Below are 288,358 nucleotides of genomic sequence, written 5' to 3'. Positions count from 1 at the left end.
CTTTTAGTAGTATAAATGACAGAGCTGCAGAGGTACCCTTCAAACTTCGATGCAAGGGGAAGTTGGAAATTTATTCAGAAGCTTCATAATAGAAAATGAAAAATATTAGGATAGCATCCCATAATTGGATTCAAATTTAATCTTGGGCAGAGCATCATGAGACCTACCCTTCACAGCTTCCAGCATTGTAGTCTCTCAGCCCTGCACAGTCCACTTCTAACTCTTGCAGGACTCCTAGCGGGACTGTCCAGGTTACGCCAATGTTTCAGTCTTATCTCACCCCAACAAACTTAATTTCGATTGCAGCCTTTCTCCTCTGGTCTCATTTCTTGCCCACTTACTTAAGTGACAACTCTGATGCACCCCATCCACCACTTTGATAGCTTTCATTGACCGGGTCCAAACTTGACCATTGATTCTCTCATAGTCATACAGCACAGAAAGAAGCCCTTTGATCAACCAAGTTCACATCAACCATTAAGATCCATTTCAATACTCTTTTTTTATATACTCTTCCCAGATTCCTATGAAATCCCACCAGATTTCCATCAAATTCATCAACTCACAAGACCACTTTATAGTGCCCAATTAACTAATCAAATTGTATGTCTGGAATGTGAGAGGAACACCAAAGAGAAACTCATACAGAGTGAAAATGAGCAAAGTCCACAAACACAGCTTTGCAGATCAGGAATAACCTTCAGGAAGGTACTATGTTTGACAAGAGAGGTGGAGCATTTAGTCAAAAATAAGAAGAAAGCATACTTAAGATTTATGAAGCCAAGATCATATTGGGCTCTTGAGAGTAATAAGGTAGCCAGGTAAGAACATAAGAAGGACTTAGGAGAGCTAGAGAGGACATGAAAAGGCTTTGACAAGCAGGGTTAAGGAAAATCCCAAGGAATTCCACGTATTCTATAAGGCATTTCTTTAGTAATACACTCTGGAGAAACACTAGAGTGAGGGTAGGACTGATAAGGTATAAAAGGGTAAATGTGTGTGGATTCAAAGGTCTGCAGGTCCTTAATAAACTCTGTGCTTCAGTATTCACAGTGAGAGAGGCTTTGATGAATGTGAGGTCAGCATAGAACAGGTTGATATGCTGGAACATGTCATGGTTAAGAAAGAGGTTGTGTTGGAACTTTTGGAAAACATTAGGATAGTTAAGACCCCAGGGCTGAACAGGAGATACTCCACATAACTACAGGAAGTGAGGGAAGAGATTGCTGCACCTTTTGTGGTGATCTTTGTATTATCACTGGACCCAGGTATACTACTAGTAGATTGAAGGTTTGCAAATGTTATTCCTTTGTTCAAGAAAGGTAATAGAAATATCACTGGGAATTAAAGAATGTGGTATTACATAAGTGGTGGCAAACTATTGGAGTGAATTCCTCGAGACAGGATTTACAAGCATCTTAAGAAGTACTATTTGATTAGGGATAGTCGGCATGGCTTTGAGAGGTGCAAGATCGTGGCTAATGAGTCAAATTGAGTTCTTTAAGGAAGTAACAAAACAGATGGATGGGACTTTGTTCGTGTTGAGATCCTGAGTTTGCTAGGTACTTCAAACCGTTCAAAAGTTCAGATTCTCTTAGTGTTGCAATGAGGAGCAAAGGAAGTGAACCCAAGTGCAGGACACAAGCTCGGAGATTGAGCTTGGATGTTTACATGGGTGTAAATGCCAAACAGCAAGCAGGAGGGATCTTGACACGGGGCCTTGACTCAGAGACTTGACACAAGGCCCTGACTCAGTGAAACTGAGTCTCACAGGTAAACCTTGAAACTGGAGCTAAACTTGGAACAAATGGTTCTAAGCAGTCGGGAAACATAGTTTACTCACAGGAAAAAGGACCAATGAACTGGCAACTAGTGGTTGTGATATTGAAGTTCTTATACTGAGTTCTTGATGGAAACCAGATGTGCCATCATCAAAGAGAATAGGAAGCAATTGGGAAATTAATGATCAGGGCCATGGCATAATCAAAGAAAATTAGGAGCAAGATAGGAAATAAACGATGGGGACCATGACACTTAGTCTCACCATGGGTGGCTCCCAACCTTCTGGACAATCACCCTGGTATTTGTCTATGTGGACTTTCGCAAGGCCTTTGACACGGTCCCACATGGGAGGTTGCTCAAGAAGTTTCAGTTGCTTGGCATTCAAGATGAGACAGTAAATTGGATAAGACATTGGCTCCGTGGAAAAAGCCAGAGGTGGTTGTAGATGGCTGCCTCTCTGACTGAGGGACTGTGTCTGGTGGCATGCCGCAGGGATTGGTGCTGGGTCCATTGTTGTCAGTCATCAATATCAATGATCTGGATGATAATATGGTAAACCAGATAGGCAAAGTTTGGGTAACACCAAGATTGGGGGTGTATTGGACAGCAAGGATGACTATCAAAGCTGGACCAGCTGGCGAATTGGGCAGACAGAATTTAATGCAAACAAGAGTGAGGTGTTGCAGTATGGGAGGAACAACCAAGGTAGGTCTTCCATAGTGAACAGTAAGACACTGAGGAGTGCAGTAGATCAGAGGGATGTGGGGATACAGATTCATAATTCCTTGAAAGTGGATACATAGGTAGATAAGGTTGTAAAGAAAGGTCTTGGCAAATTGGCCTTTTTAAGTCAATGTGTTGAGTACAGGAGTTGAGATGGTACTTTGAAATTGTGTCAGACATTGGTGAGGCCTACTTTGGAGTATTGTTTCCAGTTATGATCACCTACCTACAGGAACGATGTAAATAAGATTGAAAGAGTGCAGAGAAAATTTACAAGGATGTTGCTGGGACTTGAAGTTCTGAGTGATAGCGAAAGGTTGAGTAGGTTAGGACTTTATGTAGAATGCAGAATTTAGAGGTATATGAAATAATGATGGGTATAGATAGGATAAATGCAAGCAGGCTTTTTTTCCACTGAGGTTGAGTGAGACAACAACTAGCGGTCAGGAGTTAAGGAGAATGGTGAAAAGTTTAAGGGAAACATGAGGGGAAATTTCTTCACTCAGAGGGGGATGAGAATGTGGAACAAGCAGCCAGCAGAAATGGTGGACGCATGGTTGATTTCAATATTTAGGAGAAATTTGGTTAAGTACATGAATGGGAGGCGTATAGAGAACTATGCTCTAGGTGCAGATCAATGGGACTAGGCAGATTAATGGTTCAGCGGGGACTAGATGGGCCAAAGAGCCTATTTCTGTGGGTGTAGTGTTCTATGACTTTATGACTCTACTTACAATCAAGCTCTCAGCAACACCACCCATCAGCAGTGCCACACCTGATTTCATTGAATATTCATCTCGAGTTGCCCACCATACTTCTGCCTGAGATTCTGCTGTGCAAGCAAATATCTGTAGCTCATCACTGTCAACTCTTTCCTCAGAAAACTGCTTCACAGATCTTTTATCAGAAACCACTACCCCACTCCCAGTAGGAATGCATCTACTATTCCAAGATAGATTCCACTATCCCAGTGTCACCACATACATAATCCAATTATCAGAATTTCTTTTCCAACTCTTACCTCACCTTCTGAATTGTGCTCATAGTCCCAAAGCTATTCTCTAGTGAAGGTACAATTTGAGTTGTATAGTCATTCAAGGTAACAAAGTAACATTTCAAGGCACATTCAAGCTAACAGTTAGATGCATTCAAAGGGCTGCACAAACAGTTGAGGAATAGTGGGATACAGGCAGATGGAACAGTTAGATTGGCATTATTGTCCACACAGGCAAGGTGGGACAAAGTATCTGTTCCTGTGCTACACTGTTCTGCATTCTATGTTCTAAGTTGCCAGGTTCAATTACATACCCAATAGTGTATCCTTTGACAATGCCCTGGGAACTTCACAAGCAGAAACAAATTGTTGAGGTAAAGCATGTCTATCATATTTCAGATGTCATATTTTTAGGCAAATAAAACTGAACAAGCAAGTCATTTTCTGTGTTTTTTTTTATTCTAACTTCTAAGAAGTCAGCTTCATATCTTAAGCACCTTGTGGCTTAAAAATGCACATCCAGGTAATATATTGTGAATTACGTATGATAATATTCCTGCTTCGCAAACGGAATATCATGTTACTTACCAAGACTTATAGAACAGGAGATTACCCAGAGCATAAAAAGTAAAAGGTTTGGTTCAGAGATATTTCAACGCAGTATCTTCATCAGATTTCAGTTTCTGCCCTAATCTTTTGTCTTCCTTTCATTCACAGCGTTTGATTACTGCTATTGCTCAGATTTAAGTCTTGGAATATAATAAAATTGCAGCAGGTTACCTCCTAATCACAGCCCACCTCCTGTTGCAGCTTTAATTTCCATACTTCTACCAGGTTTCCAGGTTTGACTGTTCGAAATGAAACATGGCATTAATGGAAATAAATACAAGTTGAACTTAAATGTGGAAAAGAAATTACTGCTGAGACCCCAGTCTTCAATTTATGATTTCTAAAGTCATGGAGCTTACATCAATAATTTAAGTTGAAATCTCCAATAGGTTCCAGGTTGGCAGCAAAGTTGAACTTTCAATTATATTTGAACCAGTGCATAATGGAGCTACTGACACTTTAAATAATTACTTGCATCAGACAGGGAGAAAAAGACCCATGAAATGTTCTGTTGATTAGGAGAACATCTTGCAGGTAGGATGCTGAATTCTTCTTCAGAATGAAAAAGTGAAGTACTGAATAAATAGTTATACTGAACCAATCTACATCAGGGCAAAAAAAAACAAAACAAGACTTCAGCTGAATCTTAAAGCTTAAAAATGTGGCTACATTAGAAATATTGAGCATTGCATAGCATATGGTTGTGATGCACCATCAATAACTCTAGGAGACTGGAAGTGAACAATAGGCTTTTATTAACAGCAAAAGGGAGCACGACATGTCGAAGACTGAGGGAGGAGCAGTGCCCCAATCATTTGAGTTGCAGGGGTCTGTGGGAGGAGCCACAGAAGCAGTCAGCAGAGGGGCGTGTCCAGACAGGTATACATAGTTTACCACAGGTTGAAACCCGGTTCCTTAAATTTTTACTTGGAGTTATTCTTTTCTCATTAAGCATATAAAGAAGTGTCATAGCTGTGAGTTTTCCTGCCATTGACTCCATTACAGGCCTTTCCTGTCTAAAAAATGTGTTCCCTTTTTATAGATATCTGTAAGTCGATTCGTCCATGTCGCAAAACACACAAAACCAAACATTCAGATTGGTAACTATACCATCCAAACATTGTAAGGAATAGCATTCATCAGACTGGGAAGAAAGAATAAGTACTAAAAGGAGAGAGACGGACAAACAGACAGAGAGAGAGAGACAGAAATAGAGCCAGAAAGATAAAGATTCTTAGGAAACCAATTCTGTCACTTGTAGAAATGAGTGCATGTATATTCGTCTATAAGTTGTATGTACAGTGTCTACACAAGAATGAATCTACACAGATCCCCATGTCAGGATGCTGTTTATTGACAACAACTCTGTGTTTAACACAGTTATTCCTACAGTTCTGATCAAAAACCTCCAAAATCTGGGCCTCTGAACCTTCCTCTACAACTGAACCCCTTGACTCCCTAACCAGAAAACCACAATTGTTGCTGATTAGAAATAACTTCTCCACCTTGCTGACAGTCAACACTAGAACAGCTCAGGGATGTGAACTTAGTCCACTGCTCTAATCTCTGTACACTCTTGACTGTGTGGCTAGGCACAGCACAAACACCATCTATACACTTGCTGAAAATATAACCATTGTTGGCAGAATTTCAGATGGTGACAAGATGTACCAGTTAGTTGAGTGGTGTAACACCAACAACCTTGCACCCAACATCAGTAAGACCAAAGAACTCATTATGGACTTAAGAAAGGGTGAGACAGAGGAACACACACCAGTCCTCATGGAGGGATCAGAAGTGGAGAGTGAACAATTTCAGGTACCTAAGTGTCAATATCTTTGAGGACCTAACCTTGACTCAACATATCAACACAGCTATAATGAAGGCAAGACAGCAGCTGTATTTCACTAGGAGGTTGAGAAGGTTTAGTAAGTTACCAAAAACATTTGGAAATTTCTACAGATAAACCATGGACAGCATTCTAACAGACTGCATCACCGTCTGGAAGGTGGGGGGGGGGGTGGGGGGGGGAGGTGGGAATGTTACTGCACAGGATCAAAGTAAATTGTAAAGAGTTGTAAACTTAGCCAGCTCTATCATGGGCATTAGTCTGTATAGTGTTCAGGTCATCTTCAAGAAGAAGCTAGCATCCATCATTAAGGTCCTCCACCACCCAGGACATACCCTCTTCTCATTGCTACCATCAGGAAGGAGATACAGAATCCAGAAGACACCCACTCAATGATTCGGGAAGAGCTTCTTCCTCTCTGACATCCGATCTCTGAATGGACATTGAACTCATGAACACTACTTGATTATATTTATTTCCTGTTTCTTGCACTACTTATTACAAGTAAACAGAAGTAGGAAAATATTTCTCCACTGGGATAAACAATTAATTAAAATGTCAATTTAAAAATGTTCTGCTACTGGATGAAGATTTAAATAAAATATCAGAATGAATTGTTCTTTTTTATTATTTTAAATGTTTTTACTGTTACGGATATCTTTTATTATTCATAATAATAAAAACTTTGAAGGCAAACTTATACCTATCAAAATTCATTGTCAAATGGACCACTCTGACATGAATTTTCAGAAATTTCTGTTATTTCTCTTGAGAATTAATTAATTATGCAAATGGAGAAAGGTTATAACAGGCTGAAGTGAAAAGCAGTCAGTAATTGTAGTTATCCCATTTCTGAAAAGCTACAAGTGTTAGCTTTGTTGAATAAAACAAGACATATATTTGTATACATTTTGTTAGAATCAGAAATTGACTTTTTAAACAATTTGCAATTGCATGTCAAGAGAATGAGAAACATGTTCATATTTAAATGCACAGCTCTTTCAGAACAGCTCAGTTTTGCTCTATGATATTCAGAAGTACTAATTATTATATCTTAATGCTGTGTTCACAATTGAAAGACAGTGTTGCAGGTAATTTTTAATCTGTGCTCTTCGTAAATGTCTCCAACAACTTCTGGGCATATTCAATTAAATCAGTTTCTTAGCTCAAGATTACTGGAAAAAAAAAGATTGTTTTATGCTTTGTGCCCAGTGGAGTGCAATTATCTTCACGCTGGAGCAGCAAAGGTAGCATTGTCCGAAAGAGATTGGAGCATAGTCCATTAGAACTACTATACAGTTAAAGCGACAATCCTAAATTTCAGCCGTGCCAAGTTAGATTTAATGGCTTCACTGATAGACCCAAGGCAGCAGTAACTGTTCCAACAATCTTCTGTAAAGTCAAGGTTTCACCCACGATGGCTTTTCAGATGCTCATAGTGTTCCAAAGTAAGACATCATCTGTTTCTTATACTCTCATTAGGCATCAGCTCACAGATAATTGTAGATCTCAAATCCAATAGACTCTCAGCGCTTCTACTTCTGTTTTCAACCATTGTGGCATGAATTCATCATAATGTACTGGCTCATAGGATTCCACATTTCTATCCAAAAATAATACTTTCCACATTTTCTTTTTCTCTGAATAGACAAAGCAGAGGATATTCTTTTCAATGAACCAAGCAATATTTTGATCAGTTCAAAGGTCCAAAGTTCCAATTTAATGTCAGAGAAATGTATACAATATACATCATGAAATGCTTTTTCTTTGCAAACATCCACAAAAACAGAGGAGTGCCCTAAAGAATGAACGACAGTTAAACGTGAGAACCCCAGTCCCCCCAGCTCTCCTCCCTCCTGCACTTAAGCAGCAGCAAGCATCGATCCCCCTTCCCCCCCACCAGCAAAAAAAAGCATCAGCACCCACCAAGCACTCAAGCGTATGTTAAGCAATAGCAAAGACACAGACTTACAGTTACCCCAAAGATTTAGTGTTTCACCCAGCATTCGACATGCCACAGGCTCTCTCTTTCCCTAATAAGGGAGAAAGAGGAGTCTCAGTTTTTCCCAGTGACTGGGGAGACATAACGAACAATTCGCTGGCTTACAATGTTAAAAGTCCATTACGTCGCTTTTTTCAAACTCTGTTCCTAAAGATCTCAAAGATCCTGGATGACACACTGGTCTCTTGTCATGACACTGACCCTCGCCCACCCGTCACCAGAGCCCTGAGATGTTAGGCTTCCAAATCCGAGCTGGATTCTCAGGCCGAACCCTTGGCGTGCCGATAAATGGCCAGTCCTGAAACCCTGAGAATGGGTCCCATTCCCACAAAGAGCTGAAGTCAGCATGTAACTCCAGGTCAGGGTCTTCAAAACAATCCTGAAAGGGAGAAATGAAGATACTAAAGATGGAAATAGAGCTGATTCTGAAGATGCAAGCAAAGGACTTGCCACTTAGTGACATCTTAACTTCACTCTGTCTCCAGTAATGTGGAACCAAGTTAAATTGTGATTATTTGATAGGTTATCCTAAATCCTTGTTAGGCAGCATTCATAGCATTAAGCAGCTTTTACTGAACAAGCATGTATAAAGGACATAGATGACAGCACATTCTATTAAACAGCCAGAACCAGGTACAGTATAGAAATAAATTTAGATAATAATAAAAACAATTAGAACGTTGAATTGTTTTCTGGCAAGTATATGAGATGTGACTTTTGAGTCATTTACTGCTACAACAAAGAGTAAGTGTATTCTTTTAGCTTAGATTTACAAAAGCAAAGAGAAATGGTATATATTTGGTAGTAGATATTAGGGGGGATGGGGATTGCAAAGTGAGAACACTTAGAAGCCCTAAATAGCACAAATCATGTAAGTGTAGACTTCTGGCTCAGCAGCAAAGGTATTAATGCATGAGGACAGAACTTCCACTGGAAGTGTGGAGAAGGTCCGAACAACAAGGAAATTTAAAGCTTGTGTTGCAATTTTAGAGCTCAGCACTTGCTACACAACCTGTGCAACGACCTCTAGGCTGTTGGAGCCTGTTGTGGTGTAGCTGTGACATGTCTCCCTGATGTGGTTCCAGGAAATCCATGCCCGGAATTCTCCGCAAAGAGAAAGCAAAGTCCTGGAAATGGTCAAATGATGAATCAAGCTTTGATTACCATCACACTTTCTCCATTTCTTTCTAATGTAAAATGTGTAACGTACTTAAAACATTTATAACAACACAAACCCATGTGTGGATGTTCAGGAGACTTTAATATTGATCACCATGGGTGGAATATCATAATCCTATCTGAAAATCATTGAGGCAACTCCCAGAGGATTTTTCTGACATTTATCCACGGCATGGTTTGCCCACCTTTTATCCCTCCATTTGATGAAAGTTATTTTGAAGGAGTATGCTGGATCTGAAGTGATTGTCAGACCTGATGAGTTCATCTGCAGCACCCTGACCTCAGCTTGCTGTGGGCTGAAATCAGTCTACTTTGCCCAAACTTCATGTGCCTCAGTTGCATTCCTGTTACTCTAGAGAGTCAATGCTTTTAAAATTCTAACATTTTTTAATATCAATTGAAATTGAGTGAAATTCTCTTAATTGATATCCAATACTATTCAGTGAAAAGCAGCTTTCAAATTGATTTGTGATACTTTTAGAGCCAGTAAGGTAGTGGCAGTTCCATCATTTGCCTCCTCTGGTCCTGATCTGGAGTTAATAAGACCATAAGACCTAGCAGCAGAATTAGGCCATTCAGCCCATTGAGTCTGCTCTGCTATTTCATAATGGCTGATCCCGGTTCCCATTCAACCCCATATGTCTGCCCTCTCACCATATCCCTTGATGCCCTAACCAATCAGGACTATATCAACTTCTGTTTTAAGTATACCCACAGAATTGGCCTCAAAGCAATCTTGAGCCTCAGAGCACTCCACAGATTCACCACACTTCGGCTTATTCCTCTTTACTTCTGTTCTAAAAGGTTGCCAGTCAATTTTGAGGCTGTGCCTTCTAGTTCTCAATACCCCACCGGAGGAATCCACATCCACCTTATCTAGTCCTTTCAACATTCAGTAGGTTGCAATGAGATCCCCATGTATTCTTCTAATGGACAGGTAAAGACAAACTTTTAGCATCAGAGTAGCTGCCTTTGCTTCACAGAAAGTATAATCCCATTTTAAATCTGTAGAATTTAGACTTTAGATCTTCCAGGTCCACTTACACGTAGGCTCCAGGACAGCTTCTTCCATCAGGCCATCAGACTGATGAACTCACATTGACTTGAGTGCATTCTGCATTACATTATTATAAATTACTACGATTGCACATTGCACATTTAGATGGAGAAGTAACATAAAGATGTTTACTCCTCATGTGTGTGAAGGATGTAAGAAATAAAGTCAATCCAATTCAATTTATCCACAGTTAACAACTTGGTTCCACTTGTACTGGCATCCTTAGGTCAATGTTATTGGTAAGTCAGAAAATACACAAGTATCACTCAGGATACGGTTGTACCCAAATGCCCAGTATATTGTCATAAATGACATTAAAGACTGATAAGACAGAATAATTACTACCAGTGGAAGGAAGAAGAAACTAGTTCTGCTGTACAGTAGAGAGCATATGTACACACAGAAGACTTTTTAAATTAATAATATTCTGGGAGTTCATTCACATGTAGGGAATCCATAAATTAGGCGTTCATAATCCAGGACAGCCTGTATAGTTGTGTCAGGAAACACTGAAAATTAAAGATCACATTGAAAGCTGGGGTTGCAGGTGTCCAGCAGGGACCCTCAATGCAGTTGGCTCATCATACAGTTTCTTAATTTGTCAATTACTTGGATAGGAATTGGCATGGGGGTCTCCTATTTCAAATCAGTCAAATTTAGGCATTAGATCTTCCAAGTCTAGTCCATTTACACTAGGCCACCCCAGCTAACAAGCAGTTTCCATTTGTACAGACGTCCTTAACTCTATTTTCAGAAAATACACAAACATCCTTGAACTCAACAGTAGTGGAAATCATTTCTATGTAGCTTTAGGGACATCACAAATTGGATGGAAGCATGCAGGTACATTAATCCAGGCTGGAGATCTCTCCACCAGTGCTGCCTGATTTGGTACAGATTTCCAACATTTCCTTTTGCAAGTTTAGACTTCCTGCAACTGAAGAATTTTTCAGTGGAATTATTCATGATTGACATTTACCAATCTAAAAACATCCAAAGTACCACATGTCAATTTGGAATAAATCATACAAATGTGTCGTTTTATAAAGGTGTTAAAAAAATCGAGAAACTTTTGAAACGTCGCACTGACTGGATTGTCAGCCTTCTACTGAAGTGAAGGAATAATACAAGGCTAATTTCATATAACATCATAAACATAATAAGAACATAAGAAATAGAAGCAGGAAGAGGCCATCCGGCCCATCGAAACTGCTCTGCCATTCAATAAGATCATGGTTGATCTGTCCGTAAATTCAGCTCCATCTACCTGCCTTTCCTCCATAACCCTTAATTCCCCTACTAAGTAAAAATCTATTTAACTGTATCTTAAATATATTTAGTGAAGAAGCCTCAACTGCTTCCCTGGGCAGAGAGTTCCACAGATTCACCACTCTCTAGGAAAAACAGTTTCTCCTCATTTCCATCCTAAATCTTCTCCCCTGAATCTTGAGGCAATGTCCTCTAGTTCTAGTCTCACCTACCAATGAAAACAACTTTCCTACTTCTATCTTATTTATCCCTTCCAAAATTTTGTATGTTTCTATAAGATTCCCTCTCATTCTTCTGAATTCTATAGAGTATAGTCCCAGGTGACTCAATCTCTCCTCATAGGTTAACCCCTTCATCCCTGGAATCAACCTGGTGAACCTCCTCTGCACTGCCTCCAAAGTCAGTATATTCTTCCTGATGTATGGAGACCAGAACTGCACACAGTACTCCAGGTGTGGCCTCACCAGTACCCTGTATTGTCGCAGCATGACCTCCCTGCTCTTGAATACAATCCCTCTAGCAATAAAGGCCAATAATCCATTTGCCTTCTTAACAACCTGTTGCACCTGCAAGCCAACTTATTGCAATTCATGCACAAGCACTCCCAAGTCCCTCTGCACAACAGCATGTTGCAATCTTTCACCATTTAAATAATAATCTGCTCTTCCATTATTCCTTCCAAAGTGGATGATATCACATTTACCAACGTTGTATTCCATCTGCCAGACCTTGGGCCACTCATTTTATCTATATCCCTCTGCAGACTCTCCACATTGTCATCAACAAATTTTGCTATGCTACGCTCAGTCCCTTCTTCCAAATCATTAATGTAAATGGCAAACAGCTGAGGGCCCAGCACCGACCCCTGCGGCACCCCACTCACCACTGACTGCCAACCAGAGAAACACCCATTTATACCAACTCTCTGTTTTCTATTGGTTAACCAATCCACTATCCATGTCAATAACTCCATCTCCATATCTTATTTATAAGTCTTTTGTGTGGCACCTTATTGAATGTCTTCTGGAAATCCAAGTATACGACATCCACCTGTTCCCCTCTATCCACTGCGCTCACTATATCCTCAAAGAACTCCATTAAGTTTGTCAAACAGGACCTGCCCTTTCTGAATCCATGCTGCATCTATCTAATGGAACCACTCCTTTCTAGATGTTTCGCTATTTCTTCCTTATTGGCAGCTTCAAGTATTTTCCTGACTACAGTTGTTAAGCTAACTGGCCTATAGTTGCCTATCTTTTGCCTACATCCTTTTCTAAAAAGTGGCATGACATTTGCTGTCTTCCAATCCGCTGGGACCTGCCCAGAGTATAGAGAGTTTTGATAAATGATTATCAACACGTCTACTATAACCTCCACCAATACCTTCAGCACCCTGGGATGCATCCCATCAGAACCAGGGGACTTATCTACCTTTGGGCCCTCTACTTTGCTCATCACTATCTCTTTAGTGACAGTGATTTGATTGAGGTCCTCACCTCCCGTTTCGTCCATAGCATCCTTCTTTGGCATATTAGATGTGTCCTCCACCATGAAGACCAACACAAAATAGTTGTTCAGTGCCTCAGCCATTTCCTTATCATCCAGAATCAATTTCCCCTTCTCATCTTCCAAGAGACCTTCGTTGACTTTAGCCATCCTCTTCCGCTTTATATATTTATAAAAATTTTTGCACTCCGTTTTTACATTTTGTGCTGCTTTACTTTCATATTCTACCTTCCCTTTCCTTATTTCTTGTTTAGTTGTTCTCTGTTGCTTTTTAAAGTTTTCCCAACCCTCCAGTCTCCCGCTACTCTTTGCGACTTTGTACACATGAGTTTTTAATTTCACGCTATCTTTTATTTCCTTAGTTATCCAAGGCTGGCTCTCCCCCCACTTACTGTTCTTACTTTTAACTGGAATATATTTCTGTTGAGCACTGTGAAAAATCTCTTTGGAAGTATTCCACTGTTCCTCCACTGTCCTTCCAAATAGCCTGTGCTCCCAATCCACATTAGCCAGCTCCTCCCTCAACCCGTTGTAGTCTCCCTTGTTCAAGCATAATGCACTAGTTTTAGATCTAACTATTTCATCCTCCATCTGTATGCAAAATTCAATCATACTATGATCACTCTTTCCAAGAGGATCCCTGACTACAAGATCATTAATCTTACCTGTTACATTGCACAGGACTAGATCTAAGATACCATTTCCCTTGTAGGTTCACTAACACGCTGCTCAAGAAAGCCATCACGGATGCATTCTATGAAGTCCTCCTCAAGACTTCCTTGACCAACCTGATTCACCCAATCTATGTGGAAGTTAAAATCCCCCATGACAACTGCCGTTCTGTTCTTACAAGTCTCAGTTATTTTTTGGTCAATTGCCTCTGATGCACCATCAATAACTCTCCGAGACATGAGGTAAGATATCAGCTTTTATTGACTGGAAGAAAGAACAAGCAGTAATTGACCACCATACTACATCCTGGAGAGGGCAGAGCTCAGGCTTCAATCACCTTTATACAGGGGTCTGTGGGAGGAGCCGCAGTCAGCGGGGGGGGGGGGGGGGGCGTGTCCAGACAGGTATATGTAGTTCACCACAGCCTCCACCACTGCAATATTTTTATTAGGTGGCCTATAGACAACAACCACCAGTGATTTTTTTTTCCCTTTACTATTCTTAATCTCTACCCAGATGGACTCAACATTCTGCTCCGTAGATCTTATGCCGTCTTTCACAATCGCCCTGATCTCATCCCTAATCAAGAGTGCCACCCCACCTCCTCTGCCTTCCTGCCTATTTTTCCATATTACCTGATCCCCTTGGATATTTAATTCTCAGTCATCTCCACCCTGCAACCAGGTTTCTGTAATGGCCTTTAAGTCATATTCCACAAGTTCACTAACCTTGTTTCTAATACTACGGTCATTTAGATAAAGTGTCCTTATACTCATTGTCCTTTTAGAATCTAGTGGCCTATGCAATTTTTGCTTATTACTTTTATGCACTCTACTCTTACTTTTTTCTTCACAAACTCTAGCTTTGGTCTCTGCATCACTTCCCTCTTCTTTTCCGTGTGGGTTCCCATCCCCGTGCCATATTAGTTAAAAGCCTCCCCAACAGCACTAGTAAACAATCTCCCCAGGACATTGATCCCAGCCCTGCCCAGATGTAGACTGTCCGGACGGTACTGGTCCCACCTCCTCCAGAAGCGGATCCAATGCCCCAAGAATCTGAAACCCTCCCTCCTGCACCACCGCTCAAGCCACATATTCATTCTAGCTATCCTGCTATTCCAACTCTGGTTAGCATGTGGCACCTGACATAATGCCCTGACTATGTCAATCCCAGACTATAACCTAATACTCTCCACCCCTTTGTCTCTGTTGTTAAGGACCATGACCCATTCACGGCAATCATCCTGAAAGTCAGTGTAGTAAAGTTATTTTACTGGATCTGTTAACTCTGTTAGTTGGATTTTATACTTGTTTACCACAAATAAATCTTGGCTTTCACTAGAGAGTAAAGCTTGTTCCTGATATCTGGTTACTTCCCATGTGAGTACTCTGCTTTGAGACTATTCACACAAGAAACCCCAAATCATTACTCTTGCAAGCAAAATGCCATGTCATCTGTTCCCCATGTGATTAAATTGTCTGAATGCAGTACACTGGAATCCAATATTAAACTTGGTTTTGTGACCCACCGAAATTCAAGTTCCATTCAATTACTCAAGTGGTCACATAGACATTAGGATTGTTCTGATTTATTAGAATGCATATAAATGCACATACACAGTGACCAACTCCAGGTAAATGCAGCATGATGGAGCAGGTAGAAATGTTTAGCTGAAACCATACCACCACACTGTAGATCAGCAGAACGGACAAAGCCCACAGATTATGTTGGTATTACTCACGTGGTGGTGGTAGCTAGTTGCGAGTAAGTTTATTAGTAAGCTCTGCATAACGAAAGACAGTGAAGGGAAGTAGATTGGGAAAGAATGAGCAATTGAACCCTTTCCCATATTTTCTCCTCCAACACTCTTAGTTCATCTTCTGACCCTTCTGCCCTCCATTCACCTTGCACCTTTCTTCCAGTTAAGCTGGTTGACCTCCTATCCTTCATTTAGTGCTGATTCTCTTTCCTGTTCCACAATTCAAGCCAGCATTTTACTGCCTCGGAATTTCTCCACTCCTGAATCTCAGCTCTTCCTGTTTCATCCCCCAAAAGATCATACCTCCCTTTGCATTTCTCCCCTTTATTACCAACCCTGTTTATTTCCATCAAAATCCATTTCCAACATCTTTTCATATTCCCCTTGCCATTTCATATCAGTTATGTCCACATTGCACATTAGTGACATTAAAACTGCATTACAACTTTGTGCTGCTCCCTGAATCTTCCGGTCACATGTGGAAGCATATTCATGGTAACATACTGTCTCCCAAACCATGAGCTGTTACCTTGCAACTCCTGTCAAAAGCTTTCAGGAAATCCAAGTACGTACATTACAACAGTAGGCTTCACATATCAACTTGTTCATTAAATCTGCAGAGAACTCTGGTGAATTTGTCAAAGGTGATTTACCTTTTATAAAGGTGATTTACCTTCCTGCATTGCCTTGAGCTTCTTTGTATTACTTACTATGTCATAACATGATTATGATTCCGATATGTTATCAACACTAGAAATTAAGTTCCCAGATTTATGGATTGCTGTCATCCCACAGCAGTGGAAACTGGGAATAGTTTCAAACTCCTGACAGTGCACTTCTCAAACAACCTTACATGGTTCTAGGACACATCCTGCTCAATCAAGAAAGCTCACTAATGCCTTCACTTTCTGATGAGGCTGTACAGAGCTGGGCTGTGCACATCAATACTCATGACCTTCTAGAGATTTGTAGTAGAGAGCATCCTAACATGCCGCATCATGAGATGTTATGGAAATAGCATTGTGGTGGACAGGAAGGGTTTACAACAGGTATTCAAAACTGGTCAGCACATCACCGGCACAAGCCTAAGGATATGTATACAGAAAGGTGCTGAAAAAGGACAGTAATATCAAGAAGAATCCCACTCACCATGCTCATGAACTGTTTGTCCCACTCCCACTGGGGATGAGGCTATGTAGCATCCACACCAGGCCTAACAGACACAAAAACACTTTCCCCAAGCAATAAGGCTGATCAACACCTCCACCCATGAAACCACCCCATTTGGAATGCATAAGAAAAGTCAATCTATCCTTTGCTGCCTTGAAACCTGACGCAGTTTTTCCATCCTTACTTATGTAGGTGCGTTTCGGCATACGCTTCCAAAAAAGCCCAGTCTCGTCTGCGTTAAACACCTGCTTTGGTGTGATGCCTAACTCAGCTATCATAGCCCGCAACCACACAGGGTAGCGTTCGGCATCTTTGTGGTCAGCACTAGCTTGCTCACCACGCAGAGCTACATTGTGAAGCCTGTAACAATTAACAAACTTAGAAAACCATCCTCTACTTGACACTTCCTCACTCGCCTCTGAACAAAGGTGACCATAAATTTCCAAAGCTTTCACACGAAGATGATCAGAACTAAGTGTTGGTTTTTCTTTGTTTCATGCTCAATGTACAAACTCAACATTTTCTCCATTTTTGTCATAATTGGGTTATGCACTTTGGTAACAATCTTTGAAGACACTTGTGATGAATCAATCACTGCACTTTTTATTTTCTCAGCATTTTTCTTTATGTTTCTGATAGTGGACTCACCCAGGCTGAAGTAGCGTCCCAGAGCTGTGTTATCTTCACCTGATACCACCCTGTTTATAATTTCCAACTTTTTTTCAAGTGTTAATGCGGTTCTCTGCCGCTTGGCTGATGGCCCAGGACTTGACATCAGAAACTTAGGAGGCATTAACATTTCAAGCACAAAATCACTGCATCGTAGGTAAAATCAACAAAAGTTTAAGAGCGCAAGATCACACAAAACCAATGCGAGATTGGCGGGAGTGAGACTGTGAGGCACGCGCACGTGACTTGTATTGGCAGGAAAGTGATGCTCCTCACATAACTGTGAGTTTTGGACGAATATAAGGAGAAGTTGGTAAAAATAGATTCCTCGCATAAACGTGAATCCGCATTGTATGAGGACGCATATAACGAGTATTGTGTAACCAAATTAAAGAAAAAAAGAATAAAATAAACAACCCATCTGATACGTAAGAAAAAAATGACAAAGTGTGCAAACAATTAACGTGAACAACAACATACTGAACCAAAATTGAGCCATCGGACCCAAGCCCCAGAGCAGCTCAGAGCATGCCCAAAGTGTTGTTTATCGATAAATCATATTAGCAGGCACGGAACACAGCAGCCAGGGCAATCTTCATAGCCTCAATGGCATGGAGAGAGGAGTGACTACTGCAGAGAGCAAGCACAATTGGTTCTCATCTCAGCTCCTGACACCCTGTCTTTTCAGTCTGTCTGGGCCAGCATCTAAATTGACTAAACAATGGAACCATGAAAGGCTCCAGCGCCCTGGAGGGAGAAGTGAACATCGCAGAGAGAGAGCGAGAGTAAAATTGGCTCTTGCCTCCAATCTGGCCGGCATTTAAATTGTCCAAGAAGTGGATTGTACCTTGCACTAGGACCTGGCTGCAGCAAAAGTATTCGGGACTAGACCACGCGGCCCAGTGACTCCCTCTAGCCCCTGATTTTGCTGCCCAGCCTGAAGCTGCTCTCAAGCTCTACAAATCACCTTGGCATGCGGAGCAATCCAGCTTCACACCCAGGCCAGTTGTACGGGCATCTGTAACAAAGCTGCAACTCCATCTCAGCTCATCCCCCAAACTTGCCTCATCATTGCTCACCCCTTCACTATTTGCTGGCACTATTTAACACAATTTACCCCAGACAAGGTATTTTTAGTGATGCTTTTAGTCAGATTTCTTAACTTTTCAACTACCTGAAAGTTGCCATATGGATTCAGTAGTACCAACTTAACCAGAAGGTAAATTGCTGTTAGAGTCACCTTATGCAGACGCCTTATGCATCACTTAATATAGATATATTCAATCTATGTATATAAGCTCTCTTATGTATTTACAGTTATTGTGTTTTTTTTATTATTATCATTTTATTTATGTTAGTTTTCTTATATGCAGCTCTGGAGTAACAATTATTTGGTTACTGGAAATTACATTAAACAATCTTGAAAACTTGAATCTTCCCCTCCCTCCTTAACAAAAAAAAAACAGTAGTTGCATCTTTCCACTCCTTTGGTACCCTCCTGGAACTCGGTATATTTCGAAGAACTTCAACCAATGTCCCAACCATCCTCACAACCTTAAAATGCTTGAGTTCGGTCATCAGGTCCCAAAGATTTTGAGGTACTTCACATCGTGAAGGCTACGGATAGAGAGAAACTGTTCTTTTTGACAGAAATTTTAGGGACTAAAGTGAAGATGTTTGGCAAAACAATCAGAAGTGACCTGAGAACAGTGGTGAAGATTATAATTCATAACAGTGGAGATGAGGAAGTTTTAAGTGAACGCATTCTGGGGCTTATAGTAGAGTTAGATCAATTGCTATGTTTAAAAGGGAGCAGGATAAATATAGGAAAAATTTGGAGGACTGCATGGAAAGGGCAGAGGATTAGTTGCATAGATCTTCAGTGAAAGCTGCACAGACTCTACAGACTAGCCCACATCCTTCCCCACAGTGATTTTTCTATCGTTTCTGTTCATTCTGGCGCTGCTCCCACCGTTTCTTGTTACCTGAGACTCAATGCCACAGCCACAGTAATCCCTGGATCAATGCTCAAAAAGGAGATGAGATACACAAAGCACTGACAGCAACAAAGTCTTCAAAAACATTCTTAACCTTGTCATATTAACAAGTTGTCTTTTAAGTGCCTATGTTTCATTTTTATCAAAGGTGAATTCCAGGGAGCCTGGGAAACTCATAGTGTCACAATAAAGAGCCAGAAACCATGTCAATATTGCGGTAATTGAATGAGAAACTGATTGGAACGCTCATGCAGGTAGCTTAAGTTTTGTATATATTATTTCCGTAGCACTTGAGTAATATTGTAAGTTTATTGTTTGATTAAGCATAGTTCATTATAGTTACATGTACGAAGTATACCACCATGAGAAAAGTACACATCTCACTTAAAGTTAAAATGAAACTAAGACCCGTTCTCCCGGCTCCTGTCTTTTTCTTGCAATTAGTATCATGTTTTGGAGACGAGGAAGTTATAAGTGAACCTGAGATGGCTACCTACCTCTTAACGCACAGTGAGATGTTTGAGTTTATAAAAAGCAGAGCAAGAAATAGTCATGTAAGATATAATGCAGCACACACTTCTTGGGGAAGGGACTGAGACAATTGAGTTTAAAAACAAAGGCAGAAAACAGACATATTCATGGGTTTATTATCAGTTAGTACAAAGTGATAAAAATCATAAATTTAAAGAAAGATCAGAAATAGCCAACCACATTTAAAAGATAGATGTGTTTGACTGCACAAAAATACTGGGTGGTGTACATAGAATGAATTGAGCAGAATTATAAAGCAAATGGAATAACCTATGAGAAGTGAGTGCCTATTTTGCTGAGTGTAATAGGTGGAAGACCATACAGTTTGGTTAGTCGTTAGACTGCTCCAACCAAACCAGCCAAAAAGAGTTTTGCTGATATTGTGAACATAATGCAGGAAGTGGAATCAAAAGAACAGGGAGTCTATTTCATGTTGTGTGGCTGAGTTGAAGAGATTGAGCATTGCCAGTTCAGTGATGGGCATAATGAAGCACGGAGAGATCGGTTAGTTTGTGGAATCTTATATGAAAGCATTCAAAAACAACTGAAGCACAATTCACATTTAAGAGAGCAATTGAAGTTGCTGTATCAATGGAAACAGCAAATAAAGATGCAATTGAGGTGCCGTCAAGAATGAATGTGTGGACAAAATTGCAACATCTAAACAGAAACCTGCCTAACCAAACAAATTATGTTATTGTCGTGGCAAGGGCTCACATACACCAGACCAATATAAAGCTAAAGGCAAATTTGCAGAAAATGCTACAAAGTAGGACACATAAAAAGTGCAATTTGAGCAGTCAAAAATAAATGGACTTCACAGGGAAGAACAAAAGATAAAAAGTCAAGTTGCAATTTCCAAAAGAGCACTAATCTGCATGCTGTTGATGAAAAATATAATAGTAGTGAGAGTGACACAGGACTGTGTAGCCTTAAGATGTTCAATGTGAAAATTAAAAACAGGCAGGCAATATGGCTTACACCAAAAGTGAACGGCATGTTAATTAAAATGGAATTGGACACTGACTTGGCTGTTTCAGTCATTGCATAAAATGTGCTTGAATGGCATCTCAAAGATACTGAACTGAAACCTGCAGACATCCAACTAAGAAATTACAATGTAGAAAAAATAACTCCTATGAGAATGGCATTCATAACAGTGAAATACAACTAGCCAGCCACATTGAGCTTCTGTGTGGTAAAAACAGGAGCACCAGCATTGTGGAGTTGCGACTGGCTGAGACAACTGCAACTTGATTGGAGATCCATCTACTATTTGCATGCTACAACCCCTTCAATAGAGTCAACTGAAAGTGAATTACGAAAGATACTGGGCAATGCCCCAGCATGGTCATTGGAAAACTCAAAACTATCAAGTGTAAAATAGTGTGAAATGAAAATGCCACACTTAAGTTTTACAAGGCCCAATCATTTCCTATACCATCCATGATAAAGTGACTATTGGGCTAGATTGCCTGGAGGCTGAAGGAATCCTTTCCAAGGTTGAGTAGAAAACACCAATGATCCCAGCAGCCAAGAAGAATAGGTCTGTCAGGAACTGTGGTGATTTTAAGGTCACCATCAATCCAGTACTGAAAGTTCATCAATACCCTCTGCCAAGGATATTGATCTGGAGAGAAACGCTTCAGCAAATTGGATTCATCTGAGGCCCATCTACTGATGGAGATGGAAGAAAAATCCAAAGTGTTGCTCACCATAAACACTCACAAAGGGCTTTATCTCTATAATACTAATTTTTGGGGCAACATCTACACCTGCATTCTGGCACAGAGTTATGCATCAGGTGCTGCAAGACTGGTCAAGAACTCAGTCTGATCTGATGACATAAGGATGACAAGGAACATCTCCAAAATCACATTTATAAAGGCATTGTTAAAAAGATTGGAAGATTATGTGCTTAGATCATAATACAATAAGTATAAATTCTTTAAACTAGGCATCACTTATTGTGGTCACATCATTGGCACACAAGTATTACACACCGGTGCTAAGAAAACTCAAGCAGCAGTGGATGCCCCAAGGCCAACGGACGTGTCACAGTTCTCCTTAGGAGTTGTGAATTACTATAATAGGTCAACACAGTGTACTTAGATTTCTAGAAGACATTCTATAAAATACCATACTACCAGTATGTGAGCCATTCAGAACAGAGATGCAAAAAAAAATCTTTTAGCCAGAGGGTGGTGAATATATGGAATTTGTTTCCACGGGCGGCAGTGGAGGCCAAGTCAATGGGTGTATTTAAGACAGAGATTGATAGGTATCTGAGTAGTCAGGGCATCAAAGATTATGGTGAGAAGGCGGGGGAATGGGACTAATGGGGAGATTGGATCAGCTCATGATAAAATGGCGGAGCAGACTCAATGGGCCGAATGGCCGACTTCTGCTCCTTTGTCTTATGGTCTCATGGTCTTATGGTCTAGATCATGGACAATGAAGGACCAGAATGCATGGTAGCCAAACTTTCTGAAGATACAAGATAGGCAGGAAAGCTACTTGTGAGGAGGTTTTTGCTCTATAGCTCAATTCCATCATGGACACCATCTTTCCCACCATCAATGATATCTTCAAAAAGCATTGTCTTAAAAAGGTGGTATCCATCATTAAAGACCCGGGACATGTTCTCTTCTCATTTTTATCATCAGGGAGAAGGTACAGAAGCCTGAATATATCTACATACACACACATACATATTAAGGAACAGATTCTTCCCCTCTGTCAAGTAATACCTGAACTGTCCATGACCACTAACTTGCTAATCTACTTTTGGATTTATTAATTTAATTGTTTTCTATAGTTATTTTTGTAGCTTGCACTTTTACTGCTTATTATTTTTTGTAACTCCAAAACATAAAAACTAACTGAAAGGAAAGCAAGATAGCCAGGAATGTGAGTCTAATTTTGTTTTTACTTTAAATGAGGTGCGCGCATCACATGGTAGCATGATGACGTCTGCCATTTACATACTTTTACATATAACCCATAATACATTATACAAACAACAAAGAATGCTTAATCAAACAATATATTTACATCACTACTCAAATATTAAATGCACAGCACGGCTGTCACAAAGAAAGAAAAGTAATGACTTATGTCAGAGATAATAAATTTGATTCTGATTCTAAACAAAAAAAAGCATGTTCCAAGTATTCCTAATGCTGCCACATTGAGAGAAGAATAAGATAAAAAAGATGACATGGTAATGACTTGGTTTAAAAAAAAATCTACCATATCAATCTGCCAGGCAGCTAACCCAGCAACCACCTATCAGTGTGTTCGCATATTTGTGCATTTGTATGTTGGTGTGAATTCGGCCCATCAATTATTTATGCAGAGGCTTAGGTAAACTGATATTTGCTGCTATATATAGGCAGAAAATAGTGATTTTAAATATTATCAATGATAAATTTTGAGCAGATATCTTTCACAGAGGTAAGTGGTACTATGAAGGATTTTACATTCCAACATATTCCTCTTTTAGCTATTATTCTTTTGAGAAATATTTCTGATCCTCTGAAAGAGTTTGAAAAGGAAATTTACAAAGATAAACATCATTGCATTCAAATGCCATTTGTGTTTTATTTTAGATAAAGGGTTCTTTCAAATAAGCAGAGACAGTGAGCTCTCCTGACCCCCTACTGTTTCAATTTTTAAGGGAACAAACTTTGCAATGAAATCAGATACACTGACATTTCATATCATTCAGCACAAGGAGTACTTTGAGCAGGAAACACTTTTGAAAGCTAAGAGTGTTTGACCATGCTGTCATGGACAATCTCTGTAAATATATGACATCCAGCAGAAAGAGACCTTGTGCAAACAGATCAAGTCAAGCAGAAACACTGCCAAGAAGTTGATGGTCTAAGGCCTCTATGCTGACACTGGATGCAAACCAAGTTTTGATGTGGTTTAATGGCTGACCTCCAGTTCCTGACATATTCATTATATTACTGCACTTTAGTTACAAATTTCAATGAGGTGATGAGAGCCACAGGAAGGCAATATGGGCAGTTTGGCAACAGGTGGTCTGACATTTGTTCTGAAAAATTAATCTATTTTATCAAAGTGCATAGAATTTAAAAATTGAAATTTTTAATGGATTTCCAAAACAGATCTAAGTAGCATTTGAGCACCAAATTTGACAATTTTCACAGAAGCCTTCAAGCTGTCTGCTATTGTGTGTTGGCTTTTTTCTGCGAGAGTAATAGAGCTTTTCATACATGTTAAATGGTATGGATAGTCAGCATCAAATATAATCTGTGTTTTTAAAAATGTTGATGTATATGTGAATTAATAATTTCTTAAAACCATAAGACATAGGAGCAGAATTAGCCCATTCAGCCCATCCAGTCTGCTCCACCATTCTATCATGGCTGATCCCGGAACCCACACAACCTCATACTCCTGCCTTCTCACCATATCCTTTTATGCCCTGAATGATCAGGAAACTATCAACTCCTGCCTTAAATATACCCACAGACTTGGTCTTCACAACAATCTGTGGCAGAGCATTCCACAGAATCACTGCTCTCTGGCTAAAAGAATCCCTCCTTAACTCTGTTCTAAAAGGTCACCCCTCAATACTGAAGCTGTTTTTTCTAGTTCTGGAATAAATAACATCCACACAACAAAAGACATCCTCTGCACATCCACCTTATCTAGTCCTTACAACATTCGGTAGGTTTCAGTGAGATATCTCCCCCCCCCTCCCACATATTCTTCTAAATTCCAGTCAGCACAGGCCCAAAGTTGCCAAATATGTTAACCCCTCAATTTCTGGAATCATCCTCGTGAAACTCCTCTGGACTGTCTCCAATGACAACACTGGTATAGGGTTCAAAACTGCTAACAATACTCCAAATGCGGCCTGACTTGTGTCTCAGCATTTTTTGCCTTGCTTTTATATTTTATTCCTCTTGAAATAAATGCCAACGTTGTATTTGCTTTCTTTACCATAGACTCACCCTGCAAACCAACCTTCTGGGGTCTTGCATGAGGACTCCTAAATCCCTCTGCACCTCTGATATTTGAACCTTCTCCCCATTTAGATAATAGCCCGCCCTGTTGTTCATTTTACAAAGAATTCATTATCATACATTTCCCAACACCGTATTCTATCTGCCACTTTTTTGCCCATTCTTTCAATTTGTCTAAGTCCTTCTGCAATTGCATTTCTTCCTAAGAACTACTTACCCCTCCACCTATCTTTATATTATCCACAAACTTTGCCACTAAGCTATCATTTCCATTATCCAAATCACTGACAAACAATATGAAAAACAGCAGTCCCAATACTGACCCCTGAGAAATATCACTAGTCACCAGCAGCCAACAAGAAAGGTCTCTTTTATTCCCACTGACTGCCTCCTGCCTGTCACCCATTCCACTATCCATGTTAGTATCCTTCCTTTAACACCATAGGACTTTATCTTGATAAGCAGCCTTATGTGAGGCACCTTATCAAATGCCTTTTGAAAATCCAATTAAATAACAACCACTACCTTTGTTTTGTCCACCCTGCTTGCTACTTCCTTGAAGAACTCTAACAGATTTATCAGGCAAGATTTCCTTTGCAGAAACCATGCTGACTTTGACTTATTTTATCATTAGTCTCCAAGTACTCCGAAACCTCATCTACACTTTCCCAACCATTGAAGTTAGGCTAACTGGCCTATAATTTCCTACCTTTTGCCTTTCTCCCTTTTTAAAGAGTGGAGCGACCTTTTCAATTTTCCAGTCCACCGGGACAATGCCAGAATCAAGTGATTCTTGAAAGATCATGACCAAAGCATTTGTTTCTCTTCAGCAATCTTTCTTAGGATTTTAGAATGTAGTCTATCTGGTCCAGGTGACTTATCCACCTTAAGACCTTTAAGTTTGCCTGGTACTTTTTCTTTCACAATAACAATGGCACTCACTGTTGCTCCCTGACACTCACCGACCTCTGGCACACTGCTAGTGTCTTCCACAGTGAAGACTGATGCAAAGTACCCATTAAGTTCATCTGCTATTTCTTTGACCTCACCAACATCAGTTTCCAGTGGCTCAATATTAACATTTTCCTTCCTTTTACTCTATATATAAAACAAAAAAACTTTTAGTATCCTGCTTTGTGTTATTAGCTACTTAGCCCTCATATTTCATCTTTTCCCTTGTTATAGTATTTTTGTTGCCTTTTATTAGATTTTAGAAGCTCTCAACCATCCAACTTTCCACATACCTTTACTACCTTACATGTCCTTTCGTTGCTTTTGATATAGTCGTTTACTTCCCTTGTCAGGCATCTAGCCCTGCCGTTTGAGAACAACTTCTTCTGTGGGACGTATCTACGCTGCACCTTGCGAACAATTCCCAGAAACTTCAGCCATCTCTGCTCTGCAGTCATCCCATCAACGCCCTTCTCCAATCCACCTGGGAAAGCTCCTCTCTCATGCATCTGTAATTCCTTTTATTCCATTGTGATACTGATACGTGTGACTTGCTCCATAATATAGGGAAGAGTGACTTTTTAAAGCCATTGCTCTCTCTGCCATGAAGTCAATAGATTAGCTTTCCAACATCTCCATCATGACGTCACCAGTAATAGAGAACATTTTCAAGTTCAGGACTTGCCAGCAAGGCTGCATAAAGTTTTTACCCAATGCCCCAAAAGAGAACTTGTCACTCTGAGGCACCAACACAAGCTGTATTCTGGGTTAGATGTCCACACACTGGCAACAATGAACAAGAAAATCTCGCTAGCTCCTGAAAACTACAACAAATTGGCCTTTGGTGTCCATTAATTTTAACTTCCTAGTGTTCATCAGCTAATGTGAGAATTGGGCAGTCATATTACAATTTAAAAACAAAACAAAAAATATCCTTCAACCCACTAACTGGCATTTATCAGCTAGTAATTTGGCTCCTTTGTTAGACATCTTCAAATATCACCAGTCCAGACATTGCCAATGTGAGACAGTTTGCCTGGATACTGAATGGAAAGAGGACATTGGCTTGCTGAGATCTTAGAAAGGGGTGATGTCTCTGGTTCTGTCTTGGCTAACATATGTCTTAACTCTTTTTAATGGATGACGATAATTTACAGTTAGGTCCAATTAATTACTGCAAATATTTCAATTAATAGCGGTCCACCTCACTTTATATTGCTTAGCATTTCCTTCTGTGAATTGTTAGATTTGCTAAATTTCTGTTATTTGGATTGTTTAGCAAGCCACTGTGTTCAGAAGAGCTTCTAATCATAGTTCACACAGAGTTACTATGAACCATGAGGGCAATGTCTTTGAAAAGGGAAAAGCAATGGCTATTATTGATAGGGAAAAAATGAAGTTAATAATCCAGGTCTAAAACCCTCTGTTTTGACCTGAAACATTAATTTTGCTTCTCTTTCCACACATGCTGGCTGAGCTATTTATTGTTTCCAGTATTTTCTGTGTTTACTTTAGATTTGCAGAATCAGCAGTTTTTGTTTGATATTTACATGCTGAGAGACATTATTTTAGCAATTGTCACAAAGAGAAATTTAGGAGTGAACTGAACTAAATTTTGTTGATTCTGTGTTTGATTTGGGGCTTGGTTGAAGAGGTACCCAGAATGCAGGTTTGACTCAAGTCAGCAGAGCCCAAAAGTAGATTAGAAAAGAGAAAAAGACATAAAGAGAAATCCTCAAAGAGTTAGATGAAAGTGATGTATTAGATAAAGGATGTGATTGCAGAGCAATTTCAAGTTGCATGAGGATGAGATCACTATTAACACAAAAATTCACTCAATGGCCACTTTATAAGGTCCTCCTCCTGTACCTAATAAAGTGGTCACTATGTGTATGTTTGTATCCTCCTGCTGCTGTAGCTCATCCACTTCAAGATTCAACTTGTCTGTTCAGTGATGCTCTACTACACACCACAGTATAAATAAGTGGCTTTTTGAGTTACTGTTGCCTTCCTGTCAACTTGAACCAACTTGAACCATTCTCCTCTGACCTCTCTCATTAACAAGGAACTTTTACCTACAGACATGCCGCTCAATAGATGTCTTTGTTTTTGCACCATTCCCTGAAAACTCTGGAGAATGCTGTGCATGAAAGTCCCAGGAGATCAGCAGTTTCTGAGATGCTCAAATCACCAACAGTCATTCCACAGTCAAAGTTACTTATATCACATACCTTCTCCATTCTGACGTTTAGTCTGAACAACAACTGAACCTCTTGACCATGTCTGCATGCTTTTATGTATTGAGTTCCTGCCTCATGATTGGCTGATTAGATATTTACATAAGCATTCAAATGTAAATTGGTTACTGAGTGTTTATTGGGGAAAGGTAAACTTGAGACCTCAGGGAAGGTATCAGCCCTCAAAGGATGGTTAACTCTCAGAATGAATGTCAGGTATAGTAGCGGAACTGAAGCCACTTGACTTTGAGGAGATACAATATATTCTTAGTCATCTAGCATCTATGGGGATGTGATTTGTGCTGACCAAACAAAATTCGTCAGTTTCATAACTGCTCAAAGGAAACAGTACTGCATATCACATGCTAGTATTCTATGCATAAACCTCTAAATAAATTGCAAGACTTTATGTCATTTCTTTACCCTTCTAAATAATGCAATTCTATATTTAAGGCAAAACAGTGTTAATGTAAAATACACCAAACTAAATCAAATGACTAACTGCACTCAGCCTCACATTAAGTGCCAAATCATCAGAGTTTGCTGATAATCAGTCTACAACTGCAATGCCCTAATGTACAGAACAAAAACAAGCTAAAATTGTCTGTTTACACTTATTTTACATTACACTTGAAATAAAATTCACATATTATGCTTATTTTCAACAAAGAAAATAACCTTATGTAGGATACCCATAGACTTTTTTGCAGAATAGCTTTTTCCACTGGTGTTGACCCAAGTTAACTGAACTTTCTGATTTCTAAAGAAAACCTGCCACATAATGCACGATTCTGTGCATCATGCACTTCAACGCCTTTGTCTTTTTTCAGTTGCAGGAAGAACTCTTTAAAAGCTTTGCAGCACCTGAGGAACGAATACCAAATTCATATTTTTTTTAAAAAACATTATGATTTTCACCTTCTTCCAAGTCTTTTACATTTTTCTACTTCAATGTTAAAACAACATATTTCCCTATCATAGCTTTGCAAGGGGTACTCTAATGCATTAGAGTGAATAGATAAGTGAAATACAGTACAGCTTGCAACCATTCATTGGACTGAGGCTGGGCTGTTGTGCGGTGGGACGCAAATCACATAAAAGCCTGCTGTATGAAATTAGGATAAATGATTTTGAGAAATAAAATGAAATTGCTCAACGTTCTTGGAAATTTTTGTCAGTTGCATGAGAATTCCAAATGCGTGAATATGTAATATATATGAGTTTACTGTACTTGGATATTCTCCTGGGGGGCTTTTACTTTTGAGTGGAAAGATGAGCTAAATAAAATTAGGTTGAAGACAGAATATAAGCTGAAAACTCTTCACTAAAGTTATCTAGTGTAGTTTTCCACAGTTCAGGATACCTGGTGCACGATACAGTCAATTGTCCCATTTATTGGAGCGGGGGCAGGGATTCAGATTTCTGGACTTTGGGACCTCTATTGGGGCAGGTGTGACCTGTACAAAAAGGACAGGTTGCACTTGAATCCCAGGGCAACCAATATCTGGCAGGGCGGTTTGCTAAGGCTATTGTGGAGAGTTTAAGCTAGGATTGCTGGGGGGTGGGGGGTGGGGAACCAAACTGAAGAGACAGAGGAAGAGACAGTTGGCTCACAAATAGAGAAAGCTTGGAGACAGTGCAAGAAGGAGGATAGGCAAGTTATAGAGAAGGGATGCACTCAGACTGATGGATTGAGATGTGTCTATTTTAATGCAAGGAGTACTATGAACAAAGCAGATGATCTTAGGCATTTGATAAAGGTACCCCATGCAAGGCTTATTGAGAAAGTAAGGAGACATGGGATCCAAGGGGACATTATATTGTGGATCCAGAACTGGCTTGCCCACAGAAGGCAAAGAGGGGTTGTAGATGGGTTATATTCTGCATGGAGGTCGGTCACCAGTGGTGTGCCTCAGGGATCTGTTCTGGGACACCTACTCTTCGTGATTGTTATGAATGACCTGGATGAGGAAGTGGAGGGATGGGTTAGTAAATTTGATGATGACGCAAAGTTTGGAGGTGTTCTGGATAGTGTGGAGGGCTGTCAGAGGTTACAACGGGACATTGATAGGATGCAAAACTGGGCTAAGAAGTGGCAGATGGAATTCAACCCAGAAAAATGCGAGGTGGTTCATTTTAGTAGGTCAAATATGACGACAGAATATAGTATTAATGGTAAGACTCCTGGCAGTGTGCAGGATTACTGGGATCTTGGGGTCTGAGTCCATAGGACACTCAAAGCTGCTGCGCAGGTTGACTCTCTGGCTAAGGAAATGTACAGTGCATTGGCTTTCATCATTTGTGGGATTGAGTTTAGGAGCCGAGAGGTAATGTTGCAGCTATATAGGACCCTGGTCAGACCCCACTTGGAGTACTGTGCTCAGTTCTGGTCACCTCACTACAGGAAGGATGTAGAGACCATAGGAAGGGTACAAAGGAGATTGACAAGGATGTTGCCTGGATTGAGGAGCATGCCTTATGAGAATAGGTTGAGTGAACTCAGCCTTTGCTCCTTGGAGAGATGGAAAATAAAAGGTGACCTGATAGACGTGTATAAGATGATGAGAGTCGTTGATCATGTGGATAGTCAGAGGCTTTTTCACAAGGCTGAAATAGCTAGCAAAAGAGGGCACAGTTTTAAGGTGCTTGGAGGTAGGTACAGAGGAGATGTCAGGGGTAAGTTGTTATTTTTTTTTACACTGAGAGCGGTGAGTACGTGGAATGGACTGCCGGTGACGGTGGTGGAAGCAGATACGATAAGATCTTTTAAGTAACTCCTGGATAGGTACATGGACCTCAGATAAATAGAGGGTTATGGGTAACCCTGTTATATATAAGTTAAGGGCATGTTCAGCACAGCTTTGTAGGCTGACTGGTTTGTATTGTGCTGTAGGTTTTCTGTGTTTCTGTGTTTCTAAAAGAACTGACCCAAGAATTTCAAACTAGTTTGACGAAACTAGTGAACTTATTCTATTACTCTTGGGAGAAGCAATTTCTTACTTTCTGTTTTTATTTGGTTCCAGTTAATTTGGATTTAATCCTCCTGAAATGTGTTTTTCTTGATTGGTTCTATTTTATCTTATTTCATTGTGACACTTCTTATCATCTTCATGCAACTGGGAAAATACCCAAACCCTAATCTTCTTTCTTTCTCCACTGTTCTCTATTGCACCTCAAGGTCTCCTGGGACTTCTTTCTTCACCACTGATCTACATAGAAATGTAATTATGCAGACAACAACACAGACAGACATCAATGTTGTCAGCGTGCATAAAGATTGGTCACATCCTCTTTGGTACACAGTAATGTCCATTCTATGCTGAAGTCTTTAGACAAGCTGATGACTGAACTCTGTGAAGATTTTGGTAAGGACTTTGAGGGATGAGGGAACATGCACTTTCTGACTCTGCGTTCTTAGAAATTTAGCCAGTTCCTATTAAGAGATCTGGCACATTCTCAAGAGCATCTTGGATTCCATCTGGTTAAGTACTTAAATAGTCAATTTCCCATTATGTTATTTATAGGATAAAATGCCAGGGCAATTCTCAGTGGAAGCAAGTTAGATTGCTGTGGATAATTAGACCAATGAAAGATAGGTGGTATGGATGACTAAACTGATTCACAAAAGAATTTAATATGAGGACTTTGGAGGGTTAAACTTATCTGGTGTTTCCCTCAATCATCTCCTAGAATTTTTTCCCAAGGATCTTTGCAACTCATCTGCCCAAGTTACAGCTTGCAAGCAAGGGCTACTTCTTGCAAATCCACCTCAAATATTTGTATGCTGACCTTGTAAAGTGAATTTTAAGGTCCAAATATTTGTTGACTCTAATCTGTGTATCATGTAAATATTGGCCTAGAATTTACAGTCAGCAAAAAATTGGTGCTTAGGGCTGACCTCAAGATTTCCCCACAAATACCCAAGTGCTTTCTGAGGTCAGAACTTGCCCTCGCCTGACAGCAGTGTATGTCAGTCAGCAGCTCAAACAGGATATGACCAGTGGCAACCACTGGCATCAAACTGATTATGTTGCTAATCAGATCAATCTAATCTCAAAGACGGGAAACTTGTCGGCACTTGTAATTTACTACACACTATGCAACCTGCTAAATAACACCTGTAACATATGTTAAACTGGAGAATAAAATAGAGTAACATTTTAAAGAGTGAATTGTGTAATGCAATTTATTCTCTGGTACTGGAAATGCGTGAGACCTTAATCAGAATCAAGTTTAAGATCATGGACATATGTTGTGAAACATATACAGGGCTGGTATGGGAATACTGATGCCTTTGAGCGGAAAATCCTACAAAAGGTAATAGATTCAGACCAGTATGTCACGGGTAAAACCCTCCCAACCGTTGAGCATATTTACACGAAGTGTTGTTGTAGGAAAGCAGCATCCATTATCAAAGATCCTCACCTCCCCACCCCTGACCATGCACTATTTTCACTGTTGCTATCAGGTAGAGGGTACAAGAGAATCAGAACTCACACCACCAGGTTCAAGAACAGATAACACGCCTCAATCATTTGTACAGTTTGGTGTCCATTGATCCTGTTTTGCAGGTACTGTCCTATGGATTTGATAAGTATGCCTGCAGAAAAAGAATCTCAGGGTTGTATGTGGTGACATGTATGTACTCTGATAATAAATTTTACTTTACTTTACTTACTCCTTCTTGTCATCATCTGAAATTCTGCCAACAATAGTCATGTCATCGGAAAATTTATAGCTGGTGTATGAGCTGTGCCTAGCCATACAGTTGTGGATGCAGAGAGAGTCGAGCAATGAGCAAAGTACACATCCTCCGGGTGTGCGAGCGTTGACTGTCAGCAGAAGGGAGATATCATTTCTGATCCACACAGACTGTCATCTCCCAGTGAGGAAGTCAAGGATCTAGTTGCAGAGAGAGGTACCGAGGATCAGATTTGGGAGCTTTTCGATTAGAACTGAGGGTATGATGGCATTGAACACTGAGCTGTAATCAGCAAATTGTAGCCTAACATAGGTAATGCTACTGTCCAGGTGATCCAAAGCCGAGTGAAGAGCCAGTGAGATTATATCCGCTGTAGACCTATTGTGGTGACTGGCAAATTGCAGCAGGTTTAGGTCCTCGCTTAGGCAGTAGTTGATGAGGGCACCAGGGTAGCATAATGGTTAGTGCGATGCTATTAGGGCATCAGAGACTAGTTCCGATTCATCTGTAAGGAGCCTGCATGTCCTCCCCATGAAATGAATGGGTTTCTTCCTGGAGCTTTCCTCCGATAGTCCAAAGACATACTGGTTAGTAGGGTAATTGGTCATGGTAAATTGTCCCGTGACTGAGCTGGAGTTAAGTCAAGGGTTTGCTCGGCAGAGTGACTCAAAGGGCTGGAAGAGCCCATTCTGAACTGAATCTCAATAAATTAATAACTAAAGTGCTTTGTCACACCAGATGTGAGTCCAACCAGGCAACAGTAGTTGAGACAGCTTGTCCTGCTTTTCCTGGGCACTGGTATAACTGTCACCCTCTTGAAGCAGGTGGGAATCTCCGACTGCAGCAGTGAAAGATCGAAGATGTCTTTGAACACTCATGAGAGTTGGCTGGCACAGATTTTCTGCACCATACCAGGTAATCATCAGGCCTGACACAGTAGGTTGGTAGCAATTAAAGTACAGTTTCATCTTGATAATGCAAAACCTCTCACTGATTGGAACAGAACTCAATTTTTATACATTCCCACCAGAAACAATGACAAAAGTGGACAGATCCTCAATGTCTATCCCATTTATATTTATAGCTGCCATATCACATGAGATAAGCATCTGAAATCAGTCAGAAAATTATCTGAATAATACAGGGTGAATGTTAAAAATATAGCATCTTGTTCCATAGTTAATGAAATGCAACAGATGTGAACGAATTATCAGTAAGGGAATTATTTTTCAATAAGATGAGAGCTTACACATGTAACAAAATCTTTCATGTCTACTTCAATTAGAATTTTATGAAGTTTCATTTAAGTCCTTAAACCACCAATTGTAGTTTCTGAAAATATTCTTTTGTACTTCATATGAATAATGCATTCTATACAATTATTAGATGCTACTTTTAATTTAATCTATCAATAAAACCTTCAGAAATTTTGAATACTACAAATCCAAAATTGATTACTCAGGTGAGTCAGTATTGACTGAGTGGTCACAACTGAGTCTGAGAACTTTGGGTTGAAGCTCCAGTGTTGGAGAGACAAGGACATAATTCAAGCTGACACTTCAATGAAACACTGAAGTACTGCTGATGTCATCCAGAGGACCATAAGACATTGATCAAACAGAAGAAAGATCTTCCTGAAGTCCTGATCAATATTTATCACTCAACCAATATCACTAAAAGACATGTTATTCTGGGTCAGGTCTCTCATTCCAATTTGGGGCAGCTAATTGTGCATACATTGGCAACCATATTTCTCCATGTCAGACTGGTGACTAGATTTAAGGAGTACTTTATTGGTTCTTCAAAGATGTGACTTGCAGTTAAGGCAAGTACTATACAAATTTCTGGACAATTCATTTGAGATTAAGTATGCAAAAGACTTTTCTGTTCCCACTAATGTTGGTTATTGGCTGCTTTAAGTATTGGTTTTGTTTGGTGACAATAAAGTATTTGTACTTGTAGTTTGGTCACGCCAGCAGCATTCTCATTCCATAAATGATTTTTTAATGTCCCTACTGGAACAGTTTGGATGGAGATATGAGTAGTTCAGGTGTGCAGATCTTAAATGCATTAGTTGGGATATTGATTTGTTCAATAAATGTGAACAAAATAATTGTTACTCTAGCTCTGATACAGCACAAAATATAAGAACACAATAACAATAAAAGCCACAATAAATATAAGTACATAAGTTAGCTTGATTGATTGTATTGATTGTACGTCCATAAAGTGACACTCGGTACAGCAATGACCTGTACATAAGTTAACTGACAGGAAGTGATAAAGTAGTGGTGGTTAGGAGCATGGAGGGTTGGGTTAGTGTGTGAAAGGGTTGATCAGCTTTACAGCTTGAGGAAAGTAACTGTTTTTGAGTGTCGTCATCCTGGCCTGGTAGTCTCCTCCCTGATGGGTTCTGTCAAATAGTCCATGAGTAGAGGTGGGGGCACCTTTCATGATGTTACTGCCATTTTCTGGCACCTTTCTATATATATATGTCCTTGATAGGAGTTAATCTGGTGCCAGTGATGCATTGGGCAGTCTTAAGTAGCCATTGTAGAGCCTTCCTGTCAAATGCAGTGCCGTTACCATAGCATGTAGTGATGCAGCATCTTAGGATGACATGAGTATAGATCTGCATAATCCAGCCCTCTTCAGCCTGCTCAGAAAGAAGAGGCATCAGTGAGCTTTCCTCATTCTGTAGAATGTGTCCGGGGACGATGAGAGGTTGTATGTGATGTGCACTCCCAGGAGTTTGAAACTGCTTGCAATTTTCATGGCAGTGCCACTGATGTAAGGGGGAGTGTGAGCGGTGTGAGTTCTCCTGAAGTCGAAAGCCATCTCGCTTGCCTTGTTGACATTGAGAGGAGTTTATTTGTCTGGTACCAGACCTCGAGCTTGTCCACCTCTTCTCTGCGTTGGTCTTGTCATTGTTGGTGATGAACCCCACTACTGTCGTGTTATCAGCAAACTTCACCATGTGATGACTCGAGTGTTTGACCATGCTGTCAGGTGTGAGCAGAGTGTACAGCAATGGGTTCAGCGCACAGCCCTAGGAGATGTTGAAGATGGTGGGAATGGAGGAGAGGTTGTGCTTCTTAGCTGAGGTCTGTTGGTTACGCATAGTGTAGGACCATAGTGTTGAATGCCAAAGTGAAATCCAGAAACAGAGTTCTGTCACAAGTATGCTTGTTTTCTAGGTATGTTTTGGCCAGGTGTATGACAGATTCTATGGCATCAGTCAGCATATTGGTGAGTGCCCAATGGGGCAGGAAGGGAGTTTTGATATGTGTCATTACCAGCCAACCAAAGTGCTTCATGGTGATTGGCGTTGTTGCCAGTGGCTGGTAGTTGTTTAGTTTTGAGGGTGTAGATGAAAGTGAAACACTCAAAATACAACAAAAATACAACACCAATGAAGGAAATGTTACTGTAACCCAATCACCTTCAGATCACCATGACTTACATCTTGCCCTCCCTTACTAGAGATAACTGAAGTAGAAATCATTAGTGGCTTGCAAGCAGTTTTAATTTTGCATCCTATAGTACGCAGGGAATGACGATCAAGTAATAGGTTCTTCCTGGAGTCACAGAAACTCCTTCCAGGTGGGCAGCATTGAGCCAAAGTGCCTTTTGTGATTCTAGTAAAGTTGCTATTATTCCATCCTTAAACTTAAATATAAGCATTGTGGAAGTAGTTTTCTGTTAGATAATGGGTATGCAACACACTAAGCTGCAGCTTTTCTACCTCTGACTGCCCCACATTGCAATTGCCCTCTCAGTAGGAGCATAGTCTCAAGTTTGCATTGCTGCAAAGATGCCTTTGAAATGGATAGCAGCTGAAATGATATGGAGAATGGAGCGTAAATCCATACCCCCTTTCCAAAATGGAAGTGCTTGTTCTAATATACTGGACTGAAAAATAGAAAGTCTGGCCATGCCGCTGTTGCAGTTTAAATTCAATTTAAGATGCCCTTTGTTGCTGTGCTATTGACAGATCTTTGATAGAGATTGCCTGCTCTCTGCACAGCAGACCTCAGCAAAGTGGATTATTAACAATATAAATAACACAAACAGTGATAAAGCCAAGTTAGAAAGCATTTGCTGATATTTTTCAAGGCATATTTCTGCAGTTAAAAGCATTATATGAAAACTAAAGGGTGGCTCACACAATGCTTTACAGTACAGGCAACCGGGGTTCAATTGCCACCGCTACCTGTAAGGTCAAATGTTCAAATGTTCAAATGTGGGCCGGCTGGTGGAGTAGTGGCATCAGCACTGAACTTCAAGGCCGATGGTCCTGAGTTCAAACCCAGCCAGGTCCCAACCTGGGCAGCAGTAGTACCTGTGCAGAAGAAAGGCCTGGTAATCTACTTCCATATCTTACCATGAAAACCCTATGGACCCTATGGTCTATGATGTCACAAAGAGTCGGACTGAATTAAAGGACTGAACAACAACAAAATACTTGTAAGGTGTTTGTATGTTCTCCCTGTGATCATGTGGGTTTCCCCTGGGTGCGCCTGTTTCCTCCCACAGGCCAAAGACATATCGATCAGTAGGTTAATTGGCCATTGTAAATTGTCCTGTGATTAGACTAGGATTAAGTTGGGGAATTGCTCTGCTGTGTGGCTCCAAGGGGCAGAAGAGCTTATTCCACACTGTAACTCAATAAATAAATAAACTCTAATAAGTTCTAATAAATAAGCTCTAATGCTCTGTGGTAAAGCATGATGAGTATTTTTGTTTGCACCTTGTAACGTGAGAAATTCTATCTGTTTACTTAGTATACAATATGACTGGCCATGATGTAGCCTATAATCATGAAACTCCACAATTTCTTGCTCATTACAATAACATTGTGATTACTTTATGGATTGAAGAATTCCATACTTTGAAATTATTATTATGCCAAGCAAGCTGAAACATAGACAATAGTTGATGCCAATAGGTGAAAGGAGTATTGATGTGGAAATTAAGAGTTGATAAATTAATTTTTAAATGGAAGAAATACATTGTTGACACCGCCAACATTCATTTAAATGGTTATGCAAGATTTAGGGTTCTATTAAAATGTTTTCAAGTCCACTACTTAAAAAACAGAAATAGTAATTCATAAACAGCTTTTGGTTCAATAAGTATCTTCAACTAGACCCCTAGTTATCATTTGATTATCAGGAAAAAATCTGATGTTTTCTAGATTGTTCTGAAGGGTAAAGATACTTAAATAGTCAGTCTACCAGCGCTGGGATACAGTTGGTCCTTTCTCCAAATGGATGTCTTAGGAGAGATTCTAAAGAAGGATTGACATACTGGAAGCCTGAAACAAGCTGAAGGAAATGACAGCTAGACAACTCCAATAGTCTCACTTGAATATCTGAAATATGTTCTCTGCAAAGAGCTGATGGTACTGATGTGAAGTTTGGAGGCTGAGCAGCAGTTGGCCAATGCCACAGTGATCAAAAGTATTGGATGGGGGACATGGAATGTGCTGTGTAGGAGAAGCTGAGGCTTGGGTGGCCTAAGCATCTTCTAGATATGGATGAATCCTCACTAGTGAGTTTGACTCCACAAGACCCTTCACACAAATCTTCATTATAAATAAGCACTCAGTAATTATCAGCCTCTCTCTTCCTGCATCAGAAGCCTTTGCCAACATGATTGTTAGTGAAAGTACATGGGCTTATCTCTCATTCCCCCTCTGACTGTGTATGCGCCCAGCGGCTTGTTACACCACTGTCATAGACTTTACTGATATTGGAAATCAGATATTCCACAAGGATACAAACATCTCCAGGGAGAGATGCTGAAGATGACCTCAACCATGGCTGGGCAGGAATGGCAAATGGGCTCAATTCTGAAAACTCTTTTTAGCATTGAATCAAACTGATCCAGCAAATAACTACTTTTCATAATGACTCACAAATATATATATATACTCTTATGTTTTTATATATATACACACACAGAAGACATGTAAATTCTTTCCTTTTTCACTTTTTTTACTCTGTTCCTTGAGATGCCCCAGCCAAGGGTCAAAAGCAGATTAAAAGTCCCCACATTCTTGTCAGTGCAGCCATCTCAGGGTGTCAGGGTGCTCAGATGTGCAAGGAGTAAATCAGTTTGCTCCTTAACGTGAAACAAAATCAGGAGAGCCAGGATCCCTTGTATTCGCTGCCACACACTTATCCCCAGCATCATTAGTGGAACCAAATGTGCAGAGATGCAAACCTCACATATGATCTATCAATTTCCTCAGAAGTCTATTTTATTTGCATAATGCCTTTATCATACTAAGGTGCTCCTCAGCCAATCAATTACTACTAGTTGCATTTATCCTTCATTTAATTGTCCAAACGCTTTTAAATTTCACCTTCTCTTAAATTGAATCTCCATGTTATGTACACATGCCCGGCATCTATTTGGTTGGGGTTGCCCACTTATACTAAAAGTGTAAATGCTTTGAAAATTAAGAATTATTGAAAATATTCTATTGAATGTCAGGTTCTGAACTTATTGGCTGAGTTCTATTCATTGGGTATATATTGAATGAGGACATACCGTGAGGGTTGAAATGACACTTCATAAAACTAATCTTCCTTTCTTTAACACAAGAATAACAGACCTACTGCTGAGTTGTATAGTACTGTTTGAACATTGTTCTGTAATCAGTTGAAAAATAATTGATCAATAAATATATATAAATAATACATTTCATAAACGTCAAGTACAAGTTAAAGTTTAGTATCTATTCAAATGAAGTCTATTCAAGTGAAGACTTCCCAAGTGTAGCAGATCCGTCGTTTAAAGCATGCCTCTGTTTCCCACTTGTACCCTACTAATGTGAAAGTGAACTCTGTGGTTATAAGCAAAAACTGGAACCTACTGTGGTCTCCTGCATTTCAGTGAGACCTGACGTAGATTGGGAGACCGCTTCGCTGAGCACCTTCGCTCCATCCACCAGAAAAAGCGGGATTTCTCAGTGGCTGCCCATTTTAATTTCACTTCCCATTCCCATTATGACATGTCCGTCTATGGCCTTCTCTACTGCCGCGATGAAGCCACACTCAGACTGGGAGAGCAACACTTTATATACCGTCGGGTAGCCTTCAACCTGATCATGACATCAATTTCAACATGAACATCAATTTCTCAAACTTCTGTTAATTGCACCCCCCCCTTCACCATTCCCCTTTCCTTTTCCTTCTTTCACCTTATCTCCTTACCTGCCCATCACCTCCCTCTGGTGCTCTCTTTCTTCCATGATCTTCTGTCCTCCCCTATTTGATTCCCCCTTTATGTCTTTCACCAATCAACTTTCTAGCTCCTTATTTCACTCCCTCCCCCCTCCCAGTTCCAACTATCACTTCTTTCTCCTCTCCCCCCTCCCCACTTTCTTACTGACTTCTCCTCATCCTTTCCAGTCCTGATGAAGGGTCTTGGCCTGAAACATTGACTGTTTACTCTTTTCCATAGATACTTCCTCTCCTGCTGAGTTACTTCAGCATTTTGTTTGCATTGATTTGGATTTCCAGCGTCTGCTAATTTTCTCACGTTTGTAAAACTGGAATATAATTCATGTAAGAGAATGGAATTAAATTTGACCTGGTGCTAGGATTTTTTTCCTGGGCTCCAGTATTTTTCTATTGACCTTAGTTTAGCATAAACACAAATGTGACTCAGTATACACACTTCTGTGTGTGTGAACCTATTTTAGGAGAATAGTTTAATGTAAACACAATCACCTTGTGCTTTTTTAACCAGTTGAAATCTTGTGCTAACTTAGTGATTCTTTTTCAATTGGAGAAGGTCATAAAATGGCTCAGAACAGATTTATAACTCGAAGCTAAATGAGAAAGAATGGATAGTAAACACCACAGGCAACAAGGTTTCTGAAGGCGAGGGACAAGAAGTGGTTGAGGGTGGCTGGCTCAGTGGGTGAACAAGGACTGTGGATGAAAGCAAGTTTTAAATAGGTTGCAGGTGCTGAATTGGAAATGAGTGATAGGTGAAATCTGGTAGCAGGGTGGAGACTGGAAAGTAGTGCCTGTGTAGGCCTGACAAAGGCTTAATGGATGGCTCTGGGCCTGTACTCGCTGAAGTTTAGAAGAATGAGGAGGAGGGGGTAATCTCATTGAAACCTATTGAATATTGAAAGAGCTAGATAGAGTGGATGTGGAGATGATGTTTCCTGCAGTAGCTGAGTCTGTTACAAGAGGGCACAGCCTCAAAATAGGGGGAAATACATTTAGAACAGAGCTGTGTCAGGAGGCTTGACCCAAAAGCAGAGCAGTGGAAATGATTTAGCAGTAAATGATATTTTACTAATAAGTTGAAAAATAACAAGCCATAAGGAACCTCAAAACAAGAGAGCACAGATACTTAATACAACAAGACAACAAGATAACTGAAGGCAAGCAGCAACTGGTTGAGGCTGGCTGTTAGGAGTGAACAGGATTGTGGATGAGCGCTGGGTTCAAATAGATGCTGAGTTGAAAATGAGAAGCAGGTGACTCCAGTTAGCTGGGTGAAGACTGGGAGCTGCCTGCCTGTGCAGGTCTTAAAGGACTACCTCCTACTGCCAGCACCTGATGGCCCAGGAAGATCTGGATGGGTCTGGTGGAACTTCTCAATAAGTGATGAATCCAAGGTGACACTGGATGGCACCCCAATTCTCTTTTCCGGGGCATTCCCTTTCCAATCAACAGGTACTGCAGATCCTGTCCACAATGATGTAAATCCATCAAATGGTGAACCGTGTACACTGGACTACTTCCACCATCCTAGATTCCAGGGGTGAAAGCTTAGGTAGATTGAGTGGTCCATCAACGACGGGCTAGAGGCAGGACACATGAAAGGTAGATGTGACCCCTAGGGATAGTGTCAGCTGGAGATAGTAAATGACTGAATTGATGCAATGTGTGATCTTGAAGGGACCAGTGAAACAGGAGAGAGCTCATGGAAGTTGGTATGCGAGGCAGATCTTGGATGGACAGCCAGACAAAGTCCCCAGGCCAGAATAGTCCCACTGGGTGCCACTAGCAGTTGACCTGATGGCAGCAGATGCATTTGGCAGCTAGAATGACCTTCCGTGCCCTCTTCCAAGCACACCAGGAGTGGTGAACTGGCGGTTGGGACCTCCACCATTGGCTCTTTCGCAGGAGCAAAGGTCTTTAAAGAGTGACATTTGCTGTAGCAGAGGAGGTGTGTAGATTGTGGGACAGTTCAGCCCAGAGGACATTTCTCCCATGTGGTAGGGAGAGAGGTGGTGAAGCTCTCCCTAACTATATGAATTCCAGTGGCATTGTTGATGAGGGTCCTGCGCTCTGAAATGGATCTAATAACTGGAACCTTTCTAGGAACTGAGTTCTGGCTGGTGATCTGGAGGGTCATTCCATAACATGCTTGTCAATACAGAGGACCAGAGTGATGAGACTTTCAAGGTCAGCAGGAATCTCCCAGGTAGACAGCTTGTCTTTCCACTCTGAGGGGCAATGCTGTAATGGGCTAGTGGCACTTCAACGTTCCAGCTGCATGGATCCCGAATTCCACAGTGTAATCCAGCACCAAGCATGAATCTTGGTGCAGGCAAAGCATCCGCTGCCTTCCACCTCCCGGTAAACCTCAGTGGTGAATTCTTCATATTTATTGCAAATGGTGCTTTTATTATTCCACTTAGCAGTGGCCCACGTCAGCGCTCGCCCAGCCAAGAAAGAGATAACAAAGGTAATCCAGGCTTGGTCTGTAGAATACAGAGATGGCTGGAGCCCCAAGTGTAGGCCACGTTGGGACAGTACGTTCATTGCACCGGATTCCAGATCCAGCAAAGCAATTGGGCATTGGAAACTTGGGCTCCAAGTGAGGAGGTTCACTGGAGCAGGTTTGCAGTATCAAGACAGAGAGTTGGTTGGGAGTGGCAAGCAGATGGTCAGTGATTTCCTGCTGCTTCTGGGTCATGTGCTCATGTTGATGGACAATTTCCTTTAGGTGAACAAACTCTGCTGGGTCAATTAAAGGTTCACCCATCCTGTCAGGAAATATAGAGGAGGTTTGACCCAAAAGCAGATTTGCGGAGATGATTCATCGATGAACAATATCGTTAATAATGGACTGTGAAAATAACAAGCCATGAGGGGGTCACAAAATGAGAGAGAACAGATACTAAACCCCAGAGACAACCAGGTGACTGAAGTCTAGGGGCAACTGGTTGAGGCTGGCTGGTTCAATGGTTGAATAAGGTCTGTGGATGAGAGCCACATTTAAATAGGCAGGAGGTGATAAAGTGGAAACGAGTGTCAAGTGACTCCTGTTAGCTGGGTGGAGCCTGGGAAGTGTCTGCCTGTGCAGGCCTGACAAAGGATCAATGTGTGAGGAAAGTTTGATTTCCCTGGGCCTGTACTCATTGGAGTTCAGAAGAATGGGGGGTATGTCATTGAAACCAATATTTGTCATCAAATATTGAAAGGCTTAGTTAGGATGGATGTGGAAAGGACATTTTCTATAGCAGGGATGTCTACAATCAGAGGCCACAGCCTCAGAATAGAAGAACAACTCTTTAGATCAAAGATGAGGAGGAATTTCTTTAGCAAGAGGGTTGTGAATATGTAGAATTCATTGCCACAGACAAATGAAGAGGACAAGTCATTCATTATACTTAAAGTGAAGTTGATAGGTTCTTGACTAGTAACGGCATCGGAAGTTACACGGAGAAGGCAGAAGGATGGATTTGAGAAAAATTAAAAATCAATCATGGTAGAATTGCAAAGCAGACTCGATGACCCGAATGGCCTTATTCTGCCCCTCTGTCTTAAGATCACTTCCAACATCTCCCCAAGCATTGCACCTGTTGGAATTGTGCTCTATTCCTGTACACTTTGTCTCCTACCCAAATTTGCATTTCTGACCATCAGCCTGTGCATATCTCCTTAAATAATTTACAATCGCCTACTCCAAATCTTATGTCATCAGTGAGTTTAGAAATTGTTTCTTGTAACACAAAATTCAAATACTTATTATATTCACTCAGAGTAATGGTGGTTCCAGTACTGACCCCTGTGGAATGCCACTGTACGTTACCTGACTATCTGAAGAGCAGCCCTTCACTTTTATTGTTTCGATTTACTTTCTATCAATATCACCACAATCCATTCTAAGGCCTCCAGTCTTAATGAGAAGAGTACATTTATCAAAAGACTTCCAGAAGTTCTAATGGAGGTTACACGTCAGCCACATTTCCTTCGTTAACCCAGCATCTTTCTTCTTCAAAAAATTAAATGACTGAGATGTGATTAGTTTTTAACAAACCCACATTGGCTTTCTCTGATTAATTCAGAAATAACAGAGCAATGATTAATTTTGTCCCTGATCATTGTTTCTAGAATGTTTCCCTCTAACAGTAAACTCACTGGTCCATAAGGTTACATACAATGCCACCTCCCTGGCTAAATTAGTTTAAACCTTCCCTCAAAACATTGGTGCTCACTCTGTTCAATCTGTCCCCAACTCCAATAAATGGTTCATTTGCCAGGGAGTCTAAAGCTCTCCCTACTGCATCATCTCATTAGCCATACATTTTCTGCACCTTCCTCCCATTTCTGGGTTTACCAACAATAGCACAGGGAACAATCCAGAGGCGACTATCTTTAAAGGTGCTGTTTTATCCTTCAAAACTCCTTAAAATTTGCCTGCAGAATCTCACCCCATTTTCTGTGAATATTAATAGTTCCATGCCAAGAACTGAGAGGTAATCTGCAACACAGATATTTATTTCTTGTAATTAACCACAGACATTATGTTTGATTATAGCTCATTCAACACAACTGGTATTGGTATGTAAATATTTAAACTATTAACTGCCTTTCTGTTGACAATAGAAGGTGACATTTATTCCAATCAGGCAATGATTGTGTGTAGGTCTTTGTGCTTATTTTACAGATAATTAGGAAATGCTCTGTGACATGCAGCACATAAAAAAATAATTGCCAGGAATACCTTTGGGCAATAATATCTATCAATTTGCATGTTAAGCATCTCCCCAATCCTGTCTGTGTGCAATTTTCCCATTTAACATGGGGAAGTTGTGTGTTAAACTATGTCCAATCGTGTCTAATTTGAGTACGAAAAAAACTGTAAAATCAGAAGCACAGAATGTCTCAACTTCAGATCACTGAGCCTGAAAGAAGATTAGAAAGAGACAGATGGCTACATCCTAGGCATAAAGTTTATAGATTGTGTTTTATTATCAGGGCTTTTGTAGACAGCCAATGCTATCAACTCTGTTTTCTTAACAAGAATTCAACCCTTATCAGGCCTGACAGGCTACTTCAGCATTGAAACCTGCCAGTGAAGGTGATCCAATGGTTACCTCCTGTGGTATATCAAACTCCAGTGACTCAGCAGGTTTCCAACAATCTAAATGTGGCAGCTAAAGAGCTGCTGTTTTTGGTAATGTACAAATTCTCATTGCTATCTATAAAAGGCCCGTTAATTGACGCACAAGTTGTAGTTTGATTTTTGCAGCAATTCTAGCTGCAATAGGTTACAATTTGCAGAGAATTTTTTAAAAAATCCATTTTTCTGATTGTATATATTTGGAAGATGCTGGGAATTAATAAGATTTGAGGAAAACAAAGCTTTTCTTTTCCCCTTTTGCTTTCTAGCTCCCACCCCCTCAGAGATTGCCAGTGTGTAGTCAAACACTCCCATCTTGGAAGAGCACCTCCTTTTGTATCCTGATTCTGAGTAGCTTGATAACAATTAACACTAAACACTAGATGATGATGTGCCTGAGTGGACATTGCTTTTTGGATGTGGGCATAGCTTCAGATACTAAGAAAGAAAATCGTCAAAGTAAAAAACACATTTATTATCAACGAATGTATCAATTATACAACCTGATATTTGTTTGCTTAACAGGCAGTTGCAAGGAAGGAACCCAAATTAAAAAAAGACCAACCCCCAGTGCTCACAGAGAAAAAAAACAGACCATGCAAACAATAGAAGCAATCAACATAAACCACATTCCCTGAACCAAATTGAGTCCTTAGATCCAAATCCCTGGAGTAGGCTCAAACCCTCGGTATTCAGTTCATCACATTAGCAAGGCAAGCCGACGCATAGTTCACAGACATGGAGCACAGCATCTGGGGACAGCCTCACAGGCTTAGAGTTAAGGAGAGAGGAGGCCCCCAAACTGTCTGGGCCGGCATTTAAATTTTCCGAATCTTCATCCCATCCAATAAATAGCTAGGCAGTATGGAATCAGGCTCATCAGCTGATCTAAACTGGACCCCTCTGCCCCAGTTTGACCTCTTCCCTCTCTGAACATTTACTATCATGTAGCTGTCTAAATGCTGTTATTGTACTGCCTCAAACACCTCCTCTGGCAGTTTGTTCCATGTATCTATCATGCTCCATGTGACAAGCTGTCCCTCAAGTTCTAATTAATTATTTTCCCTCTCACATTAAACCAATGCCCTGCAAACGTAAGAGATCCTGCAGATCGTAAACACAGGATTCTACAGATGCTGGAAGCCCAAAGCAACAGACCCACAAAGCGCTGGAGGAACTCAACAGAGCAGACAGCACCAATGGAAATGAGTAAACAGTCAACATTTCGGGCCGAGACTCTTCTCCAGTGTTGGAAGAGAAGAAGGAGGAAGCCAGAAGTGGGTGGTAAGGGAAGAAATACAAGGTAGAAGGTAATGGGTGAAGCCAGGTGGGTGGGGGAGGGGCATGAAATAATAAAAATAACAACTTTGTTTCTATATTACCTCTCATACATAAACATGGTGGTTCAAAGTGCTTTACATAGACTTGTAAAGCTAAGCCAATACAATCATAAAAATATGAGACAGAATTAAAAGTCATAAGTGAAGACAAACATTATATAGAATAAAATTTAATCAAATATACCAAATTATATAAACATAATCAATGTCAACAGGCTTTCATTAAACCTCTAAGTAGGGCAAATTAAAAGTAGGGTTTTAGAAGTGTTTTGACACATTCCACAGTACTGGCCTGGCCTATCTCTGTCGGTAGAATATTCCAGATTTTTGGTGCATGAGAACAAAAGGCTGCATTATCAGTCCTGATGTGATTGGCTCTAGGAACACTAAGCAAACCAGCGTTTATGGATTTAAGTTTACGATTAGGGATGTAAGGGATTAGCCACTCCAAAATATACTGAGGAGCTAGATTTTTCAGAGTCTTATATACATTTAAGTGTATTTTAAAATTGATCCTTAGGATCCCAACACAGACAGCCAGTGTGATGATGTCAAAACCGGTGAAATGTGCTCAGATTTTCTTTTTTGTTTAAGATTTTGGATGCCGCATTTTAAATAAGCTGCAGCTGATGTATATCTTTCTCATACAATCCTGAAAAGAGTGTATTAGTCTAATCAGCTAAAAACAAAAGTGTGTATCAATTTTTCCGCATTTTGAGATGTTATAAGAAATTGAACTCTTGCAATGTTCCTTAAATGAAAGAATGCAGTCTTAATAATATAGTTAATATGTGATTTGAAATTTAGCTCAGAGTCAATAATAAGGCCTAAATTCATTACTTCTGGTTTGACTTGTAAGAGCTTTAACCAGCAACCAATCAGAGAGACCAGACACTGAGGTTAACAATTAAAGGCAACGACTCACGGCAGTTTTTTGGAGCTTTGAGCAGCAGCCAATCAGTATTTGGGATTGATTAGCAAGAATAAATTAAAGTAATGGCATCCTTTAGCTCTTTGAGGTTTCAGTTGGAAAAAGCAAAATCAGAAGTCTGTAAGTAGAGTTTTTTCCCCCTTTATATTTAGGACAGTAGAGATGCCAAGTAGGATAGTGGAATGCTCCTCTTGCGTGATGTGGGAAGGCAGGGAGTTCTCCCGGTGTCCCTGACAACAACATCAACAAGAAGAGCATCCGGCTGCAGCTCCTAACAAACTGCATCAAGGAGATGGGGCTGGAACTAGATGAACTCCGGATCATTTGGGAGGCTGAGGGGTGATAGAGAGGACATATAGAAAGGTAGTTGCACCCAAGGTGCAGGACATAGGAACCCGGGTGACAATCAGGAAGGGTAAAATGGAAAGAGTCAGTGCAGAGTACTGTTGTGGGCATCCCCCTCAACAACAGGTGTATCACTTTGATACTGTTGGAGGGGATGACCTAACAGAGGAAAGTCACAGTGGCCCAGTCTCTGGCACTGAGTCTGTGTCTGTGACTCAGAAAGGAAGAGGGAAACGAGGTGAGTTGTGGTGATAGGCTGCTTTCTGGCAAAGGTATACTTGGTAAATGGGAAGCCTTCAAAAGTGAAATTTTGAGAGTACAAAGCTTATACAAACCTATCAGAAGAAAAGGTAAAGATAACAAATGTAGAGAACCTTCATTCTCAACAGATATTGAGGCCCTGGTTAAGAGAGAAAAAAGAGGTGTATAGCAAGTGTAGGCAAGTAGAAACAAATCAAATCAAGTCAAGTCAACTTTTATTGTCATTTCGACCATAACTGCTGGTACAGTGCATAGTTAAATTGAGACGTTTTTCAGGACCATGGTGTTACATGACACAGTACAAAAACTAGACTGAACTACATAATAAAAAAAAACACAGAGAAAGCTACACTAGACTACAGACCTACCCAGGACTGCATAAAGTGCACAAAACAGTGCAGGCATTACAATAAATAATAAACAGGACAATAGGGCAAGGTGTCAGTCCAGGCTTCCGGTATTGAGGAGTCTGATAGCTTGGCGGAAGAAACTGTTACGTAGTCTGTTCGTGAGAGCCCGAATGCTTCGGAGCCTTTTCTCAATCGGCAGGAGGGAGAAGAGATTGTATGAGGGGTGCATGGGGACCTTCAGAATGCTGTTTCCTCTGCGGATGCAGCGTGTAGTGTAAATGTTCATGATGGCAGGAAGAGAGACCCCGATGATCTTCTCAGCTGACCTCACTATCCGCTGCAGGGTCTTGTGATCTGAGATGGTGCAATTTCTGAACCAGGCAGTGATGCAGCTGCTCAGGATGCTCTCAATACAACCCCTGTAGAATGTGATGAGGATGGGGGGGTGGGAGATGGACTTCCCTCAGCCTTCGCAAAAAGTAGAGACGCTGCTGGGCTTTCTTTGCTATGGAGCTGGTGTTGAGGGACCAGGTGAGATTCTCCATCAGGTGAGCACCAAGAAATTTGGTGCTCTTAACGATCTCTACTGAGCAGCCGTCGATGTTCAGTGAGGAATGGTCGTTCCGTGCCCTCCTGAAGTCAACAACCATCTCTTTTGTTTTGTTCACATTAAGAGACAGGTTGTTGTCTCTGCACCAGTCTGTTAGCTGCTGCACCTCCTCTCTGTAAGCTGACTCATCGTTCTTGCTGATGAGACCCACCAGGTTGTGTCATCAGGCACATAGCCCTCCAAACCCTACTATCCATGTTCTACCCAAACTTTGCTCAAATGTTGAAATTGAGCCTGCATGCATCACTTGTGATGGCAGCTCATTCCACACTCTCATGACCCTCTGAGTGAAGCAGTTTCCCCTCATGTTCCCCTTAAACTTTTCACCTTTCACCCTTATCCCATGACCTCTGCTTGTAGCACCCCCCAATCTAAGTGGAAAAAGCCTTTTTGCATTTACTCTATCTATCCCCTTCATAATTATGTATAATTTTATCAAATCTCCTCTCAATATTCTACATTCCAAGGAATAAATTCCTAACCTATTCAATCTTCGTATATAACTCAGGTCCTCCAGATCCAGCAACATCCTTGTAAATTTTCTCTGCACTCTTTCAATCTTATTTACATCTTTCCTACAGGAAACTACACCAAGACTACACACGGCACTCCAAATTAGGCCTGGAGCAGGTTGATGGGAGCAGGCAATTTAAATGCTTTTGGCATGGACTAGATGGGCTGACGGACATTTTTCTGTGACTCTATGGCAGGTGATCAAGTTTATTTTTAGTATTTGCACTTTTTTTTTATTGCTACTAACAACCAAAATTTATTTCAATCTCATCCATTCTGTAATTCCGGTAAGGCATCAGAGAGAGGGTTTAAAGCCTTAGGGTCTTCTGCCATAATAGACAAGTACAGCTGTGGTAATTCACTTTGTGTTTGGAAATAATCTAATCTAATGGGAACATGTAGAGTGAGAACAACTAAGGGCCAAGAATTGGTTATTATGAATTTTGGATGTGCAATCACCACAGCTCACGAAGAATTTTCTTCCTGTTTTATAATATTGAAACCAGCTTAAGGCAGTACCAAAAAGAGCTAGCCATTGACTAAGGCGTTTGAGAGTGCAGTGATCTAAGAAATAGGGAAGGAGGATGGCACCAGGGGGATGTGATAAGCAGGTGAGGAGAAGAGGAGAGGTAAGAGGGGATCCAGAGTGGGGAATAAATGAAGATGAAGAGGGAGAGGAAAAATTATCAGAAGTTGGCCTGAAAGTTCGACTGTTTACTCATTTCCATAGATACTGCCTCGCCTGCTGATTTCCTCAAGCATTTTGTGTGTACCTATGCCCTCTAGTTTTTGATTTCCCCAGCCCTGGGAATAAGACTGAGCGTTTTTAACCTATCTAAGAACTTGAGCATTCTAGTCCAAGGTAACAGTTGTAGTCATAAATTAGCATACCTCAACCGAACTGCAGATTTTGTGAATTAGCTAATATATCAGGGGTCTAGCTGTTTCCGGGATTTAATATTTGTAATATCACAGTATCATAAAATGAACACAAGGGTGGCCTTTGTGTACATCTGTCAGCTGTTCTAAATCATACTATTCTACTCACTCACTTCAACTCAGCCTGCCTTTGAACTTTGGGTAGATACAAAGAGGTTGCTGATGTTGGAATTTGGGGAGAACAAACTGCTGAAGGAACTGCAGAGTCTTGACCCAAAACATGATCAGCCCTTTCCCTCCTCCCTCCTCCCTGCCCACCTGGCCCACTCAATTCCTCCAGCAGTTTGTTTTTTGCTTTAAGTAGTGGGTAACTGACTAATAGTAAGGAAGAATTTTTTTTTACTGGCTAAGGTCTTGGTTTAAGACTCATCTAATTCCCAAACTGTCTAAAAAAGCATAAAGACCACATGGCCATAACGTATTGGAGTAGAATTATGCCATTTGGCCCAACAGTACTGTTCCCCCATTAATAGCTGATTTATTTTTCCCTTCCAGTGCACTCTGCTTTCTCTCCTTAACCTTTGAGGTCCTTACTAATGAAGAACCTATCAACCTCCATTTTAAATATACCCAATAACTTGGATTCCCCAGCCTTCCATAGTACTGAATTCCACAAATTAAACACCCTTTGGCTGAAGAAATTTCTTTCCCATCTGTTTTCAAAAGAGATTACCTATTCTGAAGCTATGGTCTCTGGTCCTAGACTGTCCCTCTATTGAAAACACTCTCTCCATGTTCACTCCATATCTAGCCCTTAGATTATTTTGTAGGATTCAATGAGATAACCCCTCATTCTTCTAAATCCCAGCATAGATAGGTCCAGAGTTGTCAAACGTTTCCCATTTATTAAGCTTTTCAATCCCGGATTAATTTTCATGAACTTCCTTTGAATTCTCTCAAATGTCAGCAGAGCCTTGCATAGGAAACAGGCCCAAAACTGTCCATAATACTCCAAGTCAGGCCTCACCAGTGCCTTATAAAGCCTCAGCATTATATTCTTGTTTTATATTCTAGTGCTCTCAAAATGAATGCTACCATTGCATTTACCTTCGTTGTCACCGACTTAACCTGCAAGTTAACCTTCAGCGATTCCTGCATGAGGATTCCAAGTTCCTTTGCAGCTCCAATTTTTGAATTTTCTCCCCATTTAGAAAATAGTCTACACCGTTATTCCTTCTACCAAAGTACATGACCATATACTTTCTGACACTGTATTCCATCTGCCACTTCTTAGCCCATTCTTTTAATCTGTGTAAATCTTTCTGCAGCCTCCCAGCTTCGTCAATGCTATCTGCCCCTCCATCTACCTTCATTCATCCACAAACTTAGCCACAAATGTACCAATTCTATTACCGCTCCTCATATGTTACTCATACGTTAACCCTTTCATTCCTGGGATAATTTTTGTGAATCTCCTCAGAGCCCTCACCAAGGCTAACACATCATTTCTTAGATATGGGGCCCAAATCTGTTCACTGTACTCCAAGTAGAGGCTGATCAATGCCTTATAAAGCATCAGGATTACATCAATGCAGAATGGCACTTTGAAGTATTAAATATACACATTGCATTAGGCAGTGTCATGTCCTTCCTGATGTGGTTTGTTATCTTATTTCTAAATGCTGGATCTCACTGCTTACCTGTAAGTTTACAGCTGTTGTTAAGTACTTACTATTGCATTGTTAAGCACCTAGCTTTCGTCAGCAGGTCGGGGATTTTATATTGTTTGCATATTTTTTTTAATTGCGAGTAGTTACAAGACAAAGGAATTTCAATCAATATTTGAACCTACCTTTTGTGAGAACGCTGAGAAATACTGTATTTTTACATCAGCTCCTTGCATACTGTAACTCGTTAGTGAATAGTAAAACCACGTTCAAACTGCAACTATGTGGGTCTGAAGTTTACCGATCTCCCTAGCCCGATTTCATTTTTAAAGGCTACTAATGGTTTGAAAGGCAGGTTTCTTAATTTTGGGGCTTATTCAGGTTTTATTACATTTGAGTTGAAGTAAAAAAAATATTTGTGGGGTGAGATTTTGTAGCAATGCTGCTCCAATCAATCAGCAAGTCTGCTGTCCAGTTACGTTTTGCACTATGAAAGGAAGCAGGGCTTCCAGTGCATTATTGAGTATCTGAATCACGGATTGTGGCGGTGCCTCGAAGCCATTCTGAATGTAAGCTGCTTGCTTTGAATGGCACTGTGGCTAATTTTTCTTGTTCGACTTAGCAATATAAGCTCATTATAAATGCACTCTGTGCTCCAATGTGTTCAAAACACTCGGCACATACGAGTATCTCATACATTTGTAAAATACAGGTACAGATCTTGGAATTTCATACATGGTAATAGAACTTATTTTGTCACAATAAACCTCGATTATAAGGAGTATCAGTCTGTCTGTGTATTGCAGGCTAAGCCCCAGATTGTCAGTTTTCACAGAGAAATGGCTGTTATCACAGAATACAATCCCCAAAACACTAATAATAAAAACAGAATTTGACTTATTCAGTCACTGTGTAAGCCGGTAAAGTCCTGCGATTGATTGCTGTGTATACATTGCCTGACTCCTGCCGCCATGCCATACTAATTAACATCTCTTGAGAACACAATGCAACTCTGAGGATATATTTGGTGGGAAGGATATGATAATCTCAGAAAGCTGGAGCCAAAGTATTTGTCACATAAAGAAGATTCAACACTGATCTAGTTTCCATCTAGCCTGAGCAAAGATTATTTTACCGACTTTGAAATTTGAACACAAAAGCCATTGTTTATGCCTACGTCTGCCATCCTGGAGGTGGTTGAGCCCACAGGGTTTTTATCAGCTTCTCGACGCTCATCTCTATGTTGGTCCTCAACAATTTCCTGTTTGAATCTTTCTCAAAACTATGTGTCACACTATCAACTAACTTACTTTGTTTGGTTTGCTGTTCTTACTCTCAGATAATAGACCTATGGCACATTTCTGTATACTATTATTTTAGAGGCAGATTTAGCATGTTTTGTGATAACAAATTCACACCCCCATTTTCCTCTATTCCCCAATTAGACCTTTATCTCTTCTCACCTGCCTATTATTTCCCCCTGCGTCCCCTCCTCCTTCCCACTCTCATCTCTAGCCCTTGACCATTCTCACCCACCTGGCTTCATCTATCACCTTCCAGGTAGCGTCCTTCCCCTCACCTTTTAAAAAAATTCTGGCATCCTCCCCCTACCTTCTCAGTCCTGAAGAAGGATCTTGGCCCAAAACGTCAACTATTAATTTCTGTAGATGCTGTCTGACCAGCTGAGTTCTCCACCATTTTGTATGTGTTGCTTTGCATCTCCAGTGGCAGAAGACTTTCTCGTGCTTATAATGATCTGTCCCGAAGGCACAAGTGACCTCAGAAATCTGAACAGAAGTATTATTACTGCATTTTACATCTGATAACCATAGAAAATTAGTACCTAATGGGTAAAAGCTTTGACTATTTTTAGAACTTATTTGATCCTGACTAACTTCCCTGCTCTAATTGTTTTACACTTATGACCATGTGACTAAGCACAGCTCCAATACCATATTTACGTTGACAACATCACTGTTCTTGGCTGAATCAAAGGTAGTCACAAATCAGCATATAGGAGGGAGGTTGAAAATCTGGCTGAGTGTTGCCTCAATAACAACCTCTTGCTCAATGTCAGCAAGTACAAGAAGTTGACTATTGACTTCGGGAGGAGGAAGGTGGAGGTCCTTGAGCCAGCCCTCATTGTAGGGTCAGCAACTTTAAATTCCTTGGTGCTATCATTTCAAAGGCCCAGTACTGTACCCAACACTTAAAGTGCAATTATGAAGAAAGCACAACAGCACGTCTAGTTCCTTAAAAGTTTATGAAGATTCGGCATGACATCTAAAACCTTGATGAACTTCTATAGATGTGTAGTGGAGAGTATATTGACTGGCTTCATCACAGCCTGATATGGAAACATCAGTGACCTTGAATGGAAAATCCTATGAAAAGTAATGTTTACAGTCCAACTTGTCTGGGCAAAGCCCTCCCCACCACTGAACACATCTACACAGAGCATTGTCACAGGAAAGTAGCATTCATCATTAGGGACCCCCACCACCAGGACATGTTCTCTTCTCGCTGCTGCCATCAGGAAGAAGGTACAGGAGCCTCAGGACTCACACCACCAGGACTAGGCTGGTGGTTGTAATTAGCTTGTTATTTTTTAACATGGTAAATCAGAAATCTAAAAGCGTTTGACAAGGGGGCAGAAATGGGATACGCAGCAACTCTGTACAAAAGATTTTTCAGGTGTTAAAAGAAATGGTAGTAATGTCGTAGGTAAAACATTGTTAATTAGAATGATCTGGTGTGGGCACTGGCTGTATCAGGTTTTGCATGTTATTCACAACATTACAAATGATCTGGGTAACTGTGTCTGAATAATTAGTGTTCACAACATCAACAATTAAAGAAGCAGAAGCAGAACAATTAAAGAAGCTCAAACCACAGTCCACATTGATATAAATTCAATTTAGGGGAAAAAACTGACCATAAAATTACACAATCATTTAAAACAGATGATGTAGTTGTGAGTCTTTAGATTATGTGCTTTGAGTTCATATTCAAAGAATGGGATAAGTAATTGATCTCTGAATCGATTTTTAATGAAAGCTGTTAATTAAGTTCAAAGCACAACTAGGTCACTAAGGCTTTCAGCACTAATCATGATCAGCTAAACGTAGCTAACGGTGATCAGATCCTCAGTGGAATTTTAATAGTTGTTGAATTGTAGGAACCATTCTCACCAGAGCAACAGCTGGAGAAAGTTTGTAAAGTTAGGTCAAGGACTCCCCAATTTTTTCACTATGAGATCTTGCAAATAGACTTCACAGCCTGCTGCTCAGCTTTACAGTTGCACTCATGTGCTGGCCTCACTGTGGCTCTTCTGATAGAACATAGAACACCAAGCATAGGAACAGACCCTTCGGCCCACAGTGTGGTACTGAACTTATTTACTTATAGTTCTATATTTAGATATAGCGTGGAAAGGGACCTTCCAGCTCTTTGAGCTGTGCTACCCAGCAGCCCTTGATTAACAGGACACAGGACACTTTACAATGAAAAATTAACCTACTAACTAGAACTGGTTAGAGGAAACTGTGAGAGGAAACTTTCCTGTGAGAGGAAACCAGAGCAGCTGGAGAAAACACACACATTCCACGGGGAGAAGGTACAGACTCCTTTCAGCAGACGTTGGATTTGAACTCTGAACTTCGCTGCCCTGAGCTGTAATAACCTCATCCTAATCACTATGTTACCGTGGTACCCACTACATTAAGCAAGCATTCAAACACTTGTGTAAGTAAACTAGTCCTTTCTTCCTACACAATGTCCATACCCTTCCATTCCCTGAACAGTCATGTTTCTATCTAAGAGCCTCTATAATTCTATCCACTACCACCTCTGGCAGGTGATTCCCAACGCCCATCACTCTCTCTATAAAAAATACTTGCTTTGAACATGTCCTTTCTTTATCCATAAATGCATGCCTTCTAGTATTGGGCACTTCAAGCCTGGGAAAAAGATTTATGTCTACCTCTGCCCTTCAAAAACTAGTCAGGCTCCCCCCAGTCCCCTCGACCTTCATTGCTCTAGAGAAAATGACTCCGGATTATGCAACGTTTCTTTGTAGCACATGCTTGATAATTCAGACAGCATCCAGGTAAACCTGGATGGTTGGTGGATGGAGCTTGTCCCCACTACCTTCCCTGGCTATAACAACCTTAAGGAACCATCTTAAGTATGACTATTTCCTTAATACAATCATTCAGAAGCTGTAGCTGTGAGCATTTCCCACTGTCTGCTGCTCCCTGTTCCTCCCTATCAGTCTGCTTTTTCTGTGTTTAACCCATGAAAATCAAAACTGGATGCTGGAAATCTTAAAAATCAGAAAAAGCTGAAAATACTGAGTAGGTGAGAGGAGAATCAGAGCTGATGGTTTAAGTTGAAGACCTTTTGTCAGCACTGAGAATGAGAGCAATGCTCATTCAGCTTCTGGGAAGGTTAAGGAGGGGTATGTCTCTGGGTAAAGCTGGGGTGACTATTTGGATAAGCTATAAGAAGGTTATCTGCTCAATGAGTGAAGGGGAGCAGCTAGAGAGGCAGAGCATAGACAACGCAGTGCAAGAGAGGTGAAATAGAGAGCAGGGAGATGTGCTCAACAGACCAGGCTGGTCATGTTCTTCACTTCCAGATGTGGATGAAAAGGGAAGGGTAAATGACCACTGGGGGAGATTCAAATAGACAGAGAATTAGAGTCATTGGAAGTTATAGAATGAATATTGAGTCCAGAAGGCTGCAAAATACCTGGACTATAGATGTAGTGCTGTTCCTCAAGACGAGGAAGCTGAGGATCAGCTAAACTGAATACAGGGCTCTGCCAGGCAGTCTCCCAATCTGTGTTTGGTTTCTCCAGAGGGAACCATTTGTGAACACCAACTGCATACACAAAATTGGTCGAAGTTCAAGGGAATATCTGCTTCACTTAGGTCCCAGGATGGTGGGGGCAATAGAAGTGTTACATGCAATGGAGCCAGAAGCATCCAAGAAACAGACAAGCTACTAATGTCAATTACAAGCCTAATGACTCCCATAGATATCACTTTGTCCCATCCTGTAAGATCTTTAGTCCATTCTCGCAGTTCTCTGAAGAGCCAAGATGGCGGCATGACGCAGCTTGCAGCAGCCACTCCAGAGCTGATATCTGTTATTTGTTGAGCAGGGTGCTGTGCGCAATTCCAATCTGATGAAAAACAGATGTGGGAGCATGGAGGAATATCTGGAAATCTCCAGGAAGGCCTTCTTCGTTGCTGCTGCTGCTGTGAGGTCCGGGTCTCTGCTGAGAAGAAACGGCCCCCGGATCGCGTTGCCAGTAGCTGTTGGCGGGAGCATCTTAATATGCTCAGCAGAGGATGGTGCTCGGAGAAGCTGTGCCGGAGGGGATGGTCGGAGGCTCGGAGGTTTGACGGACTCGGAGTCCGCTGCAGTCGGAGCGCTTTCACTGTGTGCTGTGTCTGCGAGGCTGAGTCAGGCGGCGCTGTGGAAGGCCATAGCGGGGGTATTCCCTTCTGTCGCCTGCGTGGGATGACGAGTCTATCAGGACCCTGAGGACTTGTGGAAACTGTGTGGTGGTTTCTTTCAAACTTAAAGTCTTTTAACGTCTTTGGACTATTTTTGCTGTGCCCATGGTCTGTTTTTTTTTTATCAATTATGCTATTGTTTGCACTGTTGTAACTTTGTGGTTTTGTGCAGGGCTTGTAGCTTTAGTTTTTGATCCTGTTTTGTCTGGTGGATTTGGAGCTCCTTTCCAGGGAACGCGCAAAGATGGTAGCACAATATTAATATGCAGCAGCCTCTCCGGACTCTGGATTGGGGTCTGCCAAACGTTATGTGGATTTTCTGGTGTAGTCTGTTTTGTCATGTGCTTTGGTGATATCATTCTGGAGGAACATTGTCTCATTTTTTTTTAAACTACATTGCACTTGTGGTTTCTAAATGACAATAAACTGAAACTGAACTGAATTGAGTTGCTCCATCTATCATGTTTGCTCCAATTGTGAGACTTTCTGGACAGATGCTTCTGAAATGTCTTCCTTCTTCCTGTACTGTGACTTCTCCTCTGTCCTTGTTAACAAAGCCCTTGACGCACTCTCCAGACCAGCTGTCCAGGCCCTGTCCCTGGGGGTGGACTATACAGCACTGGCGGAGGCGCAGCAAGCAGACGATAAGATGCCCAGCTACAGGACTGCAGTCTCGGGTTTGCAGCTGCAAGACTTTCTCGTAGGCCCAGGTGAGAGGACCCTCCTGTGCGACGTGGCTACCGGCCAACCTCGCCCCATCGTCCCGGCAGCCTGGAGGCGGCGTGTTTTCGACTCCATACATGGTTTGGCGTACCCATCTATCAGGACAACCGTCTGGCTGGTCTCCAGCAAGTTCGCGTGGCACGGACTTCACAAACAGTCAGTGAATGGGCCAGAAAGTGCGCACAGTGCCAAACAGCCAAGGTGCAGCGGCACACTAAAGCCCCACCGCAGCAGTTCGAACCCACCCACCGGAGGTTCAACCACATTCATGTGGATATCGTGGGCCCCCTACCAGTGTCCCGAGGAGCGCGGTACCTCCTAACTATGGTAGACCGATTCACGAGGTGCCCAGAGGCGGTCCCGCTCATCGACACATCTGCTGATTCCTACGCCCGAGCACTGATTGCAACCTGGGTAGCATGCTTCGGGGTACCGGCCCACATTACCTCCGACAGAGGCGCCCAGTTCACTTCCAGCCTGTTGGGAACGCAGCTACACCACACTACTACCTAAAACCCACAGTTGAACAGACTAGTGGAACGCTTCCACCGTCACTTGAAGTTGGCTCTCATGGCCCACCTGAGAGGACCTGACTGGGTGGTCGAGCTTCCTTGGGTCCTGCTTGGAATTCGCACAGTGCCCAAAGAGGATATGCACGCCTCATCGGCCGAGTTAGTGTACGGCACACCCCTGGCCGTTCCGGGAGAGTTCATACCAGCCCTAAGGGGGCAAGAGGAAGAACCCGCAGCAGTCTTGGACAGACTACGCGAAAGGCTCAACAACCTGGCCCCTATACCCACTTCACTGCACGGACTGACCCCGACCCATGTACCCAAAGACCTGCAGAACTGTAAGTTTGTGTTTGTACGAAGGAGCAGACACTGGGCACCGCTACAGCGGCTGTACAAGGGGTCGTTCAAGGTGATCAACAACAACGGGTCCACGTACATTCTGGACATTGGGGGGAGAGAGGAGGTTTTCACAGTGGACCGACTCAAACCAGCCCATGTGGACTTGGCACAGCCGGTCGAGGTTCAGGCACCACGGCGCAGAGGCAGACCTCCCAAACAGAGGCTGATCCAGACATTGGGCAGTGTATCGCTGGTTCTGGGGGGGCGGGGGTTATGTGGCGACCCACTTTCTGCGCAGGAAAACCGGCTCACAAATAGCTAGCACGCAGGGAGAGACTTTGCTAATGCACCTCTGACGTCATTTCCGCTCGGACAGGTTGGGCGCTAGGGATTAAATGCCAGTGCCATGAAGTTTGAATAAACTAGTCTCGAAACGACTTACTGACTGCGTGTCGTCTCTAGCTCTGTATGTAGTACATCGCTACAAGGTGACCTTTTAGAACAGAGGGAAGGCAAACTTTTTTTAGCCAGAGATTAGCGAATCTGTGAAAAGTCTATGGGGGAGGTCAAGTCCGTGTGTATATTTAAGACGGAAGTTGATTGTTTCTTGATCAGTCAGGGCATCAAAGGATATGGTGAGAAGACGGGTGTATGGGGTTAAGTGGGATCTAGAATGAGCCATGATGGAGTGGTGGAGCAGACTCAATGGGCTGCATGGCCTAATTCTGCTCCTATGTCTTATGGTCCTTTGGTCTTAATGAGTATTTTAAAAAATTGTTATTTAACTGGGAGCCCATGTGGGCTAGCAAATGCAGAGGTGATGGGTGAATGTTATACAATTTAAAGTTACAAAACAGTCAGAAGACCTCATGGAGAATGGGATGAAGGAGACAGCACAGGACTATGTAGGAAAAGGTGAAAAATGGCATTTGCAGAGATGGCACAATTGTTGTCAGGAATAAATGCAGCCATTCATATACACAATGTATTCAGTCCAATTATTCCTGTCTATCTCAGCTTATATTTTACAAAATGATGACAGACCACAATGGCAATTAGTTCGGTATTTAATTGTTATTATTCAGAATGTATGATCCACGATGTTAATGATGCACTTTTGCAAAGATCAGTGGGAAAACATTTACTGCAGTAATGCTGCAGTTTATCAAGATGTCAAAATCTATCATATTGGCACAATTCATAGTTAAATAAGTTCTGAAATTCCCATCATCTGATTTGCATGGATTCTGGTCTTCTCTGTTCAGCTAATTTCCAATAAAATGTCATTGTGAATAATCATGATCAATGAAAGATTTTACCTTTGTTTTAGAAAGAACACTTTTACCTCTGTCAAGTGCTGCGATCACTTCTGTTTTTTCAAAAGAATCATAATTGCACGCCATATTCATGCCCATGAGATCTTTTTGTTGCAACAAAAAGATCATTGTCCCAAGGATTGTCAGTTGTTACATGGAAAGGATAACCATAAAACTAGAAATTTAAATGACAAGAAACAGACTATTTTAAACAACGTGAGAAGGAAGAACTTCATTCTTACCATTGATTCATAGAGCAATTTTCTCTTAAACAATCATTAAAATCATTGCAGAAATTACTGTAGGAAAGAATTAACTTGCATTTAGATAACACACTTGAGATGTTGCATGAAAAATGTACCAATGAATAGCTTTTCAGTACAGTCACCAACTGTGTTGGAGAATACAGCAGTCAAATTAAAGATGTTTCACCGGCAACAAATTAGATTGATCCAGCGTTTCATCCTTCCTGCTTAGTGTTGATTGAAGAGTAACCAGATGATATTATAAATAATGTTGCAGGAGAATATGTAATCATTCACATAGCAAGATTGGACTTTGGTGTATAGCTACATTTGGAAGATGTTTAGGTAGCTGTTGTTTGAGCATGGACGCAAACTTCCTCCAGGTTTTGAATTTTGCCATACTGGAGAGGGCAAATGCTGGCATGGGTCCCAGAAGTGTGCAAAGCAGCTATATTGTAAATCAATACTCATGAAATGCTGATTGTATGTTGAATTGTACTTTAGTACTGCAACCAGCATCATATTATCAACTTGTATACAGAGGAGACCATTAAGCATTAAAAAGAATTAGCACTTGTCATCAATAACTTGCATGTTTAGGGACCGAACTGTAGGTGTTCCAGTTGTGGAAATTGTTGCAGGCCTTGTCATGTTTTTGAGGCAAATTGAGTGAAGAAGACTGGTTCATGTTGAGAGTTACCGATGTTAGCCAATCTTTGCATCCACGCACAGTGACCATTCCCTCAGATTTAGCAACACGCACAAAATGCTGGAGCAACTCAGCAAGTCAGGAGAGGAATAGAGGGTAATTATCAGTTGATGCTTTGGGCCATCACCCTTCAACAGGACATAAAGAAAGAAGCCAGAATAAGGTGAGGGGAGGGGGAGGAGCCCAAGCTAGCAGGTGACAAGTGAGACCAGGTGAGGTGAGTGGTGGAGGAAGGTTGAAGTAAGAAGATGGAAGGGGGTAAGTGCAAGAGGTAAAAGGCTGAATAAGAAATCGAATAGGAAAGGATATCAGACTATGTAGAAAGGGAAGGAGAGGCATTTCTCATTGTTTCATTTGCTCTTTGCTCCGACATATAAAACCCAAGGATATTTTTTTTAACAACTTAATAAATGAGTCTGGCTTTTAGAGTATCTGAATCCTTAATTTCCTTGGAATCTGGATCCGGGACCTATAGCCTTGTGCCTCTATGACAAACATTATCTTGGATACACAAGGCCATAGATGCTGGAATCCAGAGCAAAGACAAATGGATCGAGGTACCCGTAGGTGAAGCAGCATTTGTGTAGGCAAGGGGTAGTTGAGATGTTATGCCATAACCCTGCCGCAGAATCAGGAGTGTAAAGGCTAGCAAGCCAATATCAAGAGGTGAGTCATAGAGCACTACAGCATAGAAACAGGCCATTCAGCCCATCTAGTCCATGCCAGGCAGTGATTCTGCCTAATCTTAATCGACCCACACATGGACCATAGCTCTCTATACCCTCCTAACCATGCACATTCAAATTTCTTTTAAAGTGTTGAAATTGAACCTACATCCACCATTTCTGTTGGCAGCCCACTCCACACTCTCACCTCCTTCTGAAAGAAAAAGTTCCTCTTCAGGTTGCCCTTAAATCTTTCACCCTTAACCTATGAAGGTGAGTTCCAGTCTCATCCATCCTCAGTGGAAAAAGCCTGCTTGAGAAAGGGAAGGGTTGAGACAAGGAGCTGGTAGATGATGGATGGATGAGTTGGCAAAGTTACGCTGAAATCTAGAACTCAACATGAATTACTCTTCTGCCACATCACTCAGTGATTGACCTCTTTTTAACAAAACTAATTGGTTGGCCACTGAATGGCTATTTTCCCAATAGCATGTTTGCCTGTAAGCCTTTTGTAATGCGTTTCTAGTCTTATAAAATGAATGTTCTTATTTTGGGGAAGTTCTTTCATTAGGTTAGTTGTCACCTGTAGAGTTAAACCTCACTGGGTTTCTTTTCAGAAAGAAATAAACGCTGTATTTTCTGATTTATATTTGTGGAAATATGCACAAAAAATTCAGTATAATTTATACCTGACTCTCAAATGTGTGAGCACAACTGTGTACCTAGAAAAAAAAATGTAAAATCTTAGCGGTCATTGATCATAGTGAAAATGAGACTTTGGTTTATTTTATATCAGAAATCAAAGGATATCATTAGCTAAAATGTCACAGAAAGACTTATGATTCATTGAGTTGTGTATTGGAGTGCACAAGTGGTTAGTACTGTGGGACATGAAAAACATTTCTGTTCTTTCAATTTAGCAAATTCACCCTCCCTCCCAGTTGGCACAGTTATAACTAGTTTTTCTTTGCTATAATATAGTTTATATAAATTCAAGATCAGAAGATCAGATAAGATCTGCTCTTGAAAATCTCTCACCAGTCAAATACATGTACATCATAGCACATGCATGGATCTGAAATTGTTCTGTATATGCTAAACCATTCTTTAGTCTACAACTGCACTTTGTTACTCTAGAGTGTTTGAAACACTGAAATAAACAAACATCAATTTTCCTAATGCGTTCAGAAGCCATTTTGACAAGCAGTATAAATGGGATTGTAGAGCAAGTGAATGAGACAGCCAGTAATCTAGATTTGCGATAAATGTTTGCATTATAGTTCCTGTGAAACTTTTGCTTGCTACTCTAAATCCTTGTGTAAATGCAGACATATAAAAGAACTTCAAATCACATCATAACAATAATGGCTTCAATTCATACACTGCTCCAGTATAACTGTGAACAGTGTCATGTAGGTGTTCATGTAAGCTCTACTTCTGACAATGAAAGAAATAATAACATTTAAACATGCGTCTGCAGAAGAGATGTTAACATTTACATTCTTTAACAGAACCAGAATTTTAATGGAGCTAAAATGTCATAAGATCACATGCTTCCCAAGATCCACAAAACTGTATCTTAAAAGGCCACCTCTGATGAGTAAGTCGTAATTTGAACTGTTACTTGCTTAATGATTGGTACTTAGCTCTTAAAATAATGCAGTACACTGTGACTGAAGAAAGTACAGAGTTTAAGTATAATATTTATGCATTTTGTTAATGTTATTTTTATATTCTAAAACAAGAAAAACACTGTATTGGGTAAATGCTGCATTTTGAAATTGCATGCAGGAAACAATACAGTAGATTCCAGTAAATTGAGTCACAATGAGACCAGTACATTTTGACCCAATCAAGCAACTGCCCCAATGAGTTGAAGTTTCATGGTGTCGGGTTCTGTTGGGTTAGAGTGGGACTCAAGTGCAGGCCAATGAATGCTCTTTTACCAGGATTTATTAGGGAGCACAAAGGCAACAGTCTTTCAAAAACAGGAGGCAGGCACGAATCTGAAATGGCAGGAGGAGGTCTTACCCAGGAAAGGCAGTCCGGCAAGGGCAGATGATCCAGAGCACACAGGCAAAAATCAGGTCCCAGAACAGGCAAAATCCAAAAACACAGAATCAGGCAAAATCAGTTGGTTGGCAGCAGTCGCATTGACAGGCTACAACAACACAGGTCAGAGCTGTGATGAATTGGCAGAGAATGCGAGTCAAGGCAGGATTTAAATGGACAGGGTAATGAGTGAAAATTAGAAACAGGTGGGTGCAAGTGAGGAGACAAGCAGGTAATTGGCGAAAGTCCAAAAAGGAAAGGGGCTGGGCCAAAACCCACATGGCCAGGTGAAAGAAAGAAGAAATGAAAGACTGTTGTGGTCCAGAGCTCCCAGCAGGGGCCCTTCGACCCAGTGTTCAGGCCGGAACCTTAACACATGGAAATAGTTAAGAAGGTATAAAAAGACAAACTGAGTAACAAATTATGTATTTAAATAAAATACAGAACTATTTAGAAGACCACCAATACTACCACAGTACTATAAAACTGTGCATCAGCTCCTAATAGTTATTGACTGTAAATGGACAAAATCTGTGCAGACATCTAGTATAAATAATGGTCTGCCTCATATAATGCCTTTGATGATTGCATCCTCCATATCTTCATTCTCATTGTACTTTGCAGGATGATTGTCGATACCTTCAGTAGTCAATTATGTGTAGTTCCTAACTTGATGAAGTAGCGAAATCATTTCCATTTTCACTCCCAGCTGTTTCTGGCATCTCCAAGCCTGAAAGCTTGAAACCGCAGAGCAATAAAGTTCTGAGAAGTTTTACTGCTTATTTCTCGCCAACTATCAGTGACAAAAATCATTGCTTTTTGAACATAAACACATGCAACTGACACTGTTTAGAAACTGTTTGGTCTAAGCACAGTGCAGTGTTGACAGCCACATAACTGATGCTCGTTAGAAACTGCTCTGCAATGGGTCTCCTGCCCCTATTAGACAGCCGAGTGTCCCAAATAAACAAAGAGAATCTCGGCTATTTTCTCAATTAGTATTTGTTCTTTAAGAATTATCCCAAATAAGTGGCTGCCCTGATTAACCGATGCCCATTAACTGGAAGGCACTGAATTAGGCATTGTAGATAAGCGGTTGTATAACTAAATCTAGAATATTTCTGAAAGTGGTGTCACTAATTTTGTATCATTGGTGATACATTACAAAATTCAAAAATAAGAAACATTTATAAATTTCCCATGTTAGAGCAACATCAAGTGCCCAGGTTAGGAAAATTATTCGGAAAGTGGCATTTCATGTGATCGTTACTTGGGTCTGTCAATTTTCCAAATAAAAACCCAACCAATATCTGGAACCTGTAGATCGATTTTTTTTCTCTCTGTCACATTCAGATTATATCTTGAGACAGACTCCAGCTTCAATCTGTTTGCTTAAGACCATAAGATACAGGAGCAGAGTTAGGACATTTCAGGAATTATCTGGTCCCTCTGAGCACTCACTAGAAGAGGTAGAGGTACTTAGACAACATAAAATAGCTTGCCTTTGGGTGTGAGAAATCATTTTATTGTGGATGTCTGACATTTTATGATCTCTTCTCACACCTTGAAAACACCACTAGTGCTCACCTCTGGCTCTCTATTGACTTGGATGCCAGTATCTCCCAGCAGTTTTCCAAGAGGCAAAAAGTTAATTAGACACTTCTGGTGGGTGATGTCAGTAAACTATACAATGACTTCATCAAAAGGGTGGACAAAATTTTCCCTTGGTTTGAAAATGGAACTTGAAGAATAGTTTTGGTCTCTGTATTTAAGGAAGGCGGTGCCGAAATGGTTCATGGGGTTATTCCTTGGACAAGCAGATTATTTTATGAAGAAAAGTTCAGGAGCTTCAGCTAGAACTCATTGGCGTTTAAACTCAACCTTGACTTTATTGTCACATGCACAGGTGCAATGAAAAACTTACTTGCAACAACATTACAGCACATAACATCAGAGAGCCAGCATTCACAAGAAAGACATAAACATAAATTATGCACAAATTTTACACTAAAATACACAATTAGAATAACAGGAAAGCAATGATGCAGATGTTACCAATATGGGATGGGATGTGCCTGTGACTTATCAGGTTGTAGTTTCTGATGCTCCTGTGCACTTACATTGCCATACCAAACCACAAGATGTGGTTTTGTGTCCGTATACGTTTCCTGAGGGGTTTTGACAGGGTTGATACTGAGGGGGTGATTTCCTCTAGTGTAGTGGGGGTCTTTGGAAGTAAGAGGGTGATATCTATATCTTCAGATTAAGTTTCTCATTTGAGAGGGAGATGAGCAGGAATATAATGAGGATCATGAATTTTTGAAACTCTCTCTCATAGAGTACTGGCCAAATTACTCTTTTGTTTTACACACCTTTATCCTAGGAATATCTGGAAAGCTGTTTAGGTGGCTGCAGAGCTACCTTCATGGACGAACCATCAAAGTTGTTATCTCCGGTCTGATTCTTCAATCATCAATGCATCTGTACCATAGGGTTCAATACTTGGGCCACTTCTGTTTTCCATCTTTATTGACAACTTGGTTGATGCATGCCGTAACTAGCTATAGCTGCACACTGATGACTCCACACTACTTGCACCAATTAGAGCAGGAGAGAGTAACACAGTGACAGCAGGCCTGAATAGGGATCTTGACAGGATGAAAGCCTGGGCAGACGATTGGAATGTCACCTTTGAGCATACTAAGTGCAAGACAATGGTGAAGTCTAGGAAGAGGAATCCATTTAACCCCGACCTGTATTTTGGGAGCTACAAGCTGGATTTAAAGAAGGAGCTAGTAATCCTTGGTATTAATATTGGCAACAAGTTGGTGTGGGATAAACACCTTTCCACTATTTCAAACAAGGCTGGACAAAGGCTTGGAGCTCTGCGGAAAGTAGCATCCAAGCTAGAAAAAGAGGGCAGAACCACGGTTTACAAAGCCCAGGTACGAAGTATCTTGGAGTATGCCTGCTTATCATGGATGAGTGCCTCACAGAGTGTCCTCAGCCAGCTTGATTCCATTCAAAGAAAGGCTCTCAGGATTATAGGCGTAGATGAAGCCACAGCTAGCCATCAGTAGCTTACACCACAGACGACAGGTTGCTGCAGCTACTGGGCTATACAAAATGCACACCAGCCACAGCCCTGCAAACCTTCATGCCATGCTACCTTCATCTTATGAGAGACGGCGCATCACACGATCAAGTTTATATGCCTGCTCTTGCTGTTTCTATGCCTGATGCGAGAACCTACACACCGGAGAGAAGTTTCCTTCACTGTGCTATCAGAATTTGGAACAGCCTTCCAGATACTGTGGTTGGAAACATCTGTGACGATGGGGTCCAAGCCTTCAAGAGTCAAGTGCACAAACACCGATCATCTCTGGGAGGGAAGTTCACGTGCTTCTTCATAAGCTATCATGAAGGGGACCAGGATGGCAATGCTTGGCTGTTGGTAGGTAAGGTTAATACCTGACTTTCAAGAGCACTTGTGAGTTATGTTTCAGCTGGCCTTAGTCCTTAAACTGCTGGAGAACAGTGCGGAAAGAACAGGTGCTGTTTTCTCCCGGTAGGGATTAGTTTTTAGTTCTAAGTGCTCCTACCACATTTTGTCACCCTGCAACCTTATCCTTCAATCTCTCTGAATTACGGAGGACAGCATGTGTATAAATGTCTCTCTCCAGCAGATCTCATCATGATCATCACAACTCCAGTATTTATACTATTTTTTCAATGTTTCTTAATTGTACATACGATTTCTTTGTATTCTATCGCTGAGCAGCAGTGAGCCATCTGATTGGCCTATCAGAGTTCTCTTTGGGAACTAATTAATCAGCATTTCTGATCTGGCTATTATTCACGATTGCACAATAAAAATAAATAAAAAAGAATCAACCAAATGAACCTTCTCTGTACTGCCTTATTGGAATATATTCTACATGGGGACAGCACAACATTTGAAAGGCTGAGGTAAGGTCATTGGGGAGAGAGCTGAAAATGGTATTAAGGGCAAGACTGGATCTGCCATAACTTTTTTGATGGCTGGAACATTCTTAGGGACAATTAGCCAATGCTACAATTTCTTACAGTCAATGTCGATGTTCCCTCATTAGAATTGTCTGTGTATTTTCAGCACTTTCTGTTTACATGTCAAATTTCCAGCCTCTTCATTCTTTTCTAAATAAAATGTACATATACAGATACTGTGGTGGAAAATTATTTTCCAAAAACTAGAGCATAAGTCTTTTTAAACTATTTTGAGTTTGTTTGCATTGATCTATTCTCACAATTTATTACACCATAATATTTTCATTGTTTAAAATTCCTCTCAGATTTGAGACTGGAAGCCAAGTTCTGTCACTTTGCTCTCACAGTTTGTACTCTAAGGCATCTTCTTACTAATGTTTCAGTTATTCATTCTAATATAGATTTATCATGTTCACAGCTCTCTCATACAAGTAAGCAATATCTAGAATCAGATTAAGGACACAAGTCAATTAACTCAGGCAAGATGTAAAGAATAGTGTGTAAGGAACACTCGAAACCCCTCCAAGAACAACTTGTTTAGATAAAAGGAGCTTTGTAGGTGCATTAGAATCCCAGCATGTGATCATTTTGTGACTAGGTGCTTCACCTGTCCTTTTTGCTCTATCTGTGGGGTAGGACATGTGTGGCGCATGGCCAAGTGGATAACACATCGGTCTAGTGATCTGAACCTTAGCTGAGGCAGTGTATTGTGTCCTTGAGCAAGGCACTTAACCACACATTGCTCTGCAACGACACCGGTGCCAAGCTGTATGGGTCCTAATGCCCTTCCTTGGACAACATTGGTGGCATGGAGAAGGGAGACTTGCAGTTTGGGCAACTGCAGGTCTTCCATACAACCTTGCCCAGTCCTCAGTCATCATCGAAAATCAATGGACAGCTGAAGAAGAAGGACATGTAATATATATTCCATCAAGGTACAAAAAAAAAACTGTCCAAGAAAACCACCAGATATAGGCAGTGGAGGAAATAGCAGAAGAGAGATCAACCTTTCAGCTACATACTGAAGATCAAAAGCAATTGCTAACTGAGAACATAGTGAGGACCTGTACAGGAGTTAGCTAGATCAGTTGCTTGAGTAGTGTTGAAGCAACAACCCTGGTCTCAACATCAATAAGAGTAAGGGATTGATTGTGGACTTCAGAAAGGGGAAGTTAGGAGAACACACACCAGTCCACATATAAGGTATAATTGGACCGGTCATTGTCAGAGTGGACAATGCTAGAGTGGCTAGGCATTGGCTCAGCAGGCTTGGGCATGAACAGATGCAGGCTAGAACTTAAGTTTGAAAAGTTAGAGAGATAACAAATGTAGCAATCTGGTAGACAAGACAGTAGAATGTTCCTCTTGAAATATGTGGGATAGCAGGGTACAGAATGGTCTCCCTGATGACTAAATCTGAGGGAAGTGCACCCAACCTCAGCTGCTAACTGACAAGTTCAAGGAGCTGGAGATGGAGCTGAATGTAAATCAGACAATTCGGGAGGCTGAAAACTTAATAGCTGGGACTTTTACTGCCACAATGCAAAGAGAACATGGGTGATTAGCAGGACAAGTAATGTGAGTTGAAGTCAGTACAAGGTTCCCTGTAGCCATTCACCTCAGTGACAGTTATACACCTTTGGGTACTGTTGGAGTATATGACTTACCAGGGTACAGCAGCAGCAGTTTGAGAGGGAGAAGATAAAGTCAGAAGTAAAGGGAATTACAGAGGCATGAGAGAGTAGCTGGTCAAAGTTGGTTGGAATGGGACACTAGCAGGGATGATGGCAGCACAGTAATTGCTGGAATTTCTGGAGGCAATTTAGAAGGTGCAGGATAGGGACTTCCCAAAGATGATGAAGTATTCTAAAGGGAGGATAAGACAAACATGGTTGACAAGGGAAGTCAAAGACAGAATAAAAGGAAATGAAAGAGCAAATAATAGAGGATTGAGAAGCTTTTAAAAACCAACAGAAAGCAACTAAAAAGCCATTAAAGGGAACAGATAAAATATGAAAGAAAGCTAGCCAAGTATATAAAAGAGGATAACAAAAGGGAGGTGAGAGTAGATATTGGACCACTGGAAAATGATGCTAGAGAGGTAGTAATACATAGCAAAGAAATGGCAAACAATCAGTATTCTGTGACATTTTCCACTGTGGAAGACACAAACGGTATGCCAGAAATTAAGAAGTGTCAGGAGGCAGAAGTGAGCGTAGTTGCTATTACAAAGAATAAGCTGAAAGGTCTAAAGGTAGATAAATCAATCAATCACTTTGACCTAGTGGACTACGCACCAGGGTTATGAAAGAGTTAGCTGAAGAGATTGTGAAGGCATTAGTAATGATCTTTCAAGAATCACTGATTCTGGAATGGTTACAGAGGACTGAAAAAATGCAAAAGTTACTCTTTAAGAAGGGAAGGAGGCCAAAGAAAGACATTTATGAGCCCATTAGCCTGACTTCAGTAGTTGAGAAGATGTTGGAGTCCATTATTAAGGATAAGGTTTCAAGATACTTGGAGGCACATGATAAAGTAGGACAAATTCAGTGTAGTTTTCTCAAGGAGAAATCATGCCTGACAAATCTATTGAAATTCTTTGAGGAAATATCAAGCAGGATAGTCAAAGGAGAGTCAGATGATGTTTACTTGGATTTTCAGAAGGCCTTTGACAAGATCCTGCTTCAGTATTCATTTTGGAAAAGGATCTTGGTGATTGCAGTAATGTCTTGCAGCAGACTGAAAAGCTTGAGCATGTAGATATTAAGAAAGAGGATGTGCTGGAGCTTTTGGAAAGCATCAAGTTGGATAAGTGGCCGAGACTGGATGAGATGTACCCCAGGCTACTGTGGGAAGTGAGGGAGGAGATTGCTGATCCTCTGGCTATGATCTTTACACCATCAATGGGGATGGGAGAGGTTTCGGAGGATTGGATGGTTGCAGATGTTGTTCCTTTATTCAAGAAAAGGATTAGAGATAGCCCATGAAATTATAGACCAGTGAGTCTTACCTCTGTAGTTGGTAAGCTAAAGGAGACGATCCTGAGGCAGCACTTATGAACATTTGGAGAGGTATAATATTATTAGAAATAATCAGCATGGCTTTATCAAGGGCAGGTCATGCCTTATGAGCCTGATTGAATTTTTTGAGGATGTAACTAAACACATTGATGAAGGAAGAGCAGTAGATGTAGTGTATACGGATTACAGTAAAGCATTTGATAAGGTACCCCAGGCAAGGCTTATTGAGAAAGTAAGGAGGCATGGGATCCAAGGGAACATTGCTTTGTGGATCCAGAATTGGCTTGTCCACAGAAGGCAAAGAGTGGTTGTAGACAGGTCATATTCTGCATGGAGGTTGGTCACCAGTGGAGTGTCTCAGGGATCTGTTCTGAGACCCTTACTCTTCGTGATTTTTATAAATGACCTGGATGAGGAAATGAAGGGATGGATTAGTAAGTTTGCTGATGACACAAAGGTGGAGGTGTTGTGGATAGTGTGGAGGCTTGTCAGAGGTTACAGTGAGACATTGATAGGATGCAAAACTTGGCTGAGAAGTGGCAGATGGAGTTCAACCCAGATAAGTGTGAGATGGTTCAGTTTGGTAGGTCAAATATGATGGCAGAATATAGTATTAATGGTAAGACTCTTGGCAGTGTGAAGGATCAGAGGGATCTTGGGGTCCGAGTCCATAGGACACTCAAAGTAGCTGCATAGGTTTACTCCGTGGTTAAGAAGGCGTACAGTGTATTGGCTTTCATCAATTGCAGAATTGAATTTAGGAGCTGAGAGGTAATGTAACAGCTGTATAGGACCTGGTAGGACCCCACTTGGAGTACTGTGCTCAGTTCTGGTTGCCTCACTACAGGAAGGATGAGGAAACCATAGAAAGGGTGTAGAGGAGATTTAGAAGGATGTGGCCTAGATTGGGGAGCATGCCTTAGGAGAATAGGTTGAGTGAACTTGGCCTTTTCTCCTTGGAGCGACAGAGGATGAGAGGTGACCTGATAGAGGTGTACAAGATGATGAGAGGCATTGACCGTGTGGATAGTCAGAGGCTTTTTCCCAGGGCTGAAATGGTTGCCACAAGAGGACACAGGTTTAAGGTGCTGGGGAGTAGGTACAGAGGAGATGTCAGGGGTAAGTTTTTACTCAGAGTGTGGTGAGTGTGTTTAATGGGCTGCTGGCAACTGTGGTGGAGGCAGATACGATAGGGTCTTTTAAGAGACTTTTGGATAGGTACATGGAGCTTAGAAAAATAGAGGTCTATAGGTAAGCCTGGTAATTTCTAAGGCAGGAACATGTTCGGCACAACTTTGTGGACTGAAGGGCCTGGCTTTTATGCTGCAGTACCACTTCCCGGATGTTCGCAGCTGGAATAGATTGTGATTGGGATGACTTGGGTCCCCAATGATTCTCTTTACACACCTGTCTTTATAAATGTCCTGAATCATGGGAAGTTCACAACTACAGATATGCTGGGCTGTCCACACCACTCTCTGCAAAGTCCTGCAATTAACAGAGGTTCAATTCCCTTTAGTTGCTTTGTGGCCATTTGCACATGATGCAAGGATAGGTTGAGGGGAAGTGTTGTGGAAACAGTGAGTCTACAGAAGAACTGATAGTTAGGAAGGCAAATGCAATGTTAGCATACAGTTCAAGAGGGCTAGAATATAAGAGCAAGGATGTGATGCTGAGGCTTTAGAAGCATTGGTCAGACCACACTTGGAGTATTGTGAACAGTTTTTGGTCCCTTATCTAAGAAAAGATGCGCTGGGTTTGGTGACTGTTCAGAGGAGATTCACAACTATGACCTCAGGAATGAAAGGGTTACAGTATGAAGAGAAATTGATGGGTCTGTGCCTTTGCTTTCTGGAGTTCAGAGGAATGAGGAGGGATCTCATTGAAACCTATTGCCTATCAAAAGGCCTACATAGAGGATGCTTCCGATGAGAGGGGTCTCCATTTAGAACAGAAATGATGAGGAATTTCTTTAGCCAGAAGGTGGTGAATCTGTGGAACTCATTGCCAGGGACAGGTGTAGATGCTGAATCAGAGAGCATATTTCCAGTGGATATTGATAGGCTCGTCACTGATGCAGGGCGTCAATTGTTACAGGGAGAACGGGATTGAGAGGGATAATCAGCCATGATGAGCCAAATGGCCTAATTGTGTTCCTGTGTCTTATGGCCATTTAATCCAAGGAAAAGGTGTGGGGACCTTCTCTTGAATACTTTCATAACTCCCCTTTAGATTAAGTTTCTTCTTTTTAATCCCTTACTTGCAGCTTTTTTTCTCTCTGTAAGTTTTATGGTTTGTTTTTGATGGAAATTACATTATAGTTTTGGTAGTAGGCATTATTATCCTTTTTTTAAATTTATATTTACAGCTCTATGGGGTTGAACGCTCTGATTAATTTTTTTTTTACATATTGTAATGGATGGCCTGGAGTTACATAGTGGGAGGGTGGGGAGGATACTAACCTTATATGATTTTATTCTGGGTGCTGTTTCCTTATTGTTATGAATTATATAATTGATATGTTTATTTTGCACAGTATTAATTTTTACTTTGTTGTTGGGTTTTTTGTTTGTAGAAATGCTTAAAAATTAATGTTCAAAAATGTTCTAATGTTCCAATTACCATGTAATTTGTAAACTGCTTCATAGTTCATGTTGATTCTATCCCTTTAAAAATATTGAAGGAATATTTCTGAAATGGTTATTATAAATTTTCACTTTAGTTTCAGTGTGAGGTTGGCAGAGGCCATCCTCAGAAAAAGTGTATCTTATGTTACAAAAAACGCATGTTACTGTGATGTACTTTCTCTCCAGTGGGTCCTCTGATCTTCCACATTACGGTAGAATACTGGGAGAACTAACAAGGAAATACTGCTCCTTTATTTTCTTCGTAATTTAGAATCGGTGACTGGAGTGTAATAGCATCATATTAGCCTGGGGAATTCCTACTTCCCCATAATTTGGATAACTCCCAATATCAAGAGTTACTAACAAAAATAGAGTGTGTTGTTACAGCGTCTAGATGTTACAAAAAATTAGTTGGCTGTGAAGCACTTTGAGGCAATGAGGTATAATCTATGCTTAAAAAATGCTAATACTTTCATTTCTGTTGGGTAAAAATGAGTTGAAATAAAGAAAGACTAAAATAGAAAAACAATTATAGTAAAGTTGCAAAAATAAATTAGTACTGAAAACTGAATAGAATGTAAAAAGAAGATGAGTAAATGATATAATAGGAAATAAAATATTAGAATAAACCCTAAATAAATACTTGCAGAGGGATTTGATGGAAAAGTTGGAAATGTGTTGGGGATCTTAAATATTTTCCACAGAGTTTTACAATGACTATAATGGAAAATATCCTAAAATAAATCTTGGTCAATGAACTTCAGTTGACATGTCCCCTTCGTGTTTAAGTAAAAATAAATATATGGACTTTCTAGTCGTACATAATCAAATGCTTTAAGGGACTAGTAATCAGATTTGATGCCATTCTCTATTAGTCTTTTACCTTCATGTGAAGAGAACTTGAGGTTAATTTGAAAGAGATCACCCTTCCATTTCTGTCTTGGAAATGTACACTTAACTTATGTAACCATTCCCTGAGTAGGACTTGAACTTGCAATCCTCTAAGACAGGAGAGTTAAGCACTGAGCCAGGTTCACATTGAGGAGGGTGAAATCCACAACATAATTACTGTCAGGTATTGCGAGCGAAATTGTCGGAAAATCAAGGGGATAAAGCCACTCGATCTCGCTGCCACAATCAGTGTTGCCTGTGTCTGGCACTCCGTTCTCATCTGTACAACATATATGGTGCTGGTAAAGTGCTTCTGGAACATCTGAATGCTTTCCAGCTAGCTACTGCTGTTGGCCAGGTTACTTCAACACTCTAGATATCTGATACAATTGAAGGTTGCTGGCGCAGGGGAGTGGGTGATAGGGTGGGAGAGCAGATATCTTTTTAAATGGATTGTCAAGACTTTGTGTGGATGTTATTAGACTTTGCTAATAGCTGAGACTTGAATCAATAAAGGATGCAATAGCAAATAACTGGATGTCTGTTATAGACTGACAAAACAGGCACATATGTACTTATGACTACTGGAGCAGATCTACTGATACAGTGAGATTGCTGGTGATTGCCCCTGGGCTACACTATGCTTGCAATGTGGCCTGGCCGCTGTCCTCCTCTGGGACCTAACCTGCAGTACTTGTAGGCGTGACTGGCTGGCTGCTCTAACAACTGCTAGGCCCTTGCCGAGGGGCTCATCAGCTTTCAACACTGTTGCTGTTCCTTCACATGTTTGAAATCAATTTGGAATAGTTTTAATTTTTAATAACTTAGATTGTAGCATGCAGAGAAACTTCAAAACATTCCAATTAACTTAATTGAAATCAAATAAAAAGCTTCTCATTATTCTCTTTGCAGCTGATTCCTCCAGTTGATTTAACTGGCCCAGAGTGCCTGGTCTATGTTTAATGTGATCCAGGCTGAATGGACATATTTCGCAAGCAGAGAGGGTGAAAATCTGCAGCAGCGATGCAGTGCTGGACAAGCAAAGGAATGGCACTGTTGGAATCAGAATCAGATTTAACGTCTCTGGCATATGTCGTACAATTTGTTGTTTTTGTGGCAGAAGTACATTGCAATACATAATTATAAAAAAGATATAAATTAAAATGAGAAATACATTTTAAAAAATAAATTAAATAAGTAGTGTAAAAAGAGATCAGAGTAAAATACTGAGGTAGTGTGCATGGGTACATTGTCCATTCAAAAATCTGTCCACGTGAGTGGAGAGCCAAGTGGTAATGGGCAAACTGCAGCAGCTCCAGGACCTTGCCTAGGGAGGAGCTGATTCTGGCCATGATCACCCTCTCAAAGCACTTCATCACAGTAGATGTGAGGACGGCTAGGTGATCGTTGTTGAGGCAGCTCACCCTGCTCCTCTTGGGACTGGTAAGATTGCTGCCTTTTTGAAGCAGATGGGGACCACCGACTGCAGCCGTGAGAGATTGAAGATATCCTTGAACACTCCTGACAGTTAATTGGCACAAGTTTTCTGTCCCCTACCAAGTAAATCATCAGGGCCTGACACCTAATAAGGGTTCACTCTCTTGAAAGATGTTTTTACGTCAGCCTCCAGGACAGATCACAGGGTCACCAGATGCTGCAGGGTTCACATTCTCCCTTTCAAAGCGTGCATAAAAGGCGTTAAGCTCATCAAGGAATGAAGCATCACAGCCATTCATGTTAGGTTTCTCCTTGTAGGAAGTAATGGCCCTCAGTCCTGCCAGAGCTGACATGCATCCAATTCTGTCTCAAACTTCAATCGGATTTGGGTTTTTTGCTCTTAAAATAGCCGTCTGTAGGTTGTACCTGGATTAGTTGTATACTTCTGGACTATTGGTCTTGAATGCCACAGATCTAGCCCTTGGCAGATTAGGAATTTACAGGCCAGCTATTATCTCTCAACCAACAAGCTCTTGAACCAGACAGGATAACTTTACTCACCACTTTGCACTCACTTTCAAGCATTCTTCATCTCATGATCTCAATATTTATTGTTTATTTATAATTATTATGTATTTTTTCATTTTATATTTGCTGGTTGTTGTCTTTTGCACATTGGTTGGTTGTCCATCTTGTTGTGTGCAGTTTCTCACTGTTTCTATTTTGTTTCTTCGTATCTCTGTGAATGCCCACAAAAAAATGAATCTCAGGGTAGTATATAGTGACATATATGGACTTCGATATTAAATTTACTTTGAACTTTGAGTTAGCTTCATATCACCAACAAGTAAAATGCTAAAGTTGACTTAAAAATTATAAACAGGATTAAGCAGTCAATATGGATTCCCAAAAGGAAACTCATGTCGAACTAATCTGTCTGCTGGGGGTTTGTAGCTACTAGAGCAAGTAAGAGAGAACCACTGCATTCAGACTTCCAAAAAGTTTTCAATAAGAATACGAAACAAGGTTAGAGCACTTGGGGAGAATATACTAGTATGTCTTACAGATTGGTTAATGGATAAAAAAAAATAGTAGAAACAAATTGATCATTCTCCATTTGGGAGATTGTGACAATAGGGTGCTGGAGGGATCAATACAGTGTTTCAACTGTTCATAATCCATAACAATGACTTTGAGAATGAGACCAAGTGCAAAATATATTCATGTCCACTCTTGATACAAAGCTGATTGGCAGAGAGCTCTCTTGTTTCCTGAAACGTATCCAGATGCTTTCTGAAGGGCTGCAATACACTCAAATGTCCAATTCTTGATAACCTAAAGACCAGTACTAATTGAATTGTAGTTTTTCCCTCCATCTAACCCTCAGCCCAGAATATATACATACTTATTATGTATATAATCCAAGAATTATTACATTTGGATCAATAAACCAATTTCTATTCAATAGCTTAGTGGTATTTTGAACATCTACACATTTATTATGTTTTAACCAGTTAGAAGTTCATTCACTGCCTGAGAGAATGGACATCAGGATCATTTTTAGTATAAGAAGGAAAGGTACAAGCGCAAATACAAGAAGAAGAATAACATTCATTGCCTTTGGGGGAGAGGTGAGGGAGGACATAACAAAGGTATTGTTCAGTACCAGCCAATAGGCTCCTTGATAAAACATTGTTTAAGATGTTTCAGCCAACTCTTGTGTAAATCATAAGAATAGAAATCTGTCTGCTGTGAATGTAATCCCATTAGGCATGATTTTAGTTGTTTTTTTTGTTAAATGTGCCTGTTGATTAGATTATCTAAGCTGTAATCTTGATTTTGATACAATTGACAAGTAATGACATGTCCTCAATTTTTTGATTAATTTCATTTTTTTATTTGAGGTTATTCAAACATTCTGCACCAAACCTTTCTTTCTACTTCCACATATGTTCTAATCGATAGTTCCAAATAGGTCATAGGGACAATCCTGCGAATTATACGCCAGTGAGTTTTACGTCAGTCGTGGGCAAACTATTCAAGAGGATTCATGGTGGCAGGATTTACAAATGCTTGAGGAAGCATAGCCTGATTAAGGATAGTCAACATGGCTTGGTGAGGTGCAAATCGTACCTCATGAGACTGATAAAGCAAAATGATGGTAAACAAGCAAATGTGGTGCATATGGATTCTACTGAGGCATTAGGTAAGGTTCCCTGTGGTAAGCTTATAAAGAAAGTGAGGTGTGATTCAGAGAAACTTGGCTATGTGGATTCAGAATTAACTTGCCCACAGGTAACAGATGGTGATAGCAGATGGAATATATTCTATATAGTGGTCACTGACCAGTGGTGTTCTGCAAAGATCTGTTCTGGAACTTCTGAACCTTGTGATTTTTATAAATGTCTTGGAGGAGCAAGTGGAATGATGGGTTAGTAAGTTTGCAGATTTCACAAAGGTCTGTGATGTGGAGAGTGTAGAAGGTTATCTAAGGTTACAATGGGACATTGATAGGATGAAGAGTTCAGCTGAGCAGTGGCAGATGCAGTTCAATTTGGAAAAGTGTGAAACAACAAACTTGAGGAAATCTGCAGACGCTGGAAATCCAGGCAACGCACACAAAATGCTGGAGGAACTCAGCAGGCCAAGCAGCATCTAAGGAAAAGAGTACAGTCAACACTTCAGGCTGAGACTCTCCAGTGTAAAAAAATACACATTGGAAAGTTGAAATTGAAAGCAAAGTACAGGGTTAATGGTCGGAGTCTAGTGTGGGAGAACAGAGGGACCTTGAGGCCCATACCCATAGATCCCTTGAAGTTGATGTGCAAGTTGACAGGGTGGTTAAGACGTGTAAGAATTCTTGGCATTAGTTAGTTGGGGGATAAAATTCAAGAGTTTCTATGTAATGTTGCAGCTCTGCAGAACTCTGCTCAGACTATACTTGGAGTATGGTATTCAGTTCTGATTGCCTCATTATAGGAAGGATGCAGAAGCTTTAGAGAGAGTGCAGAGGAGATTTACCAGGATGGTGCCAGGAATGGAGAGCATGTCTTTTGAGGAGAGGTTTGAGGGAACTAAGGCTTTTCTCTTTGAAGTGAGAGAGAACAAGAGGTGTCAATAGAGGTGCATAAGATGATAAGAGGCATTGATAGAGTGCATAGTCAGCACCTTTATCCCAGGGATAAGAGAGGAAATAATTCTTGGGTGATTGGAAGAAGGTATAGGGGGGATATCAGGGGTATTCTATTTTCCACATGTGGAATATATAGCCAGCTGTGGTGGTAGAGACAGATAGTCATTGAACACTGCAGCACGGAAACAGGCCCTTCAGCCCATCTGGTCCATGTTGAACCATTGATCTGCTTAGTCTCATTGACCTGCAACTGGACCATTGCCCTCCATAACCTCCATCCATGCACATATCCAAATGTTCCCTAAACATTGAAATCCACCCCACATTCACCAATTCTACTGGCAGCTTGTTCCATACTTTCACCACCCTTTAAGTAATTAACTTCACCTTCATATTCCCTTAAGCATTTCCCCTTTCATCTTTTACACATGACCTCTAATTCTAGCCTCACCCAACCTGAGTGGAAAAAACCTGTTTGCATTTACCTTGTGTATATATATATCTCCCTCATAATTTTGTAAAGCTCTATAAATCTTCCCACAATCTTCTATGTTGTAGGGAATAAAGCTGTAACCTATTCAACCTTTTGCTATAACTCAAGTCTACAAGCTCCGGTAGCATCCTTATAAACTTTGTCAGCACTCTTTCAATTTTATTAACATCTTTCCTGTAGGTAGATGACCAACACTGGACTCTAAATTAGACCTCATCAACATCTTATATAATTTCAACATAACATCCCAACTCTTGCACTCAATACATTGACTTAAGAAGACCAATGTGCCAAAAACTTTCTTTGTGACCCAATCTATCAGTGACACCACTTTCAAGGATCCCTCTATTCTACCACACTCTACAGTGCTCCATCATTCAATGTGTAATATCTACTCTGGTTGGACCTCTCAAAATGTAACACTTCACACTTGACTGCTTTAAATTTCATCCACCATTTCTTAGCCCAGTTTTCCAGTTGGTCCAGATCCCTCTGCAAACTTTGATAGTCTTCCTTGCTGTTCACTACATCCCCAATCTTGGTGTCGTCACAAATTTACTGATCCAATTTATGACATTATCATCAAAATTGTTGATATAGATGGCAAAAGACAAAAGACCCAGCACCAGTCCCTGCAATGTGGCACACCACTGGTCACAGGAAGCCAACCATTTTCTACCACTGATCGGCTTCTCCTGCAAAGCCAATGTTTCTTCAATTTACAACCTCATCTTGAACACTAAGTGACTGAGCCTTGACCAACCTCTCATGCGGGACCTTATCAAAGGCCTTGCTAAAGACCATATGGACAACATCCACTGCCTTGCCTTCATCAGCTTTCCTGGTATCTTCCTCAAAAACTCTATAAAACTGATTAGGCACAACTTCCATGAACAAAACCATGTTGACTATCCCTAATCAGTCCCCTTCTAATCAGTCCAAATACTCTTACATCTGGACCTTGAGAATACTTTCCAATAACCCCCATAACCCATGTCAGGCTCACCAGACTGTAATTTCCTGCCTTATTTTTAGAGCCATTGTTACACAACAGAACAACATTAGCTATTCTCCAGTCTTCTGGGACCTCACCCATGGCTAAGAACGTTTGAAATATATCTGCAGGAGTCCCTGCAATTTCAGCATTCGCCTCCTACAGAGTCCGAGGAAATACCTAGTCAGGCCCTGGGAATACATCCATCCTAGTTTGCCTGAAGACAGCAAACAACTCCTCCTCTGTAGTCCGTATAGGGTCCATGACCACGCCTCTGCATTGCCTCACATCTATCGACTCTGTGTCAACTCCGACTCTCAATTAAGTACAGATGTAAAATACTTTTAAGATCTCCCCCCCCTTTCAGCTCCATGCAAGGATTACCACTATCATCTTCCAGAGGACTAACTTTGTCCCTTGCTATCCTTTTTCATTTAATATATCTGCAGAAGTCCTTGGGATTCTCCTTCACCTTGTCTGCTAGAGCATGTCTTATTTTAGTCCTCTTGATTTCCTTCTTACGCGTCTCTCGTGCATTTCTTATACTTGATAAGTACTTCATTTGTTCCTCTCTGCCTATACCTGTTATGCGCCTCCTTTTTTTTCTTAACCAGGGCCTCAATCGCAAACCAAGATTCCCTAAACCTGTTATTCTTGCCTTTTATTCTGACAGGAACATACAAACACTGTATTCTCAAAATTTCACTTTGCCAGAAAACAACCTGTCCCAATCTACACTTGCCAGATCCTTTCTGATACCATTAAAATTCTCCAATTTAGAATCTTAACCTGAGGACCAGACCTATCCTTTTACATAATTACCTGGAAATTAATGACATCATCAGATGCAAAGTATTCCCCTACACAAACTTCTGTCACCTACCTTGTCTCATTTCGTAACAGGAGATCTGGTATTGCACCCTCTCTTGTTGGGACTTCTATGCCCTAATTAAGGAAATTTTCCTGAGCATATTTGACAAACCCTTTCTGATCTAGCCCTTTTACGGTTTGGGAGTTCCATAGACACATAGAAAACCTACAGCACAACACAGGCCTTTCGTCCCACAAAGCTGTGTCAAAAATGTCCTTACCTTAGAAATTACCTAGGGTTACCCATAGCCCTCTATTTTTCTGAGCTCCACATACCTGTCAAGGAGTCTCTTAAAAGACCCTATTGTATCTGCCTCCACCACCATCGCCAGCAGCCTATTCCACACACTCACCACTATCTGCGTAAAAAAAACTTACCTCTATCATCTCCTCTGTACTTACTTCCAAGCACCTTAAAATTGTGCCCTTTCATGCTAGCCATTTCAGCCCTGAGAAAAAGCCTCTGACTATCATCACAATCAACGCTTTTCATCATCTTGTACACCTCTATCAGGTCACCTCTCATCTTCTGTCGCTCCAAGGAGAAAAGGCCAAGTTCACTCAACCTATTCGCATAAGGTATGCTCCCCAATCCAGGCAACACCGTTGTAAATCTCCTCTGCACCCTTTCTTTTGTTTCCACATCCATCCTGTAGTGAGGTGACCAGAACTGAGCACAGTACTCCAAGTGGGGTCTGACCAGGGCCCTAGATAGCTGTAATATTACCCCTCGGCTCCAAAACTCAATTTTTTACGATTGATGAAAGCCAATGCACCCTATGCTTTCTTAACAACAGAGTCAACCTGCACAGCTGCTTTGAGTGCCCAATGGACTCAGACCCCAAGATCCCTCTGATCCTCCACACTACCAAGAGTCTTACCATTAATACTATATTCTGCCGTCCTATTTGACCTACCAAAATGAATCACCTCTCACTTATCTGGGTTGAACTCCATCTGCCACTTCTCAGCCAAGTTTTGCATCCTATCAATGTCCCACTGTAACCTCTGACAACCCTCTACATTATCCACAACACCTCCACCTTTGTGTCATCAGCAAACTTACTAACCCATCCCTCCATTTCCTCATCCAGGTCATTTATAAAAATCACGAAGAGTAAGGGTCTCAGAACAGATCCCTGAGGCATACCACTGGTCTCCAACCTCCATGCAGGATATGACAAGTCTACAACCACCTTTTGCCTTCTGTGGGCAAGCCAGTTCTGGATCCATAAAGCAATGTCCCCTTGGATCCCATGCCTCTTTACTTTCTCAATAAGCCTTGTATAGGGTGTCTTGTCAAATGCCTTGCTGAAATCCATATATACTACATCTACTGCTCTTCCTTCATCAATGTGTTTAGTCACATCCTCAAGAAATTCAATCAGGCTTGTAAGGCACGACCTGCCTTTGACAAAGCCATGCTGACTATTCCTAATCATATTATGCCTCTCCAAATATTCATAAATCCTGCCTCTCAGGATCTTCTCCATCAACTTACCAACCACTGAAGTAAGACTCTCTGGTCTATAATTTCCTGGGCTATCTCTACCGCCTTTCTTGAATAATGGAACAACACCTGCAACCCTCCAATCCTCCAGAACCTCTTTCATCCCCATTGATGATGCAAAGATCATCTCCAGAGGCTCAGCAATCTCCTCTCTCACCTCCCACAGTAGCCTGGGTACATCTTGTCTGGTCCCAGAGATTTATCCAACTTGATTCTTTCCAACAGCTCCAGCACGTCCTCTTTCTTAATATTTGCATGCTCAAGCTTTTCAGTCCACTGTAAGTCATCCCTACAATTGCCTAGATACTTTTCCGTAGTGAATACTAAAGTAAAATACCTCTGCTATCTCCTCTGGTTCCAAACACACTTTTCCACTGTCACACTTGATTGGTCCTATTCTCTCACGTCTTATCCTTGTGCTCTTCACATACGTATAGAATGCCTTAGGGTTCCCCTTAATCCTGTCCACCATGGCCTTCTCACAACCCCTTCTGGCTCTCCTAATGTCTTTCTTAGGCTCCTTCCTGCTAGCCTTATAATCTTCTAGATCTCTATCATTACCTGGTTTTCTGAACCTTTTGTAAGCTCTTTTCTCCTTGTCTAGCTTTACACCATGGTTCCTGTACCCTACCATCCTTTCCCTGTCTCATTGAAATATACCTATGCAGAACTCCACACAAATATCCCCTGAACATTTGCCACATTTCTTCCATACATTTCCCTGAGAACATCTGTTCCCAATTTATGCTTCCAAGTTCCTGCCTGATAGCCTCATATTTCCCTTTACTCCAATTAAACACATTACTAGCTTATCTCTTCCTATCCCTCTCCAATCCTATGGTAAAGGAGATAGAATTGTGATCACTATCTTCAAAATGCTCTCCAACTGCGAGATCTGACACCTGACCAGGTTCATTTCCCAATGCTGGATCAAGTACAGCCTCTCCTCTTGTAGGCTTATCTACATATTGTGTCAAGAAATCTTCCTAACACACCTAACAAATTCCACCCCATTTAAACCCCTCGATCTAGGGATATGCCAATCGATATTTGGGAAATAAAAATCTCCCACCACAACAACCCTGTTTTTGTTACATCTTTCCAGAATCTGTCTCCCTATCTGTTCTTCAAAGTCCCTGTTACTACTGGGTGGTCTATAAATACACCCAGTAGAGATATTGACACCTTCCTGTTCCTAACTTCCACCCACAGAGACTCCGTACACAATCTCTCCATGTCTTCCTCCTTTTCTACAGTCTGATCAACAGTGCCACCGCCCCACCTCTTTTGCCTCCCTCGCTGTCCTTTCTGAAACATCTAAAGTCTGGCACTCGAAGTAAACATTCTTGCCCCTGAGCCATCCAAGTCTCTGTAATGGCCACAACATCATAGCTTCAAGTACTGACCCGTGGTCTAAGCTTATCCGCTTTGTTCATAATACTCCTTGCATTAAAATAGATTTACCTCAAACCATCGGTCTGAGTGTGTCCCCTCTCTATCACAGGCCTATCCTCCCTCTCGCACTGTCTCCAAGCTTTCAGTATTGGTGAGCCAACTGCCTCTTCCTCCATCTCTTCAGTTCAGTTCCCATCCCCCAGCAACCCTAGTTTAAACTCTCCCCAATAGACCTAGCAAATGTCTCTGCCAGAATTTTGGTCCCCCTGGGATTCAAGTGCAACCCGTCCTTTTTATGCAAGATGCTGCCGCCGCAAAAGAGGTCCCAATAATCCAGAAATCTCCAAATTTGTTCCTCTAAATTCCATGGACTGTTGGATGGTCTATAATTCCATTAATATGGTCATACCTTTCTTATTCCTCAGTTTTACTTATAAAACCTCACTAAACGAGCTCTCCAGTCTGACCTGACTGAGTACTGCCAAGACAGTTTCCCTGACTAGTAACGCCACCTCTCCTCTTTAATTCCTCCCGATCTATCACATCTGAAACAGCAGAACCCCAGACAGTGAGCCAGTCCTGCCCCTCCTGTAACCAAGTCTCATGAATGGCTACAAAGTCATAATTTCACATGCCCTAAGCCCATCTGCCTTTCCGACAATACTCCTTGCATGAAATATTTGCAACTTAGAACATTAGTCCCATTATGTCTAACCTTTTGATTCCTGATTTTGTTGTATGGTTAACAACATCCTTCTCCACAACCACTCCACTATCTGTTCTGGTGCTCCGGTTCCCATTCCCATGAAACTCTCATTTAAAACTCTCCCCATGTAGCATGGCAAACCCTCCCTCTATGATATTAGTCCCCCTTCGGTTCAGGTGCAATCAGTACCTTTTGTGCAGGCCCCACCTTCCTTGGAAGAGAACCCAATGATCTGAAAATCTGAAGCCCTCCCTCCAGCACCATCTCCTTAGTCATGTGTTAAACTGTGTGACCTTACTATCTTTGGTCCACTAGCATGTGGCACAGGTAGCATTTCTGAGTTCACTACCCTGGAGGTCCTGTCCTTTAACTTAGCACCTAACTCCTTGAACTCACTTTTCAGGGCCTCGTCATCCCTCTTACCCATGTCATTGGCAGCAATATGGACCACAATCTCAGGCTGCTCACTCTCCCATTTAGGAGCACTATCAACTCGATCTGAAATGTTCTTGACCCTGGCACCCTGGAGGCGAGATACCACCTGGGAATCTCATTCTCATCCACAGGACCTCCTTTCTATCCTGTAAACTAGCAAATCCCCTGTCACTGCTATTTGCCTCTGCTACCCCTTTTCCTTCTGAGCCACTGACCCACACTCCCTGCCAGAGACCTGACTGTTGAGGTTTTCCTCTGCTATGCTACTCACACCTCCCCCCAACCATATCCAGAATGGTATATGTGTTGCTGAAGTAAACAGCCACAAGGGTATTTTGCACTGGCTATCTCCTTTCCCCATCCTGGTGGTCACCCAGCTACCTGTGTCTTGCACTTTGGGTCTAACTACCTCCCTGTAGATCCTGTCTGTCAATCCCTCTGCCTCCTGAACGATTTGGATTTCATCCAGTTCCAGCACCAACTCTTTAACACGGTCTGTTAGAAACTGCAGCTGGATGTACTTCTTGCTGGTTATTCGCCTGGGACGCTGAATGTCTTCCTGCCTTCCCACAACCCACAAGGGGAGCATTCTTTTATCCTGCTTCACATCCCCATTGCTCTAAATGTGCAATAAGAAAGAAAAAATTAAATGATGAAAAAAATCTACCAACGGCTTATGACTCTGCTAAGGTTCAATGAGCCATAGTCTCCTCATTCCAATACTGACCCACTCACGCAATGGCCGATCCACTTAAACCTACTTTTTCTTAATTGGCCTTTGTCAAGTGCCTAATTACGCATTATCCAATGCATCCTGGGGAACTGAGGCATGCCAAATGCAGCGACTGACCCCGCTCACTTCTTTTTAACACTGTCTCATGATGCAAACTGATGTTTCCTCAGGAACCGTAGTGCGTAAAATGTGTCAACTGCCCCTTGCTCACTTCTTTTAAACTCTCTCTCCCTCTATGCAATCCAATATATTAGAGACATTTTTAGAGATTTTTAAGAGGGATTAAAGAAAAACGGGGATGGAAAGATGTGAGATGGAAATGTTAGGTTGATGTTGAAGTCGTTTGAAAGGACAACAGAACAGAGTTGTGTACAGTACTGCGCTGTACTGTTCTAGGTTCACTGTTCTAATGAGATTCCATCAAAAAATAACTTGATTTGATTATCACCACAATCTTTAAATAAAGAAATGGGATCCCGACTTACCTAGTTTGCCAAGGTAAGGAGCAGTTGATGTACTTCACAACATTAAGTGCCTAAGAATAAATACAGTCATGCTCCAAGTGTGAAGTTATAGTGTAAGTAGATCTGACCTGAAACATTTCTAGAATATTTTGATACTTCTATTAAAATAAGATTTGTGTTTTGGCACTGCTGTGCAAATTTACATAAGGTTCCTAAATATGGTTTTAAATATTGATGACTATGTGGCAGTTTCAAAAATAGAAAAGATTGAAGATCATGAGACCCAAAATGGTCAAAGCATTTCACATCAATAGAAATAAATTTACTTCTTGTAACTGTGAACATTGTTTGCACAGCTTTGCAAGAAACCTGTGCCAGCAAAATAATCTCAGTAGGTTATGTTTATTGCAGCAGTTTGATAAATCATTAGAAGGGCAATCTCGCAATCACATTTGTTGTGAAGTGTAATTGCCTCACAAAGGATGCCTTTTTTCTGCATTATCTAGTCCAGTTTCTAACAAAAGTTGAAGTGTTGATGAAGACTCAAGGACTTGCCATGTGCATTGTGAATTGCACCAATTCCTCCATGTATCTGACATGTAGAATACACAGTGGTGTTTAATGGCATACAACACACATCTGGGCATCAGTTTACATGTCATTGGTGTGGTAGCAACTCTGCTTACATGAGGATCTCAGTTAGCAAGACCCAGGTCAGTGCTGCTGTAGGTTATCTATGTCCCTGCTGTCCATTGACACCGACCCTTGCATCTCTGATTCAGGAGTACATCAAGATCTTCTAGCAGCAACCCCCCCAGTTCAAATTTTTTGCCACATATTCCCCACCCATTGTCTCACCTGACCTACTGACTACCATCCTACAATAGACAACACCACATCATCCCTTAATTGATGCCTTTGCCCTCTGATCTGTATCCATGAGCTCTCTCTCTCTCTGGCCCCTACACCCAAAAGCATTATAGCTATCTACAGTTTTCCATTGACCCCTCACCTTCTATAAGCAGCCTACCCCTAGCAGCTGATTCTGCCCTATATTGGTCTAGTTTCCTTACCTTTCTCTTCGACCACTCTAATCTACCTTCCAGACTCTCTCTCTTGCAACACCTTTGTACCTGAAGGCCAGTCTAAACCTTCTGTGACTTTTGCCAGAATGAAGAACAATGCAGTGTAAAAGCCTGATCTGGTGTAAGGCTGAATTCATTGTATACAAAGGCAGCTGCTAAATTTAACAGCTATCAGTCCATGAACAAAAACTTCACTGGCTCTCCACTCAGGAACTATTCAATGCACGTTTTGCATTCAAGTTGTGTGAAAGGAGTGTAACAAGACACAATTACATCCAGGAACATCCTTCTACAACTGAAGTTCACGAAAGTGTCCATTAAATTTTGGTCTTCCGAAAAGAAGCAGCTACAACATTAGATTACGATATGCTTGAAGCAACTATGCATTTATATAATGCCTTAAACCTCAAGGGGATTATACTATCTGGAAAAATTTAACGTACTTAAGAAATATCAGAACAGATGAACAAAGCCTTAATTATAAAGGGATTAAGGGAGCTCTTAAAAGGAAGAACAAAGGTGGAAGGAATGGTAGAACTTGACATTGGCCACTGAAGACATGCTGCTGATAAACTGCAATCATAGTCTTTGGACTGGTCACTTGCCAGACCTGCACCTGTGCAGGTATCCAAGAAGGTTTATGGCTGGAGGAGTTTCGGGATACAGAAGGGCAAGTTGTAAATCAAAGATAAAATTATAATACTAGACAGCAATTTTTCTCAAAAGTGTGCCTTCCTCAGAATTATTTTGTTTTTGGTAGACTGCTTGAAGCTGAACACCAATATTCAAACTACTTGTATCACATAGGAATGTGAAGAAACAAGAATTTACTTTTTATTGAATTTAAAGAGTTTAATTGCATAAAGATGCTGATGCCTTGCAATAGTTCAACTAAGCTAAAAATATTTTGTTGATGAGTTTTGTTCGTACACAGTGCCTAAGGCTTCTCACTTAAGTATCCAACAATAATCAGCCAACACTGATGGATTCCAGTTGCTCTGATACTCCTTCTCCATAACCGCAATATCCCGGTGAAATCTTTCACCATGTCTGTCACTGCTGGTGCCAAGATTTGAAGGGAAGAAGTCTAAATGGGAATGCAGAAAATGAATCTTTAGTGACATGTTGCACTTCATGGTTTTGTATGCTTGAAGTACATTGTCAACCAGCTGCACATAGTTTGGTGCTCTGTTGTTGCCAAGAAAAATTTCAGCAACATCCTTGAATGCCTTCCATGTGAATTTCTCCTGTCCCATTTGTGGACTAGCATAAGTGCCTTCCTTAATCTTGGCATCAATTATTCCGAACTGAATAACAAATTCGGTCGATTTTTTAAAAAAAAATAGCGCGATAGGGAAATTTAAAGTGATTTTCATGATCAGCAGCCTGAAATCTGTAAGATGCACCCAAAAGTATTCAGAAAGTAAAATCATTGTTGTCCAGTGCAATTTAAGCAAAGGGAACAATTGTGATACAAATTAGGACACTGGTGGGAGAGCCTTAAATAGATTCATCTTTGGAGAAGAGAATGAGGAAAGCTAATTTTCAGTGCATTAACATTGTCAAAGCAAAAGTCTTGTTGAAATTATTGTTGGGGTCAGGGAGTGGGATATGTAATCTTGATCTTTTCAATGACATCGCCTAGTTCATTTTCAGAAAAGATTGGAGTTGGTGACATTTCACGGAGTTGCTCTTCCCTTTTTCCCAAAGCGATGAAGGCAGCTTGTGGCACACTTAAGTTTCATTAGACAGGGCATTACGTACAAGAGTTGGGGTGCCATGTTACATCTGTACGAGAGATTGTGACTGCATCGGGAATATTACATGCATTTTCAGTTGTAGCTCTGGGAAGGATATGATTGAGCTAATGTGGGTGCAGAAAAGATTCACAGCAATGTTGCTGGGACTGCAGAGCTTGAGTTGATAAGAAGAAAATAATTATACAGGGACTATATTCTTATGCATTTTCACTCTCACACTCTCTCTCTCACACACACTTATTCTTACCTAGAGGCAAGAGACTGCATATTTTTTGCCTGCCTTCACTTCCCACCCAACTGTCCCTATCTCCCACCACCACCTTTTCCAGAAGGCTGAAAGGTGACCTTAAAGGTTTATAAACTTAACAGAAAGTGCACATAGATAAGGTGGATGTTCAGTCTTTTTTTCCTCAGGAGAGAACTCCTGAGGGTATGGCTTGAAGGAAAGAGAACATCTGAACAGTAAGTTTTTCTGCAGAGGTTGTGAGTAAATGGAATGAGCTGCCAGAGGAAGTAGTAGAAATGGGTACAGTTATAATGTTAAAAACATTTGGACAGGTTCATGGATAGGAAAGGACCAAATGCAACCAAATGGGACTAGCTCAGGAAGGGTCATTGTTTGACAGAGACTAGTTGGGCCGAATAGCCCGCAATCTCACAGTATAACTTAGACATCTTATACTTGTCTGCTTTTATTAAATACTGTGGGTCTGGAGAGGTAAATTACAGCTGGGTATTGTCAAGATAATGTTAAAATCAATGCTGCCTTTTCAAATGATCAGCTGAGGGTCAATAGGATAAGAAATAAAAGAGGGTTAAGGATAGATTCTTGCACCGCCAGGACAGGAACTTGTGCCATCATAAATGATTCTCTTACTATAACTAAACAGATGAGAAACGTGCAGCTAACAATCAGTTGGAGGAGCTCAGCAGGTTAGGCAGCATCTGTGGGGCTGGCAGGAATTAGTGTGTCTGGTCAAAACCTTGTGTAAAGATGAAATGTGAAGAGAAAGATAGCTAGAATCAAGAGTAAACTGAGAGTGCTGAAGCAGCAGCCTGTAAGTGATTGGTGGACCAAGGAGGGGTGAGAGATGTTAGCAGATGGAGCCAGGTAGGGGAGGGGGAAAAGGTGGAGGTGCAGGATAGGGGTATTTGGGTGAAAAGTGGAGGCAGGCAAAAATATGCAGCCTCTTGTCACCAGCTAAGAATAAGCGTGTGAAGCATACATGTGCACGAGAGTGAGATTGTGAGTGCATGAGAGAAAGAGTGTGAGTAGGCGTGAGAGAGTGAGAGAATAGGATAGTATTTTTGGGGAGTATCAACTGCATAACTATTTTGTTTCCAGCATCACTTCTTTTACAAAAAGTCATATTCTAACTTGAATACAAAATACAGAATGTTTTTGTATAATACTTCACATTTTCATGAAAAAAAGCACAGATATGTTTCTATGCACTAAAACATACAACTTTGTTTTTCTTCTTTTCTTCCCATTCTCCATTTAAATTGAGAAATCATGCAAGGGCAAAGTAGTATGCTTAATACATCTATATCACATATGTGAAAATCAAATCCAGCGTAAATGTGGATGATGTACTTCTGGACAGTGTCATTGAAGCACTGCTGAAAGTTAGATGTGCCATTACTGAACATCCATAAAATGGGGCAACCTCAATGGACTGGAACATAGAGATTTTAGAAATTAAATATCTAATGTTACACAAATGACCCAAGCTGAGGGAATGGATGGACTCTTGGCTACTGTGATTGGAAAGTTTTTATTTTTGTCTTCCATTCTTAAACTCTAGTACTTTGGCAGTTACTTAAAAATACACGCAGTTGCCAGTTTATTAGATACCTCCTGTGTCACACAAAGTAGCCACTAAATGTGTGTTCATGGTCATCTGCTGCTGTAGCCTATCCACTTCAAGGTTTGACATGTTCTGCATTCAGAGATGCTCTTCTGCACAACATTTGTAATGCATGGTTATTTGAGTTGCTGTCACTTTCCTGTCAGCTTGAACCAGTCTGGCCATTCTCTTCTGACTTCTCTCATCAACAAGGTGTTTCCACCCACAGATCTGCTACCCACTGGATGATTTCTGTCTCTCACAGCATTCCCCAGGAGATGAGCAGTTTCTGACATACTCAAACCACCCCATCTGGCACTAACAATCACTTCACACATAACATCACTTAGATCATGTTTCTTCCCCATTGGTCTGATGTTTGGTCTGAAGAACAACCTCTTGACCATGTCTGCATTGAGTTGCTGCCACATGATTGGCTGTTAACATTGGCTGTTAATTTGCATTAACAACTGTACAGGTGTCCCTAATAAAATGGCCACTGAGAGGCCTTCAATGATTTTTTAATAAGTATTTACATCCCCTAAACAAGTTTTTAAAGATGTCTCTGAGCAATAAGCTGTCCTAGATCTGCCCAGGGCTGGGGCTTTAGAATCTGCCATCTGAGTTTTGAGTGCTGCTGGTGGAACACTGTACCCTGTGGGATGGCCATAGCTTGGAGGCTTTGGGGAAAATTGGAATCAGAATCAGCTTTCTTAACTCTGATTTATTGCATGAAAATTTATCGTTTTGGGGGTAGCAGTACAATGCAAGGATATAAGAAATGCTGTCAATTTCAAATAGTGCAACATTGGAATTTGAGGAAATGTCACCAAAGACTCTTACAAGTTTCTATTGACATAAAGAGGAATGCATTCTGACTGATTGCATCACAGCCTGGTATAGAGCTTCCAATGCATAGGATTGCAAAAGGCTGCAGAAGTTTGTAGACTCAGCCAGCTCCATCACAGGCACCATCCATCGTCACCGTCAGGCACACGCTATCTTATTATTACTACCACCAGGGAGCCTGAAGATCCACATTCAACAATTTAGAAAAAGCGATAGAGGCTTTGGGTAAGATTGGAATCAGAATCAGGCTTATTATCACTCATTATCGTGGCTATCCCAAGGTCAGTGATGATGGTCTTCATTCTGTTGATCTATTTATGGCTCTCAAGTGGCTTATGAGTCCAATCTTGGCTTTGAAAGTTCTTCCACATTCAGGACAGGTAGTTCCAGATGGCAGATCGGGCTTTGGTTGTTGCTGCCTCTCTTTCCACTTCCTTCTCTTTTCTTCTAATTCTGATCATCTGTTGACTTCGAAAGTTGCTGTTCCTTCTTAGATGATGGCTTGCCAGAGTTTCCTGTCCTTGGCATTGGTTTCCCAATTGTTGACATTGATTTTACATTTCTTCATGGTGACTTTTAAGACGTCTTTGAATCTCTTCTGTTGTCTGCCTCTTTTACGGTTGCCTTCTTTAATCTGGGAGTAGAGGATTTGTTTCAGCAGATGTTCATCTTTCATCACAGTCTTATTCATGAAAAAATTGTTGTTTTGGGGCAGCAGGTACAGTGCAAAGACAAAAATTACTATAAATTATAAATAGTGTACAATTAAGAGTTTGAGGAGGCACGTCACCAAAGATTGCAGATTTCTACTGATGTACAATAATATACAGGGTATATTTAAAGCACAAGTTGATAGTTTCTTGATTTGTAAGTGTGTCAGAGGTTACCAGAAGATGGAAGAAGAACAAGCTTGAGATAAATAATAAATCAGTGATGATCAAATAGTGAAGCAGAAGAAATGGGCCAAATAGCCTAATTCTGCTCATATCTATGTCTTAAGGTCTTAAGCTACTTCTCTGCACCATCAGATTTCTGAAAGGTCCATGATACTACAAACATACAGGAATGTAACAGCAAAGTGCAAGTGAAGGGCTAGATCAAGCACAGTCTGGAATTATTTATCTTCCATCGTTTCTTGTTTATGACAATTATATGTCATAAGTACAAAAGAAGGGCATGAACTCCAAACAGCTGGCTGATTTTCCTTTTTGCTATACACCAAAGCTAGATGCTCTATGTTCCAATGGATCTTAAACCAGTACAATTCAAGTCCCAGCCAGAAGAGGAATGAATTCTAGTCAATTTCAGAAATTTACGGCCTTTCTAGTCATCTTCAGCAGCTGCACTCAGGAAAAAAAAGGTCTATGTTTGTTTCTCAATTGCAAACAAACAAAGTTGTTGCCATTTTTATAAATCTGATGAGGAAACATCTGTGCCTAGCATCTACATCGGTAACCACCAGTCAAAAATCAAGGAATAAATTTGCATGTCTATTCTTTTTTTCTCTGTTCAGGACATTAACATATATTTAGTTTGTTATACAACTCCCTTAATGTGTCCAAATTGGTGAAACTGGAGCAAATATCTCAATACAGTATTGGTAATATCCATGTCATACCGATTGCTTTTCTTTCCTGAGGGAGCACCACATGGCTGTAAGCTCCTGTCCCTTTTAGACATTATTTAATAAGCAAATTTTGTTCTATAATCTAAATAGATCCCATTGTTTGCTATATACACTGTAATCAGCTTCATTTAAAAATATCCAAATTTTCAATTATCCTTTTGGGAGTCAACGGGTGCTCCTCTTGCACCCACAATAGTTACCTAGACAACAGTTAACTAAGCAATGCTTCCGTCCCGTTTTAGCCCAACATACCATCTCTCAAGAATCTTGCTCTTGTTAGAGTACCCAATGTTACAATTCCTTGAATGTGCTGAACCACACATTACCCTTTCCAGTTAACACCCAGTCTTTATACTGGCTGCACAAGGCGGTCCCACTCAGAGGATAAAACTGTGCAAAGGAGTGACCTGGAGTGAAACCTGGGTTCATTTGAAGCAGACCAAGATCACAGCCTCCAATTTTTACTATGCCTTTAATATTTTACAGTTAAGGAATATTTGTTATTAACAAATACTAGGATTTCCGAATGAATGAGAGTTAAAAACCCAAACAGTAAATCTTGGTCAGGCAGAGGAATTTAATTACAAAATTTTTGAACTCCATACTCCAAAAGCAAAATACTGCACATGCTGGAACTCTGAAATGAAAAGACAAGTGCAAGATCAGGTCAGGTCTGTGGAGGGAGAAGTATAAAATGGAAAGATCAGTTTTAATTAAAGGCTGTTGATGAGGCCTCAAATGTTTCTCTTCCAACAGACACTGCTGGTCCTGCTGAATATTTCTAGTGTTTTTTGCAGGTATGTTTGAAGTATCATGTCAACTAAATCTGTCAAGAAGTTGAACTATTAAATACAGAGGCTTTGTGAAGACTAATTGCACAGGATTGTAAATGAGTATGGAGACAGCAAGCAGTTTTCCTCTGAGCATGTTGATGGATGTCAAATTAATCAAGTGAAAGTCTCGGGCATATGTTGGCTTGTTTCATTTTTCTATCATTTGAAGGCTTCAGAGAAGGAATAAATACAAATGTCATTTGATGATTCGATTTGTAATAATGATAATCAGAATAAAGAAACGAGGGAGTGAATGTGCTGGGCTGATGGCAATCCTTACTTGTCTGCACATTAAAGTAACTGTTGTTTGGGAATGCAGGAGGGAGAGAGAAATCAGTCCCAACACACAACAGATGTAATACTGTGGCAGTGTATGATTCATTCAGTTTAGAGATTCAGGAATCATTTAACAAGCCCCCATTTATCAGCGTTCTCATGCACTCAAGGCGTGAAAGTGTATACATTTCTTGACCTGTACTGCCCTGGAATGCCAGATCTAGCCAGCTCTGGTTTACTCATACTGTAAAAACATGACTGTGTCAAATATTTATTTTAAAACAGCAACAGTTTCTGCATTTTCTCAGAAATGGAAATCTTTGTAGACTCATCTTCCAAGTTTGGATGTGTAACTTTGTGTTTATATTTTAAGATCATTATCTAAACTCTACAAAGATATTCAATGTTAATCTCCTAGCTCCAAAAGACCATGGTTACTGATGTTAATATTCAGTATAACAATATAGAAATAACCACAGACCAAAACAGTGAAACAGTGTGTTATATTAAAAGAATTATTTTACAGTACAGAGACCACTAGAGACAGACTAGCTGAGGTTACATTTCCAGTGTTTCAGATCTTTGCTTTAATTAAAACAAATTGATTATTTTCTTTACATATATGAATATCCAGTGCAATTCTGCAGCATGTTTGCACTTCTTCCTCCCATTGTCTTATTTTGTAAGTTATAGTCACATGTGACTAGTTTCTTTCTTAAAGATCCAACGAACATACAGCATCAGAACTGTATATTTAGCCATCAATTAGATACAAAACATTCCTACTAATTTAAGAATCTTCCAAATATAACAATATTTCTAACAAAGAAAAGGGGATTAAAAAGCTAACAAGTTGACCACAGGGCACTTTCAGTGGTATATAATGCATGTGTACAAAGAAACACCTCAATAGCTATTAACTTATTTTCCCTTTATGTTAATCTGTAGGTTATAACAGCAACAGTTGACAGCTTTTCGAATCTTAGTATCATCATTGAAAATGGAGTGAAAATTGATTGTGAACCCAGAAGCATTCTCTTAAGTTTGGTATTCTAAGACTTTAGGCAGAGAGGAGTTATATTTGTGATTATTCTAAGCAAAGCAAGTTTTAACCACAAGATACAAGTTTAATTGTCAATGTGATGGGCAACTTCCTGGAAGTCAATTGAATCACAGAAAAGGCAAAGGAGCCTTAGACAGCCAAAATGGATCCCATATTACTGAGAAAGATTATTAGATTCCTATTTGTAAAAGGCCTTAAATAAGACATTCAACATGGAATAAAGAAAATAAGGTAAAAGAGAAAACTAGCCAACACACAGCAGTCATTTGAGAGTATAATAGTTTTACATTTCTTCTAGACCTAAGCATCCCCTTTCAGTGCTAGCTTGATGTTACCTTATAGAACTAAGGCCATTATCTCCAGGGGCTACATGTTCATTTACGTCTGCATAAAATATAGAAGTCACAGGACTATTACTCACAACAGAAATTGAGACTTCATAGAATAGTTATTCTACCTTTATAATGAATGTTTTTTTGGGGGGAGGTAGAATTGGAATGTGGAGCAGTGGACAGCTGTCCAACAATAGATGGGAAAACAGAGCAATGCTTCGTATTATATTAACTCGAACACAGCCTGTATGCTCTCATATTTCACTTTTAGAATGAACAGTGCTATGAAAATGTCACACTCTATTCTTGCAAAAAAATTGCATTGAAGAGCACAAATATCACTTCCACTGCAAATTAACAAGTAATCATTCAGTACAGTCTTTACCATTAGAACTTTGCAGCTTGCAGTGTGCCAGAATTTATCGTTGGTCTCAAGCCAAGCAATTACATTCTTTGATCTAAAATTATGGACTTAATAGAAAACTGTTGATGAATGCAGCACCAGTGGTTGATGCTCCATAAATATACACAGTGGTGGTTTTATATGTTTAATAATTTGTACAGAGAACATAACACTAAACTAATGCAAGGTCTTTTCTTCCTGATCTCTCGACCATCAATAGTGTTTCTCCAAGAATCAGTCCTTGGCTCTGTCATATTTCTCATTATGATGTTGTCCCTTGTTGACCTCTTGCCAAAACATAGCATCAATAATGATACTGGGCCAAAATCAGCTTTGCCCTAAGACCAGCTTTCTTGTTCTCACAATTTTCACTAAATAATCAGACCTAATTAACACCCAGAAATGGACAAGCAAAACATTTAATCCAATTAAATACTAAGAGAACCTAAGCCATCAATTTCAGTCCCTATAAACTCCATTTGTCACTGGCTTTCTTAAATGGCAGATGTATGAAATTGAACCAGATAGAATGCAACTTAACTGGATCACTGAATGAATTTCTAACTATACCTAATCCACTTCTATATTAATACCTAGATCTGCTCCTTAAATGATTATCTGCTGTCGATGACTTAATTCATCTCTCTGCTATCACTAGATATGACCAGTTTAATAGATTTCTGATGAACTATTCACTTTTATTTTGTAAGCATAAGGTCATTGAAAAAAATTCTGCAATCCACTTCCTCCGTTATGCTAGGCCCTGTTCATCCATTACCCATGTGTTCATTGTTCTGTGTTGCTTCTCACTTAAGGTGTTCCAGGATTTTTAAATTTCCTACACATTTTCAAACCCAATCTTGACTGTCCTCCTCCCTTCCTTAAAAATCCTGTTCAAAGCTTTGACCTGTCTGCACTTCCTCAATTTTAGCCAACAGAAAATTCCTGTCTTTAAGCGCTTCAAAGATCACTTTCTGATGTTAAAAGCTCTAGAATTTCCTCCCTAAAACTCTTTGCTTTTCATTCCTTTTTTGCTCTTGCATTCGGTTGCATCTTAAGATCTACAGTTTGGGTCAAGCATGTGGTCATTTGTTCTATTACTTCATGTAGCACAGTGTCCAATACTGCATGCTAGCAATTATCTGAAGCATCTTGTAATGCTTTATTGCCTGAAAAGATAAACACAAGTTGTGGCTGTTGCCACTGTAAGTCTTATTCGGTGATGTTACCTGTTAATTTAGGTGGTAGTTTTGTTGGGGAGGAGGCTGGTGAATGGAAAGTTCTCCAAAATATGAATAATCTCTCTGTACACAGATTTTCATAAAGCAAAGAACTGACATACAAGTCTCACAGTAACCTACCTAAAAGTACACTTCCACAAGAAAAAGCATTCCACCTTGAAACCAAATCACGAGTGTATCCCTGTGCACCGCCATTCCTAGTGTAGATACAGGACAAACGTTTCATTGCCTTCAGTTCAAACAAAGAAAAGGGAAGAAAATCCAATGTTCAATATTGCTGACCATCTAGCTGTTCCTACAGATTGCTATGCTCTACATAAGCTAAAAAAATCCGTATACTAATTTGAAAAAGGCAACATAGAATGCTATTTAAATGGATAGGCAATTTGGAAAGAATGTGACAAATATGAAAGTAATATTGTTGTTTTCCTTCTCCTTGAAAACAAAAAGAATGGGAATTAAGCTCCCACGTGGCATGTATGCATTTCTCCTGGTCTATTTTCCTCTGTTCAGGCCAATAGAGATGATATTCCAACCCATCTTCAGAAAATGGTTGAAAGCAAATAGCATAGGAAAGAAATAAATTCCGCAATTCTTAAATTTCCCTCGATTGTTTCAATTGGTATTTAGAATATCTTGCAATTAATGTAACTGAAAATTTCTATCAAATAAATTCAAGCCAAATTTTATTTGGAACTATTTCTACCAAAAGAAAAAGCAGGTAGTCACCAAAATGTAGGCTCTGTTCTTATCCCTCCTTCCTGAGCAATAAACAAACTTCTTGTGTAGTCTGAATAAATACAGAAGGCATGATGATAAGCAGAGAAAATAAGCTAATAGCCAAAAGCACCTATAAAAACGCTTTGTGCAAGTATTCAAAGAGTGAGAGGAATGAAAGGTCAGTGGCTAAACACTGCCATTGATAGTGGAACCAAGGTCTACACCTAGAGCTTGGATGCAGAACAGGGGGAAAAATAATATGTCGAAGTAGAGTCATTTATACATCATAAAACCAGTCACAGATTTTGGAAATGATTTTTTTTTAAAACTTCTGTTCAAGTGTTCCAATGATGCATAAAGGAATATATTAATTTGGCTGTGGGTATGTGGCTATGGATTGTTTGTTAAAAAGTTATGATTATTTTTCTGCAGGGATACACATTATTTTTTTGGCACTTAAGTTATTCAGGTAATTCACTCGTGGAAAAAATGTATAAACTGAATTTTAAAATAGTCCCTTGTGCTACAATTAGAATACTGTTCTGATTTATTTTAGTTAAGAGATACAGTGCAGAACTGGCCCTTCCAGCCCAACGAGTTGTATCACCAAGCAACCCACCTGTTTAACCACACATCAGGTTTAGCTAGAAAACAAAACAAAAAAACAGCACAGATTCATTTTGGGTTGGGTTGGATGCACAGGGATTAATGCAAGGTCACCATTTATGAGGGGGATCAAGTGAGATATATCAACGTTTGATGATACCAATCTGGGTGTCACTGTTACCTGTGAGAAGGACACAGAGAAGTGGATAGGTTACACGAATGCACAAAGTGGCGCGTACAATATAATGTGGAAAGTGTCATCTTATCCATTTTGCTTTTTTTGCTAGAGCACATTTTAATTGGAGAGATTAAAAGGTGCCATTAGTGGAATCCGCAAGTACTTGTACATTAATCATGAAGTTAATATGCAGGGTCAGCAAGCAATCTGAAAGCAAATGGAATGTTGGCCTTCACTGCAAGTAGGTTGGAGTACAAGACAGTAATATATTACTTCAGATTTAATGGACTCAAATGAATCTGCATCTAGAAGATCATGCACTGATCAGGTCCCCTTTCGAAGGAAAGATAAATACTTGCAATGGAGAGATTGTATTGAAGCTTCACTGAATTGATCCAAGCCTATGGGTTTTGTGCCATGAGAGATGTAATCTGAACGGCTATTTAAAAGAGACGTGACCTTGTGGAAATGTATAATTTTATTTTCTGTACATGGCTTAACAGCTTGGATGTGGTGTTGATGTTGGGCTGGGACCAGAGGTCAGAATCTCAAAATAAGGAGGCAGCCAATCAGGACAGATGAGAAGAAATTTCTGCAGAGTTGATAAATTCCAGTCAGGGTGTATTTAATATCTGAAAATGGATGTGTCCTAAGGAACTGTGGAATCTGGGGTTAGTTGTAGATAATTGATGTGGAATTAAAAGTTCAGCCATAATATTATTAAATGAGGATCAGCTGGATGAGCTACCCTATTTTCTGTAATTCAACTGCCTACTGTAGAAGGGAAACAAATAGTATCTACAGTTCATCTATGTGGTGGGAGGCATTTGTTTAATTATTGGCTACAGGGTTTGTTGGTGCTGGATTCACTAACTAAATGGTAAATCACTGAACCAGTAAATTTTTGAAAACGCTCAAATGAAACATTAAAGCATTATTCAAAATGTGTACGCAGGATGAGGAAAAGGGTGAGGGGGGTGTTGGGAGGAAAGTCAAATGTGTTGCTGGAATGGTGGATACAGTTCACATATTCTGACTCTGGCTTTGTATTGATGGTCAATCTGGGTGTCAGTCTCCATGATAATCATGTTTATTTTATGGATAATAAACACAAATCATTATTATCATCCAACTAATTCAAATAACTGAAAAAAGGGTACTTAGGATTTGAGGTTCACAACTGAAGCAGCCAGAGCCGATAAGAACAAGTGGACAAATTGTGCAGAGATTATCAGCGTGCAGATGTTATCAGACTGTTAGAGGTGTAGTATACTTTTAATTTGCTACTTTACTGGAAAAAGTGTCTGCCTTATTATCAGCGAGAGCTTCTCAATGAAGAACAAATAGCTGATTGTCCTTTTAGATTTAGAGGATTACCGCTTCAATTTATCTGTGTGACACTGGCCTTATTTTCTTCCATTTGGTCTTGCACTTCCACTTTAGTGGAGTTTATTTTGACAAACATTGCACAATATTATTATGGCGTATTCATATTCTCTTGTGATGACTGGTGGGTGTGAATTTCTTGCAGTTCATGAAGAACAACACACACAAAATGCTGGTGGAACACTGCAGGCCAGGCAGCATCTATAAGGAGAAGCACTGTCAACATTTCGGGCCGAGACCCTTCATCAGGACTCACTGAAAGGAGAGATACTAAGAGATTTTCCTTTCAGTTAGTCCTGACGAAGGGTCTCAGCCCGAAATGTCAACAGTGTTTCTCCTTATAGATGCTGCCTGGCCTGCTGTGTTCCACCAGCATTTTGTGTGTGTTGTTTGAATTTCCAGCATCTTCAGATTTCCTCGTGTTAGCTCATGAAGAATGTTTCAATGGGGTCAGAAAGCATTTCTTCAACTTGGAACAATTGCTAAAGAATTATAGTAAAAATAGCATATTTTCATCTAGATAGAGAGATTGTAGAGAGACAATACTCATTGCCAATAGCAAAAATGAAATTGTTTCAGGATTAGATAGAGGTCCATTTAGATTTTTTTCTAAATTTTCCTGGGAGCAGCAAATAAAATCACACTAGGTCATATAATAACATTTGTTAATCATGGAAAAAGGGAAATATTGAGAGTAAGGGATCCATTAACTCTTTACAACATGCGATGTTTATCATTTACTCAAAGGTAGATTCAAGTTCAGTTGGAATTTGTACAGAAATGTCTGCAAAGTCTGGACAGTTTATGATATCCCCTTGATTGTATCTTACTTTATTCTTCCATTACTGTGCGGGTACAGATATATTAGTGTTGGTGCATTAGATGTTAGTTCAGTTGACTTTCATGTCTAAAAAATGGCTTCCATCAAGAACATCAGTTACAAATCCAAGCACAAAGCCTTGACCTATGACAATATACAATCTTCATTCAAGTTATTAAATAATGAGTTACAGTCATCTTTCTTTACCTCCTTACTTATCCCTTCTCCTTTCCTCAACTCTACAAAAATGTTAAGACTTTTGAGTTAGCAGATAAAAACTATTTTTCATACATCACTAATTGACCTTTGATGACTTTGCTTTCAGTAAATGAGACTGACGAGTAGAAATGATGAGATATGAAGTGGAAATCGGAACAATGAAGTCAGAATAAGGGTTGAGAGTGACAGTGAGAATTCATGTCAAATAATGGATAGTACTCTTCAGGGTTGAAAAGGACTCAAAAGTTACAACCATGCAAAAATGTGAACATTTCCAGAGTATTTGAATGAGAAGTGACAGAAGGACAAAAAGGAAGGCAGAGAAAGATCTGGTACTAGGGATAGAATGAGATTGGGCAGAGGAATATGCATAAAGCTAAATAATAATTAAAGAATCCAAATGATGAAAAATTGAATTGACAGTAGAAACTCTTTCAACAAGGGAGAGCACATATGAGGGACTGATGCAACAGAGAATGGATAATTTTAGGAACTTTATTCTGAATAATTTAATCTCGTTGTGTGTTCCATTACAAAATTAAATCTCAGGTATCTTTAATGGAGCTATCTGGGGAACTAACTTAACTGCTCAAGAATTTTTGCTTTTCAGCAAATAGGAAACAATTGCAGTTCAGTCATTTCTGAATGGTTGTTTTTCTATTACGCAAAACACCTGAGCAAATCAGCACGTTTCTCAGCTTGTGGAGTTTCCCATTTTCTACTGGCACCTTCTGCCTTATTTAGTACAATACTTAGAAAGTGATTTTAAGTGGTATTGTTTTATTAAATCTGTCTTCTACCAAAACAATACCAACCGCAGTCACTTCAGTACCTAGCCAGTCTTGTATTTTCTTTTTACTTTTCTCTCGGCGTATCAACTAGCTTCAGTTTGGATGAATTCTAAGAATGTTACTCTGTAACTTGATACTCCTATTAAAAATCTCAATAATTCCGTAATAAAATGAAGAAATAATAATAAAACACACAATATCAGTCAAGGTGGAAATGAACTTATGCCCTCCATCCCAATTCCAAACAGAATAACTGTTACCACCAAAGTCTTGAGTGAGGTTGTATGAAATTAACCAATTTCAACAAAGATTATAAAAAGTCTTGGAAAAACAAAAATAAATAGTTGAAACCTTCTGGTCCTTCATTCAATTAAACGGCAAAAGAGGCTTGTCACCCTGCTCAGCGTAGTTGCATTTTGAGGCTTTTTTGTATATCAGACGGAAGTGTCCAGAAATTACGATCAAATACAGCACAGAGCTGAGAAACAATGACAAGAACGTTGAAGTCTTTGTTTTGCAAAGTCAGCCATAAAGAGCAAATCTAACAAAAGTGCTATAGTGAAAGGTATCTTTGTATTCAGGCTCCACTCCTAATAAATAACTTCATAGACTGTAGCCTTCTTGTCTCCAGAGCCAGTGATAATGTATTTATCATCCACTGAGATGTCGCAGCTCAGCACCGATGAGGATTCCTTAGACTGTGAATTTTTCATATTTAAAAAAAAAAGCACAAATGAGTAACAGGAAGCGAAAACAAATTTGTACACATAATCATGGAACACTTAGTACCCATGAACATTTGTGAGCGAGCAGACAATGCAGATTTGTATCAGTTTTAGGATTTAATGGTAACTTAAAATTAACTTAATTTCAGATAGTAGCTCTTATCAGTTAATGACAATATTCTATTGCCTCTACCCAAATATTTTACCCCCTTCCACTTTCATAAGGCAGTATCATCCCTTTGACAAAATAAATCTTCCTTTTCCCTTGGCTTGAGGTGGTCTGTTTGTCTTACCCATACAAATCAGAACTGCAGGTCCCACAGCCAGACTTAAATCGAGAATCTAAACTTTGGAGCAAATAATTTGTTTCTGATTTCTAGCTTAGAAACACTGGATTTCCACAGTAGCAGATGCTCAAGGGAATTTACAAGCTTTGCTTCTGCAAAATGTTCCACAACATAAACTGTCTACTTCACAAACAGTACAGGAGTGAAAACTATTTCTGGAATCATACAAACGTGTCCAAGATAAGAATCCCAAGTTAAAGGGAATGTTTATTCTGATCCTGAATGTAGTGCATTGGACTGCTGGGGGGCCACATACAGCAAAGGCAGGAAGAGAGGGGTGAATACAAAGAAGGCAGATCAGGCAGGAGAAACCATTTTTTTCTGGTCTGTAAATTGACTATTCATTACAAATGTGCTGGCTACTATGGAGTCTTGGGATCCAACCTGCATCATTTTTAACCATGCATTACATCCAAACAAATCAGTGCAGAATTACAAAGGAATCAGAAAATCTGCTCTACATTTTTAAAAAATCATTTTCATTCCTCTGGCTTTTAAACAAAATTTAAAGTGAAATCATTCTACAACTAACTTCAGATTTGAAACACTAATGACAAATTAATTTCTAAACTTTGTGACACTTGCACCAGGGAATTAGTAGCCCTATGTTATGTACAATTACTCTTTGATTGTGAGCCTCACTGCTTTCTCTACCCTTAACTTCCCCAAAACATTCTGATACCATCTAGAACATTAGTTGTGAAGTTAGATGGGAGGAGAAGTTTCCTCCAGCACTTGGTTTGTGTTGTGTAATAATTTAGGGGTTAAGAGCCCTATCAAGATTTTTTGTTTCAATTCGGGGAGAAAGTATCAACATTCCAACCTTACCTGGAATATGCTCGCTCCATAAGGTGTCCTCCAGGCATTCAGTAGATTATCCTTCCCAGTGCTTACAAACCACTTACCTAAAAATCAATATGGAATACATGTTCAGCACTTTGTTTGGACAAACTGGGCTTTATGGAGAGAAAAATAAACATTACTAAAGAAAATTTAAGTCATATCTCTTAAATCCACACCTCTGGACCAAATGTTCTTAAAAGCAAACCTGCATTTCCTTATGCATCTTACTTTCCATTGACTTCTGACATTCACAATGTGAGGTGAAGACATCAGAAGTTTATCCACACAGCACTGCGGCACCTCTATGTACACTACTAATTAAATAACTGTACTTTGTGACAGAAACTGTACAGTACAGTAATGGGATCAGAAGAGGATCTCAAGATCAACAGCTTTGGAAATGTGTAACCTCTTTGCTCTCAAAACTGAAGATAAAGGAACATTTTTGTCTCTGCCTGAAATCAAATTTAAATCACAAAACAGTCTAAAAGTAAAAACTAATTGATTGAAAAATGAAATTCAGAAGATATAAAAGCACTCAGTAGCAGTAAGTGGTGACTAATTACTGTGGAGTTAGAAGTGAACAGGGAACAAAATGCTTTTTAACATGTCATGATTTTAAAATTAATGAATTTTTACAGTTTGCCTTGTTGTACTGTGTAATTATTCATGATTAAGATCAGAGATGTCTCTAAAAATTTAACAAGGTGACAGCAATTAGTGTTGCCTTACAGCTTCAGCAACCCAGGTTTGATCCAGATCTTTGGAACTCTGTCAGTGTGGAGTTTGCATGTTCTCTTAGTGTGGGATTCCCCTGGGTGCAACTCACACATTGCCAAAGGTGACAGAGTAATTGAAGAATGTAAAATGCCCCATGTAGGTGGTGACAGGATAATTGAGAAGAACTGATGGACATGTGAAGAAAAGGTTAAGATGATACAAGCTGGGAAAAGGAACTGATGGAAATGCTCCAAAAAGCAACACAGACTCACTGGGCCAAAATGTTTCAAAATTTAAAAATATGACAAAACTAATTGGTCAATTTTGTTCTACAGCTTGACAATAATTGTCTGACCTCAAAACTAAAATAATTACTAGCCTATTTTAAGAATGTATTAAAAGCAGTCTAAGAAACCCGGTAGTATCCTTTATTAAAATCTTCATGCATTAGGAAAATAAAGAAATGTTTTACTAACAAAACCCAGCTAATATTTTAAGTGGCTTAAGCAATGAAGTGCTGTGAATCTTCTACAGGAAGCAAAAGGATCAAATGGTTTGAGTCCCAAAGAGGCACACCCGTTTATGATTGTTGACTTTCCTTCTGAAAAGAAGTCTAGGAGTATTTGAATTTCCCCTTAATGATCTTACTCTGACCGTCAATATACATTATGTTGCTGGTAGTTGATTTCATAGGTAAACCTGACCTAAGCTATTGAAGCTGAAATCTTAATAACTTGATTTCACATCATTGTCTGACCAAGTTATTAGTCAGCTAAAATTTGGTCTTCCCATCCTCAGTTCAACATCCAACCCCTTCCATCCCTCACTAGGCGTAGTCAAACATGTAATCTCATCAGCTCACTAGTTAATAATAAGCAGTAATGGAAAACCGAATTTACCACAATGAGCAAATTTAAGGGATAGCACACAGCTCTCATGGAGGTGTAATTGGTATTTGTCTGGTTTTGTCACATGAAGAACCTCTACATTGCTGTTTTCCATTCCAACGGCAAGCCACTCTCCAGTAGGACAATATCCCAAAGAAAAGATCTAGAGAAGAGAGAGAATAAGTTGCAGAATATGTCTCCTTTGAAAAAGATAATTTCGTAAATGATATATGAAATGCTGTGCAACTGTTTTATAGCAATAATCACCTTATAGAATATTCTTCAGTAAACCTGCTATAGAATCAAGCAAAATCTGATCCATTACACTAATCCAAAAACATATAGTTCAGTTACATTTCAAAATATTATTTAGACATACCATTTAAATGCACTGCAGACAACTTCCCTTTGCCAAAAGGTAGCTGAGCACATTCAACTAAGTGAATGCTCAAAACATATTTGAATCACAAGCAGTAAAAAAAAGGAACACGTCATAAAGTATTTTTAGACATAAAGCTGCAAATATCATGACAAACACAAAATACTGCAGCTGAAAAAAAATCAGTGGAAAATCCAATAATTTGTTCATTTGGTATTCATAAATCAATTGAAATTTCATTTCATGATTTTGTTAAAAGACCTCAATTATTTAACAAACTTTCATTTTTAAAAAATAATCCCTATGTAAGTATACCTGAGACGTGAAGTCATGTTGCTGCAACTGCCTTCCTTCTCTGAGGTCCCAGGACCTGACAGTGTTGTCTAAACCTCCCGTCCAAAGTTTGGTGCCGTCATTTGAAATGTCAATACAGCTGGCTCCATCCGTATGACCTTGGAATTGCCTGATATTAAACAAGCGATATTTCTGAATATATTTCATCACAAAATAACACATCAGCAAACACAGAATTGCAATACCAACTAAATAACAAATCTGAAATAGAGCTGAATATCTGATTTTTCTAGATGCAAGGGGTGATGCTGCTACCAAGATATCGAGACACTTACATGTTTAATTCAAAACTGGATTAAACTACAGTTGAAGGTCTTTTAGTTTGGCTTTATAAATCAAGCCTACAAATCACAAAGCAATAGTATTGAAGATTACTAGAAAATAACTCACTCTTACCTGACGAGTGTCTGGTTGTGCAGATCCCAAACAGCGATATTTCCATCACTACAGCAGGAGAAACAGACTTTGGAGTCAGGGCTGATAGCCAAAGCATAGCAGGCAGGAGCAGAGGATGTCAACTCTGCCTTTATACGTGGAGTTGGGGCTGCCAAATCCCAAATGGATAACGTGCTTGCTTCACCACCAACAATGAGAGTGCGTCCATCAGGAAGCAACTTGCATGAGCGGATGTAATTGTCTCTGTTCTGTTGAGATAGAATCCATTAAGCAATTGAAGTGAAAAGGGCAAACAAAATTATCTGTAGTGTACATAATAAAACATAATTTGATCAATTTTAACTATTTTATTAGAAGATTTATAACAGTGAGATTTTTCTTTTGAAAGTATTTTGCACTGGCCATGCAAGTTAATTTCAATCAAATATGATTAGGATTATACAGATTAGTCATAATGTAAAACATGATTTACATAGAACAGTACAGCACATTACAGGCCCTTCGGCCCACAATGTTATGCTGACCCTCAAACTCTCTTTCTCCCTTTCTAATTTTTTGATAAATGGAATATTCTTCACCATAACATAAACAACTGGAGCCCATGAATAATATTGTTGCCACTGTAGTGCTAAGGACTGCAATAGCTTAACAAATACTTTATCAGCTAACCTTTATGGAAAACTTTAGGTTTTGAATATTCAGTTTTGATAATTTCCAAACTTTAATTTACTTAATATTGATCTATATAGTTTAATTATCTCCTGGATATATTTGCCAGCATCAAATGAAACAAAGCAGCTGAACTTTTTCAGGGAGAATTGCCTCACTATAGGTGTTTGCTGGTGCTAAGTCGGAGTCTGCTGTTTGCTTACCCAAAACATACACAAGGCTAAATAAACAGAGATGTGCTCTAATCAACAAAATATAATGCTCATGGAATTTTTAAAAAAGTCTAAGCCCTCAGGACATTTTAGACAGCAGTGAATGAGAAACCAGAAACTCCAAAATGTTTGAACTGAAATTGTGCAAATGAGAACACTGGACTGGAAATCAGAATGCTTTTTAGCAAATATACACGTTTGGCTTTTAAATATTTCATAATTTGACTATTTGAAAAAATTATTTTAAACTAGTAACTGGTTTGGTAGCAACTGGTAACTAGTATTCAAATAATTTTCAAAAGTACAATAAAAAAAACACTAATTGTAGCAAGATTTGCCAGCATAACAATGGAGCATACATGGCACCTACTACACAATTTAATGGCTTGGCAAGAACACTTATTGACCAGTGACATAAAAGTGAAACAAAAGCGCTACTGGCAGTCTGCTACCTGCTGTCAAACTAGGCCAAAGGGCACAATAACAAAGAGTTTTGAACTACAGAGCACGAGGGCAGAGACTTGAACACAAATCAGCTTAGTTTCTCATTTGAGCACCTGCTAAACTGCCAGGTAGCTAGGTACAGAAGTTCACTATCAGACTGTCTGGAATGTAGCTTACCAAAAGCAGAAATAATTAGGTCAATTGGGGATTGGTAACAAGGAAGAAAAAAATATTTACATTTGTTTGGCTCTTTTTTCCATTAAGAGTTAAAGTAATTCACAGAAAGTATGTACTTTGAAATGACAATCACATATTCTAACAAAGAACAACAGGCTAACCAATTTGCTCATCAGGTCTTTCAAACAGTTACTAAATTAATGACTAGAAAATCATTTCTTGTTCACATTAGCTTATTTATAAATTGGGGAGGGGGTTGTAGGACCCTGCAGAAATTAACTTGCTCTTCAAAAATAGTCATGGGACCTTCCCAGTTCACATAAATGAGCAAACAGGGATACCTTGGTTAAACATCTCATCTGGAAAAAAAAACTACTAATATCAGAGTATTCCCAGAGTACTGCACTGAAATGTCAATCTAGATTATGTGCTTAAATCTCTGGAGTGGAGTCAATTTCAAAACCTTTAATCTCAGAATTATGTGAAATTCAAAAATATGCCAAGTTGCCCTTTCCTCTGTTTACACATCTTGCATATAATTGTTACATCAATCATTTGTAGAATGCATTGTTTACGCTGGTCAGTTATGAATCTCTAAGAAATACATGTTGTGTTAGTTTTATTGATACCAGCTGTCCAAGGCAGATTAGTTAAAGCAGGATTCGTGCCCAGTAAGGCAGTCTTGAGAAATTCAAGAAACTATTTTCAGAATAATTTTGAGCGCATTAAGATGCTTTAAAGTTTGCGCAGATTGGCATTGTTCGATTAAAGTGTAAAAAATACAGATGCTGACTAATAGACAGAGAGCTACTACATGTAAATGCCATTAGCGGCCACAACAGATGCTAAGTTTCAGACAAGTATTGTTGAAAATTGAAAATCAAGTACCATAATTTTGAATGCATCTGGGATTGTTCATGTAAATTATGTAACTGAGGCTACAAATCGCATCACATGAAGAAATCTCTGGAAATTGTCAGAGATGTTTATTCACGATAAATCATTTGTCCTGTGTATGATGAATCCCAAGAAGGATTTACAAATAGATAATCAAGTTCATTTTGAAAGATAATGGTATTATTACCTAGAGTGAACCAGGAGAATTTCACAACCATGTTTGTCATCATTATCAAAATGTGTATAATAACATTTATCCTAACACTGTCTTTACAAAATTCAAATTCTGCTAATCATTGTAAGCCAAAATTTCAATTTATATTCTTCTTCTATTTCACATTTGGTTTGGTGCGTAGTGATCCAGTGGGTGGTAAAAGGATAAATCCTCGGCCCACGGGAAATCATGAAAATCATTAGCCACAACATTGAAGGCTTCAGCCACAGTAAAGCAGAAAAGACAATATGGTGAAGTGGGGTTTAAAGACCAGCGAATCCTGTGAGTGTGGCGAAAGGTTACACATTCTGCACACTGCCCACTGTCACCTGATTTAGCTGACACTGACCTGCTCAACACCAACCAAACAACACCAGAGTGGCTGGCTGTCTGGTGTGACAAGCTATGATGATTCTATTTCACATAAAGTTCACATTAGTCTACACACTATCCCTTTTGATCATTAATCAAAATTTTAATTATAACGGACAACCAGAATATTACCAGAATATACTGCTGTATGCAATTACTGAGCAGGTTCCAATTTTACAAACATCCATAAATTGATTTTGCCCACGAGTTATAAAATACACAAAAAAAAAACATTTGATTTGGGAACCACATCTTCACACTATTCCAATGAATGGCATCAAAAACCCACAAGACTGTTTTTAAAGAAACTATTATGAAAATTTGAGAGTGCAAACTAGTCCTGTCATTTGTAGAATGAAAATATGAGCTTACAATGGACTTTAGATATTAATATTATTTTGCAAACTCAGTGATATACAGGGGCATTCATTAGTCAGGCATTCTTGACTCTGTGATAGCCTGTATAATATTAATATTATTTTAAACACATTAAACATAATTTATTATTATATTGTAATTTGTCCTCTTCTGTGCCTATTGTCTTGTTTATTAATTATTGTACTGCTCTGCACTGTTTTGTGCACTTTATGTAGTTCTGTGCAGGTCTGTAGTCTAGTACAGTTTCTAATGTTGCTTTACATAATCTAGTGTAGCCTTGTGCTGTCTCACATAGTCTAGTGTAGTTTTGTGTTGTTTCTTATAGCACCAGGGTCCTGGAGGAACGTTGTTTCGTTTCTACTGTGTACTGTACCAGCAGTTTATGGTCAAGATGACAATAAATTTGACTTGACTTGAAGTCCACCCAAAATGGTAAGAATTTCAACAATATAGAACCCTTGGGTTTTGCTACAGGATTGGCAGGTTTCCTAGGCTATTGTACACTGTTCCTATAAATAACCCAACCCACCTTTGATCCATTAATTCAAGTTACACAGTAATATGCCAGTCCAGTACCACTTACATCCACTATGGCAAAGTGCTTTGCGAGTTTGGTGATGAAACATATCAACTCCTGCCCGAGGAGCAACTCAGACCTGCTCCAATGTGCCTACCATCACAACAGGTCACCAGCACATGCCGTTTCACTGGCTCTTCAGTCAACTCTGGAACATCTGACAGTGAAGATGCATACATCAGGATGCTCCATAGATAGAAATATAGAAAACCTACAGCACAATACAGGCCCTTCAGTCCATAAAGCTGTGCCAAACATGTCCTTACCTTAGCAATTACCTAGGTTTACCCATAGCCCTCTATTTTTCTGTCCAGGAGTGTTTTAAAAGACCCTATCGTATCTGCCTCCACCACTGTTGCTGGCAGTCCATTTTACAGTCACCACACTCTGCGTAAAAAACTTACCCCTGACATCTCCTCTGAACCTATGAGGGGTGATTGATAAGTTCATGGCCTAAGGTAGAAGGAGTCAATTTTAGAAAACCTAGCACACTTATTTTTCAACACAGTCCCCTCCTACACTTATACAATTAGTCCAGTGGTCGTGGAGCATACAGATCTTGGACCACCAAAAAGGGTCCACAGCAGGGGTGATTGATAAGTTTGCAGCCTAAGGTAGAAGGAGATGAGTTTTACAGCTCTCGTTACATGCACGTGCAGTTCAAGTACAACTCATCTCCTTGGACATCCGTTTGCTCCACGACTTCGTACTTCCAGGCACCTCAAAAACTGTGCCCTCTCATGCTAGCCATTTCAGCCCTGGGAAAAAACTTCTGACTATCCACACGATCAATGCCTCTCATCATCTTACACACCTCTATCAGGTCACCTCTCATCCTCCGTCGCTCCAAGGGAAAAAGGCTGAGTTCACTCAATCTATTCTCGTAATGCTCCCCAATCCAGGCAACATCCTTGTAAATCTCCTCTGCACCCTTTCTATAGTTTCCACATCCTTCCTATAGTGAGAAGACCAGAACTGAGCAGAGTACTCTGTGGGGTCCCACCAGGGTACTAAACAGGTGCAACATTACCTCTCGGCTCCTAAATTCAATGCCACAATTGATGAAGGCCAGTACACTGTATGTCTTCATAACCACACAGTAAACATGTGCAGCAGCTTTGAGTGTCCTATGGACTCGGACCCCAAGATACCTCTGATCCTTCACACTGCTGTGTCTTGCCATCATATTTGACCTACCAAAATGAACCATTTCACACTTATCTGGGTTCAAATCCATCTGCCACTTTTCAGTCCAGTTTTGCATGCTATCAATGTCCCACTGTAACCTCTGACAGCCCTTTACACTATCCACACCACCTCCAACCTTTGCGTCATCAGCAAATTTACTAACCCGTCCCTCCACTTCCTCATTTATAAAAATCACGAAGAGTAAGGGTCCCAGAACAGATCCCAGAGGCACACCACTGGTGACAGACCTCCATGCACAATATGACCCGTCTACAAACACTCTTTGCCTTCTGTGGGCAAGCCAGTTCTGGATCCACAAAGCAATGTCCCCTTGGATTGAAGGAATTAAAGAGGTTAAGGAGTAATTTCGATGTTGCTAACACACCGGAGGATGCGGTGTTAATTATACACTGTTTTCTGAACATGCTAAACATTGTTCTCGAAATTGCTAGACCAAGGTTTAAATAAAGAACTGCCTGATGAGATAATGTCCTAACGCAGGTTCTTAGAAGCATATGAGAACTATCTACGCTAAGCAGGTTCCTAGAACAGTGATTCACTAAATGATCAATTACCTTGTTAGTACCTTATGTTACTGTTGCTGGGCAAGTAAAGAAGAAACTGCACAATTGCTTAACAAGTGTACATGACTGCATGTGTATAAAAGAGCCATGCTTGTACAAGTAACTGGAGACCCCTAAGGAGACTCCACGAGAGTGCTGAAGGAAGCTTCTTCCTAAAAAAAAGTTGTTGTTTTATCTTCCCTAGTACTGTGTGTTCTTGCATCAGGTAACGGGTAATAATTAGAAGTAAGGTTTAACAATTTGGTGAGCCAGCCAGGAGTCCAAGACCAGGCATCCTCGTAAGACGGGGTCAGCGATCGGCTCAGTGGCAACAACCTTTACCTTGATCTCTCTCATTAATTGTCCACCTTGACAACCCTTTCGTCTACAGGAAATCCTCTGACGGACTCCTGAAGAACCATTAAGATTACCCGAGCACTACAGTAAGAACGGTAGGCTTGAGGATTTGCCCTGGTGTAAGAAGAGTTAGAGGATTCACTCTGGTATACATACATTTTGAAGTAAGCTTACGACAATTTGCCTGTTTCGGACACCCTGCCTTAGACTGGTTGTTAAGGGGAGAAATCCCCCACGTGAAGGTCAGGACCCTGAAGTGGATGCAGGGAGACACGGCACGAGATTAACGGAATAAGGAAAAACGGGTCATACCCTTGATAAGTCAGGACTGGATACACCCTTGTTCAAAATTTGTAAGGAGAATCCTAGGGATGAGAATGATTTTCGTAAATTATCAGGCTCATTAAATAAGAAACTGGGAAATGGAATGTGGCCATTAGGGGGAACCTGAAATGTGCAGAAATTCATTAATGCAGGAAAGACAATGTGGAAATGAAATTCAGGAGAAAAATGGAAAATTTTAATGTCAACATGGAGAAAAATGGCCAAGGAATTAACTAATAAGTCGAGACAAAGTAGTTGGGAGCACAATGCACGTAGAAGAGTGTATGTGATACGCAAACCCAAGCCAAGGGAAGTGCTGGAGTATCAGTGTGAGGACCATGATAAAGGACAGAAAAGGAGGGAGAAAACAGGAGAAGGAACTGGACAGAGACATGAGGGTGCTAGTTACCAGGGTAAAACGGAGGTACCTCCCAACATGTCTGGATTGCTCATGTTGTTCGAAAATGAGACTGATGACACAGATGAAACTGAGGAGGACTGGCTGGTGTGACCCTTGGCCCCGGGATACCCACCTTTTCCCCATCCACAAGCACCACAACCATCGCCACTCCCTTATTCCCAAGAGCAGGGACCGGAGCAGTTCGGCGACTCTACATCTGCCCGGACTAGGAGCCAGACTATACAGCAGTCAAAGGAAACACCGTCTCACCTCCCCCGACCTACCTTCGGCCCCCAGCGACGTAATTTCCCAGTGGGAGATGGGTCCCTGGTGGACCCGCGTGAAGAGTATGACTATGACGACCCCTCCATTCCTGGCCCAGGGGCAGGTGTGTTCCCCAACTGCATCGTCCCTAACCCTCATCGAGATGCCCAGAACCCTACCTCTATGGTTTATACCCCATGGAAGCCCCATGAAATGTGCATGATAATGAGTAATGCACCCAACCGTAAAACTAACTCTGATGATTTCATAGATTATATTATAAGCACTATTCAGGTGTACCAGGCAACACCGCAGGACCTTTTTAGCTTGTGTTATATGGCCCTCACTCAGGACGAGCGAGCCAAGTGGAAGGAGGAACTCCGTAACCACCCGACATGACAAGCCTTTGCAATGGTGATTAATGACCCATAGCAGCGGGTCACCAGGATTAAGCGGGCTCTTAAAACTACTTTGCAGCAACCTGTCAACATGACGAAAGTTCTGGAGTGTAGACCAAAGAATAAGGAAGATGGTACTGACTTTTGGGACCGTTTCTGCTCCACCTATGCCGGGGATACTGCCTATAATGCTAGTAATGCCTCACCTCAGTTTAATGCCATCCTTCAACAATGTATCCCTGAGAATATTGCTACTACCATCAGGACCAACAATATGAACTGGTCAGATAATTCCAGACCCTAGATGAGTCGAGCGCTCATATTCTATTGGAACCCAATTAAAGAATCCAAACCCACAAAGGTAAAGTGTGAGATGGTCCAGCGACCACATCAGCTTCCCCGCCAGAAATCTGACAATACGGGATACCAGATGGAACCTCAGTATTGCTTCCCTGGATGGATGGACCAATCAGGCCATGGGTAAGCAGCCCACCCTAATGGATCCAGAGTACCACTATATGGGCCACCTCATGCTCCAAGTCCTCAGCCCCATGGTGGTCAAAGACCTCCATTCCCCCGTCCTTCCAACCCGGCCCCTTTTAGTGTCCAGTTGACAGGATGCTTTTACTGTGGTGCCACAGACCATTGGAAAAAGGATAGCCCCTACCGCTTAAACAACCCACCAGGAGGGCCGGAACATCCAGGCAGGCGACATCCTTTTACCACAGATAACCCGTTTTCGGCCACTCTAGATGAGCCACTGATGCCCGCCCACATGTTTCCCACGCTCACTAACAATCCAGAAGATCCCAGATTTAATTTGTTAGTAGAAGATACTAATATCCCTTTCATGGTAGATATTGGGGCATCATGTATAACCCAGCATAATTTCGGAATGTCAGGAGATCTGGTAATCCTCAGAGGCATGATGGGACAACAATGCTCTTACACACACTGACAGCACCTTTACAGGTGCAATCTGGGGACTAGTGCACTGAAGTCCAGTTCACAGACTACAAACCTTGAAGCAAATTTAGCAGGGAGAGATTTACTGTGCTCCCTTGGCCTCAGTATCCAAAGCTTTAACGCTGGCATTACTGTCACGGGCCCGGCGATCGGTAGAATTTTTTGGACTCACCCCCTTCCCCAATGGTGGTCCATAGACCTTCAGCCCCGAGATTTCAACCCACCCTTTAAGGTGCCCAACCCACATGTGACACTGGCCTATGATCCCTTGGGGGTCTCAAAGGAATTGGAAATCTGATATGCTCCCTTTGTGGACAGCATGGTCAGAGTCACGGTTCGAGGGGAGATGCAGGGCAAGGAAGGGACAGCATTACTTATCCAAGTGCCTGCTGAAATTTGGAGTCAGTCAGGCCTTGTATCCTCCCCATGTTACCTTGTCAGTGGCGGCTGGACACAAGCCAAAGGAACTAGGCTTCCTAGTCCATCGACTGCGGCAGCAGGCAAACCCACACGTCTTCGGAGTACCCCAAACGCTAACAGTTGGCACCCTTACCTATTGCCCTACCCCCTTTTCAGTGCAAGGACTACACCACCACCATCAGCCGTACTGTTCTGCATCAGATGGACCAGCCCCTGACTTATGGGCTGCATCAAAGGACGAGGTGGGATTGACTTCAGTGGCCCCGTTACATATCAGGGTAAAACCAGGCGCACAATTACCCTCCATTCTGCAATATCCCCTTCGGAAGGAAGCCATTGCTAGTATCACTTCTCTAATAGACGGCTTTTGCAAACAGGGAATTTTAGTCCCCTGCCAGTCGCCTTGTAATACTCACATTTTGCCTTTCCCTACACCCGGAAGAACGGACTGGCGGCTGGTGCAAGACTTGCGTAAAATTACTGAAATAGCTGAACCCTTGGATCCTATTGTCCCTAACCCTACTACCATTCTTAATAATATCCCAGCAGATGTCTGTGTATTCACTATTATTGATCTGCAACACGCGTTCTTTGCTATTCTATTGCCCTCCGACTCACAGTATCTATTTGCGTTCACTTTCCAAGGTCAGCAATATAACTGTTCGCGTCTCCCCCAGGGATTTGTCCATTCACGGACAATTTTCTCTCAGATACCGCATAACCAATTAAAAGACTTGCAGCTTCCTGGCGGCTCGACAGTAATTCAATATGTGGACGACCTTTTGCTGGCCAGCTCCTCTGAGCCTGCCAATGAACGGGATACCAATAGACTCCTTAATGGCTGCCATTCCTGGGGATATGTGGTCCCTTGTCACAAGGTGAAACATGGCCAACTCCAAGTAAAATTCTTGGGCACCCTTTCTTGGGCGAATGAGAGGAAGCTTACCCCTGAATGAATAGCGCCCATTCTGGCGACCCCACCACCAACCACGCCCAAAAGCATTAGAGCTTTCCTGGGCCTGGTAAACTTCTGCAGGCAATGGCTGCCCAATGTTGCCCTCTTGACTAAATACCTCTCACCCTTGGTGCCCAGCCAGACAGCAGGACACTTTGAGCTTACCCAGAAACAGAGGGATGCTTTTGATAAACTTAAGCAGGCGCTGGCTAGTGCCCCCGCCTTGGAGCGCTCTCTCTATGATCATCCCTTCCAGTTATTTGTCAGTGTCTTGGAGGACTGTGCTACAGCAGTACTTACTCAGATTCACAGAGATAGGAAACGGGCAGTAGCGTACTTCTCCACGCATCTAGATCCAGTAGCTAGGGGCCTGCCACCGTGCTCACAGATACTCCCAGCCATTTATTCCCTGGTAATGGCCACCACGAATATCACTTTGCAGCAGCTGGTGGTTATATATTCTTCGCATACTATTACTGCACTTTTGACCTCCCATCAGACCCAACACCTCACTCGCTAGGTTAAACAGATAAGAGATAGCGCACCTTAATAACCCACTTCTCACCTTTGCCTACTGTACTACCATCAATTCTGCCACCTTTTTAGAAACCCCACCTGAAGACCTCACGGACCCGCCCCATGACTGTTTAACGAGAAACCGTTTCTTGACCACAACTCTCTGACAAGGCATTTCTATCTATGGATTTGACTCTACATTGACGGGACCTGCTCTGTGTCTGAGCAGGGAACCCGCCTGAGCGGCTACGCCATTGTGAATGACTTGGCTGTGGTCGAGTCAGCATCCTTACAACCTCCTGTCTCAGCACAAAAGGCGGAACTATTTGCCTTGACGAGAGCCTGTATATTGGCCAAGGATAAAGTGACCAATATTTTTACTGATTCCCGTTACGCTTTTGGGGTGGCTCATGACTTTGGCCAACTGTGGGCCCACCGGGGATTCCTCATTTCCACAGGGACACCTATCCAGAATGCCTCATATGTAAAGAACCTCCTCAGTGCCATCCTCCTCCCAAAACAATTGGCTATCATCAAGTGCTCAGCGCATCTCTCCAACTCCTCTACAGTCACCCAAAGTAATAATCGGGCCGACAGGGAAGCCAAATTAGCGGTGCAAACTGCCATTTATATTGTCTCCACGGCAGAGAAACGGGCCTTGGCCTGCAGGTGGACCACAACAACAAAGGGTATTCCAGACATGGACACTGTACAACTACAGGGGGACGCCCCGATTCAGAAAAACTAATCTGGAACACGCACGGGTGTTTGCACTCTATGTCCGAGGGCCTCTGGCTCACTCCAGTTGGCCAAGTATGTATAGCTGATGCTTTGTTACCAACGCTTATTGATTGTCTGCATACCGATATGCATCTTGGCAAGGAGGGAATGAGTAACATTTTATTACGCACCTGGTGGCACCCTAGATTGGAAGAGGTGGCACAAGAGAAAATATGATCATGTCTGATATGCCAATAAACAAAGGCAGGAAAAGGAGTAAAATGTGCCCAAGGGAAAACCCCCTTGCCAGGTGGCCCTTTTGAATGTATTCAGCTTGATTTTATCGAACTACCATGTGTACACTGTTCGAAGTATTGTTTACTGATTGTAGGTGTGTTCAGTAGATGGATTGAAGCCTTTCCGACCACCAATAATAAAGCTTCCACGGTGGTAAGGTTTTTACTTACAGAGATTGTACCAAGATTTGGGGTACACAGACATGTAAGTTCGGACAATGGTCCTCATTTTGTGGGAAAAATAAATAAAGAACCATGCGAGGTGCTGCACATTGTACAGCGATTCCACTCTGCCTATCACCCAAAGGCTGCAGGAGTAGTGGAACGGGCTAACGGCACCCTGAAAAATAAGCTGGCTAAGTTAATGTCCGAAACCGGAATGAACTGGCTGAAGGTCCTTCCGTTAGCTTTGTATCGTATCAGGATTACTCCCCATTCCACTGCTGGAGTATCAGCAGCTGAAATTACTTATGGAGGTCCCGGAAGGACCCCATGGGATGCTAATACTCAGCTTCCCACCCAAGTTGACCTTAATGTTATGGGGGATGAATTGCAAAGGTATTTCAGGCAGTTAACATCATCTCTAAAGTTTCTTCATTCTCAGGTGCAGGAGGCGTTTAAGCCACAGGAAAAACCAGAAGCAGAGTAGCAGGATTTGAAAATTGGAGATTCGGTATTGATAAGAGATTGGGAACGTCCCAAGCTTGGACCCCGGTGGAAAGGACCATTCCAGATACTTCTGCAAACACTGATGGCCATTAAGGTTCAAAGGCACAGCTGCTGGATCCACCTAAGTGATAGTAAATGATGGGCTCCACAGGTGGACTAAAGACTATTATTGGACTTTCCATTGTTATAACTGCCTCCATGGTATTAAGCCTGGAGGACAAGTTGTTTTATAAGACTCGTATACACTTGCATGGAAATCAAACTGTATGCTATCTGCTTGCCTGGTCAGCAGAAGCATTATTTGTGGCCACTCCTGGGTGGAAGCCACATACCCTGTATACCGCAGATACTTCAAATGCCCCTTGTGAGGGGGTAACCCTTGGTTTGTGCGACTGTAACGAAACCCAATTTCCCTCAGGATCAATAAAGTATGTCTGTCTGTAACAGGGAGTTTTAGGACAGCCAGTCTTCAGCGGGCGTCAGAGGTGGAGAGGTTAAGTAACTTGAAATTCCTTGGCATTATCATTTCAGAGAATTTGTACTAGAGCCAACACACAAGTGCCATTACAAAGACACAGCAACACCTCTACTTCCTTACAAGTTTGTGAAGATTTGACATGTCATCTAAACTTTGACCAGCTTCTATAGATGTGTGGTGGAATGTATACTGACTTGTTGCATCATAGCCTGGTATGGAAATACCAATGTCCTTGACCAGAAAAGTCTACAGAAGTGGTGGATATGGCCCAGTTCATCACAGATAAAGTCCTCCCCAGTTTTGAGCACATCTACAAGGAACACTGATGCAAAAAAGCACCGTCCATTATCAAGGACCACCACCATCCAGGCTATGTTCTCTTCTCACTGCTGCCATCAAAAAAGAGATACAGTAGTCTTAGATCCTACACCATCAGGTTCAATAACAGTTATTACCCCTCAATTCTCAAGCTCCTGAACCAGAGTGAGTACATCACTCACTCAATCATTGAACTGATTCCACAACCTAAGGGGCTTGCTATCAAGGACTCTGCAACTCATATTCTCAATACTTATTGCTTATGTATTATTATTATTTTGAGTTTTTTTACAATTTGTTGTCTTTTTCATATTGGTTGTATGTCCATCTTTGTGTGCAGTTTTTCGCTGATTCTATTGTGTTTCTTAGTATTTACTGTGAATGCCCACAAGAAAATGAATTTGAGGGTAGTATTAGGTGGCATTTATGTACTTCGATAATAAATTTACTTTGAACTTTAATATATCTTTTACTAGTGAACCAGTTGAGATAACAGACCACAGGGATATGGGGCCCTAGATGACTTTATAAGAACAAGGGAAAAGAATCTCCGAGTGAACCAGAGAACAAATTGGGATTCCAAATAATCATTTAGGAGATTATTGGAATTCTACAGTGTTATGCAAAAGGAGGAAAGATAATGTCTGTCTTCAAGTTAAGTACACATTTGCCAATTATGTCTGTACCATAATGCATTATCTCCCACCATTCCCCTTACCAGGCAATCCAGCTGAGAGACTGGGCTCTTGTTCCCAGGGTGACTAATATCCCAGACCTTCACACATCCCTTTCCACCAGTGTACACGTGTCTCGTAGGATTACTGATCGTCACTGCACACACGACTTCACCATGGCTCAGAGAATTCATTTGCCGTGCATGCCTTGGAATTCCTGGTCCAATCAGAGCATCAGGAGGGAAAGGCACAGGTTGCATCTGTCCATCAGCGCTTACATGAAATGAATAAGCACTATTAAGAATGAAATTACAGATTAGTAAATCATTCTACCCATCAGTGTGTCTTCAACTTGCGTGTTACTACAAAACTTTATATGAAGCTAAAGTTAAAGTCTGTCCGAGCTTTATAGGCTCATCAGGCCAGTGCTTATGCTGGTTTCTGTAGCGTGAAGCGACTGAGGGTACGAGACTCTCCCCGCTTCCCCGCAACCCCGGATAGGATGCCAGTCTATCAACGAGGTTATATGAAGCTGAACTTACTTAGTAAAACCTGGAAAGAATGTACAGCTAGAAATTGAAATGTTTTCAGTTTCTCACTTGTTTTGGTCATTGAGTTGTTCAGCATCCATCAAGGACCCCACCATCCAGATTATGCTCCCTTCTCATTCCTGCCATCTGGGAGGAGGTACAGGAGCCATAGGTCCCACACCAGCAGGTTCAACAGTTATACCCTTCAACCATCAGCATGATGGTTCACTCACCTTCACTCACCTCAACTCTGAACTTATTCTACAACCTATGGACTCACTGTCAATGACTCTATAATGCATGTTCTTAGAATGATTATTTATTTACTTTTTTTATTTGTGCATTTTGTCTTCTTTTGCACATTGGTTGTTTATCAGTCTGTGTGTAGTTTTGCACTAATTCCATTGTATTTCTCTGTTCTACTGCAAACGCCTGAAAGAAAATGAATCTCAAAGTAGTATATGGTGACATATACTCACTTTGATAATAACATTACTTTGAACTCATCTACTCCCCAAGAATAATCATTAGCAGGTCAAAATGGCATGTTTCCGTTCTGTGTGGGTATCTGGTATTGAGAGCAATTCATCAGCAACAGGTTGAGCAGCAGCAATTCTACTGAACATTATATTTGAGGCATCTTTCTCATGCATGTTTTCAGATTAGCAATAGGATTATTATAACTTACGGTTTTCCTCCGGGAATGCCACTTAGGTTTGGTGGAATGCCAGGTACACGTATGTGATGTGGATCAAATCCAACCTAATTTTTAACAAAATTATACTATCATTTGCCACCGCTTTGGTGAAGGACAAACAGTAAAACCTGGCTTTCTTTATTTTTTAAAAAACTAGATGTACTTTTTAAAAATATTTTAAAAAATCTTTAGTTGCTGATAATTTGTACTTTAAGAGAATTGCTCAAAACCTTAAGATCACCATCAGTTAAAATGCTTTGGTCAAATTAAGATGAGAAGTCTATGAAGTTCACTCACCACTGGAGATCGGCTGTAGGCAGCTGCCGCCGCTGCAGCTGCTGCTGCTGCACTCATCTGAGGGGAGATATTATGTAATCCTGCATATGTCCCCGGACTCGTTAGGTCTCCATTCATACCAGCATGGGGCACTATTCCAAACGGAGTAGGATAAGGGCATGGAACTGCCATAGGAGTCCTCAAGCCTGTGAATCACCAAATTCTGAAGTCAGTGAATGTAAGCCCAAAAGCTGAGTGTTCTCAGCTGAACATTATCACAGACACCTGTGAAATTAAAAGGCAAACGTAGGTCTACAATGTGCTTCCATTTGCAATATATTTCCTATAAGGAGAATTTCCAAGTACAAATTACATTATGATTCTTTCTGCAAATCTAAATCTCGTTGATTCTGCACCACTGAAATACCAAGCCCATGCCAACAGTAAATTACGCTTGTACAATGTCCTGGGTATGTTACTCAAAATGGCCTCTTTGGTTTGTTACAAGTAGGAATGTTTCTTTGTCGGATAAGTGTTTCTCTCGCCGTTGTTTCACTTTAGAATGGCTGATATGGTAATTGTATTCATTTGTTAATCAATGGGGAATGTCATTGTGTCTTGTGATGCTGGGAACTTGGGGGAGGGGTTTTCGCGGGTTTTTTTGGAGAGGCCGAGGAAGACGCTGAGGAAGGTGGACGAGTGCTGGACTGCTCGTAAGACCACCGGGGTGGTCCCAGGTGCGACGGCCGGATGGGTCGATTGGTTCGTTGATTGAGCTCCAACGAGTGCACTAAACAGACTGAACTTTGATAAGTTGGCGCCTTTTGTTTTTTTCCTTGTATATATATATATATTGTATTGCCTACTATTTTTTTAATTTTAGTAAACTCTTTAAAGTGTATTTCATAACGGTATTTGTTGTGGGTTTGATACTGTTGGCAGGCGCGAGGCATTAACTCGATTCTCACAGCACCTGCGTGTACGGGAGGTGGGTTGGAGAGTGACTGGATCTCCTTTTTCCCCTAGACATATACCAGCCTGTTGGGTAAGGGTTACATTTGTGGGGTGCTCGTCCGGGATTGGATTGTCAGGGGCTGTGGAGTCGCGCAGGCAGCACAGCAGAGATGGACAGAGATAAGTTTGTTTGTTGGTGCCAGTTTGAAGGTGTACCAGTACAGTACGCATGCGTAGTGAGCGGAGTGGATGTTCGAGTTTCGGGAGACGCGATAGTGCGGGGTTTAAGTTCGGTGAAGGGTATTGGGCAGGTAGAATTGGTAGCTAGACGGTGTGGTAAAGAGGTAGAGTCTAGCTGGGTGTTGGTTCGTACGAGTGCTGAAGTCAGGACGGTGGAACTGCCGGCGACAGTCAGTGTACCGGGGGAGGAGGGGCTGTGGGGGCTCCACTTCTACAAGGATGAGGCTGAGGAGACATCGGGGGAAGAGCTAGAGCTAGAGGTGGACCCCAGAGAGGTGCCCGGCACAAGTAAAGGGAGGTGGGAGGAGGGAGTCGTGACTAAGCCCCGCTCCCCAGGTAGGGTGGAAGCCTCGGAGCTGGCAGCCGCACTTAATTCCCTGGTGGGGGTGGCCGAGAGGCCACGGCTGAAGCTGGGGGTGTTCTCCGGAGCCAAGCCTACTCCGGATGGGGAGGTGGACTATGAGACCTGGATCGAGCATACGTCTTTGATGTTAGAGGAGTGGCCAGGCTTGGAGGAGGAGAAGAGGCAGCGATTGGTGGGAAGTTTGAGGGGTTTAGCAGCCAAAACCGTCCGGGAGTTGAAAGCTGAGAAGCCTGGGGCCTCAGTCGAGGAATGCCTAGAAGTTTTGGAGGGAGCGTTTGGGTTGTCAGGGGAACCCTGGCTGCTTTTAGCAGAGTTTCTACGCCTGGAACAATGGAGAGGGGAAAAGCTCTCCGAGTACATATTTAGGATGGAGGGGATGCTCTTGGGGCTGCGGCGCCGGGGGGTAGTGAAGGCGCCTGACGTGGCTAGCGCGAGGATGAGTCAGATATTCAGTGGCTCTCTGGAGGAGGACAAGGTGGTGTGGACTATCCGGCAGGCTTATAGGAAAGGCCCCCCTCCATTGTTCGGGCAACTGATTAGAGAGGTGCGAGAGGAAGAGAGAGCGTTGGGGCGGAAAAGGGGCACGGGCCTACGGGAGCGATCCTCAGCGATACAGGAAGTGGTGGCTGAGTGGAGGAATGACAATCCCCCCCGGGGAGTAGGGAACCCCCTTTGGAGGGGAGGGACAGGGGAGGTACCTACTCTCAGGGGCGATCAGTGCAGTGGATTGGGAGCAGGAGCCGTCCTGGGAGAGGAGGGGCGGCCGGCAGTGTGTGCTTTAATTATGGGAAAGAGGGGCATTTCAGGCGGGACTGTGGGCGGCCGAGGGTGTGCTATAGCTGTGGAGAGGAGGGTCACTTTAGGTGGGATTGTGAGAGACAAGGAGTCCCGCGGAGGACAAGCCCCCCCATGACTAAAAAGGGAGAGGTGTCGGGAAACTTAGGAGAGGCTCAGTGAGGGAACGGACTGGAGCCTCTGGAGGAACACGTTCCCAGAGATCAGCCGGAAGACCACCGGGTGCCCACGCCTCTGTTCCGGATGGGCTGGTAGGACCCCGTGCCAGTGTGGGTCTACGGATAGAGGGAATTTACGCAAGAGCCGTTCTTGATACGGGATCGCAGGTGACCTTATTGTACCGGTCTTTCTACAATCAATATCTAAAGCATTTGCCCGTAACACCATTTGCCGCCCTGCAGATTTGGGGTGTGAGCGAGGGTGACTACCCGTAGATGGGTACCTATCGGTGAGATTGGAGTTCTCGGAGGGCGATGTGGGAGTGTCGGAAGCTATTGAGACGTTGGTGTTGGTGTGTCCTGACCCGGTGGAAACCGGTGGTGCTGCCCTCCTGGTGGGGACTAACTCCCCAGTTGTGCGACGGCTCCTGGGAGCTTGTAAGGAGAAAGGGGGGGAAGACTTTCTGGAGACCCTCTCGGTGCATCCAGTGTTTCGAGCAGTGTTCGCAGAAGGGGTTGCCTCCCAAGGGCTGGACCCGGAGTGTAAACGAGGGAGGGTGTGGTGTACGCAGGCGAGGCCCAAGGTGATCCGACCAGGGGAGGTAGCACTAGTGATGGGGACCCCCAGATCCCAGGAGTGCCGACGGGAGAAGCCCTGTTAGTAGACACCCCAGACGATCTTGAAGGGGAGACCCGATTTCCGGCGGGGGCGCTGGTGAGGCCCAAAGTGCAGAGACCAGGGGTGGTACATGCAAGGCGGATAGCTATAAGTGTCAGGAACACCACGGCAAGAGAAATCACCTTTAAGAGGGGAATGCCGCTGGCGCATCTGTTCCCGGTGACGGTAATGTCTAGCGCACCAGTGAGGACCCCTAACAGGGAGGGATCGGAGCATCGAAGGGAGCTGACCGCTGAAGCCTTTAACTTCGGGGATTCCCCTGTGTCGCCGGAGTGGAAACACCGGCTAGTGGAGAAGATGCTGAAGATGGAAACTGTTTTTTCTCGGGGCAAGTTTCATGTTGGCTGCGCCAAAAGCATTCGCCACACCATCCGGGTGACAGAGGACACCCCGTTCCGAGAGAGATCCCGGCGGCTGGCTCTGGCAGATGTTGAGGACGTGCGACAGCACTTGTGCAAGTTGAAGGAGGCAGGAATCATAGCTGAGTCTCGAAGTCCTTATGCGTCCCCAATAGTGGTGGCACGGAAGAAGAATGGGCGAGTGCGCATGTGTGTTGACTACAGGACGTTGAATTGGCGAACTGTCCCTGATCAATATACTGTCCCAAGAGTCGAGGATGCGTTGGCCTGCCTGAGCGGTGCGAAGTGGTTCAGTGTGCTGGATTTAAGAAGTGGGTATTACCAGATCCCGATGAGTGCGGCCGATAAAGAGAAGACCGCTTTTATCTGCCCGCTGGGGTTCTTTCAGTTCGAACGAATGCCCGAAGGCATATCGGGAGCCCCAGCCACCTTCCAGAGGCTCATGGAGAGAACTGTGGGGGATATGAATCTGTTGGAGGTACTGGTGTATCTGGACGATTTGATAGTGTTTGGATCGACTTTGGAGGAACATGAGGAGAGGCTGTTGAAGGTGTTGGGCCGGCTTAATGAAGAAGGGTTGAAGCTTTCCCTGGACAAATGCCAGTTCTGCAAGTCGTCGGTTAACTATATTGGCCATATCATTTCGCGAGAGGGAGTGGCTACTGATCCAACCAAGATAGAGGCCGTGATCGCCTGGCCGAGACCCCAGAAAGTGAGTGCTCTGCGCTCATTTTTGGGGTTCTGTGGGTATTACCAGCGATTTGTGAAAGGATACACCAAAGTGTGTCACCCGTTGACTCAGCTGTTGTGTGGCTATCCCCCGGTGGGGAAGAAGAGGACGGGGAACCAGAGGCAGGACGCTGGAGGATACTGGAACCCAGCTGAACCTTTTGGCTCGAGATGGGATGATCAATGTGAAGAGGCGTTCCGATCTTTGAAAAGGGCCCTGACCCAGGCCCCAGTGTTGGCTTTTGCCGATCCCCAGAAGCCATATGTGCTGCACACGGATGCCAGCCGAGAGGGTCTCGGGGCTGTTCTGTACCAGGAGCATGGCAAAGCATTGAGGCCGGTAGCCTTTGTCAGCCGAAGCTTGTCGCCATCGGAGAGAAACTATCCCACTCACAAGTTGGAGTTCCTGGCGCTGAAGTGGGCGGTGGTGGACAAGCTAGGCGATTACCTGTACGGAGCCAAGTCTGAGGTGAGAATGGATAACAATCCTCTCACTTATATTTTGACTTTGGCGAAGCTAGATGCCACAGGACATCGGTGGCTGGCGGCCTTGTCGGTATATGATTTCAGCCTGAGGTACCGCCCCGGAAGCAAGAATGTCGATGCGGATGCATTGTCTCGTCGGGAGCCGGGGGAGGAGGAGAGGGACGAGGAGTAGGAGAGTGTCCCTGCCCCTGGAGTGAAGGCGATGTGTCAGTTTGTTATCACCGTGAAGGCCGAGGGAAGAGGGAGGCTGGAACGAGCCGTGGACCATTTGGGGGTTTTTGACGATGCCATACCCCTAGTTTACTGTGACCTGACCGCTCTGGGGACTAAACAGTTGCCGGAACTGAGTCCGGGGGAAGTGGCAACTGCTCAGCAAAATGACCCGGGCATTGGCACAGTGTGGAGAGCGGTCGAGAAGGGGGATGGGGCGTTGGCTGAGAAGGCGAAACACCCATGCGTGCCTCTGTTGTTGAAGGAGTGGTCTCGGTTGAAGTTAAAGAACAAAATCTTGTACCGGGTAACGACACCTCCGGCCAACCCCACTGTTGGCAACTGGTCCTGCCGGAGGAGTATCGCCAGGCTGTACTCCAGGCCTTACATGATGATTCTGGACATTTGGGGGTGGAAAAGACATATGGATTACTCAAAGACCGGTTCTACTGGCCCCGGATGAGGGGGGACGTCGAAGAATACTGTAGGGGATGCCATTGTTGCATCCAGAGGAAGACCCTGCCAGCGTTGGCGGCTCCACTGTCGCACTTGCAGAGTGCGGGACCTCTGGACCTGGTATGTATGGATTTCCTGTCGATTGAGCCTGACACCAGCAACACCGTGAATGTATTAGTCATCACCGATCATTACACTCGCTATGCTCAGGCATTTCCCACCAAGGATCAGAAGGCGACGACAGTGGCGAAGGTGTTATGGGAGAAGTATTTTGTGCATTACGGCCTTCCCAGGCGAATCCATAGTGATCAGGGGCGGGACTTTGAGAGCCGCCTTATCCAGGAATTACTGACTATGCTTGGGGTTGAGAAATCCAGGACTACCCCTTACCACCCACAGGGAGACCCTCAGCCAGAGAGATTCAACAGGACCCTGTTGGATATGCTCGAGACGCTGGAGATTGGGCAGAAAAGCAGGTGGAGTCGTCATATTGGACAATTGGTTCACTGTTACAATTGTATTCGCAATGAGGCTACAGGGTATTCACCCTATTATCTGATGTTCGGGCGGGAAGCGAGGTTGCCCATTGACGTGTGTTTTGGAGGTGGAGTGGGTGAATTCCCCGGGAAGTCCCATCTAAAGTACGTGTCCGACATGAAGAGGGAGTTACAGCGGGCGTACGAGTTGGCCGAGGCGGCGGCTACCAAACAAAATCAGAAGAATAAGATGCGGTATGATCGAAAGGTGAAGTTTGTACAATTATTACCGGGCGACCGGGTCCTTTTACGGAATTTGGGACTCCCTGGTAAGCACAAGTTGGCAAATCGATGGGCGGCCAGCCCCTATGTAATAGAGAGCCAGATGCCGAACCTGCCCGTTTACCAGGTGAAACCTGAGGATGGAAAAGGGCCTATCAAGGTACTCCATAGGAATCACCTGCTGCCACTGGGTCAAGCGGTGCAGGTGGATCAGGAGCCCAAGTGGGAGGTTACGCCCAGTACAAGGACTCTGCGAGGGCGCGGAGAACGGGAAGAGCCCGCTGCTGAAGAGCGGGGACGGGTCCCTCACCCGGGAATGGCTACCGATTCAGAGGAGGACGACTCAGATGAGTGGGTCCTGTTCCCATTCGCTGGTGCTCCAGTACCAGGAGAGGAGGCTCCTGGCCCTTCCCATACTGAATTGGGTGAGAGGAGGGAAGGTCTTGAGGGTCAGATGGAGAGGCAGCCTACATTGGTGGGAGAGAGGGTGGAACCCGAGCGTGAGCCGGAGAGATCTCAGGCGAGGGAGGACCCCTGTGAGGAAAGGGGTGCGGGTCTGTCAGGTAGACCTGGGGTGTCCGAGACAGTGGGTTCGCAGGTGACGAGGGAGCCCAGTGGGGCAGAAGGGGTATGGAGATCTCAGAGGATTAGGCGCCCCCCGGAGCGGTTGACATATGTGGTACCGGGAGAACCGAGTGTGATTTCTACTGTTCTGGGTAGTTATGTCACTGCTTTCTGCACCTGGGTTGGGTTTTATGTGTTGCAAGAAGCTTTGGGGACCTCTAGTAATGCCATGAGGGCATGACATTTGCTGGTGGGGAGAGAATGTACAATGTCCTGGGTATGTTACTCAAAATGGCCTCTTTGGTTTGTTACAAGTAGGAATGTTTCTTTGTCGGATAAGTGCTTCTCTCGCCGTTGTTTCACTTTAGAATGGCTGATATGGTAATTGTATTCATTTGTTAATCAATGGGGAATGTCATTGGTGTCTTGTGACGCTGGGAACTTGGGGGAGGGGTTTTCGCGGTTTTTTTTGGAGAGGCCGAGGAAGACGCTGAGGAAGGTGGACGTGTGCTGGACTGCTCGTAAGACCACCGGGGTGGTCCCAGGTGCGACGGCCGGATGGGTCGATTGGTTCGTTGATTGAGCTCCAACGAGTGCACTAAACAGACTGAACTTTGATAAGTTGGCGCCTTTTGTTTTTTTCCTTGTATATATATTGTATTGCCTACTATTTTTTTAATTTTAGTAAACTCTTTAAAGTGTATTTCATAACGGTATTTGTTGTGGATTTGATACTGTTGGCGGGCGCGAGGCATTAACTCGATTCTCACAGCACCTGCGTGTACGGGAGGTGGGTTGGAGAGTGGCTGGATCTCCTTTTTCCCCTAGACCTATACCAGCCTGTTGGGTAAGGGTTACACGCTATACAAAGTCAATTATTTATAAAAACTATTTACTACCTATTGGATCAATTCCTGGTGGTTTGCCAGAGATGGGCCTCAATCCTGGAGTGGAATTACTTCCTGGAGTTGAAGCATCTGATCGTGGAGTTGGAGTGTTGGACTTTGGCACAGGAGTAGTTGATTTTTCATTCTGCACATAAGCAGTAAGTGGCTTTGTCAATACTGCAACTACAAAACTGCACATCATAATTCACCAGAAATTACCACTGTAATATCTGAATATTACCAACAACCAATAGTTTAATAATACCAATGATGTAACTAGGCTGAGATCAATACAGAATTATTTGGTAACTAAATAAGATACAATTTTATTTCGAAAGAATTCAAGATCTTTCCAGTCTGCATGAATTCCAGACTTGCATGCTACACTTTTTGGTAGTAGCTGATCTGATCAAGGGGCTATATCAGAAGCAGTAACTTCCTACACAGATACTGATCAATTTAACATGCAATTTCAGTAATTTTTCTTTCTGATTCAGATTTGTAGTTCTGCTATTTTCCAAAGATTATATATTTAACTTGTTACTAAAAGTCACTAACATCTACAGTAAATTAATATTGGCAAGTTATATCCTGTCATGAGCTTGTCTTGATTTAACCAGGAAAATAATGACTGAAAAATACAATTTTACTAAATAGAATGCATCTCTATTAGCACTACTAAGCTGCAAATGAAGAATTTCTAGAGGTATACATAAATTACTCACAAGACTCATTTCTTTGGACTTTGTAGAAGGAGTACTACTAGAAGAAGCAATGGAAGCTGGGCTTATAGGTGCATCCTTTTTTAAGAGGCGAGATTTATCTAAACCATTTTCTCGTGGTGAGTGAGGTGGACTACCTCTTGGTGAAGTGGGATCCTAAACAAGAAACACAAAATTTTGAGTGCATATTTCAAACCAAGAATTAGAGTACAGTGCTATACTTGAAGGCGTATACAAACTGTCTACATCACAGCTGATAACTTAGATGCAAGTTAATTTTCAACAGATATGCAACAATCACACCAAATTCATTAAACCTCATGTAAATGCTGTAGAGCAATACAGAACTCGCCACTAATTTTATCTCTGAAGATTCAAGCTTGATATCCGAAACAATGAAGAAGCAAGTTCTGTTTATCCTGCTAACAAACTTCAAGCAATAAATTGGCCAAAACATAACTGGGCGACACACAGAGAACCACAAGCAACAACCTCATTGTGACATCCGTGTCTGCCCACGACAGTGCAGTGGTGAATGATGGAGAGTAGAAATCATAGTTAGGAACCACCAGCGTAAGCAAGACCCAATTTTCAAATTACTATTTAAGTTTTAACAAGCAGCAATCAGTTTTGAGATCACAAAGTACAGCTTTGTAAACAAAGATCACTTTCTATTAAAGCAGTGCTTAATTTATTACACATTCTGGTTAGCCACTTGGCATAAATTATTTGAATATTGATCACTGTTCTCATAGATAATTAGTTCCTCAGTGTACACGTATAATGTAGATACAATTGTTCAATATTGGGACAAAACAAATGTAACCTATCACAAAACTGGCCACCATAAGACATCTGAGATAAAGGGCTGTGTTAATTGGATTCCAGGCAGCCCCTGGAGAGAAGCACCGGAACTTCAAGCCATGGCCAACAAAGGAGAGTAGAATAAGGAAGAATGTTCTAGCCAACAAAGGTTTTAATACTATTGAAGAAATTTAAATGCTCTCCATCTGTACTTGCACACTGGAATATGGGGTAGTTCCAGTTGACTAGCTTGCCACCTAGGCTCCCCAGAAATGGTCCTTTGATGACACAACAGCAGAACACTCCATGAGAATTGCAGAGAGATTTTTCTGCCTAACCTGCCCATATATCTACCTGTAATGTACAAAGATCTGTTACATTAATGGCTCTTCAATATGATTGATGGTTTATTATCATTGGCATGCACTGTAAAATTTGTTGCTATATGGCAGTGGATTAAAAAAAAAGATTTAAAAATTACTATAAGTTGTAATAATAAAATGAAATAAATAGATTGTGTTCATACACTGTTCATAAATCAAATGGCGCATGGCCAAGTAGTTAAGCAATTGATCTAGTGATCTGAAGGTCGCTAGTTCAAGCCTTAGCTAAGGCAACGTGTTGTGTCCCTGAGCAAGGCACATTGCTCTGCGACGACACTGGTGCCAAGCTGTATCGGCCCTTGCCCTTCCCTTGGGCACCATCGGTGGCGTGGAGAGGGGAGACTTGCAGCATTGGCAATTGCCAGTCTCCCATACAACTCTGCCCAGGCCTGTGCCCTGGAAACTTTCCAAGACACAAATGCGTAGTCTCTCGAGACTAATGGATGCCTATATACTCTATATAGAGGGGAAGAAGCGAAGAAGCGGCTTTCCAAGTCCCCACCTTACTGATGGACTTGGCACCTGAATACTCAGGAGTATTCAGCACCCCCCCACACCACAATCATCATGCAAGTGTATCTCGTTCTTATTGATCAAATCAACTGATCTTGATTTAAAAGACAAGCTTGGTTATATAGTTTGTTAACTTGGTTTTAATAATGTCAATTGACTTCTAGTAGCTCAAGATATTCTGATCTATTGGAATAGTATTTAAAAGTTTCTAACTATTAGTGAGATTTAAAATAAATGATAAAGGTGTTTGATACAGGTGAATTGTTAAAGGGTCATCATACATCCTGAGGAGAGGCTCTGGATTGCTACTTGTAGCCTTTGCCACCACAGGACAGGCACAACAGCAGGGCCCAGGGGACAGGTGAAAACAATGAGCTGAAAATACTAAGTACATCTACCAGAAAAGCTATAGGAGGGTAGGTGGTGTGGAATGGGTATCTGCAAGATTTTACACTTGGAAGATATTCTACATTATCTCCAATATCATTCTTGTTGGAGAATCTGATGCAGGGGGGCATAGTTAAAGAAGACAGATTTGATCTTCCCGTAAGATGGCAGCAGCTCAGATGAAGAGACTTTAACAAGGTCAAACAAAGGTGTTATCATCTTTTTTAAATGTAGCTTTTATGATTGAAAGATCCTGCTGGACATTAACAACCTGAAGTACCACAGGTCTAGCCCTTCAGCAAGTCACTCGTTGGCAGAGAATCTGGCAGAGCTGGACTGGTGCAGACCATGATGTCATCTATGACAGAGGCGTTGGGTGCACCGAAGAGGTGTGCAGACTTAAATTGCTTTTCTGGTGATCGCAAAATCCTGCTGGACATTGGAGATGTGGTATGTTGCAAGTCCAATTCATTGGTTTACTGTGAACAGCTGGTTCGATGGCATATCAGCTGTGTGACCTTGGTCGTAGTGAGTACTAGGCCTCAAGCCCTGGTGCTTGCCTGTTTACAGCCATCCAGGGTGAGGCATCTGAGCCTGGCAGTCCATCAGTATCCATGCATCTATCAGTGCTGCCGCCAGAGTACACACAACTGAAGACAAGCTGTACTGAGTCCGACTGCAGACTACTGCAACATTCATGGACTCAGGAACTTGGACTATTTATACTTTTTGTTGTGTGACTGTATTTTTTTGCCACCTGGCCCTGGAATAATGTTCACAAAATGCTGGTGGAACACAGCAGGCCAGGCAGCATCTATAGGGAGAAGCACTGTCGACGTTTTCGGTCCAAGACCCTTCATCAGGACTAACTGAAAGGAGAGATACTAAGAGATTTGAAAGTAGTGGAGGGAGGGGGAAATGCGACATGATAGGAGAAGACCAGAGGGGATGGGATGAAGCTAAGAGCTGGAAAGGTGATTGGTGAAAGTGATACAGAGCTGGAAAAGGGAAAGGATCATGGGACGGGAGGCCTCGAGAGAAAGGAAAGGGGGAGGGGGGAAGCACCAGAGGGAGATGGAGAACAGTCAGGGTGATGGGCAGAGAGAGAGAGAAAAAAAACAACTAAATATGTCAGGGATGGGGTAAGAAGGGGAGGAGGGGCATTAACGGAAGTTAGAGAAGTCAATGTTCATGCCATCAGGTTGGAGGCTACCCAGCCGGTATATAAAGTGTTGTTCCTCCAACCTGAGTGAGGATTCATCTTGACAGTAGAGGAGGCCATGGATAGACATATCAGAATGGGAATGGGACGTGGAATTAAAATGTGTGGCCACTGGGAGATCCTGCTTTCTCTGGCGGACTGAGCGTAGATGTTCAGCGAAACGGTCCCCCTCTTTTCCTTCGCTACATCAACGACTGCATTGGCACTACCCCTGCACGCATGCTGAGCTCGTTGACTTCATTAACTCTGCCTCCAACTTTCACCCTGCCCTCAAATTTACCTGGTCCATTTCTGACACCTCCCTCCCCTTTCTTGATCTTTCTATCTCCATCTTTGGAGACGGCTTATCTACTGATATCTACTATAAGCCTACAGACTCTCACAGCTACCTGGACTATTCCTCTTCCCACCCTGTCTCTTGCAAAAAGGCTATCCCCTTCTCACAATTCCTCCGTCTCCGCCGCATCTGCTCTCAGGATGAGGCTTTCCATTCCAGGACGAAGGAGATGTCTTCCTTTTTTAAACAAAGGGGCATCCCTTCTTCCACCATCAAATCTGCTCTCAAACGCATCTCTCCCATTTCCCGCACATCAGCTCTCACACCATCCACCCACCACCCCACTCGGGATAGGGTTCCCCTTGTTCTCACCTACCACCCCACCAGCCTCCAGGTCCAACGTATAATTCTCCATAACTTCCGCCACCTCCAACGGGATCCCACTACCAAGCACATCATTCCCTCCCCCCCCCCCCCCATTTCTGCTTTCCGCAGGGATCGCTCCCTCCGCAACTCCCTTGTCCACTCGTCCCCCCCCCATCCCTTCCCACCGATTTCCCTCCTGGCACTTATCCTTGTAAACGGAACAAGTGCTACACCTGCCCTTACACTTCCTCCCTCACCACCATTCAGGGCCCCAGACAGTCCTTCCAGGTGAGGCAACACTTCACCTGTGAGTTGGCTGGTGGGGTATACCGCATCCGGTGCTCCTGGTGTGGCCTTTTATATATTGGTGAGACCCGACACAGACTGGGAGACCATTTCGCTGAACACCTATGCTCGGTCCGAGCATATCCGTCCGAGCTAAGAAAATCTCTTAGTATCTTTCCTTTCAGTTAGTCCTGACGAAGGGTCTCAGCCCGAAATGTCAACAGTGCTTCTCCTTATAGATGCTGCCTGGCCTGCTGCTGTGTTCCACCAGCATTTTGTGTGTGTTGTACAAGTGAGTGTGGTATGACTGAAAAACTTTGGCGTGATTTATGAATCATGGGATTGTTTAGCTCTGTGTAACATGTACTGCATTTGTGATTTACTTTCACCTCATCCATGTTGCAGTTTTGCCAAGTTAGAATCTTATTTATATACTTGAGATGAAAGCAGTTTTAAAATTGTTCAATATCTCAGGTGTTCATAACAGAAAATTGAATGAAAAAAGTCACGATGAAAAGCTAACTCACAGCAGGAGAAAAAAAGGTGGAAAGGTTTAATGTTAGAAATATTAGAGCTGATAACTTTGGCAATTGGAGACTTAGACACTAATCACTGGCCAACTAAAACAAGAGAGGGGAATGGAAAAGAGTGGACAGTTTACTTGATTGCAGGGACACAGACTATGAAGTAATTTGAAAACAAAAATCAGTATTTTCAAAATTTATCAAATATCACAGCTTGTGAGCATAGAATGATGGTCAGTAAGACTTAATGCAGGTTCAGCCTCAGGTAATGGAGTTTCATGTGAGCACAAGCCCTAACAGGATTGATGATCTGAGATAGCCAGTCAAGAAAACATCATAATTGACTTCTAGAGTGAACAGTAAGAAGTTTATCAATACAATCTGATGAAATGTAGCTATTAAACTAAGTGGATTAATGACTAAGAACATGAAGAATTCTAATTTTTGCCACTCTTCACAAATTATGATGAATTTATCCCTCAGTAAATTTTGTTCTCATTTTCTGGATCAAGCTATTGCAGATGATGGAATTCTAAAATAAAAACTAAGTGCAAGGAGTATTATGAACAAAGCGGATGAGCTTAGAGTGTGGATCAGTACTTGGAGCTATAATGTGGTGGCCATTTCAGAGACTTGGATCGCTCAGGGGCAGGAATGGTTACTTCGAGTGCCAGGTTTTAGATGTTTCAGGAAGAACAGGGAGGGAGACAAAAGAGGTGGGGGCATGACGCTGTTGATCAGAGATATGTCACGGCTGCAGAAAAGGTGGACGCCATGGAGGGATTGTCTACAGAGTCTCTGTGGGTGGAAGTTAGGAACAGGAAGAGTTCAATAACTTTACTGGGTGATTTTTATAGACCACCAATAGAAACAGGGGCATTGAGGAGCAGATACAGAGACAGATTCTGGAAAGGTGTAATAATAAGAGGGTTGTCATGGTGGGAGATTTTAATTTCCCAAATATCGATTGGCATGCCCTAGGGTTAAATGGGGTGGAATTTGTTAGGTGTGTTCAAGAAGGTTTCTTGACACAATATGTAGATAAGCCTACAAGAGGAAAGGCTGTACTTGATCTGGCATTGGTAAGTGAACCTGGTCAGGTGTCAGGTCTCTCAGTGGAAGAGCATTTTGGAGATAGTGATCACAATTTTATCTCCTTTACCATAGCACTGGAGAGGGACAGGAAAGGACAATTTAAGAAAGTGTTTAATTCGAGTAAGGGGAAATATGAGGTTATCAGGCAAGAACTTGGAAGCATAAATAGGAAATCGTATGGAAGAAATGTGGCAAATGTTCAGGGGATATTTGCATGGAGTTCTGCATAGGCATTCTCCAATGAGACATGAAAAGGATGGTAGGGTACAAGATCCGTGGTGTAGAAAGGCTCTAGAAAATCTAGTCAAGAAGAAAAGAAGAGCTTATGAAAGGTTCAAAAAACTAGATAATGATAGGAATCTAGAAGATTATAAGGCGAGCAGGAAGGAGCTTAAGAGTGAAATTAGAAGAGCCAGAAGGGGTCATGAGAAGGCAATTGGTGGACAGGATTAAGGAAAATCCCAAGGCATTCTACAAGTATGTGAAGAGCAAGAGGATAAGACCTGAGAGAATAGGACCAATCAAGTGTGATAGAGGAAAAGTGTGTATGGAACCGGAGGGGATAGCAGAGGTATTTAATGAGTACTTCACTTCAGTATTTGCTACGGAAAAGGATCTTGGCGACAGTAGGGATGACTTGCAGTGGACTGAAAAGCTTGAGAATGTAGATTTTAAGAAAGAGGATATGCTGGAGCTTTGGAAAGCATTAAGTTGGATAAGTCACCGGGACCAGACAGGATGTACCCCAGACTACTGTGGGAAACGAGGGAGGAGATTGCTGAGCTTCTGGCGATGATCTTTGCATCATCAATGGGGACGGGAGAAGTTCTAGAGGATTGGAGGCTTGCGGATGTTGTTCCTTTATTCAAGAAAGGGAGTAGAGATAGCCCAGGAAATTATAGACCAGTGAGTCTTATCTCAGTGGTTGGTAAGTTGATGGAGAAGATCCTGAGAGGCAGGATTTATGAACATTTGGAGAGGTATAATATGAGAGCATGGCTTTCTGAAAAGCAGGTTGTGCCTTATGAACCTGATTGAATTTCTTGAGGATATGACTAAGCAGATTGATGAAGATAGAACCGTAGATGTATTGTATATGGATTTTAGCAAGGTATTTGATAAGGTCCCTCATGCAAGGCTTATTGAGAAACTAAGGAGGCATGGGATCCAAGGGAACATTGCTTTGTGGATCCACAACTGGTTTGCCCACAGAAAGCAAAGAGTGGTTGTAGAAGGGTCATATTCTGCATGGAGATCGGTCACCAGTGGAGTGTCTCAGGGATCTGTTCTGGGACCCTTATTCTTTGTGATTTTTATAAATGACCTGGATGAGGAAGTGGAGGGATGGGTTAGTAAATTTGCTGATGACACAAAGGTTAGGGGTGTTACGGATAGCGTGGAGGGCTGTCAGAGGTTAAGCAGAACACTGATAGGATGCAAAACTGGGCTGAGAAATGGCAGATGGAGTTCAACCCAGATAAGTGTGAGGTAGTTCGTTTTAGTAGGTCAAATATGATGGCAGAATATAGCATTAATGGTAAGACTCTTGGCAGTGTGGAGGATCAGAAGGAACTTGGGGTCCGAGTACTTAGGACGCTCAAAGCAGCTGCGCAGGTTGACTGTGTGGTTAAGGCGGCATACGGTGCAATGGCCTACATCAATTTTGGGATTGAGTTTAAGAGCCGAGAGGTAATGTTGCAGCTATATAGGACCCTGGTCAGACCGCACTTGGAGTACTATGCTCAATTCCGGTCGCCTTAATATAGAAAGGAAGTGGAAACCATAGAAAGGGTGCAGAGGAGATTTACAAGGGTGTTGCCTGGATTGGGGAGCATGCCTTATGAGAATAGGTTGAGAGAGCTCAGTCTTTTCTCCTTGGAGCGGTGGAGGATGAGAGGTGACCTGATTGAGGTGTACAAGATAATGAGAGGCATTGATCATGTGTATAGTCAGAGGCTTTTCCCCAGGGCTGAAATGGCTAGCATGAGAGGGCATAGTTTTAAAGTGCTTGGAAGTAGGTGCAGAGGAGATGTCAGGGGTAAGTTGTTTTTTTTTTTTTACGCAGAGAGTGATGAGTGCGTGGAATGGGCTGCCAGCAGCAATGGTGGAGGTGGAATGATGGGGTCTTTTAAGAGACAGGTACATGGATCTCAGAAAAAATAGAGGGCTATGGGTAACCCTAGGTAATTTCTAAGGTAAGGACATGTACAGCACAGCTTTGTGGGCCGAAGAGCCTGTATTGTGCTGCAGGTTTTCTATGTTTCTAAATGCTCAGTAAAGCATCTGAAGGGGCAGAAATTTGGTTTCTCTCTACTAATTATTTCCAGCATTTGTTTTTTCTTCTAAGTCTCTTTGAATATTTTAAGGTGGTCGTATCCTCAGTCATATTTGAAGACCTCCAGTTTCTATTTTCATAAATGTTCAGTTCATTAAATTATATTTTTAAGGAGATCAAGCTGAAACTTGTAAATCTTAAATGGGAGTTCAACAATACAGCAAGAAAATCTGCAGGATGATATGAATGCATCAAATAGTGCGTTAAATGCCAATGACCTGTAAATCGTTAAACTCGATATTCCAAAATCTACTTACCTCATTGGAAACATCAACAACCAAGTTGTCATCGCTCTTCTCTCCATCACTATCCTAGAAAATATATAGAAACAATAATAATTTTACGTTTTAATGCGATTAATATACAAATTTTAACTGAATTCAGAAAATTCCCCAAAATACTAGAAGTAAATACAATCAATGCATTTGGAGATGGTTATATAATATTTTATATCAGTTAAGCTGGAATCCACCACAGCCAAAAGCTAGACGAGACAAAAACTGGAGACCACAACCAGACCTAATAATAATGTCACTGCATTACTATCTTAGGATATGAGGCATCCTTTGTCAAATTAGTTCAGCCCAGCTCAGATCATTCCTGAGTTAATATGATAAGACACACAACTGCAAAATGGAGGGGGTGGAGAGGGAAATAACATCACACTAGCTGCAATGTGAGGGGGTCTTTTGGGCATTGGTGGAAATAAGCTCCATTGTTAAAAGGGCTTCATTCTTCATACAAGGACTGGACTAAGGATTTTTAAGTATAAGTAACTGACATTAAATGCTCAGAAACTCATATTTCTCTATACAAATACAGACTATTCCTTAAAAGGAATAAGTGGTGGTGATGGTGGAACGGTGATGGAGAAGGAAGTAACAAATACTTATGCTGATATGCTGATAGTAATACGTATTCCCACAATAAAAAAGGCAAATTTTCAGTTGACCCAGGTTCAAATCTCATCTCCGAGCGTGCTTCTTTCAGTGGAGCACTGGGCACAGTGTTTAGCCAGACACCCAGCTCCCATCATATTTAGCCTACTGGAATGTAACATAATACTGAGTTAACATGAGATATCTGTTTCGCTAATGTAATGGATTTGACAGCCCATGACACTTCAATCAAAACTCACTGTTATAAACATTTTCTTTCCATTTGCAAAGCAAAAATACTAAACGATACTCCTAAAACAATTAAGTATTATTTAAAAACTAAATTAATTAAAATTGGAAAATTAGCTCTACTTGCCATTCTCCTGGAACTGAATTCATTCCTTTAATTTGGCTGGGTCTCCTGTACTCATGCCAGGTCTAACCCTTTGCAAGCTCCACGATCAGATTTCTTAGCCTGAGAACTGGGACGCGTGGAGAGGTTTGGGTGCCCCATTGAATGGTGGAGTAGAGAGGCAGCCAGCAGTACAGCTGACAGGGCAGAAGATGCTGCCACTGGCCTAAGTTTGTGCCAACACTGGCTGGCAAGGCCTCCATTAAAGACACAAAGGAACACTCTGGCACAAAAGCTGGTTATGAGAGTGGAAGATTGTCGCTATTATGTTAATACACCTCACTATCAGATTGATATAATTTGCTGCTAGATTGCATACTGTAGGAGTGTCACAAGTGTAATTACTTCTAACGTACACTTTATTCCCCCGTCAGCAAATGGTGGTGTTGTATGTATGTAAAAACCCCGGCCCCAAAAAATGTAATGACATACAATGTAACATGTAACATACATGATGATCTTAACCCTTAACAGTCTGGGAGAATTCTGCCTGATGAAATTAAGGAGTTTCTACCCACAGCTCCCCAGAATTCAGCCTATCAGACAAAATCAAACGAGCAGGGGCTCACAAAACTTGGCAAAACCTACTCCTGCCTTCACAGACAAGAAGATCAGTCAATGTCAGGGGATCTGGAGGTGGGAGGCTTGCCCTCTGTGGGGGCTGTGTCACTTCCACTGGACAGTCCAGGTCCAAATGGGCAGGCTTGAGACGATTCACAGAAACACTGTCCGGGATACCTCTGAACTCCAGCATAAATAACTTATCCCAACACGTGGAACGGGCCATCGTAAAACAGCCACAGGGGACCACGATGTCCGTCATGACATATATTTCGCCTCCCGCAAACCCGTCAACAGGAGCGACTGCGGCAGCCATGCTCTGTCATGGGCACTGGAGTGAAAGTTTTGGCACTGTCCATAAAACAGACTGCTGCTTCAAGGCAAATCATGGGACTGTGGATGTTGGGAGACCTTCCCCCGGCACCCACAGGAGTTGACTGAAAACAAGCTCCACAGAAGAGGGCTGAAGGTTCGCCTTTGGGGTCGTCCTCAGGCCCAACATGACCCACGGCAGTCTGTCTACCCATCAACCATCACTGAGGCATGCATGCAGAGTGGTTTTCATTGAACAATGGAACCGCTCTCACAGGTCATTGGCCTGAGGGTGATAAGCCATGGTCCGGTGCAGTATGACCCCCAGATCACGGACAACAGCACACCAACACTCGAACATAAACTGCGTCCCTCGGTCTGAAGAGGTATCTAATGGGACGCCGAACTGACTGATCCACGAGCCAACGAACGCTCGCACCACCTCCATGGCTGAAATGGAAGACAGCGGCACTGCCTCCGGCCAACGCGCGGTCCTATCAACGATGGTGAGGAGGTGAGTAAACCTGCGGGACAGGGGCAATGGGCCAACCAAATCCACATTCGTGTGGTCGAAGCACCGCTCAGGGACCATGAAAGGAGCCTGAGGAGCCTTGATGTGTTGATGTACCTTCGTGCGTTGACCCGCCAAACAAACACTAGCCCAGTCCCTGACGTCCTTCCTAAGCCCGTGCCATACAAACTTTACTGTCACCAGTTTCTGTGCTGCCTCTCCGGTCTGGGTGAGAAAGCCCGTGGACCGCATTGAAAACGCACCACCACCAGCTCGCTAGCACAACCGGCCTGGGTCACCCGTTGATACATCACACGGTAGTGAAACGCCACTGCCACCGAAAGCAGCAACACCCACCAATTTCTACCCTGTGTCTGCCGAACACAGCACCTGCACCATCTGAGCGTAGTCCACACCCAAAAGGACAGCATCAGTGAAGGACTGGAACAGGCAGTCAGCCACGAGTTCACACTTCCCCTCGACATGGTGAACTCTGAAATAAAAGGAAGATGGCGCTGCTGCTGAGCAGATCAAGGTTCAGAGACTCTAGCCATGGCGAATGTTAGGGGCTTATGATCCACAGAAGCTGTAAGTGGATGGCCCTCTAGGAGGAAGTGAAAATGCCACACTGCCAAGTACAGGCCGAGAAACTTACAGTTGAATGTGCTGTACTTGCGCTCAAGGGAACAAAGCTGACAGGTAAAAAAGGCGAGAGGCCGCCAAACGTCATTGACCAATTGCTCGTTCACCATGCTGACCGTGTAATCTGATGTGTCCATGGTGAGAGCAATCGGTGAGTCAGAGAGTGTTTGCACCAGCAGCTTTGCATTAGACAATGTCTGCTTAGTGTCCAACAATGGCCTGGATCTTTCCTCCATCCACTCAACTGCATGCTTGGCCACTTCGTCCTTCAGGGCCTTGTCGAAGGGGTGTATGAGCAGAGCCACTTTGGGGTCAAAACAATGATAAAGGTTCACCATGACCAAAAACTCCTGCAGGGCCTTGACGGTAACTGGCCGGGGAAATGCTTAACAGCCTCAACTTTAGCCAGCAGGGGAACTGCATCGACGTGGAATCTGAAGAAATTGACCATGACAGTCCAAACTGGCACTTCACTGGGTTGACGATAAGACTGTGCTAAGGTGTTCGAAAAGGGTTCTCAAGCGCAAGAGATGTTTGTCCCCAGAAGAGCTGGCTACCAAAATGTCATCTAAGTAAACAAACAGGAATAGCAAATCCCTGAGATCACTGTCCATGATACGCTGAAAGGCTTGGGCCACGTTCTTTAACCCGAATGACATTCAAAGGAACTCGAATAAAGCAAGCTGTGTAATAACAGCGGTTTTAGGAATGTCACTTGAGCGGACGAGGAGCTGGTGATAACCATGAACAAGGCCCAACTTCAAGAAAATAAATTTCCCTGCCCGGCGGGCCGAGGGATCCTGGATGTGCAGGATTGGGTATCGGTCAGGGGTCGTAGCATCATTCAGGCTATAGTGATCACCACGTGGATGCCATCCGCCCCCTAGTTTTTGCACGACGCAGAGAGAGGAGGCCCATGGAGAGGAGGCCTGACGATGCCCAGACTGCTCCATGGCGTCAAACTCAGCTTTGGCAATGGCTTGCTTCTCCAGGTCGAGGCACCTGGCACGGGCATGAATGGGCAAGCCGGTGGCAAGGATCTGGTGCTCCACCCCAGAGGAGGTGGTGGCGGTCTTGGTCGGGTCTGAAGTGCCAGTGGGCTGAGTGTGCCAGAGAGGCAGTAGGAAGTCTCTGCGTTGACAAGGCGCCAGCTCGGGACATAAACGGGTAGTCTGTTTGTGCGAGAGGATGTTGGCTCCCAGCAGGGGTGTAGACACCACCGCCAACACAAAATTCCAGCAGAACTTCTGCGCCGCTGAAGCACAATGCCATCTGACATTTACCAAAGGTCCAGATGGCGCTGCCGTTCACAGCCTCGAGAGACAGTCCATATTCTCCAGTTCGTATGTCCAATCTCGATGTAGACAGGACTGACACCCAAGTGCCCATGTCACTGAGGAAACAGCGCCCTAAACAGAGTCCATAACAAACAACAAACTACCTGACCTGCCGACACCCACAGCAGTTAACAGGCTTCGGCCATTCCGCTTCCTGGCTCCTTGAACCCGCAGGGTGGGCTGCACTTCTTAGTTCTCGGCCCAAACCTTGCATGGTAGAAACACAGGATGTGAGATGGTCGTTGAGCCGTTGCGATTGTCTCATGTTCAAGTGGCAGCAAAGTGGCGAAATCGTCCAGTTGCACTGTCGCACTGTCTTGGTGACAAAATACACCTTGTCAACCTCTCTTGCTAGAGCCCGGAGGTCTTTTGAGGGGAGAGCCAGCCAGAGCCAACCGCACCTTGCCTGGGTAGCTGTTGCAGGAAAAGCTCCCTGAAGATGAAACATCTTGTCCCCAAAATGTAGTAACGTACAACGCAACACATAACATACACGGTGATCTTAACCCTTAACAGTCTGGGTGAATTCGACCTAAAGAAATTAAGGAGTCCCCTACAATACTATCATCCTAATGACCCAAAGTCAAAGCTCCTACTTCTGAAGCTAAAGCAAATATTTTTACAGCTTTTAAATTAGAGTTCATAATATGCACAGGAGAGGAAAAATAAATTACAGAATAATTTGTTTAATTACAAATAAAAAGACTCACATAACGCTTTGCTAAATCTTTATCATCTGTCTTCTGCTTCTTACTATCTGAGGAGTAATCATTTGAACTTCTGTGCTTCTCAGCAGCTCTGAAGCTGGCTGATGGAGATACAGAGGAACTCTGAAAAGACAAGTATTCAAATCACAGCTTTCTTCATTAAGGTTTTAATATTCTTTCAATAAATTAATCATTCATAGCAATAAAAGGCACAAAGATCTTGATGGAAACAAAATACTTCCTTTACCGTTTGCTATTTTATCCAAACTACATTAGAAGTACATTTATTTACTTTAGCTTGCAACATTCTTTTGAGTACATACTTCCAATTAACCATGTCGACAGCAGCATATTTATATTAGGAGATATAGTCTGACAGTAAAACTAAGCACAAACTTGCATATTGTAGCTTTTCGCATCTCCCAAAACATATCGGACAGAGAACAGCTCTTGCGTGCATGAATGAAGAACATTCTAACAATGCATGATAATACTTTTATATCTGATTGCAGAGTGATGCAATATTATGTTATCCCCATAACGTTATCCAAAACTTGTTATGCGATTCCTTTTTTCTGTCATGTTCTTCTCATTTAACACTGCTTTTGTCACAGATCTGCATTAGGTATTTTCTTAATACCTCTAGCTGATAGTGTCTGCACCCTTGTCTATGTTCCTACACATTCCCCCACCTGTTCTGCAATTTGCATCAACCCTATTACTCCTTCAAGGTTCTTTGGTTTTGATTTTTTGGCCTGTTGCGCATTGACACACATTGTAGTCAGGTCTTCTGAGCAAAATGATTCATGCTCCAGACTTCAATAAGAAATACATCCATGCTTCGTTAAAATTATGCTCAAAGTTCAGAATAAACTTATTATCAAAGTACATATATTTCACTATAAACAACCATGCAATTAATTTTCTTGCAGGCATACACAATAAATCCAATAACCATAATAGAATTAAATGAAAAACCACACCAAACAGGTGACAACCAGTGTGCAAACTACAAAAGAAATAATAATATTAAAAAATCAGCTCTATATATATATATATATATCAAGAATATGAGATGAAGATTCATTGAAAGTGAGTCCATAGGTTGCTGGAACAGTTTAGCGATGGGGCAAGTGAAGTTATGAGGCTGATGGTTGCGGGGTAGTACCAGTTCCTGAATCTGGTGGCATGAGTCCTGATGGTCCTGTGGCTTCCTCCTGATGGCAGCAGTGAGAAGAGCACATGACCTGGGTGGTGGTAGTGGTGGGAGGGGGGACCCTGATGATAGATACTGCTTCTCTGTGACAATGCTCTGTGTAGATGTGCTCAATGGTGGGGAAGGCTTTACATACGATGAACTGGGCCATATCCACTACTTTTGATAGGATTTTCCGTTCAAGAGCTTTGGTGTTTCTATACCAGGCTGTGATGCAGCCAGTATTCTTACATTCTTTTAATATATTTTAAACTCATTGCATACAAAAACTAGACGTTCTGTACTGTAGACTTTCACACCACATGCAAATTAGTTACTTCGAGAGTAGATTGTGTCTTCCTGGAAAATTAACCCAGCGCTCCCAGATGCAAACTGAATTTGAATGGCAAATAAGGAGAACCACAACGCATTATTTAAAGTACGATTATACAGTAGTAAGTGAACTTCAGAACATCTTAGCCTAATTTTCTGGGCAATTTTGTATAAAAGTGATTTGCATTTCTCTATGTTCCTATAATGCAGGGGCTCCCAACCTGGGGTCCACAGACCCCTCTGTCAATGGTGGGGCCAATGACATAAATAGACATTGAGAACCCCTGCTCTAAAGCAAAAAAATGTCCAAACATTATGTCAAGAATAGTTATGGGCATGCCAAAACTTTTCAAACGGCCTTCCTGGAATCAAAGAATTTCTACTTAATCCAATACACTTTAAAAAAAATTAGAAACAAGGAAAAAAAATTGACTTTTGTAAATCATTAACCACTAAACTAATTTTTCTTTATTTGATTAATTTCGAGTTAGAAATATTTCCTCAGTTGATTCAGTTCCCCCAATGATAAAATGATTCTCACTTCTGTCTCGACCTTCTTGATTAACCTCAATGACCCTAATTAAACTCCAGTAGTTCCTCAACCCGCCACTGAGTTAATAACAAATAAAACTAGGTAATGTTTCTTCTTGGTGCAACTTTCCACCTCCCCATTTCCCCTCATCACTCTCATCCCATCTCCCCCTCTAAACCTATCATTGTTTCACACTAACCTAGAGCTCCAATCAACTTTCACCCACTGCTCACATTCCAAATCAAATAATAAAAAATATACCTCCACTATCTATATATATGCATGACAACAAGCAGTCTCTAATACAATTCTCTATAGTTACCTCAAGGTTATTACTGTTTCCTTAACCTTTTGTTTTGATCCTATTTGCACTGTATCACACTGGGTAATGTGCAATGCTGAATTCCCCAATTATCTAACTATTCAGTATATGTTTAGACTGTACTTGTTAAGAACAGTAGAAGCCCAGTAGCTAGATAGGTCAAAACAGTTTGTATAAACCCTTCACAACAGGAAATGTTGCATTCTATGCCCACTGCTTCAATAAACATAGAGGATCATTTAGTCATACAGAGTGCTTGTTTAGTGGTTTGCATTCTGTGAACCATGAATTAATAGCTTCCTGAATTTTTCCTGTGGGCTGGATGCCTGCACTGAATAGTGATAAGCAACACAATGGTGGTTTCTTGCTACAAATGCAGAGCACAAAAACAGGTCAGGGTCATAAGGAAAAAAATATGCTTTAATGGTAAGCATTTGAAAAATGAATAATGCATTTATCAATTGAAATTAATTCAATGTCTATTTTTGCATAAAAGATTCCTAATGAAGTTATATTAAGACTGACCAAATAGAATTCCACAGGAAAACTGTATAACATTCATACTATGGTCTATTATATAAAACAACTACTACATGTGCAAAGTGCAACATTTCAAGGGGAAAAAATCATTGCAAGATCAGAACACTTGCTTAAGTGATGGTGTTTTCCTTGGTGTGTTTTTGAAGAACATTGGCCACAGCAATTGTGATCTTTGTGCTATGGAGTTCAATCAATGTTGTTATTCGTCATTCCTAGAGTGATTGCTGGCACCCAGAAGCTGTGAAATAATTAAGTAGGCCAAGCAGCCAATCAACAGCAGACAATCACAGGCAACAAGGGAGGGAAAATGTGAGAGAAAACATCACCAGCTATTAAAAACTGATGATATCCTACTAAGATCTTTTTTTTTGGAATCAAAGACTGTCAACTAAATCTGGGAGTCATAACTTACATTTTGATAATAGCTGTGTTTGATTACAAATTGGCTTATTACTTCATAATCCACATGAAAGGATCACACTGCCAAACACACATCACATACAAACACGATTTTCTTTTTTTTAAGTTTCACATCAACAAAAATTAGCTTTAATAACAATTGTGTTGTATTTCCTTAAAACCAAATTACACGAAAGAGGGGGGGGGGGGAATCATCTTTTGTCTTGAATAAATGTATTCAGTATTGCAAGAGGAGGATAAAGGAAAACATATTAGTTGAAGTGTTTTAGTTCTCCTCATGATTTTAGACCAAGATTAATGCCTAGATTCACTAGTAAATTTCTATTCATTTCCCTGCATGATACAAATTAATCTACTAAAGTCCCACTGAGAACAGAGTTAGGCTAACTCCCTCAAATGTAGAAGATGCTGCCTAGCTAAATCTCACTTCACTTTTCCATTCTGCCAACCACTTAGGGCAGGACCCAAGGGAATCCTGCAGTTTATCCCTCCTCACGCAATGTCACAAGCGCAATTTTGATTAGTCCAATCAGTGCCCAGAGAAGAATAAACTGAAAAGATTAAAACACAGATGTTCATGCATTTCACATGGAGCATGCCCTGTAGCCTGTTACTAAGCAACAAGAGACCACCAATGTGAATTTTATTGTTTTTATAAAATGCAGCACATGGTTTGGAGATGTGATAGTGCAGCTTTTGTTGAACCTCCTTGCCCATCAATATCGTAATAGTATATCTGAAATACATTCACTTACAAAAAATGCTGATAAGTAATTAATTTCCAAATTAAAAAAATGTTTTACCTCTCTACTGCAATTGTTACAGAAAGGAGGATCTTTTTTAAAATACAGACTATATTATACTAATTGCAGTTTGAGTATCAAATACCAATTGCTTTGAAAAATGTGTACATGCATTGATTAACCCAGAAGCAAAATAAATTATCAATATCTATTATAAACCCCTCGATTCCCATGTATATCTTGACTCCACCTCTTCCCACCTTGTCTCCTGTAATAATACCATTCCCTTTTCTCGGTTCCTCTGCTTCCACTGCATCTGTTCCCAGGATGAGGCTTTCCTTTCCTCCACCACTACTGCTGCCCTCACCCATATCTTCTCTATTTCCCACACAGCAACACTCACCCCATCTTCCCACCACCTTATCAGGAATAGAGTTCCTCTTGTTCTCATCCACCACCCACAAGCCTCCACATGATTCTCCACAACTGGTACCCTCTTCCACGGATCCGACCACCAAACACATCTTCATCTCCCCCCACCTCTCACTCTCTCAGTGATTTGCCTGTCCATACATCCCTCCCCACTAATCTCCCTCCTGGCATTTATCCCTGCAAGTGGCAGAAGTGCTACGCCTGCCCACTCACCTCCATTCAGGGCCCCAAATTAAGGCAACACTTCACATGCAAATCTGCCGTGGTCATCAGCTGTTGCTGGTGCAGACGGTGTGGCTCCTCAACACTGGCCAGACCAGACAGAGACTGGGGGGGGGGGGGGGGCTCAGCTCCATGTGCAAAAAGTGGAGTTTCCCCAATGGCCAACCATTTCAATTCCTACCCCCTTTCCTGTTCTGCCATGCCCTCCTTTTCTGACACGATGAGGCCATTCTCAGGTTGGAGGAGAGCACCTCGTATTCCATCTAGGTAGCCTCCAACCTGCGGGCATGAACATTGACTTATCCAACTTCTGGTATTCTTCTTGCTGTACCCTTTCCTCTGCTTCACTTTCCCACTGGCCTCTTACCTCTTCTACTCACCAATCACCCCCCCCCCCGTGCCCCTCCTCCTTCCTTTTCTCCTGTGATCATCCACTCTCCTCCCGTCAGATTCCTTCTTCCTCCAGCCCTTTGCATTTTCCACTTATCACACCCCCCCCCCAGCTTCCAACTTCATCCCCCCTCCCCCGCCTGGCTTGCTCTATCACCTTCTAACTAGTTCTTCCCCCCCCCCTCCACCCACTTTCTCATTCTGACTGCTTCTGCCTTCCTTTCCAGCTATGATGAAGGGTCTCGGCTGAAAGTGTTGATTGTTTATTCATTTCCATAAGTGCTGCCGGACCTCCTGAGATCCGCCAGCATTTGGCGTGTGTTGCTCTGGATTTCCAGCATCTAGAGCAGCTCTTGTGCTTATAAATTATCCCAGCTCTACAAGTGTTTAGTGCCAAGTGGAATATTGTACTAGGAAAGCTGGCTACAAGACAGAACCCAAACACACACATTCTCAACAATATCAATAAACCTTTAATCATCTGGGCAGATATAACAGCTTCACCTTTCCTGCACTTACAACCTCGGCTTTCTCCTCTAATCCATGTAGAATCTGGCAAGCCCAGACCAGCCAGGGGAAACATCACAAATCTCAGAGGACTACAGTAGTTCAAGTGTTGATTTACAGAGGGCAGGCAGAATAGATCAATAGCAGAACAGACTCCATTCATATTCACAGGAGAAAGAGAACATGCTGAGACAATAATTTCCTGGGAAAGCTAAAACCTAATGAGAATTAATTCTGTCCATTTCATTCAGCCAACCAACCCCTTTGTCGGCAACAGCATCCTGATAGAAAAGAAGCCAAGGCCTCTTAATAGGATTTCCATATGATTTCCAACACCTGCTAAAAAGTTATTTGTTTATATTCAGAGAGCGCTACTTGATTCAGACATCTGCTTGTCGTGCAGATATATCTTAGGAAGCAATCTAGAAAGCAGTTTTGTTGCCATGGTAATGTGGATTTTCATTCTGCCCTTTAATGCACACTAAAGTACAGCATTTCCACCCTTGGACTGAAGAGGGAAAATATACTATCTGTAGGATTATTGATCAGTTTCATTCACTCCAACATTTAACATACAGAACGCCGCTTAATTGTTACTGCTCTGTTGAGTGACATTATTAAATTGGACAAATACATCTCTGTAGTCTGTGGTGGATTTAAGCCACGAATATTTTCACTTATTCTACCAACAACTCAGTTACAAGACTTTCAGTGGTTTCAAACAATGAAAGCACCCACACTGGCTTAGCAGAATGTGTACTGGTAAAACTTCAATGGCATAAGAAAATAGTTTAAATAAAGGCGAATACCAAAAAAATATATCAGCTTTACAAAAAACTATAAAAATCTATGACCGAAGAGCCATCAATAAAGCAATGCTTTTTCTACTAATGCCAATTTGATTACTTCACTAAGAGCATTCCTGTGAAGCTACAAGTAACTAAAAAGCCATAAATCAAAGTCTGTAGCAAAATGGATGAACTCCATCCATGTTCAATGTCATCATACGCCAAATAGTCAACGCTAACATTTCAGTCAGATTATAATCTCAAACGGCCTGTGCTCTGGAAGAGGCAACTTCTAATCTCAGAAAAATGGAGATACTAAAATAGAGATGAAGACAGTTTCCTATGTTATGAATACCGAAAAAGAAGTAAACAATAAATTTAAAACTTTTAACACATCTTTGCAAATATCAGCACCAAAATGACACTTAAGGTTAACAGTCTCATATTAATCTCAATGCTTTGATTATCTCAGCCATGGTCAGAATCCACTTTATTCCCAAGCTTATGGTAAATCGTAACCCCTCTATGTGCAATTCCCAATAGTACATCATTCAGACTGTCATGAGAATAGCACCAATTAAGTCAGTTACAGAACTTTTGAGTTTATTATTGCTACCATTACAGCAAAACCAGGCTACTGTAACTACACACACACACACACACACACACACACACACACAATGCTGAATGAGCTCAGCAAGTGAGGTAGCTTTTTGGAGGAGAATACACAGCTGACGTTTCAAGCCGAGACCCATTATCATGATCAGAAAGAAAGAGGCAGAAACCAGAATAAGATGGTAAGGTAGGGAGGGAGAAGAGTACTAGCTAGCAGGTGATAGATGAGGCTAGGTGAGGGGGAAAGTCAGTAGGTGGGAGATGGTAGGTGCATGAGGTAAAGGACTTATGGAGGTACCTAATAGGAGTGAACAATGGACCATGGAAGGAAGGATGAGTGGAACCAGAGGGAGGTTATGGGCAGATGCGGGGAAGAGAAAGGGTGAGGAGGTAATCTGAATGATGAATGGAAAACTAAAGAAGAACAGAGGAAGCAAAGTATTTACTGGAAGTTAAAGATGTTCATGCCATCAGATTAGAGGTTACCCAGACACAATATGAGGTGCTGGGCCACCAACCTAAGTTTGGTCTCATCATTGCAGTGCAGAAAGCCGTGGACAGATATGTCAGAATAGGAATGGACCCACTCGGATATCCTTCATGGCATGAGGCTGGAGGCTAAGACTCAACTATCATCTGCCAGCTTGTTTTCCCTCTCCTTCCCCCACCTTCTTATTCTAGCTTTGCCCCCTTCCTTTCTTGTCCTGGTAAAGGGTCTTGGCCCGAAACGTCAACTGCTTATTCTTCTCTATAGATGATGTCCGACTTGCTGAGTTCCTCAGGCATTTTGTGTGTGCTGCTCAAGATTTCTACCGTCTGCAGAATCTCTTATGTTTATTGTTATAATCATTCTATTCCATCCTTTCCATGATGAAAATACTATTCAGAAACAGGAAAAGTGATGGTTAGAGTCAAACAGAAATTTTTGTAATATCTTGAACAGTTATCGATGCTTTGCATAAATTAAGAGAAACAAAATTGGGAAAGCATTCCACAGCAGCACACAGAATCCCAGATTAACCAGCAGGAGTGGTTCAACTCTCAAACTACTGACCCAAACAAACCATCAGTTTATTCCTACCCTCAATCCTCTCTCCTCCCCTCCCCATGGCAGAGCCTGCAGCTCCACATTGGCCTTATCAATCGTGAATTCAGAATTCCTCTAAACCGTGGTAGGAATGATGTTAGTTAGATGGAAGTTAAAGTCTGTCCTGAGCCTTATAGGCTCATCATGTCATTGCTTATGCCAGTTTCCATGGCGTGAAGCGACTGAGACTCCCCCACCCCACCCCAGATATGATGCTAGTCTATCATGAGGTTAATCCACAGCATTTTGCCGGTACCCATTTTCAGCTGGGTGGACTGGATCAATGTGTGGTTAAGTGCCTTCCTCAAGGACACAACACGCTGCCTTGGCTGGGGCTCGAACTCACGACCTTCAGATCACTAGTCCAATGCCTTAACCACTTGGCCATGCGACATACATATTCCTCAATGATGAGGGACCACTAAATGTTACATTTATAAAGCATATGTTATCGAGATTGGGGTTGCTCTGTAAAAAGGTAAAGGCAGAATTTTCAGAAATAATTGTTCAATATTTTAAATTCTAGAGTACAAACAGTGATAAAGGAACAACAATACAGCATCTGCCTTATTCTTAGAGCAAAGTGTTGTGTATTTATTTATTTAAACCACTACCAAAAAAAAATCAAAAAACTACGCTCCTTCATTATGCAGTTTGTGCAAGTTAATGTAATTACATGAAATGTAGAGAATCACCCATTGCAGTCCTGCCCAAAAGCCACATATAAAAACACCTAAATTAAAAAAAAGTCATCCCAGTTTGTGTTACAAAAAGTTGATTAATTTTATTTAAAACAAAAACTGATCAGTACTATACAAAATATATTTGTTCATAATATATCCTACACTAATTGTTACCAACATATCCTTTACACATTAGTGACTTTCAAAAGAGCTATAAAAATTTCAGGCATCATTAATTTAGATTTGCACTGGAATTTTCTTTGACAGCCAGCCAAAAATTGCTTATTATTTAGAACACTAGTAATGCCTGCTTGCACATTAGCAGAGAAGAAAAAAGGGAAAAATGCAAAAGGCAATTTATGTCACGCTCATTACCTGTTAAAGAGCATTATCTTGCATGAATAAATTATATTATACAAGGACACAGTGTACAGCTGTTGGGAATTGTCACATTCTGGTTGTTAGACATCAGTATTAGTCATATGGTACAAAAATCATAAAAAGCCTCTCCTTCACTGAATCACTTAAGAAATGTTCAATCAATAAAATAAGAGACTAACAGCTATTTTGTGCATTGCTGAAAATATTTAGCGAAACTAGCAAGCTATTGCATTTTGAAATGCTGACAACAATGTCTTTATTCCTTGGAACGTAGAAGATGGAGAAGAGATTTGATAGAGGTATGCAAAATTATGATGGGTATAGATGGGTATAAAAGTAAGCAGGCATTCTCCTTACTGAGATTGGGTGGGACTACAACTAGACATCATGGGTTAAGGGTGAAAAGTGTAAAGTTTAAGGGGAACCTGAACAGGTACATGAACTGTAGGGGTATGGGTGGCTATGGTCCCAGTGCAGGTCAATGGGAGTATGCAGTTTAAATGGTTTGACATGGACTAGATGGGCCGAAGGGCCTGTTTCTGTGCCGTTCTTTTGTATGATGAACAAACTTTTCATCCTAAAATACATTATTCTGACGAGTTGCTAAACTTCTAGTACTAAAAACATTTTCCCTTTAGCCACAATGCAATTTTGTCCTCTCTCACAGCAAAGTATACCAGTTTGTTCCCTACTCACTGTCACCCTTTTGTTCAAAAATGCTCAAATTGTGTAACCAAATGACTTATTTCCTTCAAGACAGTAAGTTTTGGTATCTATAGCAGTTCTCCACTCAAAAAAAATATTTAAATAAAGCGACTGAACAGAACCTGCAACATCAATGCACGAATGACTGCAAGTGCCCATCTGTATATGCCACAGTCACATCTGGTGAATACCTGCTCTAGGTTAATTAAAAGGTCCTTCCTTAGCGAGGGATCTGGCAGTGAAACAATGCTCACAACTTTCAGGAATGATTGTGATATTGCCCATCTCCCATCTGTAGGTGGGAAGGCCCTGATTGTAGGTTGTTTGGCCTGGATGCTTACTTCTAAAAGTCCATCATCACAATGGCTGTTGGTTATCACCCAAACTGATCCAATCACTTCAATCAGTAGGCCGGGGTGGTGGGGGTGGGGGGCACATAAAATTACTTACACTTCATACATAGTATTCGGCCCAATAAAGTCCTTCTTCATGTATACAAGATACAAGGTCTGGAAATTCCATTGTAACAATACTGTATTAAGTTTGGTGTGCAGTATCATTTGCACAGCCTTGCATGAAGGTAATGCAGTATTCTTTAACAAGCAGTGCACAGAGGAACTTCTAGGCCTTTGTGTAATTACTTTATCTAGACCTAGTGCATCTGAGCTTTAAAGTTAGTGAAATTTTTTTAATTTTTTTTTAAAAAGGCTATAGTCAGGGCATTATATTATTAATGTCTTGAATGTCAGGGGTCATAAAATATCAGATCAATTTCCAGTAGCCCTTTGGAAAGTGCATACAACGGAGATGTCTATCAGTACTGGGTCATGATGGTTAGAACAATCTCAATGGTCCACTGCCAAGCGCATCATTAGTGTGACGGTTGGGGTACCTGCTAGTCAAGCAGGAGACAGGGCTTCTGTTTCTCGACAGGAAAGACTAACTTGTTCATGGAACTCTGGTGAGTGGGGAAAAATTGAGAGTTCAGGGTAGAAGTTACAGCAAGGAGAAGAATGCAACTGTAAAGATTTAAGCAGCAACCAATTTATTGTTTTAAACTCAATTTATAAGACAGAAGATGGTCAAAAGCTACATTTACACAAATTGCTAATTAAAGGTATATTAGTTTAAAGGTATATTAGTTTCAGACTAGATGCTACATTTTTTTCTGTCCAACAGTCTTCCACTTCCATTAAAATCACTAATGAGATTAATTAAAAAGTCATTTACTTGTGAAGCAAGCATGAAGCAATTTTGATTTATTACAAATTAAAACAAACACAAGCACTGAAGAATATTTTGCATTAAAATGTGATCTAAATGCTCTGTAAAGAAAATGTGTGTATCAAATAGACTTATCAGAAAAGCTCAAATTTCCAAAAGAACATTACATTTTTTACTATAATTTATTTCAGTACTTCAGCTCGATTGCCATTTTCAAAACCTGCCTTTCAATCGTACATACACACTGAAGATCTTGGTTCTTACAAAATCAAATTCAAACCATCTGGGTCTGGGCAAATAAGTAGTAAGCACTCCAATACATCAGATGTTAAGAAAAGTTCCAATTCCATCAAACTGTCTGCTTTCTTTTAACCACAAAGAAATAATCTACCAGGAGGCAAAAATGTATCTTGCATATATAAATCACTCTCTTAATGAGATAGGACACGTAGGATGGCTTGACCCAGCAAATATTTTTCCATTCTTTGCATTGGATGGTACAAAACAGACAGTACACTCACATGAAGCAAGCACCCAGGCGTAAGCCAAGCAGAAGTAGGACACACAATGGCAGAAGTATTGAAGTTAAAAACTTGTACATGTTAACAACAGTTTAATCAGCTGCCATCGCCTACCTCTATATGGAGCAGCAAGATATCACATCAAATTTAATAGATTCACAGGGAACTGCTCACTGTCTACCAAAGACCTAAACACTTGGATATTATGACCAATGCTAGTTGTAATTACAAACAAGGGGAAATATATTTCTGCTCTGAGCCAGAAGTTGCTTCAAACACTACAGGTAGAACACACATTGTATACTTTGCCTACAATGTTAAACAGAGAACTGTCCACCAGCCAAGGTGAATTTAAAACAAGACCATGTATAAGAGCCAGGCATGAAATTGTCCTATACATTCAAAATATCTTCCCTTCACTGAATAGCTCCAAAAAGTAGATTAACTAGTTATTTACCTCGGCTGCAGTTTGTGAAATATTCCTTTATAAAAACTGACTTTTACATTTGCTTATATTATAATAATTCATTCATTTCAAAACAAAATCACAGAGGTTGTTCTAAGCTCTGTGACTTTCTGAACATGGTGTAAAAGGTGTTCTGTAAATGAAAGCTCTTATTTCTTTAGCAAATATTGCACATTCAGGTGACAAATCTCATGCTTAATTACTTTTAGTCAAATACCCATAGGAGGGTCACGCAGTGCAGCAGCCAGAGGAGCCAATGCCTCACAGCACCAGATACTCAGGTTCAATCCTGACCCTGGGTGCTGTCTGGGTGTGGGTGTAGTTTTTGTTTCCCCGGTGATCAAATGGATTTCTGCCAAGTACGCTAGTTTCCTCCCGCATCCCAACAACATGCATGTTGGCCATTCTAAACCAGCCCTCGTGTGAAGGTGAATGGTAAAATACAAGGAGATTCACCAAGTATGTGGTGAGAACTTAAAAAAAATGGGACTACTGTAGAATTAGTGTAAATAGGATATCTGTCAGTGCAGACCCAGTGCGATGAAGGGCCTATTTCAGTACTGTATTGCCCTATGACATTTTTTAAAAAGTAAAATGTATTTGAAATGCAATGTCTCTATAAAACGCTCTTGGTGATTAATCCACACAATGAGGTAGGCAGTATTATGTTAGAAACTGCTGCTGTGTATTGTCCCTACCACCAATAAAAACAATATAACAAAACACAGGAATACATTTCCAGGCTGTCAGGTTCTCCTCATTTCCAAGGTCAATCAAAAACTGCAAGAAAATGTACTTATTTCTCATTAACCCACCAACATGGACTCACAGTATGCTGGTAAACTAAAAATGAAAAGGCTGGTGTTCCAAGATAATGGGTTTCCCATTGATTTCCCATTGGAGCCTCAGCTCTAAAATGAAAGCATGTTTAGACACAGATCTAAAGTTATCGTTGGCAATATGACAACCAAAGTATTCTTGTACCACAGCAATATCAGAAAGTATATGGGACTATAAATAAAAGTCAAAAGGGCAAAAACAAGAAGCTGTCCAAAGACTGAATTTTTATCCCCTTGTAAAAAAAATTGTTGAAACCTACCTTTACTGAGTCTCTGTCTGTTCTCATAGGAAGCCACATCATTAAATAAATGAGCGAGGTTGCAATCAAGAAAAGAGCAGGAAAAGTGGGAAGTGGGGAATGGGGTGGGAGGGAAAAAACAAGCACCTGTTATCATGATTGTCAGCTTATCTAATCACCAGATGTGTTGTTTCCCAGTAAGTACAGTTTCACATCCTTTCACTTGCACATTTACAGCTTGGGATTCAAGTTCGAAATTCGCATCAGGTGATATCTGCAGTCTTTACCCCCCTGCCTCCCAAACCTCCCAAGATATGTATTACTTTACATTGGCAACAAACAAAATATAAATGATATAGTAATATAACAGTTATTATGACAGGGTAGACCGAACTACTTTGTATACAATGGTACTTGCACTTTTGCCAATTGTATATTGTTCGGCAGTGTTGTTTCTTTGCTTAACAAGAACTCTCAAAACTAAAACAAAGGTGAAAGTTTGTTCTTGATGATTTCATAAAATTTGTGATCTTCAAGGCTGAAGAACAAATTAACCACGTTGTTTCATGATCTATCTGGCTCCTGCTTGCAAGAATGAAGCAGGAAATTAATCCATTGGAAAAAGAAGTAGAAGCTATTACTAATCCTCTTAAAGAAGGTAGCTGAATATATTATCAGACTCCACACAGAGAGACTGACTAATCAATGATAATGTACCATGGATAAATTTATCTCACCCATGGATTAATGAAGAAAGCAGGTGGATAACTATTCAAGCAGTTCTACAATTTAGCATATTTCCTTATTGCAAAATCATCCTTATTTATATTGGAGTGGTCCCTTAAAAATAAATATAACCTTTCAAGGAGCATAAAATGACTATACAAACAGGCAGGGGAAAGAGATGGAGGTAAGTTCATAAGGCACTAATGGCAAACTGAGATTTAAGTGTCACTTTAGGGACCCAATTAGCTTCACCACTGGCAGCACTCACCATCAATGAAGAAGCTGATGCCTTTACAGTAATAAGAGACTGTTGACATTGCAGATTTATTTATAATTATTCACCAAATCTAAAGCAAGAGGATGCTGTAATTTGGCAAATTCAGTCAATTGTTGAATGAGAAACAAAGTTACAGTCTAAAAGACACCCAACTATTATTTCCTACGTCAAAACATGTACACATTAAACAACAGATAGCATTATAAAGGAATCATTCAGTTCACTATTCTCCTTTCCTTACAAATGTGTATGAGGAAAAATATTTCAGTTACAACACTGCCTCTCAATTGATCCAGTAGGGGTTCCAGATTACTTAATGCAAACAATTTAAGGTATTTTATTCTTGGTTAATTCCAAGTGGGTGAATATACATCAATCCTGCTTGTTTGGCATTAAAAAAAAATTCAGACTTAGCAAACTAAAGCCAAGCTATAAAAAACTACCCTGAACAATGCAATAGCTCTCTAGTTGGGATGACTTTGGAGTGCGGTACTGATCTTTAAACTGCGCTGTAGACAAAGCAACATTCAACCTCTGACACACAACAAACTACAACATTTTGTCTCAACTTCATACTTCATCAAATGGCCTAAAATTTAATGAAAAATATTTAACATTGCTTCAGAGAAGTGATTTTAATATCACAAATTTTAAAGGAGAAATAGGAAAGCAAGAAGGTAAAGAATCACTGTTAAAATTAAAAATTTCAAAACATATTAAGAGTATTATGAGATACAAAACCAAGATAATTTGATGGAGCCAAGAAACAAATTAGCAGCAATTTAGCTGAAGAGTTAAAAGCCTGGAAAGCTAAATAGCCTACTCCCATTACTATGTTACTAAAGAAAGAGATTAACAATCAGATTCCCATTTTGAAATTATATTCTACTTCAACTCCAGTTTCAAACATTGTGTTACCTCTTTGATGGTCTGTTTCATGGTGTTTCTTCTCATCCTTCATAGCATTTGATAATGCCAGTAGTCCAGCACTGCTTCCAACAGACGGGATTCCTGGAGGCTGCAATCCAGATGGGTGCGGAGTAAGGGGAACTGGAAGTGCATGACCATGCGATAAATGTTGAGCTTGCAGTTGCTGCTGCTGCTGTGAAAAAAATAAAGTTGCATGAAATGTGTGAAAAAAATAGAAAATGTGCATTGAGCATTTACTGGGAAATACATTTTTCAAAAAAAAAATCACCCACTCTTTTACAGCTAATAATTTATGGCTCTATTCATGAAAAGATGAAGGTGGGAGGGTAGGGGGTTTTGTATCATCCTATCAAATTTAAGAGTAGAAGTATTTTCTACCCCAGCAGTCGGCTATCAGGTGGAACTACCAGCAGCATAGCGCTCTAATCAAGGACACTTGGGGATATTTCATGACTACAAAAGAGTAAGAATCCTCTTAACAGGGAAATCAGGAGCGCAGAGAGGGTATGAGATGGATCTGGCAGGTAAGGTTAAGGAAAATCCCAAGATGTTCTATAGCTGTACAAAGTGTTAAAGGGTTTCTATGGAGAGAGCAGGTCCCTTAGGGCATCTACATCCTGAGATGCAGAAGGCTCAAGACAGTTACAAGCAGCATAGTAATGTAGCTTTTAGTGCAACACTATTACAAAGCAGGTGTTTTGGGTTCAATACTGCTGTCCGTCTGTCTGCTCACTCCATGGGTTTTCTTCAGGTGCTCCAGTTTCCTCCCACCTTCTGTAGACATGTGGATTAGTGAGTTAATTAATCATGGGTGGGATTTTTAAACAAATACTTCTTCCCAGTGCCTACTGAGAAGAAAATCATGGTTATTCAAGAGATAAGGAGAAAAACACTGGAGAAGTTTTGGAGGATATTTTCAGGCCTTCCAGCATATTAAGGTGAATAAATTGCCAGAGCCTGACCGACAACATCTTCTGACTTTGTGGAGGCCAGAGAATAAATTGCGGAGGTCCTTGCAGAGATACTGTTTTTGCTTCATCAGTACCCAACAGTGAAGTTCCTAAAGCTTGAAAGGTTGCCAATGCTCTGTCGCTTAAGGGTAGCAATGACAAGACTAAGTAACTACAAGCCAGTCGGCCTAACATCAGTAACAGAATACTGAGTTGCTGGAGGGACCAGGATTTACCAGAATTTGGATACACAGAGCCTGATTAGGTGGAGTCAGCATGGCATTGTGCATGTTTCAGAGACTTTTGAAAGGTAAGCAAAAACGTAAATGAGGGTAGGGCAATGGAAGCTGTCCATTGGGATTTGGCAAGGTATTTGAAAAGACCCCACATGATAGACTGGGTTGGAAGGTTAGTCCCATAGAATTCAGGGAATGCTAGTTAGACTGATTCACAATTGGCCTGGAAGTGGAGGGTGTAGTTGAAATTGATTTCTTTGAGGCTGGTGACAAATGATGTGCTGCAGGAGCCAGTTTTGAGACCCTTGTTATTAGTTATTTATACAAATGATTTGGATGTGAATACACAAGGCTTGGTCAGTAAGCTTGTGGATGACATGAAATTGGATGTTGATGATAGTGAAGAAGGCTATCGGAGATTACAAAGGAATTGTGATCAGTTACAGAAGTGTGCCAAAAGAGTGGCAAATGGATTTCAATAAAGATGTGTGAGGTGATCCATTTTGGAAAGATGGCAAGGTCACATTTGGAGTACCATGTTTAGTTCTGTGTAACAGGAAAAATGTGATTCACTAGAAAGATTGCAAGAAAAATTTAAGAGTATGTTGCTCGGACCAGGTGACTTGAGTTATAGGGACAATTTGTCCAGGCTAGGTCTTATTCCTTGGAGAAAGAGGGTTAACCTTGTAGAAGTGTTTAAAACTCTGACAGAATATTTTAAGTTAGAGATACAGCACAGTAACAGGCCCTTCTAGCCCAACAAGCCCAGACCCACACCACCCAATGTGACCAATTAACCTTTGGAATGATCACCCAGAAGAAACCCACACAGTCATAGGGAGAATGTATAATTCCTAAAGACAGTGGCAGAATTGAACCCAGGATGCTGGCGCTGTAATCGCATTACACCAGCTGCTGTGGATAGTAACAATCTTTTCCCCAGGGTAAGGGAGTCCAAAACTAGGAGACGTACAGTAGGTTCAGGGTGAGAGTGGAAAGGGAACCCGAGAGGCAACGTTTTCCATGCATGAGCAAGGACTACCAGAATAAATGGTCAAGGTGCAATGGAAAGAGGGGGGAGGGGGGAGAATAGGGCAATCAAAAATGAGCAAATGAGATATTAGCAATTGGTTGGTAAAATCCAGAGGGGAACTGGGGCAAAACATGGACTCCAGTTGGACAGATAAGCCATGAAGCAGCAAAAGCTTTGTTGTGGGCTTGAATGAGCATTTCTGCACCACAAGATGCACTTCCTCAGCTATCAACTCCATCAGGTTTTGTGCCCTGGAAATCCAAATATCAACTCTTAAATGTAATTAAGCCTCCCAATGTACAGCGATTTGCCTACATTAGTGACTTGCCCCATTTAAATACTAACTTACACAGCAAATTGAGGATGTGCTTCATGATTTTAAACTCTGAGACCAACTGAATTATCAAGATCCAAGTGAATATACATACAGTTAATATTTATATGAACTTGCTGCATGTTCTTCACAGCAATGATGTTTAACAATTCATCTGCCACTTTAAATACTTTCTTTCTAAAATGTATAATTGTAACCAAAAGAAACAAATGTTCGTTTTTGTACAGAACTGTTTGCAACTGTTTAAAAATTCCTTAAAACTTCAAATCTTGGCAAGCATGGACTAGGGCTCTGGGCATTTACTTTCCCAGCACAACATTCTGTAGTTTTTTTCAATCTAATTGTTTCATGCACAGATTGCTAGTAGAATGGGTTGGATTGTAATTCAGGTACCAGTTCAAAATTGTGGAAAAAATGAACAACTAACAGATACAAAATTTAAAAATGCACAAGCATTGGTAGAGCATAGTGTAGCCCATTAACAGAGAATAAATTTAACTACTTCCATGAACACTGAATAGTCCTTAAATACCAAGAAATTTAAGTTGTTTTACATGAAACAGCAGCACATTACTGCAGGAAGCTACATTAAGACTCATTAAATTGGTCTTCTGCCACTCGGCAAACAAGACAGCTACTAAAAATAACTGACAATAAAAAAGCACCACCTCAGTATTAAGAGCTTAGCAAGGGTTAACGTGAAAAAAATGAATTAAGTAAGGCAGAAAGGAGCCTGACTGCAGTGACTATTTAAAGCCCTTAGAGCATCCTTAGCAGTACTTCAACAAATTACTAAAGGAATGTGATGTAGCAGAGATTCAGCTCCTTAGGCTTGCTCAATAATATTGAAGTAATTGTATACTCCGTGCACGTTTGGTGATGCTCGAATAAAAAGCTAGAGGCCTGCCCTTGTCCTCTTTGCTACCCTGCGAGTTTATGTTGTGACAGGTTTATTTGAGTGGGACTATGATGCATGCACCAGCAGCTCCGCTGACAAGAGTTTAAAGTCTGTTTTACCAGTACACTGGCAACACAGAGAAAAGCCCTCAAGAGGCTAGGATTTGAGTGTTTGACCTCAGCTGGAGCTGTATGAAGCTTTGTGCTGTACTAACTATTGCTGGGTAGAAGGTTTGCTGTTGACAAGTAGAAGGGGCAATAAAAAGGATGCAATTTAGTCTGTGCATTATGGTATATATAATCCACAATTAAACCTACACATCAAATATATCAGTGTTCCCTCAGCTGAATATTAAGATGATAATATTTTTACATTTATTGGATCTAATTAAAAAGCAATCTTAAGTATTAGTATTACATTAGCTCTGATGTGCTGTAACATAATTTAATGTAATTGAAAATGAAACTATTTATTTCATTACAGCAAATGCTGTAATTAGTTATTTAATAATGTACATGGACAAGTTGAAAAGTATTCAAAGCTAAGGCAACATGATTTCATTTTCAGAGATTCAGAGGAAAAGGATAAAGAAATATAAATTTGACATAATGCAATCGTCCATGTTAGTTGTTTTTTTTTACTTCTTTTGTTCGTAATTACTATGAGTTTGGGAGGTTATTATATATGGATTATCATCTATTTGAATGTTTATTTAAACTATTAACTATGTACTCTCAAACTCTCTGTATTCATGCTTCATTTATGTTTGTTTAAAAATTAATAAAAAGATTCAAAAAGAAAGAAAGAAGAAATATAAGAGAAAGAGAAAGAACATAAGAAATAGGGAATAGGAGCAGGAGTCGGCCATCCAGCCCATCAAGCCTGCTCTGCTATTCAATAGGAGCATGGCTGATCTGGCCAGGGACTCATCTCCACCTACCTGCCTTTTCCCCGTAACCCCTAACTCCCCGACTATGCAAAAATTGATCCAAGCTTGTCTTAAATATGTTTACTGAGGTAGCCTCCACTGCTTCATTGGGCACAGAATTCCACAAATTCATACTCTCCGAGAAAAGCAGTTCCTCCTCATCTCTATCCTAAATCTATTTCCCTGAATCTTGAGGCTATGTTCCCTAGTTCTTGTCTCACCTACCAGTGGAAACAACTTTCCTGCCTCTATCTTATCTATCCCTTTCATAGTTTTATATGTTTGTATAAGATTATTTTTCTGAATTCCAGTGTGTACAGTGCCAGGCGACTCAATCTCTCCTCATAGTCTAATCTCCTCATCTCATCTCTGGTACCAACCTGGTGAACCTCCTCTGCACTGCCTCCAAATCCAGTATATCCTTCCTCAACTAAGGAGACTAGAACTGCATGCAATACCCCAAGTGTGGCTTTATCAGTGTCCTGTACATTTGCAGAACAGCAAAAGTAGTCAAATATTTTAATGGGAATGCTGCATTGATAATACTTCACAGCAATCATCTGAGGCACAGCATTGGAGTCATGACAAAGATCAAACTATACATAGTCAACTGATTTTTGATTAAAAAATTAACTGCTTTAAGAGCAGAACTCAAGCTTCTTGTTCCATCACAACTCATGCCCAAGTGTCATGTGCAAATTTTTCAAACAAATCAAAACATATGAATATGCAGACATTTCCGATTGTTGATATGGCCATCCCAAGATATATTGGTTAAGCGGTTTTCCCAACAGTCAGGCAGAGGAACAGCAAACAAAAATCAAAGATTATATGAAGTCTCTTGTTCTTTACACGCTGCAGGTCTACAATGAGCTTCTGCATCGTGTGGGCCCCAGATGCACTTTCCACTCATGTGATGGAAATTTATCTCAGGCTGGCAGTATTAAATCACTATATTACTGCAACAAAGATGACTCTGAAATCCAATTCAATTGACTACAAAATAAAATAATGATATTTCATAAGAAGAACATAAAAATAAGCTTTGCATTTTTATGGTCTACCAAGGGTAAAAAGCAGTGGGTGATGCTGCAACAAATTCAGTTTCAGGCTTCTAGCTTCTTGGAGAAGGGAAGCTGTAAGCTCCAAGTTGGTATCCCAACACAGCTGACTGGATCCTTTGACAGTGAGGAAAAAAACAGCTTCACTGAAAAGATGCATGAGAAAGAGGAATTGGAATTTAGTTACCGACACAGCTAGCATTGATTTGGAAATGTGCTTTGGCATCTCTTTGCATTACAAAATAAAACTACCAAATATTTTCAGGGTTTTTCTGAAATCACAAACCTTTCACAGCTTTAATTTTCACATCAAAGGACCTGGTCTAATTAGCAGGTCTTCTGCAATACAATCTGTTATTTATAACAGAACTACGGATCCAATTCCTGTACTCAGCATGAACTGGGTTAAAGAGTTGCCTTACTCAGACAACTCTGCACCACATTCCCCCACTCCAACCATTTTTGGAAATTTTGTTACATGGTTGAAACGAATCAAATAGCCATGAGCTGAATTCATTCGTTATTTTCCTAGACATTTCAATAAGCACAACACAAATAATGGCCAAGAGACAATTCAAAATTTGACCAGAGAATAAACAGATAAAGATGCTGATGACTGATTCACATCAAACACTGCAAACAAATTTTCCACTGTCCCGAGATTATTATAGGGCAGTCTCATATGCAGTCTTTTGCCAATATATCATGTGATCCAGCCTAATTACAGTAGATGATAACTAGATGAACCTCACTGGTTGTCAACAAAAATGTAATAATGTCATAAACATTCAAAATCACTAAGGGGCTCAACTAATGAAAACAAAGAGGCAGAGAGTGGACAGCCAGCGCCTTTTCCCCATCGCAGCAATGACTAATACCAGAGATCACCTTTTTAAAGGGACATTTAGGGAATACGTTAGAAGGCTTTTTTTTTGTACAGAGTGGTAGGTGCCTGTAACACACTGCAGGGGTCATAGTAGAGACTGATCCATTCAAGAGACTCATGAATAGGCATATAGGGGAAAAAAAACAACGGTGGTAGTACGTTTTAAAAGTCTACACATCATGGGCTGGAGGGCCTGTAGTCTCGGTCAGCTGTAACATCCTATTTGTGCTTATAGGTATATCACTCTACTTAATAAATGGCCCACTGTCCAAAGATACATTTATTGTTTGAGTACACAAGACCGCTTCTAGAACAGTAAAAAATGCATTATCTGCTGCAATACTAAACTTCTACTGGCATGCATTGTGTAATTTTATTAGAGAATCATTTACAGAAGTTGCTGTCCTAGCAAATATTTAAATATCTGGCACCCAGATGCACCCTAAATATTATTGAAAATGCAGATATGTGCGAGCGCGCGCACACACACACACACACACACACACACACAAAACAAAGTAGTTTTAAAATTTATTACATGATTCTTTGGCCTCATCCCTAAAAGAGCTAAAGGAGTACAGTATATCTTCAAAAATCTAGAACCTTACTATTCAAAAGCCTAGTGGCTCAGTATTTGGCTTAGCAAATGATATTTGCTGTGCTCCCATTAAATTGTCTGGAGCCCTTGTTCCCACGTTCCTTTCAAACTGATCAGGAGCTGGTTTTCTATGCTCCCTTTGTACTTACTGAGTTCTGGAATATATATTATAATCTTGTATACTACTTTTAAAAGATAATTTGAAGTGCATCAAGGTATTAGTCCAGGAAATTTGCCAGTCTGGCACTGTCAAAGTACTGATTGTGTATTACAAAGTTTTACTGTACTCAGCAATCTTCTTAAGTACAGTACATTATGAGCTATATAATATATACATAATAAAGATACATAATAGCCAGAGAATTAGATCAGGAATTAATGCACAGCATAATCATAAAATATGGCTTAAATTCGTAAATCTCTTTCATGCTATGCAATTTGTCTGGTAGTCTACGTTTACATATTTACATTTCAACAAATAGGATTTGCTCCCAATTATTTACACCCCCCCCCCCAAAAAAGAAAAAGCACCTATTTGTGACATTTCCTAATAAACTAGCATTGCGTAAACAGATTTCCTTTTAAGAGCCTGAGAAAGTGAATTAATTCTCTCAGCTACATAAATGTAACTGGAGTATTTCAGATTTCAGGGATAAAAAAGAAGTGTCAATGGGATAAAGCAGTTCTATGTAAAAGGGTCTTGATTTTCTCAGATATTGAAGATAAAATATCAAGCAATCTGGGAGCATATGAAGATGCCAAGGATATTCCCAGGGGGGAGAATTAAAGCTGAGAGAAGAAACTGGCTAGGCTGGAATCACTTTGCAACAGAGGAGACAGAGGGGAGATTTAATTAAGATGTATAAAATTATGAGAGAATTGTGCTGTGAAAAAGGAGTTATTCTTCAGCAAAAAGGAGTAAATATAACTGACAAGATGAATTAGAGGAGAGTTCAGAACTTCCCTCACTCTTTACCCCCACTCCCACACTCATTTTGTAGTGAGAGTCTGAAAACACAGCTTGAAAGGGCTGTGGAGGCAGAAAAAATTTCCAGATGTAGGTAGTACCTTCTTGAGCACATAAGCAAGACAATTAGCCCATTTTGTCAGCATATCCCTTTCACCTGCACTGCAAATCTCTATGAATAATTTCATCATTATTCAAATTTAATGCTAACTCTGTTAATTGCTTTATTTACACGGTCCTAAGGAATCCTTATCCTCAAAGTTCGCGTATCAAGTAAAACTAAATTTGGACAGAATCACCAGAAGCTTGCAACATGATGGATCATTACTTGGGTCATTAAGTCCATGTCAGTTCAATGCAAGAGCATTCTAGCTAGTCATCTCACCCACCCTAACAAGCTCTGCAAGACCTTTAACCACCTTTCAAGCATTTATCTATTCCTTTTTGAATTCAATTCTCGACGATTTCTATCAATATCTATAAATAACTTTAACCACTTAGTGCATTGATAAATTGTCACATCATTTATAGTTCTTTTGCCAACTACCTTCTTCTTGTGCTGTTTGATTCTTGAACTTTCCACAAGCAGTGGCTGTCTCTAACAAACTATTTTTTAAAAAATACCTTTATGAAATACTTCCTGAACCTCCATTCCAAGGAGAAATCCAGCTTCTCCAATCTATTCAGGTCAGTATCTAATGTGCACTTTGTAATTCATATATACAAGTAGGAAAAAGCTAGGTCAACCACTGTGGAAAGTAGCCATGGAGTGATCAGCAGTCTAGGGTTCTAGAAGCACAAAGGCACTCAGAAATTCTTAAGCAGTGGCCTGGAATAGGGAATAATTTCTTCTGCTTTCTGGGTTTTGAGCTGACTAAATAGGCCAATATGGAAAGCGTAGACTCTTTCACAGATGAGGCCAGAACTGGCAGATGGGGCTGGCAGGTGGTTATTTTATGGTGATCAGTTCCTTTTATTGCTTATGCTGAGTCTCTGTACACTGCCAGTGTTGACCACGATTTTCTCAACACCACTCCAAATGTTCCTTTTTCATTTTGAGTTGATCGTGGCTCAGAAGATCTCAAACATCCGAAGAAATGTTACACTTCAAGGAAGAACTTAAAACTCCTCCTTGATTCTTTTCTTCAATGCCCCCGGTGTCTTCTCGCCGTCAGTTTCAGGAGTTTGGCATCAGGTTAAGAAAATGACGTAGCCTGCCAAACGTGGCTGAGCAAGTGTAGACTGGGCCCCAATAGTGGTGATGCCAGCCTGGGAGAGGATGTAAATATGGGTTTAGCGATCCTCCCAAAGAACTTGGAGGACTTGAGGTTAGAACATTAGTGTTATTTTCTTCTAGTGCAGATAGATCAGGTTTCAGAAACATTTAAGAGGGCTGGGGTCATTGCTGCTAGGTTTGGGGTCTTGATCCGTGATTACTCATTTCCCCAAATGAAGGCAGTAGTGAATTTCTTCATGTCTGCTTCTGCTAAGAGTTGGTTTCTGAGTCATGCAAAGTGACTCATATTTAACAGTGTCTCCCCCAGAACCTTCATTGGCAGTGGAGTGTGGTGAAGGGTTTTGTGGATATTGAGTGTGAAGCCCATCATCTCTTATGCTCTAGTGAATGAGTTGATAATGCCTCTAAGCGTGCGCAAATGCAAACATTATCTGCATCCTGTCGCTTGCTAAGGGTGCAGCAATAGATGCAGATCTGCAGTGTGGCAGACTTGGGCCAAATGGCAGTGATTACAATATCACCTTTAAATTAAATGATGAGATGGATGCAGATTGCTCACTGGCAATAGTTAATTTCTCCAAGCAGTAAAGTTGATCAACACCTCCACCCACCACTTTATCATTTCCTGTTAGAGTCACCCTACTTATCAGCAGACACTTCTGTTCCTAGTGTCACTTTACTGTATGTACATTCAGTCAATGAATACAAGCTATCCCAGGTATTTATATTTATTGTGCTTTTTATTATGTTCTTTATCTTTTAGTGTGCTTTTTTAGCTGCATTAGATCCGGAGTAACAATTATTTAATTCTCCATTACACTTGTATACAGGAAATGACATTTAAACAATCTCAAACAATTGTTTATAGAGATACTACAGTGAAGTTTTGCACCAGATGGTACAAGAACACAGCAAGGAAAGAATGAGTGACTGGAGCAAATTAGAGAAAATAGCCAATATCGCTGAGGAACTGACCAACTTGAGGCATCTAATACCATTTGGAATGGAGGTCTGTAGTCCTTGTAAGATACCACTAGGTCTACAGAAGCTTTTGACACCATGTGGGTAACATTTCTTTCACTCAATACAGTTGGCATTTCTGGGTGCAAAGCCTATGTTTGCATTAGTCCAGAACCTACACCCATTTACTTCTGGCTCAGGCCACCATGCAGGTTTTCCCAACTTTTTTATGCCACGGTCCCCTACTATGAATCAAGGGGCCGTGAACCCCAGGTTTGGAACCCCTGTGCTGGACAGACCAAACAATCAAGAAAAGAATGGACTGCTGGAAGCAATCCAACAAGGCGATTGGACAACTCCATCAGTGATGGTGACGAAAGCAGTGAAGACAATTCAAGTACAGAGGATTTACAAGATCACTCAGAACAGAATTATTGGTACATTCATTGTCCACTTTGCAAGATTTGCTCACAGAGCTGGAAAATTTGCAAATATGTCAGTAGGCTGGACTAGCTGCACGCTTGTGCACAACTAAATAATGAACTGGAGGGTCGGATCTAGCCAGTAAAATGTCATATGCTTGTATCGAGTTGTCAAGTGGGATCACAAATTTCAATTCATAATGGGTAAACTACTCCAAGGAATCAAAGACATCCATGCAACTAAGATGATATCCTTGATAAACACAAGAGATTCTGCAGATGCTGGAAATCAAGAGAAACACACATAAAATGCTGGAGGAACTCAGCAGGCCAGTAAGTATCTTTGGAGAAGAATAAACAGTTAATGTTTAGGGAGGTGCATAGGTTGGGGAGGAGTATGGAAAGAAACTGGGAGGTGATAGGTGGAAGAGGTAAAGGCCTGAAGAAGGTCTGATAGAAGCCAGTGGACCATGGGAGAAAGAGAAGGAGGAAGGGGACCAGCAGGAGAGGAGAAGGGGTAAGAGGGGAACTGGAATGGAAAAAGAAAGAAGGGGAAGTGGGGAGAAATTACCAGAATTAAGAAATCGATGTTCACGCCATCACATTGGCAGCTACACAGACAGAATATGAGGTGTTGCTCCTCTAATCTGACACAGGTCTCATCATGATAATAGAGGAGGCCACAGGCTGATACATCAGAAGAGAATAGAGAGCAAAATTAAGATGGTGACCACTGTGAAAACCCACCTTCTGTGGCAGTTGGAGCGAGGATGCGCACCAAGGCGTCCCTAATCTACGCTGGGCCTCACCGTATAGGAGGCCATATCGGGTGCATCGGGTACAGTAGACAACCCCAACAGGCTCACAGGTTAACTGTGACCTCACCTGCAAGGACTGTTTGGGGCCCTCAATGTGGTGAGGGAAGAGATGTAGGGGCAGGTATAGCACTTGACCCATTTGCAGGGAGTCCACATGGTGGAGCATACCACCAGCTGGCCAGAGGTTGTCTATCGTCGATGAAGGCTGCGGACGTGACTTGGGCATTCATCAGCACCTGGGTCGCTCGGTTTGCCGTTGGAAGAAATATCATCTGGTCCTTCTTCCAACTGCGGACCCCAATTCACGTCTGACCTCTGGGCCAATGATCAAGAACCTTGGCCTTAGATTGCACCACACCACCCGCAGTCTATTGGCCTGTGCAAGCAGTTTCACTGTTCCTTAAAGGCAGCTCTGTAGAACTCCCTGATGGATGGGAGTTGACACGATCATCTCCCTTGGGTCTTGCCGGGTCTCAGAACAGCTCCAAAACAGGACCTGCAGTCCTCGGCAGCTGAGTTAGTGTACAGGCACCACTAGGGGTGTTGGGTGATCTTATTCCTGACACCACGACTGCCTGGTCGGTGCCTCAGCAGTGTTCTGCCCTCCTCAATAAACTCAATTTGTTTACATCTATTCCTACCTCCCATCATGGTGTACAACACTCTGGGGCTTCAACTGAACCAAGTTCTACCTCATTCATTTTTGTCTGCCTGATGCACATCAACACCCCCTTAAGCTCCTTCGAAATAGCCTGTTCTGCATTTTGGAATGGGGTAAAAAGACTTTTATTGTAGATAGGAAGGTTACACCTGAATGCTTTTTGTAGATCATCTTAAACTGCCCCAGCAAGACCTGGATGGTTCCACTACTATATTCCCTGCATCATGATATGACCATGTGCTTATCAGCACACCCCTTGATGAGCCAGAAGCACCTGTTCTACTCCAACCAAGGCACACAGCACCCAAGCCAGGCAGCTCATATGAGCTTCAGGGAATTCTGTGGGGTGACGGCTGGGGATGGCTCTATAGGTTAATGCAATGGGTGGCAAATGACACACAATGTTCATAATAGAAACTGTTCCATACAATTCAAAAACACTATCATTAAGTTGTGTTCACTTTAAGGGACCATATCTGATGTAATGACATCAGCGTAAGATGACTGCATTTGGTTTGTTCGTAATGGAAGTACAGCTGTGGCTTTTGTGAAGCACATAAAGTGACTTTTGCATGTTTTATTCACAAAACCCTGCATCAGTGTACAAGACAGCAACAGCAGATCCTTGAGATCAGAGACAAAGCAAGAGGACCAGAAGACTAGAGGATTCTACTTGTTGGGTCAATTGTGGCAACCACATTATATAGTTAAAACAGATCAAGTCTGCAGTTTTGCAGCCAGGTCAATTATTATGCTTTTAAAATTGATCATTATAGGAAGAGACTTATCAAGCAGAAAGCTGAGGCAGTTAGAATGATGGCGAGCTAACTAATGTTAATCAGTATCACTATTTCCAGGGAATGCCTCAAGCATTACTCAGAAGTGGTTTTTTTTACAAGACCTTATACAAAGGGGGACTCAGCTCTAGGGCAAGGGGTAATGATGGACTTGAGTCATGCAGTGCAAAGCTTAGAGGTTAATCTTTCCTGACTCATTACAACTCACAATGTTATTGACAATGTGTGATGCTTCCAGCTATGGGGAAAGTCGGCTATCATCTACGTATTCAAAATGGGACATGCAGTGCTAATTGCATACACTCCTCTCAGTGAGAAAAGTATACACAAACTGGAAAAGAAACTATAGCTACCACTTTGACTTCAAAAGTTTATAGCTGACAGGCTTTGTACTCTGGTAAGGACCATAAACTGCTAACGGTGATATTTTGAGCCAAATTGGATGCAAGGCAACAGCTGGCACGTGAGATGATTTTCCAGTCTCAGTCTGTGTGAGTGCCAGACCACCTGTGGCAGATGTTGCCCTGAGACGGGAGTGGAATGTAGCAGAGAGGGATATTGAGACTTTCATATGTTCCAGAAAAGATACCATGAGCTCATATTTGGGGTTGGGTGCTTGAAATGGGGGTCATAAAGTGACGAGTTCTAAAGTATCCCACGTGTGCATACACAAGGATGCCAATGAGGAATTTTTCACATCATAGCTGTAGTTACAGGGTACTGGTATTGACTTGCTTGACTTGGGAATTGACAAGATACTAAGCAGCTCATGAAGTCCTGCTCAGTGCATGAGCACTGCTGTTCACAGATGCTTGCAGCTCTTGTCCAAATGTGGAATTACTCCGTTTCAAGGTTCAAAATTCAGACTTATTTATCACACGTACTGGAATCATCCAATGAAATACATTGCTTCAACCAACACACTCAAGGATGTGCTGGAGGCGGCCACAGTTTGTCCCTTAAGTGATGACTTCTTTAATCTGGAATTGGACCATTTGCTTCTAGCTAGCCGGCTGCAACTCATAGCAGCTAGACATTCTCAGACACAACCACTGGTGGGCAGAACATTGGACAGGCGGTACCACAAACATGAAATTAAGCAGAATGGAAGGTTTGAGTATAACTGATATATGCTTGCAACTAAGGACATTACAAAGGTTAAGAAAATATGCATGTATGTTAACTTGATAATCATTGACTGAATATTTGCAGAAAATAAATAATTTACATTGACTTGATGTAATACATAGTTACTAAACTTAGACAAAATACTCCAGCTATGAATGAAACAGCCTCAAACATTTATTATAACTTTCTTTCTAATCAAGTCTATTAAGCAAGTACCTTTAGAACCCAATTTCTTCTAGTTACTTGATGTAAGCATAGCTTCATCCATCACAGCTTTCTATTCATGGCCCTTATCTAAAATGAAAAATACCAATGAAGGTAATTTCTGTCTTGAAGCTCTCTTTTCAGCTTACCTACAAATTTATAGACACAAGAGATTCTTCAGATGCTGAAAATCTAGAGCAACACGCACAAAATCTTGGAGAACCTCAGCCGGTCAGGCAGCATCTATGGAATCCAATAAGCACCTGGAGATGCCTATCATCTTCCTTTGGTACCCTTCCTTCCTCCCTTTCTCCCATGGTCCACTCTTCTCTCCTATTAGATACCTGCTTCTACAACCCTTTGCCTTTCTATTCACCTGGCATCACCTATCATCTTCTTGCTTGACCCCCTTCCACTCCCTCACCTTTTTATTCTAGTATATTTCCCCTTCCTTTCCATTCCTGTTGAAGCATTTCAGCCCAAAACCTCGAATGGTTATTCACTTCCATAGATGCTATCTGATCTGCTGACTTCCTCCAGCATTTTGTGTGTGATGTCTAGAAATTCAATGGCAGTTATATAGGCATGTTTAACACCTGCTATACAACATGACAATTACTCCCTTGATTGTGGAATTTTGTCTGTCAAAACCGAAGGCGGGTAGATAAGCCCAGAGTTAAACATTGTGACTACATTAATGGGTGGAACAGAAAGGGATCAAGAGAGCAGACACTTAAAAAGCCTGAAAGGGAGCTCCACAAGTTGCTGAACCAAGACAGATTCGGAAAAATTTATCTTTTGCAATCCAAGAGCAGGCCTTGTATTAGAAAGCACAAGAAAGTGAAGGAGGAGAACTTAGTGGCTCGGACAACATTTGTGGAGGAGAATAGGAAGTCGATGTTTTGGGTTGAGACCCTTCATTTAGAAAACCTTGTTTCTCTAGGAATGGCCTGGAAACACCAAAACAAAGCAAAAAACCTTCTAAGAGATAGCTGAATGTTTATTACATATAACTGATTACAATAGGAGACAGACAGGACAGCCAAGAATCATGCTCACAGTTTCAAAATTCCACAATGTGACTTTCATTTGGGTTTGGCTTTCAAAATGAGGTCACTTTCTGCAGAAAAATATGATGTGGCATGATGTGATCTAATTTTTAGGCAATCAATTCTGCAGCCATCCCACATTTTAGGATGTGGCCAGTTTGTCATTTATTGCCCATCTCCAGTTGCCCTGAGAGGATGGATATACAACTTAATGTGACTGAGAGGATTACCAAACCACCGGAGAGCACTTAAAATTACAAATCATATTTATGTGGCACTGAAGTCACACAGAGAACAGAACAGACAGAAATGGCAAGTGATCTCTTCTAAGTATCTCAATCAACCAGATGGGTTTTTCCTGTATCAATCCTCTGTCTTATAATCTATTTTCTCAGCCGATGTCATCTTATTTCCAGATTTAAAGCAAAAATGAATTCGAATTCTCAAACTGTCAGAGCTTGTATTATTAGACTATTGAGATTACTAATTCAGTAACAAGACTGTAGCTCTGCTATACCTGTCAATAACTTTGCGATTTATATCCACATTAGGGAATTGAGAGTCATGGGGGGGGGGGGGGGGGGTAGCAAACACAACCAAAAGCACATGCTAGAAAAGAGAAAGCAGGCACAGCAGGGAGTGACAATATCTTTCTCTATTTCCATACTCCAAAGCTAGCTTATTCCCTCAACTGAGAAAAGATCATTTTCAGAGATCATGAGGCAGAGATAGTATTGATTCATCATCATTCCTGAACTCCCAAAGAGACCAACATTCTAATACTGTCACAAAAAGATCCACAGAATCTACAAAACAATTCATATATAAAATCGGACTGCCTCACTTAAGAATAACACACATTCAGATTAATAGTCAATAGACCAAAATAATAAGTCAAATATAACTATAAAGCAGTCAACTCCAAAGGAAATCCATCCAGTATCATGCCAAAGACAAACAACTTGTGATTCCTTTTTTATTAATCAAAGATTCTCCCCTACAGAATCAAGTTTCTGTTCATCCGCTAAGAAATGACTATTAATGCATACAGTGCTTTCTGACCTCCAGTGCAAAGGTCATGGATTCAGCCACATAGCTGCTCATCATTTGTCCATTTGGTGAAGGCATACTGCCAAGTTAGCCATATCTGTATTTCAGTCCACACAATGCCACTTTGAACTCTAACAGAATCCAAGATTTAAATATGAACTGCAAAGTATTTGATGTAACATAAGGAACAAGCACAGGTGGAAATTGTGCAGTCCTTCAAAGCCTGTTCCACTGGCAGCATTTACAGTACTTATATAAAAAAGTAATCAGCCTCCCTTGGAAGTTTTCAAGTTTTATTGTATTACAACATTTAATTTCAGTGGATTTCATTTGGCTTTTTTTTTTACACCAATCAACTGAAAAAGACTCTTTTATGTCAAAGTGAAAACAGATCACTTTACTACAAAGTGATCTAAATTAATTACAAATATAAAACACAAATTAATTGATTGCCTGAGAATTTATCCCCTTTGATATGACATACCAAATCATCACTGGTGCAGCCAACTGGTTTTCAAAGTCACATAATTAGTTAAATGGAGATCTGTTTTTGGAGACCAGTGTGCAGTCAAGATGTTTCAATTGATTGTAGTAAAAATACACCTGTATCTGGATGGTCCAACTGCTGGTGAGTCATTACCCTGGCAAACACTACACAATGAAGACAAAAGAACCAACTCCACAAAAAAGTTATTGAAAAGCACAAGTCAGGAGATGGATACAAGAAAATTTCCAAGTCACTGAATATCCCTTGGGGTACAGTTAAGTCAGTCAAGAAATTGAAAGAATATGGCACAGCTATAAATCTGCCTTGAGCAGGCCATCCGCAAAAACTGAGTGACCGTGCAAGAAGGGAATGAAAATTTTCTTACCTTACTGAATTTTGTAAAAAGGACACTATCAAACAGGTCACCTTTTTCGTTATCCTTGATTGGCTGAATCAACTCTATTAAAATGAACATTTTACTTAAACTTAAATACCTTTTTCAGGCATTACCTGTTTTCATTCCTAAGTCTTTTCTTTGATTCTCCCGATTCTATTATATCTTCCTATATATGGAAAAACAAACATTTTTGACTAAGTAAAGTTCATCTTCAAAAATCTAAGAATGGAGGTTTACCTTTACCAAATTTTAGGTTTTATTATTGAGCAGTCAACATATGATATCTTACGCCTTGAACATATTATATTAACCATGAGGACTGTCCGATATGGGTTTCTTTAGAAGCTAACTCTTAATAAATTTTCTATTATTTCTCTTCTTGGATCCTCACTTCCTTTATTTTTTAGTAAACTAACTGAAAATTTGGTAGTTAAACATACTTTGAGGATCTGGGTATAAGTTAGAAAATACTTTGGTCTATTGAGATTTTCTTTGTCTAAACCCATTTGTTCTATTTTTTTAAACCTTCGATGACCGATTCAGTTTTTAAAGAAAGGGATAGATTGGGTATTAAATGCTTCCAGGATCTGTTTGTTGGAGGAAGTCTCCTCTCGTTTGAGCAAATGTCAGCTAAGTACAGTTTACCCAAAACTCACTTTTTTCGTTATTTCCAAATTAGAGACTTTCTGCGTTCTCAACTATATACATTTCCTGTAAGTTCCTATGAGCACTTAATAGATGTAGTTTTTAATTTGAAACCTTTTTATGATGGTTCAATATCCAATATTTATGGTATGTTGCTAGGAATGAGAAACTCATTCTTTGGGAACAAGATTTACAGACTTCAATCTCTGAGGAAACTTGGAATGACATTTTTTAATTGGTTAACACTTCATTGTTATGTGCCCATCATTCCCTTTTACAGTTCAAAATGGTTCATAGAGCTCACATGTCTAACGATAAGCTATCTCATTTTTATTCAGATATTGCTCCTTTCTGCGATAGATGTAATAATGGAGAAGTTTCATTAATTCACATGTTTTGGACATGTCCGAGCCTTGAAAGATACTGGAAGGAAGTATTCCAAACTCTTTCGGTACTTCTCAAGGTAAATAGTAAGTCTAATCCTGTGACTGAATTATTTGGTATTGTTGGAGGAAAAGACTTCATCTTGGAGACACCCAATTTGCATATTTTGACTTTTATTTCTCTTATAGCTAGGAGAGTGCTCTTGATTAAATGGAAGGATGCTCTTTCGCCTACTCATGCTCAATGGTTATGGGATGTTATGTCATGCTTAAATATAGAGAAGATTTGTTGTTCAGTTTTTGAATCTAGCCAAGACTTTTATACATTGTGGGGACCATTTCTGAGTTATTTTCAAAACCTTTGATTTGTTGTAAAAATACAGATGGTGGCTAATAATGTATGTTATTATATGATAAGGGTTTTTTCCCCTTTTTTCTTGCATCTCCTAGCAGCTCTGACTTTGGTAATGGGTTTAGATTTTTTTTCTTGTATAACAAGATTATTATATTTCAATATTATGATTTAATTTAATTTCATGAATACAAGGTTTTGTGATTGTAACTCTCTTCTTGTACTCTGTATCCCTCCATGCAGAAACTAATAAAAATACTGAAAAAGAAGGGAACTAGTAAGAGAGGCTACCAAGATAAGTTGCTTCAGTAGGTGAGATGGGAGAGACTGCACATACAACAACTGCTGCCCAGCTACTTCACCAGTCAACAGCTTTTATGAGAGTGTGGCAAAAAGAAAGCTGCTGTTGAACAAAGCTCACATGAAGTCTAGGATGGAGTTTACCCAAAGGCATGTGGGCAACTCTGAAGGGTGGTTCTATGGTCTGATTAAACCAAAATTGAGCTTTTTGGCCATTAGCCTAAACCCTATCTTTGGCATAAGCCTAACACTGCACATCATCGAAACCACACCATCATTACCATGAAGCATGGTGGTGGCTGCATCGTGCTGTGGGGATGCTTCACTGCAGCAGGTGCTGGAAGGCTTGTGAAGGTAGAGGGTAAAGAAGAAGAAAGCCCTCAACTCCGAGTGGAGTCATCGGGACGCCATCATGACGGCGTTTTTTTAGCAGGCTCTCTTATTTTTACGACACCAAATTGCTAGCTTGACGCTCAACCCAGCACGGATGGAAAGCATGTAAGGGAGCCGACTGGATTTGAACTCGGGAGACTTTGCTCTGAAGTCCAGCTCTGATGCCACTACACCAGTGGTCTCCAACCACCGGGCCGCAAAGCACGTGAGGAAACGATATAATTTGGCGATATGAGTCAGCAGCTCCTTTCCTCATTCCCTCTCATGCCCACTGTTGAATTTGAATGCATGCAAGGTCATCAGTCGCCTAAACGCAGTGACACCCTCGCGCCAGCGATCACTGGTTGGCCTCAGGTAACCAGCCGCCTCACGTGGCTGGCGAGAAGTGCCATTGCTACTGGCCCGGAGCAAGGACAGATGGGCACCACCTCCAAACCCGTTTGCCACACCAAATGTTCGTGGGGAACCCAGTGCCAAAATATTCCCAGATGACCTAATTCGGGCTTAGGGTTTCATAAGTAGCAGAGCAGCTACTTCGCTGCCATCTACTGAAAGTCATCCCTCAAGCCAAACTTTAGTTGGCCGATAAATCCCACCTACCTACAAAGGGGGCTGGAACATGCCCTGTTGCACTCCTCACTTGGTCAGTCGCTCGCTCTCTTCGGACTGCAACCGCTGCGACCCCAGCACGGGGACCTCCAGCCCTTACCTTGTCCTCTCACCACACCCACAACCAGCCACACCTGGTCAAGGCATCTGGCAGCAGGTGGGCAGGAGGCTGGAGTTTGGGCCCAGAGGCTGTCTAATGAGGCAATGAAGCCCTCAAAACTGCTTCAGTACAGTTACGTACCCTGTAACTGGGTCACTTACCAGCAAAGATAGAGAGGTCCGTTGAAGTCTGATGGAACTATTTTTAACAGTATTTATTGATAAAAATACACAAAAATAATATCAATGCAAACATACAGATAATATACGTCGTCAATACTAAATCTAAAAGCGCGGTATAATAATAATCAATAAGAAATAGCTCTATCGTTGTCTAGGGGATAATGTATTGTCTGATGGAAATATAAAAGACACTCAAGTTCATTCAAGCTGCAGCTTTTTGGTTGGAGAGAAAGACGGATGTTTAACTTGCCCATTCCTTTTATGATGTCAATCCTTCGAGAGTCGTTGGGGCTGATTTCCCCTTTGTTGTTAGCTAAAGCCATCCTTCTGTGGCAAGACCCACCAATTCTGAGGCAAATGGAAAAGGACGCACGTGGGCTTTTCCACCAGCTTTCGCTATTACGCTGTTACAGGAGTTCTAGCATTTCTTTTGGTGCGTCTGAAGGGGCTGTTCCCCAGACCCTCTTTTATCCTGACTCACAGGGTCTCAGATGTCAATCAGGGTGGGATGATGCAATCCCTCCACCAACCCCCCCCCCCTTGGTTCATTGCCTGGGGGCTTCGATGAATCGTACAGTATTCAATACACAACTCCGTCTCCAAGAGATAATGGCCGTTAACCGTGGCTTTGTCTCTCGGAGGCCGAGGACACATTCCAAACATTGAGGAATCTGCGTGTCTCTCTCTCATTTCCTGGGTCTCCTGACCCGAATCAATAGCGATCCTGAAATTCTCAAAAAGGAGGGGACCACAGGCGTAACAGTACCTTGAGTCCAAGCACCCTGCACTTAAAGACAAACCCGTTGAGTTTTTTGAGCGGAAAAAACATGAGCAAGCGGGACAGAAGCAAGTGTTCAGAGCCACGTAAACTAAATTGCGGAATAGACTGGACGTAAGGAACCCCCTTCGAGTATCGCTGTCTCCCCTCCCCCTCCCCCTTGGGACTGTCTTGTTGCAGGGAAACAAGCCCAGGGCTCCCACTGATACAGCGATAATGGTGTGTTGCAGTGATTTGATATGTTCATATGAGGAAAATATGCGCTGTGTGTTTAATATCCAAATGTTACTTAAAATGTTATGATGCTACTGACTTATAAGTGACTTATAGTGATAAGTCAATTATATTCATGCGAGGAAAATATGCGCTGTGTATTTAATATTAAATTAATTAGATAAACCCTTTTAGAAATGAAATTGAGTCTATTAGCCACTTATAAGTGACTTATAGTTGACTTATCACCTATACTCCGGTGGTGATTAATATCTCCCCCACACCCCCCCACCCCCCCCCACCCCGCTGGCCGGTCTGCAATAATATTAAACCAGTCCGCAGTGCAAAAAAGGTTGGTGACCCCTGCGTACATCACCAGCCAGCCGAGAGGGTAAAATGAATGCAGCAAAATACAGAGAAATCCTAGAGGAAAACCTGATGCACTCCACAAGAAATCTGCAACTCAGGAAAAGATTTGTTTTCTAGCAAGACAATGACCCCAAGCATAAAGCCAAAGCTGCACAGGAATGGCTTAGAAACAAAGTTAACGTCCTGGAGTGGCCAAGTCAGAGTCCAGACCTCAATCCAATTGAAAATTTATGGCCAGACTTAAAAAGGACTGTTCTCTCATGATCCCCATGCAACCTGACAGAGCTTGAGCAGTTTTGTAAAGAAGAATGGGGAAAAATTGCAGTGTCCAAATGTGCAAAGTAGATAGAGAGCTATCTACACAGAATCCAGTCTATAATTGTTGCCAAAGGTGCATCTACTAAATACAGATTTGAAGGGGGTGAATACTTATGCAATCAATTATTTCATGTTTTACAGTTGTAATTAATTTAGATCACTTTGTAGAGATAGTTACACTTTGACACTACAGTCTTTTTCTTGTTGATCAGTGTCAAAAAACCCCAAATCGAATCCACTGTGATTCAAGGTTGTAAACCAATAAAACATGAAAATATTCAAGGGAGGAGGGGAGGTGAATACACTGTATGCTCAATTTCCTCATCTTTCTATTTCATACAAAAACACACCAGTCTCAACCTTGAAAATAGTCACTGATCTACATCCACCATCTTCTAGGGAAGGGGATTTTAAAGAGTCTTAACTCACTTTACGTCTGTCCTGAGTGGCCTTGAGATACTGCATCTAGATTAAACTCTCTGGGTAGAACTTACAACACCCTGAAATCCACCGATATTCTTCAAGAATTTAAGTGATACATGAGGCCCCGAACAAAATCTTTCCCTAATCCCAAAAAACCCTGCTCAGGTCCAAGACCTTCCTTGCCCTCGGCTTCAATACAGCTGTCTGATAGCAGCGCAAGATTCCCTCAGAATTCAACACATCATCTTTGTCCATGTCAAGAGTATACCAAAGATTATTTTCTGAAATTCCTTTACCATACTGTCTGCAAAAACTATCAACACTCAATTCAACAGAGGAATGCCCAATTTCCATTTTCTTCAATTTAAACTCTCATGAATTCACTATTCCTTCCTAAAGCCAAACAGATCCTGTTTTCCAACCACCGTTAGAGCTTGTGTGTTCTGGTGCTATCCTTACAACCTGTTCTTTATTGATCAGGAGCCGTCATCAACCATTATTAATACTTTGTTTACAAAAAGAAGGGAAATGAAGGCAATCAACTTCAAAAGGGAACACCTGTTACAATGACAGAATATAAGAAATTCATTATGGACAGAAGAGCCATTGAAGAATGAGGTTCAGAAATTAAATGCCACAATCAGGAGATTCATTTAAGTAATGAAGGAAAGCAAAATAAATCAAATCAAAAGCATTCAGTTAGTTCCATTTCACTTGTCTTTTCCTATGATATACACATACAAAACTGTCTATACTTCTAACTTTGTTTTTCCATTCACAAATATGTATGACCCTTCACACACGAGATAACTGAGCAATTTATCAGACTCTGCACACACACCACTGCTATTATTGTTCCCAATGAAGGGTCTCGGCTCGAAATGTCGGCTCTTTATGCCTCTCCATTGATGCTGTCTAACCTGCTGAGTTCAACCACCATTTTGTGTGTGTTACTCTGGATTTCTACAGAAATCTCTTTCTTATTTACTGCTAACATTCTACCTGATGCAACTCTGACAAAGTTACGCAGCAAAAATATAACTGTTGTTGGGAAATCATCATCTATAACTGATCCTCAACTAATTCTGAAAATGTGTGAATAATAATTCTTCATGTTTCTTAATAGGATAAAAAGCATGAAAAAGAAAACAAAATTTAAAATGGCCAGAAATGGACAGACATAACAACAAACCAGAGGAACTGAAAGAAACTGTTCTTTATAGCAGCTTTTCTTGCTCTGAATGTGATGGTGTAAGTATCCAATTTTGAAAAGATCATGGTTTGTTATTATTTTTTGTATTAATATTTCTCAACTCACCAATAGCCAGCATTGAAACCTTCTCTTCTCTGTGTGCTATGGCAAAGATTAAAAAAATAATACAAAGTAAAATAATTTTTTCTCATAATTGTCCTGCAAATACTTCTAAGCTAAGTATTTTGCTTAATTCAGCATATTTTTCTAAAACTTCATAGAAGATGCCTCATGGGTTAATCTCAAATACAGCTTCCATTTTTGCCTCCAAAATAGTGCACCTCCTTTCCCAACATTTTAGAAACATTACCAGTCCAACAATTAGAGGGAAGACACATTAGTTTACGTGATGCCTTAGGTATAGCCATAACTATGGAGTTCTGGAGCTAATGATCTGGTTGACAGATGCTCACCCACAAACGTTATAGTGGAAGGAGGGTTTGTTAGAGAATTAGAAAGATTACAGCCTTGTAGAACTTATTTAGAGATTGAGGAAGAATGGGGTTATTAACAAACTAGAACAAAAGGAAGTGAATTTTAAAAAGCAAGTTGTTGTTGAACTGTGAGCCAGCAGAGATGACTGAGTATAAATTTTAATGGGATTTGCACATATTGGAATACAGATAGAATAGTTTAAATTGGATTAAATTTGTGAAGACTGCAGGAGAAAGGTCAGTTAAGAAAAGCATTAGAAAAGTTCAATCTGAATGTAATATGGTTACAATCTGAATGTAATAGGGTATCAGCAGTTGAAGAGTTGGTGCAAGTTAGAAAAAAAAGAACACATTTCTAAAGGTTGGCATGACTCCATGATATAGTAAGTATATACAAACTTTGAAAAAGGAGGAGGAGCTTAGGAGAACGATGGCACCAAATGGCTACTCCTCTGCTTGCATCTTCGGAAACAGCTTTATTTCTACCTTTAATATCTCTATTCTTCTCTTTCAGGGTTCTTTTGAAGACCCTGACCTGGAGTTACACACTGACTTCCGTTCTTTGCGGGAATGGGAGCCGCTCTCGGAGTCTCACGACCGGCCGCTATTCAATATGCCAAGGACGCTGCCTAGAAGACTAGTGTGCCTTCCGGGTTCTGGGATTTCATGACTCTGGAGGCAGGTGGAATTGAAGTTGGTGTCGCTGCAGGAAACTGGTGTTGTGGGAGACAGCAACAAGTTCAAAACAATAGGCTGGCTGCTGGCCATGTGCCCAGTGACCCCAGTTCCTTGGGCACAGAACAACGCAACAGACTTTTAACATCATAAATCAGTGAGTTGTTTGTTATTTCTCCCCTCTCGCTGTGAAATGGGAATAACTTTTTTCCCTTATTGGTATGTCAAATTACTGCGTGTACGAGTAGTTTTTGGGGTACTGCAGGTCTGTGTCTTTATGGATGCTTTGCTGCACACTTGAGTGCACGGTGGGGAGCGCCAATGCTTTTCTGCTGGTGGAGGGGGGAGATACTCTGCTGCTTCTGTGTGGGGGGGGAGACTTTGGGCTTCTAACATTTAACTGTCATTCACTCTTTGGGGCACTCCTCTGTTCTTTGTGGATATTTGCAAAGAAAAAGTATTTCAGGATGTATATTGTATACATTTCTCTGACATTAAATGTACCTTTGAAACTTTTGAAGATGGAATAGATCACAAGTTGCCCTTGATAGAAGAGGGCAAGGGCACACACACACACACACACACACACACACACACACACACACACTCTTCTAGCAGAGTTCACAAATGCAAAATGGAACCCCAACCCCAATTTCATTCGCTATACTATTCATAAGAGACGGAGGCCAATTATAATGACCAAAGCAAGATCAGCTAATTTATTAATATTAATAAAATAGCCTGAGATTTCATGTTGACTCAATCCACTTTAAGCAGAGTAGCTCCAGAGTAATTCATGATATAATAATTCCCTTTTTACTCATTACAACTATGAAAGTACTTCCATGACCTATACAGTAATGAAAGGGTCATCTCTATTCCTGCAGGGCTTGAAGAATACCTTATGTAAAAGGGCTTCAGTGAATGATAACTGATGAAAGCCACACATAAACAAAGGAAGTAAACCAAAAAGAAATTCTTATGTATACCAAGTTTTTCAATTCATGACATGATCCTATACCAAAGACTAAACTATTGAAAGAGATTCCCTAGTGCCCTCTCCCTACTGCCCTGTCCTTTATAAAACAACAGCTTTAAGTACTGTTCCCTTTCAATAGATGCAATCCAGATCATGGCAGCTTCATTATGTAAAGGAAAGTTCTTATTCCTCTTTGCTGCAGCCAACATTTTCTAAAATTTGTGACCTCATGTTACCAGCTATCTGGTCAAGAATACAAATCCTAGTACAAGAGGAAGACATGGCATACGAGCATGTACTGCTTGGAGAAACATTCAAAAGCTACTAGAAAATGTTATTAATAAGACTGAATGAAAAACCTTAACTTCTTATGTACTTACATCTATATTGTATGAAAACTTTCAAGCTTAAAAAATGTAAAGGGAAGTACAGTCAATAACCATTCCTGCAAAGTGTTTCAAACTTTGAAGCTGCCAGCTTTAAAGAACTTCCATGACTGGAATTCCATTTGGTCAAACAGCTGGTTTGATTCCAATGGTTAATATCTTATTCTTACACCAAGTGCATGTGTAGCGTCAGAACCATGTCAACACAAGATACTATAACAGTTCTCTTCCTGCTTTCCACAGCCACTTTGTACAACTGAGCATTATTTCCCCCACTACTTCAGACTGCTTGAACTGTATAATGCCTAGGATCAGTAGCTCATGCCTGGAGTTTCCACTTCCATAACATTTCAATATGGGCGATGTTGATCATTTGGACAGGACACATTAGACAGATTAGAAGCAATATACATTCTCATGTCTAGGCACTAGACAAATTAGTCTCTTCCTGACTTGCTCAGTGATTATGCAATTAATGTGAATGATTGGCTTGGCAGAACGCTAATTTTACTCCATGTTTAGAAAAGTAAAATAAGTTTGATTTAGATCTGCAGCCTACATTAAAGCTTCCAACATATAAAACTTTAATCATCCCTTTGCAAATACATTAACTTTTAAAATTGAGGTAAGACATACAGATCAATCTTGCCACTATTGCGAACGACAAAGCAGCATTGGATATCGTGCATCTGATCAGCTCCAATTCCTGGAATTTTTGAAAAGTGGGGGAAAAATAAAGGAATCCAAGTGACTGATATAGTGGGGTACCATATGTGATTATTAGTGACAGTGAACATTTTTCTTCTGGTCAAAAATCACGATTAATTTGAACTGATAGCTGTTATATCAAAAAGGCACATTGAGTCATATCGTTCTGTACCTGACCATTGCTCAGTATTTCCTCCTGTTATCTCCGCACAATCCTGAGCTGGATAGAGGGCCTACCATATACAGCTGGCTGTTATCGGCCTCTGGAGATGGGGATGCACTCCAATTGAGGATCCTTTTGGAGTCCAGTTGCAAATGCAACTCCCCCTGATGCTTAGCACATCCCAGACACACGTACTAGGTTTCACGTCACTTCAGTTCTAACAGCCGACAATAGTGGCTCCCTTTGGAGCGCAGGGTCATAGTATCAATTTTCAGGATTGATTGTAGCAATCTCAACTACAATCCTTTTCAGAGAATTGTAACTAAACATTCTCAGATAGGACAGCAGCCATTTACTTTGTACAAACCTTCCATTAAAATGGCTTCCACTTGACTTAGTAGGAAACAATACTTAATCTGTAGTTTATGATGTACATTATTTAGGCTACTGAATTTGCAGACAATAACCGTCTTCTCATACAATGACTAAATCAGTATTTACACCTAAAAAATAGTTTTTTTTGGCAAACTAACAACAAAATTAATTTGAAGGAAATAGAAAAGGTAATTAATCTGAACCATTTTACCCCAATCTGATTGAGGACTTGCTTTCCTAAAGGACGTTGCTAAATTAGATGAGCTTTTAGAACAGTCACCAGTTCTGCAGCTAACTTTTTGATATTCCCAAATCATTTTATTAATGGTTTTAATTTCCCTAGATAACACTGTGAATTTTTAAAGTCATCTTACAAGATTATTAGTCCACTTAACCATTGCACTACACATCACAGCTTCAAATTGTCCAAGAAAATATGTCTGAAGTCCCATTTGAAAAAAAGCAATTTCAATTTTGGAATAGTATGCTCATGTTTCACAATTTATAATTACTTTGATATCACAAGACCTTGGGATAACTTGCAGTGAAAATGTTACACTACTACCATTACATTTACACTTATAGGGCTAACAACTTTGATCAGTCTTAAGAGGTCAATGCTCCATAAATTTTAGGACATACAACAAAAAAAGATATTAGCTTGTTTTGAGGAAGATATTGATGCAGGAAAGATCAGTGTGCATTGATGTTTAGAGAAAACATTCATTACAAAAGACCTTGGCAACTGAAGGCATAGCTACTCAAGGGCCAGTGGTAGAGAAATGCAAATAATGTATAAAGCTACAGAATTGGACCTCAGAAATGGTCTGGAAAGATCCATCAGAAGGATGGTACAAGTGATGGAGTACAAGAAGTGAAGGCTAATGGGATCTGGTAAGAGTAAGCAGGCAAGTAAGAGTTTTAGAGGAGTTTACTCAGTGGACACAGCTATCAAACGTGTGGGTGAGGATTTCAGTATTGAACAGAGTTAGTAAATGTTCCCAAGACAGAAATAGGCAGCAATAACTCTTCCAAAACTGGAATATTAAGAATTGAACAACTTGGCTTAAATTTTAAATTGACACTGAGTCCTCAAGATTTTTTTTTAAAACAATGAAGACTGCAGTAAATCAGTTCAATTTCAGTTAACAGCCAGGGTGCAAGATCGAATTAGAGGAGGGAATGGTGTTCGTGATTGGAACTCAATCCAGTGGTTTCAGTCCGCCTGATCCTTACTGTCTGACGCTTTAGACCATGTGGAGGTGCCAAGAAGGAAAGGTAAAGATGGGGAAACATCAGCATACATATAGAAACTGATACTGTGATTTGTGATAATGTTGGTAACAGAAGCTTGCAAATAAGAATAGAAAAGGGCCAAGAATAGAGGTGACAAGAACAGTAAACAATATAGGAAAAGAAGGCATGTGCTGATAGAGATGGCTTAATTTAAGCAAACAAGGTTAGGATCCCGATTAGGATGTGTAGAAATTTGGGAAGCTAAAACATTCATGAAATTTGAAGAAGACACACACACACACAAAGAAATGTTGGTGGATGAGATGAAAAAAAAACTGCATACTAAGGTATAAATTTATTTAGCTTTTCCTGTGAGTGATCCATATTCAGCATTATCAAAGTCCTATTCATCTAAGCCGCAGGTATGACCTAGGGACCTCTATCTTCTTGAGGTCGGGTTTCTTTTATTACCGTGCTGACCACTTCCACATAAGCTTGTTGGTGATTTCTTGCTTGGCTAAATGAAAAAAGACACCAAGAGCTCTGATTCAGCAAGTTCTAACAAGGTACACAAACCTAAGTAGGATTAGGTCCTCTTACCCAGGTTTCAAAGCCAGTCAGAAAAACAATTTTGAAAGGTGATACTGTTTGAATAGAGGCAGAGTGTGTTTTACTGTATAACAACTGGGCTAAAATAACCTTCTACATTAAAACAGTATGCTAATAAAGGTGATATATCATTGATGCCAATCATAATTTTGGATGATGTCCAGATACAGAGGATGTGAGTTTACCCAGTTTTTGGTGGCATGTAATGGTTCTGCTTTGTTCTTTGGGTTCCCACCCATCCCTATTTATACGACATAATCTTAATGTAACAATCCAGGCTCCATATCATTGTCAAATGAGCTGGTGATAGCATTTGTTCCAGAGCCACTTTTGGACAGTACTTGTGGTCGGTGTCAAGCTGCCAATGCTAATGGATAATCTCAGAAGGACACTGAATAGTTTCTCTACTACAAACTTTCATTCGAGAGTCAGCTCCATCTGCCACAGCATGGGCCATCCACATCTGAACTTCACCTTATGGGTGGGCCCACAACAAACCCTCCCCACAAGTACTGAATATGTCACAGTTCCAACCGACAACACTGGGCCAAGGAAAGCCAAGGGGTCACACTCTTACCAACTTTGCAGTCTGGTTATTGGCCACTGTATCACCAGATTAGAGTTCATGGAGAAAGCACATAGTAAAAATTAATTTGTATATAATAGAACTGAAATTTCTATACAGCATTTTTAATCCCTACAACAAAATGGGCATCCAGTACTTTAAGTCTTCAAGTGGGTTGACCATAACAGGTTGTATTTAAAAAAAAATAGCTGGCTAGATCACACCCCTAATTTTTAAAAAAAAGAAGGCACATGTCCCATATTTTCATTTTGAAAAGGTAATCACACCATCCGATGCAGAAAAAAACCTAAATGGATCACGATCCAGATTTCTAAGTTATAAACATTTATCACATTACTGCGATGCCCAAGTTAAGAACTTCAACGTGTGACTGAGGCATCGAACAGCAGCTCAGAGAAATGAACAACTGATAGGATATCAAACACAAAACCTGCCGAGTATGCATCTCTGGAGACCAACAGGTCAAGGCAATCACCTTCAACAGCCGAGTTCATACATTGCAGGCTCAGGAAAATACAGCTCCGATCACAAAAGTAGCTACTATTTCTGGGCCAGACAATGAAATCTTGAAACCTGATATTAAGGTCGATGATTTCTAGTGGAATCATTTTGAAATTATGCACTAGAAGAATAGTATATTCTAATTTAAATTTCTCCAAACCAGCCTCCCTAAACCCTTGTTTGTTGACAGCATCAAAACAAAGAACTACCCAATTTATTGTATCATTGGATAAATGATGGATACTGGTCAGTCTATGACTGGGGCAAAGTGGTTAATTCTAGATTCATAAATTTGAGCCAATAAACTTCGTGAAATTAGCATTAGGGTGGGTTTTTGCTTATGCCTTTGTGTTTTACATACAAATACACAGGTAGGGCTTCCTCCTACAAGATTTCTTTTGTTAATTATTTCTCCTGACTTGCAATCTCAGCACTTCCAAAAATATATTCAAATGAGCCACTAAAGTGGATCACATAACAGTCTAGAAAAAATTAAGGTTTAAGTCAAATAATTCCAACAGATATAAATAATTAATATGCATTAATATGAAAGTACATCAAACTTTAAAATGACTTCCTATATTAATATCTTTACATGAGCACTCAAGATTAAAGCATAGCCTCAGAACCTCCAAAATGTAATGCAAAATAAAGCATTTTGAAATGTATAATTCATCTTAATGAATTCACTTTGTAATATTCACAATGTAAAGTTCATGCAATTTTTATACCAGCAAGCAGATACTACCAACAATGTTTACAAAATTAAATCACCTCATTGCACTCTACCTCCAATCAATAGAAAGGATGGTTCAAAGCATTCAAGTTTAATTCTATATCTTACTTAACCTGCAGGAGAGACGTGGTCCAATTGAATTGCTTCGTCAGCATCAAAGCCTCATCATTTTAATCAATTTCCTTCTATAGCTTTTAGTAATACAGTTCAAGCTGTCAAATTTGACATTCCCAATCACAATGCAATCAGACATACAGACATTACCCAATAAAATTATTGCTTTACAGGGAACAATTCACTGAAAAAGATTACTTAAAAAGTAAATTCTGAAACAAAATTATAGTTTTCCTAAAATCTTCCATCTGCAGCTAGATCACAACAGTGTAAGGCTAAAATGGGTGCCTAAGTTTGACTGTTGTACCAAAAGGTGAAGTGAAACAACCATTAATAATGAACTAATGCGTGTGTGAATAACCTGCTGTGTGTGTAAATTGCCTGCCACATTATAACAACTACATTCTTTAAAAAAAGCACTTCAATATCTAGGAAGCACTTTCAGACTTTATTACTACAGTTATATCAACCTATAGGTCATATTATTTTGAAAATAAAGACTTCCGCATAACAAGATATGGTATTAATTTATACTTTATAGCACTTAATTAATGAAACTGAGAGTTAACCAATTTTGATGCACCGTTTACAATCAAGAGAGCCTAGCTGGCGCAAGAAATGTATCAACAGTCACGGAAGGACATTCAACCTACTAGCTGTTGATTGCTTTAACATGTCTCCAGTAAGGCAAATTTTGTCAGTTCAATTCAAGGCTTCAAAGTGGTGCTTAAAAAATATTAAGATGCATTATGGCAGCAGTAAATGATGAAGTAATTCCAGAAGCTTATGAGAAGAGATGAGAGAACTTGGGTAGGAGAAGATTTGTCCATTTTTCAGAGCAGCACCGATGCCTTAATTCTTAGAGGCAATGAGGAATAGAAGCATTGTGTATCTAAATTACACCTTAACACAGACACAGGAGTAGGAGCAGCTCAAATTTGAAGAGAATGTACCTTGACTACCTCCTGGTAACAATCATGAAGCTCTGAGTATGGTCAGACTGAAGTACTTGCAGAAGTAATCCAGCTAACAACTCACTCCATAATCCCACAAGATTTTGCTCCCTTGAAGTACTTTCTACTTCCCTTTTGAGCACTGCGACAGAATTTGCCTCCACTACAGATTATAACTATTCACTGCATTTAAAAATCTTTCCTTATGTACTTTCGCTAATCGTCTTCACTCTGTTTCTCTCTTGATCCCCTTCTGGTGTGAACAGTTTCTCTCTATTTACACTATCCATGCACATACTGATTTTAAATATCTCTCACAGAGATCCCCTTGCAATTTCCTGCATCCAAAGGAGTACAATCCTGGGTTCTTTAGGCAATAATACAATATAACCACTCTTCTCTGGCACCATCCTCGTAAATCCGTTCAATAACTCTAAAAGGCCCAACTTGCTAAATGTGGTGACGTCTGGTCACAGCATCCACTGTGGCTGAATCAGGAGTTACAGTATCTAAAGACTCATCATTACTTCCTCGTGTCTGCATTGCCTTCATTAATAAAGCCCAAGATCTTACATGCATTTGACTACTTCCACAACCTTCCACTCTCCATGATTGTGCACATGCACCCCAAGTCTCTCCATTGCTATGGAGACTCAAGAGACTGCAAATGCTGGAATCCGAAGCAAAGCACAAAGCACCGGAGGAACTCATCAAATCAGGCAGCATCTACGGAGGAAAACATGATCAGCCAATTTCTCCATTCCTATATTCCTTTAAAGGCTATGTTACCCACCCTCTTCCGTCCAACTGAAATGTACCACATCTCCAGGCCTACATTGGGTGAATGGAGATTCTTCCAGTCCTGGTGCAGTTAAGAGCTAACCACATTGCAGTACAGGTAGAATCAACAATCAACATCTGCTCCACTGTGGTGTTCAACGTTCTGGCAAGGCTACAGTCCTAAGCAACCCAGTGCTGCATATTTAGGAGAGGCACATGAATTCTACATACATAGGAGAGGGACAAAAAAGCCAGAGCCATGAATTTTAACGGAGATGATGACGTTAACCAAACTGGTTCTGCTCTGCACTAACAATTCTGGCTACATCACATGGTACATTTTTGACAAGATGTCCTCACTAAAGCTGAATTAGCCGCTACATCAATCTCATTGTGACATACTTCACAAATGATTTACTGGAATATTCTAGAGGGCAGAAAAGTTGAGAAAAGAAACAGAAGTGGTGACTACATGTCTTTCTTCTTACCAGATTAGACTACAAACAATTTGAACACAAATTAACTCCTGAAGTTGAGGCTAATTAGAGCGGAATGGCATCAAATGAGCAATGTGGCTGGCATCATAATCCACATATGGTGCAGATTTCCAGTATGCAAGTCTAATACATGCTGATGATCACCTCAAAATGGAGGACAGTACAAGTTGCATCAAAAATATGCACTCCAAATGGGAAGCAAATTAGCATCCATGATGGTCATGGTATGCAGGGTCACTTCAGAACCAATAATTAATTGACATAAGCCAAAGAAAACCTCTTAGTAGTGGTTTCATCATTGAACATCCAAAAGGATTATGGTGCAGTCTAGCTGGTTTAAACTGAAAGACTAGAAATATGCTGAAGTACAAAGTTAAAATCCAACTTGACCACGGCCAATCTGAACTCTTCCCCAGTCTGAGGAGTTAAACCTCTGGGTCTTATTGTTTCAAATCCATTTTATACCAAACCTGACGCATGGTCAAGCTCCCCAATTTGGGCTCAGGTCTAGTTGTCAGAGGCTTGCGGGCACTACTTCTCAAAGAATACTAGCAATGCTGTTGTGACTGGGCCTAATCAATACATTAATATTCTCTAGCCACACCTTTTCACTATTCTTTGGCACTGCCAATCAATAAAACATTCAGTATTCACCCACTTGTGAGGTAGACATGTCTTCAAAATTAATAAAGGGTATCAACAGCATCTTGGCTATATCATTGGGAACTCTGCTAGGAATTTAATCCCCAAATTAGCTCAGCCCCATCAACCAGGATTTTGATTGCTGAAGGAGTTGTTACAAGAATTCTTAAATGACATAGATGATAGGACTTTAATCCAAGCACTATGCTTTCCCAGTGCACTAAGAAGATTTTTAATAGACTATGTTGTCTTTTCTGAATTATGTTAGATGCCATTAGATCAGCAAATGATTCTACTTCAGTTTTTGCACATGGACACTCCTGGTCTTCATAGTTGTCATTGGTTGTTGTTCTGCTATTTGATATATTCAAAGGTGCGTAACAGGAGCATATGATCTATATCCATTTCATGGGATATAGCCTTAGGTCAGCATACAAGATTCCATAATCATAGTCTTGTGTCTAAGAACAAGCATTCAATTACCAGCAGTTCGATTTTAGCTTTGCCTAAAGTTTTCTCCATTTAAAAGGTTTCTACGGTATCATAAATGGATGAAACATGAATTCTTATTATTAATCTGCAGCCATTAGACTTGCCTACACAAGTCCTCAATGTCGATATATAAAGTAGAGTTTGACATGCAAAATGCCCCATTCCTGAGGGATCATAAAATGTAACTGCATAGTATATTCATCTACCATACAAAGAAATGAAGCATGAAAGGCACAGAACAAACATAATTCACAATTCTCCATGACTGGTTTAGATTCATCCTACTTTGTGAAAGGTCATTAGCAAGAAATGAAGGTCACTCTTCTATTCTATCTCATCTAATTAACTGCCAATATCTTCCATGTGGTCATCCAAGCTCCAAACACTGCTTAAAGCAGCCCATTAAAAAACAACTAACAATCAAGCCATGTCGAATGCTACTATCACTAGCGATCAGTGGGTTTCAATTTCCTCCTTTATAAAAGAGGAGAAAAATGAAGCACTATCTGCATTTCAGATTGATTATTCAGTGACCCTTCACTTGGCAATTTGAATTTTAATCAAAGCGCTTAGAATAATTAGCATTTCAAAGTATTTCTGATAAAATTAACAAAACAATAAGACTTCATACACAAAGAAAACTAAAAAGATGCTACATAACAAGTTAATTAAAATTTTTAAAAATGTATTTGCCAGAACCAGCTACAGTTATAAATGAAGGAGATTCTACAGAGATGGTTATGTCTCATTTTGATCTTTAACAGGGTGTACAGCAGCTCTTTAGTATGACAGACCATTAACTAACAGCATCAAACATGCAGAGGTGAAAAGATACAGATATTTACAACATAATTGCATTTAAAATCACATTAGTCAGCAGTATTTGAAAGGAGTGGAATGGAAAAAATGCTCTTCCTTTATTTAGAACACAGCAGGCTAGGCAGCATCTATAGGGAGAAGTGCTGTCGATGTTTCCGGCCGAGACCCTTCGTCAGGACATTTGCATTCTGTCCTGATGAAGGGTCTCGGCCCGAAACGTCGACAGCACTTCTCCCTATAGATGCTGCCTAGCCTGCTGTGTTCTACCAGCATTTTTTTATTGTTTGAATTTCCAGCATCTGCAGATTTCCTCGTGTTTGCTCTTCCTTTATTTGTCGTGCAGTTAACAAGTTGGTGCTTCAATGAAAAAAAATCATCATACACTGAACAATAATTTATCCTTTGAATCAGGAGTCAACCCCAACCCTTTAAAATTATTATTTTTCAATGATTACTGATTAAGAAAATAACCACTGGATAAAAACCTTAATCTTATTTCAAAAAAAAGACTGAAAAATACACAGTGCTCTCCAGATCTATAACCTAACCCTAACTGAATTCTTAGGAAAGTGGTGTAAATCATTGACTGCTATTTGTTGATTCCTCAGTAAAGCACTCCAGAGAATTCATGAAAGGGTTGCTGGCCAATGTCCCTGCTATAACTAAACATAAGAACTAGAAATAGAAGCAGCAGTAGCCATTTGGCTCAGAGCTGTTTACACAAGATCCCTGCAGATGAAAAAACACTTAAAAGCAAAAAGGCAATTGAAATGCACAGGACAATATTTCTTAGTTTTAAACCAGTAATAAAATGTTGAAATTCAAAGATTCTGTGTTGGAGGATAATCATTTATTATTTTCTTGCAATTATTTCATGGAATGAGATTTTTCTTTTCAGTGACTTTAGGAACCCTTTTAGCAGGTTCTAGCACATTCATAATAATCGCTTCAGAAATTGCAATCACCCTCAATCATTTAAGTTCCTGCACTTCGAAAGTTTACAATATTACCACAAGGTGTGCAAATCTGATGCAATGATAACCAGCACTAAATTTTGAGGTAATGCTTTCAATGATCACTTATGAGCAATTAAAGCAATGGTACAGATGCAAACATCTTCAACACAGCAAAGAATGATGGATGGTAAGTTGTGTACTTTGCCAGAAGGAACAAGATTATTTACTACACCTGGAGCAAAGTGCAAAAATAGCTTTTATTAAATTAGCTCAAGCTTTTTATTTTTTATGGTTAATACTTTTGGTGACTATAAAATCCAATCATGGAATAAATACACATTTTAAGTGTATAAATCACAATGACCTAAATCCTACCGGATTCGCACACATTATACCAGGAAAGATTACATTTTAGGTAAGAATTCTTTACTTGCAGTCTTCTTTTAATATATCATATACAGAAATCATAATGGTAAATAATAATCCAAACAATTATTTTGCATTTTGGGAAACCAAACCAAATTGAGCTCTTTACTTCCTCTGCCAAGCAACATAATGATTTGCCTAAAGCACACAATATTTCAATAGTTCCATTTGACATCAGAGAAACTCGCATTTTAAATATTCGTATGAATGACAATATTTGGATAAAATAGTAAGTAGGTACGCCCCCTAATTATTCACATTTTATTGACTTTTTTTCCATTTTAATGTGGACAGAGACCTGAATCCACACCCGATATTCAACCGCAATAGCTAGATTGAATTGAGCAATAATTTATGCCTGTACTTTCAAATTAAAGTTTGAATTCAAAATAATGGATCCCTTTACATCCGATCTCCCTCATTTTAAATGTTAAACTGGCTCCAGCAGTGGTGAGGAGAGTAATAAAATGGATATACACACTGTAAGGGGCAGACTTTGAAGACCACGTACCCCGATGATGGCGTTTAGCTCAGCCATGGTCACTTGCTTGGCCCGTTCCACTGCCTGCACCACTTGCTGTTGGTGCTGAAAGTGAATTTCAGAAAGCAAATAATGTCAGTTTCATTTGCATTCTGTAGAATTACATCCTCCTTAAACACAAGAGTGAAAAACCTCACTGGTCAGTGCCTTATGTACTATTCACAGAGCATATTTAACTGCTCAATCCAATCCCTTTGAAGGGCTCACTAACAAAAGGTTTTGATAAACTAATCTTTTCAACGCTCAAGTCAAAAGACAAATTGTGATTGAAAGGAAACGTTACAAATTGGTTGCAAATCAACAACTAAAACCTACAATTTGTCACTTTTAATACATCTTAAAAAGCTGAAATTAATCTACAAATAACTTGGCAAATATAGGCAAGAAATGCAATAATAGGTTATGAAAACCAGGATAAAAATTAAACTTATGAAACTTTGCAAAATTGTATTCCATATCTATGATTGCTGAATAGCTTTTTTAAAGAAGCAACTGATAGATTGTATATAGTACCTTCTTAACAATGTACTTTCTATAAATTCACAAAGACTGGTAAGAAAATCCAGTGTAGCACGTTAACAAAAATATCTACTAGCCTTTATGGTTTAATGAAATCTGGTCAGTATATACAGTAGATCCAGGTATTTAAATTCAGACTTCCAACTAAAACATCAGACTCAGTGGCACATTGGCACATATTATTGAGAATATTCTGCTGAAGCATCCATGAAAATACAAGTACTCTTATCTTTAGCCTGCCCCTTAAATGGCAAGATATGGTGAACAAATCAAATTATGAAGTAAAAGGAACTAAGAATAAAAAATACAAATTATTATAATGCTGCACCTTTAAACTTCCAGTTCATTTTCATGCTATCTGGCAATATAAATTATATTATAAATCCTATTTAAGTTTTTGTTTTGGATCTTTGGTATCAAGTGGCCACTTAATCATCAACGCTTTGCTCAACTATAGAGCAATCCAATCCCTGCTTGTAAATTTTACATGATGGAAGTGAGTATTTAAGTGACAAAGTCTGGGCTCAAGGATACTGTGCAAATTGTCCACTTGACACCATTGTCCAGGGTTATATGTGACCTAAAGCCAAACAGATTCTTTTTAAGCACCCATTCCATCAGAAGTCACCATTTTCAAAAAAGATGAAGGAATGTACATGCAAGATCTTTCCGTAAATTCCAAAATTATACACTGTTCTGCCATCTATATAGTTGCAACATTGAAAGCAATAGATATTTTAAAATAAATAGTTTCACACTAATGTTGGCCTGAAGTTCCACTACAGAATTGCATTTTTATTATTAAGATTTTAAAGCAAGTGGGAGGAAATTAATTTAGAAGTCAAATCTTTAGCACTCTTCAGTAGTCCAGAGTTAAACAAGGAAATTGCCTCAAGAAAACAAAAATACTCCCTCAACATCAAGCGCCAACCACAATCTCAGCATCAAAATAAAATTGCAGCATAAAGCAGAACTTACCTCCTGAGACAAGAAAGGAATGACCTGAGCACAAATGGCATTAAGTCTCTTGACAATTTCAGCCTGAAAGACAAAAGAACAAGTATGCCTTTGGTCATTAGTACATCTATGCACATGTGCGTGTGTGTGTATTTTTTAATATATGTGGAACTGCATTGTCTTATTACTTACCGCCAGGAAGCTATTTAACTTTTAAATCTACTTTATTTTCTATTGTAGCTAATCTCCAACTACAACTGAAAACAGAATGGATTACACACTTTCGTGAGGTGTGAGATGAATATGGAATAAACATGGACAGTCAAATCAGCAAAAATAATTTGAGGTATATATATATATAAATAAACCAGAATAAATTATTAATTAGTCCATCCTGAAAGCTATACAATTTCTAGCCCTTGTATCAATAATTGAATAAATATGTTTACTTGCATATAACTGAGAATATTGCATCTGCAAAAAAAATTAAATAATCTTGAACCTGCAGTTTAGATGCACAAAATTTATAATATATTCACCACATAATATTGGGACAAAATTATAGCACATACTTATGATTATATTGGAGAAATATTGGGACAAGTATTACTGAGTATCAACATTGCAGTTGAGCATTCAAAATTATATGCAGATTGCACTTGTCAATGTCCTTCTGTGATCATGTAGACAAACATTTTAGTCTGCACCTTGGAGCAGCTGTGGAGGTGAGAAGGCCATGTGTTCAAAACCACCAAGGTGTTTCAAATCCCAATAATGGTATCATCGCTGTATGACTGGTATTTTAACCAGAAGCCCGTGCATAGTTCAATCCTATTAGGTTAACCATGGAAGTATTCAGGACTGGAAGTAACTCCAAAAGGAATTATAAATGTTGGCAACCTGCTTTGGCCTTGAATTATTTCTTAAAGATCAGATTTTAGATTGAAATGCAAAAGCTACAGTTTACATTATTTATCTCACTGTATCAGAGAAAATCAGAGATTTTGGATGAATGTCATAAAATTTAGAATTGTGGTTAGAAAAATAGAAAATGCAACAGTCTACAAGTTTGAAGTAGTCTAAAATGACTAACCTAGTATAAAAAATGCTACCACAGAAAAGAATCAAAATTCACAAGATCATAAATCCTGTTTCAACATGTCACTACAAACATCTGTGCCTGCTGTTTCCACTAGGTTGCAATGTTTTATTCAGTACATTTGAGCTACTGCAAAAGATCATTGAATTTTAAGTACAAATTATGTACAAACCAACTCCAGTGTTTGCAATATTTTGTGTTAGTTTTTAACATGTTTCTCCAAGGTTCTCCTACTAATAAAGCTTACAATAACCCAAGGATAAATGATTCAATACTGAGCACTACACTTACTTTCAACCCCTTATGGAGGCTCTAAAAGTTAAGGAAGATCACATAGGTATAAAAACAGTGAAAAGTAAGGTTCTTGTTTTGTTTGTTTATATTAATGTAGTAGGAAATTCACTGGTGTACATTTTTTCTTCTAGAAATTGTTTCACTTTTCATTTCAGCTACCTAAAATGGTTGCAGCTCCAACAACATCTGGGCACTGGGTCAAACCAATTGGAACAGAACATTGAAAAGACTCACTTGCTCACTTCCTGCACCTGCTTACAATCCCATCAGATATGTTTCTGTAACCCTCTCCCACACACTGTTTTTGTTCATTTCAGACTACAAAAAAATTCAAGTTTTGAAAAGTTCTCAGGAATGTAACCCTTCTGAAATTCAGGAACTGCCTGCAATCATTAATCCTTCAATTGGAGAACTCGAAATAGTTTAAAATATAGTAATTATTAAAGACAAATGCAGAAGAATTCAATAACTGTCACAGTTCTAGTCTTAAGATTAGACATTCAGATTGAGATTTTACTGAGATTTATTTTCCAAAGGTTTGCCACACAAATTCAGAAACAAGAAAGTATCCTGCAATGATTTCAAATCTGTAAACCAGTATCAGAGTTCAGGAACAGTATGTAATCCTTTGAAATGTGTTTCTCATTGTTAGTCTTCAGAACCTCAATTAAGTTACAGTTTTGCATTCACTGAACTGTAGAAGTTACTGGGAATAAAATGCTGCCAGTTGGTCAACTATGCCAGTGTTGAATCTTAAGATGGAGATACTGTATCTACTTTCATCTCACTTCTCTTGTCCTTGCCCCAACATTTGTAATTACTTAACTCATTTCCTTTTGAATGATTTTGTGTCATGTGTGGTTAAGGAATCTATCAACCTACTGGATGAAAAGATACTCCAATAAACTTTTCTGTTTGCTAATAAAGAGTTTACGCCTTGGTTATTTTTGATCTTCAAAACTTTTTATCTTGAGAAGCTATTACATTCTTCTAAATCTTCCCTGTTCAAGTTAAAAAGCTCCTAGTTCTAAAGTTCTTCCTAATTTATCTTTCCATATTAAGAACATACCAATAAATCTGCATGCCAGATTTTTCATCAAGTATTTCCTATAAAGGAGTGCCAATATGTCTAATATCAATGCAACATGTGGGGGGAGGGGAACTTCCAATAAGATTAAATGGCAGAAGGCACATAGGCTTCACTGTTTCATCACCGGCTCCTAATATTATACCTAGTTGACCTACTGTGGTAATTCATAAAACAATTCCAAATATGAAAACTGTAATCTGCTCCTTGGCTAATGGACTTAATATCTTAGGTATTAATGCATACATCAATGGAAAATTTTCAAAAATAAATTCAGGTATGAACTAAATTCACTCATTCCATCCACCAGTCCCCAGATCAAATATGAAAGCAGTCCCTTCTAAACCACTCCCTAACTCATAGTACATCAGTGTCACCTTTTCCTCATTCGTGTTCTGACATCTTTAGTGCTGCTCATTCCTTGATTGCCTCAACTCTTCAGATTCTTCCTTCTCTTTTACCTTGGTTCCTCCTGGCTTCTTCATTTTCCACTAAATAATAGACTGAGCCAACACTACCCATTACATTTATTTCTTGCAATCCATCCTGTATTCCCCCCTCCCCCAAAATGCATCAAAAAATATAGCCCATCAATTCATATTTTTATTTCACCAAGTTACTATGCTCCCCCGTTAATTTTAACTATAATATCGCTGGATAACAATTTTTTTTCCCAGAAGTGTTGCTTCCTCAGAATTTTTTTTTTGTTTATGATAGACTGCTTGAAGATGAGCACAAATATAATTTCAGACTACCTGTATCACGTAGGAATTTAGAGAAACAGCAAATTAACTTTTATTGACTATAATGTGTTTAATTGCATCATGGTGCTGATACTTCGCAATAGTTCAACTAAGTTAAAAATATTTTGTTAATGATTTTCATTTGTACTCAGTGTCTCAGGCTTCTCCCGAAAGTGTCCAACAATACTTCACCAGCATTGATGGATTCCAGTTGTCCTGCTATCTTTTCTCCATGACTGCAATGTCCTGGTGAAACCTTTCACCATGCTCATCACTAACAGCACCAAGATTTGCAGGGAAGAAGTCTAAACGGGAATGCAGAAAATGAGTCTTTAGTGACATGTTGCATTTCATGGTTTTATATGCTTGAAGCATGCTTCCAACCAGCTGCATATAGTTGCAGATGCCGAGAACAATTTCAACAACTTCCTTGAATGCATTCCATGTGATTTTCTCCGGTCCCAGTAGAAATTCTTCAAATTGCCCGTCATTGGTGACCTGTTTGATTTGTGGACCAACAATAATGCTTTCCTTAATCTTGGCATCAGTTATTCTGGGAAGCACCTGTCTCAGTATCAAAATCCTTCATAGAAATGTTTGTGCTTGGTGATAGAAAAAACATCCTTACAGTCCTGAACCCAATAATAATGACTAAAACCTATCCTTCCATGATAGGAAACTTTTCAGTTTACAATGTAGGCAACATTTTAATTGACTTGAATTATGAATTGAAATAATAAACATAAGTGATTTCAAAAAATGGTGCATGATAGGGAAATTTCATGGTGATTTTCATGGTCAGTAGCCCAAAATTCATAAGATACACCTAAAGGTATTCAGGAAGCAAAATCTTTGTTGTTCAGTGTGTTTCTAAAGCAGTCCTGTCCAACCATCCTACCAATTCACTGAAGCCAGCTTGTAAACTCCATCAATCCATATTTCTCAGTGTCACAAAGTCAGAGTCATAGAAACACAGAAATAGGCTCTTCAGCCACCTGGTCCATACCAAACCATCTAAACTGCCTAATCTCATCAACCTGGACCCAGAACAGAGCCCTCCATACCCGTCATCCATGTATCTATCCAAACTTCTCTTAAACATCAAAATGAAGCTCATATTCACTACTTGCATTGGAAGCTCAATCCACAGCCTCACCACCCTCTGAACGATGAAGATTCCCCTCATGTTCCTCTTAAACCTTTCACCTTTAACCCTTAACCCATAACCTCTGGTTGTAGTCCCACCATGGAACTCATATTCTTCAGTCCTGGCAACATCCTTGTAAATTTACACTGTATCTTTTCAACCTTATTTACATCTTTGCTGTAGTTAGGAGACCAAAACTGCACACTATACCCCAAATTAGGTCTTGTTAACATCTTTTACAACTTCAACATAATATCCTATCTTCTGTACTCAATACATTCGATTAAGAAGGTCAATGTGCCAAAAGCTTTCTTTATGACCCCATCTACATGCGCCAAAAAATTCAATGGGTTATGGACATGTATTTCCAGATTGCATTCCCCAGTGCCTTACCATTTACTGTGTACCACACATTCTCTCGTTTGGGCTTCTAGGGACTGTTTGGTTCTACCAAAGTGCAACACCTCACAGTAGTTTGCATTAAATTCCAAATGCCATTTTGTAGCCCATTTTTCCAGCTGGTTCAGATCCCACTGCAAGCTCTGATGGTCTCCTTTGTTATCTACTACATCCCAAATTTTGGTGTCATCCACAAATTTTGAAGATCCAGGTAACCATATCAGCATCCAGTTCATTGATATAAATGACAAACAACAACAGACCCAACACCAGTCCCTGTGGCACTCTACTAGTCTCAGGCCTCCAGTCAGAGAGGCAACCACCTACTAACACTCTGGTTCTCTGACAAAGCTAATGTCTAATCCAAGTTACCAACTCATCTTGAATGCCAAGTGACTGAACCTTTCTGACCATACTCCCATGCAGGCCTGTGTCAAATGCCTTACTAAAGTCCATGTAGACAACACCCACTTCCTTGTCCTCATCAACTTTCCTAGTAACTTCCTCAAAAAAAAAACTTTTAAGATTGCTTGGACATGACCTACCATACACAAAGTCATGCTGAAATTCCCTAAACAATCGTGTCTAACCAAATACTCATATATCCACAGTCCCTTACAATACGTTCCAATAACTTTCCTTTTACTGACATCAGGCTTACCAGCATATCATTTCCTCATTTACTGTTAGAGACCTTCTAAAATAGTGGAACAACGTTAGCTATTCTGTAATTCTCCGGTATCTCATCTCTTGCTAAGGATGATTTAAATACATCTGCTAGGGCCACTGCAATATCTGCATTTGCCTCCCACAGGGTCCGAGGGAGCACGCTGTCAGGACCTGCGGATTTATCCACCTGAATTTGCCTCAAGACAGCAAACACCTTCTCCTCTGTAACCTGTATAGGATCTATGATCTCACTGCTGCTGTGCCTCAATTCTATGGACTGCCAAGTAAATACAGATGCAAAAAATCCATTTAAGATCTCCCCCATCTCTTTTGGCTCCAGACATAGATTACCATTCTGATCTTCCAGATAACCAATTTTGTGCCTTGCAATCCTTTTGCTCATGTCGATAGAATCCCTTCTCCTTCAATTTGGTTGCTACAGCAACATCGCACATTCTTTTAGCCCTGATTCAAGTGTTCTCTTTCATTTCTTATACTCAAGTACCTAATTTGTTCCCAACTGTCTATACCTCCTTTTCTTTCCTAACCAGGGTCTCAGTATCTCTCAAAAACCAAGGTTCTCTAAACAGGCACATATGAGCTTTGTACTCACAAAAATTTCACTTTTGAAAAAATTTCACTTTCACTTGCCGAGTACACCTTTGCCAGAAAACAGCCTGTCCCAGACCACACTCCGATTAAGAGTCTCAAACCGCAGCCCAGACCAATTATTTTCCATATTTATTTGAAACCAATGCCATCAGGGTCACAAGATACAAAGTGTTCCCCTACACAAACTTCTGTTACCTGCCCTAGCTCATTCCCTAATAGGAAATCAAGTATTACACTCTCTCTCATGCGGACTTCTATGGACTTATTAAGGAAACTTTTCTGGACACATTGAACAAACTCTATCCCATCTAGACCTCATCTAGGGCTAATCAATATGTGGAAAGTTAACAATCACCTATTAAAACAACATTATGTTTCTTGCAGGAGTCCGCGATCTCTCTATAAGGTTTGTTCCTCTCAATCCCACAGACTACTGGCCAGTCTATAATATAGCCCCATTAACATGGTCATACATTCTTCATTCTTCAGTTCCACCCATAAAGCCTCACTAAACAAATTCTCCAGTCTCTCCTGACTGAGCAGTGCCCTGACATGTTCCCTGACTAGTAAAGCCACCCTTTCCTGTTTAAACCCTCCCACTCTGTCACGTATAAAGCAATGGAACCCAGAATATTGAGCGGCCAGTCCTGACTCTCCCCCAACCGAGTCCACTAATGGCTACAATGTCATAATTTCATCTGCTGATCTATGCCCTAAGCTCATCTGCTTTTCGTTCAGTACTTCTTGCATTGAAATATACAGAGTTCAGGACATTAGCCTCGCCATGATCAACCTCTTGATTCCTGACGTTCCCTGAGGACCCCGCAATATTTGTCTCCACAACCTCTCCACTATCTGTTTTGGCACTCTGGTTCCCATCCCCCTGCAACTCTAGTTTAAACTCCACGAGCAGCACCAAAACCTTCCTGTTGGGAAATTGATCACTTTCCAGTTCAGCTGCAAACCATCTCTTTTTTACCTTCCTTGGAAGAGAGCCCAATGATCCAAAAGTCTGACACCCTCATTCTTCCACTAACTCCTTAGCCAGGTGTTAAACCATATAATTTTCCTATGTCTGCCCTCACTAGCCCATGGCATGAGTAGCAATCCTGAGATCACAATCCTTTAACTTGGCACCTGAACTCACTTTGCAGTACTTAATCACTTTGTCATTGGTACCTACTTAGACTATACCTCTGGCTGCTCACCCTCCCAATTATGAAAGCTGAGGACTCAGAGATGTCCTCGACCTTGGCACTCAGGAAGCAACATACCATCTTGGTGATTTCATTCTCTTCCACAGAACCTCATTTTGATTCCTCTAACAAATTCCCTATCGCCACAGCTTGCCTTTTCTCCCTCTTTCCCTTGAGTCACAGAGGCAGCCTCAATTCCAGAAATGTAACAATGCGACTACTAGGATTTTCCTCTGCTAGGTCATTCCCCCACCAATAACAATATCCAAAGTGCTGTTGAGGGTGACGGCCACAGGGGTACTCTGCACTGGCTATCTAGCCCTTTTCCCTGTCCTGACTGTCACCCATGTCCTGTACCTTAGGTGTAACTACCTCTCTATTTCTCCTATCTGTCACCCTACTGGTGACTTATTCAATTTACTCACATTCCTGCCAGCCACCATACAAATGTTAAAATTTCCATACAATCCTCTCTTATCACTACTGGAAGGAATTAGCAGCCATAAAATTTAGACAAACCTTTACAAATATAACTTTAAATCTGCATCTTGTTTTATGTAAAATTTTAAATACTATATTCCACAAACTAGTCATTGAATACTCAATACAAGATTACAGTGACAATAATGACAATGTACAATTTAGTAATGCATACTTCAAGCACAGATGAAAGCAAATATATATTGGCAACACACACAAAATGCTGGAGGAACTCAGCAGGCCAAGCAGGATCTATGGAAAAGAATAAACAGTTGACATTTTGGACTAAGACACTCCATCAGGACCTGTCAGTACATGAACTCCTCTACTGCTGCAATGAGGCCACACTCAGGTTGAAGAAGCAACACCTTATATTCCATCTGGGTAGCCTCCAACCTAATGGCATGAACATCGATTTCCAGAACTTCCGGTAATTGACCCACCCACCGGCTCTTCATCATTCCTATTCCCCACTCTCACCTTATCTCCTTACCTGTCAATCACTTCCCTCTGGTGGTCCTTCCCCTTTCCTTTCTTCCATAGACTTCCACCCTCTCCAGATTCCCTTTCTCCAGCTCTTTATCTTTTTCACCCATCAGCTTTCCAGCTCTTTACTTCACACCCCCTCCCCAGTTTCACCTATCACCTTGTGCTTCTTCCTCCCCTTCTCCCATCATCTTGCTCCGACTTCTCATGTTCTTTCCGAATCCTGACGAAGGGTCTCAGCCCAAAACATTGACTGTGCTCTTTTCCATAGATGCTGCTCAGCCAGCTGAGTTCCTCCACCATTTTGAGTGTGTTGCTTGGATTATGAGCATCAGCAGATTTACTCATCTTTGAGCAAATATATCATGGGTGTAGAATATACAACAGAAATTGAGTTTCTATCCTTAGCCTCTGGTGAGTCTCCAGTCTTCCATTTTTCTCCTTCAATGCATTGCTACTTGTTTTTTTCCCTACCAGATAGGGTGGCAGCCATAGATTGGTGGGGAGTTGTTTGGTGAGGGTTACATGAAATCTGTAACTCAGAGTACCTCCTATTTTGTCAGGACAAAATAATCCTTGCTTGTTATACCTTTACACCATCCCTTCTTACATGCTTGTCCAGCCATCATTACCACACTCTTCAGTACTATCCACTCATTACCTATGTCTTAATGTCTCCTTTCCCCAACACTCATCACTTTTAATACTCCATTAACTTGCTACCACTTCAAAGATAAAACCTGCCCTCATTGTGACCTATTTCAGGATTACTTTATTCCTACCTATTTCCTTCAAAAGTTTAACTTGCCTGAACTAAAGAGTCTTTATTTGCTTGAACTAACATGAAATGAAGAATAAATTGCTCCTTCAAATGATCAGCATAATACACTTTTCTGAAAATGCAAAAGCAGATGTATAATTGTTATGCAATTTGTTCCTCGATAACAAACACAATTTTTATTATTTAAACAAAGCATTTGATATCTGCCTACACTGATGCCACAGAAAAGCACTTGGGATGAAAGTGCAAATGGAATCAGTACTAAAAAGAAGCATTTTAAGTGTGTTCTTGACAGTGTTGCTGTGCTGGAAACATGGCACTGATCCCATCCCTGGCCAACAAACTCAGTGGAGTTTATTACCAAGGCAGTGGCTTTATCACATCCAAAAGGAGGGAATGAGTAAGACCACAAGATCAATGTAGTCCGTCAACACATGAAGCAGTCATGACAGTCTACAGCAACGTCAGCACTCACCTCATCGGCAGAAGTGCAGGCCTGATCCCTACATCGTGATGGCAGAGGGTGAATGGGCATTTGGAGCACTTAGGCAGCTTGCAGGGATAAGTGGCAGGAAGGAGATTTGTGAGGACGGATGAATGGGTAAGGGGATCCCTGCGGAAAGCACGGAGACGGGGGAGGGAGTGGAAGGTAAAGGTATGTTTGGTGCTAGGATCTTTTTGGAGGTAACAGAAGTTGTGGAGAATTAAATGTTGGATGTGGAGGCTCATGAGGTGGTAGGCAAGGACAAGGAGAATTGTCTTAGTCCGTATTTCTCACCAACTATCAGTGACAAAAATCACTGATTTCTAAACATAAATGCATGCAATTGACATTATTTAAAAACAATCCATGCTAGTGTAGTGTCTAATGCCCCACAACTGATGCTAGTTAGAAGCTGCCCGGCAAACAGTCTCCTGTCCCAATTAAGTGGCACAGTGTCTCAAATAAACAAAGAGTATCCCGGCTATTTTCTTGATTAGTTTTTGTCCAATAAGAGCCGTCCCAAATAAGTAGCTTCCTGATTAACTGACGGCAGAATTAACCAAAATTCACTGGATCACCCCTAAATAGAATCTAGGTTTAGCTCACCATGTCACAATTATAGTCAAATAATTACAATCCAAATCTGGATTTTAGAGAGAGGCTTCAACTTTCAAATAAAACTATAAAAAGTTAAGAAAGGATGTACAGTTAATTGTATTGCTGTAAGTTATGCAATTTATGGATGTTCCACTATTTTTGTTGAAACCATTACTCTTTCCACTATCTACAACAAAAAATAAACAATATTGGTACATTATTGTCAGGTGTACCAAGAATACAGTGAAAAGGTTGTCTTGCATACTGTTTATATATGTAGATCACAGTGCACTGAGCTAGAATAAGGTAAAATAACAGCAGTGAAAAATAAAGTGTAAAAGCTACTGAAAGAGTTCAATGCAGGTAAATGATAAAGTGCAAGATCAAAACGAGGTAGACAAGAATCCAACTCATCATTCAAGATATCGGTGGAACAGAAGCTGTCTTTGAACTTGGTGGCATACGCTATCAGGCTTAAAATCTTTACTATTTTCGAAAAAGTGGGAGAAGACAGAATGTTCGGAGAAGGTGGAATTCCTTTGATTATGCTGGCTGCTATAATGAGGCAACAATTAAGTATGAACAGTGTGCGTAGAGAGGAAGTTGGTTCCTATGATATGCTGAGATGTATCTACACCTCTTGCAATCACAAATAGAACAATCTTCAGATCAGCTGCAACGCATCCAGACAGAATGCCTTCAATGGTGCATCAACAAAAAATGGTGGAGAGTCGATGGGGTCATACTGAATTTCTTTAGCCTCCTGAGGAAGTAGAGACGTCGGTGAGACGTCTTGGCCATGACATCAATATGTTTAAACCAGGACAGATGAAGTTCTCAACTCCAACACGTTGACATGGTCAGGATCACCACCCTCTGTCTCCATCCCCCCCCCCCCATTCCTGAAATCAGTTACCAGCTTTTTTGTTTTGATGAATTGAGGGAAAGATTGTTGTCATGAAATCACATCTCCAAGCTCTCTATCTTCTTCCTGTATTCCGACTCATCATCATTTGAAATGCAGCCCACTACAGTGGTATCATTTGTAGATGAGAGTTAGATAGAGAGAGAGTTGTAAATAGAGTTAGAGCATAATTTTTTAATGAAGTCACTGGTGTACAGAAGGTAGAGTAGGTTGCTATGTCCAGCCTCTCGAAGAATTTCACGATGGTAAGTGTTAGCACCATTGCATGGTAGTAAGGCATGTCATCTTGTTTTTCTTGGGTACTGGGATGATGGTGGTTTTCTTAAATCAGGAGGGAACCACAGCTCAAAGCAGGCAGACAGAGGTTAAAAATGTCTTCAGATACTCCTGCCAGCTGATTCACACAGGATCCAGGGACTTGACCAGCGACACCACTTCCAAAAGTCTAATCTTACGTCTATGATGGTGACTGTAGATTCAGGTGCAATAGAGGCCGTCAGGGTGGGTTGTAACATATCCACTCCCTTCTGCTCAAAACATGCATACAACGTGTTGTGCTCATCGGGAATGAATGTGCTGTTGGCACTATTGCCACCCAACTTCATTTCATAGCCCATTATAATACGCAAACCCTGCCAAAGTTGACAACTAGACTTCTTGATTTCTTATAAATGACTTACATGTTAATTTGAAGGTTGCTTACCTAAACTTCAGAAGAGAGTGAATGTTCCAGTTCATCCACTGTTTCCAGTCTGAAAACACCCAGATTGCCCTCTTTGCTGCACAGTCCTCACCTCAACACACCTGCTGATAAAGTCTGTGATGGTAGCGACACACTCACTTAGGCAGCAGCAGAGTATTTGAACACAGACTAGTCTACTGACTCAAAGCAGTCATGTAGAATCTCATTTGTTCTAAATTCTTCCATTTCAGCTTCTGTTTGTATGCAGAAAGTGAGAGCACAGCCTAGTGGTCTGATTTACCAAAGTGTTGATAAGTATGGCTTGTATGTATTACAAGCAAAGTAATGTCTGGTTGCCCAAACTGCAGACGTTTAACTTTACAGCTAAAATCCATTACTCATATGAACAGAAGATTTATATAATTAAAAACAGAAAATGCTAGATAAACTCAAATTCAGCAGCATCTGTGGAAAGTAAAGCAGTCAATATTTCAGATAGGTGACTCTTCATCAGAACTCAAAAGATTTTCCTAAGATTTATAGAATTGAATAACTCACTTGACCCAGCTCAGATCAATGAGCTGTTCCGAATCTATGAGCAGTTCATTAAAACGTTTGCCATTCATAATGACTCACCACTCTGAAACTACTGCCCAAACTGTTCGCATCACACACAGTAGGCTTATCTTGTTTACCTCCTCTCAAATAGAAGTAGTTACTTCAACATCAATACCTCCATCTAATACTTCTACAATGATTCTTTTAAACAGCATATTATTGAGCATGTAGATTGTGTATATTAATTATAGTAATAATCACAGTATTGTAACTAGCAAGAGCTATTATTAAAATCCATTTGTGCTGCCAATTTCTAATTTGACCTATGATTCTAAGTGCTTACTAATTTTATCTCAAATTATTACAAATAGAAGCGAGCACACAAGATCAGATGGATTGATCTGCACTCCAGGGCAACGACTTCCATACTTCAGGCATTTAATATCTACTTTTACTTGGCACAACGTAGGACTTCTGCAAAACTTCCTTCAACATTCTGGGAAACAATGACTAATTATTTTTCTAATTTTAGATTCAATCTTACTGATAATTTACTTTTGAATATGGATCTGCAGCCATGCAAATATCTAATGCAAAAATATCTGAATACAAAATGGAACTTGCTATTCATTCACTCTTAATTCACATTTGACATGCACTGCCCAGGAGATAAACTAACCCAAAATATTAATTTCCTATGTCTCAACATTCAACCTTAAGTGATCCCACTTAAAGGCAACCAGTTATTTGACAAATATTCTCACTGGTTTCTTCAAATTTGCTACTTCTTCTCGTTACTGTTTTGGAATTTACTTTCCAAAAAGTGCTTCAACCTTCAATATATTTATTTATCCAACAGAACCATCCTTCTTGAGCTTTGAACATATTGTCTAAGGAAGCAACCCTCCATATACTGTATAAACAATGTCTATTTTGAGCACATAATAAATTTGTAACTCTAACTCAGTTAAGAGACCCTCTTATAAATCTCATCTTGAGTTTCAGGCAATAAATTTTCTCATTAAATGATTGATCATCTAAATATCACAAGTGCAGCTTCTGCCTCACGTTTAATCTTGTTGCAAAAGAATGATTTATCCTTTAGACACAAAGTATGAATGGCAGGATTCAGTTACTTATGGGACGAAGAATGGGTGTAGGCAACCCAGGGAGAGTTCAGCATACCTTTATTGGACTGGTTCCAGGGACAGAGCACGAAAATCAAATGGAATTGGACAATATTCTGTAGAAGGGCATCAAAACATACAAAGTAATTACATGAGCTCAGCAAGTTATCTCTAGCGGGGAACATTTCCTCTGACAGAAGAAGTTTCTTCAGTCAAAAGATCATGAACCATTGAAATTCTTTACCACAAATGTCTGTGGAAGCTCAGCCATTGTGTTCATGGAATAGGAGGGTAGTGCTAGAAAGTGGCACTGAGCCAAGATCAGCCAAGATTTTGAATGATGGTGGAGCAAACCTAAAGGGATGGACATCCTACTTCTGCTCCTACTTTATTACAATTATATATGCTACCTCAATTCCAACCCAACATTCTGTCAGTTCTCCTCTCCCCAGCCTCAATCATTTGTTGAAGACTTACTGACTTGAAGGCTTCCCTCAGCTACCAATCCCCACTTGACCCATGTCCCTTTCTGCACTTTATCCTCCCATCTTTCCATGCATTTACCCTCCAAGAGCTAACTATCCCTCCTTCCACAGTCCACCCACCTATCACCATCCCTCCAACTTAATATTAGAGTCCAGGATTAAAGTGTACATTTATATCACTCCCATGGAGTCCAATGCCCCCATTACAATATCGAGTCTAAAGCTACTTAATATTAATGGACAAAAATTGAACATAAGGAATATATTTCTAAGCAATTAACTTATAACAAGAAAGAATCAGATTTAAAATCACTGACATACATTGTAAAACACATTGTTTTACAGCAGCAAAAATAATACAGAACTATATATTGTACACACACATACACACATTGTTATGTATAATTAAATAAGTTGTGCAAAAAGAGAGCAAAACAAGAGAAAAAAAGTGAGGCAGTGTACATGGGTTCACTGTCCACTCAGAAATCTGATGGTGGAGGGGAAGAAGCTGCTCCTAAAAGGTTCAGCGTGCATCTTCAGGCTCTCATACTTCCTCCTTGGTGGTAACAATGAGAAGAGGGCCTGTCATGGGTAATGGGGGTCCTTAATAATGGATGCCAACTTTTTGAGGCATCACATTTTGAAGCTTGGTAGGCTAGTGCCCATGATGGAGCTGGCTGAGTTTGCATCTTACTGCAGCTCTTCCGATCCTGCGCTTAATTTTTGGGAAAAAGACAAATGATGGGATAGGGGCTGGGGATTAGGAAATACTCTACATCAAACAGAGCAAGATGTTTGATGGTCCTGACGAAGGGTCTCGGCCCGAAATGTCGACAGTGCTACTTCCCATAGATGCTGCCTGGCCTGCTGCGTTCCACCAGCATTTTGTGTGTGTTGCAAGATATTTGATGGATTCAGATTCTCCTGCTCATATTGTTATCATCTTTGTATTTACAGAAAACAACTGCATATTTACTAATCAAATAGGAAGAAAATCAAGTATCAACATCCTGTTTTGCTTCAAGTTTCCCTGCAAATAAGAATGCTGAATCTGACGATATTTTTGCTGTTTGATTCTTTTCGGTGAGTCATGGAACTAAGAACCACAAAACAACGTATGGGCCTCTCGGCCCTCAATGCTGTACCGGCCTATATAAACCGACTGCATGATCAATCTCACCCTTTCCTCCTACACATCTCATAAACCGCCAATATTTCTCATATACATGTGCCTGTCCAAAAGTCTCTTAAAATGTCCCTTTTGCATTGGCCTCCACCCCCACTACACTCAAGGAACCTACCACTCTGTGTAAAACAAAAACTTCTGATATCTCCCCTAAATCCCCCCCCCCCCAAATCACATTAAACAGGCATCTTCTGTTATTGGCGATAGACTAGGAGAAGGATGCTGTCTGTCCACTCTATCTATGCCTCTCAAACTTACACAAATCCATCCAGATGCCTCTCATCATCCTTCACACCAAGAGAGAAGTCATTTTCCCCTAATCCTGGCAGCAGGATTAACTCCTCTGCACTCTCTCTAAACCTTTCAAATCTTTCCAATAATGGGGTAACCAGAAAGGAATACAATATTCCACATGGTCTAACAAAAGTTTTATAGAGCTGAATAATTACCTCATGCCTCTTGAACTCAATCCCCAACTAATGAGGTCATCATACCATACTCCTCCCTATGGACATGAACCCCAAAATTCTTGTGTTTCTATACACTGCGAATAATCTTGTCTGCATATCAATAATTTAGGTGATGGCTTTGTTGCCAATTTACAGATGATATTAAGACTGGTGGAGGGGCAGGTAGTGTTGAGGAAAACAGTAGGCTGCAGAAGGACCAAAGACAGGTTAGGTGAATGGGAAAAAGAATGGCAAATGAAATACAATGTTCGAGGATGCATGGTCATGCAGTTTGGTAGTAGAAATAAATGAGCAGACTATTTTCTAAATGGGGCAAAAATCCAAAATCTGAGAAGCAAAGGGACTTGGGAGTCCATGTGCAGAACACTCTAAAGTGAACTTGCAGGTAGAGCCAATGTGAGAAAGGTAAATGCAGTGTTAGCATTCATTTCAAGCGATCTAGAATACAAGAGTAGAGATGTGATGCTGAGGATTTATTAGGCTTCATAAGGCACTGATTGGCAAGGCCTCACCTTGAGTACTGTGAAGGGTTTTGGGCTCCTCATCAAAAAGATCTGCTGGCATTGGAGAGGGTTCACAAGGATGATTCCAGGAATTAAAGGGTTATTCTATGAGGAGCGTATGATAGCTCTGGGTCTGTATTTGCTGGAATTTAGAAGGATGAGGGAGGAGCTCATTGAAATCTTTTGAATGTTGAAAGAGCTAAACAAGAATAAATGTGAAAAGCATGTTTCCCATGGTAAGACAAGAAGCCACAACCTCAGGATAGAGAGGCGTCTATTTAAAACAGATGTGAAGAAATTTCTTTAGTCAGAGGGTGGTGAATTTGTGGAATTTATTACCACAGGCAGCTGTGGAGGCTAGGTCGGAGGGTGTATTTAAAGCAGAGCTTGATAGGTTCTTGATTGGACACTGCATCAAAGATTATAGAGAGAAAGCTGAGGAGTGGGGCCAAGGAGGGGAACAAAAGCATCAGCCACAATTGGATGGCGGAGCAGACTCGATGGGCCAAGTCCATCTCCCACTTCTCCACCCATCTCTACATTCTGCCTATTATCCCATTGTAACCTACAAACAACTTCCAAGTTTGTTTGGAATTATAATATTGATGACAGAACTGCAGAGATTGGTATCATTACTGTCCAGATGCTCCAGAGACGAGTATAGGGCCAGAAGTTGGCCTAGACTTGTTCTGGCAGTACCAAAATTGCAGTGGGTTGAGATTGTTTAGGGGACTGTTGCTGGTATGTGCCCTGACCAGCCTTTCAAAGCACTTTCTGATGGTGGATATCAGAGCCATGTGGGTGGTGTTCATAATGGCACAGATTCCTGTTTTTCTTAGAAATCAGGATGACAGAGGCCTTCTTAAAGCATTTGGGAATCTCAGAGTGAAGCAGGAAGAGGTTTAAAAAAAAGCCTACAAATACCCTCCCCCACCACCAGCTGATCTGCACAGGATCCAAGGATACGGCCAGTTGCTTTCCAGAGGTTCACTACCCGAAAGAGAGATGTTACATCTGCGATTGCAACTGTGGGTTCAGAAGCACTGGAGGCCCAGAAGAGGCCTCACTGCCCTGCAACTCATCGACTTAACACTAGCATAATCACAAGACAATGACCAGTGAACCTACTAACCAGCATGAATTTGGACTGTGGGAGGAAACTGAGGGACCTGAAGAAAAATCCACATGGTTATGGAGAGAAGATACAGACTCCTGAGGGGCAAATTAAACTCCGTTCTCTTACACACAAAGCTATTATAATGTCTTACTAACCATTATGCCACTGTGGCACCCTTGGTAGAATGAAAGCTCTTATTCTTGGCAGATTTGAACTCTGATGAAGTCAAAGGTGTAAGTAACATACGATAATCTGCAGATGTTAAGTTGTTGTGACTAAAGGAGGAGAATTAAGCAAAAATTTGTGAAGTAAGCTTCTAAGAAAAAAAAATTTATTACAAGTGTTTTTGTGATACAACTAGCCAGCCTGTAAACAGATGGTATTTGCACAAAATATATCAATTGCAGCATTTTTAATAATCCAATTTTCATCCAGATAATGAAGAATGAATGGAATAGAGGTAGGAGTGCTAGAAATGATCCATATAATACTCATTTTCAAAACAGATAAACTAACCCAGGTAATTAATTCTCTGGAAGTTGGTAGTTCTGATTGGTAGCTACTAACGACTGAGTGAATACTTGCAGAAGATCGGAGTTCATTAGTTAGTAAAATTAATACCTTAAGTGGTGGGATCAAAAAGGATAATTCAATACTGGGGTGAATAGCAGGAGATATAGGTATAAAAAATAAACAATAAATCAATATAAAACTTCACTTAGATTCTACCTGGAGTATTTTATTAGGCATGGCCTCAAAGATATTCAGGCCTTGAAGTGTTCAACACATATTCACTAATACAATGCCCTGAATGAGGAAACAAACAATGACATTTTGAAAAACTGGGTGTTTTCATTACTGATTTGGTGGAGATGCTTAACATTATAGGACAGAGTGAGTAGAAAGGTTTACTTTATTGCATAAGAGGCTATCAGCATTAAACACTGCCCTAGCCAAAAATGTTTATATTCCATGAGTGAAGAAGAAAGGAACAAGGTATACCAAAATGAGATTTAGTCTGGGAGTAGGAAAAAATATCTATATATACACCAGTTTTATGAAGCTAAACACACAAATCAATCCATGTTGATATTCATGAAATACTTAGGATTAGTGTGCAATTATTAAGGATGGACACCACAGATGTATCAGATAAAATATCCTATTTCTGTGATGCATGGCTAAGGAATTCTGAACAAACCAAAAACTATAGCAATGTGATGAACAAAGTAAGAGATTGGCAATTAGGAGGAAGCAAAAATATCCATGGGAGTGAAAAGTTAACATACTGCACTACTATACTGAACTATATTTTTGTTAATGAATTATTTGCCAAATACACAATAGAAGAGAAAATGGGAAAAGGAAATGTTAATTCTGTTCTGGGGAACTTCTTTTTAATCCCAACATAAATCCAATGTTTTCCTAGTAGGCTGTAAGTGTTTATGTCTGCTGTGCATTAGAATCTCAATGGGCAATGCTCTAGAGTGTTGAATAAACTCTGAGTCTGTGGATATGCTCATTGCATTAGCTAACTTTAAACCAATTTTGCAAGCTTCTTTAAACACTTCAGTTCAAAGAACAGTGAACGATGAGACTCTTCCTTAAAGCAGTAACAACATCAATGTAAATGTTTATACTTGTATATTATATCTGACAGAGCATTTAATTCTAAAAATAAGAACAAGGAAATGAACCCTGCAAGAAAAAGATGAAGGTACCAAGAGGCCTGATGCACATTAATTTTTATCAGCAGTCACCTTGTACACTGGGTCTCCTTCAAAGGAACAGATGTGCCTAATGCATCATTCTTTGCACCTTCTTGGAATTGAGAGGAATCAACTCTGCAATCTAATCTCTATTCTCCCCATAAAGAGTGGATCCCGTCATGTAAAATCAAACCTCTTGTGCTGCTTACAATGTTGATCCCTTCAAAGTAGCACCATGGTACTGTAAACATAGCCCAAGCTAACTCTTGGAATTCTGGCTTCTGGTTTTCTTTCTCACTGTGTTTGTCCTCTGATGAATACTGAAGCTGCAATGACTAATGCGCTTCACTGCAGTCCTGAAATGTCAAGCTACAGAAAATAGAGAGGAAAATACAGATGATATCACAACTCATGTACTTTCAGATTGGTCTTGAAGTCACCAGAGAGTTCTCATTGCTTAACCAATTCAAGTTGTACCTATCAGACTTTATATGGGAGTTCTAAGATTACCAGCAATCTGGCAAATACAAAAATTTGACTGGTGAATCTGTATGTGGCAGACGCCCTCTTTAATCTCCCATGTAAAGTTTCACTTTGCCTCAGACTTGCTGTGTACTGCAGTGATACCCTTCTACTAACTTTACACAGGGCTTTTAATTGATTATTTCTATATTAGAAAGACAACAACAATGTGAAATTATCCAAGTCAGATTTTTCCAAAAATACTCCCAACTATTAAGAATAAAAAAAAGCTAACATTCAGGTTGTCCTGTTTAACATCACAATATGGTGTCACGTGAACTTGTGAACATACATACCAGAATTCTGCAAGTTACTCATTTTCAAAATCTATATACCCAAGATTTCTGCTGGATCCAATATGCAGATCTGTAACTGCAGGCTCCAGAAATACTCCTTTCTTGTGAAGTTTCCAGGTTCTTTTCTTCTTGTCTTACATTGTGTTTCACTTCAGCGTCACTTTTTCCTCCACTTGAATGCACGTTAACAACCCCTTCCCCAGCTCCTCAATTGTCCCTTCTACTTTGGAGCTCTCCCCTTCATTTCTCCAACAAGCAGCAGATTACCCAGCTCCCTGCTCTCCCTCTCTGCCACTTATCAGAGCTGGAGTAGGTAACCCTGGAGGTTAACATGAACTCACCCGTTGGCACTAAAATCCACACAGTATGATGGAAGATGTTCAGATGCCAAGTTAGCAGCAGTGGTGACAGAAACCAAGTTTTTTTAAAGATTAGCTTTATTCATTGTATAGACATTAAAACAATTAATGAAATGCACTGCTTGCATCAGCTGCAAACTCCAAGAATTGTGCAGAGAGCGAGTATCACCGGAATCTCGGCACCAACATAGTGTGCCCACAACTCACTAACCCTAACCCTGTGTCTCTGGAATGTGGGAGGGAACCAGAACATCAGGAAGAAACCCATCAGGGAGAATGTACAAACTCATTATAGACAGCGGCAGGAATTGAACCACAGTTAGTGATTGCTGGCACCGTAAAGCACTGCACTAATACTGTACTACTGTGCCACTCCATTCAGAAATGATTGGCCCAAAAACACCACCTTGTTTCTCTTTCCACAAGTACTGCCCAGTCAGAGCACTTTGCGCATGTTATTTTTTTTTATATTGAATTTCAAATATCTGCAATATTTTTTCTTTTGGATGACCTGTTGCCACTGCTTCTGCAATAGCAGAAGTGTGTTTAAACAGAACACCCTTATCCTAAACTCTATATTAGTCTTGAGGTCTCACCTGCCACAATTACTGGAACATCAATTTTCTTGCCGTTCTGAGAAAAACAACACTCCCCTTAAATAAGGGCAAAACACATGAAATATTGGAGGAACTTAGCAGGTCAAGCAGCATCCATAGAAATGAATAAGCAGGCAATGTTTCGGGCCGAGATCCTTCAATAGAAGTCGTACTTAACGACAATCTGGTACTTTCATTTTCAGAGATGCTGCCTGACCTGCTGAGTTCCTCCGGCATTTTGGGTGCTTTGCCTTGGATTTCCAGCATCTGCAGATTTTCTCGTGTTTGTGACTTCCCTTAAATACAAGCATACACAATAGATAATTGCTCTTGGTTAGCAGAACTCGATGACATGTGTCTGTAGTATCTTGGACCTCACTGAGGAAACTGTGGTCATATCAACGTGCATTTTAATAATACTCCAATCATTTACCCTGATGGGGCCCTTAAACCCATTTTCCTCCATGTCCTAGCCCGTAACATTTAAAAACACACGTTCTTCATTAATTTCACTTTTATCCAGAATAACTGCAACATAACCAATTTGTATTTTGATATTGTCTCTGCCCTTGCAGATATTTTTTTTATTTTATTAAATGTTACAAAATGTCACCAGTCAAAGGTGGCATTTATCGCTCATTAAATGCCACCAGAACCTGGAAGGCATTTAAGAGTTAACGAGATTGGTGATTTGGTGTTACACATCGTACAAGAAAGGGAAAGGAAGAAAATTTTCTTTCCTCAACCCAAGTGGGTTTTTAATGACAACCTGGTAGCTTTGCGAGTACTGTTATTGAGGCTAATTTACTATTAAAAAAAGAAACAATATCCAGATTAATTTAGTTACAGTTAAACCCCCAGCTACCAGAGTGGAATTTAAACTCTGGATTAAAACACTCCAATACCCTGGCTGTGAATCCAGATGAATCTACTGAAATTACACGATTTACTGATAACAATAGCAAGATTTTTGACCTTACACATGGCCCAAGATTATCCTGCCAAGCCTTTTTTTTTTAGACAAAACTGATGTCTAATGAAGATGATGACACAGACATCATGGTTTTCCAATGGTTCACCATTGCCAACTTACTCACCTACCTGAAGGCAAAGCTTTGTATATCACAGAGTATTGCTTGGACACAGTCATCTGCTCACCTGTACACAAATGCACTACAAAACATGGTCTAACTATATGGTCCAATCATGTATTGATAGGTTCTTCAGATCTACAATACAACTGGCAATTGCTTCTCCCTGCACATTAGTTAAACATGCTTAACATATGACTGAGGTGCTTCAGTGAGTAACAGACAAGGTTTTAGAATTCCACTGTATTATCAAACAGGCTATCAACTCTACTGCTTGGTGGCATTAAACTAATCAGTATCACATAACCAATTGCTACCCAGAAAATGAATTTCATGCACTCATGGATTACAGCATTGTGATCCTCAGCATTTTCTCATGTGATATCATTTCATGTAAAAATATATACATTTTTCAAAGTATGTGCTAAACACCTTACACCTATCATGACGACCAGGCATTTTCCCCCCAAATATGTGTCTAGTCTGCAATTCTTCAACTCAATGGTTGAGAGGCATCACAACAACAACCTGACACTCAACTTCAGCAAGACCAAGAAACCTGATCAATGTCTTCAGGAAGAGGAAGTCAGGTGAACAGACAGAAATTCTCATCTTCAAGCCCCTGGGCCTCAATGTCAACATCTCAGCGAATCTGTCCTGAGCTCAACACATTGATGCAATCACAAAGGCAAAGCCAGCAGTTCTATTAAGCAGTTGAGAAGACCTGGTACGTAAGCAAAGCCATACAATTTCTATAGATGGTAGAGAGCATTCAGACTGGTTGCATCAGAGACTATAGGGGCTATAGATTCAGCCAGCTCTATTATGAGCAAAATTGTCCCCAGCAATGAGGTCATCTTCAAGAAGCAGTACCTCAAGAAGGTGGCATCCAGCATTAAAGCCCCTCACCATATGGGACAAGCCTTCTTTGTGTTACTACCATTGGTAAGCTGCTACAGGAGCCTGAATATCCACTCTCAATGTTCCAAAAACAGCTTTGTGCCCTCCACCATCAGATTTCTGAATGGTCCATGAACATGACCTCATTACTTGCCTTTTAGATTATTTATTTATTTTTTGTAATTTACATTTTTTTTTAATAACTTGCACTGTACTACTGCCAGAAAACAACAAACTTTACAACATATGATAGTGGTGATAAAGCTGATTCTGATCATAAGTACTGTTTTCCAATATTGTACAAAAGAATCTATCCTGGCATTGGCCAAACATTCCCTCTAAATTACTGACTTACCCAGTCGCATTTTTCACAGTATGGACTCGCACGGTATCCATATCATCCTAGTCTCCAGGGTTGTGTATTATGTTCTCACAGGCTTACTGTGGAGTGCTGAATAAATGAAACACAGAAACATATCTGTGTGCACAAACACCCAGAAACAAAGTTCCAAGTAAATTTCCAAAGTTCACACACATCACCATGTACAACCCTGAGATTCATTTTCTCGTGGTAACACTCAATGAATTTTTAACAGAATAATAACTATAGTAGAGTCAATGAAAGACCACACCAACTTGGGTGTTCAGCTAGTGTGTAAAAAAACAAACTGTGCAAATTCAAAAAGGAAGAGATAATAATAAACAAATAAGCAATAAATAGTGAAAGTGAGTTGTGGGAATGTTTCAATGGTGGGGAAGTGAAACTGACTGAAGTATCCCCTTTGGTTCAAGAGCCTGTTGGTTGACTGCTCCTGAAACTGGTGGTGTGGGTTGTGAAGCTCCTGTATATCCTTCCTGATGGCAGCAGTGAGAAGAGAGCATGGCCTTGAAGGTGGGGGTCCTTAATGATGATTCAACTTTCCTGTAATTGTACTCCATGTAAATATGCTGATGGTGGGGAGAGCTTTAACCATGATGGACTGGGCTGCATCCAAGGTGATATTGAGGCCTAGGTCTTGCAATGAAAAGCATCCTGATGTATGCATTGTCCAGATGTTCCAGGATTGTGAGATGGCATTGGCTGTGGACTTGTTGCTCCAGCAGGCAAACTGGAGATGATCCAAATCATTTCTCAGGCAGAAATAAGTTTCATCTCCAGCCTCCCAAAACACTTCATCACTGTGGATGCAAGTGTTAATGGACAGCAGTCATTGAAGCAGGTTACCACGTTCTTCTCAGGCATTGGCTTAGTGAAGTCTGCTTGAAGCAGATGGGTACCTCAGACTGCCAAAGCAAGCGGTTAAAGATCACAATGAACACTCCAGCCAATTGTACAGCACAGGTCTTTAGTACTTGGCCAAGTACTCCATTCACAGTAAAAACAAGACATTTTTCAGGACCGTGGTGCTACATGAAACAGTACAAAAACTACATTGAACTAGGCATAAAAACAACACAGAAAAAATAACAGGCACAGTAGAGGGCATTAAGTTGGTGTCAGTCCAGGCTCTGGGTATTGAGGAGTCTGATAGCTTGGGGGAAGAAACTGTTAAATAGTCTGGTCGTGAGAGCCTGAATGCCCTGGTGCCTTTTCTCAGATGGCAGGAGGGAGAAGAGTTTGTATGAGGGGTGGGTGGGGTCCTTCATAATGCTGTTTGCCTTGCGGATGCAGCGTGTAGTGTAAATGGCGGGAAGAGAGACCCCGATGATCTTCTCAGCTGACCTCACTATCCACTGCAGGGTCTACAATCCAAGATGGTTCAATTTCTGAACCAGGCAGTGATGTTCAGGTTGCTCTCAATACAACCCCTGTAGAATGTGATGAGGATGGGGGGGTGGGAGATGGACTTTCCTCAGCCTTCACAGAAAGCAGAGACACTGTTGGGCTTTCTTTGTCATGGAGCTGGTGTTGAGGGACCAGGTGAGATTCCCCGCCAGGTGAACACCAAGAAATTTGGTGCTCTTAACGATCTCTACCGAGGAGCCGTCAATGTTCAGCGGGGAGTGGTCACTCCGTGCACTCCTGAAGTCAACAACCATCTCTTTTGTTTTGTTCACATTCAGAGACAGGTTGTTGGCTTTGCACCAGTCTGTTAGCTGCTTCACCTCCTCTCTGTATGCTGACTAATCGTTCTTGCTGATGAGACCCACCAGGTTGTGTCATTGGTGAACTTGATGATGTGGTTCAAGCTGTGTGTTGCAACATTCATAAATTCGAAAGTTTAGTTAGAATGTGACTGTTCAGTTTGACTATTCATGTATTTTCCCCTAATATACACACAACAAAAAGAGGTGCTTCTATGGTCATAAGAAACAAAGATGCTTACTTAATCATTTCAATTTTGAGTATATTTCTACAAAACCACATTACTTTCTTTTCACTCCAACTCAAGGGAGATCTAATTAACCCTGTTTGTAACAATTAAAAGTAAGAAAGCTGGAGAAGGCCAAATAAATGAGAAGCTTGAAAACAAACTGGATACACTGAAAGACTGTATGACAGAGCAGGAAAGAAGGAATTTGTAGTAGCAAAAGATTACCAGATATATTCAGGATGACAAAGTCTTAACAATAGGATGCAAAAGCATATCATGGCAAAATAAAATTTTGACTGGAATTATTGTGTATTTAATATTTCAGTAGGTTTGAGTAATAGTAGTTAATTGTTGTACCTTTCCATGCCCTGTGGTGCATTGGTGGCAACATTGCAATTTCTTAAGCATTTTGTTTGTTTTTGATGAGGGCAAATTGCTAGCTCAATGCTCAATCCAGCACAGAAGCATGCAAGGACCCAGCCGGATTCAAATCCGGGACCATTCACCTCAAAATCCTGTGCAGATGCTTCTACCCCACAGGCTGGCTATTTAAGAAATATTGCAAATATACCATTTGATTAAGCATTCTTGTTTGTTGAAATAATTCATTAAAAGTTATATATAAAAATAAGTAAATTTCATATGAATCAGAATCAGGTTTATTATCAGCAGCACGTGACATGAAATTTGTTAAATAACTCAGCAGCAGCATTTCAATGCAATACATAATCTAGCAGAGAGAGAAAAAAATAAAACATAATAAATAAACAAGTAAATCAACTACATATATTGAATAATTATTTTAAAGTGTGCAAAAACAGAAATACTGTATATTAAAAAAAAGTGAGGTAGTGTCCAAAGCTTAAGTCCATTCGGGAATCAGATGGCGGAGGGGAAGAAGCTGTTCCTGAATCACTGAGTGTGTGCTTTCAGGCTTCTGTACCTCCTACCTGGTGGTAACAGTGAGAAATATGCATGCCCTGGGTGCTGGAGGTTTTTAATAATGGACATTGCCTTTCTGTCATGACATTTTTGCTTAAAGTAAAAATGTAACTGAGATACACTATACCCTGCTTTGTGTTTTTGCTTTCAATCCATTTAATGTTTTGGAGTTTAAAATATAAATGGTGATGAAGAAGTAGTAAACAATCCCAAGATGACTACCAACCTGTTGAAGTTCAGCAAGACGCTCAAGTTTTAAAAAAGCGCAGTGAGAAACAGTTGAGTAACAACTAAATCAGTGCAGCACATGCTTCAGAAAAGAAGACATTCAAGTTAAAAATAAAGGTCAGAGAACAGGCAAATTTATGGGTTGATAGGCTGTGAGTAGTAGGTAGTAATACTCATAAATATTTTAAAAAAGCAAAAACAGCTGGCTACATTAGAAAGATAAATACGTTTGATTGCACAAGAGATAACTGGAGTTTATATTCTGAGCAAATTGAGTTGTATTTTGAAGCAACTGAAATAGTGAATGAGAAACAAGTACCAGTTTTGCTGAGTGCATTGGGTTTAAAGGTATACAGTTTGCTCAGAGGTTTGACTACTCCAATCAAACCAGCTGAAATGAGCTTTGCTGATATGGTGAAAGTAATGCACGAACATTTATAATCAGAACCACTGTTGATTGCAGAATGCTTTATGTTTCACAAGTGGAATCAAAAGGAAGACGAGTCCATTGCAGCGAATGTGGCTGAGTAGAAGAGACTGTCTGAGTATTGTCAGCGTGGTAACTTAATGATGCACTGAGAGATTATTTAGCTTGTGGAATCTGATAAGAATGCATTCAAAAATGGCTCCTAACTGAAGCACAACATACACTTAAAAGATTTGAATCAGAATCAGATTTAATATCACCGCGTGTCATGAAATTTGTTGTCTTTGCAGCAGTAGTACAAAGCAATACACAATAAAAGAAAAATAAGTGAATTGCAGTAAAATATATATTTTAGCTAAATTATGAAAATAGTGCAGAAATAGAAATAAAAAAGTATGAGGTAATGTTCATGAGTTCAGTGTCCATTCAGAAATCTGATGGCAGAGGGGAAGAAGCTTGTTCCTGAATCATTGAGTGTGTGCCTTTAGGCTTCTGCACCTCTTTCCTGACAGTAGCAATGAGATAAAGGCATTGCTTGGGTGATTAGGGTCCTCAGAAATGTATGCTGCCTCTTTGAGGAATTGCTCTTTGAACAAGTCCTGAATACTACGGAGGCTCGTGACCATGATGGAGCTGACTGAGTTTACCACTCTCTTCAGCTTATATAGATCTTGTGCAGTAGCCTCTCCTATACCAGTCAGTGATGCAGCCAAGTAGAATGCTCTCCATGGTACATCTGTAGAAATTTGTGAACGTCTTTAGTGATGTACTAAATCTCTGCTAACTCAATGAAAAATAGCCACTGTTGTGCCTTCTTTGGAGCTGCATCATTATGTTGGGTCCAGCTGTATCAATGGCCGTTGCAGACAGAGACCGAGTTGCAGTCAGCAATGAAAATGAGCATGAACAAAATTGCAAAATCTAAACACATGTACCTGACCAATGCAGGTTTAAAGGCAAAATCTGAAGAAAATGCAACAAAATAGGACTCATACAAGGAGCATGTTAGGCAGACAAAAATAAATGGACAGCAGAGAGAAGAGAAAATGATAAAAAAAAGTCAAGTTGCAGTTTCAAAATGAACACTAATCTGCATGCTGTTGATGAAAAATCTGATACTGATTGGACTGACACAAGACTATGTAGCCTTAAGATTTAAAATGTGAAAACTAACACGAGACAAGCAATATGGTGAGTGGCAAACTGATTAAAATTGGACACTGATTGGATTGGATTGGACACTGGCTCGGTTGTTTTAGTCAGTCCTCAAAATGAGCTTGAAAGGCATTTCAAAGATACGTAACTGAAGCCTGCAGATATTCAACTAAGAACATACCGGAGTAAAGGTAATTCCTGTGGGAACGACATTCATGGCAGTGGAATGCAGCAACCAACAAGTCACATTAGGATTGTGTGTGGTAAAAATAGGAGGGCCAGCTTTATGGAATGTGATTGGCTGAGACAACTACAACTTGATTAGTGATCCATTCACAATTTGCATCACTTATCAACCGATGATCCACAGTGGTGTTCAGGGATAGCATCGGAAAACTAAAACATATAGTATCAAGGTTAAAATAGTGTTAAATGAAAATGTCACACACAAGTTTTGCAAACTCCATCCAGTTCCTTATATTGTACCATCCACAATAAAGTAGCCAGTGAGCTAGACAGTATGGAGAATGAAGGAATTCTTTTTAAGGTTCAGGGGAACCCATGGGCAATGCCTGAGGTCTAGGTAGTCAAGAAGAATGAGTCTTTCAGGATCTGTTGTGACTTTAAAGTTACCAGCAAGCCAGTACTGAATGTAGAACAATGCCCTCTGCCCAGGGCATTTGCAATCTTTGCAAATCTTTCTAGAGGGAATCACTTCAGAAAAGTGGACAGCTGAGGCCTACCTACAGATGGTGATGGAAGAAGAATCAAAACAGTTTCTCACCATAAACACTCACAAAGTGCTTTTTCACCATAATAAGCTTATTTTTGGAGTAGCATCAGAAAGTTATGGACCAGGTGCTATTAGGCTGCCCATGCACTCAGTGTTACCTGGATGATATCATTGTTACTGGTAGGAATGACAAGGAAAATCTCAAGGCAGTGATAAAAAGATTAGAAGATCATAGGCTCAGAGCACGATGCAAAAAATATGAATTCTTTAAACCAAGCATTACTTATGGTGGTCAAACCATCCATGCACAAGAGTGCTGAGAAAATTCAAGCAGTGGTGGATGCCCCAGGCCACAAGATGTGTCATAGTTGTGGTCCTTTTCAGGGTTTGTCAATTACTATAACAAGTTCCTGCCAAACCTGCTACTGTGCTCCACCCTTGAACTCATTACCACAGATCAGGAAGAAATGGAAATGGATGAAGTATGTGAAGTGTTTTTCAAAAAAGGAAAAGGAAATGGTGATGTCAGATGATGTACTCACATATTATGATCTACATTGTCCAGTGAAGCTCATCTGTGAAGCCTCGCCTTATGATATAGGTGCAGTCATGTCACATGTTATGAGTGATGGAAGTGAATACCCCGTAGCCTTTGCATCATGTTCCCTTAATACTGCAGAGAAAAATTACGCACAGATTGGCAGAGAGACCTTGAGTCTAGTTTGGGGTGTAAAATGTTTAAACCAGTACTAGTATGGGAATAAGTTTACCCTTGTTACTGATCACCAACCACTAGTGTCCATTTTCAATCCACAATTTGTTGTAGAACAGTCTCAGACATTCCTAAGAATGAATGGAATAAGACATATTACACCTGCACCATACCACCCAGCTAGAAACGGCTTGGCAGTAAGTTTTGTCCAGAGGCTAAAGAATGCACTGTAAGCAATATTAGCAGAACATACTGCACCAGCATCGAATCAGAAACTCACCAATTTCCTCCTTGCATATTGGAATACAGCATGTTCCACAACAAACATCTCACCAGCTCTGCTATTCCTGGGTAAACCCTTGCACTCACACTTATTTTCTCATCAAACCCAATCTCAGAAGGAGTAGGCAGGACAAACAGCTGAGACAAACTGAACAGTCCTCAAACAAAGAGGTTCGATGTTTCATTACTGGATAAGAAGTCCTGAGAGGGTCTACCCAGGTGATTAAAAGTGGGTGCATAGGACAGAATTATAATCACTGGCTGGTATCATCTGGAGATTACACAGCGATCAGTTGAGGAGAGCAGAGTTAGAGAAAGAAAGGTGACCAGAGCTATCGGAATCACTGTCTGCAGCCTCACAGACAACCACCACAGAGGAGGCCCCAGAACCTGAATGCTCCACAACCATAATCCTCTCCTGCCAAGCAGAGTGATCCTGTGTGTCAGGAAAAAGTTATCCATCAAGAGTAAAAAGCCTCCTTAGCGATTCAGACCTGAATGGAACAATTTAAAATTTACTATGTTGTCAATATCTGTACAGTAGTTGTATATAGTTGAGACACATTCTATACTGAGTTAGTGTTTAAAGCCAAGTAGGGGAGAGTGTTGTGTATTTAATATTTCAGTAGCATCTTAATAATATTGTAAATATATTGTTAGATTAAGCATTCTTGTATGTTTAAATAATTCATTATGGGTTATATGTAAAAATAAATGAATTGCTTACATTATGGCATGATCACATCATGTGTGCGCGTTTCACTTAAAGTGAAAACAAAACTAAGATATGTTATTCCCAGATTCATGTTTTTGCTTTCAATGTTTTAGAGTTACAAAACATAACAGGAATCACGGTGGCACATCAAAGGAGTGATTGGGGGTCAAACTCAATATGGGATTTGACACTATTTAAATAATAATGGGAACAAAGTGCAAGATTTATCAAGATATCAAAAGGCTTTAGAAGGAGGCGAGTGGAAAGAGCTGCTTATACTTGAAGTGCTCAAAAGCAGAGAAGAACAATTTTGCACTTGCTTCATCAGCGTGAACTGAAAAACAAAATGCAAATTTGAACACACTTTTTGTACCAGCCACATGCATACCTGGAAGATCCATGCAAAGCAAGCCCAACTCCTGCTCCACTCAGGAAGAACTTATTACATTGTGTCCTACAACGGGTCTAAATTAGAAAGGGTAGAGGCCAAACACTTATCTTAATAGCAGCTCCTCATATCCAGAGAGCTAAACAACTCAATTTCATGTTGGGTACTTTTGGCATCCCTGGGCATGCTGGACCCTGTTCATTCTTAAAACTTGCCTGGGTTGGGCTTTTCTTTCCATTGAGTGAATGCCATGTGATTCATTTTTCTCCACAATGATCTAAAATTCGACAAAGCTAGGGTGAATTTATAAGTTTAAGAACAGATGGTTAGACCCAAAGCACAACAGGTCAATGTTTCATTTTCACAAAGGCAGCCACTCACTGGATATGGATTAACAAATAAGAGCCTGTGTGGCTCCATTTTAACATGACTTTTAAATTCAACACATGGAACCATGCTTACTACACCTCAGGAAACCTAGCTGGAAAAAGTCAGTTGCAGTAGACAAGTAGAAATGCAATACAGCTATAGGTCCTTCAGATCTCTCTTACTACAGATCCTGTAAATGCCCAAGCACTTTCCTACACCCAAGTAAATTATCAGGGTCAATCACAAACTAAAGAAAATCTGCAGATGCTGGAAATCCAAGCCACACACACAAAATTCCTGATGAAGGGTCAGCTGTACTCTTGTCCATAGATGCTGCCTGACCTGCTGAGTTCCTCCAACATTTTGTGTGTGTTAACAGGGTCAATGTTTCCTCTTTCTCTTCCCCCAACTTCAAAGAAATTACTTCCAAATTCATTGGCAGAAGCTTACATTTTATAAAAATGAGTCACATTGAACTCTGCCAGTTTCCTTCATACAGTAATTTGCAATGATGTGGAAGTTAAAAAGCAGTTCAGCCCAATGGCCTAAATGCTACATTAATTAGAACCACAAGATCATGAATCCAACCTGTGTAATGGACATATTTAATGTTATTAACATAGATCTCATGATGTTTTGAACAGTAACTTCTCTTTCCTTGTAATGAAATGCTGGAGGAATTTAACAAGTCAAGCAGCAATAAGAGGGGAATAAACAGTTGAAGTTTCCAGCAAAAAACGTTTCATAGATGAAGGGTCCCTGATGAGGGGGTCATCATCAATCATACCAACTGTTTATTCCCCTTTGTGTGTGCTACTCAAGATTTCAAGCATCTTCAGAAACTTTCATCTCTTCTTTTTTCTCAGCTGTTTTTTTGGAAAAATTAAGTGTCCTTTGTAAAAAAAAACACGTGTTGACAATTAGGCAACAAGTAAATTACATCAGAGAATTTAAAGAATTTCACAGGTCCAAAGATATTAAAACATAATATAAAATAGATAGAAACACTCCTGTACATAGTCTACTGTAAGGTGATGCAAGTTTTCACAAGTATTCTAGTATCACATGGAAACTGTTGAGGTAACACCAGTCATTTCTATCCATGCAATACTTATTTTAACAGTTTGGAACTTTTTATATATTAGATTAGAAACAAAACTCTGCAATTAGATCAAAAGCCACAATTAAACAATATACCAGAGGTAATTCATTATAACAGTAAATGCTTCAATTTAACTGGAAGTAGCAAAAGTCGACAAAAATATTACATTTACTCAAATGCAAGTAGGTCAAGAATCTACGCACTGTAAAATCAAACTTTAATACTTTTAGTAGTGCCTCTCAACTTTCACTCCATAGTTCATTTTTGTTATAAGGCTGAAATATTCAACCTATCAACAAATACAAATTAAATTCTTTTATAGTTATGTCATACAATACTGTAAGTTTTCCGCTGAGCTTCCAAATTAAAATAGCACAAATTATTCATTACAGTTATGTAAGCTTTCAAAAGTCAGAAATCAATCATTGCATTCATAGGTACATTATCAAAAACAGAAGTATAGAACTATATTTGAAACTTCTGACTTGCTGGAAAGAGAAGGTACATTCCACTCAGTGGAAGAGCCAATGTATTCTTTGCAAAGGCTTTAATTCAATCTCAGCATAACAACTTTTTTTATTTCAGGCTAATTAGGTTCTTTTTAAACTGTTCAATTTTAAGAATGTAGGCACTACCAGTAATGCACATTCCCAATTCCCTCCCCAAAGATACTGGCAAACCATTTACTTAACTGTTACAGACTTCGTGAAGAGGGTCTTCCCATAATGCTGAGAGTTCCAGTATTTAGATGAGAGAAGAAATAATAAAAGGTGGTATCCTGCAGCTCCAATCAGGAGGACAAGCCACAAAGTGGTAAGTGGTACTCCCATGCACTTGATGTCGAGCAGGACATCCTGATGCACAGTTTTTGATATGAAACGCCAACATTTCCTTTCTCTTCCATAGATGCTGCCTGACCTGTTGAGTTCCCCCTGCAGTTCGCTTTTGCTCCAGATTCCAGCATCTCCAGTCACCTGTGTCTGCATTTGTAGATATTAACTTCATGGAATGAAACGGGACAGTTGAGAGAGCCACTGGGGGCAGCAATTCTAAACTGCTTGGCAGCAAGTCCATTACACTTAGCACAATTGTGGGGGGGGGGGGGGAATAGAAATAAAGATTTTGTATATTATGAAGCCACTTTCACTGGACTGATAAGTTACTTAGCAGAAATGGACTAGAAACAGCTATTTGAAGGCAAATCTGATTCAAGGAGTTCACTCAAGAAGGTTCTGCATTTACACAGGGCCACTAAAGCGAATAAGAAAGTGGATGGCCAAATGTAGGGCCCCTGGATGACAAGATTCATAGAGCAAGGAACAAAGCAAACAGAAAGGAAACTTATTTCACTCATTGTGTGGAAAGCCTAGCACAGGGGTCAGCAACCTTTACCACTGAAAGAGCCACTTGAACCCGTTTCCCACAGAAAAGAAAACACTGGGAGCCGCAAAACCCGTTTGACATTTAAAATGAAATAACACAGCATACAACGTTTTGTTTTGCCTTTATGCTATGTATAAACAAACTATAATGTGTTGCATTTATGAAATTGATGAACTCCTGCAGAGAAAACGAAATTACATTTCTGCATGCAACAAAAACATTTTGAACTCCGAAAAAAAGACGTTGGGTTGAAGGTTACTTTTAAGTAAAATACTCAACGTCTATTTGAGTCCTTCTTGTATTTATGAAAAACGCCAAACTTAAATTTGCCGCCAGCAGCAAACCAAAAATAACGTCAGCCAGCTGTCAACCTGAAAAATGAAAGGACTATTTCACTGAACAATGAAAACATATGAATATACGTAAAATAATAGGCAATTAAAATATTTATCATACTTGTTCAGGTTGACTCACACCTGACAATGCAGTCGTATTCAGTAGGGATGGATCGATGCTTAGGGGAGTGACCGGGAAGGATAATGTGTTTTTTTCCTCTCTGAACTCACAGAAGCGTTTCCCAAATGATGTTTGCATTGCGATGATTGCAGAATGTAAATACTCCGAATTTATCATGTCATGACCTTGTTTGAACTCTCTCAAATTGGGGAAGTGAGACAATGTGCCTTTCTGTAAATCTCTGGCAAGCAACGTCAACTTGCGCTCGAATGCCAAAACATCCTCCAACATGTGCAGGGCTGTACGTCCTTACCCCGTTGAAGAGCTGTGTTCAGCGTGTTCAGGTGCGCTGTCATGTCTACCATGAAGTGTAGCTTTTCCAGCCACTCTGGCTGTTCCAGCTCAGGAAAGTTGAGCCCTTTGCTGCCCAGGAAAGTTTTCACTTCTTCAAGACACGCGACAAAGCGTTTCAGCACCTCCCCTCTGGACAGCCAGCGATAAAAACACGTTGTAGCGGTGTGCTACACGCAGTCAGTAAACTGCAGTCAAAGATAGCTTTATTCGAACTAAACAGCCTTGCTTTTAAGCCTCCCTCAACCCGCCCCCCCATGGGCGCGGATGCTGCAAAAGACACGTACTCACAAACCCCCGTAGGCTATCTCCCTTAGCCTGAACGCTGGCTAATTGTGAGCCGGTTCGGATGTGTCAGGAAATGGGTCACCACAACGTCTTATTTAGATTGTACAAGATCACCATAATCTTCAAATTTAGAATTACATTTCAAAAACTAACAAACTAACATAAAATACATTTTAATTAAATACTGACCATGTAGCGGTGTGCTACACGCAGCACTAAAATTACGACACGGAGTCGGTAACTGCAGTCGAAGGAAAAAACTTTATTCGAAATCTTCAGCCTCACTTTTAAGCCTCCCTCAACCTGCCCCCCATGGCGCAGAGGCTCCAAAGCTCTGTGCTCGCAAACCCCCATAGGCTATCTAATTGTGAGTCGGTTCGGATGTGCCAGGAAAAGGGTCGCCACAACCAATTATTTCCCAAAGCAACAGGGAGCCGCAGCACAGACGTAAAAGAGCGACATGTGGCTCCGGAGCTGCGGGTTGCCGACCCCCGGCCTAGCAGAACAAAAAAAAATGAAGGAGGGAAATGGCATAAAAAAAAGGCTGTCAAATAAAAAGCAAAGATGAGCATACAAAGAGCAATGAAATGATTAAGGAAATGTTCAGACCAAACAAAGTAACTCCAATGTGAAAGTAAAGGAGACAGCTAAATAATAGTAAGTATTTTATGACTGTCTACACAAGAAGGGGCTGATGTCAATGCTGGTAATTTTCTACCAGTTCCAGTTCTGCCTTTCAAATTTTTGAATCTATGCTCACATTTCCATCCCCTGCCAAGCTCATTTAAACCCTCCAGAAAAGCTCCAGCAAATCCACACAAGGGCCTTTAGCATTCTGACAGCTTGCTCAATTACTTTTCTCGTGAACAGATAGCTTTAGTTCTCTTTTCTGCTCCTCAATGCAGTCATCTGCAATGTTGTCACTGGACACTGCTGACTTGGAAGTGTTAATCTATCAGGGAGGATAGAATGCATCAGCATGAAGGATTTAAGGCAGTAACTCATGGTACCTGGGGAAAGATCCGCTTCTGATTACTGGCCACCTGTACATTAATGGAGGGCTTCCCAATTACAAGAGTTGCTCATTTTTTTCTTTCCTGTATCATTCGGACATCTGTCATGAGGGGATTTGATCACATTTACACTTTGGCAAGGCAGTCAGTGGCACTATGCACAGCATCTTCGCATATCAACGGGCTTCACTGTTGACAAAATGGAAGCAATATTTGACCCTTACAAATACGAGATCTGACACTTGCTTGAAGCATTTTTTGAACTGTTGACTACAACTTACATGCTTCTCCGCCAGAGCTTGAAACAATCACTAGTGGTGTTTACTGCTTTTTCTTCTGAGTACACCTATCAGATCTGGGAGGCAACAGATTTCTCTGAGGCTGCAAAGATCTGTCATCTCTTGAAATGATACCTGAAGCCATCTCAGGCATTGATGTTCCACCAGATCAAGCATACCTCTGCTGTGTGCAAGGAATGGTTTCCTGAGGCTCCAACCCTTTCGACAATTTCTGTTGTCTTGCAAACATGCAAGAGCAGTTGGTTCTATTTCAGATGTACCATATGTTACCCATCCCTATCCTCATCTTTGATCCTATTCCTCTGTCAACTGCTGAGGTTCCCTCAAGCTGCAGAAAAATAAAAATTCAGTTAACATGGAGTAATTCTTAGATTCCATAAGCATATTTACTGATTAACTATCAAAGTGGTCAGGCTAGAATTGGGTTGCAATATTAAATAGATTACTTCCCATTTGCCCCTAAATCGTCCATCTTTCAGGATTAATATGCCCCACATTAATAAATCAGATGACTCGATTTGCTCTTGTACATGGTTCTGTGGGACTGTCAGCTTGCTAAGCCAGATGCCAAGAATGAATGCCTTCAGGAAACAGGCCAAAAAAATAGGCTCAGAAGCCGAAAGAGAAACAGTGGGAGAAGTGTCGGCCTATCATCACAGTGCTCCCTTAATATCACCGTCATTTTAATTTTAATTGTAAAAGGTAGAAAATGAATCTCCACAGAAGCACAATTTGCCTGAAGATAAAGGCTAGAAAGTTAAGAAAATTTAACAAGATTCCCAATTTAAAAGAGAGTGTTGCCACAGCAACACCAGCACTTCATTGGTCACTGTAAAATGTGCCCTCTTTTGTCCTCTGGGAACTGAAGATAGGGAAGCATCATTTATTTACAGGCCCTTTCACTGAGCCTGGGTTATCAGACAATAATGCTGCCAATACATACTCCTAATAGTCTCCGTTTGAAACTGACTCTAATATAATGGCAACGAGCCCCAAATCCTTTCCAACCTGCTATTAAAGGATATAGGTTATTGCTGTTGTCACCATTGATATTTGTCATTGTAATGTAATTAGAAGCCTAAAATGATGCATTACAGCCTGTGGCACGGCTTTTATTAAAACCTTTTCTTCTGTTCACTGAACTGCAACTTGGTATCTGATGAGTAACAGACAGCTTAAGGGTGAACAGCAGATTCATCAAAGATTTATTTTTCACTTTGAAGTGCGGGCCACATAGGAAAAATAGTAAAGCAAAAGAAAATGGTGCACCACCTGAATTTCATTTGGTCACTTGAAATTCTGACTGCATCTGATGAATGTTGCTTTGGCAACAGATTCCAAGCCTGCAAATCACATTGTTAATCACAGCCCTTAATCTTCCATCCATCAGTGAATCCAACCATGTTGCCTGAGCTGTAACTTTCAATCAGATTTATAGGTCACGTGGGTCACACATCCCCGAACAACAACTACATTCACTGATAGCTTGGGTCATTTGAAAAGCAGTCATTTCTTAAATGCTGCCAATCTTGGGTGGGTTTTGGAGAGGGGGTGGGCAAGAGCTGGTGGGGGTGGGGTGAAGAAAACAAGAAAGCATAGGAAAGAAAAGGTTAATGAATGCAATAAAAGCACTTGAACCCTTCCAAAACAAATTACTATAGTGGATGCTTCATCGTAAAACCAGTTTCCAAGCAATGCTTTAGAAATTAACCTTTTAAAGATGGCACATTAGTCCAAACCTGCCATAGAATTCTAATTATAAGGAAGAAATTTTACTTAGATTGAAGACGCAAGTCTTTCCAAAAGATGGAAATTGCATCAGAAGTTCACTTTTTAAACCAACCAAAACCGCATGCATCAATGTATCAGAACTTGCTGAGGATCTAGATGAAGTTTTGCAGTTGTAAAATCATAAAAGCAGGATAATGTCATTTTCAGTAGAAATTATTTACTGCCGTTAAGATTTAGTGAAAGTGCAACAGTGTTTATGTACATTTGGCAGCAAATGAACACGCGACTCTATCGAGACTATATGCTTTTAAAGCATGCAAATTCTCAGAGGAACAGACTGGCTGATAAATGTAATGTGCAGTATGCTTGCGTTGGTTTATGAATTGAAACATATCAATCACAGGGGGTATGATTCTGAAAGTTGTTGCATTCAATTAAACAACACTGTTTAGATCGTGTCCTGATTAATTTGATAAGTGAATGCTAACAAATGAGAAGCTTTAAACAAATGCTTGACAAGAAAAAAAATCAGAATATTCTTATTATCAAATGACAAAGAGAAAAAATAACTTTAGCGATATATTGAAATTGGAATGGCTCACTGGTCTGACACATCATTTCATGCAGCTGTCGTTATTTTGTAAACAGATCCAAGCAAGGTCATTGCCATGGGCTGTTAACTGATTTATTTATCCAAGAAGAATTGTTAATGTGCCAGCTTGAAATAATATGGAAAATCAAACAAGATAAAATAAACCTCTTTGATTTTGTTATGAAGGAACAGTTCAGTTCCGCAGTAGAACTTGTGCCTCATGGCTGCAAGGGCAAAAGCTGCACACAAAGGAAGGCAAGGCCAAAATTTCTGAGCAGTTGAGATGGTGCTACATTTTTCAGCTGAGAAGTTGAACTGGTCTCTCTGCCCAGTCTGGTCACAACAAAAGATACTGTGCCTCGAGTTGAAATAGACCAGCTGATCGCTCCTGGGTTTTTTTTAATGGTAAGTCCCTCAGCCAGTCATTCACATTTGTTTGTTTTACTGCTCTGAGCATAAACTTGTTGCTACCTTTCCAAAAAAAAACTTAATTGGCTGGATGATGCACAAATTGAAATTCTTATCCATTGAGTGAATGATTTGAATTGCTTGGCTGCATTCACATACAGTTAGCAAAATGCAAGAAAACAAGACCATACTAAAAACATTTTTATGGCATCTTCCAAGGACATCACTGTCAATAAAATTCACTTTCTTTGGAATAATCAGTAATCAGCACAGTAATGTGCCAAGTCTCTCTGAATAAAATCTTACAAAAACAAATAAATCTCAATCTTTGGAACTACTCAAATACCACGATCGAGGACATCTTCAAGAAGCAGTGACTCAAAAAGGCAGCATACATAAGAAGGCAAGACCTTCTTCTCAATATCAAGTAGGAGGTATAGGAGACCAAAGACACCCAATGATTCAGAAACAACCTCTTCCATCGTAACTAAGTGGTCCATAAATAATATGTCAATGGCTCTGTGGGGAAAGTTCCCCTTGATGATGTCATTGAAATAGATCTTAAGATGTACAGCCCAGTTACTTTGGTCATAGAAAATCAGGGTTTCAATACTATTTCAGAATGTTTTGATAGGATGAAGATAACAATCAAACTGTTGTATCCCTTTGCTGACTGTAAAGTCTTAACTCATCAGCATCCAACTTGCCTTCTGAAGACAAAAAGGAATCCCACTTTGAGATCAGCTTGACTGACAGACATGATCTCTAGTCAAAGGAGGTCTATTTCAGTCAGTTCACATGTCTAAAGTGAAGAGCAATTCCTTGATTGGAAAAGGGTGCTGCAAAGGAGGAAACAATCTGTGTAGGTGCAATTGGGGTGGGAAGAAATAGATCTGGAACAGAAAGACACAGCTCTGCATCTAATAACACCTGATTAGTGTGCCAGGCACATTTACCATTTCTCCAAAATCGAACTTGGCTCTTTTCAGCTGCCAGAGATCCCCAACGCCCAGGAAACCCTAACAAACCGAGTAAATTATAAGGCTCATTTTAACAGTAAAGCAAATAATAGGATGAAACCATGAAAATCCACTCTGCCCAACAGTGATTGGGTATTGAGAAATATAAAGGTTGATAGCCAGACGAAAAAATTTAGGTATTTACCTTAATTTCCTTAAAAAAATTAAGCTTTTTAAATTATTACACAACACCCATATCAAGAAGATTTAAGAACATGGATATATTTCACCCTCACCCCTCTAATTTGCCAAGACACAAGTAATTTTAATATAAGAGCTAAAAGATCATTGATATTATTATTGAATGTTTGAATGGCCAGGTCGTGTTTCTGTTTTCAAACTTTAAACTATGTCTTTGGATTTCCATGGTGTCTTGTGTCAAACAAGACTTAGATCACAATCACTACACATCTCAATACAGTTTGCCCTACTCTTATGCTTTAGTTTTTCCTGAAAAGAGAATCAAACACATTTCAGATCAACATGAATAGTTGCAAAGCTTCACTTTGTAAATCCAAATTGTTGCTTCTATTTTCTCATGAGAATGACACCTTTGTTTCAGATGCAAAGGTATTTTTCATGATCACAAGCACAAAAACAGATAAAATATTGATTTTTTTGAGCTTTACAAAGTTATAAACGGCATAATTCTATCTCATAAAGTCAATGTGCAAGCAGCTAAAGAACAGAATCTGTTTGTACTGAATCAGATACATGGTAGAACTTTCATATTAAAAAAAATGAAATAGTCAACTAACACAATGGACTATATTACCCCAGGTGCAGGCAGCTACTTAAAAGTACATCCCAATGCCTAAAAATTGGATTAGCAGGACACACTTCAAAAGGCAAAAGAGCATGTATGTACAAGAACACATCTAGAAGTCACTAAAGTCAATCCAATTGTACATGTACATTTCTTCTTCCTTTTTTTTTGAAAAGACACCACAAATTGACAGAAGCCTAAGGAAAATTTTGTTTTTCATTTAAATTTTGCCACCAAGATGGGAGCTTAATCAACAATTTCCATCTTAACCATCACTACACTGGGTAAGAGATGAGGAGGAATGGAATTAATTCCACATCCCGAAATACCACAACAGCACAAAATCACATGGGTTATGAAAGGTAAAGTGCATTGTCTAATCTAATGGATTTATTTTGAGAGAACAGAAAGGAACCAGTGAATTTGTATTTTCAGAAGGCTTTCAATAAAGGCCAGACAGGATGATAGTCAACAAGCTCTTGGAGTTGGAGATATCCTGCACAGATTGAGAATTAGATTTCAGGCAGAAAATCAGGAATAGGAAAATACAGAAATCAATCACCTCGGCAAGCTGTGTGGCAAATAGGGCACATATCACAGGGCTCAGTACTTGTACCCCAGCTAACTACAATCCATATTAATGATGTGGTTGAGAGGACCAAATATCACATTTACAAGTTTGCTGATGAAACAGCTCTGGCAGGGATAGGCAAGGAAGAGGATGGAAAGGCACTTCAGAAGTACAGAGGTGAGATGTGTGAGCAAGGTCACACCAGATGGAACAAAAGGTGGAAAAGATATGGATGAGCAACTTTGTAAAATGGTGAAACATGATGATACTTAAAAGGGACCTGTGTGACCTTGTACATAAGTCACTGAAAGCCAACATGAAGATGCAAAAACAATTAAGGTGGCAAATAATATGCTGACTTTTATTATAAAAGAATTAGAGTTCAGGAGTAAATGATCAAAAAAGAGGACCTTGGTGAAACTGCAGAGAATTGTGTACAGTTCAAATTGTAATAGAGGGAGTACAGCAAACATTCACTAGGCCGATTCCAGAAATGGCAAGTTTGCCATATGAAAAGAGATTAGGGAATAGAGGCTTAGTTTACTCAGAACTTTAGAAATAAGAGCAATCTCAAGAAGACATAGAAAATTCTTATAGGACTTGATAGGCTGTATGCAGTAAGGATGCTTCCCCTGGCTGAGCTTTGAGATTTGAATTCAATATTTTCAAATAATAGGTATTTCTACTGTAAATCAGAATTGAACCAGTTTTGATAAAAGTCATCAACCTGCTAAGTTAATTCTGTTTCTCTCTATTCTATTTCCAGCACTTTTTTTTGTTCTGGGTTTTGCTTTCTCATGTCATGCACATGATTAGCAAATCTTTAAAATTCGAGCCATGGCTGTTTATCAGCTACTGTACATTATCAGCTTTTAAAATAAATACTCTGATCTAATCAACTTTAAAGTTATCTACAGTGTATTTTGACATGACTTTCCTCACATCAGTCTACTTTAGCACTGAATGAGTACTAGTTCAACCATATTTGTTGGTCCTAGCAGAAATATTAAAAAGTGTTATTTTTTTTCAGATAATACTCAACATGCAGCAGTGATTGACACTTTATTTTCCCGTTATGTGTTTATGATTGATTCTTTTACAAGCCTAAGGTGACAGCATTTTTACATTTACACTTTGATGGGTATGTAATTAATATATTGCACTGCTAATAATGTGAGATTATTCTCACTCATGCAAACAACTGTCATTAACTCTCACACGGGCTGAGCCAATGATTAATGAATCTTTCACATTTGTAAAGAACTCTTGTAGGACATCCCACCCTTTTTTTCCAAGCAACACATTGCCTACTGGCTGCTATCAAAAAACAGAGTGTACACTTGAAGAGTAAATCTCAAAAACTCTCTTAATATTGAACCAACAAATCTCAATTTTAAATTTATACTTGAAGCTATGGAATTTTCAAATGCAACATAGTTAATTGCACAAGATAGACAAATTTATGAAAATAAACAAGCAAATCAAAGAAAATAGTAGTTTCTACACTGAATACAATTAGTTGTAACAAAATAGCAGGGTTTCAGAAAAGTGCCTGATCTGTTTTGCTATGCTGCTTTTTGTCACATTTTAGCAACAGATAATATTGAGATGTAGTTACAAAATAAAACAGTTCTGACCAAAGAACACAATCTCTACTTGTCATTCCTATCCATTGCCCTTCAGATTCCTTGCACCACTTCAAAGAAAATAATAGCATTTAACTGATCCCATCACCTCTAGTCAAATAAGCCTACAGGAGAGCTATACACATTATAGTGCAATATAGAATTTGCAACATATGTTCACATATGGGAAATAATTGATATATGCTTCAATAATTATTAAGAATTGCATTCATAGGATCCAAATTACTTCCAAACAGATTCTCGACATTTTCTGTATCCAAACTCCTGAGTTGACCATAAAACAAAAGCTACACTGGCAGGATGTGTTTCCTTAAAATAGTTGCCTTTATTACCCCATCATTTACTTGGTACAGATCCAATGGAATAAACATCCCCACTTATTACAACTGCACTATATCAATGAAGAGTTGTATAAATGATCAACATAATATCAAAGATACATAAACTTTAATCTACAATAAATACCTGGTTGATGAACTGAATCTCGCTAATTCACTGCAAACTTCATGGTAAAGGTGGAACCTTTGGCCAGTTCTGTACTGAGTGACATAAAACTGAGATTCACTTCCCTAGCCCATCACTTAACCTCACCAAATTACTCTGCTAAAATTCTTACTTCTGCTAGTTTCTCAAAAGTATAATAGCAGTATTTTTGGCATTTTTAGAATCTTTATTAAGACTTGAAACAATAATTACAAGGACTTCAGAGATAATAAAAACATGAAAAATTCGATATCAGGCTAAGTTTTAGGGATTTTTTAAAAAACCTTAATGTCATAATTTGAACATCAATATCTAAACTGAAAACAAAATCCATTTATGTCATCTCCAGATATTCAAGCCTTGCACAATGAGATGAAGTGAAAGAGAGATTTAATGGATCTACTAAACAAAAGGTACTAGAATGACCCAGCTGGAAAATATATAGTGTCGCTATCAGCAACCTGAGAAAATCTCTTATGTGTATCTTGCTTTTATCACCAACAAAATGAAATCCACATATTGGAAGAACATCAGTGATATAATATAAAAGTACAGCTGGGCTGCATTTCAAACGTGAAGCAATTTTTGCTTCCTATTGTGAACAATGAAGCTCAATTATCATAAAATCTACTTGCTTCATTATTCGAGCGTGGGGAAAAAATTGGCATCCTTTGCCTGCATTTGACTTCTGATGCACAGAAATGTACTCGACTCTACCCAACAATCCACTCTGTTCAGATGTAGTCAGGAGTGGGCAAAGAATTGCCTTGCTAATGCAAAAACAGTAAAAATATCTAAATTGTTTCAAAGAAGAAGAAAAATAACATTGCAGGAATTAATCTTGATAAGAAATTAATAACTTTTGCAGCACAAGAACACATTAGTTTTTTTTTCCGCAATCATCGTGGAGAAGTGTAAGCAGAAATTTGTTTTATTTTGCTGCCCCTCAGGTACAGGACTCATTTTCACCAATTACAACAGAAAGTCCACACAAAAGACAACACCAAGCCCTCAGACACCCCTCCAGACACCAACAATTCCACCACCTTCTCCCTACCCACACCAACAATGAAATGCAATAATGAAAGAAATACCAGGCACACAGTGCCCACCAAGATCAATTTTATAAAGGACGAGGGAAAAGCACATCACCATTAAGAGAGGCCCACAAAATAAAGTTCAGAATCTCCATGTATTAATCTTTAAACTACAGAGCACTATTGCATACTTTGACCCAACGAAACAAAGATAAAATGTCCCATGAAGACTCTAAATGGAGTGGGTTTCTGACCATCTGTTATGACAATAATCTCATTGTCTTTAAATTGCAATAAAGTGTGTTTCATAATCAGCATACTTCACATAGGAAAAAGATATGCACTCTCACAGTTGTGTGCAAAAGTATTCAGAATGTATCGATAGATTCTGATATGGGTCTCTATTGTGAACTGACAAGTGGGAAGGGAGGAGGGAGATGGGAACCATGGTCAAGAAAAGGAGAAGGGAGTGGGAAACAACAGAGAGACATTCTGCAATATTTAATAAACTAATTATTTGGAATTAAATTACCTCACCTGGTGTCCGTACGTACCCACACCATGCACCCCCCACCCCAGCACTACTTTGCCACCTGTCCCACACCCCTCCCACGGTACTCCACCCTCACAATCTCCAACACCTTTTGCTCTCATCAGATTTTAAAACATGGTCAGCACTCCATGTTGACAAACACAGGGATGAGGAAGCGAGAGAGACTCCGTCCATCCGTCCCCTTTTGGAAAAAGAAATTCCAAGGGCAAAATGCTGATGTGTCCACATATAAAGGAAATCATGCTTGTTCAAGTAAATGATACCTCAAGTCTTCGGGCATCCCAAAGCAGTTGAACAGAAAGATGTCATTATTGCAATCAAGGATACACAATGTGTCATTCATTTTCAATGTCAAAGCTCTCCCATCGTAATAAAATGGCTTATCAAAAATTACAGCAATGGCTTAGGCTGAAAAGGATCTCAGTATGCCATTCAGTATGTTTGAAAAATAGGAGAGGAAAGGTTTCAAAAAACTACAGAAAGGATAACATTTCCCAGATGTTATTTTTAAAATTATTAGTAACTGAACCAGACATGACAGAGGAGGAAAAAAAATAATCAAAGAGTTTTATGATCTGGAATGTGGAGCATAAAAAGGTAATAGAAGCAGATTCAGTAACTACAGGAAAGAAAATAAATGGGTTGGTGGTGCAAGTTAGGAGATTGCACAAAAACCTAGCATGGAAGTGATAAGCTGCACTGTCACCTTTTATATCATCCGATGAAACTTTGCTACTTTCCTTGAAGATACATACAAGCCCATCTTTGAAAACAAACTCCATAAAGAGAATCCTATTGTGCATAAAAGTCTAATATTCTACAACAGTAATGGACAATGTAATAGTTCTATCAAAGAACAAGCAGGAAAAGGGGATTGAGAGTCAATTAAAGTATTAGGCACAGACGAATGCTTTAACTCAACGAAGTCCTATCAACTACAGAAAATAATTCAACATTTATTATAGCCATTAGAAAATAGAACAGAAGTACAAAAAAACCATTAAAAATCTCTAGATAGTGCTCCCATCAATTCAATAGGACAATTTTAAGACTGGGTTTTTCTCCCACTTAATCGGACTCAAACAAATTATTTGTTTATTAAAAATAAACATAGCATTCTAAATGTGTTCTATGGTAATATTTGCTTTCTGTTTGGATGATTTGATGATGAACTATTTAAATATTTAACAAGTCAGTCAAAAGCTAATTGCTAATTATGAACCAATGCCAATTTCAAAACCTATCTACTGTTTTAAGCAGAAAAAGGTGAAAATGAAATACTTATTGACAACAGAACTAAAATACACACATCAAAACATTTTCAGCTAATATCATATGAAATTAATCAGGGATAGAACAGAATTAAATTATTCCTTTGTGCACAACAAGCTGCTTAAGGATACATTCCATTAAAAACTGAACTGTGCTCTGAAGCCTTAACTTCACTTACTTACACATTAGCCTCATCCTCTATCTAGCAAATAGTCTATTCTCATTGCCACGCAAGGCCTTTTATCTGTTCTGGACAGCATATTCTCAAATAGATGAAGTAGATGCCAATTGATTTGCTGTCGACCATGGTAAATTAATAGCAACAAATTGCTGTGGGCCCCCATCTTGCTGCTCTACCATGCTTCAGCAGGTTTGCTTTATTTGCTTCATGATGGGCAGCAGTCAAACCTCTTCAAGTCAATTTCTTCTTAACAACCTGCAATACTTCTCAGTAGTGAAAATAGAGCCATTGCTTGTAAGCTAGAAATCAATAATCCTATTGCCCTTAGAAAATGCTAAACAAGCAGTATTGACAATCCACTTGGTACTGGAGGGTATCGGATATAATGCAAATCTATGCCGCACTCCTCTTTGCAGTCTCCATGCCTTTCTAAAAGGTTTCTAATCCTATTTATCATCATTTCTAATCGACTGCTGCAGTTACGATTGTGAAATTCAATCATTGCGCCAAGCCCTTAAATTTCTATTTTGTTGCTTTGAAGAACAATAACATTGTTATTGCACATTTTTACACTAAAGCTTTTAGCTCTGCCCAGGAAGCTGCTGATTGACATCAAGTGAAATAAGTGCTCCGAAGGAAAAAAGCTGATTGTGGCCATGTAATACATCTACTTTGTATCCCTATCTTAGATGTCCAAAACAGTACTCTTCATATATAGGCACTGCCAATAATTTAAACATTTATTAAAAAAAACACACACACACAATATTTTAAATCTATCTTAAGCTATCTTAAAAATCGTTATCCATAAACAATGCTGGCAATTGCATCAGCAGTAACATTTGCTAATGATTCAAATTCCTGACATAAATCTGTTGTTGCATGCATTATAAGAGTAATTGCAATGTTGAAATCTAATATTGTGGCTCAAATAACTGTTACAAAGCACTTAATCAGCACTCTTGCTCTTTCTGATGCTTATAAGAATCCCCATATTAGATTAATTATATTCATTTTCAGCTTTATTCTGTACGGCCTCTTAAACTTAATGCGAAATGCAAACAAATTAAAGGACAAAATCTGAACAAAATACAAAAATCATTAAAATAGCATCATTATAATGGATGATAGATTGGAAATTCTAGGTGATGAACTGTATATTAGCAAGAATTCTTGCTATATAAACACAAATGCAGAAAATTACCATAAGGAATTCAAATGTACTTGTACTTCACATTACTATACATTGTAAATAAAGAACAGTTTACTTATATACATTTAGCGATTTGGCACAGAGTAGCGCAAATCCTGACAAACATGATTAACCTTAACCTGATCACGGGACAACTGACAATGGCCAATTCACCTACGCAGTATGTTTCTGGACTGTGGGAGGAAACCGTAGCACCCAGGGAAAACACACACATTTCACGGGGAGGACATACAGACTCCTTACAGATGACATCCCAATTGAATTCAGAACTCTGGAACCCCAAAGCTGTAATAGTGCTATTGCACTAACTGCTAAGCTACTGTGGTGTCCTGAAATACTAGCCTGAAAACGCCCGATCTCGGAAGCTAAGCAGACTCAGGTGTGGTTAGTTGAGGAGACATCAATTTTTAATTGATATCTGAGTAGGATTCAATTACATGAAAACAGAGAATCGGGGAACTGAAAATCAAGTTAAAACCTAAGAGCATTGAAATACCAAATATTCCTTGCTGTTGAGTCACAACTGCCTTTGCATATCAATTAATTCATGTAATCCACATTGTACAGGAAACTCTGAAACATGAAACAGAGTTTACTCATTTCAGATTACTTAAGTGGATAGCACTAAATAAACTGTGACATCATCCTTAATTAACCATTCCATAAAGAAGTAGATTAGGCAGTTCTTAGTTTATGCTACTATGAATGTAGCCAGATCATTTGCACAAATCTGCAGAAATAGTGCTGGAGTAGATGGGTCCGATAAGCAATGCCGTAATTGCACAGCAAAAAATTACCGCAACAATTCCTTCCAATTCTATTACTTCTAGAAAATAATCTCACTTATTTCAAAATGCATTTTTAGCAGTTAAATCTGAAATCTAGATGATCATCCCTCAAAAGGTTCATAATGAAAAAAAGTGTTGTTAATTCCTTCACATTAAATATAGACAAAGAACTTCTCTCCTCAACCAATCTTTTTTATTTGAGTTGGTTTACAGTTTAAAATAGCTGATAATCATTGACATTCTTCATTGATATGTTCTTATTTTTCTGATAAACAGCACATATAAATCTTAAAAGTACATAACTTTTCAGTATTCAACACTGATTTCTACGTCCTTGCCAGTATACTTCACAGTTGTTTATCAAACTGATTCATAACTACAACACATTTTAAATCAGGGTCTTATACAAGAATAGCAAACTAGCTATCAAACATGAGTGTTAAAATGAAAACTGACAACCAGTATTTTAATTTTGAGCAAATTTTCTTAAATTACAAATCCCTCAACCTCCAAATAAAGAAAAGCTCGTGTTTTCCCTTTTTAAGTTTTCAGAGTTGATACTACCATTTCATAAATTACACCCCAAAGAGCACAAGGTGGCCGAATAGCTCCCCCAACCCCCACAAAGGATTTCACAAGTATTAAACTGCTCAATTTCACCTAAATGAAAAAGGTGTTTTTTATATATCTGAACTAATGACTGGTACGTAAGAATCACCAATTTGATCCTCATTACTGTGCCCTATCAAGGCTCATTTGCTGTGTGAATCAGACTAAAAGCTACAATTCCTGATTAGACCATATCTAAGTGGTATCATGGGACCAGTAGAGGGGGTGGTATTGTACAGGCAACTTTTCCAGTCCACAGCAAATAGTGCAGTGCTATTAAATTCTGTTTCTTTGTTAATCAGTATTTTCCATTTTATGTTCACAACACCTTTTATAACATCAATTTGGAAAACAGTAAAGCAGTACATTATTGGGCTTCAAAATCACCCTACTTACCCAGACTATTAATATTACAGTAGTATGTAACACATTTTAAATTTTCACTAAGTTTGTATGTGTAATTATTTTTTAAAAAATAATCAGTTTGAAGGGAGAGGGAGCAGAGAACTACCACTAACCATGATTTGTTTCTTGTATTACAATAACTATGAGTTATCTACGAAAGTATTCCATTGTCTACCAAAAGACATTTCTTATTCATTAAGTGCTCATCAGTGAGAACAATTGTGGAAAATGGATAATGGATTCTACTTCCCCCCCCCCCCCCTCCCCAGTTCTTTATAAATCAAACAAATTGTGTCACTTGGTAGGATTAGCTTTCCTTTAAAAAGAACACAAAGTGTCACTGGGTTGCATCCAAAATGTTATAGCAACAGAAAACCATACTCGCACTTAGCTTGGTACAGTAATTGAGAAAAGACTCTTTCATAGATAGGAAATTACGATACATACACATTTTACAAGTGGTTAAATCTGCACCCCTCAAGCAGAGTCTCACACTATGGTAGTAAAATACCTTTAATGAAGTTACTAAGCACAACAATGGAGACATTGTTTGATTTACATGCCTGGTACTATGGCTGAGAGTGAAATTATAAATCATGCTGACAAGTACAATATATCAGTGCACTGTCACTGTCTTTCCACAAGACTGAAAGAATCACCAAGTAAAATACAGGCGAATGATCAATGAGATATTTTAGAAATCACAGAAGATCAACTGAGCCCCACTATGAACAAAAATAAAAGGCATTGGTGTTTTAACTTCAAACTTGTCAATTATACAAAATAACACTGAAATGTAAAAGTTTTCATCGATGCCCAAAAATATATTTATGTTGTGTGCTGAAAAGTTGTAATGCATTTTATATTTTTGAATTTAAACATTTAACCCTGAAAGGACAGGAAGGTAATTGTCACTGTTAATAACTCTTGATATTAGAATTCTGACTTGTGAAAACAGTCTTTTCTTAAATATGGAACAAACTCACTTCGAAAGGAGCACTCAACCACTCGATTTGGTTTTATACAACTGTTTCAAGGTTAGGTCTCTGCAGTCAGCATCAGCTTTAAGGAGTTTGATAATTCAGTTAAAATTTATATGCCTTTGTCAGCACAGAACTTTCAAATGTTCATCATAACCTTTCAGGGTATCTTATGAAAAGCTGTTTAAAAGCCTGATAAAGCATTTTCAAGTAACAAATAGCCATTAAAATGAAGGATACGTACCTGTTTGTGCATTTCTATATTCAGACCATAAGACATTTCATAATACTGCGAAAATAAAGAAATCAGATATAGTACTGGATAATCCACAGTTTATCAGTCACAAACAACAGATAAAGATACAAACTGACGCATTATCAACCAATGACAACAAAACTGAAGCCCAAGATATTTTGAAAAACTTACCATGACATAGTGGCGCTGCATTTCCGTCTTTTCACTGGCTAGTTTTTCACATTCCAATTTCAAACTGTTTAAGGAAAGAAAGATGGTTCAAGATACAACATGGATATTTTATAGCCTGCGCTGCAGGCAACACTCTACATAAATGATTGTACCCGGCTCATCAGAGGGGCTGCCTTACCAAGGCAGGGCGCACTTAATTAGTGCTGTTGTGCATTTTACTCTTCTGGAAATGATTTATGATATATGTCAAAATATGACAGTATATACTCAGAGATTGATTTTAATAAGTAAAATACCAAAGCTCACACAATCGAACATGGCAAACACGCCACCGTTATTTTTTTCAGTAATATACTGCATTAATTACCACAGAAATTTCAACTATTACTTAGCAATTAAAATATGCTTGACTCAAATCCATAAAAATACGTAGAACTGTTAGGAGGTCTAGAATTGTTCCAGGATTAGTCACGCCAACGCACTGATATTAAAGTTTATTTTATCGGTAAATAAGAAAAGGGACACTACTCCACAAATGTTGAAGAAAGGCAATCAGCACCCCAGCAAAAAGCTCTACGTCCGCTACACAAATCGGCACAGGCGATATTAAATGTTTCAATATTGAGAGAGAGGGAAAAATTCATCGTTGATGCTGATTTGCCAAACAGTACAAAGCAGCGCGATTTTAATCCAGATTTGGGGGATTTACGAAATGAAAAATGCGATTGTTTGACACTGAAGCCTCGGCGTGTTAGGCGAATGAGCAGAGCCTAATCGAGAGCACATTACTCCTTCATCATCACTTCACATGAAGCAGAAACGTGAAAGCGAGCCAAAGAGCAACGGCGGAAAATCAATATCGAAAATAACATTGAAACATTAAAGCGTTTCAAAAATACTAATAAACGGGGATAACATGAATATGAATAATCCCTCCTGCAAAAATCACTCTTCCAACTGTTAGAAAATACATTTTACAAGAAACTAAATACAGGATTCAGCAACAAAATTAAGTAAAAATAATCCCTCCCACGGCATCATTGCTTCTCTAAATGATGCAAAAAAATCCATCTGTCCTACATCGCCGACACTACAGAGTGCGATTTGCACTAGAATACCATCTTCAACCAAACTGGATGAGTGTCGGAGAGATCATTTTACATCAGACAACTAAAAAGGGAGGAGATGATTGAGGAAAGAAAGCCGCCAGCACAAGAAGCGTGAACAGTACGGACCACAACCTAGCGCCCGGAGCGGGCAAGACAGAAGAGGGCTGACAATTAAATATACTGGATTTTTCCTGTACTCTAGACCCTTTCATGCTGTCAGATCTGTATAACTAGAAAGCCAGTCGTTCTACCTGTGATACTGCGCCTGCAAGAACTGAAATTCTTCTTTGATGCGATCGCACGATTCGGAGATGGTAAATTTAAAGGGCTGTGCGGGTTGGTGAGGCGCCTGCAAAGATAAACACAAACGAGCATCAATACCGAGTCAAACTGGTAATCGACCTACGATCTCATGAGATTCTCATTTATTAATAATTATGAGAAAGCAAACTCAAACATTATATTCTGCACGTCTGCAAATATTAATTGCAAGATTGTAATTAAGTCGACGTTGTGTTAAAAAAAAGCTAGAATCCGCGTGTTACTGATGTTCTGGAAAGCAGCAAAAGAAAAATAAACACACACACACACACACAAAAACTTACTGGATGTCTAGCTTGAGGATACATCGCGCTGGGATTTTGTTATCTTTCCTCTTAAGCCGTCTCAATGTTTTTTTAGCAGAGTTGTCTCATTCAAGTTGTTTAATTTGAAAGTCGCCAAGTTGTACGAGATCCGACTGAATGTAGCAAGCTCCAAGATGCCAGAAAGCAAACGATGAAACAAAGTGGAACATTCGGGAGAGGGTTGCAGAAATGCCCGCCCGCCCGCCGATCCGAGATTCGCCTCGGCTGGGCTACGCTCCGCTCCGGCGGGCAGCAGCTCGCTGCGACCTTACACCATCTCTCCAGCAGTAAAGGGAGCGGAAGAAGCGCGGCCAACCTGCAATCAGAGTTCGGAGGCGGCTGCTTTCCCTCTGCCCTTCATCCGATAACATGCGAAAGTAATGACTTGTGTTTACCAAATTTAGAAGCACGGTGTCATTAACATTCTTACATATTCTCACCCCGGTCAACTTCACTTCAGCGAGAGAAACTGGAGGTGGAGAGATGCGATACTTCGCCTATTCCCCCAGCCCCAAAAGGAGGGAGGGCTGTTGGCGAGCTGCGTCTTGGATATTGTAGTCTCATTGCCCATTAACTTGAAACAAAACTACTCAAAGAAAGCGGACACACAGACTACAATTCCCAGAATGCCGACCAAAGTAGCAGCCGCGCCGACAATCGTGATTAGCATCGGCGTTCGACCAATCACAAAATTGAACTCTCGGGTTCTCTGTTCGCAGCAACATGTCAGTTACGATTCATTAACCAATCGCCGCAGGGTAGAGGCGGAGTCTCACCTGCAAGACCGCCCACATTGTTAGGTTCTCCAATCGTGAGCGGGCGTGGCTGTTCATCCCACGTGGGGCGTTGACGCGTAGTCGAAGCAGTGACCAATAGGCGATGGGGAAAAGTGCAAAGCTGACGCCTCATAGCGGAAGGCTAGCAGCCGTTCGCTGGGGCTTGGCTGGTTCTTACCCCTCCCTCTAGCGCAAGTGAAAAGTTGGGAAAAAAGGGAGAGGAAACATTTGTTCATCTGTCAATCAAAGTAACGTGGGGCTCTGCCGGCGTTTCATGGAATGAGAATGTTTTTCTCTTGTGCTCCACTCCACCCGAGCGCTGTATGAAATGTCGGCTAATTAGGGTCGGATGTCTCTTTGCAAAATACTCGAGCAATCTGTCATTACAGCGTATTTTAAAAAGATCGGGGACTCGCAGGACTCCATAAACACCGACCTCTGAGCAAAGAGATGAGGGTGGGGGTCGGAAACACTTCGTTGTACCTTCCAGTATTTGACATGTTTTAACTTTCGTTTCAATATTTGGTTAACAAAGCTCAATTCAAAAACAACCAAATCGTAAATTATATCTGCAGTCACATCAACGTTTGCGCTCCTTACTACAGCAATGCCTCCTTTAGTGATCGAGGGCGAATCTGAAAGGAGAATAGATGGGTTTGAACGTGGATAATTTCGAAGATTTCTTGCTAACCACTTTCTGGCTACAACTTCAATGCAATTGTTAAATCAATGCAACATTTAAAGAGAGGTGAAGCGGCACGTTACTTGTAGTATTAGATTCATCACTGTAAGTGACAGGTTAAAACGCAGTTAATAAGAACAAATAAAAGATCTCTGCCCAATGCGGACAATGCTGGCCAAATTACTAACAGCGCTGTAAATTTTGACTCATAAGGGCTAAAAAAAATAACGTCTGCGAAATAATATCCATTAACAGCTGTTGCGGCTTCCCGCAGTTGGAACTCTGCGGTGGGTCGAAAAATAATTTTGCTTGAAAACCGAAAGATGGGGAGGTTGTCAATTAGTCTTGTAATGGGTTTCTTGGTATTTACATCAGTTTTTCGTGAACCTTTATACTTTATTTCCTTTTGGCAAAAAAATGCTGCAACATGAGTGTTTCCCTTGACAATAAATGTTCCTGTATTATGTTTTAAGATATTGCTTCCTTCGCTCTTTCCGGTTTCTGTTTACATTCTTATCAGCTTGTCTTTTGATTGAATGACGCTGAAAGGAAGCTTGAGTTTAAAACAAAATGCCTTTGTATTGGTGTCAATTTCAGTTACTCCATTTAGACAATTTTCTGACGTTCGGCAACTACGTAGCTGAAATAAATACTCTAAACTCACAAAACTTCTGCCGGCAAAGAATGGCACTCGTGGTTCGACTGTGGCACGTCTAGACTGTATATGGCTTGAAAATTATACTAGTCAGGATAGGTGCTTTGGAATTGACAGTGAATGGCATCAACACTAAATTATAATATTGTCAACCAGTAAGTCTACCCAGTTGAAGAATTTGGTTTTTGAGTAAGCTTCTTGAGAATTCTGAAGTGTCTGATCAACAGCAAAATTATAATTTAGAGTTATCAAACCATGCAATTAACAATATCAGGTCACCATAAATGTAACAATCTAGAAAGTAAAACTCAGCAAAAGGATTCCAGCTTCTGCAGTATGGTGTCTGCTTCTATAATTGCCACAAGATGGATGCCTTGTCTCATCCAGGCTTATTATTCTTTATCACAAACAATGACAGCAAAACTGAACAGGTTTGCCATCATATGAGACTCGTAAATCGCAGCTTTGAAACAACTCCAACCTTTGTGGTGTTTACAGATTCAACAATGGACATCACTCCTTTAATTCTTCGCATCATCGCCTGACTTGGCATCTAAATTGGCCAGCAGTATGTCTGTTTTCCATATGGAAAATGAGTCGAATATTACCAAGCCGGGGGAGTATTGTCTGTGTCACAACAACATCACAATGCAGTCAATGTCGGTAACACAAAATGAGCAAAGTAGATGCCATTTTATTCTGCATTTGCTTCATTATTTGGAACTTTAAAAAGAAAGTGGACTGTGATTGCCCATCAGTCCAATTTGAGCTCTGTGACTTTGACCAGTTTCCTCAGTTAAGAACTTAATAATCCCATTTATGCCTTATAATGTTAGTTATGGAGCATCTCAACAATCAATACTAGTACAAGGAGACCACAATGACTGGGTGGATCAGTTTGTACTTCTGCCACTCTGTCAGGGGGCTTCAGAATTTGAACCTCCATGACTATTCCCAGTCACCGATACGATCTTATACACAAGGGATTCTGCAGATGCTAGAAAACTTGAGCAACACCCACAAAGAAAAATGCTGGAGGAACTCAGCAAATCAGGCAGCATCTATGGACAGGAATAAAGGAGCGAGGGGGGATTACTGGAAGTGCGATAAATTGACGTTCATCACCTGAGGTTGCAGGCTATCCAGATGGAACATGATGCGTTGCTCCCGCTGTTATGGAATTGACCATTATTGGGCACAGCCAGTGCAAAAAGGTTACAGTGCAGATTAAGACCAGTTTGAGATATATTTTGGGATTCTTCGTCCCTCCCCCCCCCCTCGCCCACCAGCCCTAACCACATTTCGCATTCTCACCTTCCCTTTTCAGTCCCCAACTTCACCATTCACAAATTTCATTCCCAACAATTCCCCTATCACCCAACACTCTTAGTCCTCTTCCTGCCACTGCACCCAGATTCACTATCCAGACTCGAAGCAACACTTTTGCATTTGCACTAGATTGGGAATAACCCCCTCATATTTCACCTGGGTAGCCTCTAACCTGATGGCATGAACATCGATTTCTTTAACCTCTGGTCATTTCCAACATGCCCCCACTTTCCTCCTTCTCCCACTTTCCATTCCCCATACCACCTCACCCCTTTTCTTCTCCTCACCTGTGCAACAAGTCCCTCTGGTTCCCCTCCTCCTTCTCCTCCTCCCATGGTCCACAGTCCTCTCCTGGGAGATTCCTTCTAAGTCAGCCCTTTACCACTTCCACTATCCCCTCCAAGATTCTTACTTCACCACCTCCCCCACCCTCTCACATGGTCTGACTTATTACCTGCCAGCTTGTACTCTTTCCCCTCCCCCACCTTCTTATTCTGGCCTCTGACCCCTTCCTTTCCAGTCCTGAGGAAGGGACCTGGCCTGAAAAGTTGGCTGTTTCTTCCCCTCCATGAATGCTGCCTGAGCTGCTGAGGACCACCAGCATTTTACGTGCATTTCAGGTAAGATCCTGTTCAGAAATGGCATTTCCTACACAGTAGAGTTCCTTTTAGCCTTTTTCTCAATGGTGTCTGAGATAATAATGATTCACTGCCCCGCATAAAACCAAGACGTCTTCTGAAAACCCTTTAAAATAGCGCCATTGATGGATTGGTAGTGATGCACAGAAGGCTAATTTTACAAAATATTTCCAGAATGGAATCATACCCACTTGAGCCCTGTCTTAGCATTACACTCCTGAATATTCTTGGTGACAATTTTGTCCCAGATTTTGGTCCTGAAAATGATTCCATGTTAGTCTGACTGGCCTGTAATTACTTCATTTATACTTCTTCTGTCTTTTGAGCAATGTGTTACATTGGTAATAGAAAATTGTGCCCAAACAAACTATTACTTCTCTCTGTAAAATAAAATACATCCAAGATACAGTGATCTGTTTTCTTTCCTCTGAGCATTGGCAATCTTTTCATTACTTCCCTTTTATCTTCTCTCATCCTATCTAATTTCTCATCTTTTACCAAGACATTGAACATTTTACCACATCCTCTGTGTTGTAAAATTAACAACTTGTAACTCAGCCTCCCTAATTTTTTCACATTATTTTGAAAGCTCCTTTTATTATCTGTGTGTTTACAAAATACATTAGGCTTGCAAGTAGATTACCCGCAGATTTAGTCCTTTGCATTCCATATTTTATCACAAAAATTTCCTGTTCAGTTTTCCTCTGTACTCTCGATGTTAAACTTTATTACTTCATTATGAATTTGACATTTATCATAAGTCTCTTTTTCCAGTTTCATTTTAATATGCATACACTTAGTCATCCAGGGAAATCTAACTTCGGATGCTCTTCCTCTCTCCCCTGTGGTATTGTGCCCTGTGGGATATTGGCTATGTCCTCCTTGAAGAGGTTCATTCTGTTTTACATCTCAGCAAAAAGAACCCTGATTCAGTTGATTACTTTTATACTTTATCACTTCTTGCTTTTCTCTTGACGCTATCAAACCTGCTTCCCAAAGATTCTCCCGCAGACATTTTTAAAAATGGCTGAAAAAGCTCACCTGTGGTGGGTGGAGAAAGGAAAGAAAAATGCTGGCATTTTGAGTCGAAACCCTCCCTCATGACTGAGAGTAAAGAGAGAAGATAGCTGGTGTAAAGAGAAGAAGAGGGATCTGGTGAAAAAGAACCAGATAATGGGTGGTCTGAGGAGGGGTGAAGAATGATGGGCAAAAGGGAGCCAGATTGGGAAGAGATGGTAGAATTGAGAAACTGAGACAGGGAAGAAAGGGGTTAAAAGAGATGGAGTCATGTGATAGGAGGGTTAGGTAGTTAGGAGGATGGTAAATGGAGACACAGAAGTTAGAAATCTGATAAGTAAGGAAGAGGTCATGGGAAACAAGGAAGGGAGAGATGAATGGCCGATGGAACCAAGAGTTGAAGGGGATACGATGGACAGTATGTGTGGGTAGCAGGTGGATGGAACCAAGAGAAGGGAAGGGAACAAAATGGGTAATGAGAGGCTGCAGTAAGATTGCAAGGGATCTGGGAAAAGGAAGAAAAACGGGAGGACCAGAGGTTGATCAATAGGAGAAGTGGGGGGGGGGGGGAAATGTGGGAGGAGAGGGTTACTAGCAATAGGGAAGTTCTGTGTCCCTATCATTGCATTGTACACAATCCAGGCAGAATGCGAGTCTTGTTCTTTTAGTTTGCATTGGGCTTCAACCTGGCCAAGCACAGAAAGTGGTGTGAGAATGGGAAGGGGAGTTGAAATGGCTATTAACCAGGGTTCTGAATAGCCATTGTGGACAGGAGCATAGATGCTCCGCCAGTCATCTAACCTGCGTTTGGTTTTGCTGATGCAGACGAAACCATATCAGGAACACCAAATGCAGTTAGGAGGGCATGGGCAAACTCAACAGCTACTTAATCAGTGGCAAAGAAAACTACTAAGTACTTTGTTAATAATTATCACCACTAACAATGGAGAGGCGAGGTGAGTGGAGGCTCAAGGCAAGCAGAGGCAGAAGCAGGGTTGAGGCATCTCTGAGAGCAAGGAAAGGCTAGACACTTGATCGATTTAACACTGGGTTGAATTGGGAAGCTCAGGTATGGTCCCAATTGTGGTGGCAGGGTCCAGGACCCCGAGCAGTCTGAGAGTGAGGAACAACCTGATGTTTAGTCGATTAAAACATTGGGCTAGATTAAAAAGGTGGAAAAGTCAGATCTGGAGGCAAGGGACAGGTCAGTCCTGCTCTGTGGTGATTACTTGGCTCAGTGTTGAACTGAAGCTGTGGCCTGCTGCAGCAGCAGTGATGCCTGGCTTTGTGTCTTTCACAAAACTTCAGTTCTGAACATTTTTGCATATTTTTATAGTTTGTTCAGTTTTTTTTCCTCTGCACATTGGGTGTTTGACAGTTTTTTTTTACATTGGCTTCTTTTGGGGTTCTTTGTTTTGTGGCTGCCCATAAGGAGACAAATCTCAAGGTTGTATACTTCGATAATAAATGTACATTGAACCTTGATAATTAATCTACTTTAACATTTGTCAAGATGGCACCGGCGTACAATGCTCTCTCCATCAACATCTACTGGATAAACCACAAAACTGTTTATTTCACTTCTTTTACATCTGTTTTTCATCTTAAATATGTTTCTGGAACTGCTTGAGCCTGTGATTTACAGTTCGAAGATCAACTGAGCGATTCAATGCTTTGCTGTCTACGACAAGATTTGGGGAAGGAAGCACGATTCTCAAGGGAAAGAAACCACAAGACGGAGTGTGAGCCGATGTTTGACTCCATTTCACCAATTAAAGCTTCCATTATTTGCCAATTAAAGCAACCAGGAAGTTAGAAGCCCTGAGGCAAATGGCAAAGATGAACGAGGATTCAATGCCGACTACCTGTCTTTTGATGGCTGGTGGGATCCTTCTGCTGCCAGAGAAGGAGCCTGTGTGGCCTATCGCTGTGCCTGAAGGGTAGGCCTGCGCACTTAAGTAGTGTCTGTCTCTTACGATGATGTTGGAGGATTTTACCAATGTTTTGCGTAATGAATTTGGTTTATGGGCTATGGACCTTTTCAGTCTCGGGGTTTTTATATTCTGTGTTGTTGCACATTCTTTCCCATTGTGTGGGGAAGAGGCGTTTTGGGGGCCAATGTCCTTGTTGTGTTTTGTGCAGATGGAGATAGGCTTGGTGGGGGGCAATGTCTTGTTGCATTCCATGTGGGAGGAGGTGGTTTGGGGGCCGATGTTCTTGTTGCTTTTTGTGTGGGGGGGAGGGGAGCTTGGGGGTTGATGATTGTGCTGCCATTCTTTATTTATGTGGGGCAGGGTGGGTTTGTTGTTTCTCTTTGAACTGACTTCCATGGTTTATTTGTGGCTATCTGGAGAAGAAGAATCTCGGAGTTGGATACTGGATACATACTTTGATAATAAATGAACCTTTGAACATTTGAACTTTGACCCTGAACAGGATGTGAGATTGGAGGAAGTGCACATGAAAATATGCACCTGGGAGGACTGTTTAGGTCCTTGGATGGCTATAAAGGAGATGGCACAAGTGAAAATGTTACACCACTTGCAATTGCCAGGAAGAGTGTCATGGGGAAGAACGAGCAGACTAGGAGTCATTGACAGAGTGGCCCCTGCAGAAGGCAGAGAAAGCTGGGGAGGGGAAATTGTGGCTTGTGGTGGGATCTTGTTGCAACTGGTGGAAATAATGAAGGATGAATTGCTAGATGTGGAAGCTGGTAGGATGAAAAGTGCGGACCAGAGGAACTCTTACTCTATACTGCTTGCAGAGCAGGGGCTAGTGAAGGCAGATGTACCCCAAGAAAAGAAAGAAATATGTGATTTGGGCTCCATCAACAACAGTAAGAGAGAAACCACATTTCCTGAGAAAGGAGAACATTTCAGTTGGCTTAGAATGGAAGAATTCATCTTTAGACCATATGTAGCAGAGACAGGAGACACTGCAAGAAAGGGATAACCATGTTTCAGGAGAGAGAATGAGAAAATGTGTAGTCAAGGCAGCTCGGAACCAACTTGTTTATCAGCCTATCTGTCACCCACCAACCCCTGTAACCAAGGAATTTCATTACATCCTGGTGTACACGACAATAAACTAATCTGGATCTGAACTTAACCACCCTTCCTCTCTCCTCTTTATACTGGCTATCTCTTCTCCATTATCGGTCCTGATTCAGGCTACATATCTGAAACATAAACAATTCCCTTTCCACCTCATAGCTACTGCTTACCACGGTGTTTGTTTTTACTTTGCTCCAGATTCCAGCATCTGCATTCTATTGTTTCTCCATTCTCCCACTGAAACATCCTCTTATCCTTTTTTTGATACCTAAACCTTAACCTGAGATAGACACAAGAGATTCTGCAGATGCTATAAATCGGGAGTAAACATGATCAAAATGCTGGAAGAAATAAACTGGTCAGACAGCATCTATAGAGGAATATAAGCTTAAGCTGTTGAAATTTCAGGCCAAGATCCTTCATCGGGACTGAAAAGGGAGGGGAAAGATGATCTGGCACTCCTCCTCCTCCTTCCCTTTTTTCCCCAAGGTCCAGTTTCTCTCTGATTTTAGCTCTGGGACTCCACAGCCTCCAGGCTCCTTTACTGTTTACCCTGTATAGCTCGGACTTCTGATACAACGCTGTGTCATGTCATATGCAGAAATTCTCTGATGATTCAGCAATAGTTGGGTGCATAAAAGGAGGACGGCAGGATGAATATAGAGCCCTGGTGAAGAACTTTGTCAAATGGTGCAAGCTCAATGACCTGCAGCTCAGCATTAATAAGACAAAGGAAATAGTGATGGACTTTAGGAAGACTAAGGCTGCACAACTTGTTGTTACTATTGATGGTGAGGATAAGAATATGGTGAGGGCCTACAAACACGTGGGAGTGCACCTGGATGACAGACTTGAGTGGAGAACCAACATAGAGGCTGTGTAGGAGAAGGGTCAAAGTCGCATCTACTTCCTGAGGAGACTGAAGTCCTTTGGATTATGCAGGCCTCTCCTTCACATATTCTACCAGTCTGTTGTCACCAGTACAACCTTCTATGTGGCGGTATGCTGGGGCAATGGCATCCAATACGGTGATGCCAACAGGCTCAATAAACTGATTAGAAAGGCTGGTTCTGTTATAGGAGTCAAACTGGACACTGTGGAGTGCGTGGTAGAACGAAGGACCCTACAGAAAATCCTGGCAGTTCTGGAAAATGTTTCCCACCTTCTGCATTCCACCTTGGCCAAACAGAGGAGCACTTTCAATAATAGATTAAGACAACTGCGTTGTTCCAAAGAACACTATATGAGGTCCTTCTTACCACAAGCCATTAGGCTCTATAATGAGTCAATCATAGCCGGAGAAGTGATGACCCTCTCCTGTTAGACTGCTTGACGTAACACTTTTTATTCTTTCTTACTTCTCCTCTAGTATTTGTATATCTGTGCACTGTAGTTTCCTTTGGGGTCAATAAAGTATCTATCTCTCTTTACTTTTTCCACCTATCACCTCCCAGTTTCTCACCTCCGCTCTCCCACCTCCAATACCCATCTATCTACCCTCTCACCTGGCTTAACCTATCTAATTCTAGTTTGCCCTCCTTCCCTTCTCCTACCTTTTAATTCTGCCATCTTCTCCCTTCCTTTCCAGTCCCAATGAAGGGTCTTGGCCTGAAATGTCAACTGGTTATTTCTTCAATAGGTACTGCCTCATTTGCTGAGTTCCTCCAGCATTTTGTTTGCATTACGATTAATCTGACATGGTTTCCTTTTCTATTAGAAAGGAAAATGAATAAGAAGGCTCTGTTACATACATTTCTTTTGAATTGTACAATTTCTTTTTCTCCCCCCCACCCCCAGTATCTATTGGGATAGCTGGAGTCTTTCAATATTGCTCCAAAGTTCTCCCATATTCTTGTATCTGTTGGATAAATATTCCTCTTTCCTTTGCTCATTAATAGGTAACATACAGTACATACCCAGCAACATAACACCATCATTTCAGTTCCTTATTTCCATCTAATTCTACACAGTCCATCTTTCATTCCTCAAGTCAAGGATTCTTCTCCTGAATTCTAACTATGTCACAGACTACAATGATGATTATTCTGTACATTTTTTGTGACTATGACTAATATAGTCACATTTCAGAGTTATTACTTGTTATTGTACTACGTAAAGCACAATTGTCTGCAACATGGTCGTGCAGGTGTCGGAGCTGTTATCTCACAGTGCTGTTTTCGTGGAGTCTACAGGATTTCCTGTGATCATGTGTGCTCCAGTATCCTCCTACATTCAAATGGTGCGTAGGTTGGTAGGTCAATTGCCCCTAGTGTGTAGGTGGGTGGTGGAATCTGGGGAGAGTTAAAGCAATGTATAATAATAGGATTAGTATAGGGTTAGAGGAAGTGTATGCTTGATGATCAGCGTGGAGTTAGTGGGACGAGGGACTGTTTCCACGTTGCACTGCAATAATTTTATATCTATTAACCTAGTTTACGTGTTGTACTCTGATGTTCCCACTATGTAACAACAATTATTCTTCTTGCTGAATACATAGATTTGTCAGAAGGCATGGTCACAGAGAAATATGATTTCCCCATGTTTAACCAGGCCTGAAATAACACAGAATCCCTAACATACAAAGCTACAAAATGCAAAAACAAAGTTCTACAGATTAATTGTTTTCAGTCAACATGGCAGAGATAGGAACATTTGGCTTCTGTTTCGCAAGAGATGGGAACGTTTGTCTTGGAGGCACTAGGAACACTCAACATTGCTTCTAGATATCACTAAGTCTAATGGTATCAAATCAAACATGAACAATGGAATCTCTTTCTGACAGACATTTTATTTATCATCCTTCTCAAGTTGACAAGTTGGTACCACACTATATAGAACACAAACTGGAAGAAGTGAAGAAGGAGTAAAGGTACAGAGTGCATTCTGGATGAGAGGCTTGAGTAACTAACACCAAGACCGCCTAACTGCTGGTGAAGTCCTGGAAGATAAAGCTGCCAGACTGATCCAGAAGCAGAAGGAGAAAATACTAACATGTATTTGCCGATAAATCTATTGGCAGAATTGAACAGAGGAGAGGCAAGAACACTGTTGTGAATGTATTATAGATCTTCAAACACTAGTGATGTCATGAAAACAATATTTCTCTCAATGTCAGTGAAGAAAAAAGAGATGGACAATGATATCAGGAAAAGGGCAAGGCACATACTCCTGTCTATATCAATGGTCCTACGTTCGAGAGCTCAGAGCTTCCAGTTTTAAGAAGTGAACATCACCAATGTCCTGGTCCAAACACATTGACACCACAGCCAAGAAAGCTCACCTGTGCATCTTCCTCGAGAAGCTAATGGAATGTGGCATGTCCCCTTTGACCCCCATCAATTTTTATCAATGCACTGTAGAAAACATTCTATCCGAACATATCATGCTTGGTATGGAAGCGGCGCTGCAGGTGAACACAAGAAACTACAGTGATGTGTGGACACAGTTCAGCACATCACAGAAACCAGCCCCTCCTCCATAGATTCTGGCTACATTTCTCACTGCCTCACTAAAGCAGCCAGCATAATCGAACACTAAACCTACCCAGATTATTCTCTCTTCTCATCCCTCCCATTATGCAGGAGATACAAAAGTCTGAAATCACGTATCCCACTATTAAAAGACTATAAAACAGTTCCCTAGTATGATAAGATGGACTTTTAACATCATGGTCTACCTCAATAAAACTTTGCACCTTATTGTCTACTTGCATCATGCTTTCTCTGTACTGTAAGACCTATTCTGCACTTATTATTATTTGACCTTATACTTCCTCAATTCACTGTTGTAATGAATTCATCTGGATGAATGAAATGCATGACAACATTTTCACTGTACATGTGACAATAATAAACCAATATATAAATTTATCAACTTGTATTTATTGGCAAATTTCCAACAAGTATAAAAGGCACTCAGGCTATAAAAGTGTGAGATTTCAATGACCCTAATATTAACTAGGTTACAGCAGTGTAAAAGGTATAGGTGGCATGCAATTCCCAAATTGCACTCAAGATATATACTGTATGGTGCATAATTCCCAAACTGAACTCAAGATTTTTAGCCAATATGTAGTAACTAGCCCAACAAGAGAGATGGTCAAATCTGTATTTAGTTTGAGTCCATGATGCTGGGCAGAAGGGATGAGCATCAGTAGTAGTATTGTGCTTTAAGATTCGAATAAAGCTTCTAGATTAAGGTAACTAGAGTGAAAAATAATTTAGCAAAGCCAAATAGGGAATAGCTATTGAAAGTCAATCAGTTTCAGAGCAAAGGAAATATTTGGAAAGGAGATTCTGGAAATTCAGGGTAGCACGTTTCTACAAAGAAAAAGGATGGAGTTGCTGAGCACCTGGGTGACAAGGTGTATGAGGGTAGATGAAAAAGGGAGAACCTATGTATTATACTGAAAACTCATTACAACTAAACACCTGAAACGTAATAAGTGTAAAAGTGAAATTAAATGGGACATTAGGAAAACAAAGGGACTGTACAAAGATATATTGACAAGTCAAATCAAAGAATATCCAAAGATATACAATATTCTAGGTTCATAAAGAAAATGAACTTATTAGGATCTAAAAGTAAGCTATATATGGACAGGGGCAATGTGGCAACTTCCAAATGAATGTTGTCTGATACTTCCAATGTTGTGGTGAGGACAAATGCCAAAAAAAATTAGATGCAATAAACAGACCTTATTGCTGGCTTCCTCCAGACATGGAATTAAGATGGTGAAGAGAGAATAACTGTTTTTGACTACATGTAACAAAACCCAGCCAAATCTCTGACTTTACCTAAAATTGAGGCAAGTACTCACCTGAAACTTTTCTTAGTTATCAGACTGGTGTCAATGACATGCTGCATAAGTGCAAGCCAATGGCACCTCCAAACACGAGAGTTGACTTTCAGCCACATCACTACTTTAAAGTACACTAACATCCTGGTGATTACATCACCCAGGACCTGCAGCAGACCAGCCCAGAAATCCCATCACTCCAAAAGCAAGTTAGAGACAGTAACATGTGGTGAGTAAGTCTTCAATGTCTTTCCATAAACTCTTAAGCATGAATGTGAAAGAATACTCATTACTCGTCTGGAAGACTGCATACTGGATTTGAGAAAGAAGATTTCTTGATTGCCATCTTATTATCATATTAAACTTCACTGCTTTTATTGATGCATTGTGGCTTACATTGCATCTACAAGATGGAATTTTGCTATCTATCAAGGCTTATTTAGAGGTACTTTATAAACCCATGATTTTTACCATCCAGAAGAACAAGGGCATTAAATGCATGGGAGCACCTTTGTCTATGAGTTCCTCTCAGAATTGAACACCATCCTGATTTGTAAATATTGTATATAACAATGAGCCTTTGCTAACACTAGGACCAAATTCTGGAGTCCAGTATTTACCAGTTATAACAGGGATTCCTTCAACCTACAACTTGCAGCCGGTCAAGGAACATTTTACCATCACCTAATCAAGGACACTTTGACTTGGAAAATAAATGTTGACCTTAAATAAACACTGGAAATACTCTGCAGGTAAAGCCACAGAAAGACAAACAAAGTCAATGTTTCTGGTCAGGGACCATTCATTAGTGTTGATCTTGGTTGCGAATGAAAGAAGTTACATTCCTCCATCATTTTGGTTGCATTGATTCCCTGATTCAAAATGCTGTCTGCAAGAATATTTCAAACAAAACCATATTGTTGCATCTAATGGGGGGGGGGGGGGGCGGCGGCGGGGTTGATAGTGAAGTAAAAGGTTAGATTTCCCACAGAGCTTTTCATAGGAATACTTGCTGAAACCTGGTCGTAAGATGATGGATCATGAAGCAGAATGTTGCTCAACCAAAAAGTTTTGAGAAAATACAACACATTATTTTGTTGAAATCACGGACTCAAAGCAAACAGATGACTTTTGAAAAATTGAGCAGAAAATTCAATTATTGTTCACTAATTGATGAATAATTTTCTATTGAGTGAAAACAGAAGGATAAGAATATCCTATTACCTATAAACACTGCACATTCTACCAAAGGTTCATCAATATAAACTTTTATTTTCCCATTACAATAAATAAACTTAGCAGAATACCTTAATTAAGACAAAAAACATTGACAGCAACTTTAGAGCTATCAAAAAGAAATCTATTGCTTGAGTATGCAATAATGTAATCAGCATTCAATCCTGGCAATTATAAAGCAACGCAGTTACTTTGGTAATGCTCGACCTATTGGTTTTCCAATTATAGATAATACTTGTCTCAGTTTTGATTAATGCATTCAATATATTTGCTTATTTTGTACCTGCTGCCAATTTTTTAAACATACATCTACAGAAGTTTGAATTAATTTTTAAAGTATCACAAAAAGATCCTGAATTAAAACATCACTGTGGGTTTTAACACCACTTAGAAGGAACTTTCTAGCTGCAGCATTGTTTTATAATTCTATACTTAGAATAACACATAGGAAAATATTTTTTGAAATATCCCAAAATCCTTATACTAGCAAGTCCCACAACATAGCCTAATGTCTAATGTAGCACTGAAGAACAGAGATCAGAAGATCTCAAGGTAAATTTCCATTTTATGGAAATCTGAGAGGGAAAGGAGTTGGAAAGCTATCATCAGACAATGCCACTGGCTCATGGAAGAGAAATATCAACAATGTTTATTGCTCACAATCAATTTTCAGTAATTTATTTTATAATTTGCAATTATGTAGACAGTAGAAATGAGCAAAACAGGGCTCCTTGTGCTAACCAATATGATCGAATAATTCAGCGACATCCATGCTCAGAAACTGAATGAAGACCAACTTTGGGCTTGGTATCAAAAGACAGCTCCTGTCCATAATAACAAATTATATTTAAAATCAACTCATTCGGGAGAGAATTAAATCGGCTAAAATATATCATTTGCAGCAACATTGAACATGCTGTAAATATACAAAACAAAGACATTTTCAAAGTTCCCTTACTTTGTCAATGTTGCCTCAGTGGGCCAGACCAGGTCAGCTAGCCATCCACAATCTCTTGCGCACTCTACTGATTTATCCATGGCTCAACTTACTTTGCTCATCTACAATTTACCAGGAGAACTGAATTTTATTGCCTTCCCAAGCAAAGCCGGCTCGGAGCCCAAGTCGTCCTCAGGTGGCAGATTCTAAGGCCCTGCCTCCAACAACCTCTGACAGTGTTTTAACATTGTGCCATTGTCAAGGACTTTTTAACTTCTGCATGTATTTACAATCCACATTGAATGAAATAAAGGAATATTTATAAATATTTTAATCAATAAGAAATATATTGAAAATACTTTAAACTACTAGAAAATAACTAAAATATTATCTGCTATATCTAGGAAAGATAAAATCTCTTGCCTATACTTAACATTCAGTCTTGTTCAGCATACCATTCCAATGAATGGATTCATGCTTCTTCAGTTAAGTAAGTGAGTGACCTACTCCAGCTCTTAGTGGTGAGCCCAGCTCATCTCTAGGTTTTGATGGGCAGAAACAGAGATCAGAAGTGAGGAGAATGTTTTCTATGGATCCATTGGCCAGAAAAGGAGTCACTTGGCCTAATGCGTTTTCAGGTGGTGTTCTGGTACCAAAGCCCCTAAGGCAACAAGATTGTGTTTGGTACACAAATGTTACGAGCTTCCCAAAGATGCCAACCTGCCTTAAATGGCATCTTTACCAAGATGGTATTTAAGAAAATTGAATACTGAACTGATGCCATTGTGGGCCAAGACCATGCTTCTCAACCCTCTGATTCCATCCCAATCTTTTGTGACTCACATTGTTACCATCTGTAAAATTAATTCACTTGAGAGATCCCCTGGCCTTGCCTGCCTAATCCAATGACATAATTTGAGTTGGAAGCTTCAGCCCTCAGAACAAGTTCAGAAGACCTTCTGCAAGTTGAAGCAGCATTTCCAAATATCAGCCTATACTCTATCCATTCTGTTTCATGCCTAATGAAACTAATAAAAATAGTCATTTCACAATCTTGAGAAGCCGTAGAAATACTATCACTAGAGATGAGTACATATACTATTTCCATGCATGTAAAGCATAATTTTTTTTTAAAATTTAGTAAGTTATGTTGGAAAACAATTAACTCACTGCCTCTGCACTGATATGCTAAAAGCTTCTTTCTGATTTCCTCCACGCTTCAATGTGCCAATAGATGTCACATTCCATCAGGACTGTTATGAAAATCTTTTCCCATTTCACAGTATTAAAAAATTCTTGTAATAGTTCAAGATTCTAGAAGTATTAATTTTGTACTACCAAATGCCAGAATATTCTGTCACTCTTGCTGCTGTACCCAGATTCCAAGCTGCAACTATGTGCTCTAGATGCTTAGAGCCTGTTCCGACTTTTGCCAAACAAGAAGAGCATTTGCCAATGTAACAACTCGGCCATATCCTCCTTTAACACCAAAATGGCACATTCTGCTGATCAATATGCTGTGTATTTTGTCTTTTAAAAATGATAAGAGATTAAGTGTAACATTTTGGCTGTTTTGGCACAGAGAGGATCAAAACATTTGAGAATCTGTTTCTCCAATGAGGAAGTTGAAGACTGAGCTGCAAAGGGAGGTATGGAGACCCAGATTTGGATGCTTTATGATTAATACTGAGGGGGTGAAAGTGTTGAATGCTAAGCTGTAATTGATAAACAGCAGCCTGATAAGACCAAATGACATAGGAGCTGAATTAGGCCATTCGGCCCATCAAGTCTGCTCCTCCATTCCATCATGGCTGATTTATTATCTCTCTTAACCCCATTTTCCTGCCTTCTCCCCATAACTTTTGTAATCATAACTAATCAAGAACCTATTAACCTCCACTTTGAATATAGCCAATGACTATGCCTCCACTGCCATCTGTGGCAATGAATTCCCCAGATTCACTACCATCTGACTAAAGAAATGCTTCCTCATCTCCATTCTAAATGGTTGTCCCTCTATTCTGAGGCAGTACTCTCTGGCCCTAGACTCTCCCACTATTGGAAACATCCCTCTCTGCATCCACTCTGTCCAGGCCTTTCAATATTTAATAGGTTTTAATGAGACTGCCAAACACCCCCCATTCTTTTACGCTCCAAAACCGTCAAAAATTGTTCATCATGCATTAACCCTTTCATGCCCAGAATCAATCTTGTTAACCACTTCTGGTCCTCTCCAATGCTTGCACTCCCTTTCACAGATAAGGGATCCAAAACTGTTTGATGTTGTCCATATGCTCTAAAGCAGAGCAGAGAGACAGTGAGATCTGTCATGGCAGTAGGCAAACTGCAGCTAGTCCAGGTACTTGTTTAGAAAGGAGACAATTCTAACCATAACTAACCTCTCATTTCACTATGGTAGATGTGAGTGCTACTGGTTGATAGCCACTGAGGATCTTCTTGGACTCCACTATCAGTACTGCCCTTCTAAAACAGAAAGGAACCTCAGACCACTGGAATGAGGGTTTGAAGATGTTGAGAGTGTTGAAACTCCTTGCATCACAATATCAAGAGCCTTGGGATTCCTGACATTGAACTCCATGACTATTGAAGACCACCTGCCTTCTGAACATGTAAATAGCTGTCTTTGTAGCCTCTTGTGAATGCAGAACAGCCCACCAGCTTTTCCAAGGATTTCCATGAAGCGACTGAATCCCCTGAAGCTGTTGTCTTCCATTTGTAGCATTACTTGAGGCTTTCTGGATCAGATTCTCCTCCTGCTCAACTGCCCATAATATCTGCACCCACAGTGGTCCTCCCATGTCTGAACACAGACTCGCTTTCCCCAATGCAGGCTAGCTTTAATTGGTTCTAACAGTCAATGGTTTGGAGCATGTAAGCAATAATCAAAGCAATAAACACTGGCAGGACAGAGAAACTGTTTTAATGAGCATGAGTTAACCAATTTAGTCCCAATTGCATTTTGAAAATTAACATATCATTATAATCAAGATCTCTGATTGACAGTTTTCACAAAAAAAGTAATAAATTCAATCATGCAGACAAAATTCACACATCACCATGTAATAAGAAATCATCCAGTGAGAATAGTTTTCACCTTTGCCATTTAGGCAGCAAAGAAGCATATTGAATTACAAACCAGTTTCCAACCTTTGCAATAACATTGTGTACTCTCTCGACCATGTTTTCCCATTTGAAAATTAGAAAATTGTGACCATCCTACTGTTGCAATGAACATATTGTGATTTCTCAGTTTGCCATCTGTAGCTTTGGTGGCCATTAAAAGTCTCATCTGGCACAACTAGAGGAAGAATAAAATGTTTTTTCATCATCCTAGCTAATAATTCTTCCCTCAAAAAATGAATTCACCGATGATTCTGCTTGTGGGATCTTGCTGTGTGTAATTTATAGGCTAGATTTACCCTATAAAGTAATGACGATTGGTCTTTTAAAAATTATTATTTATCAAGCACTATGTGATGTTCTGATATTCATCACAAGGCATTTTATGAACATAGACCCTTTCATTATGAGGTATTGCATTCAAGTTATGCAGACCATTATTTTATAGTGGCATCTCCTCCAATATATTGTGAGCAATGTTATAGGAGGTCCACTGGTACTGTATTTCATATACAGTATATCTCAACTGAATTAAATAGCAAAATTTTAAATGCTTTTTATTCATATCTAACATTTTTCTTTTCAATGAAAAAGTGTTATATATGTCAAATATGGGTTGCTTTATATCATGTTCTGTCAATCAGCACAGTAGGCTTTATGCATTAGTTACTGGTATATTGGCACTGTTGAAGGGTGTTTCAAAGGGAACTGAAAATAAATAAAGTTCCGTCTGACAGTTTCTCATTTATGGGAAAGGAATCAAAGCTGTTTGAAACTTCATTTCCAGTCTCATACCCTGAAGATTGTGGTGTGATAATTCTGGATGGAACAGCTTATCTGAGAGGATTAGGTAAAACACGCTCTTTCTATTACTGGTGACTTCAGCTTGTTCAACTGGGTAGACTATGTCACACAATATCTCTGCCCCGACATATGTCACTAATCTTATCTATATGATTTCTGCTCCTTTACTTAGACTTCTAACTTCTACATCTTCACCCTTAATTTCATGAATATGAGTACATTCATATTGACCTCTTTGCAGCATTTATACAGTGTTCATAAATATAACAATGCTGTCCATATATTTTAAATTTTAAAATTCTCCTGATGAGCACCTTTCACTAGTTTTATTCACAGAAAAGGAAGTGCTGAAATCTGCATTAAATTGTCACAGAATAAGAAAGGTTAAATTGTACAATATAGAGTTTCATCAGCAAAATCAATGTATCTATTACAATATAAAGTGGAAATGAAATTTCCTCTTGTCAACATCCATAGGTGAGATTTAAAGTTATCTTATAAATATGGCCTGTTGTGGTCCTTTAACCAAAGTAAACCCAGTTTACATTAATAAAACAAGGTTAATGGAATGATGCAGCATCATCACTTCCAATATAGGTAGCAAGTTACAGTGTCGACACAGTGAACTATTGGGCACTGAGGAGTGTGGCAGAACAAAGGAACCTGGGAATACAGGTCCATAATTCATTGAAAGTGGTGTCATAGGTAGATAGAGTCATTAAGAAAGCTTTGGCACATTGGCCTTCATAAATCAATTTATTGAGTACAAGAGATGGGACATTATGTTGTTGTGTAAGACATCAGTGAGGCCTGATTTGGAGTATTACGTGCAGTTTTGGACACCTACCTACAGATATAAACAACATTGAAAGAGTACAGAAAAAAAAATTACAAGGATGTTGCCAGTTCTGGAGGACCTCAGTTGTAAGGAAAGATTGAATAGGTTAGGACTGTCTTCTTTAGAACATAGAAGATTGAGAGGAGATTTGATAGAGCTATACAAAATTATGAGAGGTATAAATAAGGTAAATGCAAGCAGGCTTTTTTCACTGAGGTGGAGTGGGACTGCAACCAGAGGTCATGGGTTAAAGGTGAAAGATTAAAAGTTTAAGGGAAACATGAGGGGAAACTTCTTAACTCAAAGTATCAAAAAGATGGAATGAGTTGACTGCACAAGTAGTGCATGTAAGCTCAATTTCAATGTTTTAGTGAAGTTTGGATAAGTACATGAATGGTAGGGTGTGTAGGGCTATGGTCCTGATGCAGGTCGATAGGAATAATCAGTTTAAGTGGTTCGGCACGGACTGGATGGGCCAAAGTGCCTGTTTCTGTGCTGTACTTCTTTAAGACTCTATGATTCTAAGTTCATTGAGTCAACTGAAACAGTTTAGGATAGAAATGAGAAAATTTCATTGTGAAGTTGAATAAGTGGGTATTTTTAAACCTCAAAGTTATCTTTGTTAAATACAAAACCAAGTTTAACTGATCATGAGTTGGTGATAGTTGATTTCTGGCTTTGCTGTTGCCAGAAGGGTGTGCCTTTGAGAGCAACTCAATCTTGACCAAACCAGAAGATATGGATGAGCTAGGAGTTTTGTAGTCTGTTGGGAGCCAAATCTGTGTATTTCAATGCTGGTGATACAGAACTCTACAAGAAATTCAGGTATGACCTGCAGGTTATCATAAAAGCTAAAAAGCAATTCTGAGTGAAGTTCAAGATCCAATCAGAGGAACATCAATACTTATAGGGGTTGTACACCATTGCTTCTTAAACAACAAAGCCTAACATCATAAATGGCTGTGATGCTTCACTCCCCAATGAACTCAATGCCTTTCTCTACACTTTGAAATGGAGAATAAAACTGTAACTGCGTGAATCACTGCAGCATCTGTTGATTCTGCATTATTTGTCAATTCTGCAATTTCTGTCTTGGAGGCCGACGTCAGAATATTTTTGACGTGTAAAAGGGTGAGCTCTCATAGAGGCCTCGATAGTGTACCTGGCAAGGCACTGAAAACATATCCCAACTAACAGGCTGGAGTGTTCGAGGAAATCTTCAGTCTCTCACTGCTGTAGTCAGAGGTTCTCACCTGCTTCAAAATGGCGTCACTCAAACCAGTGCCCAAGAAGAGCAGGGTGTTCTCACATCTGCAGTGATGAAATGCATTGAGAGATTGGTGATAGCTAGAATTGACTCCTACCTGAGGAAGGACCTTGGCCTGCTGCAACTTGCCTACCACAGCAAGAGTCTACTCAAAAACATTCCTCATGGCCAAACCTCTCCCAATCCACAAGACAGGGGACACTGCCCCGCTCCGAGCAAGATGCCAGCGGGTGCCACACTGAATAGACCAAGTGGGAGGAGGGTGAGGGAAAGTGACTGGAGCAAGGGGTGAGGAAATTATTGGCTTGAGCTAGGAAACATGGAGCAATTGGTGCATCTTCATTGATGATGGTAGACACAATCTATATGAGACTTGGTTGATAGCCTTCGCCACTACGAATGGTCCTACGTAGCATGCTTCCAACTTGTGGCTCTCAGCTTTCAAAGGAAGATCTCTAGGCACCAGCCTAACTTTCTTCCTGGGCTCGAGTGGCCTCAGGTATCAGCGGAGCTGATAAGAGGCTGGCTGTGGCTCCCTAAAGAGAACAAAATACCTTCCAAAAACAGAACACGAATAGTCGTCTTCGATCAGACACTATGTCCTCAGGGAAGCTGTTCAGCCTGAACATGTGCTGAATCATGAGTGTGGCAGTCTCCCGAGCTGACGGGAGTTTGGGGAGAGCAGTGAAGTGGGCTGCCTTGGAGCACCAATCCACCACCACCAGAATGATAGTGTTTCCACCTGAGGAGGAGACCAATGATGAAGTTCACTGACAGGTGGGACCAAGGGTAGTGCTGACATGACCTCTTGTCTGAGCATGGGTGAGACAGGCAGAGATGAAGATGAGGACATCCTGGGACATAGATGGCCACCAAAATCATCTCTTTATAAGTTTCGGGGTCTGTTGAATTCCCCGCCAGCTAACCAGTGGCAGAGACAAAGAGACAAGCACCCAGTTGGAAGATCCCCCACCTGGGTCTGGATCTGACTACTGGGGAGCCCTCACCTCTGCCTCTTTTCCCAAAATCCCTGGAGCAGAAATTCACAAGCAGGGAAGGATGTTCAGTCTAACTTCATTTTATTGTCATTCAACCATATACATGTACATGGCCAAATGAAACAATGTTCCTCCGGAGCAAGGTGCGCAACGCAGTACATATATCTCACAGACGTAACACATAAAGTAATATTACCACTAGAAAAATAACAAATAATAAAATGGATTTACGATACAAGTTTAAAAGTAAACAGTATAATGCTGCTGGTGCTCCGTATGTGATGAGACTGAATGATGAGATTCATACACGGTTGCAGGGAGCTCAGAAATCATATGTCCTGGGGAACAAGCTGTTCCTCACCTAAACAGACCTTGTCCTAATACTGTGGTAGCTTGTTCCTGATGGCAGGGGTCAAAGAGATGGTTAGATGGATTGGGAGTGATCATTGACAATGCCTGCGTACTCACCAATCTATTTACCCCCTCTCTGAGTGGAGTTCAGAGACTTCAGCATCGTCAGTGGACCGATTTGACTGACAAGCGAACTGGAAAGGGGAGATGGGATTTAATGTGATCCATAACCAGCTGCTCGAAGCACTTCATCATTGTTGAGGTCAGTGCCAAGGTAGTCGTTGAGGCAGGTTACTGTTGACCTCTTGGGCACCAGGATGATGGTGGTTGCCTTGAGGCATGAGGGCCCAATGGACTGTGGACTAATTGAAGATGTCTGTTAGAACCTCAGTTAACAGGGCTGCACAGTCCCTTAACAGCCGATCAAGTATTTTATCAGGCCCCCTAGCGTTACATGGGTTGACCCCGGCTAGGGTCTTCTTCACATCAGCTGCAGCCAAACAGAGTGTCTGCTCCTAAGGAGGAAGGGGGGCTTTCTTTGATGGCACATCATTCAGTGCATCAAACTGAGCATAAAAGACATTCAACTTATCAGGAAGAGAAATGTCAGTTGTTGATGAGTAGGGTGGACTTGTAGTCCATTATGGGCTAAATGCCCTGCCACATTCACCTCGTGTCTCTAGAGTCACAGACTATATATTCTCTATGAATAATCTCATTTTGGCTTCCTGATGTGTACGTATCTACAGTATGTTAATAACAACTGGTGTGTGAATGAATCTGTAGTGAGGACATATGGTTCGCCTTTGGTAGAGTTGCTAATGTTGAAATGCTAATAGAGTTGCAATGTGAGTTCTACAGCACCATTAGTGACTTGCAAACCACACACTCGAATGGTTTCTTTGTTGCTGTTGACTTTAACCATGCTAACGTAAAAACTATCCTGCCTAATGAAGTAGCAAAAAAAGTTCACAAAACCATGATGTGCCTTACCTGTTTGACCAATGATGCTTTGAGCCACTCTGTAACTGAATGAACTTTACTTGGGTTCATTTAAACACTGGAAGGGGTGAGGATATAACTCAATAACGATACCTGCTCTTTGTGGAATTCACACTTCTCTGGCTTGGCATAAAGATTGTTGTCAAGGAAATGTCTGAGAACTCTCTGGACATGCGAGACATGTTCCCGTCGAGAGCAGGAATAGATAAGAATGTTGTCCAAAAAAAAACCAAACATGACTGGAGAAAATCATTGACCAAGTTCTGAAAAACAGCAAGGGCATTGGCCAGATCAAAGGACAACACAAGATACTCACTATGGCCATTGGAGGTGTTGAATGCTGTCTTCCACTTATCCCCTTCTCAGACACAAACCAAGTTGTAAGCAATGCACAGATGTATCTTAGAGGATGTGGTAGCTCCTTGGAGAAGCTCAAATGCAGAGGCAGGTGGCAGGGGAAAAGGGCAACAGTTCTTCTCTGTGATGTTGTTGAGGCATTGTTAATCAATGCAGGGACAGAGCTTTCTATCTTTCTTGATCACGATAAAGAAGCTTGCCTCTGCTGGCAAAGTTGATGGACGGATAAATCCTAAAGCAATGTTTCTTCAATGTACTCTTCCATGGCCACCGTTTCAGGAGGGAAAGAGCCGGCCCCATCAGGCAGGTCCATACCAGCAATTGGCACAGGAGGCAATACACCAACTGGGTCTTGAGCTGAACCCAGACAGGCATACCAGTCCCCACTCTTGGACTGCCTTTCGAGACCAATCGATCTGTGGATTGTGTCAGGATAGCCAGGGAAGGCCAAACACCAATGGCAGTTCAGACAAATCAACAAGATAAAAGGAGAGCTGTTCCCTATAGTTTCTTCTAGCAGAAGTTTCTGTGGAAAGGTGAATCTTGCTGGTGCCCAGAGACCAAACACCCAGAGCCTTGAGGTTGATATTCTCTTTCAATTGCTGAGTCAGAATTCTATATCTTTGAGCCAGAGAGATACTCATGAGGTTCCTGACAGCCCCAGACACCATTTCTGCCTGAAGCTCGTTGGTCTGAGACCTACATGACAAAGAAGCTAGGAGCATTATGTGATTAGGGAAAGAAGCTTGCAAGGAGAATTGACCCATCGGATTCCTACCGACTGGTTTTTTTCTTTTACTGGATACTTGGGACATGATGCCCGGAAGTGTTTTGGATTGCCACAGTAGAGGCAGGAACCTGTTCTTCTGCACCAATCATGTCCCTCCTGAGGTAGGTGCATGCGCTCCACCTGCATAGCCTCCTCTGCGCACTGTCTATGTGTAATCAGAGGATGAAGGCAGAAGGTGATCTAAGGAGGAGGAAGATGAGGGCATTTATTTCTCTGTGGCACTCAGTTGCCTGATTGTCAGTTTGACTGGCTAGATTTATCAGGTCATGTAGGCTGTCCTGCTCGCCATGCACTGTGATCTCATGCTGGACCCCTGCACTCAGCCCATGCTGGAAGGTAGGGATCAGAGTTCTCTCAATCCAGCCCATCTCAACTGCAAGTGTACAGAACTTTACTGTGATGTCCCTCACCATCCCCATTCCCTTGGTGTAGGTCCAAGAGTCAGTGGGCAGCCCCCTGACCTCTTACTGGAAGATCAAAAGTTCTCATGAACTTGGCTACAAGTTGCTGGAATGACTGGGCAGTGGGGGAGCCCTGTTCCTATAGAGCATTGAAAAGGCAGAGTGGGAGCCCATTTAAGAGATTCACCATGTGAGCCTATCTACCTGATCTGGCTGGACTTGGAAAGTCAACACACGCTGGATAATGAAACCCCTGCGGCTGTCGGGTTCACCAAAGTATCTGCCTGGTGGAAGATCACCGGGTTCTGGTCTGGACACTGTCACAGGAGTTGGGGCATTAATGGCCAAAGTTCATGAGACTGTTAAAGAGGAGAAAGTAGGAGATGTTGAGAGAGGGACTGACCAGGCTGCAGGCTGCTGAATTGTGCCAGTAATTGCTGCCACCTGAATCTGGCTGTCAGTGGTGAGCCGCTGATCTGCAGTTGTGAGAACAGTAGCCACTGCCACCTGATCTTGGCTGACTGCCTGAATTCCTCAACTGTCTCTGCAAGGGCCCACGCCTGTTCTTCCTGCTTGGACTGGGCTTGCCTCCCTGAAAGTAGTTGTCACACTGCACAAGACACTTCAGCAACCCAGTCCCTGCTGTCTTCAGCTTCTCCTCCACGAACTTCAGTTTGGGCTGGGCTTGTCATTCTGCAAGTAGCTATTGCTCTGCATGGGTCACCCCTGAAAATGCAGCTTCTGCTGACTGTAACTTCTTTCCTATCTGTCCAAGAAATTTCAGGGTATGGTCAGCTGTTCTCTCTGCTTGGTCCGTTTTCTTTCTGGCCAAATCTTGCTGACACAGGTTTATGGTTATGGTCCAAGTGCAGAGGGAGAGATGCTGCAGTAGATGAACAGTTCACTGATTTTAATAAGAATTGTGCAGAATTAAAGGATAAAACAATAAACATAATTTCCTCCTGAAGACCACAATAGAAAATGGCTCAATTACATTTGGAGGCAGTGCATTCCTGATTCATGTGTCAAACAGTATTTTCTCTTATCACTCTTAATTGTTTGGGCTTTATTTTCTATCTTTGACACCTAATCTTTAAAACCACATCACCCTCTCCCCACCAAAAGGAAAACCCTTTCATCATTCATGAACCCAAGTTCATCATCATTTTACGTACTTCTATGAAATCTTCACTTACTCCTCACTTCTCTAAATGAGACAATTCCAGCCTCTTTCATCTATCCCTTTCACTCTCATACCTCATCCCTGGTAGTATTTTCATAAATCTTTTCTGGGTCATCTTCAATCGCTTCACATCTTTCCCACGTTTCTTATAATGAAGTGACAAGAAATGAAAATAATACTCAAATAGAAACTCAATCACTCTTTTATAAAGCCTCAGCATGAATTCCCTTCTTTTGTTTCTATGCCTCAGTGGGTGAAGCTCTGCATGCCCTATCAACCACTTTCAATGACTTATTTACCTCTGGCTTTGTTGACTTCTACACCACTAATAGAACATTATTCTTTGTTCTATATTGCCTCTCTTCATCCTTTCTACCAATGTAAATCACTTTACATTTCTCCATATGCTATGCTGTTGCTCTGCGTCTGCTATTCCACCAGCTTGTTCATATCCTGATGCAATTTATCACCAGCTTCTTTACAAATCATAATGCAGCCAAGATTGTGTCATCTGCAAATATGTATAGAAATTGTGGCTTGCACGCACAAATTTAGATCATTAATATAGATAAAAAGAACTAATAGCCCTAAGATTGATTCTTGAGGAATATTATATTCATCTTTCTCCAGTTTGAGAAATAAACATTGACCACAACTCTCTATTGCCTGTTACTTTGCCAACTTCGTATCAATGTATTTTTTACATTACATGGTTCAACTGATAAACCTATATTAACACTACCAAAATCAGTCTAGGAATTTACGTATGTCATTTCAACTGCATTAATCTCATCAACTCTAGCCATTACTACATTTAAGAAATTCCATCAAACTTGTTAAGCGTGACTTATTCTTAACAAGTCTTCGCTGTCTTGCCTTAATTAATCCATTTTCTCGGGTGACTATTAATCCTTCTGAATCAATATTTCTAAAAGCTTTCTCATCACGGAGGTTAAACTGACTGGTCTGTAATTGCCAGGCTTATCCCTCTTTATTTTGAACAAGGCAGAAGCATTTATATCTTTCCAGACCTCTGGCACAATCCCATACCTAAATGATTATAATCAATGCTTCCTTGATTTCCATACTTCCCTCAGAATCATAGAATGTATCACATCCAGTCCTAGTGACTTACAGTGCTGTGTAAATGTCTTATGTGTGTGTATAATATACACACACACACACATATATTTTATATATATATATATATATATATATGGCTAGGGCGTATTGTACTTATCAACGTGGAGCGGAAAACAAGTTTGTAAATCCAGTAAGAACAAAGGATGTCGAGAATAGCGAGGCTGGAGCACCATGGGAGGGGTGTGGGACAGGTGGCAGAGAAGCAGCAGGCAGGGTGTGCAGACAAACCCCACCCTGAAATTCCAGGCAAGGTCGTTTGATTCATTGATCATTACAGAATGTCTCTCTGATGCTTTCCGCTGCCCATTTTTTCCCAACTATGATCTTTTCCTGCCCCATTCCCCTTCTCAGTCCACAATAGAGACCCATATCAGAAGCATGTTTATCATCATTCACATATATCAGGAAATTTGCTTTTTTTGTGGCAGCAGTACAGTGAAATACATAAAATTAGTACAGTACTGTGCAGAAGTCTTAGGCACCTTAGAAATATATTTATATATATGCCTAAGACTTTTGCATATTATTGTACTTTCTTTAAGTTCAGCTAAATTTTCTAATACCTTCAGATCAGGGTTTCATGTATCTATTATCCCATCTATCTGTTTCTTCACTACTACTTTAAAACCTCCTTTTCCAATGTGAATACAATGCAAGATATTCATTTAGTACCTTAATAGTACCAGGGCTTAGCATTTCTTTGCAGCTTCCCATTCTGGACCTATTGGGCCCCATTTCTCCATGCATTACTTCTACAGAACACATATCCCATTTATGTTAGCAACTAATCTTTTTCATATACACTCGTTACCTCTGTTATCTTAGTTTTAAATTTACTTCTGATTCTTTTGCAATGATGCTAGTTCTTGCTGTTGTTTACAAACCAAAATTTGTTATAAGCTGCTTTCAGGTTTTGCTTTATTTTCCTCTGCATCTCTTTCTTTATGTAGAGACCTCTGAATCTGTTGGTTCATCTTTTGTTCTTCTTGAAATGTACCAGGACTATACCAGAGCATCCTCTTACTTAAAAGCAGCTCATTGTTTTCGTACAGTTTTACCTGCCAACTTCTGGGTTAAGTTTGATTTGGCCAGGTTCATTCTCCTCCTGTTAGAATTGGCCTTCTTCTAATTACTTAATTGTTCTCCAGAGTTCTACTTCTTTTCTATGTCAAATCTAAACATTCTGATGTCCTCTCAGTGATTTTTAAAAGTTCTCCTACAAAACTAGAGAGCTTAGCCTACCTCATTCCCTAAAAAACAGAAGCAGCAATTTCTCTTCCTGTATTGGATCAGTTACTCCTCTGGAAAGTTATCCTGCACACACTCTTAAAATCCTGCACCCTCTATGCCCTTAATATCATTGCAATTCCCATTTAAATTCAGGTAATTAAACTCTCTCGTTAAACATTTTTCTGCAATCTCACCACATATTTCTCCCAATAACCTTATCTCAGTAAGTGCACTTTAAACTTTAACTGTTGCAGTCAATCCTTGTGAAACATCTTAAAATTTACATATGAGCTTCTGCCTTCCCAAATTGGTGAGGTCCCAATGTCAAGCTCATAAATGAGTACTTGCTGTGCCATGTAACTAGAGTCAGGCAACATTAACATATTCATCCTAGATATTTCCCACTCACAAACTTGACAGAAAATTTTCTGGCCAGCACTTTTTGTCCTTACTCATAACTAATATTTGCTCCTTCCAACAAAAACAAGCTGACTGCCCATAAAACATGTTTGCAGATTAATGCAAGTAAAAGTCATTTCAAATGACTCTGAAAGCTAACTTGATAGGTAAGTACAAGGGGAGATTGATATGTTCATGGCCTAAGGTAGAAGGAGTCAATTTTAGAAAACCTAGCACATTTATTTTTCAACATAGTCCCCTCCTATATTTACACACTTAATCCAGCGGTTATGGAACATACTGATCTTGAACCTCCAGAAAGTGTCCACAGATGGTGATTGATAAGTTTGTGGCCTAAGGTAGAAGATACAACTCTTGTTACATGCACATGCAGGTCAACTCTTTGAGTGATTATGCAGAAAGCTTGAAACAAACTTATCAATCACCCGATGAGTTATTAACTTCCATTTAAGTAAAATGGCTTTCCTAGCCAATAAGGCTGAAAAGACTATCATCCACTGAGCAGAAGCAGGAATATATCCTGCTTCCGATGGACTAATCCCAAAAATAGCTGTAAATAAGTTTGGTTGTAAATCCAGATCCAGCACTTTCAATAAGGTTTTAAAAACATCTTTCCAAAAATTCTCAGCTTTATGCAAGACCAAAACATGCGAGTTAAAGTGGCCACATGAGTATTACATCTATCACAAACAGGATTAATATTGGGGAAAATGCGGGCTAATTTATCCTTTGACATATGTGCCCGATGTACTGCCCTAAACTGCATCAAGGAATAATGGGCACAAATAGATGAAGTATTTACCAGATGAAATTCCAATTCCCAGGCAGCTTTATTTTTATCATTAGATATCATTCGTAAATACAATAACCATTTATAAATTGTAGCTATTGATCCTTTTTGGAGTGGTTTAACCTGGAAGAGGGTATCTATTATATTAGATCAATAAGCGGAGGGATAATTTGGAAGCAAAGTATGTAAAAAATTCCTAATTTGTAAATATCTAAAAAAGTGTACATCGGATAAATCAAATTTGTCTGCTAGCTGACCCTAACCATCCTATCGCCTTTTATTGGCTTTCCTCTTTCATGTCCTGTTTAAATCTAGAGAAACAAGCAGTCAGACATTGGATACATCCTTTAAATTTGAAGAAATCTGGCAACCTTTTATTCAATATTTTCATATGATCTGATTTTTGTGCTGATTCTCTTCAGGCTATTTTTTCAGAACCTTGGATTTGATCAGAGTCTCTCTTCTCTTGGTTTTTCTCTCAGGATAGACTGACCAGTCCTTCAGTCCTTTTTCTTCTGTTTAGAGTAATGTTTTTTTTCTCTTTTCTTTTATATAAAAATTTCTGATAGTCCTTCCTTTCTTCATAAATTGATAAGAGGAGAATTATACATCCTGTATCAAATCCATACCTTGTAGATCAACACTATGTGTGATTCTGATATTGTTTATTTTACCTTCTGTATGTGCTGCTATTGACAAATATACCAGAGATACTCTCCTCCTGTTTGCATACACACTTTTTTAAATCAATAAAAAGATTAAAAAAGAAGGAAGAAGAGTTATTAATGGATGAATTATTAACCAAACTTTCTGCATAATCACTTAAAGAGTTGAACTGCATGTGCAGGTAACGAGAGCTGTATAACTCATCTCCTTCTACGTTAGGCCATGACCTTATCAATCACCCATGCTGTGGACACTTTCTGGAGATCCAAAATCCGTATGCTCCACGACCGCTGGACTAAGTGTGTGAGATCAGATCATGTGGGAGGGGACCATGTTGAAAATACATGTGCTAGGTTTTCTAAAATTGACTAAATCTATCTTAGGCCACAAACTTATCAATCACCCCTCGTACATCAATTGCTTTTGTATTGACCTAAGTGGGTAAGAAAGTTGCCAGGCTCAAATACCGATAAAACAAATCAAATGGAACAAAAGTGAAATGATTGACTTGGTATCCCAAACCAAGGAATGAAAGGAGATCAATTTTTGACAGGTCGCTTATTCCTTTGTGTTATTGAACAACTCTAACCAGAAAGTGCACCTAAATGGGCATCAGAGGAGCAGGTTTAGGACCTGGTTATAATGCTCTGCCAACAATTAGTATCTGGATTTACATAAAAACACACCTGGATGCAGAATCATAGGGCAAGTGGCCTGATAAATTCTGCAGCAAAGAAAATTGCAGGAGTATTCTGCCTCCGTGCAGGTGACCACCTTCCCCCGCCTGACTGTCATTGTAGGTCAGGTTCAGAGACAGCTGGAGAGACTACATCAAGCGAAGCCTGCTGGACTAGGCAGTATCAGTCAAGTCTGTTGTTGAGGTGAACACCCAAGTATTTGTACTCCTTCACCACCGCAACTTCTTCTCCCAGAATGTATACAGGACACATCACAGAAAATCTGGTGCTGTTGTAGAAAATCTTTCCTACCAAATGCAATCAACACAGTTCATCACTGTGCAACAGGAGAACGCACATCATAGTACAATAGCCCATTTTATTATTTCATACATTATTGTTGCACATTATTGCATATTGGTAAGTTATTACTGTGTATATTATTGTTTTGTACTTTATTACTAGTTAACATTATTATTATATTTACTATTATTATTTACTATTTTGTTAAGTGTCTTTTTAAATGTTGCTGCTGAAATGAAATAATTTCCCACTTGGGAACAATAAAGTATTTATTATTATTATTGTTGTTGTTGTTGTTGTTATCCATGTATCTATATCTATCTATCTATATACATATACATATAAGAATATGTGTTTGTGTGTGTGGGGGTGTATATGTTTTTGGGAATTATATTGAACTCACTGAGAATGTAGAGCAAGAAGCATGTACAGTATAAGTCTGCTACATTTCCTCAGGGTACTATACTAGAATACTGGCATAGTAAAGATAAAAGTGATACTTTTTTTTGCAATTCATAATGCCTAAGGCAATATTTATACACAATTAAACTAATTCTTCAACACAAGCAGAAATATGAGTGAGCTAACAGAAAGGTACATCTTTGTACGTCTTTTCTTGTATTCACCCCCCCCCCCCCTTGGAAGTTTTCATGTTTTATTGTTTTACAACATTGAATCACAGAGGATTTAATCTGGTTTTTTGACACTGATCAACTGAAAAGGAATCTTTAATGTCAAAGAGAAAACAGATCACTACAAAGTGATCTAAATTAATTAAAAGTATAGAACACAAAATAATTGCTTGCATAAGTATTCACCCCTTCAAGTCTATATTTAGTAGATGCACCTTTGGCAGCAATGACAGCATTGAGACGGTGCAGATAGGTCTCCATCGGCTTTGCACATCTGGACTCTGCAATTTTTACCCATTCTTCTTTACAAAATTGCTCAAGCTCTGTCAAGTTGCATGGGAATCATGAGTGAACAGCCCTTTTCCAGTCCAGCTACAAATTCTCAATTGGATTGAGGTCTAGACTCTGACTTGGCCATTCCAGGACATTAGCTTTGTTCTTTTTAAGCCATTCTTGTGTACCTTTGGCTTTATGTTTGAGGGTCATTGTTTTGCTATAAAACAAATCTGCTCCCAAGTTACAGTTCTTTTGCAGACTGCACCAGGTTTTCCTCCAAGATTTCCCTGTATTTTGCTGCATTCATTTTACCCTTTTCTTTCACAAGCCATCCAGGGCCTTCTGCAGCGAAGCATCCCACAGCACGATTCAGCCACCACCATGTTTCACAGTAGGAATGGTGTGTTGTTGATGATATGCAGTGTTTGTCTTTCACCAAACATAGTGATTAGTCTGATAGCCAAAAATATCAATTTTGGTTTAATCAGACCATCGAACCCTCTTGCAGCTGACTTCAGAGTCTCCCACATGCTTCTGGCAAACACTAGCTGAGATTTTATGTGCATTTTTCAATAGTGGTTTTCTCTTTGCCACTCTCCCATAAAGGTATGACTGTTGAAGCACCCAAGCAACAGTTGTTGCATGCACAATCTCCCCCATCTCAGCCACTGAAGCTTGTAGCCCCTCCAGAACTGCCATAGGTCTCTTGGTGCCCTCCCTCACTAGTCCCCTTCGTCATTCAGTTTCCGTGGACAGCCTGCTCTAGGCACATTTACAGCTGTGCCATATTCCTTCCATTTCTTGATAATTGACTTAACAGTACTCTAGGGGATATTCAGTGACTTGGAAATTTTCTAGTACGTAACCATCTCCTAACTTGTGATTTTCAATAACCTTTACATAGAATTGGTTGGAGTGTTCTTTTGTCTTCATAGTGCAGTTTTTGCCAGGATACTGACTCACCAGCAGTTGGACCTTCCAGATACAGGTGTATTTTTACTACAATCCATTGAAACACCCTGACTGGTCTCCAAAAACAGATCTCAATTTAACTAATTATCTGACTTCTAAAACCAATTGGCTGCAGCAGTGATGATTTGGTTTGTTATATTATGGGGGGGGGGGGGGGGTATGCTATGTTCCCTCTAAGCTGTGCTCATGTGGACGTTCACACACATTTTTCAAGCAGTGCACAGAGGAAATTAATGTGCACACAAAAGGTTAGTTACCTAAAATAATGTAGTAATTAATAATTATACTCATTGAAAATAATCTTTTAGCTAAATGTTTCCGTATACTAGTTAGTCGGTTTTTCAATTACCATGATGCACGTCACTAAAATATGTCACCTCACCTTTCCTGTTCCAGTTTGCCCAGCTGCATCACAGCGGCAGCCATCTTTGGCGGACAGTGTTCGTATCGTAAAGTTTACAAAAGTCTGTTCCAATCCTGTAGATAATGTACTACCTGTACATCCTGTACTAAGTTTTTATTGAAATATTGATTCACTATGTTGAATTCAAAAGAAGCAAAGGGTGTAAAGCCCAAAAGAACTGCAAATTTGTTTAAAGTTGAATGGCTTAACAAAACAGTAGAAACTGCTACACCAAAAGCTCATGAGATCATGAACGTTCAGCTATGAGAAGTATGTATGTGTAATTCGGAAACTGGAGTTATCTGTTTGTATTGTCGTATTGCGAAAGTTGCTGGAGAATTTGCTAGTGGAAAGAAATGGGATGATATTTGGAAACTTGACTTTTTGAAGCGTCATTTGGCAAGTAAATTGCATTTGGACGGTGTACAAAACTTCAGGCAACAGAAGTTAAGGCCTTATGTCTAAAATATCATGATTTTCTAGCTGAAAATACTGTAGTTGTTAGACAGTTTATTGATTTCAAATTTTCTGTGCAAGAAAAAATTAAATCCAAACTGATTTCAAACTTTGCTCAAATGGTGGCATTTGTACTTCAAAATGAACAGTTTTGCACAGCTGATGGACATTGGGGGAACCTTTCTTGCGTCTAGTGTGGACTGTGAGTGAGGTTTTAGCCTAATGAATCAACTCAAAAACAAGCTGAGAAACCATTTAGGTGAATGTCATCTGGATATGTTAATGAGAATCAAAAGCTATCAATTGTATGGAAGTTCTATTAGTCTAGATAGAGTTTACAAAGAATGGGTAAATGCCAGGGACAGAAGAGAGGCAAGATAACTGAATGACCAAAATATGTATGTTATTTTGTTGTTATTCTGTGCATTTTTATGTCAAATATTTTGTAAACCTACATAAAGTGTGCCACGTGTGCATTCAGTGCACACATACTTTTGTCACAGGAAAAAAATTTGCACAATGAAAGATTTTTACACACACTAACTACAAAAAATCAGAGGGAACATTGGGTGTGAGTGAATACTTACACAATCGATTATTTTTTGTTTTATATTTGTAATTAATTTAGATCATATTGTAGAGACCTGTTTTCACTTTGACACAAAAGTGTCCTTTTCAATTGATTGGTGTCAAAAAAGCCAAATTAAATCCTCTGTGATTCAATGTTATAAAATTATAAAATATGAAAACTTCCAAGGGGATAGAATACTTTTTAAAGGCACTGTATTTTTGGCCAGTTTGTAGTTTGAAGAATGTTCACAGGTTTTGCCTTCCATGCCTTAGGTAAAACTTTTTTGAGTCGGCTATTTATGTTCCCTGTCTTAAATAAGATACACATTTATCATTTAATAAAATATCTCAAAATGGCGTACTATTAAAAAGATTCACTAACATGTAGCATCTTCACATCATGTTATATTTTCTTTAAATTAAGATTTTAAAATCTGCTTTTTCATATGAACAATAATTATGCTGCTTTGCAGTCAAAGGGATTGATCAGTGAGTTGAAGTGGTAAAGGAAGAAGATGATGAATTTGTGGAATTCATTGCCACAGAGGGAAGTGGAGGCCAAGTCAGAAGGAGGATCAGGAGCCTTAAGTCCCTTACCATAACTTATAGTTTATGGGGAGCAGGCAGGAGAATGCGGTAGAAAGGGAAAATGGATCAGATAGATCAGCCATAATGAAAATCAGAGCAAACTTGATGGGCTGAATGGCCTAATTCGGCTCCATTATTTTACTTATGATCTTAACACCAAGTTCAAGAATACAGTAGTTGTTACCTTTCAGCCATCTGACTCCTAAACCACTGTGGATAACCACTTATCTCAAGACCGAACAGATTCAGCAACCTATGAGCTCACCCACAAAAACACTGCAACTCATGTTCTCACTACTATTTGCTTACTTGTCTGTTATTATTATTATTATTATTATTATTTGTTCTTATGTATTTGCACAGTTTGCCTTCTTTTGCACGTTGTTTGTTTGTCAGACTTTGTGTGTCGTTTTCCATTGATTCTATTGTATTTCCTTGTTCCACTGTGAATGCCTTCAGGTTAACGAATCTCCAAATAGCATATAGGGAAATATATGTACTTTGATAATAAATTTACTTTGAACTGAGAAGTTTGAATTCATTGTACTTAAGGCAGAGACTGATATGTACAATGCAAAGGGAACTAATTAACGTGGGATTGACAAAAAGCAATACCAATAGACCGATTCCTCTACTTAGTAGAACTTGAACCAGCAGCTAAGGTCTATGACATCAAGGTAGGGGATTGGCCATTTACAACTGAGATGTGCTGACATTCCTTTTCACAGATGGCTGTGAATATTTCTATTCTCTACCTTTGTAGACTTTGTGAACTGCAGATGTATAGTGATTGATTATGTTGCTCAGCCTGCACCTTGAGCCAGTTGCTGCATAAGAAATGTGAGTAGTTAAGGGAGCAGGGAGGGTTAGTCAGCTGCTGGGGATCTACAGAGAAGCTCGTTGGTGAGAGTTAGAAGATTTGGTGATCAGATTGGGGGGACTGTTAATCTGGTTTAGGTTTTAAGTAGAGGCAACATGGTTGGAGGTCAGAAGCAGGGGTTATGTGCAATGTGAAAGGTGAGGCTAGATATTTAGGGAATCTGAAGGAAAACACCAACATAGGTAAATGCATTACTTAAAGAGGATCAACGTGAGGCAGGTTCCCATTATTGTGCCCTAAACCCTGTTAGTAGTCTTTAAATAACACAAAAGGATGCCTCAAAAGATAGTTTGAATACCCTTTTCTAACATAATGGACTACACTGTCACTTTTAAAAAGTATTTCAAACATAATCTTTATTCACTAAAATACATATACAAAAAGAAAACAATTTTCTTTACAATCATGTCAATGTCAAGTCTTTACGTTCACCAAGTCATCTAGCGAAAATATCTAATGCACAAAGTACCAATGCACTCATGTGGCTTTTTTGAATAATAAGAGTTTGTGGCACTGTTATATAGGCCTCAGCACTTTGGTATTCACTAGCAGTAAGATCTTAGACTGCAATCCCTCCCACCAAAGCCTTTGATTAGCTGCACCAAGCTTCAATTGCAGTCCTGCAGCCTAGAATGTTACTAATGGATATTTCCTTGCAGTGGAAGCCCAGCAAAGTTTTGTGTAGACCAAAGAGTTCCTTTCACAGAGCTGATGATCTTCCAGCAGCACTTCATGCTTGAACCAGTATGTGTTCTTGGGAGCAGCTCATAGTTCAGAGAGCCCTTAGTGATTGTTAGTGAGTTCTGGTGAAGAGATTTTCTGCTAAATGATTTTAGTAGTCTGCTCAGAATACCATCCCACAAAATCCATGGTGTCCTTCTACAGTTCTGCAGGAAATTCCAAGGTGATCAATTTCTGATAAACTTTTAGTCAAAGGTGTTTCTCCGAAAGAACTTTTCCACAAGGACATGGAGTGACAATGTCCAACTGAATGAATGTTGCACCACAACACGTCCAGGCTTATCCACAACACCAGAGACAGGCAGAACCTCAGCACTTAGAGACATTTGGTGTTGGCATATTTTGGTTCTACCCTTGCAATCTTTTCCTCATCCACGTAGCAAGGCCACAGTCCACAAGGATATGGGTACTGCCTCCCCCTCAGTGGAGTTGCCCGGAGTGCAGCATTCTTTACGAGTGATATTCCAACCCTAGAGGAAGGATCATACTGGAAGAGCCTCTCTAGCTCCCAGACCGGAAACTGTGGTATTCTTACTATGTGCAGGAAGAGGTTCATGGTTCACCATCCTGAAGACAGGGGAAAGCAGGATGGTGCCCATGTGAGGTCGTGGTGAGTGAAGCCGCTGCAGGAGAAGAATGAGGGAGTGCGAGGAAGAGTTGTTGGTTGCCATGTATTGTGTTTTTAATGGGAGGGGCTTACACTGGACTGACCTATTGGGTGTGACATTTAGGTGCCTATAAATGATACTATACACGTCTGAGCTCCTATAAGCAGCAGCACATCAAATATACTGAGGATCCAGAAGCAACTCTTCTGACATTGGGTTCATTAAAAATCTACAATTTCGATTGAAAGTGACTTCTGATGCTCTTTGTGCATGGCACCCTGCTATCCTGCTTCTAAAGTCAATATTTAGATTTCAGTACTCATTAATAATTTGCTTTCACATTACAATAAAAAATTTGATTCATGTGTTGTGTAAAAACAATTGTCTTCTTTTTAGAAACAACATTTTAAAAGTAGAAACTTCTACAAGTGCCTGCATTTCACAAACCATTTCTATCTAGATATTAACTTTATTGCAGGGTTCAAGGCTGCCCTTCAGATGAACTTGTTTGGATATGATCTATTTGTGATTTTTATCCATTTTTAAGAAAAACAAACTTAATTCCAATATTTTGGGCTAATTTCACTCTGGAGTCTCTGGAGGTAATGGCCATTGTCTGAAATTTAAGCAGCTGCAACTTTGCTT

General features: G+C 40.4%; 1 protein-coding gene across 8 annotated transcripts; it reads right to left on the bottom strand.

The window, feature by feature from the left end:
- Positions 1-101,325: 101,325 nt before the first annotated feature.
- Positions 101,326-250,605, bottom strand: LOC132394075 (transducin-like enhancer protein 4). 8 transcript variants are annotated; one of them, XM_059969781.1, is made up of 21 exons: positions 250,085-250,605; positions 249,731-249,828; positions 248,371-248,434; positions 248,188-248,232; positions 197,953-198,015; positions 196,396-196,500; positions 182,914-182,949; positions 159,418-159,601; positions 157,518-157,534; positions 144,316-144,435; positions 139,210-139,263; positions 130,765-130,917; positions 130,052-130,184; positions 122,422-122,606; positions 122,116-122,189; positions 120,942-121,191; positions 107,452-107,699; positions 107,017-107,164; positions 106,335-106,485; positions 104,701-104,777; positions 101,326-103,498 (listed from the first exon to the last, which is right to left on the bottom strand). In XM_059969781.1, the coding sequence occupies exons 1-21, from the start codon at positions 250,106-250,108 to the stop codon at positions 103,391-103,393; spliced, it is 2,337 nt and encodes a 778-aa protein (XP_059825764.1). In that variant the 5' UTR covers positions 250,109-250,605; the 3' UTR covers positions 101,326-103,390. The 8 variants fall into 8 exon arrangements, with proteins under 8 accessions (XP_059825764.1, XP_059825757.1, XP_059825758.1 ...); XM_059969774.1 differs by having other exon boundaries at positions 196,426-196,500; XM_059969775.1 differs by having other exon boundaries at positions 159,418-159,598; positions 196,426-196,500.
- Positions 250,606-288,358: the final 37,753 nt, after the last annotated feature.

Source organism: Hypanus sabinus, chromosome 5 (genome assembly GCF_030144855.1).
Source record: "Hypanus sabinus isolate sHypSab1 chromosome 5, sHypSab1.hap1, whole genome shotgun sequence".
In the NCBI taxonomy this organism is placed as follows: domain Eukaryota; kingdom Metazoa; phylum Chordata; class Chondrichthyes; order Myliobatiformes; family Dasyatidae; genus Hypanus; species Hypanus sabinus.
Note: the sequence above shows the minus strand (reverse complement) of the source record. Positions and strands in the feature narration are given on the sequence as shown.

Coding starts and splice junctions, on each gene's coding strand:
- LOC132394075 (XM_059969781.1), bottom strand. CDS start 250,108: ATGTATCCTCAAGCTAGACATCCA. Junction 249,829..250,084: donor ATCCTCAAGCTAGACATCCA/GTAAGTTTTTGT, acceptor TTATCTTTGCAG/GCGCCTCACCAACCCGCACA. Junction 198,016..248,187: donor ATATAGAAATGCACAAACAG/GTACGTATCCTT, acceptor TTTGTCTTTCAG/GCTGAAATTGTCAAGAGACT.